The sequence below is a fragment of the Salmo salar genome, chromosome ssa19, assembly GCF_905237065.1.
Source record: "Salmo salar chromosome ssa19, Ssal_v3.1, whole genome shotgun sequence".
In the NCBI taxonomy this organism is placed as follows: Eukaryota; Metazoa; Chordata; class Actinopteri; order Salmoniformes; family Salmonidae; genus Salmo; species Salmo salar.
Window position 1 is genome coordinate 76156737 of NC_059460.1, and position 288358 is coordinate 76445094.

At 43.5% G+C, this 288358-nt stretch overlaps 10 protein-coding genes and 1 long non-coding RNA gene across 27 annotated transcripts in view; 8 read left to right on the forward strand and 3 right to left on the reverse strand.

The window, feature by feature from the left end:
* Positions 1–9757: 9757 nt before the first annotated feature.
* On the forward strand, positions 9758–23670 carry LOC106579652 (transmembrane protein 200C). The gene is made up of 2 exons (XM_014159769.2): positions 9758–10546; positions 20971–23670. Exon 2 carries the CDS (start codon positions 21013–21015, stop codon positions 22639–22641), a length of 1629 nt encoding a protein of 542 aa, XP_014015244.2. The 5' UTR covers positions 9758–10546; positions 20971–21012; the 3' UTR covers positions 22642–23670.
* A 12606-nt stretch (positions 23671–36276) lies between these two features.
* LOC106579649 (protein 4.1) lies at positions 36277–151267 on the forward strand. 8 transcript variants are annotated; one of them, XM_045702744.1, is made up of 26 exons: positions 36277–36460; positions 89947–90059; positions 90377–90580; positions 99277–99381; positions 99477–99519; positions 99671–99746; positions 100934–101152; positions 101721–101808; positions 104667–104711; positions 107178–107330; positions 107519–107616; positions 107868–108043; positions 112975–113214; positions 115084–115328; positions 116318–116365; positions 116556–116591; positions 125021–125215; positions 130421–130525; positions 133641–134555; positions 136789–136908; positions 138988–139146; positions 141559–141678; positions 141934–142026; positions 145549–145629; positions 147850–147966; positions 149532–151267. In XM_045702744.1, exons 3-25 carry the CDS (start codon positions 90527–90529, stop codon positions 147958–147960), a joined length of 3525 nt encoding a protein of 1174 aa, XP_045558700.1. In that variant the 5' UTR covers positions 36277–36460; positions 89947–90059; positions 90377–90526; the 3' UTR covers positions 147961–147966; positions 149532–151267. The 8 variants fall into 8 exon arrangements, with proteins under 8 accessions (XP_045558700.1, XP_045558695.1, XP_045558694.1 ...); XM_045702739.1 differs by lacking the exon at positions 36277–36460 and adding an exon at positions 38726–39289 and having other exon boundaries at positions 89926–90059; XM_045702738.1 differs by lacking the exon at positions 36277–36460 and adding an exon at positions 66321–66542 and having other exon boundaries at positions 89926–90059.
* Positions 116601–119300, forward strand: LOC123729032 (uncharacterized). Of its 2 annotated transcripts, none has more exons than XR_006760796.1 (3): positions 116601–117682; positions 117745–117962; positions 118022–119300. It is a non-coding gene; the product is annotated as an uncharacterized lncRNA (long non-coding RNA). The 2 variants fall into 2 exon arrangements; XR_006760797.1 differs by having other exon boundaries at positions 116601–117285; positions 117348–117962.
* A 1882-nt stretch (positions 151268–153149) lies between the features above and the next one.
* LOC106579648 (zinc finger and BTB domain-containing protein 14) lies at positions 153150–156423 on the forward strand. Its single transcript, XM_014159759.2, has 2 exons — positions 153150–153305; positions 154520–156423. Exon 2 carries the CDS (start codon positions 154534–154536, stop codon positions 155869–155871), a length of 1338 nt encoding a protein of 445 aa, XP_014015234.1. The 5' UTR covers positions 153150–153305; positions 154520–154533; the 3' UTR covers positions 155872–156423.
* Positions 156424–159160: 2737 nt separating this feature from the next.
* LOC106579647 (DNA topoisomerase I, mitochondrial-like) lies at positions 159161–176051 on the forward strand. 2 transcript variants are annotated; one of them, XM_014159756.2, is made up of 23 exons: positions 159161–159271; positions 159591–159690; positions 159913–159970; positions 160209–160267; positions 160490–160556; positions 160857–160882; positions 160995–161117; positions 161214–161265; positions 161358–161446; positions 161698–161985; positions 162681–162796; positions 162910–163031; positions 163168–163290; positions 163492–163679; positions 163815–163959; positions 164132–164275; positions 172208–172393; positions 172506–172574; positions 172721–172835; positions 173145–173272; positions 173474–173568; positions 175413–175562; positions 175699–176051. In XM_014159756.2, exons 2-23 carry the CDS (start codon positions 159593–159595, stop codon positions 175799–175801), a joined length of 2544 nt encoding a protein of 847 aa, XP_014015231.1. In that variant the 5' UTR covers positions 159161–159271; positions 159591–159592; the 3' UTR covers positions 175802–176051. The 2 variants fall into 2 exon arrangements, with proteins under 2 accessions (XP_014015231.1, XP_014015232.1); XM_014159757.2 differs by lacking the exons at positions 159161–159271; positions 159591–159690; positions 159913–159970; ... (5 more) ...; positions 161358–161446; positions 161698–161985 and adding an exon at positions 162158–162376.
* A 9980-nt stretch (positions 176052–186031) lies between these two features.
* On the forward strand, positions 186032–197914 carry LOC106579646 (protein APCDD1-like). The gene is made up of 5 exons (XM_014159755.2): positions 186032–186448; positions 186775–186970; positions 188582–189134; positions 194860–195181; positions 196242–197914. The coding sequence occupies exons 1-5, from the start codon at positions 186403–186405 to the stop codon at positions 196691–196693; spliced, it is 1569 nt and encodes a 522-aa protein (XP_014015230.1). The 5' UTR covers positions 186032–186402; the 3' UTR covers positions 196694–197914.
* Positions 197730–203182, reverse strand: LOC100196469 (VAMP (vesicle-associated membrane protein)-associated protein A). Of its 2 annotated transcripts, NM_001141498.2 has the most exon segments (7): positions 198325–198634; positions 198825–198845; positions 198915–199001; positions 200607–200687; positions 201291–201394; positions 201808–201960; positions 202912–203016. In NM_001141498.2, coding segments are annotated over 7 exon segments (666 nt in total). In that variant the 5' UTR covers positions 202970–203016; the 3' UTR covers positions 198325–198472.
* A 1359-nt stretch (positions 203183–204541) lies between these two features.
* On the forward strand, positions 204542–222533 carry LOC106579644 (serine/threonine-protein phosphatase 4 regulatory subunit 1). 4 transcript variants are annotated; one of them, XM_014159753.2, is made up of 20 exons: positions 204604–204669; positions 204809–204853; positions 205886–205957; positions 206061–206145; positions 206241–206347; positions 207824–207966; positions 208182–208328; positions 208785–208892; positions 209181–209246; positions 209603–209761; positions 210294–210418; positions 210545–211326; positions 213552–213712; positions 213803–214084; positions 214929–215090; positions 215346–215446; positions 215640–215760; positions 217920–218048; positions 219562–219703; positions 221444–222533. In XM_014159753.2, the coding sequence occupies exons 4-20, from the start codon at positions 206087–206089 to the stop codon at positions 221605–221607; spliced, it is 2958 nt and encodes a 985-aa protein (XP_014015228.2). In that variant the 5' UTR covers positions 204604–204669; positions 204809–204853; positions 205886–205957; positions 206061–206086; the 3' UTR covers positions 221608–222533. The 4 variants fall into 4 exon arrangements, with proteins under 4 accessions (XP_014015226.2, XP_014015227.2, XP_014015228.2 ...); XM_014159751.2 differs by lacking the exon at positions 205886–205957 and having other exon boundaries at positions 204542–204669; positions 206010–206145; XM_014159752.2 differs by lacking the exon at positions 205886–205957 and having other exon boundaries at positions 204547–204669.
* Positions 222534–225586: 3053 nt separating this feature from the next.
* On the reverse strand, positions 225587–238253 carry LOC106579643 (twisted gastrulation protein homolog 1-A). Of its 2 annotated transcripts, XM_014159750.2 has the most exons (6): positions 238102–238253; positions 237306–237451; positions 233171–233234; positions 232716–232815; positions 231717–231989; positions 225587–228291 (listed from the first exon to the last, which is right to left on the reverse strand). In XM_014159750.2, the coding sequence occupies exons 2-6, from the start codon at positions 237326–237328 to the stop codon at positions 228110–228112; spliced, it is 642 nt and encodes a 213-aa protein (XP_014015225.1). In that variant the 5' UTR covers positions 237329–237451; positions 238102–238253; the 3' UTR covers positions 225587–228109. The 2 variants fall into 2 exon arrangements, with proteins under 2 accessions (XP_014015225.1, XP_014015224.1); XM_014159749.2 differs by lacking the exon at positions 233171–233234.
* A 643-nt stretch (positions 238254–238896) lies between these two features.
* On the forward strand, positions 238897–244525 carry LOC106579642 (gamma-soluble NSF attachment protein). 2 transcript variants are annotated; one of them, XM_014159747.2, is made up of 12 exons: positions 238897–239137; positions 239528–239595; positions 240410–240494; positions 240756–240773; positions 240893–240923; positions 241142–241251; positions 241375–241441; positions 241682–241752; positions 241832–241910; positions 241995–242074; positions 242637–242766; positions 243527–244525. In XM_014159747.2, exons 1-12 carry the CDS (start codon positions 239085–239087, stop codon positions 243659–243661), a joined length of 927 nt encoding a protein of 308 aa, XP_014015222.1. In that variant the 5' UTR covers positions 238897–239084; the 3' UTR covers positions 243662–244525. The 2 variants fall into 2 exon arrangements, with proteins under 2 accessions (XP_014015222.1, XP_014015223.1); XM_014159748.2 differs by lacking the exon at positions 239528–239595 and having other exon boundaries at positions 238930–239137.
* The window catches only part of LOC106579641 (piezo-type mechanosensitive ion channel component 2), a 258629-nt gene continuing 214793 nt past the window's right edge, over positions 244523–288358 (reverse strand). Inside the window, exons 25-52 of one of the 2 annotated variants that reach the window (XM_045702749.1) lie at positions 286827–287070; positions 286031–286127; positions 285605–285770; positions 285370–285459; positions 284038–284162; positions 283762–283827; positions 279401–279504; positions 277785–277914; positions 275637–275684; positions 275224–275390; positions 274662–274855; positions 267965–268144; positions 257960–258517; positions 257149–257407; positions 253033–253215; positions 252548–252815; positions 252234–252402; positions 251848–251995; positions 251437–251651; positions 251094–251252; positions 249768–249915; positions 249309–249497; positions 248989–249081; positions 248539–248708; positions 247833–247949; positions 246722–246801; positions 246115–246325; positions 244523–245829 (exon numbers count right to left, since the gene is read on the reverse strand). In XM_045702749.1, the coding sequence (XP_045558705.1) occupies positions 245574–245829; positions 246115–246325; positions 246722–246801; positions 247833–247949; positions 248539–248708; positions 248989–249081; positions 249309–249497; positions 249768–249915; positions 251094–251252; positions 251437–251651; positions 251848–251995; positions 252234–252402; positions 252548–252815; positions 253033–253215; positions 257149–257407; positions 257960–258517; positions 267965–268144; positions 274662–274855; positions 275224–275390; positions 275637–275684; positions 277785–277914; positions 279401–279504; positions 283762–283827; positions 284038–284162; positions 285370–285459; positions 285605–285770; positions 286031–286127; positions 286827–287070 (4834 nt within the window). In that variant the 3' untranslated portion in view covers positions 244523–245573. Of the gene's footprint in view, positions 245830–246114; positions 246326–246721; positions 246802–247832; positions 247950–248538; positions 248709–248988; positions 249082–249308; positions 249498–249767; positions 249916–251093; positions 251253–251436; positions 251652–251847; positions 251996–252233; positions 252403–252547; positions 252816–253032; positions 253216–257148; positions 257408–257959; positions 258518–267964; positions 268145–274661; positions 274856–275223; positions 275391–275636; positions 275688–277784; positions 277915–279400; positions 279505–283761; positions 283828–284037; positions 284163–285369; positions 285460–285604; positions 285771–286030; positions 286128–286826; positions 287071–288358 lie in introns of both variants that reach the window. The other variant, XM_045702748.1, reaches the window with a different exon arrangement.

Sequence of the window (288358 nt, forward strand, 5' to 3'; positions counted from 1 at the left end):
AAGTTGACTGTGTCTTTAAACAGCTTGGAAAATTCCAGAAAATGATGTCATGGCTTTAGAAGCTTCTGATAGGATAATTGACATCATTTGAGTCAATTGGAGGTGTACCTGTGGATGTATTTCAAGGCCTACCTTCAAACTCAGTGCCTCTTTGCTTGACATCATGGGAAAATCTAAAGAAATCAGCCAAGACCTCAGAAAAAAAATTGTAGACCTCCACAAATCTGGTTCATCCTTGGAAGCAATTTCCAAACGCCTGAAGGTACCACGTTCATCTGTACAAATAATAGTTTGCAAGTATAAACACCATGGGACCACGCAGCCATCATACCGCTCAAGAACGAGACGCGTTCTGTCTCCTAGAGATGAACGTACTTTGGTGCGAAAAGTGCAAATCAATCCCAGGACAACAGAAAAGGACCTTGTGAAGATGGAGGAAACGAGGAAACGGAGGAAGATGGAGGAAACGGGTACAAAAGTATCTATATCCATAGTAAAACGAGTCCTATATCGACATAACCTGAAAGGCCGCTCGGCAAGGAAGAAGCCACTGCTCTAAAACCGCCATAAAAAAGCCAGACTACAGTTTGCAACTGCACATGGGGACAAAGATTGTACTTTTTGGAGAAATGTCTGATGAAACAAAAATATAACTGTTTGGCCATAATGACCATCGTTATGTTTGGAGGAAAAAGGGGGGAGGCTTGCAAGCCGAAGAACACCATCCAAACCGTGAAGCACTGGGGTGGCAGCATCATGTTGTGGGGGTTCTTTGCTGCAGGAGGGACTGGTGCACTTCACAAAATAGATGGCATCATGAGGAAGTAAAATTTTGTGGATATATTGAAGCAACATCTCAAGACATCAGTCAGGAAGTTGGTCGCAAATGGGTCTTCCAAATGGACAACGACCCCAAGCATACTTCTAAAGTTCTGGCAAAATGGCTTAAGGACAACAAAGTCAAGGTATTGGAGTGTCCATCACAAAGCCCTGACCTTAATCCTATAGATTTGTGGGCAGAACTGAAAAAGCGTTTGCGAGCAAGGAGGCCTACAAACCTGACTCAGTTACACCAGCTCTGTCAGGAGGAATGGGACAAAATTCACCCAACCTATTGTGGGAAACTTGTGGAAGGCTACCCGAAACGTTTAACCCAAGTTACACAATTTAATGGCAATGTTACCAAATACTAATTGAGTGAACGTAAACTTCTGACCCACTGGGAATGTGATTAAATAAATAAAAGCTGAAATAAATCATTCAATCTACTATTATTCTGTCATTTCACATTCTTAAAATAAAGTGGTGATCCTAACACAATACCTTCTGTAGCGCCTTGCGGTCGGTTGCCGAGCAGTTGACATACAGAGCGGTGATGCAGCCAGTCAAGATTCTCTCAATGGCGCAGCTGTAGAACTTTTTGAGTCTTTGAGGGCCCATGTCAATTCTTTTCAGGCATTGTCGTGCCCTCTTCACAACTGAGTTTGCGTGCTTGGACCATGAATAGGTCCTTAGTGATGTGGACACAGAGGAACTTGAAGCTTGACCCGCTCCACTACCGCCGCATTGATGTGAATGGTGGCGTGTTCGGCCCTTTGTTTCCTGTAGTCCACGATCAGCTCTTTTTTCTTGCTGACGTTGAGGGAGAGGTTGTTGTCCTGGCACTACACTGCCAGGTCTCTGACCTCCCTATAAGCTGTCTCGTCGTCGGTGATCAGGCCAACCACCGTTGTGTCGTCAGCTAACTTAATGATGGTGTTGGAGTCATGTGGCCATGCAGTCGTGGGTGAACAGAGAGTACAGGAGGGGATTAACAATGCACCCCAGAGGGTCAGTGTAGCGAATGTGTTGCTTCCTACCCTCACCACCTGGGTCCCATCAGGAGGTCCAGGATCCAGTTGCAGAGGGAGGTGTTCAGTCCCAGGGTCCTTAGCTTAGTGATGCGCTTTGTGGACACTATGGTGTTGAACACTGAGCTGTAGTCAATGAACAGCATTCTCACATAGGTGTTCCTTTTGTCCATGTGGAAAAGGGCAGTGTGGAGTGTGATTGAGATTGTGTCATCTGTGGATCTGTTGGGGCTGTATGCGAATTGGAGTGGGTCTAGAGTTTCCGGCATGATGGTATTGATGTGAGCCATGACCAGCCTTTCAAAGCACTTCATTGCTACCGACGTAAGTGCTACGGGGCGGTAATCATTTAGGCAGGTTACCTTCGCTTTCTTGGGCACAGGGACTATGGTGGTCTGCTTGAAACATGTAGGTATTACAGACTCGGTCAGAGGGAGGTTGAAAATGTCAGTGAAGACTTGCCAGTTGGTCCACGCATGCTTTGAGTACACATCCTGGTAATCTGTCTGGCCCCGTGGCTTTGTGAATGTTGACCTGTTTAAAGGTCTTGCTCACATCGGCTACGGAGAGCGTGATCACACAGTCGTCCGGAACAGCTGGTGCTCTCATTCATTCTTCAATGTTGCTTGCCTTGAAGTGAGCATAAAAGGCATTTAGCTCATCTGGTAGGCTTGCGTCACTGGGAAGCTCACGGCTGGGTTTCCCTTTGTAGTCCTCAATATTTTTCAAGCCCTGCCACATCCGACGAGCATCAGAGCTGGTGTAGTAGGATTCAGTCTTAGTCCTGTATAGATGCTTCGACTGTTTGATGGTTCGTCTGAGGTTATAGCGGGATTTCTTATAAGTGTCCAGATTAGTGTCCCACTCCTTCAAAGTGGCAGCTCTAGCCTTTAGCTCGGTGCAGATGTTGCCTGTAATTCATGGCTTCTGGTTGGGAAATGTACATACGGTCACTGTGGGGACAAAGTCATTGATGCACTTATTGATGAAGCCGGTGACTGAGGTGGTATACTCCTCAATGCCATTGGATGAATCCCGGAACATATTCCCGTCGGTGCTCGCAAAACAGTACGGTAGCGTATCATCCGTGTCATCTAACCACTTATGTATTGAGCGAGTCACTGGTACTTCCTGCTTTAGTTTTTGCTTGTAAGCAGGAATCAGGAGGATAGAATTATGGTCAGATTTGCCAAATGGAGGGTGGGGGAGAGCTTTGTATGCATTTCTGTGTGTGGAGTAAAGGTGGAGTAAAGGTGGTCTAGAGTTTTTTTTTTCCTCTGGTTGCGCATGTGACATGCTGGTTGAAGTTAGGTAAAATAGATTTAATTTTGACTGCATTAAAGTCCCCTGCCACTAGGAGCTCCGCTTGTTTGCTTATGGCCTTATACAGCTTGTTGAGTGCGGTCTTAGTGCCAGCATCGGTTTGTGGCGGTAAATACGGCTACAGATAATATAGATGAGAACTCTCTTGGTAGATAGTGTGGTCTACAGCTTATCATGAGGTATTTTACCTCTGGCGAGCAATACCTCGAGACTTCTTTAATATTAGACATTGCGCACCAGCAGTTATTGACAAATAGACACACACCCCTGCCCCTCATCTTACCAGACGTAGCTGCTCTGTCCTGCCGATGCATGGAGAAGCCAGCCAGCTCTATATTATCTGTGTCGTCGTTCAGCCACGTCTCAATGAAACATAAGATATTGCAGTTTTAAATGTCCCGTTGGTAGGAAAGTCTTAATCGTAGAAAGTCCAGTTTGTTTTCCAGTGATTGCACGTTGGCCAATAATACGGAGGGTAGTGGTGGTTTACCTACTCGATGGCAAATTCTTACAAGACACCCCGTCCTCCTCCCCTTTTCCTCTGGCTTTTCTTCACGCTGATGACGGTGATTTGGGCCTTGTCTTGACAAAGCAGCATATCCTTCGCGTCGGACTCATCTTTGTCCAGTTCGAGGTGAGTAATCACTGTTCTGATGTCCAGAAGTTATTTTCGGTTATAAGAGACGGTAGCAGCAACATTATGTACAAAATGAGTTACAAACAATGCGAAATAACAAACAAAATAGCACAGTTGGTTAGGAGACAGTAAAACGTCAGCCATCCCCTCCGGCGCCATTATAATTTAATATGTAAATACTTACACGCAAACACACTGACTGAACAAAATAGATGCACGTGATCATGGCTGGTATGGAGTGTTTTGATGTAACCCCAATGGCATTTGACCCCAGCAGAGTATATGTAGTCACATCCCACATCATGTGCAGGCTTCATCCTCTAAAAGGCAGCAGGGTGGCCTAGTGGTTAAAGCGTTGGACTAGTAACCTGAAGGTTGCAAGTTCAAATCCCCGAGCTGACAAGGTACAAATCTGTCGTTCTGCCTCGTTCTGCCTCTGTTCCTAGGCCGTCATTGAAAATAAGAATTAGTTCTTAACTGACTTGCCTAGTTAAATAAAGGTAAAATACATTTTTTTAAATTATCCGTATTTTATGTTCTGTCTCTTGATGTAGTGTGCACAGTAAGCCTATGTATCAAATCTATATTGATGTGATCACTGTAACGAACCCTTATAGACATTGTGGATGGGTGTCTCTTAAAGTGTGTTTGGATGCAGTTATGTTCTGCACAGTACAGGAAATGGTGGCTTGAGAAACAAAGTCTATGATGTATTACCATCTCCCTACTGACTTAAACTGTCATTAGAAGGTTCCCTTTAACTCTGCACTACAGGTACTGATCTAGTTACTGCAGTGTTCCTTTAATTAATGCACGACTGAGAATGCAGATCCAGTATATATTCTTACCACTGGTAGAAAAGGTTTTATAGTGACCATAAATGTTATCACTTTTTTTTTTCATCTGTGGGTTAAAGGTCAGAGTTATAATAACAGTGGAAATAAATGACTCTGGGCGTAAAGTAGGGAAATTGTTGGTGCAATTTCGCTCAGTGCAATATTCCCTGTTGTTGCCTCTGGGAACAGTCTCTCTCTCTCTCTCTCTCCCACTCACTTTCTCTCTCTCCCCCTCACTTTCCTCTCTCTCTCTCCCCCTCACTTTCTCTTACTCTCTCTCTCCCTCTCATTCTCTTATACACACACACACACACACACACACACACACACACACACACACACATACATTAATAACCCATTAATGGCATTCCGAATATGACAAGCGCCCTGCCAAAAGTCCCTTGGTTTGTAAAGCATGAACAACAGCAGCAGCCTCCCTATGGGCAAGCAAACCCCTCTAATGCTCCAGCCCTGGTCATCAGCAGATGGTCTGCTGCTTTAGGTCTTTCTAGGAGTGTTATGGGGATACTCTGGTCGCAGAGCATTTTAATTCTCTCTTCTCTCCCATGGTTGTGTGGAAGTGGAGGAAAGAGCCAGGGATTTGAGTACAGCAGTCAAACAGTACTACAAGGCATCAGACCAAGCACATTTTAGCTTGGACCGGATGGACCCAGGTGCTTTAGTGGAAAGAAAGGCAAGGCAGACATCACTCCTCAGGGAGAGAAACCCAGTGTGTGTGTGTGTGTGTGTACACGCACATGCCTCTCCGTAGAAGAGCTCCCCAAACAAATCATTGTATGTCTTATGTGACACTAACGGATGACGAGAGGGTTTTCTCTTTGCCTCGAACAGCGTACCTCCCATGGTAAATAATAGTGTGTGGTGACATGTCTGTGCATGCTCTTTGAGTGTGTGTGCAATGCTGTGTGTGTGTGTGCGTGCGTACACATGCATGTTCTTGGAGGTATTGAGGGCAGCTGGGAGCAGGAGAATGAATGGGATTAATGGTACTGTATGTTCCAACAGACAGAGGATATACACAGTGGACAAAACATTAACAATGCCTTCCTAATATCAAGTTGCACCCCCTTTTGCTGGCCCATGTTGACTCCAATGCTTCCCACAGTTGTGTCAAGTTGGCTAGATGTCCTTTGGGTGGTGAACCATTTTATTTTATTTAAGAACAAATTCTTATTTATAATGACGACCTACCATTCTTGATACACACGGGAAACGTTTGAGCATGAAAAACCCAGCAGCATTGCAGTTCTTGACACAAACTGGTGTGCCTGGCACCTACTACCATACCCCATTCAAAGACACTTAAATATTGTGTCTTTCCCATTCACCCTCTGAGTGGCACACATAGACAATCCATGTCTCTATTGTCTCGAGGCTTAAAAATACTTCTTTAACCTGTCTCCTCCCCTTCATCTACACTGATTGAAGTGGATTTAACAAGTGACATCAATAAGGGATCATAGCTTTCACCTAGATTCACCTGGTCAGTCTATGTCATGGAAAGAGCAGGTGTTCATAATGTTTTGTACACTCATGGTATAAGCTGCAGCAGAAGCTGCTCACATCAAAGGCAGAGGAGGTTCCCCCTTATTAAAGATCTTTCTAGGCACACATGGGGCTTTCTCAGCACTACTGGCTGGTTCAACAAGATGGACCTTGTTAGCAGCAAGCTGCTTTATCTTTGAATCCAAGCGTAGCTGGGAAATTTGCTGGCTTGCCGCTATGCGGAGTTGAATTTAAAAGGATTTCGCTGTATGTTTTATCACACAGTGGATGAAATGTTAAGTGTAGTAGTATAGGCTACAAGTATCAATATGGATTTTTTTTATGTATAGTTCATATATTGAAAGACCCCACTTCAAATGTGTTAATATGATGTCGATATGGGAGACAAATTTCCATCCTACCCCATTAGGTCTTAATTAACTATGGATATTGTAATGCATCTCCAATAGTCAATCATATATGTGTAGTAGAAATCAGCTGCCCCATTTGACCATAGACTGTTATGGATTTTACCTGATCAATTGCTTTGAAGTTAGCTGCACTCATTGCAATTTACATAGATATGTTGCCTATACGTTGCTCTGATGGAGTGCTTTTACATCGAATGGTCCTTGGAGAACAACTGGGTTCCCAACATTAACAAACGAATGAATGATTCAACTAATTAGTGATCACATGTTTAGCTGATTCATTGGGTCAGTACTGGGCTGGATCAAAAGCCTCTATACTCTGTGGCTTGGACCAGGGCTGCAGAACACCAATGTATTACAATGGCTATATACAGCAATACCAATAGGCGGGTATGTTGTCGAGCAACAAAAACCTACACGTGCGTAACTATGGAGCAAAACAGACGGGGTTGGCTTAGACTGTTGACAACATCTAAACTATATTTAGTCTCGATAAGTATTGAAAACATAAATACATTTGCACAATGAGCACTTGTTGTGTCTGAAATGTATCGTTACAGTTGTTGGTCAACTAGCTAGCGAATTTTAGCCATATTAGCATAGACATGACATCAGTCAAAACACGTCAAAACAAGACATGGTATTAATAACAAGATATACTGAGCTGAAACGAGCCACCTACGATTCCCCACAAGGCAGCTTCTTGTCATTGTTGCTAGCTACAGTGCCTTCAGGAATTATTGTTACTCCTTGACTTATTCCACATTTGGTTGCGTTATAGCCTAAATTAAAAATTGATTAAATTGATAATTTTTCTCACCAGTCTACACACACGTAAAATAAATGCATGCTCTTCAACCAATCGCTGCCCGCACCCGTCCGCCCAACTAGCATCACTACTCTGGATGGTTCTGACTTAGAATATGTGCATAACTATAAATACCTCGATGTCTGGCTAGACTGTAAACTCTCCTTCCAGATACATATTAAGCATCTCCATCCAAAATGAAATCTAGAATCGGCTTCCTATTTCCCAACAAAGCCTCCTTCACTCATGCTGCCAAACATACCCTCGTAAAACTGACTATCCTACTGATCCTTGACTTCGGCGATGTCATTTACAAAATAGCCTCCAACACTCCACTCAGCAAATTGGATGCAGTCTATCACAGTGCCATCCGTTTTGTCACTAAAGCCCCATATACTACCCACCACTGCGACCTGTATGCTCTCGCTGGTTGCACACCAGTATTTCTACTTGCACATCCTCATCTGCACATCTATCATTCCAGTGTTAATTGCTAAATTGTAATTCTTTTGCCACTATGTCCTATTTATTGCTTTACCACCTTACTTCCTTTGCACACACTGCATGCAGATTTTTCTATTGTGTTATTGACTGTACATTTGTTTCTCCCATGTGTAACTCTGTGTTGTTGTTTTTGTCGCACTGCTTTGCTTTATCTTGGCCAGTTCACAGTTGTAAATGAGAACTTGTTCTAAACTGGCCTACCGGGTTAAATAAAGGTGAAATAAAAAATAAAATAAAAAAACAACACGACATAATGACAAAGTGAAAACAGGTGTTTTTACATTTTTGCGAAATTATTGAAAATGAAATACAGAAATATCTCATTTACATAACTATTCACACCCCTGAGTGAATACTTTGTAGAAGCACTTTTGAAGCTGTTACAGCTATAAGTCTTTCTGGGTAAGTCTCCAAGGGCTTTCCACACTTAGATTGTGCATCATTTGACCATTATTCTTTTCAAAATTCTTCAAGCTCTGTCAAATTGGATGTTAATCATTGCTAAACAACAATTTTCAGGTATTTTCAGGTCTTTCAAGTAGATTTAAAAAACTGTAACTTGGCTAACATTCAATGTCTTATTGGTAAGCAACTTCAATGTAGATTTGGCCTTGTATTTTATGTTATTGTCCTGCTGAAAGGTGAATTCATCTCGCAGTGTCTGGTGGAAAGCAGACTGAACCAGGTTTTCCTCTAGGATTTTGCCTGTGCTTAGCTCTACTCTTTTTATTATCCTGAAAACTCCCCAGTCCTTAACGATTACAAGCATAACCATAACATGATGCAGCCATCACTATGCTTGAAAATATGGAGAGTGGTACTCAGTAATGTGTTGTATTGGATTTGCCCCAAACCTAACACTTTGTATTCAGGACAAAAAGTGAATTGCTTTGCAACAAGTTTTGTGTGTAATGAATAACTTCACCATGCTAAAGGGATATTTAATGTCAGCTTTTTTTTTTACCCATCTACCAATAGGTGCCCTTCTTTGCAAGGCATTGGAAAACCTCCCTGGTCTTTGTGGTTGAATATGTGTTTGAAATTCCCTGCCAAACTTAGGGATCTTACAGATAATGATATGTGTGGGGTATAGAGCTGAGGTAGTCATTCAGAAATCATGTTCAACACTTGTTCAACACATTTTTACTCATGAATTTATTTAGGCTTACCATAACAAAGGGGTTGAATACGTACTGACTGAAGGCACAATGCACACATTCCGGCCACGTTGATGCGTGTGCATTATTTTCCTGACGTTGTCAGCAAACCCGTTTATAGAAGGCAACATATGAAGTTAATTTTCCCGTAAAATAAATATATATATATATCATATGCATTTGACGGATGCATTTCTTTAAGATATATGCTACTAAATAATCTACATCACATAATTACAGAATGAATCCATCAAAATCATAGTGCATGTTGTAGGTAGGCAAAGCATGGTGCTGGGAAATACTCATTACTGATACATGGCCTAACACCTCAGGTGCAATAGTTCATTCAGTAAGATACTTTCTCCACCTGCAGAGAAAATATACACAAAAACGCATGAAATCTGCTGAAATACTTTTTGTACATATTTGCACGAATTGAGTGTGAGATTGTGTTGGATCAAAATGTGTACTCTTCATCCCCTGAACCTGTTTGGGAATGAGAAGAGATACTATACTGTATGTGCAATGCACATTTCTGTTTGGTCTCTGTTATTGGTAAGCCACCAGCCTAGCCATTCTTCCCATATAAACATAATTTTTCATTTAACATTTTGATGGACAGTTAGACCTACCCCACTGGGCACAGACGTCAATTCAACGTCTATTCCACGTTGGTTCAACGTCATTTCATTGATTGAACCAGTGTGTGACCAGTGGGATCAGATTCAATGGCAGAAAATAATTACCGTTGTGTATCTCTGGCAAAAATAAGGTGCGCAATTTACAGATATGTTTTTTTGCAGGAATTTTGGAAGCATGGGTGATGCGGCAGATAGAAGGCTCTCTGGATAGATTATGTTTCTAAGTGCGCCAGGTGCCTTGCGCATCTTAGTTGGCGTCACTAACAATAGTCCACTGGTCCTACTTCTAGCCGAAAACGTTGGAAAGGTCTCACCATACGCGCTCTGACCGCAGCACAGCGCCGCTGGTCTTCGCTTTCAGCGCACCTGCACATCCAACCATGGATGGGGACTTTATGTTAACGAGAGGATAGTTAAGAACGCAATTATTAAAATCCTGCAGAAATTTCAGTCGTTGACTGCTGTGGTGGTAGCATAGCAACAACACGCAAGAATCAGAGAAACATCAGCAATCTCACGCTGCCTTGCAAGCTCAAAACTCTCCGTTAGAAACTCGGCGCGCTGCTCGCTGAAAAGACACTCCCTGGAGAGGAGCGCGAGTACGCCGAATAAAAGGGATACGCTATTCTCCCAGATGCAGGTTGACTTGGAAAAGCTTGGGCCTCGATGAAAACTACAGCGCCTAGTGACTGTGACTGGTTGTCCTTGCTGAAGAAGATCGCTAAACCTTTGCCAAAATGGAATTACATGGAATTAACAGAGTTTCCTTTTACGACATGAGATATCCGGGCCCAGGAATCGAAACTTTATTTGAGTGTTTTTAAGATGTGGTTGTTTTTGCCTGTCTTCTATGGTAAGCGTTTCGTTATAGGTGTTTGGATATGATATTGAAGAACTCGTACTAGAATAAGCGGCTCATCTAAATGTCATGCATCTTCACTGTGCTTGTTTATGCGTTATACTGTAGATGGCTCCTGTCACGACCGCATATATTGAACATTATTTCATTGCTCCTGTTCTGGGGGGGGGGCTGTATTTTCATTTGAAGACATTCAATCTGTTTATGTTTATCTATGTATTGGACCTAATGCACCATATCAATATCTGACGATTCATTCATGTCTATCTGTAATGTTATCATATCCTTGAATAGCCTACTAAACATTAATCAACTGCACTTATGAATACTCAGTTGCCTGTCCAAGGACTGGATGAATGAATAATTGACACACGTCATGCGGTTAGATGTGGAGACAGTAAAAACACTAGCCATTGCGCATCTGTTATTATTGCATAGCCTACTCAGAAATCGACGAGCCTAAATAACTGTCCTCGTCATTTTTTACGTAGGCTACTGAATAGTTTTTAATCTTAATTCTGCTACAGTAGACATATGTCTGTTCTGTGTTTAGTTTTACATTTAAATTCCTATTCAGCATCAAGTGAACATTGTTTATGGCACAATAGGTGCATTTCTCATCAGTGTTTTTCTGTGACATGGTCATAGATATGCCTTGCCATGAGCACCCGAGTGTTCCTCTTAACTCAAACTGTTATTATCATCATCTGTGTGTGTGTGTGTGTGTGTGTGTGTGTGTGTGTGTGTGTGTGTGTGTGTGCCTGCCTCTGTGTGTGCGTGCGTGCGTGCGGGGGGCTGTGAAGGTTTAGCAGGGTTCAATGGTTCACTATACATTGTGACTGAAGGCAGTTGAAAGGTAAGAGGGGCATTCACATAATCAGAAACCCCACTTTTGTTAACAGCAATTTGGAGATCAGTTACCAACTGAGTGCACTAAACCAGGGGTTCTCCTCAAAAAATTGTTCTGGGAACCCTTTTGTGATAGCAAATTCATAAAGGACCCCTCATAATTACAACACAACTCGAGTGCAATAAAAATAATAAGTTTTACTTTGATGTCTGCAGTGGTTGGACGAACCAAGTCTCAGACCCGGGGAAAGAATATTTAAAAAGCACCTTTTGGCATTGGAGAGAACATTTAGCAGTTTTCAAGCTAATTTCCTGCAATTCTACACATTTTGTCATGGGGCAGAGATTGTTGTTGCAGCTTTAAAGCTAATATCCTTAAATTCTACACATTTTGCAATGAGGCAGAGAGAAAACTTTGCCGTTTTAAAGCTTAAATTACAGTGCATTTTAAAAAACATTTTTGGGGGATAGCTTTGAACTACGGAAATGTATAATTGCTGGATTACAGTGGATAGCCTACCAATATCCCTGTGAACCTCCCAGGCCCATGTTGCCCAGGGTTAACAACATAATAGTACATTGTATTCCACACTTTAAACTTATTAAACAATCGCTTTGTCAATAGTTGTTTGATCTGTTAGTAATATTCGTGTAAATTATCATTTTTTATCTGACCACGGAGCCCCTGCAGTACCTCCCCTGCACTAAACTCCTCATTATAATGCTGATTATGTAATCAATTATTAAAATGTGCTTCAGTTGCCTCTTGAAATTGTCTTTTGAACATAAACAAGAATATTAGGATTGTGTTTGAAAACAGCTGACATTGAAATCTTATGATTCTATAACCTGCTAAAGAATTATAAATTGGTGCAATGTCAATGCATGGTTATCAAATATTCTCCTAATCGTATGGTAAAATAAATTCATTGCCTTAGGGAACATAAGTAAACGCATGTTGAACATCCCTCAGATAAACAGAAAGCACATACACACAGATAAAGAATTCTGAGAAACAGGTTTCTTCCTATTCACCTCCCCAACACAAAGACTCCTGTAGAACCCCAAGTCATGTTTCAGCATGCTCCTGTAACAGAGCTGGTTTGGTGACCTTAGTTTTCCTTAGATCTGAAGAGTTGCTCTGGGTCAGACATTAGCTGGCAGAGTCCAGTAACTCAAATGTGGAGTGTTGAGAGGTTTCTAATCTGATAGAGCTTGATACTTCACCACTATGAAGATGGACAGAGCTGTGGACCTATAGTGACCTTGACGCACGCCATCAAATGGTGAAGGATGTTCATAGAATTAGTTTGAGGGAACAGTACAGTCGTCTCTGTGTTTGTCAGAGGGGATGAGAGTTAGTTTGAGGGAACAGTACAGTCGTCTCTGTGTTTGTCAGAGGGGTGAGAATTAGTTTGAGGGAACAGTACAGTCGTCTCTGTGTTTGTCAGAGGGGGGTGAGAGTTAGTTTGAGGGAAGAGTACAGTCGTCTCTGTGTTTGTCAGAGGGGGGTGAGAGTTAGTTTGAGGGAACAGTACAGTCATCTCTGTGTTTGTCAGAGGGGGGTGAGAGTTAGTTTGAGGGAACAGTACAGTCGTCTCTGTGTTTGTCAGAGGGGGGTGAGAGTTAGTTTGAGGGAACAGTACAGTCGTCTCTGTGTTTGTCAGAGGGGATGAGAATTAGTTTGAGGGAACAGTACAGTCGTCTCTGTGTTTGTCAGAGGGGATGAGAGTTAGTTTGAGGGAACAGTACAGTCGTCTCTGTGTTTGTCAGAGGGGATGAGAGTTAGTTTGTGGGAACAGTACAGTCGTCTCTGTGTTTGTCAGAGGGGATGAGAGTTAGTTTGAGGGAACAGTACAGTCGTCTCTGTGTTTGTCAGAGGGGATGAGAGTTAGTTTGAGGGAACAGTACAGTCGTCTCTGTGTTTGTCAGAGGGGGGTGAGAGTTAGTTTGAGGGAACAGTACAGTCGTCTCTGTGTTTGTCAGAGGGGGGTGAGAGTTAGTTTGAGGGAACAGTACAGTCGTCTCTGTGTTTGTCAGAGGGGGATGAGAGTTAGTTTGTGGGAACAGTACAGTCGTCTCTGTGTTTGTCAGAGGGGATGAGAATAAGTTTGTGGGAACAGTACAGTCGTCTCTGTGTTTGTCAGAGGGGGGTGAGAGTTAGTTTGAGGGAACAGTACAGTCGTCTCTGTGTTTGTCAGAGGGGGGTGAGAATTAGTTTGAGGGAACAGTACAGTCGTCTCTGTGTTTGTCAGAGGGGATGAGAGTTAGTTTGAGGGAACAGTACAGTCATCTCTGTGTTTGTCAGAGGGGATGAGAGTTAGTTTGAGGGAACAGTACAGTCATCTCTGTGTTTGTCAGAGGGGGGTGAGACCATAGTGATACATTTCCCATATCCAAGTCTATTGATGAGACATGGTAGAAAGACCAATATACTGCAGTAGAAAAGCTGAGGGCTGTCGAGGTATGTTGCTATTTATGAAGAGATGGAGGAAAAGAGGTGTGTTGGTGGTTATGTCTATCTATGAAGAGGAGTTTAGAGGTGGTTATGTCTATCTATGAAGAGGAGTTTAGAGGTGGTTATGTCTGTCTGTGAAGAGGAGTTTAGAGGTGGTTATGTCTATCTATGAAGAGGAGTTTAGAGGTGGGTATAAATAGCAGACCTTATATAAACTGTACATACTGTATATACACACAACTGTTCAAAAGTTTGGGGTCACTTAGAAATGTCCTTCTTTTTTTTTATAGAAAAGCAATTTTTTGGTCCATTAAAATAACATCAAATTGATCAGAAATACAGTGTAGACATTGTTAATGTTGTAAATTACTATTGTAGCTGGAAATGGCAACATTTTTATGGAATATCTACATAGGCGTACAGAGACCCATTATCAGCAACCATCACTCCTGTGTTCCAATGGCACGTTGTGTTAGCTAATCCAAGTTTATCATTAAAAAAAAGGCTAATTGATCATTAGAAAACCCTTTTTCAATTATGTTAGCACAGCTGAAAACTGTCGTTCTGATTAAAGAAGCAATAAAACTGTCCTTCTTTAGACTAGTTGAGTATCTGGAGCATCAGCATTTGGGTGTTCGATTACAGGCTCAAAATGGCCAGAAACAAATAACTTTATTCTGAAACTCATTAGTCTATTCTTTTTTCTGAGAAATGATGGCTATTCCAGTGCAAGAAATTGCCAAGAAACTGAAGATCTGGTACACCGCTGTGTATTACTCCCTTCACAGAATAGCGCAAACTGTCTCTAACCAGAATAGAAAGAGGAGTGGGAGGCCTCGGTGCACAAAGAGGACAAGTACATTGGAGTGTCTAGTTTGAGAAACAGACGCCTCACATGTCCTCAACTGGCAGCTTCATTAAATTGTACCCGCAAAACACCAGTCTCAACTTCAACAGTGAAGAGGCGACTCCGGGATGCTGGCCTTCTAGGCAGAGTTGCAAAGAAAAAGCCATATCTCAGACTGGCCAATAAAAAGAAAATATTAAGATTGGCAAAATAACAGACACCGGACAGAGGAAGATTGGAAAAAAGTGTTATGGACAGACAAATCTAAGTTTGAGGTGTTCGGAACACAAATAAGAACTTTCGTGAGACGCATAAAAAATAAAAAGATGCTGGAAGAGTGCTTGACGCCATCTGTCAAGCATGGTGGAGGCAATGTGATGGTCTGGGGGTGCTTTGGTGGTGATACAGTGATAGATTTGTACAGGGTAAAAGGGTTCTTGAAGAAGGAAGACTATCACTCCTTTTTGCAACGCCATGACACCCCTTGGACGGCGCTTAAATGGAGCCAGTTTCCTCCCACAACAGGATAATGACCCAAAGCACAGCTCCAAACTATGCAATAACTATTTAGGGAAGAAGCAGTCAGCTGGTATTCTGTCTATAATGGAGTGGCCAGCACATTCACTGGATCTCAACCCTATTGAACTGTTGTGGGAGCAGCTTGACCGTATGGTACGTAAGAAGTGCCCATCAAGCCAGTCCAACATGTGGGAGGTGCTTCAGGAAGCAAGGGGTGAAATCTCTTCAGATTACCTCAACAAATTGACAACTAGAATGCCAAAGGTCTGCAAGGCTGTAATTGCTGCAAATGGAGGATTCTTTGACGAAAGCAAAGTTTGAAGGACACGATTATTATTTAAATTAAAAATCATTATTTATAACCTTGTCAACGTCTTGACTATATTTCCTATTCATTTAGAAACTCATTTCATGTATGTTTTCATGGAAAACAAGGACATTTCTAAGTGACCCCAAACTTTTGAACGGTAGCATAAATATATATATATATGTATATAACCAATTATGAAGGCTCCTAAGGTGTGCTGGAGAGACAGGTAGAGAATAGTGCTGCCCAGGAGGTCGGCAGAATCAAAGGAGCAACTCAATTGCACCTCGTTGCTATTGTCACATCACCAAAATGTCATTTTTACTTTTAGCCTTTTAACTTTCCCTGAGTCATTGAAATTTACCACAGCCTAAGTGAGTCCATGCCGGCACTGATCATTCATTTCAACACTTCACTGGTCATTTCTGAGATCATCATGTTTATGTACTATTTCACCTTGTTTATGTACCAGCCCTGAGAGAACGGAGGAGAGATCAAGTTATGATGCTGTTGTTATAGAGTCATTCAAGGTTTATGATGGAGAGATGTATCCAATGGTTACTACTGCCTCAGTGTGCCTCTACAGCACTGAGAATGTGTGTGAAGCCAAGCCGCCGTACGGCAGGAATCAATGGTTATCTACTCTCTTATTTTACATTAAGCACAGAATAGGTGTGTGTGTGTGTGTGCGCGTGTGCGTGCGCACACGTCCGTGTGTGCGTGCGACACTGAGGTTACAGGTCAGCTTGCAGTTCAAAGGTTAATTCATCGATCCATAAACTATCCATAAATGCCTTATCAACTTCACAGGAGGATGACAATACAACCCTGTTATGCTTCGGTTCCTCAATACATTTTACTGTTCACAGTGCATGTCCAATTATCTCTTTGGTAAACGTACAATTTATTTAATCAGGAGTCAGGGGTTGCGTTGATATTTTCTTGCATGGTTGTTAATTTAACTGACATGATGTATCTTTTTAGTCACACCAGTTTTACTTTGAAATTCAATCAAACCCCCGCTGCAGAAAGCACACTCCATGAAAAATGACCATGCCTGTAATGTCTTATTTGAAATAGGGGGTTTCAACTTAAAATAAAACAGTGTTATTTTCCACAATGCAGGTTTAATTAAATCCCAGAAAAATTGGTTGACTTGTATTTGGCAACTATAACTGCGTTAACAAGTATATCATTGATTGCTACTTCATGCTATCTCTAATGATTGGCCGCTGCCAGTGATAATTAAAAATGGCCACTGTGGCCTGTAAAAAAGCTAATCGCTACTGGTGCAGGTTTCAGGGCATTCTTCTTCTTCCTGACAGAGAACCCATGTTCTTTACACCATCTAGCATCCTTCAACAAAAGAGGAGAAATACTTGTCATTTTTCTTTGAAGTAGACAGCAATTCAGTTGGATACCAGAAAATAAATATATTGCCAGGAATAAAACTGTACTATAATTCATATAGCACGGTGATCCATCAATAGCCAATGATTCTGGCCGAGACAAATCAATTTCAGCTAGCTGTGGGCGTTCATCTGGGGTTGCCTTGGATTCCACTTGGCATTTTGCAGAGGCTGCAATCCACACCCGCCCTCAATAATGCGCTTGACATTATGGTCAAGACTGAATTATCCTGTGGTATGAAATAGGATTTACTGAGGGTTATTGTGAAGTGAAAGAGCAAGAACAGAAAATAACTGGTGATGTGAATGTGGTGAAGGGTTACAGTACATTAGTTAATGGATTGACACAATACCCAGCTTGATCACAGTGCTTTAGCTACACCACTAGGCACCAGGCAATAGTGGCTTACACACATACCCCCCTACAATTAACAAAGCATGCCTTCAAGCTTACTGTATATTTTCCCTAGGGAAAGATGTAGGTCTATGCCTTTATGCAGTCCATTCATTAGTCTAAGTGAGAGAAATGCTCAGGCAACAACGGTTTAATTAGACCTGCAACTGGACAGTACATTTGTCATCACAAATGAAGAATTATAGCTGCAATATATAACTAGGAGGCTATTCCTGGCCAAATGTCACCGGCCAAATGTCAGCACTGTCTGTTCTCTCTCTCCCTGCTGATTTAGGATTGATGGATATTTACATTTTATGGCATACCCCCTGTGTGCTCTACACTGGCAAGCTACGCATAAAACAAAATGGATTTAAATATTATTGCCATTCACCGGTAATAGCGCCAATCTGATCAAACTCACTGGACTCACTCCTTGTCCTCATCATTTGTGAGCTGTCAACAAACGGCTGGCAGTGAGTTGCGAGAAAAAAGCAATTTTTACCCCCCAATTCTAACATTGAAGCGATCATATGAAGCTAAATGAGCTAGCCTACACACAGCTAGCCATTTTTAATTGGACTGACCTTCTGTGGGTTAATGGGTTAATGCAAAAAGGCCAACACAAACACTTGTGCCTGCCTGAAATTGTTAGCTACCAGCTAGCTTCTTCTCTCCTCCCTCCACTAGTCGCTATGCTAGCTGTGTGTAGAAGTCTCAGCTGGGTGGATGCCGCGTGCAGGGGTACAGCCCTTAAAGTGCTCCTGTGGGCCCAGCAGCCATTTGGCTTGTCTCTTTGAATTATCTCCGACACCAGGTGCTTCTTTCTGCTCCGTCTGTTTGCCAGCGAGGGGAGTATTAAAAGAGGCTTATTTTTCACCCAGGAGCTTGTTTTTATTAGCGCTCTAAAGAGCTGTTTCCTCTTAAGTCTTTATTATTAAGGTACACTTTCCAAATGACCATATGTCAGGGTGTGTTTTTATTTCTCTCACTATTTTTTGTAAGATAATACATTTATGATAGAGGATGAACAATCAACATCTTTTGTGTTGCACATGCAGGGTGTATTGCACAATTGAATTATTTATTTGTGATTGATTTATTGAACCCTTACATCTTGGTTTGTTTTACGTGGACTATTGATCATGTTATGTCCGTTTATGGAAGGATCGGACCAAGGTGGTAGGCATACATCATACTTTATTAGATGAACACCGAAAACAAAACAAATACAAATGAAACGTAACGTTCAGTAGGGCTACACAGCACAGTACCAAAAACAAGATCCCACAAACATAAGGTGGGAAAAAGGCTGCCTAAGTATGATCCCCAATCAGAGACAACGATAGACAGCTGCCTCTGATTGGGAACCATACCCGGCAAACAAAGAAATAGAAAAACTAGAATGCCCACCCAAATCACACCCTGACCTAACCAAATAGAGAAATAAAAAGGCTCTCTAAGGTCAGGGCGTGACAGATCATTAGTTACACTGAAGCCATTGTTCCAATGTCTTAATTGGTAGCCATTAATAATCAGCTGTGTTTGTGAGCTCACAAATCACCTGGGAGCAGAGCGAAGTGTGTATATTGCACATTGGGGATGTGTGGAACTTACTCCTCAGCCGGAAGTGTCCCCACTTGCGCCAGCGTATAGCAAATTTTTTCGCATGGTGCCGACTGGTAAGATGCTTCAGAAGGGCGGTCACCTGTGCTAGCAAGGCAGAGGTCCTGGGCTTGAGCCTCGTGTGAGCCGAATCAGAAGGAAGCGGTACTCACTAAGCAAGCAGCATAACCTCCTTGAGAGTGGTGCCGTGGTCCGGATCTACAGTTGCACTCAGCTCAACGCTGGGGGTCACTGTTGAGTAAATTTGAGGCTACTGGTTGTTTCACGCCATGAGAGAGTCACTCGCTCCAGCTGGTAACTGCACTGCACACCAATCTCCATGCATCTCAATGAACAATTGTGGACAAGATATAGGTCTTGGATTATGTATTTGAATATGCCCTCCTGGGGTCGTAGATGTGCCAGTGTTATGGAGAATCATGCTTCGACTGGCTCTTCCGAGTAGTCAGCAGAGTAGTCAGAGAGCGGAGAGAATCTTTTTGACGACTCCCACAGATGGTGAAGCTCTTTGTATCAAAGTGTATCAGACTCACATCCAGGACAGGTGGGGCTAGGTCTGCCGAGACAGCAGCAGCCATGTCTGAATGTCCTCTCCTCTCTCACTCCTCTCTGGTTTAGGCGAGCAGATCTGTAGTCACCTTCTTCAATGGAGAACTTCAATTTCTGCTCTGCTTGGCTGCTTCAAGGTGGTGCATTAGCTCGCCGTATGTGTACCATCACTAGTTGCACAATAACATCAAAATAATCTCAATCTTGTAACACAACAACACACTCTTTAGACCACCTTTTCAGGCACATTGCTTGTCCCTGGATGCTTTTACTTATCTCCTTATCTGCCTTTATCTCAAGGGGATTTTCCTCCTATCATTGTATAGGTATTGGCATTGCTTTTGGTGTCGCTATTGATAGTGATGGTGTACCTAGTTCAGAGTTTTAAAACTTGTCCGGCCCAATGGGGCGGCAGGTAGCCTAGTGGTTAGAGTGTTGGACCAGTAACCGAAAGCTTGCTGGTTGAATCCCTGAGCTGACAAGGTACAATTCTGTCGTTCTGCCCCTGAACAAGGCAGTTAATCCACTGTTCCCCCGGTAGGCCATCATTGTAAATAAGAATTTGTTCTGACTAGTTAAATAAAGTTTAAATAAAACATTTATAAAAAATAATAATTCAACTGCAGGGGTCCCCCAAGGTTTAGTCTCAAATCCGTTCCTGATGTGCTGAGCATAGCAAGAGCCAGCAAGTACACTACACACACTGTGAAGACTTTTAAGGGACAGTCTTCTTCCTGTATTCAGTGTTTTCTATAGGGTGATCATGATTCTCTATGCAGCTTAGTAACGGCGCTGCCTGGCGTTTCTGCTCTCTTGCCCCTTACTTTAGAAAGAGGAGTGGTGTGGCAGTGTTGGATGGCCAGATGTTTTCATTCTTCACAGTCCACTAGGCTTTAGACGGAGTAAGCAGTCTGTAAGATGTGTGTATTTATATCCCCTGTTGATCTTAGAACAGTATATTGTGAAGCCACAGAATGTCTACCTCGCCCGCTCTGCCATGCCGCCTTGTCATTTTGGTGCATTCACCCCAGAGCATGTGTGTGTGTGTGTCCAGACTTGTGTGTGCACATGAATTTCTGTTACTCCGCTCCCTGTGCTGTGGCAGAAATCTCATCACTCCCACACATCTCGAGCTGTCACCCAGTGAGCAAGTGCCTCTGGAAAACAGCCTTCACTTTGCATTGATTCTTATTGTTTCCCTCCTCCTTCATCCTGAAAGAGCAGAACTTTGCATATTTCACTGGGATGATCTAAATTAGTCTGAGCACAGCAGAGGTGTAGCTCTATTCAACTGAATAGGACTGGCAAATTCAGCAGTGCATTAACTATTATGGACTGCTTGAGTATCATCATCGATATTGTTAATCTAGAGCTATTATCAAACCTTTCCTCTTTCTCTCCCTGCCTATCTCTAACTCTCTTCCCCTCCTCTCTTTCCCCCTCTCTCTCTCTGGCCTCAGGATGAGTGAGTGAGCCGTCCGTCCATCCGTTGCGTCCCAACCATGATCGCCACCGGAGGCCTGCTGCGGATCAACAGGAGGCAGGACTCACTGCGCTCCAAGAGCCGTGCCGAGAACAAGCGCAAGAGGAAAGCCAAGAAGAAGCAGAAGAACGAGGTGGTGGTGGTCAAGGGCAAGCTGAATCTCTGCTCCGTCTCGGGTGTGGTAGCGGCCATTGGGATTCTGATCCTACTGGTGGGCATTTCCATGGCCATACTGGGCTACTGGCCTAGGGAGAGCCCACCATACCCTGCGCCGCGCCATACCCAAAGGATTTACGACAAGAAGGAAGAGTCAGGGCTGACAGGCAACTGGACGGACAACGCAAAGGTCGGATTTCACATGGATAGGGATTTGGACAGTAACAATCGTTCCAACGGCACAGGTTTAGAGCAGCCTCCTATGGGCTTCCTGGCCGAGTTCTTGGATAAGTACCTGTACTCAGACAAGCTGAAGGTGTTCGGGCCCCTCATCATGGGCATTGGCATCTTTCTGTTCATCTGCGCCAACGCGGTGCTGCACGAGAACCGCGACAAGAAGACCAAAGTCATCAACCTGAGGGACATCTACTCCACAGTCATCGACATCCACAGCTTGCGGACTAAGGAGAACATGCCGCTCAATGGCTTTGTGAACTATGTGCAGTCCAAAGGGGTGGAAGGGAACCCTAGTGCTGTGTATACCGCCGCCCTGCTGGCCAAAGGAACATGGCCCTCAGGGGGCTCGCCGGATGAGGGCAGTCGGGGCCCCTCCAGATGCCACTCCCTGACCAGGTCAAGGGTCTTGTCACTCGAGAGGCAGACGTTCACCGACACAGTCTACACTATCTCCAGACACAGCGGGACTGGCCAGCAGAGCAGCCCTATTCCCATCCCCAAACAGTGGGAGACCAAGACAATAGTGGCCTCCTCGGTCAACGCCTTCACTCTCCCCATGACCAAACCCAACCACCGGGCCAACCAGCACCAGCGCAGGCCCTCGGCCAAAGCAGAGGCGGGGAGGAGCAGGGCTGCACTGTGCGACTCTGGGGAGGAAGACGACGAGGATCGGGTGGGGTACGTAGTTCCAGAAACCACCACTCAGGCCAAGGTAGAGACTTTGCGGATGGCCATGTTCTTGCCTCAAGACTCGGTAGAAGTATACAAGAGCAGTGGTAGCCTCCAGGGGGCGCCGCAGGGCTCCCAGGTGCAGCTACTCCCCTCTTCCCCCACCGGACACAGAGTGACAGGCTCCCACCTGTCCCTCAGTGCACTGACGGAATACTCCAGGTCCATCGACCTGGGCATCACTCCATCCACCTCCACCGATTGGAAGGTGGAACGGTCTCGGCGACTCAGCTGCCCTCGTCTAGAGGCACTGGGAGGCGGTGGGTACATCAAACTGGGCAACCTAGGGGGGGAGTCCTTTGAGTCAAGGGAGTCATGTGAGATGACTGCCTTCAGCCAAGTGACCTCAGAGGAGGCTCTGGCTAAGTGTCAGAGGGAAGGAGGAGGAGCCAATGAACAGGAGATCAGTTCCGGGGAACCACATGACAGGGGCTCAAGGCGATACTCCAACAAAGATAAACTTTTTATGATCTCTCAGTCAGACTCCGTTTTGGATGATGAGGAGGTGGAGAGCACAGACATATGATTGGACGATTGCTGATTAGATAATTGCTGATTGGCGGATTACTGATTGGCGTAATGAGTTTACTTGAACAAAATGAACACGGGATAACTGGCAGGGTGTTGGTCAAAGACACCTGACAACAGACTCAAGCAATTATGACTATTACAACAAACTGTATAGGATGTGAAATCTAGAGTATCTTGCTGTTCGCTGCAAATGCAATTATCGATATGTGACCAAAAAACCGAACATGGTCTTTGGTGGGCTATGAAAAGTGAAGACTGTGTGTGTGAGTAGTATTTTGTCAAGCGTGTGTTTGTGTAGGTTGGAAGCATCGCATCCAACAGAAAGAGTTTCACAGCAAAAAGATAACATTAACCAAAAAGGGCCCGTTTTTAAATGGTGACTGTACAGATACTGTACCATCCACTTGATGTAATAGTTTATATAATGTGTAGAAATATAATTGTGGCTGTTCCACCCACTGTCTCTACTGATGCTGTAGTAGTATATTGATTGAGAGTTGCTTTCTCAACAGCATGTATTTTATACTGCAATGTCCTTACACAGTTTTTGTCAGTTGCCAGAGGAAGGTTTGAATTCAAACTTTAATAGCAATACATAATTGACCATCTCTGTTTGCTTGTGGGTAATCACAGTGTTGGCATATTTGCCTGTCTCTTAAATTCTCTGAACAAGACATATGTTATTGTTTAGTTTTTTAGAACTGTTTTGACTTGCTTGTTAAGGAATCTATATCTTTGCCATCTCTATTGCCTGAGGGAAACTGAAAACCACACACTGACTAGCACAATTCACAGCAGAGCACTTGTATCTCGGTACAAGTAGCCTAACTACCTTACCACAAGTAACCATCCGTGTAGAAAACAAATATCAAATCAATGTTATCCTGTGCAAAAGCAGCTGGGTTGTTTTTGTAGTTGGTTGTTGTTCAATGACAAACCTGCAGTATGTATTGTATTCCAATTGTTGCTGGTAACCATGGTCATCCTATGGGCCAATCAGTCTTCAAATAAACATACAAAGCTGTCTCATTATCTGTTCCATCTGTAATCGCTGACCTTCTGTCAATCACGTTATCAACCCAAAGGTGAGAGAGAGAGAGAGAGAGAGAGAGAGAGAGAGAGAGAGAGAGAGAGAGAGAGAGAGAGAGAGAGAGAGAGAGAGAGAGAGAGAGAGAGAGAGAGAGAGAGAGAGAGAGAGAGAGAGAGAGAGAGAGAGAGAGAGAGAGAGAGAGAGAGAGAGAGAGAGAGGTAAGTGAAACCCATTTGGTATAGAATTCTGGTTCTTGGGAGTCGGGAGAGCGAGGTTTCCATCTGTTTATGGGGAGAAGGAGCTTAATATAGACACACAAAAAACAACAGCAGCGCGTATTCCATTACAAGTAAACTAATTCCCTGCGTTTTAGTGCCAATCGTCAAGCTGTTGGCGTCTTATGTAAACGTGGCCACTCAGTTTTATGAATGATCCTTATGGATTGAATGTAACCTTCCTGTGGATAGGACACCTAATGTTTCTTCACTGCAGTTTTTCCAGGGTCTTTGAAGTGTGTGTGCTCTTTGAACATGTATTAATTTACTATAGTTCACGGGAATCCTAGAGCAACATAAATTCAACCCTGAAACGGATTATACACACTGAACCCATTTAAGCTGCTGAATTCTGACTTGACTTCTCTCCATTTTTTACCATTTTTTTTAACCTGTCTGACCTTTCTCTCAGCCAGCCAAGGCAGACGTGTGAAGGCTTGAAGGTTTTTTTCTCTCTCTCTCCCTCTCTCTCCCGCTCTCCCTCTCTCTCTCGCTCTCTCTCTCTCTCTCTCTGGCCTGCAGTGAGCTCTGAATCTTTCAACATCTCTCTCAAACCCTCCGCCTCTAACTCACATATCACAGAACGTCTAACTCTTCCTTATTCTCAATGTCATAGCATCGCCTATTCCCTTATGTTTCAGTTTAAACTGGGTTTCTCATCAATGTTTAATTACTACTTCTAATTAACAGTGGAAATGCTCAGTTATCTTCCAACGGCAGGTGATATGTACTTGGTATAGTCAGTCTCCTGTTCCTCGCTTCAGGTGACGGCTTTCCTCTATTCTTCCCTTGAAGAGTTTTTCAGCTGACTTGGCGATTCTTTGCTCATTAAGATAATGAGCTGTAAGTCCTCTTGACGATTGTTTTTAAAGTGAGCTTGATCTCAACAACTGGAATGAAACACAACTTCTCAGTGATGTCTAGGATTAATACCAATTTGAAGACCAAATCCAATGCCATAGAGTGTAGACTGATGGCTATATAGGCTACTTCACATGGAAGAGAAATACATTCCTCATGTTACATTTTATCTCAACCCTAGGCTTATTGCCACCCCTTTTCAACATCCTTTCCCTTGCCCCGTCTATGTTCAGATAAGATTTACAAACAAAAGTACTTCATCTTAATGTTCCCCAAGGTATACAGGGACAGCACACAAGTAATCCTTACTTTATTGTATTCATTAAACCTACTATTCCGGATTTGTAATACATTTCCTTCAATCTCTACATCTGAATTTATTTGACACTGATAAAAGCGGACACATCTATCCCACGTTCAGCTCGTCTCAGTAAATTTGACGTGACGCAATGAGAGTATCGACAGTCACATTGTTTTACATCCCCTCTGTCAGGAACATTTGATCTAAATGACAGAACTTCTGACATGCCAAATCAAGTTTACTGCACTTGTTGTAAATGACATCGAGGATCTGCTTGGACCATCAAAATGTTATAGACGTTTATCATCATAGCAGCCACATTGAGCTGAAAAATAAAATAAGTCTGGATGCCTAATGTTGACAGTATTAGGAAAGCCTGGTAAACATTTGCATTCAACTATTTAGTGTCAGTGACTCACAGAGGAAATCAAGTCTGAATAAATTAGGAAGCATGAATATATTACAGTAGGATCAAATGACTTTCTATAAGGTAGGCTCTGAGCCACAGATATGGGTCTGATTAGGCATATAGCCCTGTTTTCCAGTGGTAGGCCCGCCTGTCAGATATTTTTGTAAGCCTAGACAACGAATTTAATAACAGCAGAACGGTTCAGTAAGTGGGCATTTCCACCTGAGATTTCCACCCACACCAGTGTGTTGTTAGTGTTTCTGTTAATAGAATATTTTTCGGGAACTGTGTTACCATCAGGAATGTGACACTTAAGACTTCGGGTGAGTAAAATCAACAACCTATGCATCATCAAAGTAGTTGCTTAGTGAGAACGTGTTAACTCATGTTCACCTTTAAAAGGAAAAGGGGGGGAAAGATGCACAGTGAGGTTTCTGCTAAGACCTGAGTTGGATTATGTAACGACAGATGCCGTTTATATAACACGCCCAAACATCTAGCAGCATCTCTGTGTACCTCTCTCTCTCAGTCACCATCACTTGCGCATCAGTGCAGCGCAACAGCTCGTAGGCCTGTCCAAGCACAGCTTCCAGCTTCCATTATCCGTGGGGAAAAAGCAGTTCAGCATCCCACACATTAACTTGAATAACAATCAGTTAGCCGGGCAAATAAGATGTATGACTCCTCGTCTTAGTCATACCCAGCTCCATTACTATATACAGCATATCAATGTGACAAGGTGTGCGCACAGAATGACATGTGGGCATCTAATGATGTGAGTCACATGTGGCCTAGTAATTGGGAGGTAAAGCATGATATTTTGAGATCTCATGACCATGCATTGGCTGCTGTATCAAACGGCTGCGTAGGCTCCGATAAATACCCACTGCCGTCTTTTTGCACCATCTAGTGGTATGTTTAAAGAATATATATATTTTTTTTTTCATGCAGCCCTTCAAATGGGCCTACTATATATTCCAAAGCTGCTGTCATGTTTTCATCTTTATCTTTACAGCGCTCATGGATAATAGTATTTGTGTGTGTGTGTGTGTTTGTGTGCGTGTGTGCGTGCACAATGATAATTTTACTTTCATTTGCATGTGTTTGATGCATTCATACTTTTCCAGCCATTAAAGTGAGCCCATCCTCCCCAGTCAAAGACAAGACAGTAAATTCTATGAAAATAATTAATGTGAACTACACCAAATAAAAAACAAAAAATAAGTTGAGACTAGTAATAGTTGCCCTAATGGCCAGTTGTGACGTAAGCACGCCATGTTACTTTTGAAAAGAAAAGTGTTTCTTAGTTTTTTCATTTCATGGCCAACTAGCAACACTCTGTCCTAACACATAAAATACTAGCAACATACTGTCCTAACATAAAACACTAGCAACACTCTGTCCAAACACATAAAATACTACCAACACTATGTCCTAACACATAAAATACTACCAAGATTCTGTCCTAACACAAAATACTAGCAACACACATTCTGTCCTAACACAAAATACTAGCAACACTCTGTCCTAACACTTAAAATACTAGCAACACTCTGTCCTGACACATAAAACAATAGCAACACTCTGTCCTGACACATAAAATACTAGCAACACTGTCCTAACACATAAATTACTAGCAACACTCTGTCCTAACACATAAAATACTAGTCGAACCCTGTCCTAACACATAAAATACTAACAACACTGTCCTAACACATAAAATACAAGCAACACTCTGTCCTAACACATAAAATTCTAGCTCAACCCTGTCCTAACGCATAAAATACTAGCCGTACCCTGTCCTAACACATAAATATACAAGCAACACTCTGCCCTAACACATAAAATACTAACTGCACCCTTTCCTAACGCATAAAACACTAGCAACACTCTACCCTAACACATAAAATACTAGCAACACTCTGTCCTAACACATACAATACTAGCTTCACCCTGTCCTAACGCATACAATTCTAGCCGCAACCTGTCCTAACGCATTAAACACTAGCAACACTCTACCCTAACACATAAAATACTAGCAACACTCTGTCCTAACACATAAAATACTAGCTTCACCCTGTCCTAACGCATAAAGTACTAGCCGCAACCTGTCCTAACGCATTAAATACTAGCCAAACCCTGTCCTTACGCATAAAATACTAACTGCACCCTTTCCTAACGCATAAAATACTAGTCGAACCCTGTCCTAACGCATAAAATACTAGTCGAACCCTGTCCTAACGCATAAAATACTAGCCACACCCTGTCCTAACACATAAAATACAAGCAGGACTCTGTCCTAACACATAATATGCGAGCAAAACTCTGTCCTAACGCATAAAATATTAGCAACACTCTGTCCTAACACATAAAATACGAGCCGCACCCTGTCCTAACGCATAAAATACTAGCCAAACACTGTCCTAACACATAAAACACTACCTTTACCCTGTCCTAACGCATAAAATTCTAGCTCGACCCTGTCCTAACGCATAAAATCCTAACCACACACTGTCCTAACTCATTAAATACTAGCCAAACCCTGTCCTAACACATAATCTACTAACTGCACTCTTTCCTAACGCTTAAAATATTAGCCGCACCCTGTCCTAACGCATAAAATACTGGTACCAAGTCTGTCCTAACACATAAAATACAAGCAACAATCTGTCCTAATGCATAAAATACTAGCAACACTCTGTCCTAACACATAAAATACGAGCCTCACCCTGTCCTAACGCATAAAATACTAGCAACACTCTGTCCTAACACATAAAATACGAGCCCCACCCTGTCCTAACGCATAAAATACTAGCTTCACCCTGTCCTAATGCATAAAATACTAGCCAAACCCTGTCCTAACACATAAAATACTAGCTTCACCCTGTCCTAACGCATAAAATACTTGCTTCACCCTGTCCTAACGCATAAAATACTAGCTTCACTCTGTCCTAACGCATAAAATACTAGCTTCACACTGTCCTAACGCATAAAATACTTTCTTCACCCTGTCCTAACGCATAAAATACTAGCCCGACCCTGTCCTAATGCATAAAATACACTATGGCCAAAAGTATGTGGACATACTTTTGCTCGTTGAACATCTCATTCCAAAGTAATGGGGAATAACATGGAGTTGGTCCCCCCTCCCCTTTGCTGCTATAACAGCCTCCATTCCTCTGGGAAGGCTTTCCAGTAGATGTTGGAACATTGCTGCAGCGACTTGCTTCCATTCAGCAACAAGAGCATTAGTGAGGTCGGCCACTGATGTTGGGAGATTATGCCTGGCTCACAGTCGGCGTTCCAATTCATCCCAAAGGTGTTTTATGGGGTTGAGGTCAGGGCTCTGTGCAGGCCAGTCATGTTCTTCCACACAATTCTTGACAAACTATTTCTGTTTGGACCTCACTTTGTGCACGGGGGCATTGTCATGCTGAAACAGGAAAGGGCCTTCCCCAAACTGTTGCCACAAAGTTGGAAGCACAGAATTGTCTAGAATGTCATTGTCTGCTGAAGTATTAAGATTTCCCTTCACTGGAACTAAGAAGCCTAGCCCGAACCATGAAAAACAGCCACAGACCATTATTCCTCCTCCACCACAGTTGGCACTGTGCATTCAGGCAAGTAGCGTTATACTGGCATCCGCCAAACACAGATTTGTCCTTCGGACTGCCAGATGATGAAGCGTGATTTATCACTCCAGAGAACGCGTGTCCACTGCTCCAGAGTCCAATGGCGACGAATTTTACACCACTCCAACCGACACTTGACATTGCGTATGGTGATCTTAGGCTTGGGTGCGGCTGCTAGGCCATGGAAACCCATTTCATGAAGCTCTGTACGAACAGTTATTGTGCTGACGTTGCTTCCAGAGACCGTTTGGAACTCGGTAGTGAGTGTTGTAACCAAGGACAGAGACAATTTTTATGCGCTACATGCTTCAGCACTGGGCGGTCCTGTTCTGTGAGCTTGTGTGGCCTACCACTTCGCGGTTGAGCCGTTGTTGCTCCTAGATGTTTCCACTTAACAATAAAAGCACTTACGGTTGACCGGGGCAGCTCTAGCAGGGCAGAAATTTTATTAACTGACTTTTTGGAAAGGTGGCATCCTATGACGGTGCCATTTTGAAAGTCACTGAGCTCTTCAGTAAGGCCATTCTCTGACAATGTTTGTCTATGGAGATTACATGGCTGTGTGCTCAAGTTAATACGCCTGTCAGCAACGGGTGTGCTTGAAATATACAAATCCACTAATTTGAAGGGGTGTCCACATATTTTTGTAGTGTTCTAGCAACACTCTGTTCTAACGTATAAAATACTAGCCGCACCCTATACTAACCCATAAAATACTAGCAACACTCTGTCCTAAAGCATAAAATACTAACAAGACTGTCTTAACGCACCCTGTCCTAAACCATAAAATACTAGCAGAACCCTGTTGTAACGCATAAAATACAAGCAGCACCCTGTCCTAAACCATAAAATACTAGCAGAACCCTGTCCTAAACCATAAAATACTAGCAGAACCCTGTCCTAAACCATAAAATACAACACTCTGTCCTAACACACTCTGTCCTAAACCATAAAATACAACACACTCTGTCCTAACACACTCTGTCCTAAACCATAAAATACAACACTCTGTCCTAACACACTCTGTCCTAAACCATAAAATACAACACTCTGTCCTAAGACACTCTGTCCTAAACCATAAAATACAAGCAGCACCCTGTCCTAACGAACCCTGTTCTAAACCATAAAATACAACACTCTGTCCTAACACACCCTGTCCTAAACCATAAAATACAAGCAGCACCCTGTCCTAACGAACCCTGTTCTAAACCATAAAATACAAGCAGCACTCTGTCCTAACGCACCCTGTCCTAATGCACCCTGTCCTAAACCCTAAAATACAAGACTCTGTCCTAACACACCCTGTCCTAAACACTAAAATACAACACTCTGTCCTAACGAACCCTGTTCTAAACCATAAAATACAAGCAGCACCCTGTCCTAATGCACCCTGTCCTAAACCATAAAATACAACACTCTGTCCTAACGAACCCTGTCCTAAACCATAAAATACAACACTCTGTCCTAACGAACCCTGTCCTAAACCATAAAATACAAGCAGCACCCTGTCCTAACGAACCCTGTTCTAAACCCTAAAATACAACACTCTGTCCTAACGAACCCTGTCCTAAACCATAAAATACAACACTCTGTCCTAACGAACCCTGTTCTAAACCCTAAAATACAACACTCTGTCCTAACGCACCCTGTCCTAAACCCTAAAATACAATCAGCACCCTGTCCTAACGAACCCTGTCCAAAACCCTAAAAAACAAGCAGCACCCTGTCCTAACGCACCCTGTCCTAAACAATAAAATACAACACTCTGTCCTAACACACTCTGTCCTAAACCATAAAATACAACACTCGGTCCTAACACACTCTGTCCTAAACCCTAAAATACAACACTCTGTCCTAACACACTCTGTCCTAAACCATAAAATACAAGCAGCACCCTGTTCTAAACCATAAAATACAAGCAGCACCCTGTACTAAACCATAAAATACAAGCAGCACCCTGTTCTAAACCATAAAATACAAGCAGGACCTTGTCCTAAACCATAAAATACAACACTCTGTCCTAACGAACCCTGTCCTAAACCATAAAATACAACACTCTGTCCTAACACACTCTGTCCTAAACCATAAAATACAACACTCTGTCCTAACACACTCTGTCCTAAACCATAAAATACAAGCAGCACCCTGTTCTAAACCATAAAATACAAGCAGCACCCTGTCCTAAACCATAAAATACAAGCAGGACCCTGTTCTAAACCATAAAATACAAGCAGCACCCTGTTCTAAACCATAAAATACAAGCAGGACCCTGTTCTAAACCATAAAATACAAGCAGCACCCTGTCCTAACTCCCCCTGTCCTAAACCATAAAATACAACACTCTGTCCTAACGCACCTTGTCCTAAACAATAAAATACTAGCAGCACCCTGTTCTAAACCATAAAATACAACACTCTGTCCTAACACACTCTGTCCTAAACCATAAAATACAACACTCTGTCCTAACACACTCTGTCCTAAACAATAAAATACAACACTCTGTCCTAACACACTCTGTCCTAAACCATAAAATATAACACTCTGTCCTAACACACTCTGTCCTAAACCATAAAATACCCACCCTGTCCTAAACCATAAAATACAACACTCTGTCCTAAACCATAAAATACAACACTCTGTCCTAACACACTCTGTCCTAAACCATAAAATATAACACTCTGTCCTAACACACTCTGTCCTAAACCATAAAATACAACACTCTGTCCTAACACACTCTGTCCTAAACCATAAAATACAACACTCTGTCCTAACACACTCTGTCCTAAACCATAAAATACAACACTCTGTCCTAACACACTCTGTCCTAAACCATAAAATACAACACTCTGTCCTAACACACTCTGTCCTAAACCATAAAATACAACACTCTGTCCTAACACACTCTGTCCTAAACCATAAAATACAACACTCTGTCCTAACACACTCTGTCCTAAACCATAAAATACAACACTCTGTCCTAACACACTCTGTCCTAAACCATAAAATACAAGCAGCACCCTGTCCTAACACACTCTGTCGTAAACCATAAAATACAACACTCTGTCCTAACACCTCTGTCCTAACACACTCTGTCCTAATGCACAAAATACTAGCAGCAGTTACAGATGAACTACATTTGGATAGCATTTTTTTTTTTCAAGCACATTGTTGTAAAATAGCCTACTGCAAGGTAAGCGCCATAAACCTTGATTAAAAGGCAAACGTTACATACCTAACATTGCCTTTCGGCACATCATTAATTTCTGTTAAATTAAATGCTTGCATAATTTCTCTAACAACTCCAATCAACTGCACCATTGAAGACATCATGACACATAAAGAGCCTGTTCTAGAGACCTCACCTGTTTCAGCTGTTGTGATCATGTCACAAATGTGCACTGCAGCCATGCTCTCCTGGGGGAAGTTTCAGCTTCTCCTCACCCAATCCTAACCTTAATCATTAGTGGGGGAAATGCTAAACTGACCCTAGATCAGCGTCTAGGGGAAACGTCAAACCACAGTCAGCACAGACGGGACCGTATTTGTGTGTGTGTTGACCACAGGGGGGCAGGATCACCACATTTTCTTCCATACTGAGTTATTTTACCAGCCACCATGTCCATGTACCATTTTCTGTATATCTGATGTCTGAAGCTCTGTAACGTTAACCAGCTAACCCTAGCTTCTTTTATAATGAGTCAGTCTGAATGAGTCCCGAACGGGAATGTAGCACAAGGGATTAGATTTTCCCCTTTCGATACAAATTGGCTGAACAATCAGATGCTCAGTGGATACTAGTATCTAGCCCTTACAAAGCGCTCTGATATTTCACGTGGCTGTGACATTGTTTTTAAAGTAGCCCAATTTTGCGGGAAATCCGCGGACATGGCAAACCTGTCTGTAATAAGTAATGTCCTGTCTGTAAGGAGTCTCTCTGTGGCTGGGTCCTCTCTAAGGTTAATATACATGATTGTGTCATGAGTCTGGGCTACTCATAGTGGGACTTTTATTGTTGTTCAATGACATTTGGGTGAAATGTCAGCGGCCACAATCTGCCCTTCTTGAACCTGGGTTCTGTTGGGGCTCTGGTCCGGAAAAATGGCAGTCATGAAAGAAGTGTAAACGTTTTCTCCCTGTTGCCTGTCAATGTCTGTTCCACTAACAAACCCAACCAGAGTCAGTATTCAGAAAACGTTTCAGAGTAGGATTGCTGATCTAGGATCAGTGTTCTGTTTTAGATCATAATGAATTATATTAAAATGAACAGTGTGTACCTGATCCTAGATCAGCGACACTACTCTTAGATACTTTGTGAATACGGACCAGCAGAGAAAGACCTCCCAGAAATACTTAGCTCAATTCCTCTTATTTTGACAGAATAGCCACAGTTTCATTTTAAACTTGAACCTTGATACTACCTAACACTTTCAGCCATACCTGTGTTTGGATTTTCTCCTAGTTTCACAAAAGAGCTATAGCTTTGTCTGACTCACTTTTACAAAAATACTAAGAGAAGCCACACTAATAACAAAGAATGTATTATTCATGGTGATTTTCCCCCATGCACGATGCTATCACTATCCACTAAGCAGCAGGTCTCCTCCACCAGTGCACCATGTTGGCTGTTTCTCAGAGAATAGCTTTGCATTGTAATGGGTATAACACCACACTTAGACCAGGACAAAGAATCTAGCAGCGCTGCGTACGTGCTGCCTCACCCTCTGTGCGACCTGATTGGAGAAACTGAACTGGGAATAAAAGCCAGTGATGAGACATAAAGGGGTTTATATTTGAATGGAAAATGCAGGGAGACGGGGAAGATTATTGAAGCTATACTTTGCTTAAGCAATAAGACCTGAAGGAGGTGTGGTATATTGGTCATATACCACAAGCCCCCGAGGTGCCTTACTGCTATTATAAACTGGTTACCAATGTAATTAGAGCAGTAACAAAATGTTTTGTCATACCCATGGTATATGGTCTGATATACCACGGCTGTCAGCCAATCAGCATTCAGGGCTCGAACCACACAGTTTATAATGCTAAATATAGCACTTGTAAGACATCTTTATTTTTCCTTTACTTTCTTTCCTCAGCTTGACTGGTATTATCTTGTAATATGCTTTCATTGTGAAAGACTTCCCACCACAGGCCTTTAATGTCTCTTTATATCCCTTATTTTACCAGGTAAGTTGACAAATAACGCTTTCTCATTTACAGCAACAACCTGGGGAATAGTTACAGGGGAGAGGAATGAACCAATTGGAAGCTGGGGACGATTAGGTGGCCATGATGGTATGAGGGCCAGACTGGGAATTTAGTGAGGAAACCAGGGTTAACATCACTACTCTTACAATAAGTGCCATGGGATCTTTAGTGACCACAGAGAGTCAGGACACCTGTTTAAAGTCCCATCCGAAAGATAGCAACTTACACAGGGCAATGTCCCCAATCACTGCCTTTGGGCATTGGGATAAAAAAAATATTTTTTGAGGAAATAGTGCCTCCTACTGGCCTTCCAAAACCACTTTCAGCAGCATCTGGTCTCCCATCCAGGACCAACCCTGCTTAGCTTCAGAGGCAAGCCAGCAGTGGGATGCAGGGTGGTATGCTGCTTAATGATCTGTTAAAGTGTTGTCAATGATATTAAAGAGCTGTCATTTGTTCTATAGGAGGCCACATGTCTATAACTCATAAATATAAATCAGAATTGTCTGTGTGAAAAGCTGTTTGCAGTTGCACTTCCAATCGTAGCCACATGAAGCCAGTATTCCACTTCACACCATAGTGCGAGTCTGTAAGAAGCAATGGCAGTGAAGCACAATGTGCTCCAATGAGTATGTGACTGCAAAATGACCACACATGATTTATACCGGCTGAATCTACCTTCTGTTACAACACTGATTTAATTTGTCACACTACAACCATTTATATACCAGAACTCCCTATGGCCCGTCTAATAAAATAGTATACTGGACTGACATTTCAGGTCAGGCTATATGGCTACTGTAGTGATCCGTCATATAAATAATTACTTTCCAGAGATCACATCACTGTTTCATTGGATTAATAAAGTTGCATCTCATTGTATCTAGGCCCCACATGACGGGAGAAGTTTTGTACTTCGACAGATTAAATCTCTCTCTTATATCTGTCTTTTATCTTTTGCTGTGGGAGCGGGCCGAGAGGCATCAGTTTATTCCAGGTGACAGATTTACTTTCAATAATTCATAAGAAAGTTGGAACACACCCTTCAAAGGGATGCGGGTAAAGATGAGTGTGGTCTGAGGTGTCCTAAGAAGATGTAGCCTACTGACAGTATGTGTCGTTGTGACAGCCTTTGTAATTCTCATCCCATTCTAATAGTCTAAAGGGAATTATTAACTGGGTGGTTCGAGCCCTGAATGCTGATTGGCTGACAGCCGTGGTAACGTTGGTAACCAGTTTATAATAGCAATAAAGCACCTCGGGAGTTTGTGGTATATGGCCAATATATTATCCTACCCAGAGCAAGTTGGTCTGTTCTTAGCCTAAACATATTTGTATCAACTCCCAGCATGCCTCTGAATTTCCCTCTAAATCAGTGGCTGAAAATCATGGCGTAAACTCATCAGAAATCAGTACTTCCGTGTGCCTTCTCCAATGATGATTGACATTCAGAGATAGGGTCTAATCTGATTATGTCCCACTGAAAACTATACAATCAGAGATAGAGACTGAAATAAACATTTGCCATGCAATAATCAGTTGCTATCTTGGGTTAGTTATTCATGGGTGCTTGCACCTCCATTATAATAGCTATTACAGAGACTATCCTTCCAGCCATTGCATTAGGCAGAAAGAAGCAGCAGTGACATTTTTCTGACTACAGTAGGCTAGCTCAGAGGGACAGTAGCAGCATTTATCTCACTCAATAAAAGCCACTGGATTGGAGCTCCAACAGCCAGCCCACATATGTGATTAATATTTGAACTGACAGTAACATTGACCTATGAGGATTGACCTATCCCGTTATAGAAAGAGGCTTTGCCCAGAATGGGTGTGACTTCTCTTGCTGGGAACGGCTTGTGTGGAAGATGACCAATTGCGCAATAGAGGGGCGCGTCTGTGAGGAGCGACGTGTTTGGTTGTAGCGTCGACTGTTAGTGGACAGCGAGAGGACTGCTGTGCAGGTGTGAGAGGCGCTCTACGCTGTCCTGAACTGGATTTACGTCGTCCCGCCAACCAGACATTTCAGAAATAACGGTATTTATCTGAGAGGATCGTATCACAGGGCTGGAAAGGACAAAACGTCTATAGGAATCAGGTAAACATATCTTTACAAATGAAGTGTCCTATACTTGTTTTATTCGGGACGGACTTAAGCGCATGAATGAGAGTAACATCTGTTCGGTTTTGTTTTGGTTACTGCACAGTAGTGTTTTTACTGTGAAGATCGACGGTTGTTTTCAAAGTTTACTTTGTTGCAGTTTTATTTTAGAAGTAGTCAAATTATTTTCGAGGTAACTGTATTGCCTATTGCGGATTTCGTTATTTGATTAAATGACTTGTTGATAAAACAATATCCCACATCCGTACGTATTTATAGGCTACTGTATTTTACCGTATCATGTCTCCATGACGTCAACAGCTGTTTATACAAAGTATTCTGTGCTTAACGTCGCCGATAATTTGCTTTAATACCTTGAGAATAGACAGGCTACTGGGTGGTTCCACTTCAAAAAGAACAAGAGGCTTTCGACATCCACCATCTCAGATTGTTCTGAAATCGTTTCTGTTGTTAGAAAAAGATACGATACCTTTCCTGTAACATTATTTTGCTGAGAAATTATGCTAATTGTTTGCACCCAAATTGGCCATTTTAATGTATAGGATTCATATAATACTCAATAAATATAGTGCCTAACATCCGATTTGGACTAAACTTTTTTCTAACAATGAGTTAAACATGAGGAATCCAAAGGTATTGTAAAAAGCCATAAGCGGACCGATATAGCCCTCTGCAGCGCAGCTAAACTGACCAAGACACCTCCAACAACACATAAAACCTCCACATAATTCTGCCCAAAAACAATGACAATGTCTTTCAACCAGTGGCATATGGGCTTTTTTTTTATTTGAGCGCTGATGCCTCCCTGTGATAAGCAGTGCTCACTTTGTCAAAATATTTAGTCCATTCCCAGCGCGCCTCTCCAGGGTGCTGTTGGAGAGACGCATCGCTGCAGCGCTCCACCAACGTTCCATCAGAAAACGAATCTAACATCAATCATGTAGCAGAGAGTATATGGTAGAAAGAGTATGTGGCCTTTTCTGTAGCCTACAGGCTAGAGATAACATGTATGACAATGTAATGAGACAGAGCCTTTTTTATATCATGCAAGTTTCTACGATCAATTAGCCTAACCTACATGGCTCCCAATCAAATAAAAATGTGCTGACATGTTAACAAACAACATATCCTATAAACAGGACCGGTCAAACTAAATGTGAAAATATGGAATGGATAATCAGGCTACTCATAACTGGGGTCCAGGAGTTTCACCCCATCGGCTAAATTGTCATGATCAGTGGTTTCAATTTTGTATCAGTCAAAATGAGCTGATCATAGCGAAGAAGAAAAAACTGCATTTCCCGTTGCAAACAGGCTCAGGATAACTCCTGATAAAGTTGGGTAGCTGATATTCAGGGCTTAAAGAGCCACATGAATTAGTCACAGGAATTAGGACTAATTAAGCCAATGCAACAGCCTGTTTTACAAACGGTGGTCCTACCACATGGATGGGCATTCATAACATCCCATTGCAGGCCGACGTGTTAGGCTACACTCCAGTAAGAATGGTCTTTTGGAAGTCTTTTTTGGTCCAGTCCAGACTAGCAGTCTTTTTTGGTCCAGTCCAGACTAGCAGTCTTTTTTTTGATCCAGTCCAGACTAGCAGTCTTTTTTTGGTCCAGTCCAGACTAGCAGTCTTTTTTTGGTCCAGTCCAGACTAGCAGTCTTTTTTTTGGTCCAGTCCAGACTAGCAGTCTTTGTTTGGTCCAGTCCAGACTAGCAGTCTTTTTTGGTCCAGTCCAGACTAGCAGTCTTTTTTGGTCCAGTCCAGACTAGCAGTCTTTTTTGGTCCTGTCCAGACTAGCAGTCTTTTTTGGTCCAGTCCAGACTAGCAGTCTTTTTTGGTCCAGTCCAGACTAGCAGTCTTTTTTGGTCCAGTCCAGACTAGCAGTCTTTTTTGGTCCAGTCCAGACTAGCAGTCTTTTTTGGTCCTGTCCAGACTGGCTTTGATTTCCACTTCCACAGACATTGGTTTTTGGTCTGGACCAGCCTTGATTTGGCCCAAACATAGACATCTATGTTTAGAAAGGGAAAGGGGGATACCTAGTCAGTTGTACAACTGAAATGTGTCTGCCGCGTTTAACCCTACCCCTCTGAAACATAGAGGAGCGGAGGGCTGCCTTAATCAACATCCACGTCTTTGGTGCCCGTAGAACAGTGGGTTAACTGCCTTGCTCAGGGGCAGAATGACAGATTTTTACCTTGTCAGCTCGGGGATTCAATCCAGGGCGTTTCTGGTCCAATGCTCTAACCACTAGGCTACCCATCCAGTCATTGTGCTAATGCTAGTTAGCGTTGGCTTACGAAACTACCTCTAACTTCCTTCGTAATGGGCACAGAGACATAAAACGTGTATCCACAAGTTCCTCTGACTCTGGGGAAGAAGATAAAGGGCCTCATTGCTAAAATCCTGAAGTCTCCCTTTAATATCAGCCACAGCACAGTGGTCTTTGGCAGTAGGATGTAGAGAAAATATTAGATTTCAGTCGCTGCGCAGGCAAGAATGTTGATATGCCGTGATTGTTGTGTACACATTAAAAAAATTGGTGTTCTGGTCGCAGCTTGGAATAAGCACTGCTGTACAAATATTGACGTAGACTAAATTATAACTGTTTGACAAAAATGTCTACTAGTATATTTGATCTCTGGGTTATGTGGTTGGCATGTTATGACATGTTGCACTTTGAGTGTTGGACTACTGAGCTGTTATTTCCATTTTCTCCCCCACATCACTCCGGATCAACCTGGATGGTATCTGGATGGTATCTGGATGGAATCTGGATGTGCTGTATATGACCTGTCACGGTGAGTACAAATACATACTTCAAACATTTACTCACAAAATGGAAACTACCTGGTTGAGGAGTCTGCCCTTGTCACCTGTCAACAAATTGTGGGATATACTGTATAGGTCTACAGTAGGCTACAACTGTTAGGCACAGTTGGCAAATGCCTTGGAGGCTATTACATGCATAGCCTACCTCACCACATATGTCAGTGCATGTATGACCATAGAGAGTTGAATTGGTGGAATTTGACTACAGCCAGGATGCTTGAGGGCATCCTTTCTTTAGCGGAGGAAGTGAATAAACTCAAGAAACACAGCTGAGTTCAACAAGGATCTCTTCAGAACAGACAGTTCTGTTTGGGTTTTAACCTATTTGCCTTGTATTTAATCTTCAGAACCCACCACAGATGCAGATTAAACACAGCAAATGTCAGTTAGCACAGCATTACAAACACTAAGCTATTAAAATGCTGCAGAAATGTCAGTATGTCGTCGGTCTGGCATGCTGTTATTGCTGTTTATAACGGCTGATACTTGCTATTTATATCATTGGGTTTTCTCTGTAGCTATATTCCCTAGAGGAAAAGTTCAGCTAATGTTAGGTAGACATGCCTCTGGTTCTCTCTCTGTCTCGCTCTCTCTGTCTCTCTCTCGCTCTCTCTGTCTCTCTCTCGCTCTCTCTGTCTCGCTCTCTGTGTCTCGCTCTCGCTCTCTCTGTCTCTCTCTCTCTGTCTCTCTCTCGCTCTCTGTCTCTCTCTGTCTCGCTCTCTCTGTCTCTCTCGCTCTCTCTGTCTCTCTCTCGCTCTCTCTGTCTCTCTCTCGCTCTCTCTGTCTCTCTCTCTCTCTCTGTCTCTCTCTCACTCTCTCTGTCTCTCTTGCTCTCTCTGTCTCGCTCTCTCTCGCTCTCTCTGTCTCGCTTTCTCTGGCTCTCTCTCGCTCTCTCTGTCTCACTCTCTCTGGCTCTCTCTCGCTCTCTCTGTCTCTCTCTGTCTCTCTCTGCCTCGCTCTTTCTGTCTCGCTCTCTCTGGCTCGCTCTCTCTCTCTCTCTCTCTCTCTCTCTCTCTCTCTCTCTCTCTCTCTCTCTCTCTCTCGGCAGGCTCTCTCTCTCTCTCTCTCTCTCTCTCTCTCTCTCTCTCTCGGCAGGCTCTCTCTCTCTCTCTCTCTCTGATCTGCAGGTATAAATCAGACTTAGTCTTCTTTCCCAGCAGTAAGTCATAAAGTGCTCCATTACCTGAGTGACTGAACAGACATTTTTAATGTAACAAAACCTATGGGATGATTATGAATGCTCAAGTGCTGTGAAAGTCAAAGTGCCGGTTCAGCATGATGTAAATATTACACTGGTATACCCTGGCTAGGCCTGCTCCAGTGTTCCTGCTCCCTGCCTTGTAGATTGGGAGAAAACATCCGCTGTTAAGGTTGTCAGGGCTTTTGTGCCTGTATTCTTTGTAATTCAACTCTGGTGCAAGGACTTCTGTACTCAAATGATTACTTTTGGTAAAGCAATATACTGTATGGTAACCTGAGCTTCTGAGTGCAAGATCGTTATACACTGATGAAATAGTTATATTTCCTTTTTAAGATTTTAACATAAAATCTCAGATTGCACTGCACTCTCCCTCTAAACAATAAACTCATTAAAGAAAGTTAGAAGAACCAGCAAGGCTATGCACAAAGCATTCCCAAACCAACTCCCTCATCTCTCCTGTCATCATAGCTTTCAAACACACGCGATCACGGACTCTCTCACACACACACACACACACACACACACACACACACACACTAACGCTCAAAAATGATGACAGTTGACACCAGCAGCACCCAGAGAAGCAGGCCTCCACATCTTGCTTGATATTGCAATATCAAATCTGCCACATCTCACACTAGACAAGATCAGAAGTGGATTCCATTCACAATACACTGGTCTACTCAACGAATCATACATCTACTAGTGTCTATTGTACACTGAAAGTCGACTTCACTCACTCTGGACTCAGGGCTATATGCATGTTGCATTGATGAGTCCATTTAAAAAGGTGAACGAAACTGCAATGAATAGAGGCAAGGGCCATATTCACAAAGGGTCTCAGAGTAAGAGTGCTGATATAGAATCAGTTTAGCCTTTGTGATCATATTGGATAAAATGACATGTTTAGGGGGACCTGGTCACATGCGACGTAAACAACAGGTGTAGACTAACAGTGAAATGCTTACTGATGGGTCCTTCCCAACAACGCAGAGAGACAAATAGGAAAATAATAACAAGGAACAAATACACAATGAGTAACAATAACTTGGTTATATACACAGGGTATCAGTACTGAGTCGATGTGCAGGGGTACGAGGTCATTGAGGTAGATATGTACATATAGGTAGGTGTAAAGTTACTAGGCAACAGGATAGATAATAAACAGTAACAGCAGCTTATGTGATGAGTCAAAATAATGAGTGCAAAAAGGGTCAATGCAGATAGTCCTGGTGGCTATTTGGTTAACTATTTAACTAACTATTTAGTTGGTTCCAGACTTGGTGCATCGGTGCCACTTGCTGTGCAGTAGCAGAGAGAACAGTCTATGACTTGGTTGGCTGGAGTCTTTGACAATTTTAAGGGGCTTTCCTCTAACAATGGCTGTTATAGAGATCCTGGATGGCAGGGACCTCTATATTATCATGGTCCATGTGGTGGACCATGATAACGCCTTACTGGACACAGAGGAACTTCAAGTTCTCGACCCGTTCCACTACAGCCTAGTCGATGTAGAAGGGGTGTGCTCGGCCCTCCTTTTCCTGTAGTCCACGATCAGCTCCTTTGTCTTGCTAACATCGTGGGAGAGGTTGTTGTCCTGGCACCACACTGCCAGGTCTCTGACCTCCTCCCTATAGGCTGTCTCATCGTTGTCGGTGATCAGGCCAACCACCTTTGTGTAGTCAGCAAACGTAATGATGGTGTTGGAGTCGTGTGCACCATGCAGTCGTGAGTGAACAGGGAGTACAGGAGGGGACTAAGCACACACCCCTGAGGGGCCCCCGTGTTCAGGGTCAGCATGGCGGATGTGTTGTTGCCTACCCTCACCTGGGGGCAACCCGTCAGGAAGTCCAGGATCCAGTTGCAGAGGGAGGGGTTCATGTTTTACACACATCGGCTACTAACATGGAAAACGAAATGCTCATCAACAGACCTTTTTTTCCCAGCATTAAACCAAAGAGCAACAATAATTTGACTCGTCCAGTTTTAAGTCTTATCAAATCTTTATCAAAAGTGAACATTGAACTGACATATGTGCCCAGTGGGTGGGTGCTCTCAGCTGACTCAGTGGTGGTCCTTATCATACACTGTGTGATGAGTGTTGCACATTGACTGTAACAGTAATAATGATTTGTTTGTTCATTGACCGTGTCTGCCGTCTTTGACCTCAAAAGCTCTTCTCTTCTATTGATGTACTTGGCCATGATGAAAAGCTCATCTCCTGAGTCGATATTGTTTCTTCTGCTGTCTCTGGGCTTTTATATCAGTGACTGAAAGAATATTGTTCCAAGTCAAGCGAACAATTGGTGTCAGCGGTTTCAATGATGATGCATAACAGGGTAAGATTAAGTAGCCTGTTTTGCTCATTTATTTTGGGTCCGTTGATTTGTCATTCACACTGGAGGTCTGACCATGGCCGTTGCTTCATATGAGGACACCAAGGTCCGGACCTCTGTACTTTTTATCTAATTTGAAAAAATATATAACATTAAAAAGATATATTTTGTACACAATAAAGAAAATAAATGACGGGTCAACATGTACATATTGCTCCAAGCATTGATCAATGCTCAGAACACTTCTGTTATTGATCTGACTGAGTTCTAATAGCTCCTGCCTCTTTACAAACGAGTGCAATCATGAATAGGGGTTTGTTCATTATGTTTGCCTGCGTCCCCCAGATTTGCTTTTTTAGCAGCACATTCACCACCCTCTCAACTGGCTAGCTCCGCCCTCTCGCCGTACAGGTCGAGAGTCTGAGATGTGAAACAAACTACCCCAGCTTGCAGTAAGCAACTTGAGATGGTGCTGACAGTGTGTTTGCGAGATGGTGGACAAAAGGCCATTTAAAAACTGTCCTGTGATTCCTGCCGTGTCTACAGACATCCCCCAAACAAACAAAAACCGACTCTTGGAGAATGAGTGCACAGCTGGTAAATAGTTGCTTCTAGATATGTCAGTCAGTCAGGTGGCTAGCTGCTGGCAGAGACTTCTGTTGCAGTAATGTTGATGGGCTCTGGCTAGTATTACAGTGCCTTCAGAAAGTATTCATACCCCTTGGTTTATTCCACTTTTTGTTGTGTTACAGCCTGAATTCTAAATGGATTAAATATTAATTTTATTCTTACCCATCTACACTGTTTTTATAAATGTTTGTACATTTATTGAAAATGAAATACAGAAATATCTCATTTACATCGGTATTCACACCCCTGAGTCAATATTTTGTAGAAGCACCTTTGGTGGTGACTACAGCTGTGAGTTGTCTTGGGTATGTCTTTATCAGCTATGCACATCTGGATTTGGGGATTTTCTTCCTTGCAGATTTTCTCAAGCTTAAGTTAGATGGGGAGCGGTGGGGAATAGCAATCTTCAACTCTTTCCACAGATTTTCAATGGGATTCAGGTCTGGCCTTTGGCTGGGCCACTCAAGGACTTTCATATTCTTGTTTTGTAGCCATTCCAGCGTTGCTTTGGCTGTATGTTTGGGGTCATTGTCCTGCAGGAACGTAAATGTTCTCCCCCAGTCTGAGGTCGTTTGCACTCTGAAGCAGGTTCTCATCAAGGATTTGCCTGTATTTGGCTCCATTTGTTGTTCCCTCTATTGTTACCAGTCTCCAAGTCCCTGCCGCTGAAAAGCGTCCTCATAGTATGATGCTGCCACCACCATGGTGTTAGACGGGTGATGAGCTGTGCCTGGTTTTCTCCAGACATAGCGCTTTGCATTCAGACCACAGAGTCTTTCACATGCCTTTTTGCAAACTCCAGGTGTGCTGTCATGTGCCTTTTTCTCAGGAGTGCTTTCCGTCTGGCCACACTCCCGTAAAGCCCAGATTGGTGAATTGCTATAGAAACTGTTGTCTTTCTGGCAGGTTCTCCCATTTTAGCCAAAGAACTCTGTTCTGTCAGAGTGGTCATTGGGTTATTGGTCAACTCCCTGACCAAGGTCATTCATGCCCACGTGCTCAGTTAGTCGGACGGCCAGCTCTAGGCAGTCTGGGTAGTTCCAGATTTTCCATTTCCTAATGATGAAGACCACTGTGCTCTTAGAAACTTTAAACACTCTAGAAATGGATTTATACTCTTCCCAAGATATATGCCTCATCACATGTCTATCTTGGAGGTGTACGGACAGTTCCATGGACTTCATGGTATAGTTTCTGCTCTGACGTGCACTGTCAACGGTGGGACCTTATATAGACAGGTGTGTTTAAAAAAAAAATAATGTCCAAACAATGGAATTGGCCACAGGTGGACTCCAATCAAGTTGCAGTGACATCTCAAGGATGATCTAAGGAAATTGGATGCACCTGAGCTAAATTTGGAGTGTCATAGCAAAAGGGTGTGAATACTTAAGTAAATGAGATATTTCTGTATTTCATTTTCAATAAATGTACTAAAATGTCTAAAAGCATGTTTTCACTTTGTAATTATGGAGTATTGTGTGTAGATGGGTTAGAGATGATTATACATTTGTTTTATCCATTTTGAATTCAGGCTGTAACACAACAAAATGTGGAATAAATCAAGGGGTATGAATACTTTCTGAAGGCACTGTAGCCAGCTAGAAGGATGAGGTAAGAAGCTAAAGCTAATGTTAAACGAAGCCTACCTCAGCGGAAGCAAGCAATACGCTACTGATATCTCATAATACTACTGAGGCTACTGAGACAGACAGTGATGTGGCGCTCAGTGGTGAAGCTGAGGCAGGCTGCGATGCGTGTAGGAGGAAGCAGAGGAGACACAGAGAGAGAGGTTAGTACAGTGGTTCTCAAACTTAATAAACATGTCAGGACCTGAAGAAAATAAGCTACTGTATGTTTCAATATGAACATCTCCAGCCTATCTTCCCTATAGGTCGACATTACAATCCAATCAACACGCAAACAACACAGTCGTAAAAATGTCAGATGTTTTCGTTTCGTCGCTGATGCTACGTGTCCGTGTGAATCGTTTCTCCTATTTCCCCCTCCTTTTCAGGGGTACAACATTACAATTGTATAGCTAATAGGCTATGTGTTTGTAGATGGACTGAGGTGAAGGAATCTACGTCAGCCAAGGTGATAATGGCTGGGGTCATTTTTGCTTGTTTTTTTGCCGTTCTCCAAATAGCATGTGAAAGTTCTTGAACTGTTTAGGCATTTTGTAAATGAGCTCTTGACCTCACTAAAACTCAAGCCCCTGGGTCTGACTTCAGGGCTGAAGGTTTCACCAATAGCTGGGATTGCTGTGTTAAAACAGAAATCGAGCGTGAGAAACAGAAAAGTACTGGGAAGCACTAATGACATAACCTCAATGTGCCCCTGTCTGTAGAATGATGCTTGTTGGGTAGCCTGTTGTGTATTTAGTGGTGAATGGGTAAACATTGGTATCCTTAGCTGTGGACTTTTAAATTACTAGATAAACTCAAAAAGCTTTTCAGCGTCAGTACAGCTGCTTCGAGAGCTTACATAATGAATGCAAATAGGTACTTTTCTTTTAGGAGTGCCAGTCCTCGTGGATTTAAAGTATAGAGTTGTTTCATTTTCTTTTGAATAGATATTTTCTTAATATAGAAAGAGGATGGGGTAGCCTACTTTGTTGAGACACGCGTCGTGGCGTTTGACTATCCTCTGTAGGTTCCACTTCTCATTTGGCTGGCTGTGCTGTGATTGGCTTTCTCTCCAACAAATTGTGCCCAATCTTCACAGTGAGTCCACTGTAAAAGTCTGATGGAGGTTTCAGACATCATTAAAGGTGGTCTGTGTTGAGGGGCTGCCAGAGCTAGAGCCCATTCGCTCAGCAAAGCAATTATAGTCTCTGTCTTATTAGATAGAGTGCTGGGAGAAATAAAAGGAAGTCTGGAGCATGGAAGAGGAGTGTTCCATCACCTCAGTCAGTGTGTGTGGGACTAAGCTTGTGTGTGTACCCGTCCCTAGAACGTGACACTGAGCTACTCCACTCCTCCTCACCATGGGCCATGTCTGACTGACTCAACAGCAGTATCTACATGGGGGGACTCCACACACACACACACACACACACACACACACACACACACACACACACACACACACACACACACACACACACACACACACACACACACACACACACACACACACACACACACACACACACACACACACACACACGTACACACAACCACCCCCCATATCCCACTTAGATTACCGATTACATCACTATCAGCCAGAAGCTATCATCTCTCTCTCTCTGTTGAATGAGGACACGTGTCTGCTTTGTGCTGGACTCTCCCCACGCTGTGAATAATTCAGGATCTATTTAACCAGTCCTTTCCTCTGCACTGACATTCAAGCACAAGACAGGTGAAAGTAAATTGCTGATCATCCTCCATATTCCTTTGACTTAGTCTGTGTTTTTCAGTCAAGAAGAAGGAGAGGAGACAAGGAGAGGAGACAAGGAGTGATGCTTTATCAGCCTAACAGTGTGTAAATAGCCATGTACAGTCAGTGTAATTACAGTGTAGATATCTGTGAGCTTTGCATTTCTAATGATAGGTTAAACCCTATAGGCTTCAGGGTCTGCAGTATAGCCGAACATGCATGTTACTTAATGGGACATTGAACTCATGAATTAAGCATGGTGGTGGTGGTGGTGTGTTTGTTGAATGGAGTCCAGTCTTGTGAAGACAGGAAGAGAATTCTAACACACCAGTTCAGCTGCTGGGTCCATCCAGAGGATGGATGGGAGAAGCAGACCAGTCTGTAATGGTGTTTTATGGCCCTGTGGCTTTCCCTTCCCTTCATCTAGCGAATCTATCTGTCGCTCCTGATATTACACTTTCTTCCCTATTCTTCAATTTTTTTGTATTAGTTGTGGTTTAAATGACTGTGGGTTAGATCATGGTGCTGGTAACCAGGCCTGTGGGTTAGATCATGGTGCTGGTAACCAGGCCTGTGGGTTAGATCATGGTGTTGTTAACCAGGCCTGTGGGTTAGATCATGGTGTTGTTAACCAGGCCTGTGGGTTAGATCATGGTGTTGTTAACCAGGCCTGTGGGTTAGATCATGGTGTTGTTAACCAGGCCTGTGGGTTAGATCATGGTGTTGTTAACCAGGCCTGTGGGTTAGATCATGGTGCTGGTAACCAGGCCTGTGGGTTAGATCATGGTGCTGGTAACCAGGCCTGTGGGTTAGATCATGGTGTTGTTAACCAGGCCTGTGGGTTAGATCATGGTGTTGTTAACCAGGCCTGTGGGTTAGATCATGGTGTTGTTAACCAGGCCTGTGGGTTAGATCATGGTGTTGTTAACCAGGCCTGTGGGTTAGATCATGGTGTTGTTAACCAGGCCTGTGGGTTAGATCATGGTGCTGGTAACCATGCCTGTGGGTTAGATCATGGTGCTGGTAACCAGGCCTGTGGGTTAGATCATGGTGTTGGTAACCAGGCCTGTGGGTTAGCTCATGGTGTTGTTAACCAGGCCTGTGGGTTAGATCATGGTGTTGTTAACCAGGCCTGTGGGTTAGATCATGGTGTTGTTAACCAGGCCTGTGGGTTAGATCATGGTGTTGTTAACCAGGCCTGTGGGTTAGATCATGGTGCTGGTAACCAGGCCTGTGGGTTAGATCATGGTGCTGGTAACCAGGCCTGTGGGTTAGATCATGGTGCTGGTAACCAGGCCTGTGGGTTAGATCATGGTGCTGGTAACCAGGCATATGGGTTAGATCATGGTGCTGGTAACCAGGCCTGTGGGTTAGATCATGGTGCTGTTAACCAGGCCTGTGGGTTAGATCATGGTGTTGGTAACCAGGCCTGTGGGTTAGATCATGGTGCTGGTAACCAGGCCTGTGGGTTAGATCATGGTGTTGGTAACCAGGCCTGTGGGTTAGCTCATGGTGTTGTTAACCAGGCCTGTGGGTTAGATCATGGTGTTGGTAACCAGGCCTGTGGGTTAGATCATGGTGTTGTTAACCAGGCCTGTGGGTTAGATCATGGTGCTGGTAACCAGGCCTGTGGGTTAGATCATGGTGCTGGTAACCATGCCTGTGGGTTAGATCATGGTGTTGGTAACCAGGCCTGTGGGTTAGCTCATGGTGCTGGTAACCAGGCCTGTGGGTTAGATCATGGTGCTGGTAACCATGCCTGTGGGTTAGATCATGGTGTTGGTAACCAGGCCTGTGGGTTAGCTCATGGTGCTGGTAACCAGGCCTGTGGGTTAGATCATGGTGTTGGTAACCAGGCCTGTGGGTTAGATTAGGGTGCTGGTAACCAGGCCTGTGACTTAAAGCATGGTGCTGGTAACCAGGCATATGGGTTAGATCATGGTGCTGGTAACCAGGCCTGTGGGTTAGATCATGGTGTTGGTAACCAGGCCTGTGGGTTAGATCATGGTGCTGGTAACCAGGCATATGGGTTAGCTCATGGTGCTGGTAACCAGGCATATGGGTTAGCTCATGGTGCTGGTAACCAGGCATATGGGTTAGCTCATGGTGTTGTTAACCAGGCCTGTGGGTTAGATCATGGTGCTGGTAACCAGGCCTGTGGGTTAGATCATGGTGTTGGTAACCAGGCCTGTGGGTTAGATCATGGTGCTGGTAACCAGGCCTGTGGGTTAGATCATGGTGTTGGTAACCAGGCCTGTGGGTTAGATCATGGTGCTGGTAACCAGGCATATGGGTTAGCTCATGGTGCTGGTAACCAGGCATATGGGTTAGATCATGGTGCTGGTAACCAGGCATATGGGTTAGCTCATGGTGCTGGTAACCAGGCATATGGGTTAGATCATGGTGCTGGTAACCAGGCATATGGGTTAGCTCATGGTGCTGGTAACCAGGCATATGGGTTAGCTCATGGTGCTGGTAACCAGGCCTGTGACTTAAAGCATGGTGCTGGTAACCAGGCATATGGGTTAGATCATGGTGCTGGTAATACCAGGCCTGTGGGTTAGATCATGGTGCTGTTAACCATGCCTGTGGGTTAGATCATGGTGCTGGTAACCAGGCCTGTGGGTTAGATCATGGTGTTGGTAACCAGGTCTGTGGGTTAGATCATGGTGCTGGTAACCAGGCCTGTGGGTTAGATCATGGTGCTGGTAACCAGGCCTGTGGGTTAGATCATGGTGCTGGTAACCAGGCCTGTGGGTTAGATCATGGTGCTGGTAACCAGGCATGTGGGTTAGATTAGGGTGCTGGTAACCAGGCCTGTGGGTTAGATTAGGGTGCTGGTAACCAGGCCTGTGACTTAAAGCATGGTGCTGGTAACCAGGCATATGGGTTAGATCATGGTGCTGGTAACCAGGCCTGTGGGTTAGATCATGGTGCTGGTAACCAGGCCTGTGGGTTAGATTAGGGTGCTGGTAACCAGGCCTGTGGGTTAGATCATGGTGCTGGTAACCAGGCCTGTGGGTTAGATCATGGTGCTGGTAACCAGCCCTGTGGGTTAGATTAGGGTGCTGGTAACCAAGCCTGTGGATTAAAGCATTGTGCTGGTAATGCCAGGCCTGTGGGTTTGATTCCCGCATGGGCCACAAATAGTTTTTGTCACTGTTCGTGTCAAAAGGTTTTAGTCTAACAAAATGGATCCTAGTCCTCCTGGTTTATCAGACAAATCTTGGTATTACTGACACACTGATGTGTTTTTCATTTCATTCTTGCTTCCATCCTTGACATGGGGGCACAGTAATGTGCAACAGTAATGCAGGTGACTGTGTTCATTTGAAATGGAACACTAATCTGTTGGTGGCGAGGGATTGGGGGTTTACCACAGTCATCCAGATTAGCTGTAATCCAATGGCTAAATCACCGTTTTGGACAATGTGTGTCTGGATTGGTCATAGGCTGGACAGATTCTGCAGGGTGTGAAGAGACAGTATAATCATCAAGGAAAAGGGCAGCTTCTAGGGCAGTTGGGAGGTGTTGAATGTTGATTGAATGTTGGTTGAATGTTGATAGAATGTTGTTGACAGCTGGATACTGTATCTGTGCTTGGACCACACGAACACGTTGAGGAATTTGAGCCATAACTGATGTATTTCGTTGATAACAGATGATTTGTGTATAGGGCTTATTTTTGTAGAGGCTAAGTGACGATTACCCGGCCTATACTCTCAGGTAAGAGAAAGTGATGGTGTTTTAGCCCTGTAATAGATTGACCCTGGAGAGTGGCTCTCTAAGCCTTGGGCACCACTTCAGAACAATCTGATTTAGCCTCTCTCCCACAGCCTCTTCACACTAACACATGGCAGTATTCTGCTGGCAGCAGATGGACACGACCCCATCAGCAATACATCAATAGCACGACATGGAATGCTTACGATATGAAATTCATCAAGTGTTTTCTAAACGGGCATAGTGCCATGCTGACTTGCTCTCAGGAAACAGTCTTACAATTTGTCCGTAAGTCATTATCACGTCTGGTTATACTGCCTGCCAGAACAGCCAGTAATAACAGGATTCAGGTCTCCCTTCATCTTCTCTCTTACGTTATTTCGCTCACACACACACACACACACACACGCACACACACACACACACACACACACACACACACACACACACACACACACACACACACACACACACACACACATCTAAAGTGTGATTGGCGATGTGATGGGTTTCTATTCGACTGGTGGGATACTGACACTGGAATACTGGGCTACTGACATTGCCAGGCTAAAAGTATTATGATCGTCAGTGAACAAACATTTAAATGTACACTTACACTTGAGTACACTCTGTAAGAATTCACTGAGTTTCAAAATGTGGTTGTGCATCATCAGTTTTCCCCTTGTCAGACACTGATAGTCAGTCAATTAGCCCATGTCAGCTAACATTTTATAGATTGCTAAATGAGTTTATTGGCCAGCTATCTAAACTTGTTATCGTGGTTGAAGTACTGGCTGGGGTGGCACCCACTGATTTTGTTAGTCAGTCTCACTCAGATATCATATTAAAACTGCAAACATTTCTTTCCACCCTATTTCAAAATGTGTAGAATTGCATGAATTTAGTTATAAAATTGTAAACCTTCTCTCTGCCCCATGGCAAAATGTGTTGAATTGTAGAAAACTTGCTTTAAAACTGCAACATTTTCTCTACACTCCAAGACAAAGTGAGTAGAATTACACCAAATTAAGTCTAAAATGTTTTTCAAAATTTTGCGCTGGCAAGAAGGGTCCACTAAAATGTTTTGCTCGCAATGTGAGGATAGATGTGGGTACACAGACCCGCGAGCAACAGCAGCCCCTCATGATTAATGAAAAATGTTGTGGCCCCCACTCCTATCAAAATTTAGCATCCCTGGTCTATGTGCATAGGGTAGACCTGGGTTGGTTGTCTCACAGTGCTAATTACTTCCAATCTAAATGGAGCTGTGTAATATTTTTAAGGTTCAAATGTGTGAATTCTTTGAAAGAACTCAATTCATGTGAGCATGACAAAATATTGTAGTGAGGGGAATTTGTGTTTTTCAAAGGTAAAAGAAAAAAATATATATATATATATATATATTGGTATTTTCTTTGTATATGTTTACATTATGGGAGTCTCTATGAAGAATTATGTTTGTTGAAAATAGGAAAGGGAGTGCTGTATTTCAAACCTATTTCTGAGTTCCTAGGTCAAGCCATGTGGTTACTAGCATCTTCATTAGCATTGGGGGGTGGTTGGGGATGGATGTCACATGGAATGTCAGGTTGGTTGTCACAATCCGACCCATTATAGCCATATTGTTCAGGGATATTACCACTGCCAGTATAATAAAAATATATGCTCTTTAGCAGACACTTTTATCCAAAACTTAGTCATGCTTGTGTGCATTTTACATACGGGTAGCACCGGGAGTCGTATAAACGATGTAGAACTGTAGAATTTAGAATGTAGGTATTCTACACACATCTGTGAGACATCTTGCCAATTAGCAAACAGTGTCTAAATTGCATCTTCCCAATGCATCATGTGTACATCCGTTGGCCAGAGGTATCTGTGCTATCTGAGTTTGTTGTCTCTCTCGCACATACATATTTTCTGTCAAACACCCACACATGCTCACACAAATTTCCTTCAGTCACATCACAGTTTAGCCTAATTTAACCATTTTCTACTTTTGTCAACACTGATAGGAGAGTTTCACAAAGAGCTCGCCATTGTTCAAATATGAATGTATTATCAGCCTCTACAATAACTTTGATTGCATTGTTATATTGTCTTTGATTACAAGATAATTAGGTCTTTGTGGAGTTCTCAGTCATTCAGTGTATATTTTTCTGGCTGTTGTGGGCTGAGCATCGTTTCCATTTTGGAGTCTTGTGAAGACTTACTGTGGATTTGAAACAGAATTCTTGATTAGATGTTATTAGTTTAGAATGTGGAGCAGATCTCTGTTTTTACTGAAGATTGCCTCATACAGTATGTTTGGTATATTGCTGCATGTACCCATGTTACAAAGCAACAGTACCATACCCGTGTTACAAAGCAACAGTACCATACCCATGTTACATAGCAACAGTGCCATACCCATGTTACATAGCAACAGTACCATACCCATGTTACATAGCAACAGTACCATACCCATGTTACATAGCAACAGTACCATACCCATGTTACATAGCAACAGTGCCATACCCATGTTACATAGCAACATGACCATACCCATGTTACATAGCAACAGTACCATACCCATGTTACATAGCAACAGTACCATACCCATGTTACATAGCAACAGTACCATACCCATGTTACATAGCAATAAGGGAAGGGAGATGGCGTAATAGTTGCTCTCTGAAAATGAGGGAAAATTGTACAGCATCACCCTCATTCATTACAACCCTGCTACAGTATCTTTGTGCTTTCCTGAAAGACTTGCAGTTGAAACATGGTAAATGCTGTCCCTTGACTATAGCACCATATAAAAACACTTTTTAATGACAAACACGTAATACGTTTTTTGTTTTATTTAACAAGAAAACATACAGTACCAGTCAAAAGTTTGGACACACCTACTGTACTCATTCAATGATTTTTACTGTTTCTATATTGTAGAATAATAGTGAAGACATCAAAACTATGAAATAACACATGCAGTAACCAAAAACGTGTTAAACAAATCTATATTTGAGATTCTTCAAAGTAGCCACCTTTGCCTTGATGACAGCTTTGCACTCTCTTGGCATTCTCTCAACCAGCTTCACCTGGAATGCTTTTCCAACAGTCTTGAAGGAGTTCCCACATATGCTGAGCACTTGTTGGCTGCGGTCCAATTCATTCCAAACCATCTCAATTGGGTTGAGGTCAGGTGATTGTGGAGGCCAGGTCATCTGATGCAGGACTCCATCACTCTCGTTGGTCTAATAGCCCTTGCACAGCCTGGAGGTCTGTTGGGTCATTGTCCTGTTGAAAAACAAATGATAGTCCCACTAAGCGCAAACCAGATGGGATGGTGTATCGGATGGTGTATCGCTGCAGAATGCTGTGGTAGCCATACTAGTTAAGTGTGCCTTAAATCACTGACAGTGTCACCAGCAAAGCACCCCCACACCATCACACCTCCTCCTCCATGCTTCACGGTGGGAACAACACATGCAGAGATCATCCGTTCAGCTACTCTGCGTCTCACAAAGACACGGCGGTTGGAACCAAAAATCACAAATTTGGACTCTTCAGACCAAAGGACAGATTTCCATCGGTCTAATGTCCATTGCTCGTGTTTCTTGGCCCAAACAAGTATCTTCTTATTATTGGTGTGCTTTAGTTGTGGTTTCTTTGCAGCAATTCAACCATGAAGGCCTGATTCACACAGTCTCCTCTGAACAGTTGATGTTGAGATGTGTTTATTACTTAAACTCTGTGAAGCATTTATTTGGGCTGCAATTTCTGAGGCTGGTAACTCTAATGAACTTATCTTCTGCAGCAGAGGTAACTCTGGGTCTTCCTTTCCTGTGGCAGTTCTCATGAGAGCCAGTTTCATAGCGCTTGATGGTTTTTGCGACTGCACTTGAAGAAACTTTCAAAGTTCTTGACGTTTTCCGGATTGACTAACCTTCATGTCTTAAAGTGATGATGGACTGTCATTTCTCTTTGCTTATTTGAGCTGTTGTTGCCATAATATGGACTTGGTCTTTTACCAAATAGGGCTATCTTCTGTATACCACCTAGGGGTGGTCGATATGAAAAAAAAATCCTATCACAATATTTTCCACTGTCCGGACGATAACGATATAATATCACGATATACTGTAAAAAAAATATTTCCAAAAATGATGAGCCCTTCAAAGTTAATAAATGACAAAATATTGCTTTAACCTTGTAGAAACAGAAAGGGGGCATTGCACATTTCTTTATATATTTTTTTACTTCTGTGGAAAACCTGTGCAAACTTGAAACATAAACAAAGGTGTATGAGTTAAATAAATATGCAGTAAAATTTAATACAAAAATATTTAAAGTACACATTGCCCTTAGTGCTAAATGCTCTCTCAGAGGGCCAACTTGTGGCAAGGATGCATAAGTATTTATTTGTCAGACAACTCACTTGTAGGAAGTTGAAGGCATGAACTCTCCACCACTCCAAAGGATCAGCCTCGCTGTCTGCTGCCATCAGAGTGTAGCTGTCCAGCCCTTACTCCTGACCTGTCTCTGGGTTCTTCAGGCAGATGCACTACTGGCTTTCTTAAAGAAGCGCCCAAGGCTCTTCTTGGACGTCTTTGCTGATTGTGGAGCAGTGGCAGCTTCTTTCTCTCTCTCGCTCTGATCCTCTTCAAGAGAGAAGTCTCCCACGGCTGTGTTCCCTACCAGGAGGGCTTCTATATTGGAGGCTGCTCTCACCTTCACCTCCACCAGCTTCTCAGTGGTCATGTAGGTGGTCGTGAACCTTGGGTGCAGGAAGGTAGCCATGGTGAGCAGCTCCTCTGTTTCAGGGTCGGTGTATTTGTCATTCAGGTAATTGAGGACCCTCCTCTTATTATCTCAGGTCAGTTTGGCTTCGTCCTCATTTGATTTCAGAACCTCCGTCTTGAACAAATGGAGGCCCGGCTTCAGATAGGCCACACCCACGTATGTCTCTCCTGACAGGGAATCTGAAATCCTGGAGGGGCTTAAGTGCTGCCATGATAGATTCTAAGACCTCAATGTCTTGCCAGGAGGGTGCAAGTTGCTATATTTTTTTGTTTGTTGCCATGACTTGTGTGCTGGCCTTTTCATGCTCCAGGACTCTTTCCATCATCTGCAGTCGAGATCCCCACCTTGTCAGGAATTCCTTGATGAGCTTGTGGAGGGGCAGGCTCTGTTTATTCTGTGCACTTGTCAAGGCCTTCTGCTTCTTCTCCGACTATAGGAAAATGTGATGACCACTTTCTTGAACACTCCTGTGGTCCGGGAAACCCGAGGTTTGTTTTGGACACTCTGAAAAATAAAAAAGTGGGAAAAAATTACATATAAAACAAAATGATTCAATAGAAATAACATTGCATCTGCTGTAATTACAACAATTTACAGCATGGACACTGGACACGATTACCAATTTAATCCATTTATAGATTTACATACAGCTGTTGTGATTAAGAGAGCTATGTTGCTTTAGAAAACGGGATCATTTATTGAGTAGGATATTTATTACTGAAAGAGAGAGGATAGATTCATATATTGAAACCATAGGCTAATGTACCAATTATAAATAAAAGCTATGTAATCCATGTAATGTTTGGATATTGCACACATTTACAAATGACAAATATAATAGATTTGCATAGCTGTATATATTCATCTTAACGTATAAGAAGGATCAGGCAGTGTAGTCAGCTTTAAACAGAGGAGATAAGGAATACAATAGTTATTCTGCATTTTAAGTTACCGTAATTTCCGGACTATTAAGCGCACCTGAATATAAGCCGCACCCACTGAATTTAAAAATAGATATTATTTTGAACATAAATAAGCCGCACATGTCTATAAGCCGCAGGTGCCTACCGGTACATTGAAACAAATGAACTTTACACAGGCTTTAACGAAACACGGCTTGTATCAAAAATAAATAGGCTTTAACGAAACACGGCTTGTAACAAAAATAAATAGGCTTTAACGAAACACGGCTTGTAATAAAACATTTGCAGTAAGCTTTAGTTGTCTTTTTGAACTGAGTCAATTCCTCACGCTGCTGTTTCCAATGTCTTATCATCGACTCATTAAGACCAAGCTCCCGTACAGCAGCTCTATTTCCTTTTCCAACAGCCAGATCAATCGCCTTCAACTTGAAAGCTGCATCATATGCATTTCTCCATGTCTTTGCCATGATGAGGGTGACAAAATGACTACCGTAATCAGAATGATGGGAAGTTTGAGAGCGCTCGATTTAATCTAAACAGTAAACAAAAAAGTTGTTTGACCTTAACCTGTTCGGCAATTTCATTGGTCTAATGAAAGCTTCATGTCGCCAAAAAACTGAGCACGTCACAGAATGTGTTTTTTTGGAGAAAAAAAAATGTGAAAGCGGGAAAAATCCATATATTAGCCGCGTCATTGTTTAAGCCGCGAAGTTCAAAGCTGGGAAAAAAGTTGCGGCTTATAGTCCGGAATTTACGGTATGTTGTTTTTAAGTTACATTATTTTTCTACCTAGCTCTATGTGTTTTGTACGTTGAAACTTACCAATCGCAATGTGTAGTCTGTGTCCGAAACACCGTAGTCTTGTCCATTTGTTCAGCTCCAATTCTTTGACTATGTTCGATCCGCTGTCGGTAGTCGTACATACTTAACGCACCTCTTTCAACCCCCAGGATGAAAGTGCCTCCCTCATCCTAGCTGCAATTATTTCTCCGGTGTGGTCGTCTGGGAAATAAGAGGTCTGAAGGCATTTCCTTTGCAGCTTCCAGTTGTCGTCAATGTAATGAATCGTGAGGCTAATGTATGTCTCTGTTGTCTTGCTTGACCAAAAGTCGGCAGTGGGAGAGAAGAATTCAGCGTTACGGATTTCGTTGGCAACTCTGTCCCGACATTCTGTGTAGAGTTCTGGCAGACATATTTTGCTGAAGTATTTACAGCTCGGGATCTCGTATCTTGGGTCTAGAGTTCGAATCAACTTTCTGAAACCGTCTTTCTCCACAGTTTCACTATGTGATACGTAACTGTACTCATTACCTAATTCCACTTGTTGCTCTTCTTGTCATAGGGAGTACCACTAACGAATGATGCCTTGAGTGATAGCTGAGTGCGGGTGTGTCGAAGATGTCTTGGGACTTGCTCCGCTGCTCCGGGGGTTTGTTGCACGCATTCTGGTAGATTCTTCATATTCGCGCACATCCAAAGTTTTCAGGTGGTGAAAAAGATTGTTGGTGTTTCCACCTTTGGCTAGCACAATGCATCTACACGACTTACACAGTACTGTTTGTTGGTCGAGATTGAATATCATAAAGCCAAACCAGTTCCGAACGACAGAGGTTACTACATGATTCCAAAAGGTTCTACAGCTGCAACATCGAGAGCATCTTGACTGGTTGCATCACTGCCTGGTACGGCAACTGCTCAGCCTGCGACCGCAAGGCACTACAGAGGGTAGTGCGTACGGCCCAGTACATCACTAGGGCTAAGCTGCCTGCCATCCAGGACCTCTATACCAGGCGGTGTCAGAGGAAGGCCCTAGAAATTGTCAAAGACTCCAGCCTCCCCAGTCATAGACTGTTCTCTCTGCTACCGCATGGCAAGCGGTATCGGAGCGCTAAGTCTAGGACCAAAAGGCTTCTCAACAGCTTTTACCCCAAAGCATAAGACTCCTGAACAGCTAATCAAATGGCTACCCGGACTATGCATTGTGCTCCCCCCCCCCTTTTACATTGCTGCTACTCTCTGTTTATCATCTATGCATAGTCACTTTAACTAATCCTACATGTACATATTTGTCACGTCCTGGCCAGTATATAAGGTTAATTGTTTTGTAGTTTGGTCAGCGCGTGGCAGGGGGTATTTGTTTTATGTGGTTCGGGGTGGTGTGTTTGTGTAAAGGGTGTTTGATTTAGTATTTCCGGGTTTTGGTTTATGTTTAGTTAATTCTATGGTTAGTCTAGGTTGTGTGTTTCTATGTTTGGTTGATTGGGGTTGGGACTCTCAGTTGAAGGCAGGTGTTGTCTATCTGCCTTTGATTGAGAGTCCCATATATTAGGGTGTGTTTGTATGTGTGATTGGTGGGTGATTATTCTGTGTATAGCCTTGTGCCTTACCAGACTGTTTATTTGTCGAGTGTTCGTTTTTTGTGTTTTGTTATTTTGTAAGTTCATTTTTGAGATGAATTAAAAATCAAGATGAGCATTCACGTACCTGCTGCGTATTGGTCCTCCATTTCTACCGACAACAATCGTGACAATATTACCACAAATAGCCCGACTAACCAGTGCTCCCGCACGTTGACTCTGTACCGGTACCACCTGTTTATAGCGACTGTTTTTTAAAATATTTTTGTACATTTTTACATTACATTTTAGTAATTTAGCAGACGCTCTTATCCAGGGCGACTTACAGTAGTGAATGCATACATTTCATAATTGTTTTTCTCCATACTTTTTACATTTCTTTACTTATCTATTGTTTACCTAATACCTATTTTTTTACTTAAAAACTGCACTGTTTGTTAAGGGCTTGTAAGTAAGCATTTCACAGTAAGGTCTACACCTGTTGTATTCGGCGCACGTGACAAATAAACTTTGATTTGATTTTATTTACTGTTACTTAGGGTTGCACTATCAGTAGCCGGATAGCTTGCTTTGGCTAACGTTAGCTAGTTAGCTATTGGCTGTGTACAAGGGGATTCTTTGAAAGAGAAACTCACATCGACTACAACAAGAGATGGTACTCCCTTATTTCTGCTTATCGTCACCAACTAGTTAACTAGCTAACGAACTAACCACTATCTGTTAACTAATGTTTTCCCTCTACAGTATGTGGTTAATTTTCAGAATGAGAGAATTAGGTGAAAATGAGGTGTTGCTTGTTAAACAAGTGGATTCAGGGATCAAGTGTAGCTGGAGCTGGGCCTGGCTTTAGCTGGATGCCACCATAGAGGTGAAAGGAACAACACACACTTTCCCTCTTTCTCACTTTTGCTGGCACATTGTAGAACAGATGTCCACAGGCAGAACGTGTACAATGTAATAACGTGCAGTGTAGCCCAAAGATATTGCTTTTGTTGTGTTGAACTTGACAGTAACACGTGTGTGTGTGAGTGAGGGGGGAATTATAATTTGTTTTACTCGGTGAACGTTATTCTTTTACACATGTAGCCTTGTGCACTTGATCGATGTCTACTATAGTGGCCATTATAATAGAGCAAAAATAGAATGCCTGTTTGTTTCATTCTATTTCTACTTTAAGATGTTTATTTCACAAGTGCAATATTTATGTATGTGGTCACAAGCGTTCTATTATAAAGGCTGTCATGGCTAACTGCAATATCAGTGTATTGTTTTTTCTCAAGACTTGAGTGTCATTTGCAGTAAAGTCTAGGCAACAAATAACATTGGAGTGCTTTCTATACATTTTTTAGCTGTGAGTTAGGTTCACATTAACCACTTGTTATTTTACACACAGAGACTGATCATGTAGATCATATTCTTTGTTGTTTAATTAGTTAAAACCTGCATTTCACCCTAGCAGGGATTGTTTGCATGTTTCAGTGCCAAAAATAAAAAAGTGTCACCTTTTTGGGCCCTCATCAGTTTGCATCCCTGCATCATACTGTGGGGATATCTTTCAGCGCCATGGACTGGGAGACTAGTCAGGATCGAGGAAAAGATGAACGGAGCAAAGTACACAGAGATCCTTGATGAAAACCTGCTCCAGAGCGCTCAGGACCTCAGACTGGGTCGAAGGTTCACCTTCCAACAGGACAACAACCCTAAGCACACAGCCAAGACAACACAGGAGTGGCTTCGGGACAAGTCGATGAATATCCTTGAGTGGCCCAGCCAGAGCCCGGACTTGAACCCGATCGAACATCTATGGAGAGACCTGAAAATAGCTGTGCAGTGACGCTCCGCATCCAACCTGACAGAGCTTGAGAGGATCTGCAGAGAAGAATGGGAGAAACTCCCCAAATAGAGGTGGGCCAAGTTTGTAGCGTCATACCCAAGAAGACTCGAGGCTGTGATCACTGCCAAAGGTGCTCCAACAAAGTACTGAGTAATTTGTCTGAATATTTATGTAAATGTGACATTTCAGTTTTTATTTTAATACATTTGCAAAAACAAATAAAAACTGTTTTTACTTTGTCATTATGGTGTATTGTGTGTAGATTGATGAGGGAAAAAAACAATTTAATACATTTTAGAATAAGGCTGTAACGTAACAAAATGTGGAAAAGTCAAGGGGTCTGAGTACTTTCTGAATGCACTGTACATTTTAAATAAATACAAATGATAGATTTGTATTAATTTTTTCCAAAATGCCACTGTAATTCAAGAACAGCCTTAACACAATAAAGGGCTTTGCATGGTCGGCTTCAGCTCAGACTAGACACGTTTTAGAAGACAGTTTGTTGTCTGTCTTTGAAAACGATTAAAAAGCAAATTCAATGTTCTTATCTCTGCCACTGCTGCTCCTCCACCTTCTCCCTCTCCACCTTCTCACTTACCTTGTGTTTTGACAGGTATTTCTTGAAGCATACTTAGTCATTAAGTTCCTGATTAAACCGTGATTGACTTGCCCCGCATGACAGATGCAGTCAAGTGTTTAATGAATCCCCCTCGGCTTGCCTATTTTTCACCCGATAATTAGGTGTCTATTGTAATGAGTCGTACCGTTGTGACGAAGAGCGACAGGAGCCCATCAAAATGACACCTGAAACCCTGGAGTTGACTGGTGTTTCCTTGGTGGCCCAGGTCGTGTTCATTTGGCACCAAATGTAGAGAAAAAAATGACTGAAACAGGTAGGGACTACCTGGACTTGCCCAATAAGGAATATGCATATTTGTTTTCCGTAGCTAAATGTTTTAACACCACAGGGTGTTACAGGGTATTGCAAGGTTTTAGAGGGTGTTGCAGGGTATTGCAAGGTTTTAGAGGGTGTTGCAGGGTATTGCAGTGTGTTGCAGTGTGTTACAGGGTGTTGCAGGGTATTGCAGTGTGTTACAGGGTGTTGCAGTGTGTTACAGGGTGTTGCAGTGTGTTACAGGGTGTTGCAGTGTGTTACAGGGTATTGCAGTGTGTTACAGGGTGTTGCAGGGTATTGCAGGGTTTTACAGGGTGTTACAGGGTATTGCATGGTGTTGCAGGGTGTTACAGGGTGTTCCAGTACAGCAACAGGGTATTACAGGGTGTTGCAGGGTGTTACAGGGTGTTGCAGTACAGCAACAGGGTATTACAGGGTGTTGCAGGGTGTTACAGGGTGTTACAGGGTGTTGCAGTACAGCAACAGGGTATTATAGGGTCCTACAGGGTGTTACAGGGTGTTGTAGGGTGTTACATGGCATTTCAGGGTGTTACAGGATGTTACAGTACAGCAACAGGGTATTACAGGGTGTTGCAGGGTGTTACAGGGTGTTGGAGGGTGTTGCAGGGTGTTGCAGGGTGTTACAGGGTGTTGCAGTACAGCAACAGGGTATTACAGGGTGTTACAGGGTGTTGCAGGGTGTTACAGGGTGTTGTAGGGTGTTACAGGGTAGTGCAGGGTTTTACAGGGTATTGCAGGGTGCTGCAATGTGTAACAGGGTGTTGCAGTACAGCAACAGGGTATTACAGGGTGTTACAGGGTGTTGCAGTACAGCAACAGGGTATTACAGGGTGTTACAGGGTGTTGCAGTACAGCAACAGGGTATTACAGGGTGTTGCGGGGTGTTACAGGGTGTTACAGTACAGCAACAGGGTATTGCATGGTGTTGCAGGGTGTTACAGGGTGTTGCAGGGTGTTACAGGGTGTTGTAGGGTGTTACATGGCATTTCAGGGTGTTACAGGATGTTACAGTGTATTAGAAGGTGTTGCAGTACAGCAACAGGGTATTGCAGAGTGTTGCAGAGTATTAGTGAGGTCGGGCACTGATGTTGGCTGAGTAGGCCTGGCTCGCAGTCACCGTTCCAATTCATCCCAAAGGTGTTCGATGGGGTTGAGGTCAGGGCTCTATGCAAGTCAGTGAAGTTCTTCTACATCGATCTCAACAAACCATTTCTGTATGGACCTCGCTTTGTTCATGGGGGCATTGTCATGCTGAAACAGGAAAGGGCCTTCCCCAAACTGTTGCCACAAAGTTGGAAGCAAAGAATCGTCTACAATGTCATTGAATGGTGTAGCGTTAAGATTTCCCTTCACTGGAACTAAGGGGCCTGAACCATGAAAAACAGCCCCAGATCATTATTCCTCCTCCACCAAACTTTACAGTTGGCACGATGCATTCGAGTAGATAGCGTTCTCCTGGCATCCGCCAAACCCAGATTTGTCCGTTATTCATCACTCCAGAGAATGCCTTTCCACTGCTCCAATGATGGCGAGCTTTGCACCACTCCAGCCGACGCTTGGCATTGAGCATGGTATTCTTAGGCTTGTGTATGGCTGCTCTGCAATGGAAACCATTTCATAAAGCTGCCGAAGAACAGTTCTTGTACTGACGTTGCTTCCAGAGGCAGTTTGGAACTCGGTAGTGAGTGTTGCAACCGAGGACAGACGATTTTTACGCGCTACGCGATTCAGCACTCTGCGGTCCTGTTCTGTGAGGTTGTGTCGCCTATCACTTCGTGGCTGAACCGTTGTTGCTCCTAGACGTTTCCACTTCACAATAACAGCACTTACAGTTGACCGGGGCAACTCTAGCAGGGCAGACATTTGACGAATTGACTTGTTGGAAAGGTGGCATCCTATGACGGTGCCAATGTTGAAAGTCACTGAGCTCTTCAGTAAGGCCATTCTACTGCCCATGTTTGTCTATGGAGATTGCATGGCTGTGTGCTTGATTTTATACCCCTGTCAGCGACGGGCGTAGCTTAAATAGACGAATCCACTGATTTGAAGGGGTGTTCACATACTTTTGTATATATAGTGTAGCTAGTGCTACTTTATGGCATCATTCTCACTTGCAGGAACCTGGCTCATCGTTCAGAACTCGGCTGCCAGCTGGAGGAGTTAGGTTGGCCTTCACAGAAATGCATCAACCACTAAATGAGGCTTGGAGTCGGCACCGCTCAGACAACCCTTCAAATGTTCTGAAGGCTCTGAGTCAGAGTGCTCAGTGTCTGGGAACCTTCCAACCCATTTCCTTCTCATCCCACCAATCTGAAATGTGCGTTTTTTTACGTCCCCCCAGGGGGTTGGGGGGGGTGTATGAGGACAGTCAACACTCAGCCCACTCTCTCGTCTTTGAGCTGATGGAACTTGTGGAGGTGAGATGACAGTCAGAAGTCAGACCCTGGCAAAGCTACTAATTCAATTTCAGATAAATCGTACTGGATCAGCAGGCCGTTAATAGGTGTTCATTTATCAATATATGCCTTGTACTTTTGGGACAGTGTCCTGGGTGGTCAATGATATAATTATATAACATTTTCACTTGGAAATCAGCAAGTCAGATATTTCTAAGGGAATGCAGTTTTAGGATGTTTGTGTACCATTATTCATATTTTAATTCAGGGTTAGCTTTTCAGCTATCTGATACAGATGTAGGATCTTAATTTGAGCCAGTTTGCTACAGCAGGAAAGTAATCCTGCAGCAACAGAAAATGTGACTTATGTGGATTATAATGAATGGACATTTTTGTAGGGGTTGATACACACCACTGGAGGCTAGTGAGGGGAGGACGGCTCATAATAACGGCCGGAATGGAGCAAATGTAATGGCTCATTACCACGAGCCTGTCCTCCCCAATTAAGGGTGCCAACAACCTCCTGTGATATACACTATATATATATATATAAAAGTACACTACATGACACAAAGTATGTGGACACCTGCGCGTCGAACATCTCATTCCAAAATCATGGGCATTAATATGGAGTTGGACCCCCCCTTTGCTGCTATAACAGCCTCCACTCTCCTGGGAAGGCTTTGATGTTGGGCGATGAGGCCTGGCACTCGGCGGTGTGGACGTTTAGCAACGGGTGTGGCTGAAATAGCCGAATCCACTCATTTGAAGGGGTGTCCACATACTTTTGTATATATAATGCATGCGGACATTTCTTCAAATTTGTGTATTCGGCTATTTCAGCCACACCTGTTGCTGACAGGTGTATAAAATCGAGCACACAGCCATGCAATTTTTCTATACTTTTGGTCATCTAGTGTATTTTTCTAAAGGGAAAATCAAGTCTGAAATTTCAAAGTGGAAAAGACTTTTTAAACCTCAAATACACTTCAAGTTTTTAATTTCCTGCATTTCAGGAAAGTTCTGCAACAGGGTGATCAAATTAAGATTTTACACCTGTAATCAGCCTGTCATACAAATTATTTTATAAAATTATAACTTTTTAGCATATTTTAGCATAAAATGGGACGTTCATAGTCGTTTGATCTGGTAATATGACCTGAAATGTTTCTAAGTTTAATAATGTTTGCTGGCTTCATAATTCAACTTCTAATCTAAGCAATCTGCACCCACAATATTGTTATGAATCTTAATTTTGAGGAGTCTAAACTGATTTATAATTTGATAGTTTAGTGGTCATTAATAGCATCAGACCATATCAGCTAATGCACTCAGGTCTGCAGAGCATTATAATTGTATTTTCAGGGGCATTTTCATATAAATGAGTATCACAAATAGAATCAAGCCAATCTGTCTGAATAGAAATGTCCCCAGATGGCCCCCTCAAGGTCATTATCAGACTGAACTGAAGGTCAGGATTCAGGGTCTTTTTTCACCATGACAGTAGACAGACATTATGTTATGTATTTGGTGTGCTGTGTATGGTTTCAGGTAGTAGTTATGAGTTGTGTTGTTGTAGACTATTTAAACTGTGATGTCGTTCTATGCATCTTAGATAGACAGTAGCCCAGACCTTAAAAGATTGTCATCCCATTAGCTTGTTTTTTTTTTGTTAGCTAAATTTTGTTCCTCAACTTTTTATGTCAACAGCCGCCACTTTACCAAGTGCTTCCTGAGAGCCAGATAGAAGTGCTTTACAGCTATAGCAAGTAGTTTACCAAAGCTTCAAGGATGCATATGTTGTACAGAAAAGCTCGAACTTGGGAGCACCCATGGCATAACCCGATGCCCAGCTGTGATTTGAGGTGTGGCACTATGCAACATATAGGACCACCTGACCAAATAGCTCATAACCATGTTATGATCCCAAACTCTGATGTAGTGGAATATCAATGTTGTAACTCAACCTTAACTCAACACCTAGCAACCTCGTCAAGAAGGTTGGACCTCTTGGCGTAACCGTTAAGGTGTTGGCTTGACAGTCGCTCGAGCTGGGTTTGAGTCCTGGTCAGGGCTAACTTCTGAATTGGCTACAATGGCGTTAGAAGCGGGATGGCGCACGTGAGGCCATCGGGGGGTGTGTATGCATGAGGGAAGTGTGGGGAAACGCTCTCCTGAGGGAAAGGGTTAATGTAGCGACCTTAATCCAACAACTAGCAACTTTGTTAAGACATTTGGACCTCTTAGTATAATGGTTAAGGTGTTGGTTTGACAGGTTTTGGACCTGGGTTCGAGTCCTGGTATTCACAACAATATGTAAATAAGTTGAAGCAAATTATTTTGTCGATTTTTAGATTTATATAATAGATAATAGTAATCTAAAAAGTATTACAGAAGTTTGAATAAGTTGGCTATGTGTTCCCCAAGGTCAGTTTCCAATGTGTGATAGCTCCTATTTCTTTTATTAGGACCTCTCCATTGCAGGAGGGGGATTTTGCGCACATATAATAGTATAATTCACCCGGTATTATCCATCTGTGGGTGGGTCGTGTTTTGTCATAAGGTGGGCATCCTTGGCTATCCCAGAATTCCGTTTTTCCCGGTGTAGAGTGTAGCAAGCTATTTTGGCTACTGCAGGCAGTGGCAGGATGACATAGGGGAGACTTTACCGGTCTGCAGCTAAAGCTTGGAGGAACTGCACCTCAGACCAGAGATTTTGGAGGACACAGGATACCCGGTAAAACGCTGCTAACGCCATCTTTCAGAAAGGAGGGTCATGTGTTGAATTCAATAGTCGCACAATAATTGTGGAAAGAGAGAAAATAGTTTCGTTATCGAGGTTTTCATCTGAAAATGTGACGTGCCGGCGTCGCATCATTTACAGTAGGTGACGAGGCGGATTCCTTGCACCAACAAATACTGCTCAGGTGTAGAGCAACATTAACCTTTAAGACGAATAGAAATGTGCATCTTTATTTAGTCTTTGTATCCAGTATCCCACATTGTAATTTGAGAAACTATGCATAGGCTGCTGTGTAGCCTAGTGTATGTGTTTAATTTGACTCAGGATACTGTATATTGTCCATGTGATCAAAACGCCCGATGCCTACTGCCTAGTAGCGACTGGTTCAAAAGTGTCTAGGCCTAATAATACCATTACGCACGGATTCTTGCGCATCAGACAAAAAGTTGTCAGTTTTATTCTGTTTGGAGAGCTGTGCGCTTTTGTGTGCTCTTTACTATTGCGTAATGCGTAGCGTCTAGCGGTTTTGTTACTGGTAGACTAGACTATATCACTGGCGTATAACAGTTATGACTTGCAATCGTGAAGTTCCGGTCTCGGTTTTCGGGATGTGCTTCTGCAATGCGGTGGGTGTGGCCTGGCTCTTCGTAGATGGAGAAAGGACATGAGAGGAGAGAGGAGAGCGCCTCTGTGGTCGCTTTGTCCTGGTTTACCCGTCTGATGGGGCGTTTTTCAGCCCACGTCATGGTTAGACAGTGAGAGCAGATGCTACAGTCACAGGTGATGGTGCATTGTGCAAAATGAGTCAGAAAATCTAAGTGTAGTTGTCCATTGTTTACTATTTTTGGATGTGTTTTGTTTTGGTCTCATCTTTCGTTATGGTGCACCACAAAGGGGTTAAAAATAGGCATGTGTTTGTGTGTGTAAATGTATAATAAACCATTGGTCAGATTTTTTTTTAAATCATCAGTTGATTTATGATGTATAAAATACTAAAACTGTACCACAAGAAAATGCCATGACTGACATGAAATGAACTGGATGTTATGATACTGCCTGCACCACTCTGCTTGAAATGAGATGGGCGTTATGATACTGCCTGCACCACTCTGCTTGAAATGAGATGGACGTTATGATACTGCCTGCACCACTCTGCTTGAAATGAGATGGATGTTATGATACTGCCTGCACCACTCTGCTTGAAATGAGATGGACGTTATGATACTGCCTGCACCACTCTGCTTGAAATGAGATGGATGTTATGATACTGCCTCCACCACTCTGCTTGAAATGAGATGGATGTTATGATACTGCCTGCACCACTCTGCTTGAAATGAGATGGATGTTATGATACTGCCTGCACCACTCTGCTTGAAATGAGATGGACGTTATGATACTGCCTGCACCACTCTGCTTGAAATGAGATGGACGTTATGATACTGCCTGCACCACTCTGCTTGAAATGAGATGGATGTTATGATACTGCCTGCACCACTCTGCTTGAAATGAGATGGGCGTTATGATACTGCCTGCACCACTCTGCTTGAAATGAACTGGATGTTATTATACTGCCTGCACCACTCTGCTTGAAATGAGATGGGCGTTATGATACTGCCTGCACCACTCTGCTTGAAATGAACTGGATGTTATTATACTGCCTGCACCACTCTGCTTGAAATGAGATGGATGTTATGATACTGCCTGCACCACTCTGCTTGAAATGAGATGGGCGTTATGATACTGCCTGCACCACTCTGCTTGAAATGAACTGGATGTTATTATACTGCCTGCACCACTCTGCTTGAAATGAGATGGATGTTATGATACTGCCTGCACCACTCTGCTTGAAATGAACTGGATGTTATGATACTGCCTGCACCACTCTGCTTGAAATGAGATGGATGTTATGATACTGCCTGCACCACTCTGCTTGAAATGAGATGGACGTTATGATACTGCCTGCACCACTCTGCTTGAAATGAGATGGATGTTATGATACTGCCTGCACCACTCTGCTTGAAATGAGATGGACGTTATGATACTGCCTGCACCACTCTGCTTGAAATGAGATGGATGTTATGATACTGCCTGCACCACTCTGCTTGAAATGAGATGGACGTTATGATACTGCCTGCACCACTCTGCTTGAAATGAGATGTGCGTTATGATACTGCCTGCACCACTCTGCTTGAAATGAGATGGATGTTATGATACTGCCTGCACCACTCTGCTTGAAATGAGATGGATGTTATGATACTGCCTGCACCACTCTGCTTGAAATGAGATGGATGTTATGATACTGCCTGCACCACTCTGCTTGAAATGAGATGGACGTTATGATACTGCCTGCACCACTCTGCTTGAAATGAGATGGATGTTATGATACTGCCTGCACCACTCTGCTTGAAATGAGATGGACGTTATGATACTGCCTGCACCACTCTGCTTGAAATGTTTAAAGTCACAGGGCAACTGGAACCTTCTTTATTTTCATAGCATATTTGAAGAGGTAGGCCATTCAACGTGTGCCCATACCAATACTTATTCTTTCCAATTAGCGGACATGGACGTGAGGTCCACAGAATAGTGATTGTCATGGCTTCTTTTACATTAGCTGCATGGTAGGGTTGTGTTGTTGACCAGTGGCACCTCTTCAGAAGGTGACTCACTCAAAACCTGTTGATGTCAAACAGAGAGAAAATAAACAAACTGGCACAGATTTCTGTTGTGCTTTTCACTAATACCTGCCCAATATCCTTTATCTTGGCCAGAGCTCAGCCGACCATTGGTCAATATTAGCGAAATAGCTTTCATTTTAACATAGCAAAATGTTTAATGGTTGTAAGGTTTTGGATAGTAGAAAGTGGCATGGCCGTGCAGTGCAGTTTTAAACCTTGTAGAGATCTCTTCAGTCCAGGAGCAGTGGATCGGTACCATTTTCCTTGTGGACGTGTCGCATCCCCGTGTCCTATGACTTTGATGGATGACTTAAAGTGCTTTTATGCTGACTACGGACTACTGCAACAATACTGCTACAGTGCTGAGGTGTAAGGTTACATGGGAGAATGTCACATACAGAATCTCCTACCATAACCAAAAGGTTTATAGTGTATATTATTGTAGTGGACCAGTGGACCTGGCATCCAAATGATAATGCTTGACTTGTCTCGATTTCTCAGTCTGTGGACCCTTGTATACATCTCGTACGTGTTCCCATCCTGGATGTTTCCCTGTGTGTACTCTTGGAAAGCCTTGTGTGATTGGGAACAGTTGGTAATCAACCATGTGTCCTTGCTGAGAATAGTTAATTGGCTTCGGTCTCCTGTGTCTAGTGTTTCAATCACTGGATGTAGGCTACAGTGGAACAAGTCACAGAGCAGCAGCCTTCTTTTAGGCTACAGTGGAACAAGTCACAGAGCAGCAGCCTTCTTTTAGGCTACAGTGGAACAAGTCACAGAGCAGCAGCCTTCTTTTAGGCTACAGTGGAACAAGTCACAGAGCAGCAGCCTTCTTTTAGGCTACAGTGGAACAAGTCACAGAGCAGCAGCCTTCTTTTAGGCTACAGTGGAACAAGTCACAGAGCAGCAGCCTTCTTTTAGGCTACAGTGGAACAAGTCACAGAGCAGCAGCCTTCTTTTAGGCTACAGTGGAACAAGTCACAGAGCAGCAGCCTTCTTTTAGGCTACAGTGGAACAAGTCACAGAGCAGCAGCCTTCTTTTAGGCTTCAGTGGAACAAGTCACAGAGCAGCAGCCTTCTTTTAGGCTACAGTGGAACAAGTCACAGAGCAGCAGCCTTCTTTTAGGCTACAGTGGAACAAGTCACAGAGCAGCAGCCTTCTTTTAGGCTACAGTGGAACAAGTCACAGAGCAGCAGCCTTCTTTTAGGCTTCAGTGGAACAAGTCACAGAGCAGCAGCCTTCTTTTAGGCTACAGTGGAACAAGTCACAGAGCAGCAGCCTTCTTTTAGGCTACAGTGGAACAAGTCACAGAGCAGCAGCCTTCTTTTAGGCTACAGTGGAACAAGTCACAGAGCAGCAGCCTTCTTTTAGGCTACAGTGGAACAAGTCACAGAGCAGCAGCCTTCTTTTAGGCTACAGTGGAACAAGTCACAGAGCAGCAGCCTTCTTTTAGGCTACAGTGGAACAAGTCACAGAGCAGCAGCCTTCTTTTAGGCTACAGTGGAACAAGTCACAGAGCAGCAGCCTTCTCAGAGCAAAGCAGGAAGAAAGTGAAGCTACTGGGGCATTTCTGTCAATGGCAGGATAAAGGCGTTCGGTTGTGCACCCTTATCTCATTCAAGATAGTTCACAGTACTGTTAGGCTGCCGCTATGCAGTGTGAGTACACAATCACTCCGATTACTGCATGGAGACTAATTTATACCATCAGATATGCTTTATGTAAATGATGCTTAGCAGAGCTTGCTGCATCCACTTGTTTGTGACTCAAGGAAGTGTGCCTTAGCACAAGGGCACCATGGACAGCGCCACAGGCTTTGACTAGACAATCAGACCCAGTTCAAGTCCTGTAACACTGTTGTAGGCCCGATTGACCTTCACTGGAAGGGCCAGTGAAGGTCAATCAGGAAGCCTTGTAGGTGCGCTGCTGCTTTGTCATCAGGATAATTCAATGTCATTGAAACAGATATATGCAGTTTCTCCCCAGAGGTTTTCACAAAACACTGCTGTTCCTTTCCCTGGTGCAGCCTATGCGTTGAACCAAAAGCAGTTTAGAGGAATTATTAACACTGGTTATGTAAGGCTTTGGTGGTAACCTTTACGTTGTTTATTTATTCTTTTGTTATACCTTTATTTCAACAAGGAACACAGACTGAGACCAAGGGCTCTTTTACAGCTGGGCCCTGCGTATACATGTTTACACAGTTTAGGTACAATGATTAAGAAACTACACAAGACAAACAAAACCATCACAGATAACACAAATAAAATGCAGCAACAGATTACATTTACACATAGGTTATTCCCCTAAGCACAAGAACTTGCATTACCCGAAACAGTTACAAGCAATACAAAAATAAAAATCCTCCAATAAATATTTAAAATGGGCAAGGGGGACAAGAGTCTGAAGTTTAAGTTTAGTCTGCAGGCTATTCCATAGGCAAGGAGCGTAACAGGAAAAGGCAGCCATACCCAACTCTGTGGAAATCGCATGGGCCTCAAGTGTAATCGTTACAGCAACAACTAAGAATATAACTTGTTATTGTTCTTATACCATGCTATGACCACTTTATCCTGTGCTTAATGTGAAGCGCTATCCAAGGTTTTATAGAGGTTGTATCTAGGTTTTTATAGAGGTTGTATCTAGGTTTTTGGAGGTTGAATCTAGGTTTTTATAGAGGTTGTATCTAGGTTTTTGGAGGTTGAATCTAGGTTTTTGGAGGTTGAATCTAGGTTTTTGGAGGTTGAATCTAGGTTTTTGGAGGTTGTATCTAGGTTTTTGGAGGTTGTATCTAGGTTTTTATAGAGGTTGTATCTAGGTTTTTAATAGAGGTTGAATCTAGGTTTTTGGAGGTTGAATCTAGGTTTTTGGAGGTTGAATCTAGGTTTTTGGAGGTTGAATCTAGGTTTTTGAAGGTTGACGCTAGGTTTTTGAAGGTTTTATCTAGGTTTTTTGAAGGTTGTATCTAAGTTTTTTGAGGTTGTATTCTCTATTTCTAATAGTAATACTCTGGCCGTGTATAGGCCTATAGACAGTATATAGGCCTATAGACAGTATATAGGCTTATAGACAGTATATAGGCCTATAGACAGTATATAGGCCTATAGACAGTATATAGGCCTATAAGCAGTATATAGGCTTATAGACAGTATATAGGCCTATAGACAGTATATAGGCCTATAGACAGTATATAGGCTTATAGACAGTATATAGGCCTATAGACAGTATATAGGCCTATAGACAGTATATAGGCCTATAGACAGTATATAGGCCTATAGACAGTATATAGGCTTATAGACAGTATATAGGCCTATAGACAGTATATAGGCTTATAGACAGTATATAGGCCTATAGACAGTATATAGGCCTATAGACAGTATATAGGCCTATAAGCAGTATATAGGCTTATAGACAGTATATAGGCCTATAGACAGTATATAGGCCTATAGACAGTATATAGGCCTATAGACAGTATATAGGCCTATAAGCAGTATATAGGCTTATAGACAGTATATAGGCTTATAGACAGTATATAGGCCTATAGACAGTATATAGGCTTATAGACAGTATATAGGCCTATAGACAGTATATAGGCCTATAGACAGTATATAGGCCTATAGACAGTATATAGGCCTATAGACAGTATATAGGCTTATAGACAGTATATAGGCCTATAGACAGTATATAGGCCTATAGACAGTATATAGGCCTATAGACAGTATATAGGCTTATAGACAGTATATAGGCCTATAGACAGTATATAGGCCTATAGACAGTATATAGGCTTATAGACAGTATATAGGCCTATAGACAGTATATAGGCCTATAGACAGTATATAGGCCTATAGACAGTATATAGGCCTATAGACAGTATATAGGCCTATAGCTCTATATGGATTATAATCTTCACAGTATGCAGAGCGGCTGTCCTACATTTTTTGAATGACAGCCTTTAAGCACCCTCTGTAATTGTCTGGATCTGTGGATATTACTGTAACATCTAACTCCATGTGGTGCTTTAGATTCCATGGGATATATTCTTTAAGATGAGAACAAACAGAAAAACTGTTGGAGCTTAATATGCAGATCTGATCAGTACATGCATTTTAAAAAATTAGGATCTGAAATCCAATCCTTCTATTCTTTTCTATCTTATAATTATTCTATTTTTGCCATCTTAACCAGATTCTGTTTGCAGTTAGATGGACCTGATTGAATAATTCATATTTCTCATTAGTGAAATGCTATTGGGTTTATTTTGAAGGGGTCATTTGGTAGTGTGGTGAGCATGCATGCCTGGTCAATAATGTTCACAGCATCAGTATTAGGCTATATGAAATGCTCTGCTATTACAATGCCTGCTTTCTTTGCTTTGCCTTCAGTGGGGTAGGGTTGCTAGGTTACAGTAGCTTACTCTTTTAATGATACCTAATATTTAAATTGAAGGGAAAAAAACGTTGTTTTTGTAATTGCAGTTCTATTCTCTTAATTTCAGGAAAGAAGTGATTCATGTTTGTGTGGATACCAAGTATTGGACTAATTCCTTATTCATGAGCAGTGTGGTTTTGGGCCATGAATGTAAAATGTGTAAACCCATATAATAATTGGGCTCATCTAAACCATGTCAACTGGTTGAACCTCTCTCCCATCCAGATCAATGTTGCCCTCAAGACTCTTTTTCATCTGTCCTTGTCTTATTTAGCTTACGTGCACAAAACAGGTTTCTTCTGTGATAGGCCTTGATTACGGAAGTCCAGAGAGGACATATTAACAAAAATATATAAATCCCTCGTTATGTTGAGATCACAACTTATTTATCTCATGATCTCTACATAATGAAAGTTGTTTTGCTGAGATCACAAGATAATCAAAAGTACCACGCATCATCCATTTATTTGTTCAGATGCACGACAACCCCCTCATCAAGGAGCCCTGTGGCTGCATTGATCGCAATGCGCTTGTGGGACATTTAAGCCCTGAACGATGCCTAACAGGCATACTGTCTCTCAGGCTGCATGCCGCCCCCCCAAAACCACAGCCAATCGCATGCAAGGAACAATGTTGCTAACTTGGCTAGTATTGTGAGCTAGCTAACAATCTAGCTTGCTATCTATGCTGGTTGTTAGCTTGCATAACTGATATGTGCATAATTATAAGGGACACTTCATGTTTTGTGGATAATATTAACATTTACACTGGGTGAGCTCCATTCCTGACAGGCTGATCAGATTAAACTTCAGTCTCAAAGGCGGATAAGTCAGGATGCTGCCTTTTAGGCTGTTTTATAGGTAAGGCTCCTTGCAGGCAGATTAGCTGTCAAAGTGCTTTATAGGCAGATACATATCTGGTCCAGGAGGTGAGTTCTATTCCTGGCAGGCTGATCAGACTCAATACCATCCTCAGAGGCTGATGTCAGGATGCTGCCTTGTATGCTTCCATATGTAAGGCTCCTTGCAGAATGCCTACAAGGCAGCATCCTGATGTATCAGCCTCTGAGGCTGCTATTGAATCTGATCAAGCTCTGAGGCGGAAATTGAATTTGATCAGCCTGTCAGGAATGAAGCTCACCCACTGTAAATGTAAATATTATCGATAAAACATGAAGTTTCCCTTACAATTATACACATATCAGTTATGCAAGGCAACAAACAGCATAGATAACATGCTAGCTAGCTAGCTAGCTAGGTATCTAGCTAACAAGACTATCGAGCTAACTAGCTAGCTCACTCGCTCGTTTGTTCACAAGACTAGCCAAGTTAGCTGTGTTGTTGCTTTCATGTGATTGGCTGTGGTCTCGGGGGTGGCACACTGCCTGAGAGACAGGGCTGCTTGTCAGGCATCGTTCAAGGGCATAGCTCCCCCACGAGCTCTTAGCCCAAGGTAAGGGACATTTACCTTGCTAACTTTCTCATTTATAAACTGATAATGAGCTCCAAAAACAAATGAAAGCATGATGTTAGCATGAAATGTAGCCAAACATCTCTTAGTGTAGCAATCAGTAGAAACGTATGTGCTGGTCCACCGAGGGCTCTGCCGTCTCAGCCATACTGTCAATCAATACGTCACTCCTATTTATACAGTTTCTCTTGTGATCTCCACAAAACAACCTTTGTTATGTAGTGATCGTGAGATAAATACGTTGTGATCTCGACATAACGAAAAGGAATATTTTTCTTTATACATATGTCCTCTCTGGACTTCCGTACTTGATACAGCGCGTTGTGACAGACAGAATCCATGACGTACATCAACTCCCCCCAGTGCGTCTATTCAACTGTATACTTCCCCCCCTTCCCCCCCTTCTCTCCCTGTGCGGTCTGGGGGAGAATCCTGCCTCTGTGTGGGCTGCTGGCTGGTTAAATTGAAGGGCTCTTTGGTAAAGAGGACCAGCTGCTGCGGTGAACTGGGTAATTGTCTGGAGCGGCTCTCTGAACTCTGCCGGCACACTGCCGGCCCACTGGTACCATTAGTAGAACAGTAAGATTAAGGGAGATGCCATGCGGGGAAGAAAGCAATCAAATTGAAGGAGACAATCTGGGCCTTTGGGAGTAATTCAAGAGAGAACAGCAAGGTGGAGGAAGCAAGTGTAAGATAAAATTCTATTTGAAGAGGGGACATAGGCTGTTGGTAGTCTCTGTGCTGTAAATAGAGATAGGAGAAGAAGGGTTCAGATGCTATCTAGTCAGAGGAGTTTGTTTTCTTTTAGATACTTTGAGCATTTGATTGAGACTGCCCGGAGTGTTGAATGGGCGAGGTTTACACTTCTGTGGCTATTCCAATTTCACCAGAATAACTCAATCAAACGCAGCTTGAGTATTTGAATGAAAACGAACACCATTTGAACCCAGCTGTGTCTGACTAGAAGACAGCCCATAGTTTGATGCTATACGTTCTCTAGAAGAGTCACACAGTAGTACCTCAGGCAGAGAGACAGACTTTTGATAAGTACACTCCGGATACAGTAAGCCAGGAAATGTCAGAGCGGTCATCTCTTTCAAACAGCTGTCTGCATTCCAGCTGTGAGTGGAGAGAAGGCCGCAGATAGTTTCGCTGGGCTGAGTCACAGACTATAGATTGTAGTGTAACAGATCCCAGTACACACAGGGATTCTCTGCACAGCTATGCTCAACCCAGTCTGTATTGACAGCCTTGCTAATTTTAGGCCCCAATGGTTGAGAAAGAGAGATATGGGGAGAGTAGTATGGATGTAAAGAGACAGAGAGCGCGAGAGAGAGAGAGAGAGAGAGAGAGAGAGAATCATTCATGACACAATGGTAGCCCAGAGAGACACTTTCCCCTGGGGCTTTAGCAAGGGGCATGTGTGCAAAATACCATACATCAGTTTCCACCAGAGGTTGAGAAGCTACCCATTTGTTTTAGATAACATGTTATTTTTCCTGGAACTACTGGGTTTTGTCTCTGTGGTGAAATTCTCTTGACTTTCCACCTCTGATCATTGTTGGTTTTCACCTTGCTTCATTGGCCATGAAAGTTGACTAATTCTGGTTGAAACATTTTTACTCCTCTGAGAAATAAATTACCTTGAAATGATGGCTTGAATAATTCATATTTCTTCTTACTACAAACATAGAGAAATGTAAAATGTTCATGATATTTCAAGCAAAAATACACTAGGGCTACATTTACAACATTTTATGATTACAATTTCCTTGTATCAGAAAGGATTTCCTGACCTTCATGGGTGATACGATCTTTCTTGTTTGTTCTAATTTCTTGTCCGGCAGTAATGTCTGACTCTGCTGTTGCAATATTAATCCAACAGAAGACTGCTGTGCTGGTCCAAATTGGGCTGCAACTCCCTCTGTTCAGCCTGGACTATCTGTAACCCTGCCATAGTAACTGCCACAGCAATGGACACCTTTGTCTTTTTTTCCCCAGGCTAATTTTATCACGGTGTAACAATAGTGATTCTGTTTTATGGAAATGTGGTGCACAGTAGCCTACATGTTGTATGACATCTCTTCAGTGCTGTACCTTACGTATGTTGTACTTAGAGCGTATCATTTGGACTGAAGTAATGTCAGCCCATCTTGTATAACGAAGTAGTACTAATAACACAAGTGTAATGAACACAAAAAAACCTGCTTTTCTCAAGAGTGGAATTGACTTGCTATGGATGGAGTCCATCCTTTTAAGATTAGCCTATAACTCAGGGTCGTATTCCATTTGTCACATTGGCATAAATGATTCGGGAGACAGGCGCAGGAATGCGTAATAGTTTTTTTTATTAGGCCCAAATTATGGCGTGCCGTGTAAAGGCACGGGGACGAAGACCAAACAAACATGTACACAAAACACGGGGTTGAAACCCAAACAAAAAAGCGAGGAGTACCTCGAAAAAATAACACTAGCACAATGATTACCACACGGGATGAAACCCATAATCATCTGCACAATCTACAAGGACACGAAAGTCCAAAACATACAGCACAGGTACTCACACGCACCAACGGACATTGGAACAATAATCGACAAGACCATGGAAACCAAAGGGCACATATATACAAATACTAATCAGTGGGAATAGTGTGCGTGATGAATGTTCCGGAGGGATCCGTGACACCATTAAAGCTACAGTAGTAATACGGTGAAGAGAAGAATGTCCTTGCACAGCGAGAAAGCATTTAAAGGGGAATTACACACCAAAACAAAAAATGGTATTCTGGAGTGATTTAAGCATTGACATGGACTCAGAACATCCATTTTCGTTGTTTCTTTATGAATAATTGTAATATTGAGAGTAAAAAAAAGACAGAAATCCCAAACCAGGAAAAGTAAAATAGAGAAAACAGAATTTGAAAAAACACAAAATATCATTTTATGGTGCCTGTCATACCAAATACTGTTTATGAGCCATTATCTTATCAGGTATATTGACAGAAACAAATCTCTTGGAGCCGGGGAAGACATGCTTGCGACATGTTTCATTTTTTAAAAGTAGCTCTCATGCTAGAAAAGGTTGGAGTCCCCTGACTTACACTGTAAATTAAACATTCTTGACTTAGTAGTATTTTTTTGTGCATTACACTGTTCAGTCAGAAACAAGGAAGACATACCTGGGTTTGATTGAATAGGGCTCCTAGAAACGAAGCCCTTTTTCTACTTACCCAGAGTCAGATGAAGTCCTTGGATACCATGTTTGTCTCTGCTAGCTGTACCAGTAGACTCCCAGTCATTGCTTTAAATGCTAGTTAGCAATGGCTCACGGAACTACCTTCAAACACAGAGAAATGTTTATTCATATTCATCTGACTCTGGTTAGTAGAAAAATTGTTTAATTGCCCAAAAATACAAATAAAGGACTTCATTTAGGGATGGGTGGTATACCGTATTTTATGATATACCGGTATTGATGCACGGACCGGTTTGGGTTTTTACTTTACCTTCTATAACGGTATTTGAATGTTTGGTTTGTTAGATGTGATATGCCATGTGTAAACGTCCATTTTTATATTTTACTCCGCCACTTGAGTCATCTCTCTGCTCTCGCTCTCTCCATGCCGCTTTCCACACAGACCTAGCCTCGCCCCCTGTCACTCAAGGAGCGCATTTGTTGTTCCTCGACCACGAGACACTTCCGTTCAGTCTACATGGTCAATACAGCACATGCAACAATGATGACAACAACGATGCTGTTTTCACTTTGCTAATTTTAAATCCTCTAGCGTTCTATAATTACACTATTCATTTGTGTTTCTTACATCTTTTCTTAGCAAGTTGGGTCTAAATCTTGTTAGCCACTAATGCTATTTGCTAGTGGGCTGGCTAGATAGCTAGCTAATACATTTACTGAGTCAGAGCAAACCAAATAGCTATACATCCTGATAATACCAGTGATGGTGTAGACCTAAATCAGCATATTGTTTGTGCAACAGTATCTTCTAAATCAAAGAGGAATAATTGAGGCATGACTATGTTAGCTACTTGAAGTAGCTAAGAGAAAACAATCAATGTAGCCAAAGATTATAGGGTCTCCTAGGAAACGCTTACCAACACTTTGGTCCTAACCTGTCACAATAACTCCTCCCTGGCAATTTCATTGTCATGTCAAACAACACTGTATGCAAAGTGACCACTATCATATTCTTACTAAAATTACAATAGTCATTCTATTTCCATGATTCCAACAGTTCACCCAAGTATTTTGCTCTAAATCACAAGACAAATCGCCATTGCAACATTTGTTTAAAAAAAGGCCTAGATTTTTTGCCCATATCGTGCAGCACTCTGTGGCAGTGTGAAAATGATCTCAAATGAGTGCAGGAAATACAGAAAATGATTTTGGGTTGAAGTTGAATTGAACAGTATAAACCAATTATAATGGAGAAAGACTCATTGAAATCACTTAGAATGGATGTGTTGCCATCCTAGGATCACTCACTACTCATAAAGCACATTTAGAACTTATATTATTAAAAAACAAAATACCGTCAAATAATGTCATACCATCCATTTTTTTTAATACTGTGATATGATATTTGGGCCATATAGCCCAGCCCTAACTTAACTGCCTAAATCTCTTTAACTCTTAGTGCCTGATTTCATCCCTGACCCTCCATGGAAGAAAGGTGACATGGGGAAAGACAATCCTATGCTTCTTTCAGAGATCTGAAAATATCCCCCAGCACGTCACAGCTATGTTAGAGGATTTTATCGCTCCCTAGGTGTCAGTGGGGCTGTCTCAGAACATTTCCCAACATCTCCTCTGGCAGATTGTTCGGAGCGACTCCCGTCATTACCCATCAGCCTCTGAGAAGCGGAGCATGCTGGGGGATATTTTTAGATCTTTGAAAGAAACGATAGGGGGAGGGAAAAGAAAGGAAACCAAGCTGTTGCCTTCTTGCTGTTTACCCATTTGTTTGAATTGGTGTAAAAATGCGATTGAGATGAGATTGTCCTCAGCTTTTGTCAGCTTTTTTCTTCTCTATCTCAAATGTTTTCCCAAACTCTAGCAGTGAGGTAAAAGCCTACCCATTGGTTAAAAACAAGAATAAAACGATGGGCTACAACAAAACTGTCCGGTTAAAAGTGAGAGATTGAGCTGGCTAGGTCCAATTTTTAGTATGGCGATATACACTATATATACAAAAGTATGTGGACACCCCTTCAAATTAGTGTATTCGGCTATTTCAGCCACACCCTTTGCTGACAGGTGTATAAAATCAAGCACACAGCCATGCAATCTCCATAGACAAACATTAGCAGTAGAAAGAGCTCAGTGACTTTCAACATGGTACCGTCATAAGATGCCACCTTTCCAACAAGTCAGTTCGTCACATTTCTGCCCTGCTAGAGCTGCCCCGGTCAACTGTAAGTGCTGTTATTGTGAAGTGGAAACGTCTAGGAGCAACAATGGCTCGCCAAGCTCACAGAACGGGACCGCAGAGTGCTGAAGCGCGTAGCACGTAAAAATCATCTGTCCTCTGTTGCAACACTCACTACCGAGTTCCAAACTGCCTCTGGAAGTAACGTCAGCACAAGAACTGTTCGTCGGGAGCTTTATGAAATGGGTTTTCATGGCCGAGCAGCTGCACACAAGCCTAAGAAAACCATGCTCAATGCCAAGCGTCGGCTGGAGTGGTGCAAAGCTCGCCATCATTGGACTCTGGAGCAGTGGAAACGCGTTCTCTGGAGTGATGAATCACGCTTCACCATCTGGCAGTCCGACGGACTAATCTAGGTTTGGCGGATGCCAGGAGAACGCTACCTGCCACAATGCACAGTGCCAACTGTAAAGTTTGGTTGAGGAGGAATAATGGTCTGGGGCTGTTTTTCATGGTTCGGGCCAGGCCGCTTAGTTCCAGTGAAGGGAAATCTTAACGCTACATCATACAATGACATTCTAGACGATTCTGTTCTTCCAACTTTGTGGCAACCGTTTGGGGAAGGTCCTTTCCTGTTTCAGCATGACAATGCCCCCGTGCACAAAGCGATGGCCATACAGAAATGGTTTCTCGAGATCTGTGTGGAAGTACTTGACTGGCCTGCACAGAGCTCTGACCTCAACCCCATCGAAAACCTTTGAGATGAATTGGAACGCCGGCTGCAAGCCAGGCTTAATCGCCCAACATCAGCGTACGACCTCACTAATGCTCTTGTGGGAGTCCCCGCAGCAATGTTCCAACATCTAGTGGAAAGCCTTCCCAGAGGAGTGGAGGCTGTTATAACAGCAAAGGGGGGTACAAACTCCATATTAATGCCCATGATTTTGGAATGAGATGTTTGACGAGCAGGTACTTTTGGCTAGGTAGAGTAGCATTTCTATGATCCACAAATCCCCGATTTACATTAGAGAAGGTCTGTAGAGCAACACACACACACACACACACACACACACACGCAAACACACTAATATAGGTAATTTCAGCCTGGAATGTAGCATTTATTGAGCTCATTCCCTTCACTACTCCTACAGCAGACTCATCACTACTCCTCCAGCAGACTCATCACTACTCCTACAGCAGATTCATCACTACTCCTCCAGCAGACTCATCACTACTCCTCCAGCAGACTCATCACTACTCCTCCAGCAGACCCATCACTACTCCTACAGCAGACTCATCACTACTCCGCCAGCAGACTCATCACTACTCCTACAGCAGACTCTTCACTACCCCTACAGCAGATTCATCACTACTCCTCCAGCAGACTCATCACTACTCCTCCAGCAGAGCATCACTACTCCTACAGCAGACTCATCACTACTCCTCCAGCAGACACATCACTACTCCTACAGCAGACTCATCACTATTCCTACAGCAGACTCATCACTACTCCTACAGAAGATTCATCACTACTCCTCCAGCAGACTCATCACTACTCCTCCAGCAGACTCATCACTACTCCTACAGCAGACTCATCACTACTCCTACAGCAGATTCATCACTACTCCTCCAGCAGATTCATCACTACTCCTACAGCAGACTCATCACTACTCCTACAGCAGACTCATCACTACTCCTCCAGCAGACTCTTCACTACTCCTACAGCAGACTGTAGGAGTAGTTAAAAAGGATGTTCTACTCCTCACTTTTACCCTTCCGACTTTACCTTTGGAGAGAGAACCATTTCCCCGTCAGCACAAATCAACAGGCCACATTTGGGAGCGGTTCATTTCAAAGTCTAATGCCCTGGTTTTATTTGGCCGTAAATTCTATTAGCTTCTATCCGCTCAAGGACACTTTTTACCTCTTTGAATTATCCCCTTACATTTAGTTCTTTGCCTTGTCAATGGACTATTTTCTGTAATGTTTAGAGAAATATGTCTATTGTTTTTAAGAAAAACACATTCTTTCTCTATATGTTAATTGTAATGGATTATACAATATTTGCAGTCACTGTTAGACTAATGAAGCTAAGGTTATGCAAGTGAGGGAAACGTTGTCTAGTAAAAAAAAAAATTATGAGAAGTTTTAGCATTAGGCTATAATTCAGTGTGATTTGTATGCTAACATCTGATTACATCCACACTGGCAGGTGGAGCGTCTTTACAAATCAATGCTAATGTCTGATTACATCCACACTGGCAGGTGGAGCGTCTTTACAAATCAATGCTAATGTCTGATTACATCCACACTGGCAGGTGGAGCGTCTTTACAAATCAATGCTAATGTCTGATTACATCTACACTGGCAGGTGGAGCGTCTTTACAAATCAATGCTAATGTCTGATTACATCCACACTGGCAGGTGGAGCGTCTTTACAAATCAATGCTAATGTCTGATTACATCTACACTGGCAGGTGTTGCGTCTTTACAAATCAATGCTAATGTCTGATTACATCCACACTGGCAGGTGTTGCGTCTTTACAAATCAATGCTAATGTCTGATTACATCTACACTGGCAGGTGTTGCGTCTTTACAAATCAATGCTAATGTCTGATTACATCTACACTGGCAGGTGTTGCGTCTTTACAAATCAATGCTAATGTCTGATTACATCTACACTGGCAGGTGTTGCGTCTTTACAAATCAATGCTAATGTCTGATTACATCTACACTGGCAGGTGTTGCGTCTTTACAAATCAATGCTAATGTCTGATTACATCTACACTGGCAGGTGGAGAGTCTTTACAAATCAATGCTAATGTCTGATTACATCCACACTGGCAGGTGGAGAGTCTTTACAAATCAATGCTAATGTCTGATTACATCCACACTGGCAGGTGGAGAGTCTTTACAAATCAATGCTAATGTCTGATTACATCCACACTGGCAGGTGTTGCGTCTTTACAAATCAATGCTAATGTCTGATTACATCTACACTGGCAGGTGTTGCGTCTTTACAAATCAATGCTAATGTCTGATTACATCTACACTGGCAGGTGTTGCGTCTTTACAAATCAATGCTAATGTCTGATTACATCTACACTGGCAGGTGTTGCGTCTTTACAAATCAATGCTAAGGTCTGATTACATCTACACTGGCAGGTGTTGCGTCTTTACAAATCAATGCTAATGTCTGATTACATCTACACTGGCAGGTGTTGCGTCTTTACAAATCAATGCTAATGTCTGATTACATCTACACTGGCAGGTGTTGCGTCTTTACAAATCAATGCTAATGTCTGATTACATCTACACTGGCAGGTGTTGCGTCTTTACAAATCAATGCTAATGTCTGATTACATCTACACTGGCAGGTGTTGCGTCTTTACAAATCAATGCTAATGTCTGATTACATATACACTGGCAGGTGTTGAGTCTTTACAAATCAATGCTAATGTCTGATTACATCCACACTGGCAGGTGTTGCGTCTTTACAAATCAATGCTAATGTCTGATTACATCCACACTGGCAGGTGTTGCGTCTTTACAAATCAATGCTAATGTCTGATTACATCCACACTGGCAGGTGTTGAGTCTTTACAAATCAATGCTAATGTCTGATTACATCCACACTGGCAGGTGTTGCGTCTTTACAAATCAATGCTAATGTCTGATTACATCTACACTGGCAGGTGTTGCGTCTTTACAAATCAATGCTAATGTCTGATTACATCCACACTGGCAGGTGTTGCGTCTTTACAAATCAATGCTAATGTCTGATTACATCCACACTGGCAGGTGTTGCATCTTTACAAATCAATGCTAATGTCTGATTACATCTACACTGGCAGGTGTTGCGTCTTTACAAATCAATGCTAATGTCTGATTACATCTACACTGGCAGGTGTTGCGTCTTTACAAATCAATGCTAATGTCTGATTACATCCACACTGGCAGGTGTTGCGTCTTTACAAATCAATGCTAATGTCTGATTACATCTACACTGGCAGGTGTTGCGTCTTTACAAATCAATGCTAATGTCTGATTACATCCACACTGGCAGGTGTTGAGTCTTTACAAATCAATGCTAATGTCTGATTACGTCTACACTGGCAGGTGTTGCGTCTTTACAAATCAATGCTAATGTCTGATTACATCCACACTGGCAGGTGTTGAGTCTTTACAAATCAATGCTAATGTATTCTGACCAGAATCTCACCGCAATGTTACGTTGTTCTCATTTCTATCCAGGCGTTGTTGATTATAATTTACATTATTAGGATAATTTGCATCAGACATATGTTCTAATCTAGATCAGAAATTAGCAATCTTTCTCTAGCATTTTGTTTAATTTGCACAGGCATGCTCATGTCGCCTCTTGTCATAGCTAGTCTACATCCCTTCCAGTTTTTACATCCGCGTTGCCCTGAAGCTCGGATATGAAAAAAATCACTAAAAGTCATTTTGGAGATTGGGCTTTGGTATTGGCATTTTTATTGCCTACCAATGGTTTCCATGCCAACGGGGTTCTTCTAGCTGGCCTACTCTAATCTGTCACCTGTTTGGTTGGAATAAACAGAGGGAGAGCTTATGGTGTGACATCATGCTGCCTGGCCAACAGTGCACACTGACCTATATTACAGATAGTCGATTAAACCAAGGGAAGGTTCCACAGGCTTACACCCCACAGAGTCCATTTACAACCCTGCAAGGATAAGCCTTCTGTTGAATGAAGAGGAATAAAATGCTCTGGAAAGACTGACTAGGGGATGTGTAGCTGGGTGGACCTCGCGATCTTTGTAGTGGCTATTGTTTTGTAATGGTGAGCATTAATTGAATAAATGCATTATGAAATGAATGCAGTGAGTTCAACACCAGTTCATGACGTGTTGCTGAGAGTTTGTTTTTGTAAAATGTTGAAACAACTTGAGTGCAACATTGAGTTGGTTTCTCAGTAAAGCACACAGTCTTTCAGTAGTAGCTGATGAACCCTGTATGCTCTGATTGCCACGGGCCGTAGTGGCCAAGGTTGGGTAGGTTAAATGTAATCCGTTACAGTTACTAGTTACCTGTCCAAAATTTTAATCAGTAACTTTTGGATTACCCAAACTCAGTAACGTAATCTGATTACATTCAGTTACTTTTAGATTACTTTCCCCTAAAGAGGCATTAGAAGAAGACACAAATGTATGTTACCAATTGAATGACATCTATTGCAGGATAAATCCATGTTAAAGTTTACATAGCTGGCCATATATGGATGTTACATTTTACTTTATGGGTTGGTTATGTAGGCTTCTTCTAACCCATCACTTTCTACTACATATAATAATGCGATTACATTATATCTTTACATTAAAAACCAATGTCTATCAGAATTACAATAAATGTTATACCCCTTGATCTTCAAGAATAGGACTTGGAAATATGGAAGTAAAGATTAGCCTAATTGTTTTACCTAAACATAATCCCAAAACGAAGGATTTATTAGCCAGCCCTACTCTGTTGTTTATGATTTGGTTGTAACCAGTCTCAGATTAATAGACAGCTGTGGATGCAAGGACTGACCATCCATGATATCAAAATGATTGTTATAACCATGTTATGAGGCTATACAGTGTTTGTTAACATTTACAAAGTTTACAAACATTGGAGAAAAACAAGTTTATATTTTGGGTTCTGATTAGGTATGACAGTTGAACTAAACTCATGAGGCATTTATAAATTAAGAATCATTGGATATATTTAAATATAATTTATAAGTCCAGAATCGGACATAGCAACTACAGATTGCCCCTTTAAGTGTATCAGAAGCGTGCAAGTTTGAGCGTGCGTCCATGGAGTTATATTTTTATCAGCATGAATTAGATTGAGAAATAAAAGCCCCACTTTTATTCCATAGGCTGGGATCTGCACTGTGTATCTGTTACAAGAGTGCATTTTTCACTGGCTGTCCACTGGTTTCAAAAACAATGATTGATATGCAGTTTAAACTTCTTGAATTCAACCATTATTGGGTTTAAATACACATTTAGTGAACAGTTTAAATACACATTTAGTGAACAGTTTAAATACACATTTGTGAACAGCCATCCACAACAACCACAATCCGTAAGGCGCAAATAGCTAAATGAGAGAGCAGCAGTGAGATTGACATCAATGCGCCATGTAGATATCGATAATAAGTGATATCCATATCGCCGTAGACTACACCACTGCTCTCATCCTTACCTCCAAGCCTTTATTCAAATTGGATAATGTTTGGATGCCGACAGCAGTCACACCATTACATGTAATCTGTTACTCCCCAGGGGCCCTTTGTTGGTGTGTGTGTGTGTGTGTGTGTGTGTGTGTGTGTGTGTGTGTGTGTGTGTGTGTGTGTGTGTGTGTGTGTGTGTGTGTGTGTGTGTGTGTGCATCATCATTTTTACATGTAATGTTTCTGTGTGTGTGCATGTTTATGTGCGTGTGTGTGTGTGTGTGTGTGTGTGTGTGTGTGTGTGTGTGTGTGTGTGTGTGTGTGTGCATCATCATTTTTACATGTGCATGTTTATGTGTGTGTGCATGTTTATGTGTGTGTGTGTCTTCACCTCAGTTTTGACAAAACAGTATGTACCTGGGCTTGTATGATATTTCACACTGTGAATCAAATATTTTTGAAACTGAGTAAAAAAACTAAAATATTTGGTTCATCGTGGGGTCATTTGTAAAACATCCATGAGTTAAGAGAAGTGGTTTGAATTGTATATTTTTGTTCCATGTTGTGGTTTGAATTGTATATTTATGTTCCATGTTGTGGTTTGAATTGTATATTTTTGTTCCATGTTGTGGTTTGAATTGTATATTTTTGTTCCATGTTGTGGTTTGAATTGTATATTTTTGTTCCATGTTGTGGTTTGAATTGTATAATTTTGTTCCATGTTGTGGTTTGAATTGTATAATTTTGTTCCATGTTGTGGTTTGAATTGTATAATTTTGTCCCATGTTGTGGTTTGAATTGTATATTTTTGTCCCATGTTGTGGTTTGAATTGTATATTCTATATTTTGTGTGTGTGTGTGTGTGTGTGTGTGTGTGTGTGTGTGTGTGTGTGTGTGTGTGTGTGTGTGTGTGTGTGTGTGTGTGTGTGTGTGTGTGTGTGTTTGTGCGTGTGTGAATGCCGCACTACCCCAGCCAAACACCTCCAGCCATGCAGGCCAAAGATCACATACTAACGTTTCCCTCGCAGATTCATTACAGCATGGATACGTCATTAATGACACTAATACATATTTACAGTGATTCATGTGGAGTTAGCACATAGGAATCATAAAATGGTAATAGGTTGTTGATATGGTGTCAAATGATGAGCAAATGGACTGAAGTGGTTTTTATTTGTTTGTTTTTGTAAAAAAGCATTTAATATTTTTACCTTACTTTGTCCTTTAAGACAGCTGAATATATTTGACAAGCAGTTATCTGACCAGTAGTTATCTGACCAGTAGTTATTTGACCAGTAGTTATCTGACCAGTAGTTATCTGACCAGTAGTTATTTGACCAGTAGTTATTTGACCAGTAGTTATCTGACCAGTAGTTATCTGACCAGTATTTGACCAGTAGTTATCTGACTAGTATTTGACCAGTAGTTATTTGACCAGTAGTTATCTGACCAGTAGTTATCTGACCAGTAGTTATTTGACCAGTAGCTATCTGACCAGTAGTTATCTGACCAGTAGTTATCTGACCAGTAGTTATTTGACCAGTAGTTACCTGACCAGTAGTTATCTGACCAGTAGTTATCTGACCAGTAGTTATTTGACCAGTAGCTATCTGACCAGTAGTTATCTGACCAGTAGTTATCTGACCAGTAGTTATCTGACCAGTAGTTATTTGACCAGTAGTTATTTGACCAGTAGTTACCTGACCAGTAGTTATCTGACCAGTAGTTATCTGACCAGTAGTTATTTGACCAGTAGTTATCTGACCAGTAGTTATTTGACCAGTAGTTACCTGACCAGTAGTTATCTGACCAGTAGTTATTTGACCAGTAGTTATTTGACCAGTAGTTATCTGACCAGTAGTTATTTGACCAGTAGTTATTTGACCAGTAGCTATCTGACCAGTAGTTATCTGACCAGTAGTTATCTGACCAGTAGTTATTTGACCAGTAGTTATTTGACCAGTAGCTATCTGACCAGTAGTTATCTGACCAGTAGTTATCTGACCAGTAGTTATTTGACCAGTAGATATTTGACCAGTAGTTATCTGACCAGTAGTTATTTGACCAGTAGTTATCTGACCAGTAGTTATCTGACCAGTAGTTATTTGACCAGTAGATATTTGACCAGTAGTTATCTGACCAGTAGTTATCTGACCAGTAGTTATTTGACCAGTAGTTATTTGACCAGTAGTTATTTGACCAGTAGTGTGTACTCAGTGGAACCCGTATGCACAAAATCTAAGTCCTTTTATGATTTGCCGACGTATAATGGGAGCCATCATTTTGCCTATCAAAAATATAGTACAGTAAATTGTACTGGACTGCTATAGTTGCCAGTTACACCTTACTTTATTTAAATTTGAAAGACACTTGGGAAAACTGATGGACTGTCACAATGACACATTGAGAGATATTAGTGCTGGGGTGAGTGTGAGTTTCTCACAACTCTTCAATCATTTTAATCACAGTTTAATCACTGCTGTCTCAAATAAGCTTATTACGGGGGGAGGAATACTGTATTGGCACCTCTGTTTCAACCTTGGAGCTATGTCAAATACATCAGTAGTCAAATCAATGCTGACTTTCACATCAAGTGTTTCTTATCATGGCAGTTGCCCTAGAGATGTTTGGCATTGGCAGGGAGGAATTGTTCTTCATTGCTATGCAGGTTGTTCTTGATTTATCCCATATTCATCTTTTGACACATATAAGGAAGTGCTCCTCAGATGGACGATGTGGTGGTTGCCAATATGATGATATCCCTGCATTGCTGTACACTCTTAGAAAAAAGGCTTCCAAAAGGGTTCTTCGCTGTCCCCATAGGATAACCCTTTGAAGAACCCTTTTTGGTTCCAGGTAGAAACTATTTTGGGTTCCATGTTGAACCCTATGTGGAAAGGGTTCTACATGTGACCCAAAAGGGTTCTACTTGGAACCAAAAGGGTTCTACCTGGAACCAAAAAGGGTTCTTCAAAGGATTATCCTATGGGGACAGCGAAGAACCCTTTCCGTTCTAGATAACACTTTATTTCTAAGAGTGTAAGCTGTCATTTTGAAGTATTCAGTTTATTATTATAGCGTATTCTTATAAATGAGTTGGGTCTGAGTTGTAGCTAGACATGTGGACATGTATAAGGGCATGTGTTGTACCTGTTTTCACCGTCCAAATTCTCCCGTCTCATGTTGTGTGTATTTATTTCCTGTGTTGTAGGGTGAATCACCATGACGACAGAACCAAATTCAGAGTCTAGCGCGGACCAGCAGGAGGCCAGTGCGGCTCCACAACTGGAGGCGGACTCTTTTCCCCCGGCTGCCGCCCACAGCACGCCTGTCAGGAAAGAGCAGGTTAGCCACACCCACAAAATACGCACCGTCATCGTCATACAGGAAGCGAATTAGGAAACGGCTTTATATTCGATTTAAATGGCTGAATTTGAATGGAAGTCACAGAAACATTTGATAACATATCAAACACCCACATGATAATAAACAAGTATAAATATTTTCTCTGAACTTTCCTGTCAGATTCATCCGGCAAACAAACTATTTATTCCACTTGACCATTCATGTCACAAGCTGTTTGGTCCAAAACAACACATTATCATAATCATACCTCTTCAACATGCCCACGGTGCTGTCTTAAAATGTGTCCCCCTGTCCAGAACGGCGAGAGAGCGGAGGCAGGTGTGGTCCCACAGGGGAATCAGCTGGAGCCATCGCAGGCGGAGGAGGACAGGACCTCGTACAGGTCGTCCACCAGTAAGCTGTCCAGGTCTCCCGGTGGAGGACGGAGTGTCCGTAGCTCCAGGAACATGCAGTGCAAGGTCACCCTGCTCGATGGCTCCTTCTACACCTGCATGGTGGAGGTGGGTTTGTTTCGCTGTTTGTGGAGAGGAGTTTAGGAGGTAGGTTTTTATTTATTTAACTAGGCAAGTCAGTTAAGAACAAATTCTTATTTACAATGACGGCCTACCCTGGCCAAACCCTAACGACGCTGGGCCTATTGTGCACCGCCCTATGGGACTCCCAATCATGGCTGGTTGTGATACAGTAAGTGGGTTGGTGTGTGTGTGTGTGTGTGTGTGTGTGTGTGTGTGTGTGTGTGTGTGTGTGTGTGTGTGTGTGTGTGTGTGTGTGTGTGTGTGTGTGTGTGTGTGTGTGTGTGTGTGTGTAGAAGAGTTCACCAGGGATAGAGATGGGGTGGTCAAAGACGGTATCAAAGTTAGTCTAAGTGACATTTCTTTGTTTTCTTAATTTAACCTTTATTTCATCAGGGAGTCATACTGAGACTGAGGTCTATTTATTTCATCAGGGAGTCATACTGAGACTGAGGTCTATTTATTTCATCAGGGAGTCATACTGAGACTGAGGTCTATTTATTTCATCAGGGAGTCATACTGAGACTGAGGTCTATTTATTTCATCAGGGAGTCATACTGAGACTGAGGTCTATTTATTTCATCAGGGAGTCATACTGAGACTGAGGTCTATTTATTTCATCAGGGGAGTCATACTGAGACTGAGGTCTATTTATTTCATCAGGGGAGTCATACTGAGACTGAGGTCTATTTATTTCATCAGGGAGTCATACTGAGACTGAGGTCTATTTATTTCATCAGGGAGTCATACTGAGACTGAGGTCTATTTATTTCATCAGGGAGTCATACTGAGACTGAGGTCTATTTATTTCATCAGGGGAGTCATACTGAGACTGAGGTCTATTTATTTCATCAGGGAGTCATACTGAGACTGAGGTCTATTTATTTCATCAGGGAGTCATACTGAGACTGAGGTCTATTTATTTCATCAGGGAGTCATACTGAGACTGAGGTCTATTTATTTCATCAGGGAGTCATACTGAGACTGAGGTCTATTTATTTCATCAGGGAGTCATACTGAGACTGAGGTCTATTTATTTCATCAGGGAGTCATACTGAGACTGAGGTCTATTTATTTCATCAGGGAGTCATACTGAGACTGAGGTCTATTTATTTCATCAGGGAGTCATACTGAGACTGAGGTCTATTTATTTCATCAGGGAGTCATACTGAGACTGAGGTCTATTTATTTCATCAGGGAGTCATACTGAGACTGAGGTCTATTTATTTCATCAGGGAGTCATACTGAGACTGAGGTCTATTTATTTCATCAGGGAGTCATACTGAGACTGAGGTCTCTTTGACAGATGAACCCTGAAAAATTCAAGTTGGCTTGAGATTGTTTTTATCACGCTGACTCAATGACCTCTCCTTCTACAAATTCACCAGTTTACAGGATGGGTGGACATTCATGGTATTGTTCCATTAGAAGCTCATCTATATGCATGGCTCTTCCTTTTATTTCCTGTATTCTCTGATCTTAACAGAATTAAAGACTATGGAATTGACTCTGCTTTTAACAGTATTGTAATAAACTCCCCTTAGACCTAATACTGTCTGTTTACATTGATCAACACCCCCTCCCCCACCACGTCTAGAGACAAAGCTCTTGGGGCTAATTTGACGTTTTGCTTCTAAGCAGACGTCATCCATCGCTCTGTATAAATCTGTCCTGTCCTATATATTTAATGTTTTGTCTCCAGAGACTCTGTTCTGTAGCTTCCAGCAAACTCTGTCAGACAAAAACTGGAGAGAAACCAATCTACTTAGTGCAGTTTGAGCCCTAGGCTGGATTTAGACAGATTAGTCAGAACGTCCAATGGAAAAAGATGATAGAGCATTGTGGCCGGTTGGCCCAGTCGTTCGGTTGGTCGCTTGGTGTTGGTGGCCATGGGAATGTGACACGTCGGAGAGAGGGGTGTGGCCCCGGGCTTAATGTGCTGCAGTGATAATTGACTGGCTCTGTTCCCAGCAGAGAGGACAGAGGAGAGATGTGGGGAGGGGGGAGGGGGGAAGAGTGAGGGGGGGCAAGGGGAAAGAGAGGGGGCAGGTGGAAGAGAGGGGAGGGGGAAGAGTGAGGGGGGGCAAGGGGAAAGAGAGGGGGCAGGTGGAAGAGAGGGGAGGGGGGAAGCGTGAGGGGGCAGGGGGAAGAGAGTGGGAGGCAGGGGGAAGAGTGTGGGGCAGGGGAAGAGAGAGGGGGCAGGGGAAGAGTGAGGGGGCAGGGGAAGAGAGAGGGGGGCAGGGGGGAAGAGTGAGGGGGGCAGGGGGAAGAGAGAGGGGGCATGGGGAAGAGAGAGGGGGGCATGGGGAAGAGAGAGGGGGGCAGGGGGAAGAGAGAGTGGGGCAGGGGGAAGAGAGAGGGGGGCATGGGGAAGAGAGAGGGGGGGCAGGGGGAAGAGTGAGGGGGCATGGGGAAGAGAGAGGGGGCAGGGGAAGAGAGAGGGGGGCAGGGGGAAGAGAGAGGGGGCAGGGGAAGAGAGAGGGGGGGCAGGGGGAAGAGAGAGGGGGGCATGGGGAAGAGAGAGGGGGCAGGAGGAATAGAGAGGGGGGCAGGGGAAGAGAGAGGGGGGGCAGGGGGAAGAGTGAGGGGGACAGGGCCAGGGGGGGCAGGGGGAAGAGAGGGGGGAGGAGGGGGATAGAGGTCAGGATAGAGGTCAGGATAGAGGAGGGGGTTAGAGGTCAGGATAGAGGAGGGGGATAGAGGTCAGGATAGAGGAGGGGGATAGAGGTCAGGATAGAGGAGGGGGATAGAGGTCAGGATAGAGGGGAAAGGAGAGTAAAAAGGGAAGTGTGATAAGAAGAGAGAGGGTAAGGAGAGAGAGGGAAAGAGAGAGGAGAGTGGAAAGACTTGAGGCGAGAGAGGAAAGTGGAGAAGGATCTCGAGGGGGCGAAAAAGGGACAGAGAGTTCACTGAGGGGGATAAAAAGAGAGGGGGATGATGGCATGATGTCCCCTCCTCTCTCGCAGTGACATGCCACTCTTCTTCTGGTCCAAATGGTGTGAATCATCAATGTGCTCTGACCTACCACACAAACAGCATTCCAATTAACTATCCATCAGCCCCCATCAATGCCACAATAACCCTCCTAGTAATGGATGTAGTGACGTGACGGCTAGGGAAGTGAAAACATGTTTTTCTCTCCATCTATCTTTGTCCTTGTGGTTCAGGAGATACATTTTTTGTAGCTTTGGGGATGTTGTTTGGATCACTCAGACAGTGAGGGAGATCGTTGAAGTGCTCCTTCTGGAGGGGAAAATGAGGCTGCAAAGCGGATGTTCTTTAGCGTTAGCCGCTGGCTACCCAAGGCTAATTCACATACAGGTAACTGCCAAAATAAAGGAAACACTAGCATAAAGCGTCTTAATGGCATTGGGCCACCACCAGCCGCAAGAACAGCTTCAATCTGCTTTGGCATAGATTCTTCAATTGTCTGGAAGTAGGATTCTTCAATGTGCCTTGGCATAGACTCTTCAATTGTCTGGAAGTATATTGAAGGGATGCGTCACCATTCACAAGAAATTCCATCATTTGGTGTTTTGTTAATGGTGGTGTAAAATGCTGTCTCAGGCGCCGCTCCAGAATCTCCCGTAAGTGTTCAATTGGGTTGAGGAATGGTGACTGACACACACACACACACACACACACACACACACACACACACACACACACACACACACACACACATACACACACACATACACACACACCCTTTAACCCCCTTCCAAAGTCCCTGAGACTGAATACTTGAGACGGGCTATACAGAAGTTATGCCATTCAAGCCCACAATAAAGTACAAAACAACTGTGTGTGTGTGTGTGTGTGTGTGTGTGTGTGTGTGTGTGTGTGTGTGTGTGTGTGTGTGTGTGTGTGTGTGTGTGTGTGTGGAGTGTGTGCAGCAAGAAAGATATAGGAGGCAAGAAAATCCCATATTTTTGTAAATGAGGAACATGCTTATGATAGGTCTCAGTGATTTACTGTGAAACACAGTCAAGCCATGGTAGCCAAAATAATGGGTAACTGGGCGTTTTATACATGACTCTAAGCATGATGGGATGTTAATTGCTTAATTTAACTCCAAAAACCACACCTGTGTGGAAGCGCCTGCTTTCAATATTCTTTGTATCCCCAAGTGTTTCCTTTATTTTGGCAGTTACCTGAAGCTTAGATTGTTCCTGTATTACTGGTCATCGTTTAATGAGGATACAGTGGTTAAGAGGTTCCCCAAGAGGCCGTACGACCTGGGAAATGGCTTGACTGTGTTTCACAGTAAATCACTGAGACCTACCATAAGCATGTTCCTCATTTACAAAAATATGGGATTTTCTTGCCTCCTATATCTTTCTTGCTGCACACACTCACACACACACACACACACACACACACACACACACACACACACACACACACAGTTGTTTTGTACTTTATTGTGGGCTTGAATGGCATAACTTCTGTATAGCCCGTCTCAAGTATTCATTTTGATCGCACGCTTTCAGAGGAAGTGACAACAGAAGGAGCAGATTTGTTTTTCTTGGAGGAGTTTTGTCTCTCTGATCGTGATGAGAGAGATAGTTATCGGAGTATTAGCGGATTCTGTGGACAGATGTAACAACAGTCTCAGTATACGTCAAGACACACTTTAACTGAGCCCAATGGGGGGTGGCGGTACGCTGTAGAGACTTGGTTTGTCTCTGTTTTAATAAACCTAGCAACACTCTTAGAAAAAAAGGTGCTATCTAGAACCGAAAAGGGTTCTTCGGCTGCCCCCATAGGAGAGCCCTTTGAAGAACCCTTTTTGGTTCCATGTAGAACCCTTTCCACAGAAGGTTCTACGTGGAAAACAAAAGAGTTCTACGTAGAACCGAAAAAGGTTTCTACCTGGAACCAAAATGTGTTCCCCTATGGGGACAGCCAAAGACCCCTTTTGGAACTCCTGTTTTCTTTTCACTCCAGAAACACTCTACAAAATAACCCTCATAATCTTTCTCCGTTTTAAGTTGACATATTTGGACATACCAGTTTCGTCGCAGGTGTAAAATAATCCTGCAGCAGGAGCATTTGATTATATATACAATTTTTTTTGATAATTTCTAACGGGAAATACATTTTGATAGGCTGCGGTGGGCTATAGTTTAGGTCTGCATTTCGAATACACTTGTATGTCGTAATGGAGACCAATATACACTGCTCAAAAAAATAAAGGGAACACTAAAATAACACATCCTAGATCTGAATGAATTAAATAATCTTATTAAATACTTTTTTCTTTACATAGTTGAATGTGCTGACAATGAAATCACACAAAAATAATCAATGGAAATCCAATTTATCAACCCATGGAGGCCTGGATTTGGAGTCACACTCAAAATGAAAGTGGAAAACCACACTACAGGCTGATCCAACTTTGATGTAATGTCCTTAAAACAAGTCAAAATGAGGCTCAGTAGTGTGTGTGGCCTCCACGTGCCTGTATGACCTCCCTACAACGCCTGTGCGTGCTCCTGACGAGGTGGCAGATGGTCTCCTGAGGGATCTCCTCCCAGACCTGGACTAAAGCATCCGCCAACTCCTGGACAGTCTGTGGTGCAACGTGGTGTTGGTGGATGGAGCGAGACATGATGTCCCAGATGTGCTCAATTGGATTCAGGTCTGGGGAACGGGCGGGCCAGTCCATAGCATCAATGCCTTTCTCTTGCAGGAACTGCTGACACACTCCAGCCACATGAGGTCTAGCATTGTCTTGCATTAGGAGGAACCCAGGGCCAACTGCACCAGCATATGGTCTCACAAGGGGTCTGAGGATCTCATCTCGGTACCTAATGGCAGTCAGGCTACCTCTGGCGAGCACATGGAGGGCTGTGCGGCCCCCCAAAGAAATGCCACCCCACACCATGACTGACCCACCGCCAAACCGGTCATTCTGGAGGATGTTGCAGGCAGCAGAACGTTCTCCACGGCATCTCCAGACTCTGTCACGTCTGTCACATGCTCAGTGTGAACCTGCTTTCATCTGTGAAGAGCACAGTGCGCCAGTGGCGAATTTGCCAATCTTGGTGTTCTCTGGCAAATGCCAAACGTCCTGCACGGTGTTGGGCTGTAAGCACAACCCCCACCTGTGGACGTCGGGCCCTCATACCACCCTCATGGAGTCTGTTTCTGACCGTTTGAGCAGACACATGCACATTTGTGGCCTGCTGGAGGTCATTTTGCAGGGCTCTGGCAGTGCTCCTCCTGCTCCTCCTTGCACAAAGGCGGAGGTAGCGGTCCTGCTGCTGGGTTGTTGCCCTCCTACGGCCTCCTCCATGTCTCCTGATGTACTGGCCTGTCTCCTGGTAGCGCCTCCATGCTCTGGACACTACGCTGACATACACAGCAAACCTTTCTGCCACAGCTCGCATTGATGTGCCATCCTGGATGAGCTGCACTACCTGAGCCACTTGTGTGGGTTGTAGACTCCGTCTCATGCTACCACAAGAGTGAGAGCACCGCCAGCATTCAGAAGTGACCAAAACATCAGCCAGGAAGCATAGGAACTGAGAAGTGGTCTGTGGTCACCACCTGCAGAACCACTCCTTTATTGGGGGTGTCTTGCTAATTGCCTATAATTTCCACATGTTGTCTATTCCATTTGCACAACAGCATGTGAAATTTATTGTCAATCAGTGTTGCTTCCTAAGTGGACAGTTTGATTTCACAGAAGTGTGATTGACTTGGAGTTACATTGTGTTGTTTAAGTGTTCCCTTTATTTTTTTGAGCAGTATAGCTTGTGTTATTAAGCTATATAAAACAACAGTTGTTGATGTGTATGGCTGCATTGCAGGCACATTTTTGTACATTTGAATGTCGCAGTAGTAGGAAATGTATTCTGTCTGGTGCTTTAGTGCTTGAGCGAGCAAGAGATTGTGAATTTTTGTGTGAATTTATGTAAATCACAAAGCTCATTTCAATTTCCTGCGGCGCAGGAAAATTATCTTCGACAACAGAGTGTTTGGTTTTCGACAGACATAATGGGACCCATGTCGTCCGAGAGTCTTGATGATCATCCAGGTGCTTCCAGGTGCTTTTTGTCAACTTTTTGGATGAGATGGGTCCCCTTATGTCTTGTGAAAACCAAACACTGCATTCCACAGTAAGAACCTCATACCGAAGGTCAAGTGTGGTGGTGGTAGTGTGATGGTTTTGGGATGCTTTGCTGGCTCAGGAACAGGACGACTTGACTTAATAGAAGGTACCATGAATTCTGCTCTGTATCAGATAATTCTACAAAAGAATGTCAGGTCATCCATCTGTGAGCTGAAGCTGAAGCACACCTGGGTCATGCAGCAAGACAATGATCCAAAACACACAATCAAGTCTACATGAAAATTGTTAAAAAGCAACAAATTAGAAGTTTTGGAATGGCCTAGTCAAAGTCCAGACCTAATCCCAATTGAGATGTTGTGGCAGGCTTTGTAATGAGCAGGTCAGGCTTAAAAAAACACAAATGAAGGCCTCCCAAGTGGCGTAGAGCTCTAAGACACTGCATCGCAGTGCTAGCTGTGCCACTAGAGATCCTGGTTCCAGTCCAGACGGCCGCGACCGGGAGATCCATGGGGCGTCGTCTGGGTTAGGGGAGGGTTTGGCCGGCAGGGATGTTCTTGTCCCAACTCGCACTAGCGACTCCTGTGGTGGGCCCGGGTGCAATGCATGCTGACACAGTCGCCAGGTGTACAGTGTTTCCTCCGACATATTGGTGTGGCTAGCTTCTGGGTTAAGCGGGCATGTGTCAAGAAGCAGTGCGGCTTGGCTGGGTTGTGTTTCGGAGGACGCACAGCTCTCGACCTTCGCCGCTCCTGAGCGATTGGACAAGGCTTTTACTACCAATTGGATACCATGAAATTGGGGTGTAAAAGTACACAAATGTTGCAGAGTTAAAGCAGTTCTGCATGAGAGAGTGGGCCAAAATTCCTCCACAGTGATGTGAGAGACTGATCAACAACTACAGGAAGCATTTGGTTGCAGTCATTGCAGCTAAAGGTTTTAAGGGGGCAATTACTTTCTCACACAGGGGAATTGGGTCTTGCATAACTTAGTCAATTAAATAACTAAAATAAGTATCATTTTTTTTGGTTATTTGTAAACTCAGGTTCCTTTATCTAATAGTAGGTTTTGGTTGAAGATCTGATAACATTCAGTTTCAAAAATATGCAACAACAGAGAAAATCAGAAAGGAGGCAATACTTTTTCACGGCTCTGTAAAAGCACCTCATTGTGCTATTTTTACGTAGCATTAAGGCATGTTGCTTCTTTAGAGGTAGCAATAGGAGCCTCACAGGTTGACGTATCGTGGCAGCAGGGAGCCTTGGATCTCACCCTGCGAGGGCCAGGCAGGGTAGCAGACATTAGGACACTCATCATGATGTGACACAAAATGGTGTGATGATGGGAGTGGAGCCCTTTTAACAGGCTGTAGAGAGTTGAGTCATGGTTGAGTTGTGTGGATTCTCTTCTTTAGTGCTATCCATCATTAAACAGCTCCCGAACCGGTGGGAGGAATATATCACAATTTAGTGCGATGGGATGTTGATGTCATTTAGGAGGGGTTTGAGATCCGAAAAATGGTATGCCGCACTATACATCTGTCCAATGTATAATTTCAGGAATAGTAGAATGTAGGTTCATCTAAGTGTTTCGTCTCCATCTGCAGAAACGGGAGAGAGGCCATGTGTTATTTGACAAAGTGTGTGAGCAGCTCAACCTCCTGGAAAAGGACTACTTTGGCATCACATTCCGGGACATCGAAAACCAAAAGGTAGAATTTGTCTTGTTGATTTTGCTCTGTAATTAGGGGTGTTTTGAACATGTTTTGACGTGAATTAACACTGTCCTCTTGAACTCTTGAACCAGAACTGGTTAGACCAATCCAAGGAGATGAAGAAACAGATCAGAGGTGTGTAAGATATGGGTTTTTGAAAGTTATTTCTGTGCGTGGTTTGAAAGTTAGCCAGCATGCTAGTTACTCAGGCTTAAAGGCACAATCTGGGATCTTTCCTGCTGTTTAATGGTCATTTCAATGAAATGTTTGTTTTTGTACGCTGCAGGAGCCGCCTGGAATTTTTCATTCAATGTGAAGTTCTACCCTCCAGATCCTGCCCAGCTGTCTGAGGATATTACAAGGTTACACTTTCTATAGTTCCACTTTCGGGATATACACTGGGTATACAAAACATTAAGGACACTTGCTCTTTCCATGACATAGACTGACCAGGTGAATCCAGGTGAACTTCAGTCAGTGTAGATGAAGGGGAGGAAACAGGTTAAAGAAGGATTTTTAAGCCTTGAGTGAATGGGCAAGACAAAGTGCCTTTGAACGGGGTATGGTAGTAGGTGCCAGTCACACCGGTTTGTGTCAACAACTGCAACGTTGCTGGGTTTTTCACACTCAACAGTTTTCCCTGTGTAACAAGAATGATCCAGCACCCAAATGACATCCAGCCAACTTGTTTCAACTGTGGGAAGCATTGGAGTCAACATGGGCCAGCATCCCTATCGAACGCTTTCGACACCTTGTAGAATCGACGAATTGAGGCTGTTCTGAGGGGAAAAGGAGGGATGAAACGTTTATTTATTTATTTTGACCCCTTTTTCTCCCCAATTTCATGGTATCCAATTGGGAGTTACTGTCTTGTCTTATCGCTGCAACTCCCGTACGGACTCTGAAGAGGCAAAGGTCGAGAGCCGTGCATTCTCCTAAACACAATCCAATCAAGCTGCACTGCTTCTTGACACAATGCACATCCAACCCAGAAGCCAGCCACACCAATGTGTCGGGGGAAACACAGTGCACCTGGCAACTGTGTCAGCGTGCACTACGCCCGGCCCGCCACAGGAGTCGCTAGTGCGCGATGGGACAAGGACATCCCCGCCGGCCAAACCCTCCCTTAACCCAGACGACGCTGGGCCAATTGTGTGCCGCCACATGGGTCTCCCGGTTGCGGCCGGTTGCGAGAGAGCCTGGACTCGAACACAGAATCTCTAGTGGCACAGCTAGCCTTAGACCGCTGCACCACTCAGGAGGCCGGGGGAAGAACCTTAATATTAGGAAGGTGTTTGTAATGTTTGGTATACTCAGTGTATATAAGCATAATAACAAATGAACTTTTTTTATCAATGAAATACTGTGCTGTGTGCATTTTATTTCCAATTACCTCTTTCTCTTTCTTTCTCTCTCTCTCTTTTTTCTCCCTTCCTCTCACACTTTTTTCTCTCCTCATGACACAAACTCCATCCCTCACTCTCCTTTCTGTTTCCCCACCCCTCTCTATCTGTCCCTCACCCTCTCATCCCTTTCTCTCCCCTTCCAGATATTACCTGTGCCTCCAGTTGAGGGATGACGTGGTGTCAGGGCGTCTGCCATGCTCTTTCGCCACCCACACGGTGCTGGGATCCTACACGGTTCAATCAGAGTTGGGGGACTACGATCTCGAGGAGTCTGGGACGGACTACGTCAGCGAGTTCCGCTTCGCCCCCAACCAGACCAAGGATCTGGAGGAGAAGGTCATGGACCTGCACAAGAACTACAAGTTAGTCTGTCTGTTGAGAACTACACTTAGAAGAAAGGGTTTTTCATCAGTTCCCATACGAGAACCCTTTTTGGTTCCAGGTGGAACCCTTTTTGGTTCCAGGTAAAACTATTTTGGGCTCCACGTAGATCCTTCTATGGAAAGGTTTCTACTGGAACTCAAAAGGGTTCTAGCTGGAACCAAAAGGGTCCTACCTGATACCAAAAAGGTTCTTCAAAGGGTTCTCCTATGGGGACAGCCCTTTTCGGTTCTAGATAACACCTTTTTTTCTAAGAGTGTAGAAGTCAGTCTGGTTGTCTGTCCATCTGTCTGTCTAGAACTACAAGTCAGTCTGGTTGTCTGTTCGTCTGTCTCTCTAGAACTACAAGTCAGTCTGGTTGTCTGTTCGTCTGTCTCTCTAGAACTACAAGTCAGTCTGGTTGTCTGTTCGTCGGTCTCTCTAGAACTACAAGTCAGTCTGGTGGTCTGTACATGTGTCTGTCCGTCTGTCTGACCTAATGGAAGAGAAGGTCATGGTCTCAAAAGTAGCTGTCAAAAACTCATACAAAATGTATCTTTATCTCTCCAGAGGAATGACGCCAGCTGACGCTGAGATGCACTTCCTGGAAAACGTGAAGAAGCTGTCCATGTACGGAGTTGACCTGCACCATGCCAAGGTAAAGTGGCCTAATTCAACTTTTACAAAACAGGCTACCTGTTATTGACCCCAACCCTGTTGTTTCTTTTCAAAATGCCTGACTTGTCATGAATTGAAAAAGCCCTATTGTTATGACCTGCATGATGCTGCCTGGTTCCCTGTCCTTTGACCCCCAGCAGCTGCATGATGCTGCCTGGTTCCCTGTCCTTTGACCCCCAGCAGCTGCATGATGCTGCCTGGTTCCCTGTCCTTTGACCCCCAGCAGCTTCAATAGCCATTTGGATCATTTTTGTTTGAACCCTCAGATCCAATCCATGGTGTTGTGTACTGCCTCAGTGACACCTCAAAACCCACTTCAGGTCCAATCCATGGTGTTGTGTACTGCCTCAGTGACACCTCAAAACCCACTTCAGATCCAATCCATGGTGTTGTGTACTGCCTCAGTGACACCTCAAAACCCACTTCAGGTCCAATCCATGGTGTTGTGTACTGCTCTCAGTGACACCTCAAAAACCCACTTCAGGTCCAATCCATGGTGTTGTGTACTGCCTCAGTGACACCTCAAAACCCACTTCAGGTCCAATCCATGGTGTTGTGTACTGCCTCAGTGACACCTCAAAAACCCAGGTCTAGGAGAAATAAGTTTAGTTTAGTTTAACCTTGCTACCAAATTAATGAATTTAGCCTATCAGAGGTGTGTTCGCTAGACATGGTCTGAATTTAGCCTATCAGAGGTGTGTACGCTAGACATGGTCTACCTATTACTTACTAATGTCTGTTTTGTGTTGAATATTGTTCCGTTGTAACTATGTTGGTTGTTTCTGTTGTTTGCAATGTCAGCTGGAGATCACATTTTAGGACTAACTACCCAAATCTAAGTAACCAAGTAAATCAAAAACTGGCCCAATTCACTGACATAGATTTGAATGCATATGGCACAGTCAGATAAAATAATATAGATTTGAATGGAAATGGCACAGTCAGATAAAATAATATAGATTTGAATGGAAATGGCACAGTCAGATAAAATAAAATAGATTTGAATGGAAATGACACAGTCAGATAAAATAACATAGATTTGAATGATAATGGCACAGTCAGATAAAATAAGATAGATTTGAATGGAAATGACAGTAAGATAAAATATCATAGATTTGAATGGAAATGACAGTAAGATAAAATATCATAGATTTGAATGGAAATGACAGTAAGATAAAATATCATAGATTTGAATGGAAATGACACAGTCAGATAAAATAACATAGATTTGAATGGAAATGGCACAGTCAGATAAAATATCATAGATTTGAATGGAAATGACACAGTCAGATAAAATAACATAGATTTGAATGGAAATGACACAGTCAGATAAAATAACATAGATTTGAATGGAAATGGCACAGTCAGATAAAATATCATAGATTTGAATGGAAATGGCACCGTCATATAAAATAACATAGATTTGAATGGAAATGCCACCGTCAGATAAAATATCATAGATTTGAATGGAAATGACACAGTCATATAAAATAACATAGATTTGAATGGAAATGGCACAGTCATATAAAATAACATAGATTTGAATGGAAATGACACAGTCAGATAAAATATCATAGATTTGAATGGAAATGGCACAGTCATATAAAATAACATAGATTTGAATGGAAATGGCACAGTGAGATAAAATACCATAGATTTGAATGGAAATGGCACCGTCAGATAAAATACCAGTATCAGGTAGAATATACTCAAGGAAAGATAGGAGAGGAGAAACTTTTTTTTTTTAGACAAATATGGCACATTTTTATCTTCATCAAAGAAACATTGTTTGGATATTTGTGTTTCTGTTCCCGGGGTCTCCTGCGTGGCGCAGTGGTCTAAGTCACTGCATTGCAGTGCTAGCTGTGCCACTAGAGATTCTGGGTTCGAGTCCAGACTCTTGTCGCAGCCGGCCATGACCGTGAGACCCATGGGGTGGCGCACAATTGGCCCAGCGTCGTCTGGGTTAGGGGAGGGTTTGGCCGGCAGGGATGTCCTTTCCCATAATGCACTAGCAACTCCTGTGGCGGGCTGGGCGCAATGCTCGCTGACACGGTTGCCAGGTGCACGGTGTTTCCTCTGACACATTGGTGCGGCTGGCTTCCGGGTTAAGTGTGTCAAGAAGCAGTACGGCTTGGCTTGGTTGGGTCAGAGGAGGAGCTCTTTGGTCTTGGCCATGGTGGAGAGTTTGGAATCTGATTGATTGATTGCTTCTGTGGACAGGTGTCTTTTATACAGGTAACAAACTGAGATTAGGAGCACTCCCTTTAAGAGTGTGCTCCTAATCTCAGCTTGTTACCCGTATAAAAGACACCTGGGAGCCAGAAATCTTTCTGATTGAGAGGGGGTCAAATACTTATTTCCCTCATTAAAATGCAAATCCATTTATAACATTTTTGACATGCGTTTTTCTTGATTTTTTTGTTGTTATTCTGTCTCTCACTGTTCAAGTAAACCTACCATTATAGACTGATCCTTTCTTTGTCAGTGGGCAAACGTACAAAATCAGCAGGGGATCAAATTATTTATTCCCTCACTGTATAGCCTGACCCAGCTATTGATTGGGTTATATCATCTGACCTCATGTGAACCAACGCAATGATGGAAAAACCATTCAAACCCAAAATGTTTCAGAACACCTCCTCACACCAAATGTGTAAGAGAGTAAGCATATTATTTTGTCTTGAAAAATAATAATAATGAAATAATGACATGTCGCTAATGCACTTAAGATTTTCATTAATAACCAAATAAGGGATGACACTGATAGCATGGAAACTCTCCCTCTGGTCAGAACAGCCTATGATTGTGTTTTCTTATTCTTACTGAATGGCCTAGTTGGTAGGAAGCCTGTTTGAGTGCTTGTCTCCAGCTAAGGGCGAGGTAAGGCTTGCATTTTGTTTGTGTGTATGTAGAGTTACATGTATGTTACATGTGTCCCTGTCTGAAAACCCCTGTCTTTGTGCATGACCATGGACTGTTAGAGTCCATCGTTTGGAGCTGTGGGTTGGATCACCACAGTTTCGAGTTGACATTGTGGATGCCTGTAGTTGTAGTCTCTTAGGTGACTGTTGTGAGGTTTAGGACACCCCCCCCCCCCACCCTTCATAGCCCCAGTGCTCATATCCACTCACAGGAGGTTGTGGACCCCCTCTGTGCCCCCATCTGCTCTGTGACACCCCGACTGTGTTGATCTGCAGACTTCAAGACCTTTTGGGGAAGGCCTCATCATCGTGATGTCATGTGACTAGTATCTGCCATCTTAGCCCCACATAGGCTACGTTCCAATATCCACACTAACATGCCACTTGAATGAAGCAATCAGGAATGCATTTCAGGTGGTATGCTAGTGTGAAAATTATTGGTACATGGCATTAGATTTTAGACAAGAGTAGATGTCACTGCAGTCATAGGCTTTGCCTCATGAGTGATAGACTCCTCCATCACCATTACATTCACTGGCCTTGCAATGCCATCATATTGCAGTGTACTTAGGTGTGCGAATGAAAGTTTAGTCAAAATGCCCCCTGCTGCATTGTAGACCTTCAGCATCTATGAAACTGGAACACAGTTCATAGTACAGCACAGCTGAACATACCTGAGTGTTGCTCGTTACTACCCTAAACTACACTGAACAAAAATATAAACGCTACGCTATGTTGTGCACAAATATGTTTACATCCCTGTTAGTCAGCAGTTCTCCTTTGCCAAGATATTCCATCCACCTGACAGGTGTGGCATATCACAAAGCAAATTAAACAGCATGATTATTACACAGGTTCACCTTGTGCTGGGGACAAATCAAGGCCTCTCTAAAATGTGCACACAACACAATGCCACAGATGTCTCACGTTTTGAGGGAGCGTGCAATTGGCATGCTGACTGCAGCAATGTCCAACAGAGCTGTTGCCAGATATTTTAATGTTCATTAAAATATCTGTGTGTGTGGGGGGTGGGGGGGTCATTCTGAATGGCTGGGCCTGGCTCCCATGGCTGCATCCCTGCCCAGTCATGTGAAATGTATAGATTAGGGCCTAATGAATTTCAGTTGACTGATTTCCTTCTATGAACTGTAACTCATTAAAATCTTTGAAAATTGTTGCATGTTGCATTTATATTTTTGTTCAGTACACATTTACATAGCTAAGACAAGTGCATCAGTGTGCTCTGTAAATTGGCTTCAAAATCTGTGCTCCCCTCGTCTCCTTAACTTCATCTGCACTGATTGGAATGTGACAGGTAAAAACAATATGGTGGAAGATCATCATTAGACTGGCTTTCACCTGGTCACTTCTTTCAGATCAGTGCAATGAAGGAGAAGAGGCGAGGAGAGGACAGAATTTTTAGGCAATTGAGAAAGAGCCCAAGACCTGCTCCTGGCTACAAAGCCAGACATATCACTAGTGAAAGTGGGAGCTGTGAAAATAGATAGTTTTAGGATAAATAATTGGTTTCTGTTAATCTAAGGCCATTTATTTTCTCTTGAGTTCTTGGTTTCGGTGAAATATGTCCGTCGACATTACAACAGCTCTCATGATGTTTTCATTTCATAAAAAAAAAAGACAAAGCTAATTTGAATCGGTCATTGAGAAATGCTTTGTAATTGGCTTGCTGTATTGCCAGTTGTCTTAGGCCGTCTGTCTTCTTTGTAGGAGAAAGTGGTGGTGTCTGGATATTGTGAACCATTTTATTTTTTTTACAATCAAGAAACCTTTTTTAGCCTGGTTTTCAGTCTGTTTTGGCATTAGTCAACTACTTTCCTGTTATCATGTTCACATTTTATTTGTTACATGCACAAGTACAGTTAAATGCTGAACTTGCAAGCCCTACCCAACAGTGCATTATTCAATATTTTAAAAAGTATATAAAAAAAAACACGAGAAATAAGAAATAAAAGAGGAAGCTCTCTTATTTCTGCTTGGTATAGGAGTCTAGTAAAAAGTGGGAATTCTGTAGAACAGGACCGGTTAACGCCAGGCCTGGAGGGCCGAAACCCCTCTGGACTCTCTGGGTCAATTAGTAACATTCATCATTCAGTCAATTAACTACTAGGAAAAACAGGAGCACTTTGGCCCTTTAGGCATGGAGTTGACTAGCCCTGCAGACAGTAAACCGAGGACAACATCCAGTGGGTTGAGTCAAGCCCAAACTGACTGACACCCAGGCTACCTCAATGTGAAACTAGTTAGAGTACCAACATTCCCAAAACTTTCCCAAAGTTCCCAGTTTTTTTTTTATACCAGTTTGCAGAGGTTTCAGGAATTTTGCAATAAAGAATAAAATAAAAAGTATAGTTTGAGTAGTGTCAAGTTGTTGACCACGGTGTGTGTTCCTGCCGGTCCTTCCCAGGATTCCGAGGGTGTTGAGATCATGTTGGGCGTGTGCTCTAGCGGTCTTCTGATCTACCGTGACCGCCTGCGCATCAACAGGTTCGCCTGGCCCAAGGTCCTCAAGATCTCCTATAAAAGGAATAATTTCTACATCAAAATACGCCCCGGAGAGGTAAGCATGTCAGTATGGCCCTCCTGACATGAAAGAAGTGTCCATATCCTGTTTCATGTACGTAGAATGGCATCACATAGAATGACATCACATAGAATGACATTACATAGAATGGCATCACATAGAATGACATCACATAGAATGACGTGTGTGTGTTTTCTTTTTTTTTGTCTTTTTTTTTTTGTCAGTTTGAGCAGTTTGAAAGCACCATCGGGTTCAAGCTCCCCAACCATAGGGCGGCCAAGAGACTATGGAAGGTCTGCGTGGAGCACCACACCTTTTTCAGGTGAGACCTGGGCCACCACCTCAACGTGTAGACATCTGCCGTTTCAGTGGAGGGTTTTGAAAGTAAATTTATAGTTATTGTATATTGTCTTGGTTATCTTCACGCTGGGCTGGAGCAAAAGCCTGCATGCCTTGCTTCCCTCCAGGATCATTTGCCCATCCCTGCTGTAATAGTGTGGCTTTCTTGACCTCTAGGTAGATTCATGTCTCCTCCTTGTTCTCCTGAAATCACCATTCCTCTCTGTCCTCTAGGTTGGTGTCTCCAGAAACTCCCCCCAAGAAGTTCCTAAACCTGGGCTCTAAGTTCCGATACAGCGGGAGAACCCAGGCCCAGACGCGACGAGCCAGCTCCCAGATCGTCCGTCCGGCGCCCCGCTTCGAGCGCTCCACCAGCAAGCGCTACATTATGTCGCGCAGCCTGGACGGAGGTTCGTAGTTCCATCAACATTTCTCTTAGGAATGAAAGAGGATTGTGTCACATTTCTTCCCATAGAGTTTGTGTTGGGAAAGTTAGCCTGAAAGCATTGAGTGTGCCACCATAAAGCTAGCTACAGGACATCAACCAAAAACGACTCAACCTAAATGAACAAGAAAATCATGTTATCCTTGTCCCCCTCTGTCTCTATGTCCAGCCTATTTTGAAGTCACTATCTCTAAGCTGTTGAATTCAGCTGATAGGGTGTCAAGAGGGCAGTACATTTGAACATACATCTCAGGCACCAATCAATCAATGAACCCATCTGTCATAATGGCCATACCACTGCACGTCTGTCAGTGACGTCTGTCAGTCAATCACACTTGATTTGGTCTTCACAACCATTGACATTTACTCAGGTCCTCCCAGACCTGTCATTGGCTTACAAGTGCCACTGGCGTGAATAGGGAATTGGTATTTGGTATACTTTCCCTTGAAATTCCCTGGAACGATGCGACAATGCAACTTTATATTCTCCACAGAGCCATTTTGTTCACCATTTGTCTTGAATGTGGCCATTTGCTTGATAGCTTCACCATTTCCCAGTCTACATGAAAGCTTAAGAGAACCTCCCTAAGCAGCCATGCTGTGAAGTCGCTAAAGCCTCAGTATGCCGCTCAGACTCATTACAGCTTGTAGCCATTGTTTTATCCTCGCTGCTCTGCACTCACATCGCCTTTTCATCCCCTCAAAGTAGCCAGGGCTGTCCCCCTCTCCCCCGTCTTTATCAACCAGTCCCAGACCACGGGTAATGTCCTTTATTTTTCAGGCCAGCTCACAGAGGTAGCCGCAGTTAGATGGCTCATAGAGGCTGTGTATGAAGAGGGAATTGATACTCGCCACAGGAATTTATCAGACGCCCCATTGTGTTGTTTTGACATCTTCGCTCGGCAACGCAACCTCTGCTTTTGTTCCCACCCGTTCTCCCCTGTTCTCACCCGTTCTCCCCTGTTCTCACCCGTTCTCCCCTGTTCTCACCCGTTCTCCACTGTTCCCACCCGTTCTCCCCTGTTCCCACCCGTTCTCCCCTGGTCCCACCCGTTCTCCCCTGTTCTCACCCGTTCTCCCCTGTTCCCACCCGTTCTCCCCTGGTCCCACGCGTTCTCCCCTGTTCTCACCCGTTCTCCCCTGTTCCCACCCGTTCTCCCCTGTTCTCACCCGTTCTCCCCTGTTCCCACCCGTTCTCCCCTGGTCCCACCCGTTCTCCCCTGTTCTCACCCGTTCTCCCCTGTTCCCACGCGTTCTCCCCTGGTCCCACCCGTTCTCCCCTGTTCTCACCCGTTCTCCCCTGTTCCCACCCGTCCTCCCCTGGTCCCACCCGTTCTCCCCTGGTCCCACCCGTTCTCCCCTGTTCTCACCCGTTCTCCCCTGTTCCCACCCGTTCTCCCCTGGTCCCACCCGTTCTCCCCTGTTCTCACCCGTTCTCCCCTGTTCCCACCCGTTCTCCCCTGTTCCCACCCGTTCTCCCCTGTTCCCACCCGTTCTCCCCTGGTCCCACCCGTTCTCCCCTGTTCCCACCCGTTTTCCCCTGTTCTCACCCGTTCTCCCCTGTTCCCACCCGTTCTCCCCTGTTCCCACCCGTTTCTCCCCCGTTCTCCCCTGGTCCCACCCGTTCTCCCCTGGTCCCACCCGTTCTCCCCTGTTCCCACCCGTTCTCCCCTGGTCCCACCCGTTCTCCCCTGGTCCCACCCGTTCTCCCCTGTTCCCACCCGTTCTCCCCTGTTCCCACCCGTTCTCCCCTGTTCTCACCCGTTCTCCCCTGGTCCCACCCGTTCTCCCCTGTTCCCACCCGTTCTCCCCTGTTCCCACCCGTTCTCCCCCGTTCTCCCCTGTTCCAACCCGTTCTCCCACGTTCTCCCCTGTAACCCCCTGTCCCACCCGTTCTCCCCCGTTCTCCCCTGTAACCCCCTGTGTTCCCCCGTTCTCGCCCGTTCTCCCCTGTAATCCCCTGTCCCACCCGTTTCTCCCCCGTTCTCCCCTGTAACCCCCTGTTCCCACCCGTTTTCCCCCGTTCTCCTCTGTAACCCCCTGTTCCCACCCGTTCTCCCCCGTTCTCCCCTGTAACCCCCTGTTCCCACCCGTTCTCCCCCGTTCTCCCCTGTAACCCCCTGTTCCCACCCGTTCTCCCCCGTTCTCCCCTGTAACCCCCTCCCACCCGTTCTCCCCTGTAACCCCCTGTTCTCCCCCGTTCTCCCCTGTAACCCCCTGTTCTCCCCCGTTCTCCCCTGTAACCCCCTGTTCTCCCCTGTTCTCCCCTGTAATCCCCTGTTCCCACCCGTTCTCCCCCGTTCTCCCCTGTAACCCCCTGTTCTCCCCCGTTCTCCCCTGTAACCCCCTGTTCTCCCCCGTTCTCCCCTGTAATCCCCTGTTCCCACCCGTTCTCCCCCGTTCTCCCCTGTTCCCACCCGTTCTCCCCCGTTCTCCCCTGTAACCCCCTGTTCTCCCCCGTTCTCCCCTGTAACCCCCTGTTCCCACCCGTTCTCCCCCGTTCACCCCTGTAACCCCCTGTTCCCACCCGTTCTCCCCCGTTCTCCCCTGTAACCCCCTGTCCCACCCGTTCTCCCCCGTTCTCCCCTGTAACCCCCTGTTCGGCCCCGTTCTCCCCCGTTCTCCCCTGTAACCCCCTCCCACCCGTTCTCCCCGTTCTCCCCTGTAACCCCCTGTTCTCCCCCGTTCTCCCCTGTAACCCCCTGTCTTCCCCCGTTCTCCCCTGTAACCCGCTGTTCTCCCCCGTTCTCCCCTGTAACCCCCAGTTCTCCCCCGTTCTCCCCCGTTCTCCCCTGTAATCCCCTGTTCCCACCTGTTCCCCCCGTTATCCCCTGTAACCCGCTGTTCTCCCCCGTTCTCCCCTGTAATCCCCTGTTCCCACCCGTTCTCCCCCGTTCTCCCCTGTTCCCACCCGTTCTCACCCATTCTCCCCTGTTCCCACCCGTTCTCCCCTGGTCCAACCCGTTCTCCCCTGTTCTCACCCGTTCTCCCCTGTTCCCACCCGTTCTCCACTGGTCCCACCTGTCTCCCCTGTTCTCACCCGTTCTCCCCTGTTCCCACCCGTTCTCCCCCGTTCCCACCCGTTCTCCCCCGTTCTCCCCTGCTCCCACCCGTTCTCCCCTGGTCCCACCCGTTCTCCCCTGGTCCCACCCGTTCTCCCCTGTTCTCACCCGTTCTCCCCTGGTCCCACCCGTTCTCCCCTGTTCCCACCCGTTCTCCCCTGGTCCCACCCGTTCTCCCCTGGTCCCACCCGTTCTCCCCTGTTCCCACCCGTTCTCCCCTGTTCTCACCCGTTATCCCCTGTTCCCACCCGTTCTCCCCTGTTCTCACCCGTTCTCCCCTGTTCCCACCCGTTCTCCCCTGTTCCCACCCGTTCTCCCCTGGTCCCACCCGTTCTCCCCTGGTCCCACCCGTTCTCCCCTGTTCTCACCCGTTCTCCCCTGGTCCCACCCGTTCTCCCCTGTTCTCACCCTTTCTCCCCTGTTCTCACCCTTTCTCCCCTGTTCTCACCCGTTCTCCCCTGTTCTCACCCGTTCTCCCCTGTTCTCACCCGTTCTCCCCTGTTCTCACCCGTTCTCCCCTGGTCCCACCCGTTCTCCCCTGTTCTCACCCGTTCTCCCCTGTTCTCACCCGTTCTCCCCTGTTCCCACCCGTTCTCCCCTGTTCCCACCCGTTCTCCCCTGGTCCCACCCGTTCTCCCCTGGTCCCACCCGTTCTCCCCTGTTCCCACCCGTTCTCCCCTGTTCCCACCCGTTCTCCCCTGTTCTCACCCGTTCTCCCCTGGTCCACCCGTTCTCCCCTGTTCCCACCCGTTCTCCCCTGTTCCCAACTGTTCCCACCCGTTCTCCCCTGTAACCCCCTGTTCTCCCCCGTTCTCCCCTGTAACCCCCTGTCCCACCCGTTCTCCCCGTTCTCCCCTGTAACCCCCTCCTCCCGTTTCCCTGTAACCCCCTGTTCTCCCCCATTCTCCCCTGTAACCCCCTGTCTTCCCCCGTTCTCCCCTGTAACCCCCTGTTCCCACCCGTTCCCCCACGTTCTCCCCTGTTCCCACCCGTTCTCCCCCGTTCTCTCCTGTAACCCCCTGTTCTCCCCCGTTCTCCCCTGTAACCCCCTGTTCCCACCCGTTCTCCCCCGTTCTCCCCTGTAACCCCCTGTTCCCACCCGTTCTCCCCTGTTCCAACCTGTTCTCCACATCCTCCCCTGTAACCCCCGGTTCTCCCCTGTTCGGCCCCGTTCACTGATTAATTGGAGAATAGTTTTTTTCTTTTTATTTATGCCCCCTCCAGAGCTCTGTGAGCCAGCTGTCTTTGTCTTGATTGCCGGCGTGGGCCGTCACTATCATATCAGAACTGTGGATGAAAACCGGTCCATTTGAATGTAAATGTTGTTGTAGCTGGCATCCCCAGCTGATGTCTCATCTCGGGGTGACGAGCTCTTTTGGCGGAATTTCACTAGCTAACTGATGTGGAAGAGAGACTGCCAGTTGGGTGTGGTGCCAAATGAATATGAGCCTCCTCGGGGCCGTATTAGATTCAGACTCGTCATTATGATTGGACCGAAAAGGCAACATTGATATTTATGTCTCAACTACTCATTGATGGGAGCCAGTTCAGTGTCTGACAGTTGGTTCTCCTCCCATCCGAAAGTGTATCTATCCTCTAGCACTGTAAGACTTAACTCCATCTCTTAGTCTGAGGCTTTCCATAACACTGTGAACCAGACACAAACTACACATCCTTTAACATTCATGTATTCAAATCTATAGTCAATATCTCTACACAATTATAATATAAACCAACAATATTCTCTCAAGTGCTCAGCTGACTCCCTAATGCTCAGATTTGAATAATAGTATGTCATCATGTTAATATTGAATTTCTATGCAATCCTCCTCAGCTCCGCAGAGTACACCCAAAAGGATTTCACCCAAAAGGAGTTCACCCAAAAGGAGTTCACCCAATAGGAGTACACCCAAAAGGAGTACACCCAGTAGGAGTACACCCAGTAGGAGTTCACCCAATAGGAGTTCACCCAATAGGAGTTCACCCAATAGGAGTTCACCCAAAAGGAATACCCCCCAGTCTGTATCCCCGAGAATTGAACCACCTGCTAGTTTTAACGGCGCTAAACCAACAGGTAGATATCATGCACTGTGTGTCTGTGTACGTGCTAACAGTAAATGTAGCCCCTGCTAGCTATGCCTGCTAGCTAATTATCACATTTCTGCTTCTTTCCTTTTCCTATTTTCGACGGGGGCCATTTTGTTTTGTATTTTGTTAGAGACTCCCCCCTCAGTGCTGACCAGGCTTGCATGCTCCCGTGCTGATTGGGGGGCTCCCCGCCTAGCATGTGAATGCACCATGGCCTTCGCTTCACAGCTGTTCACTGTTCACTTGCAGAAACAAAAAACGCCTTGTGGTGTTAGCTTGGCCGCTATTGGCTAATGTGGCCCGTATCTATAAGGAGACTTGACAATTACTCACTTTTTCTCCCAGCTCGTAACATGGAGTCAGAGTGCTTTCTGTGTCGTCACAGATGTAGGGAGATGGTACAAGTTAACCTAGATACAGTTCAAATTGGTTAGGATATGTGTTTTTCTTGGCTGAATGATAGAATACAGCTTCTTAGCTGTGTTTGGGTCCACAACAGGGATGCAGTCCATTCTCTTATCTGTAACTGAGTCATAGCAACGTTGGAGCAGCCTTTTATTTGTCATTTAACAGCACATCCAAGACCTTTGAATTTCCTTTCTCGTTTAGACCCTGATGCAGTAGTTTTTGGATTGATATTTCAGTGTGTGAAAGGAGCCTTTAACAAGTAGTTTGAGCCTTTGATTTCCAGTCAACGGGGAGAATTCCAAAGCTGCGGTAAGTTAAAGAATGTTTGTAAGGCCTGCGTATAGAGGAGCTTAAACATGACATGTTATCAGGGATTTAGCATTTCAGTCTAAGAAGATGTAAATAGAGAGCATTTATGATGAGAGTAGTCAACCAATCAGAAAAACCTCTGCATGGAAACTGATAGCAAATCAGAAAAAGCCTTTTCTCCTCATAAATGTGCACCCTGGTATTTCAGTAGTTGCTTACTGTTTTACCTGAAACTCTTGATGATATTGTTGTATAATATCATACTGCTGATAAGATTCGATGAGCAGCTACACTACATGATCTATATAAGACTAAAGTATGTGGACACCTGCTCGTCAAACATCTCATTCCAAAATCATGGGCATTAATATGGAGTTGTTCCACCCTTTGCTGTTATAACAGCCGCCACTATTCTGGGAAGGCTTTCCACTAGATGTTGGAACATTGCTGCAGGGACTTGCTTCCATTCAGCCACGAGCATTAGTGAGGTCGGCAACTGATGTTGGGCGATTAGGCCTGGCTAGCAGTTGGCGTTCCAATTTATCTCAAAGGTGTTTGATGAGGTTGAGGTCAGGGCTCTGTGCAGGCCAGTCAAATTCTTCCACACCGATGTTGACAAACCATTTCTGTATGGACCTCGCTTGGTGCGCGGGGAATTGTCATGCTGAAACAGGACAGGGCCTTCCCCAGACTGTTGCCACAAAGTTGGAAGCACAGAATTGTCTAGAATATCATTGTATGCTGTGGTGGTGTCCACATACTTTTGTATATGAAATGCTCTGGGCTAGCGCTGTCATTTCAAACCACACAATGATTTCAGAATATTGCTTTAATTACAGATCATATCTGATAGAAAAGCTCTGATGTTGATAATATGTTATTATTTGTTATTATCAACAAGAATGGGATTTAATATCTCCTGTATCTCTTGAGTCAATGGCTGTGATGACTATGCTGATACAGACTGTAGCTCATTAGCATTACCTCTCCAACCCGCTGACCTGCAATATTGCGTCAGTTAAAGGAAAATGACAATTCCCTAAATGGAAAATGATCTGTGTGTGTGTATGTGTGTGTGGGTATGTGCGTGCTTGTGTCCGTGCGTGTGCGTGCATGTGCGTCTATGTGCATGCTTCAGAGATGGGCTCGGACCTATACGGAAGGGCGAAGGGCATCGCCATGAGCGACCTCATCACCACCGTGACACCGGAGAAAAAGGTGGAGGAGAGGAAGGCGGAGGAAGAGGTGGAAGTAGAGGTGGAAGTAGAGGTGGAAGTAGAGGTGGAAGTAGAGGTGAAGGTGGAGGTGGAGGAGGATGAGACCACGAAAGCCACTGAGATCTCTCTGCCAAGTCCAACCTCTCCCATTCGACACGACACCAAGGTATAGTTCTCCACACCCAATCAAATATCTCTCTGTCCTTTGCCCACCCCTGAGAGCATTCTATAATAAATTCCTCTGAGTACCCAGATTCCACTCTGAAAATGACAGCTGTTTATTGCCCGAGCCAAGAGTAGAAAGTAGCTAGCGCCAGCCAAAGCTTTTCTGTCAGACAGACTAGAGCCAGATGGCCTTTCTCCTTCTAGGGTAGCGAAGTAGCACAAATCTCATTGTCTGGGGATGACGCCCTGTGCTTTCACGCTCTGCCACTCTCTCTATCAGGTAGGCAGGTCCCTGATAAGTCACTAATGGAGAACTGACCTGAACCTTCAGTACTCTGGCAGAGGGGCAACTTCAGATCAGTGCCAGAACACTCAGCGAAAGGCAGGGCCAGACTATTTGAAATGTAGAAATAAAAATGGCTTTTTTCTAGTGAACAAATTGATGACAAGGAGCTTAACCTGAATGAACTTTGACAGATGTAATGTCTGTACTTACTAGTTACCTAGGATAAGGGTTCTTAGTAGAATCCAAAGGTCAAACTACTAACGTTAATTGCAATCGTGATGAACATTCATAAGGCGGGAGAGTGACCTCAAGCTGGTGGAGTCATCTGTAATGTAGTTTAATGATATTATGTTGACATAGGTCATCTGAATATGTTTTAATGCATTTCCTGTTGTTTTTTTTTTACCCCGAAAACAGTTTACTGTCACATCCACTTTTGCTAATAGCTAATTTTACGTTTACGTCATTTAGCAGACGCTCTTATCCAGAGCGACTTACAAACTGGTGCATTCACCTTATGATATCCAGTGGATCAACCACTTTACAATAGTACATCTATATATATTTTTTTTGGGGGGGGTTAGAAGGATTACTTTTTAGGATTACCTAATGTTTAGGTAAATATGAGTTCTGGGAAATGCTATACTCAAACCTAACAGCCACGGTTCTCTTTCTCCTCATGCTGTTGTGTTACTACTAAACAGACTGAACTGACTGACACTGGTGTTGATGGTGAACTGACAGCCACGGAGGTTTGTAACATGGGTAGTCACTAGTCACCTCAACTATCATCTCCTCTTGTAGAAATCATACGTTCTTTGGTTTCACATTTCTATTTCAACAATATCTGATGTTATTTGATAGTTCCTCTCGTAAGCTATAACGTGTGTTGTATTCCGGTTTTGATATCAAATTTCCTCTCTGTACTTCCCATGCTGCCAGTCGGACCAGGAGGATGAGTCCGAGTTAAAGACACAGGTATACTAACTAAAGTATGGCACCTTAACACACATTACCACTCATTTCAGCCATAGCTGGTCAAACGACCATTTCACCCACAACCTGTGAACCTGGGATTCAAAATCACTGAAGGCTGCACAATCAACAGCCGCAATCTACGAGGAGATATAGATTTGACATGTAATAAAATCTAACGGACTGTCATTTTCTTTCCAGAACAGTCTCATAAGATGAATAAAGCGGGAGAATGTGTTTGTCAGACATAGTGTGCTGATGTTAGAAGTTGGTATTGTATGGAGCAGCAGGCTAGTGCATGATGGGGACTTTTGCTCAAGGACTTGGTTTGGACAGTAACAGTGGATTTACCATTTTTTAGGTCATCAACATGAGGGGTTTGTAACAGGTAGTTATAACAGACAACACGAGGGGTTTGTAACAGGTAGTTGTTATAACAGACAACATGAGGGGTTTGTAACAGGTAGTTGTTATAACAGACAACATGAGGGGTTTGTAACAGGTAGTTGTTATAACAGACAACATGAGGGGTTTGTAACAGGTAGTTGTTATAACAGACAACATGAGGGGTTTGTAACAGGTAGTTGTTATAACAGACAACATGAGGGGTTTGTAACAGGTAGTTGTTATAACAGACAACATGAGGGGTTTGTAACAGGTAGTTGTTATAACAGACAACATGAGGGGTTTGTAACAGGTAGTTGTTATAACAGACAACAGGTAGTTGTTATAACAGACAACATGAGGGGTTTGTAACAGGTAGTTGTTATAACAGACAACATGAGGGGTTTGTAACAGGTAGTTGTTATAACAGACAACACGAGGGGTTTGTAACAGGTAGTTGTTATAACAGACAACATGAGGGGTTTGTAACAGGTAGTTGTTATAACAGACAACATGAGGGGTTTGTAACAGGTAGTTGTTATAACAGACAACATGAGGGGTTTGTAACAGGTAGTTGTTATAACAGACAACAGGTAGTTGTTATAACAGACAACATGAGGGGTTTGTAACAGGTAGTTGTTATAACAGACAACATGAGGGGTTTGTAACAGGTAGTTGTTATAACAGACAACATGAGGGGTTTGTAACAGGTAGTTGTTATAACAGACAACAGGTAGTTGTTATAACAGACAACACGAGGGGTTTGTAACAGGTAGTTGTTATAACAGACAACATGAGGGGTTTGTAACAGGTAGTTGTTATAACAGACAACATGAGGGGTTTGTAACAGGTAGTTGTTATAACAGACAACATGAGGGGTTTGTAACAGGTAGTTGTTATAACAGACAACATGAGGGGTTTGTAACAGGTAGTTGTTATAACAGACAACAGGTAGTTGTTATAACAGACAACATGAGGGGTTTGTAACAGGTAGTTGTTATAACAGACAACATGAGGGGTTTGTAACAGGTAGTTATAACAGACAACAGGTAGTTGTTATAACAGACAACATGAGGGGTTTGTAACAGGTAGTTGTTATAACAGACAACATGAGGGGTTTGTAACAGGTAGTTGTTATAACAGACAACATGAGGGGTTTGTAACAGGTAGTTGTTATAACAGACAACATGAGGGGTTTGTAACAGGTAGTTGTTATAACAGACAACATGAGGGGTTTGTAACAGGTAGTTGTTATAACAGACAACATGAGGGGTTTGTAACAGGTAGTTGTTATAACAGACAACATGAGGGGTTTGTAACAGGTAGTTGTTATAACAGACAACATGAGGGGTTTGTAACAGGTAGTTGTTATAACAGACAACAGGTAGTTGTTATAACAGACAACATGAGGGGTTTGTAACAGGTAGTTGTTATAACAGACAACATGAGGGGTTTGTAACAGGTAGTTGTTATAACAGACAACATGAGGCGTTTGTAACAGGCAGTTTTTACTAATGATGATAACATATTGTTTTGAACTAATGTTGTCTGATGTTTATTCACTAACATGCTTACTTTTATTTGGGGATTTTGTTTTATTGATGTAATACATACTGTATTAACTGCATACACCAGGTGGAAGTTATTGCTAGATAGCCAGTAAGAGGATGTTGAGTTCTATTGATGTCTATGAATGCTTTCTTAAAAAGGGGCAAATCCTAACTTCCATTTAGTCATGCATTGATGTCAATGGAGACTAAGTGAAAACGTTACTTAAGTGAAAGTTAGGATTCGCCCGCAAAATGCAGATAAATCATTAGAGAAGAGAGGCCTGTTTCGGATAGATTATGACATTATATATTCAGCTCATTATACTGCAGCTGTGAACATAATACAAACATGCATCAAAGTAAAGGACATTACATTCGTCAGTCTGTCACCACGCAGATACTTAGCCATGCTACTTGAATAGCAGCACACAAGCTGCGCTCCCAAAGATTCAGATGTGTAATTTGTCTCACAAAACACAGTTGATTTTCTATTGCATTCACTATCGCATTCATTTGTTGGTTTTTAGCTTGCGTTTTAGCGTCCAGTGGCATTCTTGTTTTCCATGGAATTTTATTTTCAGTATTTTTTTTATTCACGGACGTAAAACATATTGCACAATCTTAAACAACATAACACAACACTGCTATATTGACTTGACATCCATACACATGTAACATTTAAAACCTAACGGTTACTAACCCTAACAGTAACTAACCCTAACAGTAACTAACCCTAACAGTAACTAACCCTAACGGTAACTAACCCTAACGGTAACTAACCCTAACAGTAACTAACCCTAACAGTAACTAACCCTAACAGTAACTAACCCTAATGGTTACTAACCCTAACAGTAACTAACCCTAACAGTAACTAACCCTAACAGTAACTAACCCTAACATTAACTAACCCTAACAGTAACTAACCCTAACGGTTACTAACCCTAACAGTAACTAACCCTAACAGTAACTAACCCTAACGGTAACTAACCCTAACAATAACTAACCCTAACGGTAACTAACCCTAACAGTAACTAACCCTAACGGTAACTAACCCTAATGGTTACTAACCCTAACAGTAACTAACCCTAACAGTAACTAACCCTAACGGTAACTAACCCTAACGGTAACTAACCCTAACGGTAACTAACCCTAACAGTAACTAACCCTAACAGTAACTAACCCTAATGGTTACTAACCCTAACAGTAACTAACCCTAACAGTAACTAACCCTAACAGTAACTAACCCTAACGGTAACTAACCCTAACAGTAACTAACCCTAACATTAACTAACCCTAACGGTAACTAACCCTAACGGTTACTAACCCTAACAGTAACTAACCCTAACAGTAACTAACCCTAACGGTTACTAACCCTAACAGTAACTAACCCTAACAGTAACTAACCCTAACGGTTACTAACCCTAACCGTAACTAACCCCAACAGTAACTAACCCTAACCCTAACCTAACAGTAACTAACCCTAACAGTAACTAACCCTAACAGTAACTAACCCTAATGGTTACTAACCCTAACAGTAACTAACCCTAACAGTAACTAACCCTAACAGTAACTAACCCTAACGGTTACTAACCCTAACAGTAACTAACCCTAACAGTAACTGACCCTAATGGTAACTAACCCTAACAGTAACTAACCCTAACGGTTACTAACCCTAACCGTAACTAACCCCAACAGTAACAAACCCTAACAGTAACTAACCTTAACGGTAATTAACCCTAATGGAAACTAACCCTAACAGTAACTAACCCTAACAGTAACTAACCCTAATGGTTACTAACCCTAACAGTAACTAACCCTAACAGTAACTGACCCTAACGGTAACTAACCCTAACAGTAACTAACCCTAATGGTTACTAACCCTAACAGTAACTAACCCTAACGGTAACTAACCCTAATGGAAATTAACCCTAACAGTAACTAACCCTAACAGTAACTAACCCTAATGGTTACTAACCCTAACAGTAACTAACCCTAACAGTAACTAACCCTAATGGTTACTAACCCTAACAGTAACTAACCCAAACAGTAACTAACCCTAACAGTAACTAACCCTAACAGTAACTAACCCTAACGGTAACTAACCCTAACAGTAACTAACCCTAACAGTAACTAACCCTAACAGCTACTAACCCTAACGGTAACTAACCCTAACGGTAACTAACCCTAACAGTAACTAACCCTAACAGTAACTAACCCTAACAGTAACTGACCCTAACAGTAACTAACCCTAACAGTAACTAACCCTAACAGTAACTAACCCTAACAGTTACTAACCCTAACAGTAACTAACCCTAATGGTTACTAACTCTAAAAATAACTAACCCTAACAATAACTAACCCTAACAGTAACGAATCCTAACGGTTACTAACCCTAACAGTAACTAACCCTAACAGTAATTAACCATAACAGTAATTAACCCTAACAGTAACTAACCCTAACAGTAACTAACCCTAATGGTTACTAACCCTGACAGTAACTAACCCTAACAGTAACTCACCCTAATGGTTACTAATCCTGACAGTAACTAACCCTAACAGTTACTAACCCTAACAGTAACTAACCCTAATGGAAACTAACCCTAACGGTAACTAACCCTAATGGTTACTAACCCTAACAGTAACTAACCCTAATGGTTACTAACCCTAACAGTAACTAACCCTAATGGTTACTAACAGTAACTAACCCTAACAGTAACTAACCCTATCATTAACTAACCCTAACAGTAACTAACCCTAACGGTAACTAACCCTAACAGTAACTAACCCTAATGGCAACTAACCCTAATGGTTACTAACCCTAACAGTAACGAACCCTAACAGTAACTGACCCTAACAGTAACTAACCCTAACAGTAACTAACCCTAATGGCAACTAACCCTAACAGTAACTAACCCTAACAGTAACTAACCCTAACAGTAACTAACCCTAATGGTTACTAATCCTAACAGTAACTAACCCTAATGGCAACTAACCCTAACAGTAACTAACCCTAATGGTTACTAACCCTAACAGTTACTAACCCTAACAGTAACTAACCCTAACAGTAACTAACCCTAACGGTAACTAACCCTAACAGTAACTAACCCTAAACGTAACTAACCCTAATGGTTACTAACCCTAACAGTAACTAACCCTAACAGTTACTAACCCTAACAGTAACTAACCCTAACGGTAACTAACCCTAACAGTAACTAATCCTAATGGTTACTAACCCTAACAGTAACTAACCCTAACAGTTACTAACCCTAACAGTAACTAACCCTAATGGTTACTAACTCTAACAATAACTAACCCTAACAATAACTAACCCTAACAGTAACGAATCCTAACGGTTACTAACCCTAACAGTAACTAACCCTAACAGTAATTAACCCTAACAGTAACTAACCCTAACAGTAACTAACCCTAACGGTTTACTAACCCTGACAGTAACTAACCCTAACAGTAACTCACCCTAACGGTTACTAACCCTGACAGTAACTAACCCTAACAGTTACTAACCCTAACAGTAACTAACCCTAATGGAAAATAACCTAACAGTAACTAACCCTAATGGTTACTAACCCTAACAGTAACTAACCCTAATGGTTACTAACCGTAACAGTAACTAACCCTAATGGTTACTAACAGTAACTAACCCTGACAGTAACTAACCCTAACAGTAACTCACCCTAACGGTTACTAACCCTGACAGTAACTAACCCTAACAGTTACTAACCCTAACGGTAACTAACCCTAACAGTAACTAATCCTAATGGTTACTAACCCTAACAGTAACTAACCCTAACAGTTACTAACCCTAACAGTAACTAACCCTAATGGTTACTAACTCTAACAATAACTAACCCTAACAATAACTAACCCTAACAGTAACGAATCCTAACGGTTACTAACCCTAACAGTAACTAACCCTAACAGTAATTAACCCTAACAGTAACTAACCCTAACAGTAACTAACCCTAACGGTTACTAACCCTGACAGTAACTAACCCTAACAGTAACTCACCCTAACGGTTACTAACCCTGACAGTAACTAACCCTAACAGTAACTAACCCTAATGGAAAATAACCCTAACAGTAACTAACCCTAATGGTTACTAACCCTAACAGTAACTAACCCTAATGGTTACTAACCGTAACAGTAACTAACCCTAATGGTTACTAACAGTAACTAACCCTGACAGTAACTAACCCTAACAGTAACTCACCCTAACGGTTACTAACCCTGACAGTAACTAACCCTAACAGTTACTAACCCTAACAGTAACTAACCCTAATGGAAAATAACCGTAACAGTAACTAACCCTAATGGTTACTAACCCTAACAGTAACTAACCCTAATGGTTACTAACCGTAACAGTAACTAACCCTAATGGTTACTAACAGTAACTAACCCTAACAGTAACTAACCCTAACAGTAACTAACCCTAACGGTAACTAACCCTAACGGTAACTAACCCTAACAGTAACTAACCTTAATGGTTACTAACCCTAACAGTAACTAACCCTAATGGTTACTAACCCTAACAGTTACTAACCCTAACAGTAACTAACCCTAACAGTAACTAACCCTAACGGTAACTAACCCTAACAGTAACTAACCCTAAACGTAACTAACCCTAATGGTTACTAACCCTAACAGTAACTAACCCTAACAGTTACTAACCCTAACAGTAACTAACCCTAACGGTAACTAACCCTAACAGTAACTAATCCTAATGGTTACTAACCCTAACAGTAACTAACCCTAACAGTTACTAACCCTAACAGTAACTAACCCTAATGGTTACTAACTCTAACAATAACTAACCCTAACAATAACTAACCCTAACAGTAACGAATCCTAACGGTTACTAACCCTAACAGTAACTAACCCTAACAGTAATTAACCCTAACAGTAACTAACCCTAACAGTAACTAACCCTAACGGTTACTAACCCTGACAGTAACTAACCCTAACAGTAACTCACCCTAACGGTTACTAACCCTGACAGTAACTAACCCTAACAGTTACTAACCCTAACAGTAACTAACCCTAATGGAAAATAACCCTAACAGTAACTAACCCTAATGGTTACTAACCCTAACAGTAACTAACCCTAATGGTTACTAACCGTAACAGTAACTAACCCTAATGGTTACTAACAGTAACTAACCCTGACAGTAACTAACCCTAACAGTAACTCACCCTAACGGTTACTAACCCTGACAGTAACTAACCCTAACAGTTACTAACCCTAACGGTAACTAACCCTAACAGTAACTAATCCTAATGGTTACTAACCCTAACAGTAACTAACCCTAACAGTTACTAACCCTAACAGTAACTAACCCTAATGGTTACTAACTCTAACAATAACTAACCCTAACAATAACTAACCCTAACAGTAACGAATCCTAACGGTTACTAACCCTAACAGTAACTAACCCTAACAGTAATTAACCCTAACAGTAACTAACCCTAACAGTAACTAACCCTAACGGTTACTAACCCTGACAGTAACTAACCCTAACAGTAACTCACCCTAACGGTTACTAACCCTGACAGTAACTAACCCTAACAGTAACTAACCCTAATGGAAAATAACCCTAACAGTAACTAACCCTAATGGTTACTAACCCTAACAGTAACTAACCCTAATGGTTACTAACCGTAACAGTAACTAACCCTAATGGTTACTAACAGTAACTAACCCTGACAGTAACTAACCCTAACAGTAACTCACCCTAACGGTTACTAACCCTGACAGTAACTAACCCTAACAGTTACTAACCCTAACAGTAACTAACCCTAATGGAAAATAACCGTAACAGTAACTAACCCTAATGGTTACTAACCCTAACAGTAACTAACCCTAATGGTTACTAACCGTAACAGTAACTAACCCTAATGGTTACTAACAGTAACTAACCCTAACAGTAACTAACCCTAACAGTAACTAACCCTAACGGTTACTAACCCTAACGGTAACTAACCCTAACAGTAACTAACCTTAATGGTTACTAACCCTAACAGTAACTAACCCTAATGGTTACTAACCCTAACAGTAACTAACCCTAACAGTAACTAACCCTAACAGTAACTAACCCTAACGGTTACTAACCCTAACGGTAACTAACCCTAACAGTAACTAACCTTAATGGTTACTAACCCTAACAGTAACTAACCCTAACGGTTACTAACCCTAACGGTAACTAACCCTAACAGTAACTAACCTTAATGGTTACTAACCCTAACAGTAACTAACCCTAATGGCAACTAACCCTAACAGTAACTAACCCTAATGGCAACTAACCCTAACGGTAACTAACCCTAACAGTAACTAACCCTAATGGCAACTAACCCTAACGGTAACTAACCCTAACAGTAACTAACCCTAACGGTAACTAACCCTAACAATAACTAACCCTAACAGTAACTAACCCTAACAGTAGTGTATCATTATCAGTAAGATTACTTCTCTTCCTGCTCCCCAGGACACAGTGGGCACGCCGGAGGAGCTGTTGAAACACACGACCAACATCAGTGAGCTCAAGAGGTCGTTCCTGGAGACGGGCGCCGACTCGGCTGGCCTTACCGAATGGGAGAAGAGGCTGTCCTCGTCCCCCCTGCGCTCGCCGCGTCTCGACGAGGCCCCCATGATCGAACCCCTGGAACTCGACGAGGTACCGGTAAGTTCACTGTTAAATCAGAGAGGGACTGAATGGAGAGAGAGAGAGACAGGGGGACATCCACGTACCTTTTAGAGACCCCTCCATTTTTTATAAAATATTTAGTAGAACCTCACTGGGTGGAAACATCAACATTAGAAATCTAGTGGCATCTAATCCAGTGATGGCCAGTGTGCAGGTTTTTGTTCCATTCCTGCTCTAACACCTGATTCTACTAATCAGCTGCTCATTATCTCCTTGATAAGCTGAATCAGGGGGTGTACATACACAACCCTGATCTAAAGAGAAATAACATATTCACTTTTGATAGGCCATGATTTGAAAGTTGAGATGTGTCTGCTACAGTGTGAGTAGATGGAGATGTGTCTGCTACAGTGTGAGTAGATGGAGATGTGTCTGCTACAGTGTGAGTAGATGGAGATGTGTCTGCTACAGTGTGAGGAGATGGAGATGTGTCTGCTACAGTGTGAGAAGATGGAGATGTGTCTGCTACAGTGTGAGGAGATTGAGATGTGTCTGCTACAGTGTGAGGAGATGGAGATGTGTCTGCTACAGTGTGAGAAGATTGAGATGTGTCTGCTACAGTGTGAGGAGATGGAGATGTGTCTGCTACAGTGTGAGAAGATGGAGATGTGTCTGCTACAGTGTGAGGAGATTGAGATGTGTCTGCTACAGTGTGAGGAGATGGAGATGTGTCTGCTACAGTGTGAGAAGATGGAGATGTGTCTGCTACAGTGTGAGGAGATTGAGATGTGTCTGCTACAATGTGAGAAGATGGAGATGTGTCTGCTACAGTGTGAGAAGATGGAGATGTGTCTGCTACAGTGCGAGAAGATGGAGATGTGTCTGCTACAGTATGAGGAGATTGAGATGTGTCTGCTACAATGTGAGAAGATGGAGATGTGTCTGCTACAGTGTGAGAAGATGGAGATGTGTCTGCTACAGTGCGAGAAGATGGAGATGTGTCTGCTACAATGTGAGAAGATGGAGATGTGTCTGCTACAGTGTGAGAAGATGGAGATGTGTCTGCTACAGTGCGAGAAGATGGATATGTGTCTGCTACAGTGCGAGAAGATGGAGATGTGTCTGCTACAGTGTGAGAAGATGGAGATGTGTCTGCTACAGTGCGAGAAGATGGAGATGTGTCTGCTACAGTGCGAGAAGATGGAGATGTGTCTGCTACAGTGCGAGAAGATGGAGATGTGTCTGCTACAGTGTGAGAAGATGGAGATGTGTCTGCTACAGTGCGAGAAGATGGAGATGTGTCTGCTACAGTGTGAGAAGATGGAGATGTGTCTGCTACAGTGCGAGAAGATGGAGATGTGTCTGCTACAGTGTGAGAAGATGGAGATGTGTCTGCTACAGTGTGAGAAGATGGAGATGTGTCTGCTACAGTGTGAGAAGATGGGGATGTGTCTGCTACAGTGTGAGAAGATGGAGATGTGTCTGCTACAGTGTGAGGAGATGGAGATGTGTCTGCTACAGTGTGAGAAGATGGAGATGTGTCTGCTACAGTGTGAGGAGATGGAGATGTGTCTGCTACAGTGTGAGAAGATGGAGATGTGTCTGCTACAGTGTGAGAAGATGGAGATGTGTCTGCTACAGTGCGAGAAGATGGAGATGTGTCTGCTACAGTGTGAGAAGATGGAGATGTGTCTGCTACAGTGCGAGGAGATTGAGATGTGTCTGCTACAGTGTGAGAAGATGGAGATGTGTCTGCTACAGTGTGAGAAGATGGAGATGTGTCTGCTACAGTGTGAGAAGATGGAGATGTGTCTGCTACAGTGTGAGAAGATGGAGATGTGTCTGCTACAGTGCGAGAAGATGGAAATGTGTCTGCTACAGTGTGAGAAGATGGAGATGTGTCTGCTACAGTGTGAGGAGATGGAGATGTGTCTGCTACAGTGTGAGGAGATTGAGATGTGTCTGCTACAGTGTGAGAAGATGGAGATGTGTCTGCTACAGTGTGAGAAGATGGAGATGTGTCTGCTACAGTGTGAGGAGATTGAGATGTGTCTGCTACAATGTGAGAAGATGGAGATGTGTCTGCTACAGTGTGAGGAGATTGAGATGTGTCTGCTACAGTGCGAGAAGATGGAGATGTGTCTGCTACAGTGTGAGGAGATTGAGATGTGTCTGCTACAGTGCGAGAAGATGGAGATGTGTCTGCTACAGTGTGAGGAGATTGAGATGTGTCTGCTACAGTGTGAGAAGATGGAGATGTGTCTGCTACAGTGTGAGGAGATGGAGATGTGTCTGCTACAGTGTGAGGAGATTGAGATGTGTCTGCTACAGTGTGAGAAGATGGAGATGTGTCTGCTACAGTGTGAGAAGATGGAGATGTGTCTGCTACAGTGTGAGGAGATTGAGATGTGTCTGCTACAATGTGAGAAGATGGAGATGTGTCTGCTACAGTGTGAGGAGATTGAGATGTGTCTGCTACAGTGCGAGAAGATGGAGATGTGTCTGCTACAGTGTGAGGAGATTGAGATGTGTCTGCTACAGTGCGAGAAGATGGAGATGTGTCTGCTACAGTGTGAGCTCAGGTTGTTTAGGGGGAAAGAGATGAATGAGATCCTTCCTCTCCATGTCAAGTCTCTGGAGACTGGGGCCTCTAACGCCTCCCTTTGAAAATTGCTCAGGTGGAGGACGGTGCTTAACACCCAGCTACAGGAGATAGAAGAACAGCTGTTATGAAAGAATCGCTGCCTCATTATAACATTTGACACCTACCTTTCTTCTCCAGTGCTGTTTTCAAATAGTTACCAAGCATCAACCTGTTTTTCAATGGAAGTTAAGCCACGGTAAAAGGAAGTGATTCCGATGCGGCTCCTTGACTAAGCCAAGACGTGTAAGCTACAGTATCCAACCATTGAAAAGTAGATAAAAGAAGCAAGCGTTGAAAGGAGAAGGGACAATTAACAGTGGGACATCAGAATAGGGCTTGATTGATTTGTAGCAGCCTGGCCAGTGAACGAGTAATACATCCTTGTGCTGTAACCTTGCCAAACGGAGGTGGGAGGGAGAGACAGAAGGAAGCCATTGGAAACATCCTTCTCGGCTAAGCATTTTAGTGCACTAAGATATATATATATATATATATATATATATATTATATATATATGGAGAGGCATGCAGGGACTTCAAAAGAGAGAGGGGATTAGGGAGAAGAAACCCTGCTCCCCTTTGCATAGAGTGTGTGTGTGTGTGTGTGTGTGTGTGTGTGTGTGTGTGTGTGTGTGTGTGTGTGTGTGTGTGTGTGTGTGTGTGTGTGTGTGTGTGTGTGTGTGTGTGTGTGTGTGTGTGTGTGTGTGGGAACATCAAGCAGTCGGGAGAATGGCAATGATGACGTCACCAGGGAAAGGAGATATTTTATTCATTAATGTATCAGCGACGACGGCATATTTCGGCCAGTATATATTTTTATGACTGTTGGGATGTGGTTAAATTAAGTGTGAAAAGGAGACAGTTTACCACTCAGCCAAGTCTTGCTACCTTGTTTCATTCTTTATTTGTGAGCTACTGGAAGAAGAGGGACTGTGTCTGCACTCTGTAGAGAATGTCTCATAAATTCAGACCCATATGTCCGATATCAACCACACAGTGTGACTACGTTTGGAGAGATACTATAGTCCTGTAGTCACACGCTGGTGAAATCTCAGATCACACACTCTTATCAAACACAATGAGTAAATATCACACACTCTGATCAAACACAATGAGTAAATATCACACACACTCTGATCAAACACAATGAGTAAATATCACACACTCTGATCAAACACAATGAGTAAATATCACACACTCTGATCAAACACAATGAGTAAATATCACACACTCTGATCAAACACAATGAGTAAATATCACACACTCTGATCAGACACAATGAGTAAATATCACACACTCTGATCAAACACAATGAGTAAATATCACACACTCTGATCAAACACAATGAGTAAATATCACACACTCTGATCAAACACAATGAGTAAATATCACACACTCTGATCAAACACAATGAGTAAATATCCCACACTCTGATCAAACACAACGAGTAAATATCACACACTCTGATCAAACACAATGAGTAAATATCACACACACTCTGATCAAACACAATGAGTAAATATCACACACACTCTGATCAAACACAATGAGTAAATATCACACACTCTGATCAAACACAATGAGTAAATATCACACACTCTGATCAAACACAATGAGTAAATATCACACACTCTGATCAGACACAATGAGTAAATATCACACACTCTGATCAAACACAATGAGTAAATATCACACACTCTGATCAAACACAATGAGTAAATATCACACACTCTGATCAAACACAATGAGTAAATATCACACACTCTGATCAAACACAATGAGTAAATATCCCACACTCTGATCAAACACAACGAGTAAATATCACACACTCTGATCAAACACAATGAGTAAATATCACACACACTCTGATCAAACACAATGAGTAAATATCACACACACTCTGATCAAACACAATGAGTAAATATCACACACTCTGATCAAACACAATGAGTAAATATCACACACTCTGATCAAACACAATGAGTAAATATCCCACACTCTGATCAAACACAATGAGTAAATATCACACACTCTGATCAAACACAATGAGTAAATATCACACACTCTGATCAAACACAATGAGTAAATATCACACACACTCTGATCAAACACAATGAGTAAATATCACACACTCTGATCAGACACAATGAGTAAATATCACACACTCTGATCAAACACAATGAGTAAATATCACACACTCTGATCAAACACAATGAGTAAATATCCCACACTCTGATCAAACACAATGAGTAAATATCACACACTCTGATCAAACACAATGAGTAAATATCACACACTCTGATCAAACACAATGAGTAAATATCACACACACTCTGATCAAACACAATGAGTAAATATCACACACTCTGATCAAACACAATGAGTAAATATCACACACTCTGATCAAACACAATGAGTAAATATCACACACTCTGATCAAACACAATGAGTAAATATCACACACTCTGTAATGAGTAATGGAGCCAGCAATAGGATGCAGACCACACACGCACGCACACCTCAAAACTACTTTCAATTCTAGTTCATTCATGCTGTTCGTTTGTTTCCCTTTTGTCTTTTTCTTTTCCATTCATGTAGAGCCAACAGGATGAGGGAGAGGGTGAGAGGGAGAGAGCCATGGCTGCAGGCGGTAGCGTTGAGGAGGACATCAAGCACAGCCCTGTGGATACTAAGACTACTGTGGTAGGTAGCCAAGCTGTCACTACATACAAGTATCTGCTGGTGCAGGTATCTCTGTGTGATTAGAAAACCTTCATGTCTGCTGCTTGGCTAGATTAGAGCCAGCTACGCCAATTAATTATTGACGAGTCTTACACATTTAACCTGTGATCCATTTGAGTGTGTAGGACTAGGTTCCTATCCAGCAAACCAACATTTAATTAGTTATGTGACAGTTCCCAGAACATTCATTAGGCCACGGCAAATGTCTCTTAACCGAAAAACTGTCCAGTCGTGCTGATGATTATAGAATGTTTGTAGAAAACGTTCGCCTGACTTTCCAAGAACGTTCCTAGAAAACGTTTTGTTTGTTCTTTAAAGGTTCCTAGAATGTTTCTGGGAACCGTCTGGTGGGAACATTGTGGGGACATTTACTGGAAACATTACTGATTTATCGTGTTATTACATTACCTGGAAACCTAATGAGAACGTTTGGGGAATGTTCTGTGATGGTTGTTACAGATGTTGTGCACAACATTTTTGTGAATTTTAGGAGAACATTCCAAGAATATTTCATAAAAAAATTTAAAATAAGAAAATAAATTGATTTTGTTTTAAAAAATGTTAATGTTTTTGGGGTGTTATCATCCTAATGTTGGATAAAACCCTAACTATAAGTTAATGGGAATCTTAGCTAATATTTTGGGAATGTTCCCGGTTTGCTGGGTATACTATTCATTGTCAGCAGTGGATGACAATGTGACTCATTTGACCCTGTACAGTACCAGTCAACCTTTGCACACTCTTGGCATTCTCTCAACCAGCTTCATGAGGTAGTCACCTGGAATGCATTTTCAATTAACATGTGTGTCTTGTTAAAAGTTAATTTGTGGAATTTCTTTCCTTAATGCGTTTGGGCCAATCAGTTGTGTTGTGACAAGGTAGGGGTGGTGTACAGAAGATATAGCCCTATTTGGTAAAAGACCAAGTCCATATTATGGCAAGAACTGCTCAAATAAGCAAAGAGAAACGTCAATCCATCATTACTTTAAGACATGGCAAGATCTTTGACAGTTTCTTCAAGTGCAGTCGCAAAAAAACGTCAAACGCTATGATGAAACTGGCTCTTATGAGGACTGCCACAGGAAAGGAAGACCCAGAGTTAACTCTGCTGCAGAGGATATGTTCATTGGAGTTACCAGCCTCAGAAATTGCATTCCAAATAAATGCTTCACAGATGCTTCGCAGAGTTCAAGTAACAGACACATTGCAACATCAGTTGTTCAGAGGAGTGAATCAGGCCTTCATGGTTCAAATTGCTGCAAAGAAACCACAACTAAAGGACACCAATAAGAAGAAGAGACTTGTTTGGGCCAAGAAACACAAACAATGGACACTAGACCAGTGGAAATCTGTCTTTTGGTCTAATGAGTCTAAATTTTAGATTTTTGGTTCCAACCGCTGTGTCTTTGTGAGACACAGAGTAGGTGAACAGATGATCTCCTCATGAGTAGTTCCCACTGTGAAGCATGGAGGAGGAGGTGTGATGGTGTGGGGCTGCTTTGCTGGTGACACTGTCAGTGATTTATTTAGAATTCAAGGCACACTTAACCAGCATGGCTGCCACAGCATTTTGCAGCGATACACCATCCCATCTGGTTTGCGCTTAGTGGGACTATCATTTGTTTTTCAACAGGACAATGACCCAACAAACCTCCAGGCTGTGTAAGGGCTATTTGACCAAGAAGGAGAGTGATAGGGTGCTGTATCAGATTACCTGGCCTCCAGAATCACCTGACCTCAACCCAATTGAGATGGTTTGGGATGAGTTGGACCGCAGAGTAAAGAAAAAGCAGCCAACATGTGCTCAGCATATGTGGAAACTCCTTCAAGACTGTTGTAAAAGCATTCCAGGTGACTACCTCATGAAGCTGGTTGAGAGAATGGTTGAGAGAATGGTTGAGAGGATGCCAAGAGTGTGTAAAGCTGTCATCAAGGCAAAGGGTGGCTATTTTGAAGAATCTTTTTGTTTAACACTTTTTTGGCTACTACATGATTCCATATGTGTTATATCATAGTTTGGATGTCTTCATTATTATTCTACAATGTAGAAAATAGTAAAAATAAAGAAAAACCCTTCAATGAGCTATACGGAGAGATTGCTTTTAACAATACACTATTAACTAAGAACAGTGATACAATACATGACCAAAAGTATGTGGACACCTGCTCGTCGAACATCTCATTCCCAAATCATGGGCATTAATATGGAGTTTGTCCCCCCTTTGCTGCTATAACAGCCTCCATTCCTCTGGGAAAGCTTTCCACTAGATGTTGCAACATTGCTGCGGGGACTTGCTTCCATTCAGCCACAAGAGCATTAATGAGGTCGGGCACTGATGTTGGGCGATTAGGCCTGGCTCACAGTTGGCGTTCCAATTCATCCCAAAGGTGTTCGATGGGGTTGTGGTCAGGGCTCTGTGTAGGACAGTCAAGTGCTTCCAAACCATTTCTGTATGGCCATCGCTTTGTGCATGGGGGCATTGTCATGCTGAAACAGGAAAGGGCCTTCCCCAAACTGTTGCCACAGGTTTGGAAGCACAGAATCGTCTAAAATGTCATCCGCCAAACCCAGATTCGTCCGTTGGACTGCCAGATGGTGAAGCGTGATTCATCACCACTTCGTGGCTGAGCCGTTGTTGCTCCTAGACGTTTCCACTTCACAATAACAGCACTTACAGTTGACTGGGGCAGTTGTAGCAGTGCAAAGATTTGACAAACTGACTTGTTGGAAAGGTGGCATCCTATGACGGTGCCACTTTGAAAGTCACTGAGCTCTTCATTAAGGCCATTCTACTGCCAATGTTTGTCTATGTAGATTGCATGGCTGTGTGCTCAATTGTATACACCTGTCAGCAACGGGTGTGGCTGAAATAGTCGAATCCACTCATTTGAAAGGGTGTCCACATACTTTTGCATATATATTGTATATGTTGCTGTCTATGTTCATGCTGTCTATGATCTATGTTCCTTCAAGTCTAAAGTTGCTTCCTTATTGCTCTTCTTGGGACTGCCATTGGAAGTCCTACTCCCCCATTGAACTGGCTAACCCCAGTCTTTGTATGTATCTTGTATGTAGGACTCTGACGGGTGGGTAATAGTAAGCAAAGTCCCTCCTAAGGTAGCCGAAAAGAGAAACATTGTCAACTATAAAGTTATGGCCGTCGATAACACTGTGGCTGAAGGAGCGCTCGGCGGCGCCAGTGGTGTCGTTGTCATCAAGGAGTTTGGCAAACGATACGAGAGCTTCAGCAGTGAACTAGCATCCAAGACCGAGGAGATGGAGGAGAAGACCTACACCCTGGGCAAGTCCTACGACACCATGTCAGGCAAGATCGTCACCATGACGACGCATGCCAAAGATGGTGGGGAAGCGGCCATAGCCGCTCCGGCGGTGTTCGCCAGGGAGCTGAAGAGGGCGGCGGACCAATCCACCACCACTGTGAAGATCATCCCGGTGTCGACTGAGTACGAGATGCCAGTGTCGGTCCACTTGAGTCTCCCGCCCATAGAGGGAATCGGACCCCCAATGATCACCATCCAGGAGGCCAGGACCCCCTCTCCATCTGAGGGAATGGGACCCTCCATGATCACCATCCAGGAGGCCAGGACCCCCTCTCCATCTGAGGGAATGGGACCCTCCCTGATCACCATCCAGGAGGCCAGGACCCCCTCTCCATCTGAGCCCAGCGACGGTGGCCTGGGCGCCATGCGGACCGTAGTGTCCATCCGCTCCAGCCAGGACATCAGTGATGCTGCGAGAGCAGACAGCAGGAAGCAGCTAAGGGAGACTTTTCTCCTGGGAGACAGGAGCACCACCCCTGTTGCGCCTCACACACCCCTCTCGCCACGGTCCCCAATGGCCAAGTCCCCAATGGCCAAGTCCCCAATGGCCAAGTCCCCCATGAAGATGCCCAAGCCTCAAATGGTCGATCTGCGTCTGAGCCCCAGCCCTGTGTCCTATCTATCCAGAACCCCATCGCCCTCCAAAGTGGTAGGATGATATGAAACCCCCCCAAATACCTGAAACCCCTTCTCCCTAACCCCCACTTTATCCTCAAGCTACTTCCCCTTCCCCCCTCTCCCTAACCCCCCACTTTATCCTCAAGCTACCGTAAATTCCGGACTATTAAGCGCACCTAAATATAAGCCACACCCACTGAATTTTTAAAAAAGTATTATTTTGAACATAAATAAGCCGCACATGTCTATAAGCCGCAGGTGCCTACCGGTACATTGAAACAACTGAACTTTACACAGGCTTTAACGAAACACGGCTTGTAACAAAAATAAATAGGCTTTAACGAAACACGACTTGTAACAAAAATAAATAGGCTTTAACAAAACACGGCTTGTAACAAAAATAAATAGGCTTTAACGAAACAAGGCTTGTAACAAAAAATCCATATATTAGCCACGTCATTGTTTAAGCCGCGAGGTTCAAAGCATGGGAAAAAAGTAGCGGCTTAAAGTCCGGAAATTACGGTACTTCCCCTTCCCCCCTCTCCCTAACCCCCCACTTTATCCTCAAGCTACTTCCCCTTCCCCCCTCTCCCTAACCCCCCACTTTATCCTCAAGGTATTTCCTCTCCCCCCCTCTCCCTAACCCCCCACTTTATCCTCAAGCTACTTCCCCTTCCCCCTCTCCCTAACCCCCCACTTTATCCTCAAGCTACTTCCCCTTCCCCCCTCTCCCTAACCCCCCACTTTATCCTCAAGGTATTTCCTCTCCCCCCCTCTCCCTAACCCCCCACTTTATCCTCAAGCTACTTCCCCTTCCCCCTCTCCCTAACCCCCCACTTTATCCTCAAGCTATTTCCTCTCCCCCCTCTCCCTAACCCCCCACTTTATCCTCAAGATACTTCCCCTTCCCCCATCTCCCTAACCCCCCACTTTTTCCTCAAGCTACTCCCCCCCCAACCCCCCACTTTATCCTCAAGATACTTCCCCTTCCCCCATCTCCCTAACCCCCACTTTATCCTCAAGCTACTCCCCCCCAACCCCCACTTTATCCTCAAGATACTTCCCCTTCCCCCATCTCCCTAACCCCCCACTTTATCCTCAAGCTACTCCCCCCTAACCCCCCACTTTATCCTCAAACTACTTCCTCTCCCCCCTCTCCCTAACCCCCCACTTTATCCTCAAGCTACTTCCGCCCCAGCCTGTTTGGTCGTCTTATCCACTGCAACAAGGCTGGACCCTGCGCTGTTTTGCACTCGACTGAATGTTCATGGGAATTGCATGGGAGTCTGTTTTTTGTTTTTATAGTTTGCTCTGTTTAGTTGATCCCTTTGCCAATGTATTTGGTGTCATTTGTTCACTGCTTGCCTTAGCCAAACTTGCTGCTCCATGGGTACTGGCATTTGTTTACCTCTTTCATTTCGATTTGTAAATGAAAATCGTGTTTTGGTTTAAACTGGTCCCCATGCTGCTAGCCACACCAAATGAATGCTTTCCACTTTGGCTTATGGTACGGTATACTATGGTTGGTATGCCACTGATTGCTTCAGCCCTGCCTCTTTTACTTTGACTTCCCTGGGTTTGCGCTCTCTGACCTCTCTGCAGTTTGATCTGACATGATGATATTGGCCCTATTCATAAGAGGAGTCCCTCCGACACACAAGACACAAGACACTCTTGTCTGTCTCACCTATTGCCTTTGTGACTGACATTCCCAAGAGAAAAACAACTCGAGTTCAGTGATTGACATGTCACAGGAAGGTGTTTCTACCCATGTGCTCTGTAAAAGAAATGCATTGCTCCGAGTTGCATATTATAGCATAAAAACTGGATTAAAATAGTTGGAAACCAATTTGATAAAACCTTTGTAATTCTTGCATTGTCTTATAGAAGGAAATCAATCTAGGTTGTGATTGACATAATTATTTTTGAATACTTTAGAATAAAATTTGACAAACCCAATTTTCTCAAACCCAATCTTCTAAGTTTACCTTTCTTAGCGATCAATCATCACCTCAATGCTCTTATGAATAATCCCGATCCCCTGAGCTTGTGTCTGGGCAATCTTCTAAGTTTACCTTTCTTAGCGATCAATCATCACCTCAATGCTCTTATGAATAATCCCGATCCCCTGAGCTTGTGTCTGGGCATTGTGTGAAAGACCTGTCTCTTTGTCTCTCCTCCTCTGTACGTACACTATCTAACTGTGTGTGTGTCTCTCTCTTCTACTCCTGTTGTGTTGACTCTCCCCATCTCTGTCTGCTCAGCCAAAGCCGACCTTTGAGGAGATGTCCCCGGAGCTCACCGCTCTCTTACAGTCGGCCAGAGATCAGACCAGCACGCGGGTCTGGACTGCTTCGCCTGCCTTTAGTCAGACCGTGTTTAAGGTGGCCTCTTATACCATATAGATAATATACAACTCAACAAACGTGACGACAGCAGTTGTAGTGCATGCATATCTGAGTTTTTTTACATTATTTTTTAACCTTTTATACAGGTTATTCTCATTGAGATAACATTTCTTTTGCAAAAGACCTGTTCAGTATCTTTACTGTTTGTCACTGATGTGTTTGTTCTTGTTGTTGAGGAAATGTTGTCACTGTAGCCACTGTGTTGTCTGTCAGGCTTTTCTGTCTCCTGTCCATCCGTCCTTCCTGCCGGCCATTGAAACAGTGGACAGGTTTATGAGGAGGAATGGTTTGTCTTGACAGAGGCACCACATGGTCCTGGGGCCTTATTGAGTAGGAATGTGAGAGCGTTATATTTGCGTTATACCCGGCATATTTGATTTTGCAACTCTACTCCACCTTTAGGTCATTTTGATACCTGAAAGTATCAAAGCAATCAACCAATGCACAGCATGTTAAATGATTTAAACATGCATTCAGAAAGATCAGTACTAACATATGAAGTAACCCTTCCCTACTGTATGGAAGCAGATTCTAGGTTATCCACCCACTCTGCCCAGAGTGGCTGAAAACTTGCTTTGGTGATGAAATTTCACTTCCTTATGATCTAAAATACATTTTTACCAAAAGACAAATATAATTATTCACGTTCTAAATCGTTCAGTGTGGGCTTTTCCTCTAACATCCAATAATAAGCACCAAGATCTGTTGACATAGAGGTGCAGGTTTCTTATAACAACTGTTGACATAGAGGTGCAGGTTTCTTATAACAACTGTTGACATAGAGGTGCAGGTTTTTTATAACAACTGTTGACATAGAGGTGCAGGTTTCTTATAACAACTGTTGACATAGAGGTGCAGGTTTCTTATAACAACTGTTGACATAGCGGTGCAGGTTTCTTATAACAACTGTTGACATAGAGGTGCAGGTTTCTTATAACAACTGTTGACATAGAGGTGCAGGTTTCTTATAATAACTGTTGACATAGAGGTGCAGGTTTCTTATAACAACTGTTGACATAGAGGTGCAGGTTTCTTATAACAACTGTTGACATAGAGGTGCAGGTTTCTTATAACAACTGTTGACATAGAGGTGCAGGTTTCGTATAACAACTGTTGACATTGAGGTGCAGGTTTCTTATAACAACTGTTGACATAGAGGTGCAGGTTTCTTATAACAACTGTTGACATAGAGGTGCAGGTTTCGTATAACAACTGTTGACATTGAGGTGCAGGTTTCTTATAACAACTGTTGACATAGAGGTGCAGGTTTCTTATAACAACTGTTGACATGGAGGTGCAGGTTTCTTATAACAACTGTTGACATAGAGGTGCAGGTTTCTTATAACAACTGTTGCGGATTTTATATCTTGTGGTCGTCTTCAAAGTTGTTTCCGAGGGTCGCAAAAAAAGATAAATTAGCATGACACGAGCTGAATTAAATGTAAAAGGATTTGAAAACGAAAAGCTTGGTATACACTCAGTGCTCCATTGAAATTTATAGAGATATGCTTGTTTTTGTGAGAAATCTTCTAATAATAACAGGAATTTCGAATTAAAATAAAGTGTATACTAAAATATGAAAATACTACATGTGATGTCTCAAAATCAATATCTCTATCTTACCTCTATATTGTTTTATGTCCTGCGGATTTGAGAAGAAAGATGACCAGTTCAAAGGGAAAGTGAGCCTGTCAGGTAGCCAATAGCCTTCATTCTTGCACGGCATCCAGCCTAGCTGACACAATGCCGTTTTCCTGATTTCTGACCACTTTTTTTCCTCTGGCCTCCCTAATCTTAGCCATCTAACAACGGTAAAAACTCCAATAACTTTTGTATGGATTATGATAGAGACATGAGGTTTGGGCCATTGGTTTTTCTTAGAGGACTATCTACACAATTAACATGAGTTTACTCATTGGTCAAAAGATGTGTTTTTGATTGGACAGCCTACAGATCCATGGTATTGTTTCACCTGCTTCCATACTACTGTAGATTCAATCCATATTGAAGGTTCAAGAAGACTGTTGGTGATGTCTTGTTTGTTTCCTTTGCTAGACAACAGAGAAGGGGGAGCGGATCGTGCTGCAGACAGAGGTGGTATCATCCCAACAAGAAAAAGACCAGGATCAGCCTGAGCTGAAGTCGGCACAGCCAGAACAGCCTGACAACCAGCCTGACAACATGGAGAACCAGGCAGAGCATCAGACTGAGCAGGTAGAGACAGACTCACTGGAAGGGATAGAGGACGATAGGCCTCAGTCCGTGCTGGGGTTTACAGGGCTGAGCATGCATGATGACCACTCTGACGACTCAGACACGCCAAGCGAGGCAAGTGTCACTAGTGACGCCGCTAGCGTATTCTCAGCGGGGCCGGCCCTGACTGCTGCAGCCAAGGCCGCTGTGGACAAGGCTATAGGGGCGGCGGTGAAGCAGGCGGAGGCCGAGGAGAAAACTCCAGCCCCAGGCTCGGGTGGAAGCCTAGGCCTTGGGCTGGACAGTCAGTCAGAGGGAGAGGAGTCAGCAGGGTCAGTCTCAGAGGAGGAAGCGGAGAAGGAAAACAGCCAAGTCTGGAGAGGGTGCTTCGTGCCCCCCTCCCCCGTGCACCCCTCTCCTATTGGAGCGTCCTGGCAGAGTCTCAGTGGGGAGGTAGCTGCTGCAAGGGCTCACTCGGAGGTAACACCCCAAAGAGCCCCAAAATGTTCCCTAGTTGCCCCATTGACCTGTAGTACCTCTCCATAAGTGCCCCCCTAAACTATCCTTAACTGTCCTTCCCACTTGCCTACAATAGCACTGGAAAAGCTACCCCGTCTCATATTCCTTTTTGCCCATGCTATTTAGAAAGTGCTCAATCTATTACAGTCATGCCTTCCCATTTCCCTGTAATATCACTGGAAAGATTCTCCCAAAATTCTCCCAATCTTAGCCTCCCATTAGCTAGTAGTGCCAATAAGCAGGAAGCATGCAATTTATCCCAATCTTAGCCGTATTACCACAGAATCAGCTACCCAACTCCACCAGTCCTGACCCTCCTCTTTGCCAATAGTAGCAGTCAGCCAGCCTGTGCTGCTGTGTGTGCAGTGATGTGTAGGTGGGAGACTGTCCTGTTCCTGGTTCCCTGTCCCTGTTTCTTTCCACTGGGTTTTCTATTGGAAAGCATTACCAAGGCCAGGCAGGCTGTACATACTGTAAGCTACTGTATCTATCAGCCAGGGAGGTATTGAAAACTGTTGAAAATTGCATAGAGGGACTTCTTGCGTGTGTGATTGTGTAATTGTGTGTATGCAGCCCTGTGTTTGTTCTTACAGCACCACAATAAACGCTATAATATTTTCGAGCTGCCCATATACACACAGTATCATAGTGGAAACGGTTTATTTCTTCCTGACTTGTTGCTTTATTTCCCTAATGTTCAGATACACTGAGTATCTTAAAACATTAAGAACACCTTCCTAATATTCAGTGGTCTGAAGGCTTGAAGATCCTTATTTTACCTGTCTCCTCCATCTACACTGACTCAAGTGGATTTAACAAGTGACATCAATAAGGGATCATAACTTTCACCTGGATTCACCTGGTCTGTCTATGTCATGGACAGAGCTGGTGTTCATAATGTTATACTCAGTGTAGATTACCTTTGTGGCAATCATGAGCAGCAATGAATTAGAATGTTTTCTGGACACACGTCTATGAGAAGCACAGATTGAATAGATAGCGGTCTGTTGCAGGGTTATTGTTTATCGGTCACCCAAATGTTTTCAATTATGTGGACCGTTTCAGTTTATAAATACAATCCTGCCAGGTAGACCCATTTGGCTTTCTCCTAAATGAATTAATATGCTTCCACAATCCCACATAAGACTTACTCTGTGGTGAACTGTGATGAATTCTTAGTGAATGGTCCAGGATGGTGCACTAAGTGTCGTAACCCCTTTCATCATAAATAAAAAAACAACAATTTATTTTATAACAACACCTCTGCTATTTGCTTTTGGGATTTTATGTTATCATTTTGATTTGATTCATTTTGATAATTTTATAGATCTTCTATCAGAGAGTGGATGGTCCTCATGAACAGCCAGTCCTTCAGTACTTTCCCTTTCCTTTCCTTTTTCTATGACCTTTCAATTCACTCATTAACTGCTTGTGTGTCCTGTAGACAGAAGGTGACAATGTAATTGTGTGTGAGCATGCAAACGTGATTGTCTGTGTGTGTGCATAAATAAATATAAGGGTGAAATCTTATTTTCTGCACCCTTTTCATTTCTCTCTATCCCTCTCTCTATCAATCTCTCTCGATCCCTCTCTCTCTCTATCCCTCTCTCTCTCTATCCCTTTCTCCATCCCTCTCTTTATTTCTCTCTCCATCCCTCTCTATCTCTCTTTATTTCTCTGTCTCTATCTCCCTCTCTCTCTCCCTCTCTTTCCATCCCTTTCTTTATTTCTCCCTCTCTTTATTTCTCTCTCTATCCCTATCTCGTTCTCTCTCTCTCCCTCTATCCCTCCCTCTCTTGCTGTCTCTATCCCTCTCTCTCTATCCCTCTCCCTCTATTTCTCTCACTCTATCCCTCTCTATCTCTCTCTCTCTCTCTATCCCTCTCTATTTCTCTCTCTCTCTCTCTCTCTCAGTTGTCTGTGCTCGAGGCTCCAGAGGTCCTGACCTTCAACAGGGCAGACATGGTGTATGTGACCCAGGAGGTCCCTGTAATACACACGGAAATGAAAACTGTCACATACCAGTCACTAGAGGTAAAGGGCCTCTCGTCAGACTTATGTCTCATGCTCTATTCTGGATATTCTCATATACTCCAATGTGTATATTTTTTACCTGGGTAGTGTTCATTAGGGCACACAATGGAAAATGTTGTAAAACTCTAATTGCAACAAAAAACGTCCAAGTGGTTCCTCCTTGTTTCAGTCCATTTTACAACGTTTGGTGCCTAAGGAATACGACCCTGTTCTTCCATCCAGTTGAGAGGATGAATTGTGTCTGTGTTGTTCCAGGCTGACGCTGATCCCGAGGCAGGGGTGTTGATGAGCGCCCAGACCATCACCTCAGACACCACCAGCACCACCACAACCACACATATCACCAAGGTAGATACTACCTGACCTACACTACATTCACCTCAGCTTTATCCATGAGTCCCTTTTGTGTCCCTTTGATATTTTAAGTTTAAATTGTGCACCAATTGTAACGAGTTCGCTGAGAGTCGGGAAGCAAGTTCAGGGTGTGAGTGTTTTAATAAATAAATGAAACATGTAACACAAACAACGCACAGACATGAAAACAGAGTCAATAACACCTGAGGAAAGAACCGAGGGGAGGGACAGATATAGGGAAGATAATAAAGGAGGTTATGGAGTCCAGGTGAGTGTCATGAGGCGCTGGTGCGCGAGACGATGGTGACAGGTGTACAGGGTAATCAGCAGCCTGATGACCTAGAGGAAGGAGAGGGAGTATACGTGACTCCCAGACACTAGACTCTAGCCGCACGACGCCGTCAAAGGGGACGAACCCGGGGATCAGGAGCAGACTGGTCACCCCTGCTGATGCGCAAGAACCTGTCGAGTCAGCTGGGGCGCGGGAACCTGACAGATCGGTTGAGGCAGGGGAGCCTGGCGATCCGGCTAAGGTATGAAAGGTATGAAAGCCTGATCCGGCTGAGGTATGAAAGCCTGACGGCTGAGGCAGGGGAACCTGTTGAGTCAGCTGGGGCGCGGGAACCTGACAGATCGGTTGAGGCAGGGGAGCCTGGCGATCCGGCTGAGGCAGGGGAGCCTGGCGATCTGGTTGAGGCATGAGAGCCTGGCGATCTGGTTGAGGCATGAGAGCCTGGCGATCTGGTTGAGGCATGAGAGCCTGGCGATCTGGTTGAGGCATGAGAGCCTGGCGATCTGGTTGAGGCATGAGAGCCTGGCGATCTGGTTGAGGCATGAGAGCCTGGCGATCTGGTTGAGGCATGAGAGCCTGGCGATCTGGTTGAGGCATGAGAGCCTGGCGATCTGGTTGAGGCATGAGAGCCTGGCGATCTGGTTGAGGCAGGGGAGCCTGTAGCAGTTCCCGGACCCAACATCATTACTTTGACACAAAAATAACATAAAAAACACTCCCTGATGCTTCCCTTAGGTGAGGTGTTATTCTGTAACGAGTTCGCTGAGAGTCGGGAAGCAAGTTCAGGGTGTGAGTGTTTTAATAAATAAATGAAACACGTAACACAAACAACGCACCGACATGAAAACAGAGTCAATAACACCTGAGGAAAGAACCGAGGGGAGGGACAGATATAGGGAAGACAATCAAGGAGGTTATGGAGTCCAGGTGAGTGTCATGAGGCGCTGGTGCGCGAGACGATGGTGACAGGTGTACAGGGTAATCAGCAGCCTGATGACCTAGAGGAAGGAGAGGGAGGATAATCAGCAGCCTGATGACCTAGAGGTCAGAGAGGGAGGATAATCAGCAGCCTGATGACCTAGAGGTCAGAGAGGGAGGATAATCAGCAGCCTGATGACCTAGAGGTCAGAGAGGGAGGATAATCAGCAGCCTGATGACCTAGAGGTCAGAGAGGGAGGATAATCAGCAGCCTGATGACCTAGAGGTCAGAGAGGGAGGATAATCAGCAGCCTGATGACCTAGAGGTCAGAGAGGGAGGATAATCAGCAGCCTGATGACCTAGAGGTCAGAGAGGGAGGATAATCAGCAGTCTGATGACCTAGAGGTCAGAGAGGGAGGATAATCAGCAGCCTGATGACCTAGAGGTCAGAGAGGGAGGATAATCAGCAGCCTGATGACCTAGAGGTCAGAGAGGGAGTATAATCAGCAGCCTGATGACCTAGAGGTCAGAGAGGGAGGATAATCAGCAGCCTGATGACCTAGAGGGAGGAGAGGGAGGATAATCAGCAGCCTGATGACCTAGAGGTCAGAGAGGGAGGATAATCAGCAGCCTGATGACCTAGAGGTCAGAGAGGGAGGATAATCAGCAGCCTGATGACCTAGAGGTCGGAGAGGGAGGATAATCAGCAGCCTGATGACCTAGAGGTCAGAGAGGGAGGATAATCAGCAGCCTGATGACCTAGAGGTCAGAGAGGGAGGATAATCAGCAGCCTGATGACCTAGAGGTCAGAGAGGGAGGATAATCAGCAGCCTGATGACCTAGAGGTCAGAGAGGGAGGATAATCAGCAGCCTGATGACCTAGAGGTCAGAGAGGGAGGATAATCAGCAGCCTGATGACCTAGAGGGAGGAGAGGGAGTATAATCAGCAGCCTGATGACCTAGAGGTCAGAGAGGGAGGATAATCAGCAGCCTGATGACCTAGAGGTCAGAGAGGGAGGATAATCAGCAGCCTGATGACCTAGAGGTCAGAGAGGGAGGATAATCAGCAGCCTGATGACCTAGAGGTCAGAGAGGGAGGATAATCAGCAGTCTGATGACCTAGAGGTCAGAGAGGGAGGATAATCAGCAGCCTGATGACCTAGAGGTCAGAGAGGGAGGATAATCAGCAGTCTGATGACCTAGAGGTCAGAGAGGGAGGATAATCAGCAGCCTGATGACCTAGAGGTCAGAGAGGGAGTATAATCAGCAGCCTGATGACCTAGAGGTCAGAGAGGGAGGATAATCAGCAGTCTGATGACCTAGAGGTCAGAGAGGGAGGATAATCAGCAGCCTGATGACCTAGAGGTCAGAGAGGGAGGATAATCAGCAGCCTGATGACCTAGAGGTCAGAGAGGGAGGATAATCAGCAGCCTGATGACCTAGAGGTCAGAGAGGGAGTATACATGACACCAATATTGCATTTTAAAAGCCTGATATATTAAATGAAGTGTCCTTTAACATAGACCGCATGGACAAATAAATAAATCAGATTTGTTTATATTAATGAAGACTTGCTATAGTGCCAAAATCCAGCATTTTGACATGTCCCTCCGTGCACTCTCTGTGACTTTTAGGAAGATTTTATCCCACTTAAACTCCAAAACTTCTCCAAGTTTTCACCATCATTGTAAAGCCCAAGTTATTATTTATTTCATGTGATTATTGATTCATTTACGTCTGTCCCTCATTTTAAGGTCAACCCTGTTACATGAACTTAACTCTTGTTTTAATAAGATGAAACTATTCCTTTAAAAAAAGTATTTAAAAAATTCTAAAGAAACCTTGAACATCTAATAGTCAAACCATAGTGTAAAAGCAGGTAAGCTGGTTCTACTCCTTTTGGCCATTTTCTGGTGTTTTGTGTTGGAAGACAAAGCAGTTTGAGCATTACTCTTCAACCCTGTTACCAATACTGCAGTCCGTTTGTTTTTTAATGATTAAATTGAACATGTTATCTTTATGACAGATTGTTAAAATTAAAATTCACCAAGTTCCACTACCCAAAGGGGACTAGTTTCGTGGAACGACCCAGTGTCATGGGTAGCTTACTGTATGAGTGAATAGGGCGGGGTTATGGATTCCACTGGTTTGTTAGTGGTGCATATAATTTCACTATTAATTAGGTGGTTCCATTGGCTCAGTTGGTTTCAAGCTTGGTGCTTCCAATATTACAGCTGTGGGTTCCTTTAGGCTTAGTTGTTCCATGTCTGAAATATACCTCAAATTCAATTACATTTTTTTCCAGACTGTGAAAGGAGGCATCTCGGAAACCAGGATCGAGAAGAGAATCGTAATCTCGGGTGATGCAGACATTGACCATGACGAGGTAATAAGATATACTGTTCCTTCACTCTTACACTGTGTGTCCTCTAGCATGCATCCTAAGTATCCTTACAGCTACGAAATAGGTTTAGCTATTTTAACAAGACGATTGGTAAGTGGAGACATTGCTGATGTGACGATATTCGGTCCCCTACCCAACGAACCATCTGGTGGCAAAGGCATCATTATGCCGTCTTTTATGATGTCATGGAACAGCTGTATACTAGTTGTAACATGTTTTGTTATCGTCTTTTTAGTAACCAGAAAAAGACGTCTTTATCTGGTTGTAATCTGACCAGATAACAATATAAAGTATTTTCATGACGTTTTAAAGTCGTTGTTCACACACACACACATTGATGGAGGTGTTCACAACCACACAGTGACGGAGGTGTTCACAACCACACAGTGACGGAGGTGTTCACAACCACACAGTGACTGAGGTGTTCACAACCACACAGTGACGGAGGTGTTCACAACCACACAGTGACGGAGGTGTTCACAACCACACAGTGACGGAGGTGTCCACAACCACACAGTGACGGAGGTGTTCACAACCACACAGTGACGGAGGTGTTCACAACCACACAGTGACGGAGGTGTTCACACACACAGTGACGGAGGTGTTCACACACACACACACACAGTGACGGAGGTGTTCACAACCACACAGTGACGGAGGTGTTCACACACACACAGTGACGGAGGTGTTCACAACCACACAGTGACGGAGGTGTTCACAACCACACAGTGACGGAGGTGTTCACAACCACACAGTGACGGAGGTGTTCACAACCACACAGTGACGGAGGTGTTCACACACACAGTGACGGAGGTGTTCACAACCACACAGTGACGGAGGTGTTCACAACCACACAGTGACGGAGGTGTTCACAACCACACAGTGACGGAGGTGTTCACACACACAGTGACGGAGGTGTTCACACACACACACACAGTGACGGAGGTGTTCACAACCACACAGTGACGGAGGTGTTCACACACACACAGTGACGGAGGTGTTCACAACCACACAGTGACGGAGGTGTTCACAACCACACAGTGACGGAGGTGTTCACAACCACACAGTGACGGAGGTGTTCACAACCACACAGTGACGGAGGTGTTCACAACCACACAGTGACGGAGGTGTTCACACACACAGTGACGGAGGTGTTCACAACCACACAGTGACGGAGGTGTTCACCACCACACAGTGACGGAGGTGTTCACACACACACAGTGACGGAGGTGTTCACAACCACACAGTGACTGAGGTGTTCACAACCACACAGTGACGGAGGTGTTCACAACCACACAGTGACGGAGGTGTTCACAACCACACAGTGACGGAGGTGTTCACACACACAGTGACGGAGGTGTTCACACACACAGTGACGGAGGTGTTCACACACACAGTGACGGAGGTGTTCACAACCACACAGTGACGGAGGTGTTCACAACCACACAGTGACGGAGGTGTTCACAACCACACAGTGACGGAGGTGTTCACCACCACACAGTGACGGAGGTGTTCACAACCACACAGTGACGGAGGTGTTCACAACCACACAGTGATGGAGGTGTTCACAACCACACAGTGACGGAGGTGTTCACACACACACACAGTGACGGAGGTGTTCACAACCACACAGTGACGGAGGTGTTCACAACCACACAGTGACGGAGGTGTTCACAACCACACAGTGACGGAGGTGTCCACACACACACAGTGACGGAGGTGTTCACACACATTGTGAAGGAGGTGTTCACAACCACATTGTGAAGGAGGTATACCCAACCACACTGTGAAGGAGGTATACCCAACCACACTGTGAAGGAGGTATACCCAACCACATTGTGAAGGAGGTATACCCAACCACATTGTGAAGGAGGTATACCCAACCACATTGTGAAGGAGGTATAACCAACCACATTGTGAAGGAGGTATACCCAACCACACTGTGAAGAAGGTATACCCAACCACATTGTGAAGGAGGTATACCCAACCACATTGTGAAGGAGGTATATCCAACCACATTGTGAAGGAGAAATACCCAACCACATTGTGAAGGAGGTATACCCAACCACACTGTGAAGGAGGTATACCCAACCACACTGTGACTAGTCCAACCCTTGCCCTTGTGACTCTGATCATGCCCATTCCACCTTCCTCTCTGTTTCCCTCCATGGGGTGTTTGGCATATTGTCTGTCTGTCTGTAGGCCTTGGCTCAGGCCATAAAGGAGGCCAAAAAGCAGCACCCTGACATGTCAGTGACCAAAGTAGTGGTCCACAAAGAGACTGAAATCACGCCCGAGGAGGGCGAAGAGTGACCGCAGGTAAGGGGACCACGTCGGTCGGTCTGTGACGGCTGGGTCTGGCTGGCAGGACACTGACAAGTAACCCCCTCCATTTCCTCCACATCCATCTCCTGCTTCTTGTGCTGTCTACAGTCACCGGCTTCCTCATAGGGCTGCTCAATGCTCAGCTTGCTGTACTAACCTGGGCTGCTTTCAGCTTTCCACAGTCCTCTCCCTCTCCACAGTCAGCTCTAGTATCATGATTCCTTCTGTGTGGATGGAGTCTCTCTGTCATATATATATATACATACTGTATGGAGTCTCTCTCTCTCTCTCTCTCTCTCTCTCTATATATATATATATATATATATACATACTGTATGGCGTCCCTATATATACTGTATGGAGTCTCTATATATTTACTGTATGGAGTCTATATTTACTGTATGGAGTCTGTCTATATACTGTATGGAGTCTCTCTATATATACTGTATGGAGTCTCTATATATATACTGTATGGAGTCTCTCTATATATACTGTATGGAGTCTCTCTATAGCCTTCCATGACTGGCTTCTGTGCCTGTGATGGCTGCTCTGGAAATGTGATTGGTGCTAATGTTTGCATTTTCTTTCAGCGTCTCATACCATTATTGACAATAAGCAATTCAAACGTTGTGTGTTTGCAATTTATTTTTTACTGTTTTGTCTAAATTTCAAGTTGGGTTTTGATTGTTGTCTATACAATTCTCTCTGTTATCTCTGGTTGTGTTCAGAGGGTACTGGTTTTCATACTGCCAGTTTGTCTCATTCCTATCAAATGAGGGGTTACTTGATGAGTGTGTTGAACTACATTCTATCATTATTCACCCTCTTTCTGGTTATTATGGCAAAATGCTCAAGAGAGACACCAGTTTACATTTCTTATTGTCAAAGTTTCCGTATGCTGTAGTAGAGACATATTGCTTGGCAGGGGCTGTCTAGTCTATTAACCCTTTAAAATAAATGGTCATGTCTTAGCATGCAGCTTGTATGAATCTGTGTCAGATAAGTGTTGGTTTAGATGGAAAAGGTTTCTTCTGCTGATAACAAACAAACCATTGACTGCCATTCACACGACCTCTGGCATTCACACGACCTCTGGCATTCACACGACCTCTGGCATTCACACGACCTCTGGCATTCACACGACCTCTGCCATTCACACGACCTCTGCCATTCACACGACCTCTGCCATTCACACGACCTCTGCCATTCACACGACCTCTGCCATTCACACGACCTCTGATATTCACACGACCTCTGCCATTCACATGACCTCTGGCATTCACACGACCTCTGGCATTCACACGACCTCTGGCATTCACACGACCTCTGGCATTCACACGACCTCTGATATTCACACGACCTCTGATATTCACATGACCTCTGATATTCACACGACCTCTCTCATGCTATTCTTCTTATCTTCAATCATAACAGCTGCATTAACAGAAAACATTTCCTTTTTTCCATCCTTCTGAAAAAGATGTACCTTGAACAAGAATGGGAGTGTTCATCTGTTTCATCTAAGCACGTGCTCTATAACGATACTCTCTCTATTTCAGGAGTGACGGGTCACCGGGTTCACCAACGTTTCGGGAGCATTCTGTTAATGTTACTTCACGCTGTTCAGAGTACGGGACGCAAGCAGGATAGTGGCGTTGCCAACAGACAGAACCACTGTAGCAGACACTAATACTGCATCCGAACACTACTGAATTAACCTCATCCACTCAAACTCCCTCACTCACTCACCATCACTACTGGCAAACACAGACCTCCAAAGCTACCTTCATAGGAACATGTATATTGCATGAAAAGGGAACAATTCTGCATTTTTGTAAAAGAAAAAAAAAAACGATATATCAAAAGTTCTACATGTTTTACTTGACCTGTAAACTCAGACTCAAAGGTTTAAGAATGTATGTGATGAGAGTTAAGATAGTATAGATCATTATGTTGTATTTATTATCAACCTGCTCACTTGGAAACATGGTATAATAGTAGGCTAGGATGGCACAATATTTATCCACGCAATAGATGTGGCATTCATCTTGTCATAAGTCCCCTTATTTATCCCAAATGCTGATTTTATCCAATTTTACATAGAGTATTCCCTTTAAAAAGACAACAATAATATGTATGGTACTGGTACATGCATTTGCTTAGTAGGTCATTCATCCTCAAAGATCATTTTGTTGTTTTTACTTTCATTGTAAATATGCTTATTTGGTTTTCCTTTAATTACAAGGTGAGGATGAGGATGATGAGGCAAAATACTGTATAAGTGTTAGTTAGCAGGAAAAGTTAAACAGACTCCATTACTGTGACCTCTGAGGTGATTAAGAAACCCCTTATAATACAGTATGTGTCTTCACACTGTGGATTGAACTTTCTTGTTGGCTTGTATCTGATATTATACCCTATTCCATATGGGCTCTGGTCAAAAGTAGGGTACTATATAGCGTATAGGATGCAATTTTAGATACATAATTGTTTAGACACATTCTTAAAGGAAAATTCCACCCAAAAACAATATTTTGGTATTTGTTTCGTTAGTCCATTGTTGACACAGTCCCAACATGTTTTGCTTGTCAGCAATCAAGTTTTCAAGATATGTAACTTTCAAAATACTGAAATCATCCCTGTATGATACATTTTGCATCCTATGATGCTGCGTTTTGCGTCATATGATGCAAAATGCATCATACAGGGATGATTTCTGTATTTTGAAAGTTACATATCTTGAAAACCTGATTACTGACAAGCAAAACATTTTGGGACTATGGAAATAAAATAATAATATTTTAAAATAATAATATTTTAATAATGGACTAATAAATAAAATTTCTAAAATAAAATACTAAAATATATATATGTATATATATTTTTTTGGGGGGGTGCAATTTTCCTTTAAGTCCTACCCAGAATCCTCCTCATCCCTGTGTGTCACATCCAAGCCTTAAAACTGTGCAGAATGGACAGACAACAACCTCAAGTACAAGCCTGCAGTGTGTGTTTGTGTGCTTGGTTTCTCCCACACAGAGGCATCATGCCCATCGAACCTGAGCTGGCACCATCGGGTGGCACATGCCCCCCTCAATATCATCCACTGGGATGAGAATACATAATTAGCAGTGTCTTACAGAATGAATATTAAGACATTATATATTCGGTCATCAGTGACCCCTCAGAGATATTGGGATCATGATGCCTCTGATCCCAGCCCTTCAAATCATCAGCTGTAAAAACCATCCTTGTTGAATGTGTTTCCCACAAGATAAATAAATGGATAAATACATTTTGTTGGATCTCATTTTTTTTGGTCAATCGCTGAAAATGTATTGGTGGTTGTGCTCTCATAAACTCATGGCCGTAACTCTACAGTGAAGCCATTTACAGTATCCCAACCCATTCAGAGTGACACGAGCCCGCTACTCTTTTCTTCTTCTAACAAGCTACTAGTTATTTCATGAAAGGATCACCATTAGAAGGAAAGGCATGACAAAATGGCTGATTGTACTTTCACTGAACACAAGTGCAGAGTCCGGTTACAGTCATGTGTTGCAAGATAAGGTGTAAATCACTTTGGTTGTGTGTGACAGACTAGTAATGTTCCTAACCAAGCCAAATGTCCATCAACAAGACAGTTTGAATGACTCATTTGAGAAGCAGTGTTTGGTAGGAAACTGAAATGTAATATGATAATTCTGTTCCACAACAGCATTGTCTAGAGGGACCTAACCAGTCAGAAACTAGGGTGTCTACTCAAGAAGCATCTCGGAGTAGGACTGCTACCTATCCAGGATCAGCCAGACTGCTTCGTGATCACCCTGCTCAAAGGATGCTGGATGATATATACAATAGCTGTTTGTCTTGAAATTAGCCTTTTGAACCATAGATGTGTTGGAGTGTACAGTGTATATCTACTGTATATTTCTCTCAGCCCAGTAAATTAAGTGTTATATATTATAGAAATGTTTCAAATGTGTCTTCAGCTTTGCAAAATTGTTTTTAGTATTTTAAACGGATCATTAGGCAAAGGCAAAGTTGTTGACTACCCAGTAGCCACAATATATTTTCAATTACAGATTTGACCTTTCAGAGCATATTGAATCTGGCTTTCCTCTAATTCAGAGTGCAACTACACCAATGGAACATGAAGTCAACTGTAAAGGCACAGCTGCTCTGGCATGAAGCAGATGGGGCCATAGTGCCCACTGCCAATGGCTGTATAAGCATCATGTTCATTATTCTAACTCTGAACACAAACCATGACAAATATATATTGATGGTGCAATCCAAACCTTCAAGAGATGTGCAGCACATTGTTAAATAACCAAATTACATTTACAGAAATATTACATTAAAATCTCTGGGATATAAAACAGAGAATCATTATGCAAGGTGGCATCTCCAATTAGCATGAATTATTGCATTGTAGTAGAGACTGAAAGAAAATTGCTTTAATGTAATTTGGGCATATACATTTAGAATATCAATAGAATACCGCAAAAAGGGAACCATGACGTCATTAACAGCCGATATCCATCATCCCATTACAATTGAGGACCATAAACAAATGGAAATGAGCCTAATTTAATCCATTTAGGGTTACATTCCTTGTAAAAAAAATTAAAAAAAGTTTATCGAAATGGATTATTAAAACTGTGTTGTAAAATCAATATTTGATGGGGTATTTCATCAAATTATTATCGGTGGGCCATGTCAAAGGCTCCAGTTTGACACTCCGTGCCGAACGTGCACACCTGTAGGCTCTGTGGGTGAAACACTGGCTAAAATGATTGAGGGTCAGTGCTATCAGAGATCCTTGGGACGTCCCTACCCTAAACCCTAACCATAATCCTTATCTAACCCTAACCTTGAACCTTACCTTAACCATTTTAAATGTGAACTTCAATGGGGGTAGGGACGTACCAAGGACTCTGGATTGCACGGACTAATTATTGAATCTCTCTGTATAATCTCGATAAAAAAGCGCACTCGCTTCCCGCTCGTGACAGTAGCTTTCGCGCCCCAAATCTACTCCCGTTTTCATTCTAGGTTCGCGCTCCAGAGACTTCTTATCAGTAATTTGCGTAAGCACAGTGTGGTTTCTGCTTTTTGTATTGTATTTACGCTTTGAGCGTAGGCGGAAACATTTACAATTGACGTACGTACGCGCATAGTCACTTGCCTGCTGCAGTTCCGTGCTGGCGCAGCGCGTCCTTCCGTTAATGCTCGTCCTCAGGCCAACAACACACAAAGTGTATTATTCCCTTTTGACTGCTTGACATATATCGGAGACTTTCTCAAGGGGACGACATATTGTACTACAGGTAAGAGACGTATTTTTTTAGCGAATCAGATCGATTTCCGAAATATTGCATAATGTTTAACCAAGATGACTGCGCGCTCACGGTTTCAGCAAAAGCTCGAGTTCGTCATTTCAGGAGAGTTCATGGCTGCTCGGGCATTTTCCATGTCGGTGTTACGGGCGCTTCCTCGCGTGCTTGTGGCTAGTCGGATACACAACCCTTCTCTCCCCACCGTTCAGAATGACGCAGATTGATGTGTTGTCATCGACATAAATTACTATTTTACAACCAAAAGCAACATCGTATTCATGTTCTGTTGAAAACAATACGTATATAAGCATAGGTGGGTGCAAACTATAGCTAGCTAACGTTAGCCAGTTAACGGGCATACACTCCCCCAAATCTGAAGCTATATTGCTAGCTTTTCCAATCGGTTACCTGTATGCATGCAAATTACCTTGCCAATGAATTGGCTATACGACATTGAGATGTATTGCTATTCAAGCATGCATTCATAATGTGGCCAATTTAACATGTGCAACGTTATATAATGTATGATTTTCTGGGTTGAAAATGATCAAAGTCTAAGACATTCAATTGATGGGCGATTGTACCTGCCTAGATTGAATGTACTAAAATCATTTGGCCACCACAAAACCTTGATTTATTGATTATATTTCGTTAAAATAAACATGAAATGATTCAACAATGTGCCTATTTCCCTCTGGTCATGTAATCCACCTCGGGAGGGGATGGTAAACTAGTTATCTAAATAATCAAACGTTATTGGTCACGTACACATGTTTTGCAGGTGCAGCGAAATGTTTCTATTTCTAGCTCCAACAGTGTAGTAATACCGAACAATACAAAACAATACATACCAATTCTAAAAACAAATACATATCATTGCAAGTGATTGCATATAGGCTACTCTCATAGTAACGCTTTCCTATCCACATAGATTGCTACATGTATTAGGTTGATATGATAATAAATGATAAAACAAAACAGCTTTTTAAATCAGCCTATTATTCTCCCCCACAACAGCCATTATGGTGTCATCCAGAGAAACATCATATATATAGGGCCATGACAGACACAGTGCCGCTGCTAATCATTCGCAATGTGGTTAACGTTTTAGGATATTATGATCAGATTGTTTTAGGCTTATTTCCCAATGGTTCAGAGTGAAATGTATCCACAGACATCTAACAACGTTCTTTCTATTGTTCCAGAATATCAATCCAAGATGTCAGAGACCGTGAAGTACATGGATGATGAACACAAGACCATCTTCCTGAAGATACTGAATGAGCAACGGTTGGAGGGTGAACACTGTGACATTGCGGTGGTGGTTGAAGATGTGAAGTTCAGGGCGCACCGCTGTGTGCTGGCAGCGTGTAGCAACTACTTCAAAAAGCTGTTCAAGAAGCATGAAGTCGACAACTCCTCAGTCATAGAAATCGACTTCATCCGCTCAGACATCTTCGAGGAGGTATTGAACTACATGTACACAGCCAAGATTTCTGTGAAGATAAAGGACGTCAATTTGATGATTTCTTCAGGTCAGATACTCGGAATCCGTTTTCTGGACAAACTCTGTTCACAGAAGCGTGACATGTCCACTGAAGAAAGGAACGGCCAAAATGACAAACCCTTTCCCTGTGATATTCTCAAAATGTCTCTCCCTACTGATGACCCTACATTGGGCCAGGAAAACGACCTGCAGGTGCTAGGTGACCATGACGACACTCCTACTGACGACCTTGTGGAAGAGCCAATGACCAATCACGACTTGGACAAATCGCCTAACACGGCGTTGAGAGTGACGGAGGCCATTCTCAAAGAATGGCCTCCTGCCAATGAGGACGTGCACAAGGTGAGCTGTTACGACCAGGACGTGGAACCCATGGATACGGAGCAAAAAGACCTGGCGAGTCACACCACAACAACCTTAGCGTTTGCTGACAGCATCGGCGAGGTGAAGGACGAGCAGCCCCCCGGTTGGACCACAGCCACGACGGACATGAAGTTCGAGTACCTCCTCTACGGCCAACGGGAACAGCTCGCATGCCAGATCTGTGGGAAGACCTTCATCGATGAGAACCGTTTGAGGAAACACGAAAAGCTGCACTCGGCCGAACGTCCGTTCATCTGTGAAATCTGCAGCAAAGCCTTCACTACCCAGGCTCACCTGAAGGAGCATCTGAAGATCCACACAGGCTTCAAGCCCTACCGCTGCGACGTGTGTGGCAAGTCCTTCATCCGAGCGCCTGACCTCAAGAAGCACGAGCGGGTCCACAGCAACGAGCGTCCCTTCGGCTGCCAGATGTGTGACAAGGCCTTCAAGCACAAGTCCCACCTGAAGGACCACGAGAGGCGCCACAGGGGCGAGAAGCCCTTCGTCTGCGGCTCGTGCACCAAGGCCTTTGCTAAAGCCTCAGACCTAAAGAGACATGAAAACAACATGCACAGCGAGAGGAAGCAGATGCCGCCAAGCACCCTGCAGACCGAAACTGAACAGCTGCAGGCAGCAGCCATGGCCGCCGAGGCCGAGCAACAACTGGAGTCCATAGCATGCTCATAGCACACAAAGTTTTGTTACATTACCTTACTTGTCATGGACATCTTGAGAACAATATGAGTTTTTTGATGTTTCATTTTGTATTTTATTTTTGGGAGGCCGAAAAACTCCAATAATCAGATAGATTTGATGTTGATAATTTTTCTCAAGATAGGATTTCACTACATTCATTTATTTTTGGATTTATTTCACGTGATTTAGGCTTTCTCGCACTTGGTTATATTGTAATGGTTAAATAATTTTGGGGGGTATTAATTCAAATATGTTTGTGTAAATGTTATGGCAGCGTTATGGATATAAATGCTATGACTACTGCCTCTACTCGGTTTTGGTTGTCAATATATTACTGCTGTTATACAGTACTGGTTTTATCAAGAAAAACTGGAAATTAAATGTTTGATTTGTAAAAATTTATGGAAAAAATTGTTATAAACCACAACGTTTTTGATGGTTAACTATTCCACAGCATCACATACACAAGTCTTACTGTAATTGACGTCAAAATATGTGTTGCTTTAATAAACATGGTAGCCTCAACTGCCAACAAATCATTAATCTATTGTCTTTTTCATTATTTTTGGAAATACATTATAGCTTTAATTTGTGTAGAAACACGTTTACATGGATTGACATGTAAAAAAAAATATATAGTGTTGGGAAGTAGTGTTGTTCAACTAGTCATTTAACTACATTTTGCTGTAGCTTTTTGGTAGTTGAACTAGATAAAAATCTAGGTTGGGTTTTCAGTTGTTAATTTCTTTTTTGCCATGTAGCGGTGTAGCTAACTACTGGAACTATACACTACTGTTTTACCATGTAGCGGTGTAGCTAACTACTGGAACTACACACTACTGGTTTACCATGTAGCGGTGTAGCTAACTACTGGAACTACACACTACTGGTTTGCCTTGTAGCGGTGTAGCTAACTACAGGAACTATACACTACTGTTTTACCATATAGTGGTGTAGCTAACTACAGGAACTATACACTACTGTTTTACCATATAGTGGTGTAGCTAACTACAGGAACTATACACTACTGTTTTACCATGTAGCGGTGTAGCTAACTACTGGAACTACACACTACTGTTTTACCATGTAGCGGTGTAGCTAACTACTGGAACTATACACTACTGTTTTACCATATAGTGGTGTAGCTAACTACAGGAACTATACACTACTGTTTTACCATATAGTGGTGTAGCTAACTACAGGAACTATACACTACTGTTTTACCATGTAGCGGTGTAGCTAACTACTGGAACTACACACTACTGTTTTACCATGTAGCGGTGTAGCTAACTACTGGAACTACACACTACTGGTTTACCTTGTAGCGGTGTAGCTAACTACAGGAACTATACACTACTGTTTTACAATAAAGTGGTGTAGCGAACTACAGGAACTATACACTACTGTTTTACCATATAGTGGTGTAGCTAACTACTGGAACTATACACTACTGTTTTACCATATAGTGGTGTAGCTAACTACTGGAACTATACACTACTGTTTTACCATGTAGCGGTGTAGCTAACTACAGGAACTACACACTACTTTTTTTGCTAAAATAAAATATGGGGAAGTAGGCAAGAATTTCCTTTATTTTTCAGCATCAGACCTGCCTAATAGGCTAAATGACACATTCTGTTAATAACATCTGAATCCAGAGTGATCTTTTCTTGCAATTTGTAGTCTATGACTTGAGATTTAGATATGCTAATTCATCACTTAGTAGTTTGGACTTTAGTAACTTTAGTTAACTATATTTTATTTATTTTCAGAGTAGCTTCCCCAACACCACTATTAAAGCACTGGTGTAAAGTACTTAAGTAAAAATACTTTAAAGTACTACTTAAGTAGTTTTTGGGGGAATCTGTACTTTACTATTTATATTTATGACAACTTTTACTTTTACTTCACTACATTCCTAAAGAAAATAATGTACTTTTTCTCCATACATTTTACCTGATACCCAAAAGTACTTGTTATATTTTGAATGCTTAGCAGGACAGGAAAATGGTCTAATACACAGACTTATCAACATGTGGTCATCCCTGCTGCCTCTGATCTGCATCTTTTGTAAATGATGTCGGAGTGTTGGAGTGTGCCCCTGGTTATCAATACGTTTTTAAAACAAGAAAATGGTGCCGTCTGCGTTGCTTAATATAAGGAATTTGAAATGATTTATACTTTTTCTTTTGATACTTAAGTATATATATATATATATATATATATATTATTTTTTTCACCTTTATTTAACCAGGTAGGCTAGTTGAGAACAAGTTCTCATTTGCAACTGCGACCTGGCCAAGATAAAGCATAGCAATTCGACACATACAACAACACAGAGTTACACATGGAATAAACAAAACATACAGTCAATAATACAGTAGAACAAAAGAAAACAAAAAGTCTATATACAGTGAGTGCAAATGAGGTAAAATAAGGCAATAAATAGGCCATGGTGGCGAAGTAATTACAATATAGCAATTAAACACTGGAATGGTAGATGTGCAGAAGATGAATGTGCAAGTAGAGATACTGGGGTGCAAAGGAGCAAGATAAATAAATAAATGCAGTATGGGGATGAGGTAGGTAGATAGATGGGCTGTTTACAGATGGGCTATGTACAGGTGCAGTGATCTGTGAGCTGCTCTGACAGCTGGTGCTTAAAGCTAGTGAGGGAGATATGAGTCTCCAGCTTCAGAGAATTTTGCAGTTCGTTCCAGTCATTGGCAGCAGAGAACTGGAAGGAAAGATGACCAAAGGAGGAATTGGCTTTGGGGGTGACCACTGAGATATACCTGCTGGAGCGTGTGCTACGGGTGGGTGCTGCTATGGTGACCAGTGAGCTGAGATAAGGCGGGGCTTTACCTAGCAGAGACTTGTAGATAACCTGTAGCCAGTGGGTTTGGCGACAAGTATGAAGCGAGATGTTTTGATACTTAAGTATATTTACAACCGAATACTTTTAGACTTTTACTCAAGTATTATTTTACTGGGTGACGTTCACTTTTACTTGAGTAACTTTCTATTAAGGTATCTATACTTTTACTCAAGTATGACAATTGGGTACTTTTTTCCACCACTGTATTAAAGTGTGTTCATCAAGGCTAGGCTATGTTAGATCTATTCAGTCATTGTGTCACATTTTTTAATGATCTATTTGCTGACCTTGCTAATAACTTTATATTTGAGCAAGTTTTAAACATACACTATTCGTTGTAAATGTATGTCAATATGTTATTTGGCTGGATTTATGGTTGACCCTGGGCGTTCAAGCATGCGCAGTAGGTCGCTTTTGGTACTTGAAAACTTTCAGGTGTCGTGAGTTCTCAATCTCATCGAGAGTGTAATGGACACGATTGTGAATTGAGAACACGGACAACTCTGTTTACAGGTAAAGAATGCAAATACTTTCAGATATGTTAGCATTTTTCAACTGAAATAAAATAATTTGACAATTTTATGAACGTGTTTGTTTACAAACTTCAAGTAATATTGCCAGATTATCGACCCTCCAAGCAGTAAAATCGTGACATGGCAAATTGATCTACAAATAACCATCCGTAATTCGACCTCGTGTGTCTAAAATGGTGTGGAATTGAAACTTTACAATATGATAACTATACACAGGTACAATTCAACTTGATAAAACATTGTCTACTTTAAAGACTTAATTGTTAACGCTACCTACATTTTCTACGGTCAAATTTGAGTGATGAAACTGGAAGACAATGAAGGGCATGGAGGAGCCAAAACATCCAGCAGGAAAAGAACAGCATCAGAATCTAAGAGGGATGAGAGCCCAACAGACAGGTGAGTTTCCTGAAGATACCTCATACCACTGGTCCTTGGTCAGGTTGTCGTCATGATAGAATTGGGTTTGGGGTGGAAGTGTGTATAGTTGAGGTTACTTATCTCAGTGACAAGGTAGTAGAATAGAGCCTATTCATTACAAAGAGGTCATTGTTTTTATCTGAATATAAATCAGGATTATTATGAAAAGCTAAATTCACACTTCCCTATGGTCCAACACAGGAAGAGGAGTAAGGATGGGGAAAGGGACAAAAAAGAGGGAACCGAGCTGAAGCACAAGGTAATGTAATGCACCATTTGGAGTGTTTGGAGAGTGGAACGTCAACTATATGAAAGTTAAGACCAGACAGAGGCAGCATGCATGAGATCCAGACCCCATCTCAATTATATCGCGTGATAAACACCAGGAATTCCTAATCAATTACTAACATCCAAATCTTAGCCTTACAGGAAAATAGACCATTCATCCATACTAATGCACATGCATGCGCATGTCTGATGATAATTTTATTTCATAGGCGAAGCACTCCAGTTCTAAGCATCCTCGTAAACCTCTGCAGGAGCCGAAGATCACAAGGTGAGTATGGATAGATCTATCTATTAGGATTCATTTACATACAGGGGATATGTGAAAGCGCCCTTAATTACAATCTCCCACTTACATGTCTTCATTCACAATGAAGGGTGTAGTATTGTCCGATGTGTTCTGTTTTATTTAAATCAGTGGTCAACTTGTTTAGCGATTATCTCATTTCATCTTGTTTTAACAATGCATTTGTTTCTGTCTTTCCTTCATCAGTTCTGGGGTTTTAAAAGCTGTCTCGGAGAACGACCATGCAGATGTGAAGACCAAAGGTGTAGCCATGGTAAGAACCACAGACTATCACCAGAGATCTGTACATAATGACAAGATGCTCATGTCTCCGCCCTAACAATGGGAGTCATCCCAAAAGCGGGAAGGCAGACGACAAGTTTAGGTCCTAAATAAGCCCATAGAAACGCATTGGTCTTATTTTGGACAGATTTTGGTGTGACAGAAACCTCTCGCTTCACCTCTTCCTCTCTGCTATAACATGATATACACAGGCCTAGTTACTGCATATCCCTGTATTAGCAAAACATTTTAGATCATGTTTATTCATGGGGTTTCTGTCTTTCTCTCACAGGATGCATCACTACCTTCTGGAAAGAAGTACGTTTTTCTCTGATGTTCAAATTATTCACCCCAAAAGTGAAAATATATTCTTGAATGTAAACGGTGGGAAAGCAAAGTTGGTGATTTTTTTATTTATTTTTATTTTCAGCACCATTGACTTAAACAACAATATCTCTGCCAAGCACACGGAATCAGATGAGAGGAAAGTGACCAAGACAGAGATACAGGAAGTTGACTTGTTCGCACCAATTGAGCATTCAGATATGGAGAGGTAGGCTACAATTGACCCTTCCTTGCATGATGAGTTTATTTATTGACAAAAACGGTCACTTGGTTTGGGGTAAATTGCATTTCTCTCTTTAACTAGGTCTGACAAAAAATCCAAGAAAACTGGGGATTCACAAAAAGATAAACACAAGGTACCTGACTAGGCTTTTTTATTATTATTTTCAATTATCAATGTGATTGGTGATGTTGCTTGTCTTGTTTCTCACCTATTATGTCAATGTAGCACAAATCTAAAAGTAGCAAAAAGGGACACCACGGGACAGACGAGAGAAATCCTGAGCATCGAAAAGTCGGTGAAATATCAGTTAACAGGTGAACAGCATTAAGTTCCACAGTAAAAATGCTTCATACAAGGAATATGCTATGCTCTGAGTGAACAGACTTGTTTTGCGTTGTTCATTTTAATGACAATATCAAATATGTGCCAAATGGCTATGTTTTGTGTTATGGTGGATTTTATAGTACATTTCCACAAAGCTTTATTTACAAGCATTTTCTCTTACCATTTTAAATAGTTTGCATTTGAAAGTCATGCTAAAAGTTTTATTTTATTTTCTCTGTAGTTCCGATGGCAACTCTAAAAAGAGGAAGAGCAAAGATTCACTTGAAACTGATGTTCTACTGACAGGTGACGGTAAAAAAGAAACTGCCGTAAAAAAGGAGAATGCCAAGAAAGAAAGGGAGAAAAAAGATAGAAGTGGTAAAGACACAAAGACAACCGATGAAAAGAAACGTAAAAAGAAGCCAGAAGGAAAAGAGGAATCTAAGAAGAAAAGAAAAGATGGAGATGATGGGAAGTCCAAGAAGGAGAAGGGTGGTAAAAAAGAAGGGGAGGACAGTACATGGAAATGGTAATTGCGCAATTATTTACTCTGTATTGCATGTAATGGGCAAGTATCATATTTGACTGAATTTATATTTGTTTTTATAACATTTTTCCCCCTGTTATAGTGGTTGACATTAATATTACGCTCATTTGTAGCCGGAACCGATAACAATCGTTTGTTTCTAGGGGGACACTATTAATAGTTCAACACACGTGTACATTGTTTTGACAGAGCTATGAAAGTTCTTGTCGCCTGTGAATCTCATTCATTCTTGCTAATCTGGAATGAACAAATACAGCATTTTTTTTGCAAACTTGATATATCAGTCGGTGAAATTTAATAGAAGTTGGTCTGCGGTTTACTCATTACGATTTTACCGAACTTCTGTAAAGATTAAGCATGAGCCCAAAGCCAGGTGAGTAAACGCTGGCTAAAGCTGGTAAATAGCTAATCTTACAGTAGCTTACTCCAAACCACGCATGAACAGTATAGCTAAGTAACGTTATATTTGTCAAAACAGTGCAGACAGTGACGACCAGGGTAATTCTAGCTAGCCACACATTAATGTAAACGGGTACGTTAGCAAACCTTACTGTAGCTTGATCTGGTATGGAGATGTATTTTATATATTGTATTGTCTCCCTTGTATTAGATTTTAAACCTTCAAACCTTTTATGTCTTTCTGTACTGTAATTAAATTGCGATACGCTTGTTGTCAGGTGGGAGGAAGGTAATTCCAACAACGGGAACAAATGGACCACGTTGGAACATAAAGGTCCACTTTTCCCACCAGAATACGAGCCATTACCAAATAACGTGACTTTCTTTTACAATGGTGAGTTACTTACCACCCTATATTAAACCATCTTACTCATCCTCATAGTTTCCCTGTCTCGTTTTAGCTTTACAGCAAAGCAGACCTAACATTCAGCGTTCTGTGATTCATAGGGAACCCTGTAAAACTGAGTTTGGCTGCTGAGGAAGTAGCCACGTTTTACGCCAAGATGCTGGACCACGAGTACACAACCAAGAGTTCCTTCCAGGAGAACTTCTTCACCGACTGGAGAGAGGTTAGTCTCTGGTTGAGTCGAGACTTGCATTTTGCAATGAACAACCACAGTTGTTAAGCAGCATTTTGTTTGTGTGTGTGAGAATGAAGGTCAATGTAGTGGTTGATATTGAGCTCATCAGGATTTTACATAACAGGAAATGACAGTAGAGGAGAGGGAACAGATCAAGAAGTTGTCGAAGTGTGATTTCACACATATCAACAAGTACTTCCTGGAGAAGTCTGAGGAGAAGAAGGCTATGACTAAAGAACAGAAACAGGTAACTTAGCCAAGTATCAACAGCTTAGAGCTGCGTTTATAACGTTATGTAAGTATTGAAGTATATTGTTCCACTTGCTTTGAATTTAATTGATGGTACGTCATTCTGCATATCCAAGTGAATCCCCCAAAATATATATACATTTTTTGAGGTCACACTATCATTGCAAATCTGGAAGTCTTTGGATTGTGCTTCTGTTAGGTCCTGAAAGAGGAGAACAACAAGCTGACGGAGGAGTATGGCTTCTGTGAGCTGGACGGTCACCGGGAGAAGATCGGGAACTTCCGTGTGGAACCTCCGGGGCTGTTCCGTGGCCGGGGAGAACACCCCAAGATGGGCAAGCTGAAGAAGAGGATCCAGCCAGAGGAAATCACCATCAACTGCAGCAAGTGAGGGGCCCCGGGAGAGCACTAAGAACAAACAACCTCACTATAACTTTATGGAACTCCCAATCGGGAATTAAACAGCAAATATGTGCCGAAAGGCAATAAGCTATAGAAATAGTGTTTTGGTTGTTTTTCCAGAGGCTCCAATATTCCGGTGGCCCCTAAGGGCCACAAGTGGAGGAAGGTGCAGCATGACAACACAGTGACCTGGCTAGCCTCCTGGGTGGAGAACGTCCAGGGCAACTTCAAGTACGTCATGCTCAACCCCAGCTCCAAACTCAAGGTACGGAGCCTTTCCCTTCACCTTTGTTTACCTCAGTGGGTTTGTTTTAGTGGAAAAACAAACCCAAACTTTTGAGAAGAGTCTGAAGACTGAACTCAGTAAAAAGATTGCATACATATCAAGCCAGTAGTTCAGAGTTTGCCTTAGACAATGTTTTTCTCTCTGTGCTCAGGGGGAGAAGGACTGGCAGAAGTACGAGGTGGCTCGTAAACTCAAGCTTAAGGTGGAGACCATCAGGAGGCTGTACCGTGATGACTGGAAGAACCGAGAGATGAAGACCAGACAGAGAGGAGTGGCTCTCTACTTCATCGACAAGGTACAGACCTCACAACTATCTTACCGCAGTGTGGTTAACAAAATGCAAACCCTTTTATATCACCTCAAACACATATTGCAGAACACTCGTGTGCGTACTAGGGTTGGGTGAAGTCTATCTTTGTTCCATCATGATTATGTACTCATAGAATATTGTGATGTACTATGGTACACCCCTGTAGACTCCGTTCATTCTTGTTCTTTTTGAAAGCGGCAACTTTAGGACAGAACTTTTTTAGGTTATTAGAATATTTGGGAAATAGCCTACTGTTCATTATTGTTACTTGTCTTAAAGCTTTAATGATGGGCCTAGTAGGAGGATAGGTTATTGGCCATTTTGGTTTTCAACCTCGTATGGAGGGTCAGGATTTTTTCCACCCCACACAGATAAGCTCATTTAGAAATAAATTAAACTTGATTTAAACTTGTCGTTCGGTTTTTCTATAGGCTGTTGATGTTTGTTCACTCTTATTAGTCCCCTTGCTACCTTACGTTTTTAGACTATTCATTATCTGTCCCCTTGCTAATAGTTTTTAGGCTATTCAAACAACTTTTTGAGATGGAACTCCAGATTCATTCATTGTTTGATGAGAAAGCCATGCATGCATACAATGATGCAAGCATATAGCCCAAAGTCATATACAAAACCTATTGAAGGGAATATAGCCTACCTTTTTTTTAAACGGCTAGATGCAAGATAGTTAGGAGATGTCTGTTTATAAAAGCAATTAATAGGTTTAGGCCCATGCATCTGAGGGAGAGCATATTGTCTGAATGGATATTTTGCGCTGCTTTGGTGGAATTCTCAGTTTTGTCTAGACTACGTTCCTCTCTTGCGTTCTGTATAACATTCAGTGCATTTGGAAAGTATTCAGACTCCTGTATTTTTTTCCCACATTTTGTTACATTACAGCCTTACTCTAAAATGTTTTTTTTTATTTATCCCTCATCAATGTACGCACTACCCCATAATCACAGTAGAAACAGTTATAAATAAAAATAAAAAATAAACTTTACATAGGTATTTAGACCCTTTGCTATGAGTCTCGAAATTGCGCTCTGTTGCATCCTGTTTCCATTGATCGTCCCTGATGTTTCTTGATTGGAGTCCACCTGTGGTAAATTTAAATTGTTTGGACATGATTTGAAAAGGCACACACCTGTCTATGTAAGGTCCCACAGTTGACAGTGCATGTCAGAGCAAAAACCAAGCCATGAGGTCGACGGAATTGTCCATAGAGTGTCGAGGCACAGATCTGGGGAAGGGTGCAAAAATGTCTGCATCATTGAAGGTCCTCAAGAACACAGTGGCCTCCATCATTCTTAAATGGAAGAAGTTTGGAACCACCGAGACTCATCCTAGATGAGGCCGCCCGGCCAAACTGAACAATCGGGGAAGAATGCCCTTGGTCAGGGAGGTGACTAAGAACCTGATGATCACTCTGACAGAGCTCCAGAGTTCCTCTGTGGAGATCGGAGAACCTTCCAGAAGAACAACCATATCTGCAGCACTCCACCAATCAGGCCTTTATGGTTGAGTGGCCAGATGGAAGCCACTCCTCAGTAAAAGGCGCATGACAGCCTACTTGAAGTTTGCCAAAAGGCACCTAAAGTACTCTCACACCATGAGAAACAATATTCCCTGGTCTTATGAAACCAAGATTGAACTCTTTAGCCTGGATGACAGGCGTCACATCTGGAGGAAACCTGGCACCATCCCTACGGTGAAGCATGGTGGTGGTGGCAGCATCATGCTGTGGGGATGTTTTTCAGGGACTGGGAGACTAGTCAGGATCGAGGGAAAGATGAACGGAGCAAAGTACACAGAGATCCTCGATGAAAACCTGCACCAGAGCGCTCAGGACCTCTGACTGGGGTGGAGGTCAGGACAACGACCCTAAGCACACAGCCAAGACAACACAGGGGTGTCTTTGGGACAAGTCTCAATGTCCTTGAGTGGCCCAGCCAGAGCCCGGACTTGAACCCGATCGAACATCTCTGGAGAGGCCTGAAAATAGCTGTGCAGCCATGCTTTCCATCCAACCTGACAGAGCTTGAAAATCTGTGGAGAAGAATGGGAGAAACTCCCCAAATACATGTGTGCCAAGCTTGTAGCGTCATACCCAAGAAGACTCGAGGCTGTAATCGCTGCCAAAGGTGCTTCAACAAAGTACTGAGTTATTGGTCTGAAGACTTATGTAAATGTGATATTTCAGGTGATATGGTGACCAGTCCCATATTGTTTAGCTCTGCTACAAATTTGAAATAAATCCTGAAATAAGTTCATCCTTAAGCTTAATGTACCAGGAAAGGCAGTAATAGTTTATTAGCTTCTGAAACCCACAATGCCGACAAAGAAAAGTCACACCAAAAAGCCAGACTTAACGAGTGGAAGTTTAGTCTGAGGACGAAGGCGCCGTGCTAGCTTCATGTGCTAGTGGTGGAAGTAGGACTGAGGCGACAAACACGTGCAGTGCTGTTAGCTCCAAAGATATCCTCAAGGCCATCAAAGAAATGAATGCAGAATTCTCTATCAAATTTGTAAAATGTACTGTCAGCAGTGGACAAAGTTAAAAAGGAAGTCAAATAATGTGCTGGGCAAATCTCTCAGGCTGAGGTACGCATCTCTGGAACCAAAGACATTATAGCCCTGCAGGCAACGACCACCGCTCTTGAGGAAAAGGTTGAATCGCTTACCTCAACTAGTTGATTTGGAGGGCCCCAGCAGGAGATCGAACTTGAGACTGGTACATCTCCCCGAAGGCGCCGAGGGGAGCGATGCTTGCTCATTCCTAGAGCGGTGGCTTCCCAAGGCTCTGAAGATGGAGCCACTCTGCTCTCCTTGATCATTGCGAGAGCTCATCGGATTTCTGGCCCACTATCTGCCCCCAACGCACCCCCGAGGGCTCTGGTAATGAAGTTGTTAAACTATAAAGATAAGATGCGCGTGGTGAATGCAGCCAGGACGAAAGGGAGAGAACTTGCCGATTCTTGTAATGTTTTTCCCAGATCTCTCCATGGAAATCCACAAGCAGTAGAAACACTTCGACAGTGTCAAGCAACAGCGGCTAAGGCTATCCGGTATGGAATCATCTTTCCAGCGCGCCTGAGGGTCTCCCACGGCGATCGTTCCTACATTTTTGAAACACCAGCCGAGGCAGAGCAGTTTCTTGAGAAGCTAGGCAAGACGTGTGGAAGCGGAGCAACACTGAAGAAGAGGCAATAGCAACGTAAAGTTAAACTTTGATCTATTTTTGGGACATTTTCGTACTGTTGCTTTGGGTTTTGTCTAAACGGGTATTTACAGTTTGAGCCAGTTCACCGTGTTAGTTATCTAGTAACATGGTAGCACTGTCTATTAAACTATAATAACATAGCCAGTTTACAAGTAAGTCTTATTATAATTTGATGTACCATGAAACTTTTCTTTTTATGCATTGGAACATCCTGGTGCGGGTTTGTTTTCTTTAGGCCTATAGGAGGCTAGATCACGGAGGCCTTATTTTCTGGCTCACTCCTGGTCAGCACAATATGGTGCAATGACAAGTGGCGGGGCAGAAGGTGTACAAAGGGGGAAAAAACTGCAGAGGCGGCTCCTCGTGTGTGTGTGTGTGGTGTGTGTGTGTGTGTGTATGGATCTGAGCACCTTATACGGAGTGTCACTGGGAGGGGGAGGTCTGTTAGACTTTGGGGTGAGAGGGTTCATCACACATTCCTGGTTGATTGTTAGGCATGTGTTTTTGTACATTGACGTGCTTTAAAGCGTCCTTTGTGTTTTTGTTTATGGTGGTAACAGAGGTCTATTGGTATATTATTGCTGATCTAATGTGCTCTTGTGGGGCAATGTTTTAGTTCGTGTCCCTGGTAAATTCGATGACTCGTAGTGTTAAGGTTAAATTTACATCCTGGAACTGTAGGGGATTAAATAAAACGGGTAATAAGTAGATTAAAACAACTTCAGGCGAAGATCATATTTTTGCAAGAATCACATCTTTTATCTGGTGACATTCCTAAGATACGCGAGAGGTGGCCTGGGCAGGTCATTGCAGCCTCATTTAGTTACCATGCAAGGGGAGTTATTATTCTTATCCATAAGTCCATTGCATATCAGATATTGCGAACAATTTGTGATCCCACCGGCAGATATATTATTATACGGGGTACCTTGCTGTCCGAGCAGTTTTAATTTAATGCATATGGTCCCAACGACGATGACTCTAAAGTCTTTAATGATTTGTTTTTAAACCTTTCCACACTTCCTTGTAATTATATTGTTGCAGGAGACTTTAATTGCACTTTAGATCCTGTTAAAGATGGCACCTCGGGTTCAAACTACTCCCACACCTAATCTAGGAAAACCATACAGCATTTTATGAAGGATTTAAACTTAATATAGATTTGGAGAGAAATTAACCAGATGATGTGGAATACTCCTGTTACTCAAGCACTCACCAGACTATTTTATGTTCTCAGCAGCATTACGCTCTAAAATTTGAAGATTGTTTTTATGATAGCATTGTCATCTCTTATATATTCCGATTCTAATTTAGTAGGTTACCCACCTAAATGGCGCTTCCAACCTAAATGGCTGCAAGATACAAGTTTTACAGAATACATTGGACAGCAGTTTGACCTATACTTGTCAATTAATACAACAGACTTCAGCTTGTACTAGATGGGAAGCCTTTGTTGTGAGCGCTGAGGGAACTTTATGCACTTGGCCAGATGATTCTGCATCTTTGTTGCATTCTTCATATGATTTGGCACAGTATTTACAAATGTACACAGCTTTTCCTTCTACATTAGCTGCAGTGAAATGTCTCCACACATCAGATAGTGCCTGGCATTTTCCTGTAAAGATTAGAAAAAAATTAGCAAAAGAAAAACAGAACTAGTTAAGCGTTTAGATTAAACAACTCCTTTATAAGATAAATGTTTTAAAATGAAACATGTATGGAAACAGGTGAATTACAACTCCTCAGTTAGCAGGCTCAAGCAAGCTAAAACCCACAGGGTAGCAAAAACTATCAGAAATTGTTAACCTGTTAGGGCTAGGGGGCAGTATTGACACGGCTGGATAAAAAAACGTACCCGATTTAATCTGGTTACTACTCCTGCCCAGTAACTAGAATATGCATATAATTATTGGCTTTGGATAGAAAACACCCTAAAGTTTCTAAAACTGTTTGAATGGTGTCTGTGAGTATAACAGAACTCAAATGGCAGGTCAAACCTGAGAAGATTCTGTACAGGAAGTACCCTGTCTGACCATTTCTTGAACTTCTTTGCCATCTCTATTCATTACAAATGATCTCTGCTATAACGTGACACTTCCCACGGCTCACATGGACTCTCAGAAGGCGGCAAAAAGCTGAATCGTGGCTTTGCAGGCTCTGGCTGAAAAAAAAGTCGCGCGTTTGGGTAGTGGCTGGTTACAGTACTGTGAGACTCAGGCTCGTGCCCGCGTCGACCGAAAGCTTTGTTTTCTTTCCTCTGTTTAGCTAAATGGAGATTCCCGGTCGGAATATTATCGCTTTTTTACGAGAAAAATGGCATAAAAATGGATTTTAAACAGCGATTGACATGCTTCGAAGTACGGTAATGGAATATTTAGATTTTTTTTGTCACGAATTGCGCCATGCGCACGACCCTGATTTACCATTTCGGATAGTTTCTGGAACACACGAACAAAACGCCGCTATTTGGATATAACGATGGATTATTTTGGACCAAACCAACATTTGTTATTGAAGTAGCAGTCCTGGGAGTGCATTCTGACGAAGACAACAAAAGGTAATCAAACTTTTGTAATAGTAAATCTGATTTTTTTTTTCTGATTTAAAATCGGACATATCGAGTGCATAGAGGAGTTCTGTATCTATAATTCTTAAAATAATTGTTATGCTTTTTGTGAACGTTTATCGTGAGTAATTTAGTAAATTGTTAGTAAATTCCCCGGAAGTTTGCTAGTTCTGAACGTCACATGCCAATGTAAAAAGCTGGTTTTTGATAAATATGAACTTGATTGAACAAAACATGCATGTATTGTATAACATAATGTCCTAGGGTTGTCATCTGATGAAGATCATCAAAGGTTAGTGCTGCATTTAGCTGTGGTTTGGGTTTTTGTGACATTATATGCTAGCTTGAAAAATGGGTGTCTGATTATTTCTGGCTGGGTACTCTGCTGACATAATCTAATGTTTTGCTTTCGTTGTAAAGCCTTTTTGAAATCGGACAGTGTGGTTAGATTAACGAGAGTCTTGTCTTTAAATAGCTGTAAAATAGTCATATGTTTGAGAAATTGAAGTAATAGCATTTCTAAGGTATTTGAAAATCGCACCACTGGATTAGACTGGCTGTTGCGTAGGTGGGACGAATTCGTCCCGCCTGCCCTAGAGAGGTTAAGTTACAAATTATTTAAACACACTTTGCTGTAGGCTACTATTTACCAGTCATTAAAAAATCATGTATGTCATATAAAATATATTCACCCCACCCAGTATTGTAATCAATACTTACCAGAAAGCATGTAGTCCTTGGCTCAGACAGTGTAGTAGTGTGGGATCAATAGCATCTCATTAGTGTGCAAGATCTTGAGAATCAGCTGCACATGTGATGGAAGAATGCACTGTGCATGCAGAGGGTTGCAATCCCATTGAATTGGGGATAGTTTAACCAAAATATGCCACAAGACCTAGAATTTCCTTGTGTGTTCCTTACTTTTTTAATGAATTTAAGCAAAATTCCAGGCCTTAATTTCCCATGGAAAATGTCTGGAAATTTACCAGAAGGTTTCCGACCCTTTGCAACCCTAGAGGTATCACATATGATAACCCAAATAGTATCAGTAAAATTGCCTCTCCATCCCATAGTGTTTATCCTTGGGTTATACCCAATCAATCCTCATCTAAAGAACCAAGTACAAACACTTAGATATGTGCTTGTTGCAAGAAAAATGCTTGATAGCTCTTGCCTGGGAAAGTGTGAACAGGCCTAGTATTGCCCAATGGCTTAGGGAAATGTCATCTTGCCTAACCATGGAAAAGATAACATATACGGTTAAGGGTAAACGACATGTTTGGGGACCATTTGGGGATTTTGTGGAGCAGAGTGATGTGGGTGAAATATTGGCTAATGAAGGGAACTCTGGGTAGTGTACTATGCTTTGTGTGCATGTGGGGTGATGGTGAGAGATATCCGATTGGCTTGTGGCGCTGTGTTTCATCTGAAATTTGTCCCAAATGTTCTATCCTATTGCATCAGACCACTGTAAAATTTAATTTGGGTGGTTTTACGCTTCTGTAACACTTTTGTTTCGTCTTAGATGTTACTTTTTTTTTTGCTTTTAACTTTTGATGTGGTTTTTGATCCCCAAAAAAAACATTCATGTAATATATCTGCTTATGTCTTGTTAAAGAAGAAAAATCTAACATTGTTTTTTTTAAAAGTGATTTCAGTTTTAGATTTTTTTTATAATTTCTTAACCTGTTTTTGCTTTGTCATTATTGGGTAATGTGTGTGTATATTGGGGGGGAACTATTTCATACATTTTCGAATAAGGCTGTAACGTAACTGTAGAAAAAGTTGAGGGGTCTGAATACTTTCTGAATGCATTGAAATAGGCGATAGCAAATAGAAATATAATAATTACTTGGAATGTGCCTTGTGTGCTGCCCGACTCCGTGCTTACGCACCGCCAGCACCGCCAGTCATGTTCAAATTGGCTAAACCGTCGTCTGCCACATGACGATGTCGCCGCCATCGATGGCTGTCAAGACAATAATATGCTAATATTACCCAACCCTACCTAGTACCCACATGTACAGTATACATCTCCCTCACTAACGTGTGTGTGTGTGTGTGTGTGTGTGTGTGTGTGTGTGTGTGTGTGTGTGTGTGTGTGTGTGTGTGTGTGTGTGTGTAAATGTAGCTGGCCCTGCGAGCGGGGAATGAGAAGGAGGAGAGTGAGACAGCGGACACGGTGGGCTGCTGCTCTCTGAGAGTGGAACACATCACCCTGCACCAGGAGAAGGGGGGCCAGGAGTTCATGGTGGAGTTTGACTTCCTGGGCAAAGACTCTATTCGCTATTATAACGAGGTGCCTGTGGAAGGCAGGGTGAGCAGCACTGTCTAGCACCTGTTACATCTCCACTCCTCCATTATTATAATGGGGTGGCAAGCAAGGGTTAAACATCTGTCTAATATGCAAAGACATTATTTGTACACAGGTTTTCAAGAACCTGAAGCTGTTCATGGAAAACAAGGAGCCTGAGGATGACCTGTTTGATAGAATAAACGTAAGTTGAAGACCTGCACCTGGTTATTTCATGTTTGCTCTAAAATGAGTGTCACCCAAATAATGACTAGCTAGCTATGTGATTCACACAGTAGGCTTATCTAGCTGTGCAGATACAGTTACACTTGGTTGTTGTTTGTTTGGTAGACTACCTACTTGAACAAGCATTTGAACCAGTCCATGCCGGGGCTGACAGCAAAAGTGTTCAGAACCTTCAACGCCTCCACCACTCTGCAAGAACAGCTCAACAAGCTCACCACTGGTTAGCCCACTTCCTTTTACACCATCAATACACTCAGTGCAGGTTTTTTTCTAGATCTAGTTTAGAATAGCTGACAAGATTTCTCCGCTCTGCTCTGGCTACCCTCTGTGACATACGTAGCCCTAGTTGTTTTTCTGGAGTTGGTCTCGGGCCTAACACCACCCATGCCAATATATCCTCCAAACAACACTGGCTTCTCTGGCATTATCACTTGTGTTCTCGGTGTTATAACTATATGAAGCTGTGAAACAAGCAGATGTATAGTGAAGACAGTACAATATTGAAAGACATGCCTGTTTTCCTCCTCAGCTGACATGAGTCTGGAGGAGAAACTGCTTTCCTATAACCGAGCCAACAGAGCTGTGGCCATTCTCTGTAACCACCAGAGGGCAGCACCCAAGACCTTTGAGAAATCCATGCAAAACTTGCAGGACAAGGTAACTGGAAAATGTATGAATGGTGTATGTTTTTTGTGCTTCATATAGTGCCATTTTAAAACCATCTATGCTCCTTTGCAATATTGTCTAATGTTCAGATCCATTATCTTGATTATTTTTGTTTTATTACCATATAAGCATGTACAGAAATTCCCTTTAACAGTGAATCATTGTCTAACATACTCCATTTTATTGTTCCAGGTTGCGCAGAAGCAGCAACAGTTAGATGTAGCGAAGAAGGAGCTGAAAGAAGCCAAAAAAGAGCACAAGAAGGGCGGAACTGAGAAGACCAGGAAGTGAGTACTTTTTGATAGGGTGAAATTGACCAGTGAAATGAGTGAATCTTGCAGTTGGTCATTTGACTCTACTGTTACTGACATTGTAGGATAACAACCAGTGGATTTGACCTTTCATAACCTATAAACTACTTCTACAATTTCAGCTGGAAGGGCTATTTCAAATTGCTACTGCGGTGCTTGTTAGGCTACTGAGCCTCTATTGCTTTAACATCAGATCATTCTGTTGATCAAATTTAAGCCAGGCAAGCTCAATCAAGCACAGATAAATAATTATACTTTTTATTTACATACATACATACATACATACATACATACATACACTGCTCCAAAACATTAAGGGAACACTTAAACAACACAATGTAACTCCAAGTCAATCACACTTCAGAGAAATCAAACTGTCCACTTAGGAAGCAACACTGATTGACAATACATTTCACATGCTGTTGTGCAAATGGAATAGACAACAGGTGGAAATTATAGGCAATTAGCAAGACACCCCCAATAAAGGAGTGGTTCTGCAGGTGGTGACCACAGACCGCTTCCTGGCTGATGTTTTGGTCACTTTTGAATGCTGGCGGTGCTTTCACTCTAGTGGTAGCATGAGACGGAGTCTACAACCCACACAAGTGGCTCAGGTAGTGCAGCTCATTCAGGATGGCACATCAATGCGAGCTGTGGCAAGAAGGTTTGCTGTGTCTGTCAGCGTAGTGTCCAGAGCATGGAGGCGCTACCAAGAGACAGGCCAGTACATCAGGAGACGTGGAGGAGGCCGTAGGAGGGCAACAACCCAGCAGCAGGACCGCTACCTCCGCCTTTGTGCATGGAGGAGCAGGAGGAGCACTGCCAGAGCCCTGCAAAATGACCTCCAGCAGGCCACAAATGTGCATGTGTCTTCTCAAACGGTCAGAAACAGACTCCATGAGGGTGGTATGAGGGCCCGACGTCCACAGGTGGGGGTTGTGCTTACAGCCCAACAACGTGCAGGACGTTTGGCATTTGCCAGAGAACACCAAGATTGGCAAATTCGCCACTGGCGCCCTGTGCTCTTCACAGATGAAAGCAGGTTCACACTGAGCACGTGACAGACATGACAGAGTCTGGAGACGCCGTGGAGAACGTTCTGCTGCCTGCAACATCCTCCAGCATGACCGGTTTGGCGGTGGGTCAGTCATGGTGTGGGGTGGCATTTCTTTGGTGGGCCGCACAGCCCTCCATGTGCTCGCCAGAGGTAGCCTGACTGCCATTAGGTACCGAGATGAGATCCTCAGACCCCTTGCGAGACCATATGCTGGTGCGGTTGGCCCTGGGTTCTTCCTAATGCAAGACAATGCTAGACCTCATGTGGCTGGAGTGTGTCAGCAGTTCCTGCAAGAGGAAGGAATTGATGCTATGGACTGGCCCGCACGTTCCCCAGACCTGAATCCAATTGAGCACATCTGGGACATCATGTCTCGCTCCATCCACCAACGCCACGTTGCACCACAGACTGTCCAGCAGTTGGCGGATGCTTTAGTCCAGGTCTGGGAGGAGATCCCTCAGGAGACCATCCGCCACCTCATCAGGAGCATGCCCAGGCGTTGTAGGGAGGTCATACAGGCACGTGGAGGCCACACACACTACTGAGCCTCCTTTTGACTTGTTTTAAGGACATTACATCAAAGTTGGATCAGCCTGTAGTGTGGTTTTCCACTTTAATTTTGAGTGTGACTACAAATCCAGACCTCCATGGGTTGATAAATTGGATTTCCATTGATTATTTTTGTGTGATTTTGTTGTCATATATATATATATATATATATATAAAAAATTTGACCCAATGTCTGGTCTCCTGCTCTCCCCAGGCTTGTTGAGAAGACGGAGTCTGTGGTGAAGAGGCTGGAGGAACAGCTGAAGAAACTCCAGCTGCAGATGACTGACAGGGAGGAGAACAAGGTCATCGCTCTGGGCACGTCCAAACTCAACTACCTGGACCCCAGGATATCAGTGGCCTGGTAACCACCATTTTAGCCTAACATTTATCCTTGACCTCTGTCAGTTCCACAACACTTGTTGCCCTCTAAAAATATACTTTTTTTCACTTTGTATTTTTGTAGCATGTGATTGACTTTAACATTTTTTTCATGGCAGGTGTAGGAAATTCAATGTGCCAATCGAGAAGATTTACAACAAAACCCAAAGAGACAAGTTTGCTTGGGCCATTGATATGACTGAAGAAGATTTTCAGTTTTGAACTGTTGCCTTGTCAGCTAGACAGATTTTGCATTGTTTAATTTCCTCTGTTACTTTTTTTGTTCCCTTTTTTAATTTCAACTACTTAGGTCTTTGTTGTTGGTTACTAGCAGTGTTTGTTTTCTGACTTGACAATGTGCACATCTGTGAGAATTAATCAGTTATAATAGACAAGAGGAACATTTTGTGTTTAAGATTTGTTTCCTTTGTTAACAATAGTAAATGTGTGAAATAAAATACCTTTTCATTGATATGTTAAGTGTTTGACGCCTTACTAATGAGTGAATTTCTACGGCTCTTCAAACATTTTAAATGTAACATGCAACAATTTCAATGATTTTACTGAGTTAGTTCATAGAAGGAAATCAGTCAATTGAAATACATTTATTAGGCCCTTATCTATGGATTTCACATGACTGGGCAGGAGAGCAGCCATGGGTGGGCCTGGGAGGACCACCTACTGGGGAGCCAGGTCCAGCCAATGAGTTTTCCCCCACAAAAGGACTTTTATTACAGACAGAAATACCCCTCAGCAGCCTCCACTGGCTTCTTGATATGCCACACCTGTCAGGTGGCTGGATTATCTTGGCGAAGGAGAAATGCTCACTAACAGGGATGTTAACAAATTTGGACACATGGAACATTTCTGGGAATTTATTTCACCTCATGAAACATGGGACAAGCACTTTACATGTTTCATTCATATTTTTGTTCAATGTAAATACACTAATTTCCCATTACAGAAGCAGAGGTACATCCCAAAACATGACTTATGATTCATATCTATATATAATAGGCCCTTTTAAAATTGAGGGTTAAGATGAATAGAACTTGGGGTTTAAGGCTGGGTTTCTGTATAGCACTTCGTTACATCTGTAACAAGGGCTTTATAAATACATTTGATGAGAAATGTTATGAAGTGAGGTTTGTTATGAATACATTAGTGTCATATATCAAGAAAGATGCCTATATCCAGCTGTGACTTAACATCTTGCGTTTATTTTAAATCAGTATATAAAGAGAACTAAATAAAATCATATCAATATACCAACAAGTTAAAGATGCGAGAATGTACTCAAATGGATATTGTCTTATGCAGTTTGACGCTCCGATGGGTTGGGCTGTATTAACATGGCAAGTTCAATTCTCCTATCATCTCGGAATGCAATCCTCACAACCTGCCTCTAGTCATACCGACTGGATTGGAGGCATGTGTTTTACCAGCCTTGTTAGCGTAGGTTAAATCTCACCAGGCGAAAGAACGTGCATGAATTTAAAAGGTTCATCTCTGTGGTGTATGAAAACATTGTCCTGTTAAGTGTGCGACTAGCATGAAGTAGTACACTGTAATGGGAGATTTTTGGAGCTACAAGACAATGTGATACAACAGTTGTTTTGTATTCATCGTCAGGTCTTTTTACACACACATCCTTTTTTTATGTGTTGTCTGTGAAGAAGACACCATAGTTTGACAGCTTTTTACATTTGTCAGTAGTGCTGATGTGAATGTTATTTTCCTCTTCATATGCATGAGTACTGCTGCGATAACCCCAAGTGACGCCAGACTCATGTGGTTCCCCACAGGACTGGTCAGTAGACTGCAACTCACCACATCAAAACGCTGTGTGCAGCTCCTCAAAAAGACAGGAAATGTGGGACAAATTCCTCCAGACCGCATTCCGTTTGCTGCCTGACTGCCTGTAACCCTGTACGCCTGGAAAGTGGCCCTTTTGTTTGACCCTTTTTGCAACTTCTGTCTAGCTTGTCTGAACAGAATATCCTCACGCCTCCTAACTCAAACTCTGTTGCAGCTAAACCTAGTTCTTAAATGTATTTAACCACGATACCAGACAGTTAAATTATTCAGCCTTTTGGGACCCTAAGGAAGATTTGTTTGGGGAGCCACCCCCTCCTGATGGCGGAGAGAAAAATGTACTTTTTAAAGTACTGATGTTATACACATTTTGTTATACACATGTTATACACATTTTGCCATGTGGCTGAGAGAATATTTAGCAATTAAAATTTTTTTAATGCAAGTCTACTCATTTTTCCCTGAGGGAGAGAGTAATTCTTGCAATTTTAAAACTAATTTCTGGCAATTCTACACATTTTGCCATGATTTATGCCATGTTAATGAAATCTGAGTGAGAGTGACTAACAAAATCAATGAGGTCCCCCTGGAGGTCAGGGCCCCTGGGCAAGTGCCGTGCCTGGTCGGTATTCGGCCATGATTACTGTAAGTTTAGCTAATCTAAAAATTGATAGCTGACAAGTCTAATTTAGTGACTGTCAGTGACTGACAAAACTAGAGAAAAACTGCTGATGCACAACGAAATTGTATACTTGCATCTTGTGTATTCTACTATTCTAACTGTCAACAGTAAATTCCTATTATTTATATTTCTTTGGGGGGGGCTTAGGCCTGGAGCCGGGCATGAGTACACATGCTCTAGGCCACCAATGAATCATGCAACAGTCTATTTAACATTGCAACAGTGTATTGTGTAGACATTCTAATACGCTGAAAATTAGAAAAATAACACTTCTTTGCTCCTCTCAAGAGGCCCTTGCAGTCTACAAATGTCCTCTGCCTTTCAATAGCAGTTTGAGATCTGACCTACTGGGCTCTGTCTCAGTAGTAAACCCCTTAATCTGACCAAATTCACATAGAAATAGTTATTAGATCTATCATTCTAATTGAAAGCATGTCTGAGAAGCAGTAGATATTTTCTATGTGTGCTATTTCTATGCTTCTGTGTTCTTAAATTTCAATTTTGCGTCTTTTACTTTCGGTTTTGTACACCAGCTTTAAACAACTGAAAATACAATATATTTGGGTACGCCCTTCTCTCCCGATTGCTCAGTTTGGCCGGGTGGCCAGCTCTAGGAAGAGTCTTGGTGATTCCAAACTTCTTCCATTTAAGAATGATGGAGGCCACTGTGTTCTTGGGGACCTTCAATGCTGCAGCCATTTTTTGGTACCCTTCCCCAGTTCTGTGCCTCGATACAATCCTGTCTCGGAGCTCTACGGACAATTCCTTCGACTTCATGGTTTGGTTTTTGCTCTGTCATGCACTGTCAACTGTGGGACACTATATAGACAGGTGTGTGCCTTTCCAAATCATGTCCAATCAATTGAATTTACCACAGGTGGACTCCAATAAAGTTGTAGAAACATCTTAAGGATGATCAATGGAAACAGGATGCACCTGACCTTAATTTCGAGCCTCATAGCAAATTGTCTGAATACTTATGTAAATAAGGTATTTCTGTTAGTCATTTTTAATAAATTAGAAAGAAAAAAAAAACTTTCGCTTTGTCATCATGGGGTATTGTGTGTAGATTGATGAGGACAATAAAAAAAAAAATCTATTTTAGAATAAGGCTGTAATGTAACAAAATGTGGAAAAAGTGAATGGGTCATATCATACTAAAGGGAGTATCTCCGATTTACGTACAGAATAATACGAAATGCTCTGAGATCACATTGATCACTCTCTCTCTCATAACTTTGTTGGTCATTGTTTGGACAGTTTTTATCTGCAAGGGAGCAATACAAAAATAATACACTGAACCTGATTGGTGCATCCATTCGCTGTTGGTGTTGTGAGCTTGGCATGCCCCGGAGGAAACAGAAAGCCTAGTCAGAATGCTCATTGTTCTAGGTCCTCATTTGAAGTTTGGGCTTGCGAGAAGACTTTGTAGAACAACAGCCAGTGCTCTTGATCTTCCATAGCCTTGTTATTAATGGCAGTTAGCCATTTATGGATGTGGAAGGTTCAGTTCAAACTGCTACTGAGATGCTTGTTACTGATCCTCCAATGGTTGGACTCCTTTTTTCAAATGTTCAAATGTTCTGGGCTACATTTTTAAATGAGGGTTATTATTAATGACTGAATCAGTCTACTTTATGGCAGTTCACTATCTATGGATGTGGAAGGATTGGTTCCTTCAAACTAATCCTCCAATGATCATCAGTTCAGGTTTCTCTTCTTTTTTTCTCTTAAATTAGGGTTATTATTAATGACTGATTATAATTGCTTATTTTTGAAACAGCAGGGGGAGACAACCCAATGGGACTCGACTCGTTTTCAGAACCCCAGAGCCAGAACGACATTCCTTCTTTCCCAGATCTGGCTGTGTTAGTGTCTTCTTGTGTTGGTCGTCAAAGCACCATATGACCACCACATTGAGATGTTCAAGCAACAACACTCACTGCGTAATGTTTCTCCTTCAATTATTTTACAGACAGTTGGCTTGTCAAGCAGTTTGCCTGAGGATGAAACTTTTGTCTGGTTTGTCTGATCAGACACAGAGATGACCTGTCTGAAGAAGAACGCTTGATTTTCCCTGTTCTCACATAAGTTATTCTGTTATTAGTTAAGAATAAGAATAAATACTGTGTTGTCCATTTACTGGTTACTCACTGGGCAAAAATATATGTGACAATGTTGGAACAATTTGGAAAACTGATTGGATTTGAAAAAAGTCATCAACTTCAGAGAATTTCGTCTTTTTGTTTCACACCACTTTTAACCTAAATCCAATGACATGGTGACATTTTTGATTGATATCAAATCAAATCAAATCAAATGTTATTTGTCACATGCGGAGAATACAACAAGTGTAGACTTTACCGTGAAATGCTTACTTACAAACCCTTAACCAGCAATGCTGTTTTAAGAAAAATAAGAGTTAAGACAAATATTTACTAAATAAACTGAAGTAAAAAGTAACAATAAAATAACAATAATGAGGCTATACACAGGTGTACCGGTACACAGTCAATGTGCGGGGGTACAGGTAGGGGTAAAGTGACTATGCATAGATAATAAACAGTGAGTAGCAGCAGCGTAATTTCCAAAAAATATATTATAATAATAAATAACTAAAAAGTAAACCATTTTACTTTTTTTTTTTAAATGAATAAATTGGGGGGGCAATGCAAATAGTCTGGGTTGTCATTTGATTAGCTGTTGAGCAGTCTTATGGCTTGGGGGTAGAAGCTGTTAAGAAGCCTTTTGGACCTAGACTTGGCACTCCGGTGCCGCTTGCCGTGCGGTAGCAGAGAGAACAGTCTATGACTTGGGTGGCTGGAGTCTGGCAATTTTCAAATCAAATTTTATTGGTCACATACACATGGTTAGCAGATGTTAATGCGAGTGTAGCGAAAATGCTTGTGCTTCTAGTTCCAACCGTGCAGTAATATCTAACAAGTAATCTAACAATTTCACAACAACTACCTTATACACACAAGTGTAAAGGAATGAATAAGAATATGTACATATAAATATATGGATGAGCGATGGCCGAACAGCATAGGCAAGATGCAGTAGATGGTATAGAGTACAGTATATACATATGAGATGAGTAATGTAGGGTATGGAAACATTATATAAAGTGGCATTGTTTAAAGTGACCAGTGATACATTTATTACATCCAATTTTTAATTATTAAAGTGGCTAGAGATTTGAGTCAGTATGTTGGCAGCAGCCACTCAATGTTAGTGATGGCCGTTTAACAGTCTGATGGCCTTGAGATTGAAGCTGTTTTTCAGTCTCTCGGTCCCAGCGTTGATGCACCTGTACTGACCTCGCCTTCTGGATGATAGCGGGGTGAACAGGCCGTGGCTCGGGTGGTTGTTGTCCTTGATGATCTTTTTGGCCTTCCTGTGACATCGGGTGTTGTACGTGTCCTGGAAGGCAGGTAGTTTGCCCCCGGTGATGCGTTGTGCAGACCTCACTACCCTCTGGAGAGCCTTACGGTTGTGGGCGGAGCGGTTGCCGTACCAGGCAGTGATACAGCCCAACAGGATGCTCTCGATTGTGCATCTGTAAAAGTTTGTGAGTGTTTTTGGTGACAAGCCAAATTTCTTCAGCCTCCTGAGGTTGAAGAGGCGCTGTTGCGCCTTCTTAAACACGCTTTCTGTGTGGGTGGACCATTTCAGTTTGTCCGTGATGTGTATGCCGAGGAACTTAAAACTTTCCACCTTCTCCACTACTGTCCCGTCGATGTGGATAGGGGGGTGCTCCCTCTGCTGTTTCCTGAAGTCCACGATCATCTCCTTTGTTTTGTTGACATTGAGTGTGAGGTGATCTTCCTGACACCACACTCTGAGGGCCCTCACCTCCTCCCTGTAGGCTGTCTTGTCCTTGTTGGTAATCAAGCCTACCACTGTAGTGTCATCTGCAAACTTGATGATTAAGTTGGAGGCGTGCATGGCCACGCAGTCATGGGTGGACAGGGAGGACAGGAGAGGGCTGAGAACGCACCCTTGTGGGGCCCCAGTGTTGAGGATCAGCGGGGTGCAGATGTTGTTTCCTACCCTCACCACCTTGGGGCGGCCCGTCAGAAAGTCCAGGACCCAGTTGCACAGGGCGGGGTCGAGACCCAGGGTCTCAAGCTTAATGACGAGTTTGGAGGGAACTATGGTGTTAAATGCTGAGCTGTAATCGATGAACAGCTTTCTTACATAGGTATTCCTCTTGTCCAGATCGGTTAGGGCAGTGTGATTGCGTCGTGTGTGGACCTATTGGGGCGGTAAGCAAATTGGAGTGGGTCTAGGGTGTCAGGTAGGGGGGAGGTGATATGGTCCTTGACTAGTCTCTCAAAGCACTTCATGATGACGGAAGTGAGTGCTACGGGGCGATAGTCGTTTAGCTCAGTTACCTTAGCTTTCTTGGGAACAGGAACAATGGTGGCCCTCTTTGAAGCATGTGGGAACAGCAGACTGGGATAGGGATTGATTGAATATGTCCATAAACACACCATCCAGCTGGTCTGCGGATGCTCTGAGGACGCGGCCGGGGATGCCGTCTGGGCCGGCAGCCTTGCGAGGGTTAACATGTTTGAATGTTTTACTCACGTTGGCTGCGGTGAAGGAAAGTCTGCAGGTTTTGGAAGCGGGCACTGTCAGTGGCACTGTATTGTCCTCAAAGCAAGCAAAGAAGTTGTTTAATTGGTCTGGGAGCAAGATGTCGGTGTCTGCAACGGAGCTGGTTTTCGTTTTGTAATCCGGGATTGACTGAAGACCCTGCCACATATGTCTCGTGTCTGAGCCGGTGAATTGCGACTCTGTCTCTATACTGACACTTAGCTTGTTTGATTGCCTTGCGGAGGGAAAAGCTACACTGTTTGTATTCGGTCATGTTTCCGGTCGCCTTGCCATGATTAAAAGCAGTGGTTCGCACTTTCAGTTTTGCGTGAGTGCTGTCATCAATCCAAGGTTTCTGGTTGGGGAAGGTTTTAATAGTCACCGTGGGTACAACATCACCGATGCAGTTGCTAATAAACTCGCTCACCAAATCAGCGTATACATCAATGTTGTTGTCTGAGGCTATCCGGAACATATCCCAGTTCACGTGATCGAAGCAATCTTGAAGCGTGGAATCAGATTGGTTGGACCAGCGTTGAACAGACCTGAGCACGGGCGTTTCCTGTTTAAGTTTCTGTCTATAGGCTGGGAGCAACAAAATGGAGTTGTGGTCAGATTTGCCGAAAGGAGGGCTTTATATGCGTCGCGGAAGTTAGAGTAGCAACGATCAAGAATTTTGCCAGCCCGGGTCGCGCATTCAATATGCTGATCAAATTTAGGGAGCCTTGTTTTCAGATTAGCCTTGTTAAAATCCCCAGCTACAATAAATGCAGCCTCAGGATATTTTAAGCTCTTCCTCTGACACCGCCTGGTATAGAGGTCCTGGATGGCAGGAAGCTTGGCCCCAATGATGTACTGGGCTATGCGCACTACCCTCTGTAGCGCCTTATGGTCAGATACCAAGCAGTTGCCATAGCAGGCGGTGATGCAACCAGTCAAGATGCTCTCGATGCTGCCAGCTGTAGACATTTTTGAGAATCTGAGGACACATGACAAATCTTTTCAGCCTCCTGAAGAGGAATAGGCGTTGTCGTGCCCTGTTCACGACTTTCTTGGTGTGTTTGGACCGTGATCGTTTGTTGGTGATGTGGACACCAAGGAACTTGAAGTTCTCAACCTACTTCACTACAGCCCTGTTGATGAAAATGGGGGCGTGCTAAATGATTTCACATTGAATTCCCATTTATTGACAGCTCAACCAAATGTAAATCAAAACTAAACATTTAACTAATGTCTGTGCCCAGTGGGTATCTACTCTAGGTCATATAATCAGGATTTTAGTTATAGTTTCTAGTGCCTAATACACCTCAAATCACTTCAGTCTGGATGTTAATGTTAAAGCCCAGCGTGGGATTCCTATCCATCTATCTGTATCTGCCATCCCTCCACAATTCTTGCCATTCCCGTCTTCCAGAAAGTGATCTGTCCTCTCAAAGGGCCTGAGTGAAGATGAGGTCAGCTGATTCCTTTCTGTAAGGGGCCGCTAACCCTTGACTTCTGGGTCCTGTCACCCCCGGCAACAAAGGCCAGAAGGATTCCCTCCCTAATCGGCCTCCAGACCTCCCTGAGCAGGAGAGGAGCCCTGTAGAGGACCACAGACACAGCTAAGACCACAGACACAGCTGCTCTTTTCATCTCCTCACAGACACTCCCTCATTCATTCTCTGGTCCTTCAATGGAGGATCTCCATTAAACATGTCTTTTAGTCCAAGATTATTCTGTGTCCAGTGTCCGGGAAACTGTCCCAAAGTGCATGTAGGAGTGCTTTTATGTTATAGTTCTAAAGCACAGCTTAGCACCTGACAGTCAACATTGGGAAACATGTAGTGGTATTTCACAAGTCCTTGTTTCACTGAAACAAGTTCAAACATCGGTGGAAATGTATCAGCATGTATGGAGGGAAGGGATAGGGGGATGGAGAAGGTGTGACAGGATGTCAGTCAGTGATTGGTGTCAAGTTTAAATACTTGTACTTTATAGCATGTTGACTATCTTCAATAGCTCTTTGTCCAGACATTGACATTGAGGAAACATTTATATCTCCTTGATTAAACCACAAACTGAGATTTGATACCAGAACCGTTCAATGCCTTCATCAATTGCAATACTAAGTACTTATTCAAGACATACCCATTCATGGACATGACATATAATTTTTGTTACTTTCTCGGGTTGCATTTTCACCCCTCTGAGCATCAAAAGGGCATCCAACACAAGCATGTTTCATTAAGCAACACAAATGCCCTTAGTAAGTATATTTTGGTCTTGTTAAATACACTTAGGTTCCCTGGAGGGTTTGGGTGAGCCAGTGCTAGGCGTAGAGGAGTAGACTTTCACTTCTGCACACACACACACACACACACACACACACACACACACACACACACACACACACACACACACACACACACACACAGAGCGCAGAACACACACCAACGTGAGACCTTCAACGACTTAGTAGATGAATATCAAAATATAAGGACGCTGAAGTTGGCCATAATGATGGTAGCGATATTGTAAATATATATTGTTTACATTGATAAATAGATTATGGATTTTTATAGATGTGTCTGGATACAATGTATCAAATAATATATTCTCTCAGTGCATGAATTGGTTATCTTACTGCAATACAAGACATACTGTACAGTAACTAAGAAAGAGTAGTCCATTTGCAGAATCTTGCTATTGGACTTCACAACGTTAGAATACAACGCTTGGGTGTCTCATTCGACTTTGCTATTGACTTCAGGAGCGGGATTTCATACTGCAGGCTTCTTGTATGTTTAGATTCAACCAAGCAGATACATAATTCATGTAGCTGTCACTGAGGAAATGCAGTTAGATTGGAGTGAGAGGGAATTTTTGACCAAGCGCTGACAGATATCTGTCTCACTACTCAACTGCAAGGCATATTTATATTCCACCAAATTATTCATAACCCATGAGATTTGAATGTAAATAGTGAATGCATTTATGTTGCATTTATATTGCTATAGCCTGATGTAACGTTTAGATATTGTGTGATGTGTGTGTTGTATCACTGTACAGTGGATTCATGTATGGTAATACCCTGAACATGTATTTCTTTGAATGTGTAATATTTTACATTAATAATCATTTATAACAGTGGTCTGAAATTTGAGAAATTGAAAATCGCCTTATGGTACCGCAGGTCGTCAGTGGCACACTGTTGTGTGCAGACCTAGCTGTCCTTATACTATGGTTGGTTATTTTGTCTCGTTCGGGAGTTGACTTTGATCATGTTCAGAATAGGGTTTGACTCATCGGGTTGTTTGGGGGGGGGCTGAGTCACAGCACGAGTGCCCTCCTACGAAAGAAAACAGGACTTGTTGTGTGCTGTCAACTATGACACAGACAGACGACAGAGCGAGATGTTCGTCCAATTTAAAATCATTTAAAAAGTCGGATAGAGGAAACCTATAACAAAATAAATTACAAAGTTGCTCTATGAGTCACATCGAACAACGACTTTATTAGTATATTATGAAATGAACTCGTATCAGAGCATCAAGCCACGTTTCTGAGAATGATTGACATCGGAATGTTCTGCGAGGTATTTTATTATTCTGCAATGAACGGTTGGTGATGAAAGGAACAAATGAGAAGAAAGGCAACTGATAATGAATAATACTTGTTAATGGACATAGGAGTGGTTCTTAGCTAATAAATAAAAAAGGTGTCGTCTCAGTCAAGACTAACAATGTTACTGATGAAATGGATTGTCTCTACTGCTGTTCTTTTCAATGGTGAGTTTGGAACATTCAGGTGTAAGTATTTACTAGTGATGTAGCCTAAATATGTTTTATTCCGTATCTATATTGGGCGATATCCTATAATGTTCATTTATATGTAGCCTACCAATTATGTGAAAATGTAATTATGAACAACACCTAGTGGATGATTGTGATATTTCAGTATTAAGTAATAGATCTTTAGCAACGCATGCACTATATTTCCATGTTTGTATAGTAAACTTTTCATAAATGTATAGTATGCTACTAAAGCATATATAATAAAAAAATTACTAACTCATGGAAAAGTTTCCAATGACATCACTCTTTCTCCGCTCCAGGTATTTGTCATGGCTCTCTGCTTCACTCAGACATAAGAGCCAGTGTCGGGACCCTGGGGAGGAAACATGGGCAGCGGCATCAGCACGCTGCTATTGTGGGATTTCAGTGTCAGTACATGCTCCAGCATCTCCAAGCTGGAGACCAGATCTCAGTGCATATGCCCCCCAACATCGCAGGCCACTGGGTATCCACCAGGTAATATCATGTGTAACATGCGCAATTAAACTGTTTGCTATGAACCCTTATTTAGTACAGAATTGTAAGAATGTATAGTCAATATATTGTAGCGATGTCAAAGGGTAGTCCTGACTGGAGCTTTAACACAGGACCTTGCAGCTGTAGACACTTCAGCTGGTATTCGAATATATATTTTTTAAACATTTTTAACCTTTATTTGACTTATTCTAAGATATCTGAACTTCTTGCGGAGGTTGCTAGGCGTTGGGTTTTGTATTTATTAATGATCCCCATTAGTTCCTGCGAAGGAAACAGCTACTCTTCCTGGTGGTCTAGCAACATTAAAGCAGTTATATGCAATTACAAATATTACATGACAAAAAAAAATGTACAATGTATAAACATAATGTATAAAATTAGGGCCTGTAGGACCTTCCTTGTTAATAGTGTTGTTAAGAAGGCAGAGTAGTGCTTTATTATGGCCAGACCTCTCCCCATCTTAGCTACTGTTGCGTCAATGTGTTTTGAACATGACAGTTTACAATCCAGGGTTACTCCAAGCAGTTTAGTCACCTCAATTTGCTCAATTTCAAGATTTAGTCGAGGTTTTGGGTTTAGTGAATGATTTGTCCCAAATACAATGTTTTTATTTTTGAAATATTTAGGACAAAATTATTTCTTTCCACCCATTCTGAAAGTGACTCCAGCTCTTTGTTAAGCAGTGATTTCCTTCGCTGTAGTAGCTGACGTGTATAGTGTTGAGTCACCCATCCGCGCAGTGGTGGTTCTAGACCATTTCAACTGGGGGGGGGGCAAGCTGGGGCCAGTTGTACTGTTAGAGGGGCCAGTTACATTAGACGTTATTGTTGTCATATCGTTTTCTTCACTTTCTTCACATTAGTTATGTAAAAAATATGTCATACTCCACATTTAGGGGGGCCACAAGGGGATCCAAAATTGTTGTCACAGGGGCACTGGACCCCCCCCCAGAACCGCTAGTGCATCCGCGTAAATATACACACTGGCTTTACTCATGCCACTTTAAGCCAGTGACATGTCATTTATTTATTGCCTTACCTCCCTAATCTTACCTCATTTGCACACACTGTATATAGATTTTTTCTATTGAGTTATTGACTGTACGTTTGTTTATTCCATGTGTAACTCTGTGCTGTTGTTTGTGTCGCACTGCTTTGCTTTATCTTGGCCAGGTCGCAGTTGTAAATGAGAACTTGTTCTCGACTGGCCTACCTGGTTAAATAAAGGCGAAATTTAAAAAAATTATAATAAATTAGTAAAGATTTAAAAAAGTAAGTGGTCTAGACAGCTGCCCAGGGAAATGCCTGATTCTACCTGGATTATGTTGGAGAGGCTTCCATTAAAGAACACCCTCTGGGTTAAGGTCACTCACTACAAGATACAGTACAATAGTACTGTTCTGTATGAAAGCCTACTTGGCACAACAACAGGTTCAGCTTCAGACTTCTTAGTGTAAAGTCTTAGGTGTTGAATCGACTGGTGAAATTAAAGGTGGGGGGGTCGACTCTAGTTACCCACCAGACTCACTGCATAATACCGAAATAACAAATCATTTGACTAAGCCAATTTCATTAATGTTTTCCCCATCAGCTGTGAGGTTAGGCCTGGGTCAGAGTTCATCACCAGGTCCTATCTCTTCCACCACAACCACACCTTCCAGGTCCTCCAGTTCCACTACCGGGACAACCGCTGCTCCTCCCCCACATACACCCTCCTCGCCCGGGGCAAGCTGTACCTGCGCCAGGCCTCCTGGGTGGTTCGCGGAGGCACCGAGGCCGACTATCAGCTTCACAGCGTCCAGGTTGTGTTCCACAGCCCCGAGGCAGCCATGGACCTCAGCCAGTGGCTCAAGCCCAGCTGTGGACCTCCGTCCCTAGGTGGAGGGGGAAAGTGGGAGCCCTGGGAGCCCCACGTCAGCTATGACCTGTGGAGTGAGGAGGAGCAGGGGAGGGACTGTGCCCATAGGCTGGGTTTCACTATGAATGAGCTGCAGCTGGTGCGTGTGGAGCGGCGCCGCCGTCATGGTGTCTGGCTCCCTGATGACCACAACGAGGAGCTCTTCCTGGGGGACGTCCACACTGAGCACACCCAGAGGACCCACCACACACCCACCAGCTACCAGCCGCCACTGCAGAACACCAAGGTCAGTCATAGAGATATATATTATGCTCTAATCTAGTCTACTATATTTCTATGGTCAGGGTCTCTTTGTTATCACATCCATACTGAGACCCCATGACAGAGAATCCTTTTCGATTTTTGGGCAGATAGTATCATTTTCAAGCATCTGTGAATTGTGAATCTGTTTGTCAAATCCCTACCAACTGAAAGTATTGTGGGTATTAAAGATGACAAACTGTTGCAGCAATGAAACTACACATGTACAGTAATTGATACGTGATATTCCAGGGCTGTGTATTCCTATTTTCTTTGAACAATCACAGTATTGTCTGTATGTTTTTGTACACAACGACAGACACGTTATGTGAAATGGGAGATAATATGAATTGTGCAAACTGCAAACCCAGCAGCAGAGAAGATCCATGGATTGCAGTGATCATCCGTTGGTTGGTTTTCCACGGGCGCTCTTCAAAGAGAATAGCAAAGAGTGGCGCAGTATGCTCTGCTCTGAATTTCTGAATTCCTGCCCTTACTCTGTGGTAGTGTTGGTGCCTGAGGCTGTACCAAGGACAGAGGGATAAAACTAGAGCCGGACCAGAGAGATGGAACCAGGCCTTCAGTTCAGAAGCTCCCTCCTTTCTTCCCACTCACAAAAGGATTCGTCCCTTTCATGTCGTCGTCCCCCCCCCAGCATTTACCCATATATCTACCAGCATGTATTTTTTTGAACTAATACAAACAACTCCCTGCCTATAAAGTGTCAGGTCAATGTAAATGAGCTGTGGTTAAAAGCTGAGGCGATTGATGTTGAAAGTGACTCATGCATGCAATGGTGGTGGAGTTACAGTCAGCCTTGAATGAATAGAGTTAGTCACGTTCAGCTAAAACATTAATCTGATGCTCAACCACCGAGTGCAATCTATAAAGGGCTCCACACATAACAGGGGCTTGATGAGCTAATTTACGATATTGTACTCACAACCCAATGACAAGAATCCAAAGCCATAAAGGCAGTCATAGCGTATGATGACATTTTTTATGTTCTGGATGTGAAAATAGCTTATTTTATTTTATTTGTCTATTAAACTGTGTCTCCGTATTCGCCGCTAATGTCATTTTGAAACACGTACCTGTGGCTGATACTGTTTAATGAAGGACTTGAGACCAAGGCACAGACGGCACCTACTGCTTTTCAATGAGCCCCATCCAGAGAAGAGAGAGAGGAGAAGTAGCCCCATCACCGAGTGCATTTTCCAGGCCAGAGAGAAGCTTTTGATTCTTTGCCTTTGGTGGTTGTTTTCATCCCTGCCATCAATCTAGGATGGCAGACCCATGTTAAATGATCTGTTTATTATCTATGCATAGTTACTTTACCCCTACCTACATGTCAGTGGAGGCTCCTCAGAGGAGGAAGGGGAGGACCATCCTCCTAAGTGAATTTCATTTTAAAAAATGTTTAAAAACATTTTTAAAAGTTCTCCTTTTTAGTTAAAATTATACAAAATATATTACCGTCACCAAATAATTGATTGAAACACACTGTTTTGCAATGAAGGTCTATAGTAGCCTCAACAGCACTCTGTAGGGTAGCACCATGGTGTAGCCGGAGGACAGCTAGCTTCCATCCTCCTCTTGGTACATTGATCAATACAAAACCTAGGAGGCTCATGGTTCTCACCCCCTTCCATAGACTTACACAGTAATTATGACAACTTCCGGAGGACGTCCTCCAACCTATCAGAGCTCTTGCAGCATGAACTGACATGTTGTCCACCCAATCAAAGAATCAGAGAATTAATCTAGTACTGAAAGCATAAGCTACAGCTAACTAGCACTGCAGTGCATAAAATGTGGTGAGTAGTTGACTCAAAGAGAGAGAAAGACAATAGTTGAACTGTTTTCAAGAAATTAATTTCTTCAAAAATGAAGGAGAGGAGAGAGATTTCATCATTTCTTTTCACTTTTAGTTTCACTTACTTAGCTAGCAAGTTCAGCTGGCTAGTCGAGCCTACTCAAACACCTGCTATGTTAGCTAGCTGGCTATGACTATCCAACATAACACTGGAACTCTTCCAAGTCAAGGTAAGCTTTTGGTTTTATACATTTATTGCCACCGGGGCCCCCCGGTGTAACTGCTAAACTGCTTACCGACTATACACTGTAATGTTACTGCATGATTGTAGCGGGTTTACTAACAGATTAGTTATATTAGCTATTTTGACTAGGACGTTACTTTAGCTAATATGGGGACAACGATGTATGCTGTGTGTAGCGGTTATGACATGGTTTGAAAGGTTTTTTCGTCTGGTCACATACAGCTTATGTGTTGTGCATTGAAGTCCACAAATGAAGGGAAAAGGTGAAAGGAGGAGAGGGCATAGAGGTGAGAAGGAATAAAAAGTGGCTGCTATGAAAGTGAACTGTGTTTGCGGGTGATCAGGGGTGTATTCATTCCGCCAATTCTGTTGAAAAACGTTTCTTAAACGGAAGCAAACGAAACGGGGATAAATACCTGAATTTGTCCAATAGAAACTATCATTTGCAACTGTTGGAAAAGATAAGCTAGATGCAGGCAAGAGTGTGCAAGGCGGTATTGAATGTGTCACTGTGTGTCACCTCAAAATGTTGTCTCTAATGTTTCATTCATAGGCTAGGTTGTAGCAACCGCATGATGGGTATAGGGAAAATTTGAGGATCATGTAGTAGCCTAAACCTATCGATGTTACATTGAACTGGGTGAATGGGAATATGAATGACAATCATCCAATAAGGCTGTAATAGAAATAAGGCCATGCTCTTGAAAGAAATGAATTGTCCTCCCTCATCATAAATGGCACTGACCGCCACTGCTACATGTACAAATGACCTCGACTAACCTGTACCTCCGCACATTGACTCGGTACTATTGTTTTTTTATTGTGTTACTTTTTTAGTAAATCTTTTCTTAACTCTATTTTCTCAAAACTGGTTAAGGGCTTGTAAGTAAGCATTTCACTGTAAGGTGAATACCTGTTGTATTCGGCGCATATGACAAATAAAATTGTATCTGATTTGCAGTGGTGCCAGGAACACTCCCAAGTAGCATATGAGAAGACAGTCTGCCAAGCTTCTCCTTTATTAGCTGGGTGGGTCAGAGTCAAACAACAGTTTGAATGGCCTCGTTTGTGTTTTTCATCATCATGATTGATTGTCTGTTGACATTTCAGTGTTACCATCAGTGATGCTATTTATCACCATGCTGTGACTCATTAAACCGCTTAGAAATCTGAAATATAGTTCAGACTTGTAATGCTTGGGCGTAGTGGAGGACGAATCAGACGCAGGAAGCATACGGGTGATGGCTTTTTAATGAGCGACACAGCAAAACACCTGCCACCCCAAATAGCGAACTGAGCGCACACAAAAATCAAAGTGCCCCAAACACAGGGGACAAAACACAATGAGCGCAAAACCACGCACTAGCGCTAAATACATACAGCGCGTCACAAAGAAACCAACAGAGAAACAATCCCGCACAAAGAGCAGGCGGGCCAACTAGCTAATATAGCCCCGCTAATCAACCCAACTAAGGACAGGTGCAAACAATAACAGAAAGGGGAAAACAAAAAGGAATCAGTGGCAGCTAGTAGGCCGGTGACGACAACCGCCGAGCGCCACCCGAGCAGGAGGGGGCGCCACCTTCGGTGGGAGTTGTGACAGTACCCCCCCCCCCCCCCCCCCGACGCACTGCTCCTGCAGCGCGCCGACACCGGCCTCGAGGGCGACCCGGAGGGCGAGGCGCAGGGCGATCCGGGCGGAGGCGATGGAAATCCTTCAACATGGATGGGTCCAAGACGTCCTCCGCCGGTACCCAGCACCTCTCCTCCGGGCCGTACCCCTCCCAGTCCACCAGGAACTGCAGGCCCCTCACCCGGCGTCTCGAGTCCAGAATGGCCCATATGCTGTACGCCGGGGACCCCCCGATGTCCAGAGGGGCGGAGGGACCTCCGGAACCTCACCTTCCTGTAGGGGACCAGCTACCACTGGCCTGAGGAGAGACACATGAAACGAGGGGTTAATACGGTAATAGGAAGGGAGTTGTAACCGATAACACACCTCGTTTATCCTCCTCAGGACTTTGAAGGGCCCCACACACTGCGGCCCCAGCTTCCGGCAGGGCAAGCGGAGGGGCAGGTTCCGGGTCGAGAGCCAGACCCTGTCCCCCAGTACGAACACGGGGGCCTCACTGCGGTGGCGGTCAGCGCTCCTCTTCTGCCGTCCACTTGCTTGCTTCAGGGATTCCTGGACGGCTCTCCAGGTCTCCTTGGAGCGCTGTACCCATTCCTCCACCGCAGGAGCCTCGGTCTGGCTCTGGTGCCATGGTGCCAGGACCGGCTGGTAACCCAACACACACTGAAAGGGTGACAGGTTAGTGGAGGAGTGACGAAGTGAGTTCTGGGCTAACTCCGCCCACTCCCGTACCTCACCCACTCCCCTGGCCGGTCCTGGCAATATGACCGCAAAAACCTGCCCACCTTCTGGTTCACCCTCTCCGCCTGCCCATTGCTCTCGGGGTGATAACCGGAGGTCAAACTGACTGAGACCCCCAGACGCTCCATAAACCCCTTCCAGACCCTGGATGTGAACTGGGAACCTCGATCAGAGACAATGTCCTCCGGCACCCCGTAGTGCCTGAAGACGTGGGTAAATAGGGCCTCCGCAGTCTGCAGGGCCGTAGGGAGACCGGGCAACGGGAGGAGACGGCAGGACTGAAAACTGATCTACAACCACCAGGATCGTAGTGCTCCCCTGAGACGGGGGGAGATCTGTCAGGAAGTTTACAGATAGGTGCGACCATGGCCGTTGTGGAACGGGGAGGGGCTGTAACTTCCCTCTCGGGAGATGCCTAGGAGCCTTACTCTGGGCGCACACCGAACAGGAAGAGACATAGAACCTCACGTCCTTAGCCAAGGTGGGCCACCAGTACTTCCCCCTGAGACTCCGCACTGTCCTCGCCACACCAGGATGACCCGAAGAGGGTAGAGTGTGAGCCCACTGAATCAATTGATCACGGACACCGAGCGGCATGTACATGCGACCCACGGGACACTGCGAAGGCGCAGGTTCCAATACTAACGCCCGCTCGATGTCCGAGTCCACCTCCCATACCACCGGTGCCACCAGCATAGACGCTGGAATGATGGGAGTCGGATCGATGGGCCGGTCCTCAGTGTCATAGAGACGGGACAGCGCGTCGGCCCTCGTGTTCAGGGAGCCTGGTCTATAGGAAATCGTGAACCTAAACCGGGTGAAGAACATGGCCCACCTTGCCTGACGCGGACTGAGCGCACACAAAAATCTAAGTGCCCCAAACACAGGGGATAAAACACAATGAGCGCAAAACCACACACTAGCGCTAAATACATACAGCGCGTCACAAAGAAACCAACAGAGAAACAATCCCGCACAAAGAGCAGGCGGGCCAACTAGCTAATATAGCCCCGCTAATCAACCAAACTAAGGACAGGTGCAAACAATAACAGAAAGGGGGAAAACAAAAATAATCAGTGGCAGCTAGTAGGCCGGTGACGCCGACCGCTGAGCGCCACCCGAGCAGGAGGGGGCGCCACCTTTGGTGGGAGTCGTGACAAGACTTTTGTGTTAAACATCAAAATGGGATGCATTCCAACATCTACAGTCTCTTGCTGGTGTGTGAATTTCTTTTGAATCACAATATGAAAACGTAACATTCTGAAACATTATTGCAGAACCATGAGCGTACCTGCAGTGTCTGCCGAGTCATTGCCGGGGCGGACGAGCACCATCCTCCCATCCTGCCCTGCGAAGACAACCTGCCCGTCAAACTAGAGGGCCAATGGGTGAGCCAGCGCTGCGAGGTACGCCCTGGGGTCCTCTTCCTGACCCGCCATTTTGTTTTCCACGACCACAACTGCACTTGGGAGGGTCACTACTGGCATTACGCCGACCCAGTGTGCAGACAGCCAACGTTCAGCCTGTACGCCCGGGGTCACTACAGCCACGCGGTCCTATCCACCAGGGTAATGGGAGGGACAGAGTTTGTCTTCACAGGTAGGTGTTACTGTCACAATAAATCTAAATATACTGAACAAAAATATAAAACAAAACATTCCACAATTTCTAAGATTTTACTGACTTAGAGTTAAAAACTCAGTCTATTTAAATAAATTCATCAGGTCCTAATCTATGGATTTCACATGACTGGGAATACAAATGTGCATCTGTTGATCACAGGATCAGAAAACCAGTCAGTATCTGGTCAGTACCAGTCAGTATCCACCATTTGCCTCATGCAGCGTGATACATCTCCTTCGCTTAGCGTTGATCAGGCTGTTGATAGTGGCCTATGGTATGTTGTCCCACTCCTCTTCAATGGCTGTGTGAAGTTGCTGGATATTGGTGGGAACTGGAACACGTTGTCGTACACGTCGATCCAGAGCATCCCAAACATGCTCAATGGGTGACATGTCTGGTGAGTATGCAGGCCGTGGAAAAACGGGGGCATTTTCAGCTTCCAGGAATTGTGTACACATCCTTGCTACATGGGGCTGTGCATTAGCATGCTGAAATGTGAGGTGATGGCGGCGGATGAATGGCACGACAATGGGCCTCAGGATCTCGTCATGCTATCTTTGTGCATTTCAATTTCCATCAATAAAATGCATTTATGTTTGTTGTCTGTAGCTTATGCCTGCCTGTACCATAACCCCACCGCCGACCTTGGGGCACTCTGTTCACAACGTTGACATCAGCAAACTGTTTGCCCACACGACGCCATACACCTGGTCTGCGGTTGTGAGGCCAGTTTGACGTACTGCAAAATTCTTTAAAACAACATTGGAGGTGGCTTATGGTAGTCAGCATGCCAATTGCACGCCCCTTAAAAACTTGAGGCATCTGTGGCATTGTGTTGTGTGACAAAACTGCACATTTTAGAGTGGCATTTTATTGTCCCCAGCACAAGGTGCACCTGTGTAATGAAACATGGGACCAACACTTTACATGTTGCATTTATATTTTTGTTCAGTGTATATAAATGATCACAGCTAATGATCATGCCATTATTAGTGTGCATAACAACCAACCTGACTAATCCCCTCTTGGTCTTCAGTGGACCACATGAGGGTGACCCCAATGGACCGGGCCACCACCTCCCTGCTCAACGTCTTCCAGGGCAAGGAGTGCGGGGCGGAGGGCTCATGGCGCCAGGGTCTGGAGCAGGATGTCACCCCCACCCATGGCTGTGCTGCCCTGGGCATCCGGCTGCCCCACACTGAGTACGAACTCTTCCGCATGGAGCGAGACTATGCGAACCGCCTCCTTCTCTTCAACGGCCAGAGGCCCACGGATGGCTCCAGCCCTAACCAGCCCCACAAGACAGCCACCTCCTACCAGGCTCCCCTAGTGCAGTGTGCAGGGGCTGGCCACGGGCCAGCAGAGTGGAGGGAAACTGACGAGCTCCAAAGACTGTGGAGTAGCTGCTGCAGACACAGAGGTAGTGGCATGGTGGATATGGTTAGACTGCTGCTTATTACTGCTATCTCCATTCTGCATCTCAGGTAGGAGTAGCTGAATGTTACTGTTGTTGTGGAGCAGCACTTCATTGACTGTGTATTGGACTTTCAGACTCTTTGAATACAGCATATGTGATGGCAATGTTGAATTGTTACATTCTATTATTCAGAGTCGTGTTCAGTAGACATCAAATGAAGAAAACGCTTTGACAGGAAGTGAAACTGGGAAGTACTGTACTCGTCCAATAAGAAATGCTTTTTTCCTATGGTGTGCCCAACACAACACAAGTTGTCTATGGCCGTGATTCAATCTGATTGTGATTTGTCGACAATGTGCCATCAGCGATCGACAGTTTATACATACATTTTTAGACTTATACATTTTTTTTATTTAACTACGCAAGTCAGTTAAGAACAAATTCTTATTTACAATGACGGCCTACCCCGGCCAAACCCTAATGACGCTGGGCTAATTGTGCACCGCCCTATGGGACTCCCAATTACGGCCAGTTGTGATACAGCCTGGATTCAAACCAGGGTCTGTAGTGACGCCTCTAGCACTGAGATGCAGTGCCTTAGACCACTGCGCCCCTCAATACATTTTAGTCATACATATTGATTCTTGAAGACTATAACTTATGCCTCATGAGCTTAGTTCAACTGTTATACCCAATCAAACTTCTTTTAACTCCAATATTTGTAAACATTGTAAATGTAAACTCTGTATAGCCTCAACACATGGTCAAACTATACATTTGATGTAACGGATGGGCGACGGCTTTGTTGTTTTAACTGCTGATTGGCCCTAAAGACCTATTTGGTCATTTCCAAATGAGCTGACATATGCAGCGTTTACCGTGAATGCAGTCTCCGCAAATATTGCCTTTAAAAGCTGCATTGTCGACAAAGCGCAATCGGATTGAATCCTGGCCTGTGGTATCATGCTTCATGCAGCTCACTCCAATGACATTTGCATGTTCATCACAGAGTTCGGGATTTTGGAGTTAACAAAATGGAAGATACCGTATACAAATTAAGCCTTGCTCTTCCTCAAAGACAAATGATTAACAAAGATGACAAGCCACTAGAATGTTAAAGATTTTATTTCTTTTTCATCAATGTTAAATACCATGGGACAGGACTGCAAGAACGTAGATCTTTTTGCCTCACAAGGGATATAGAATTTGTGTAAAGAAAAAAAATAATCTAGAAAGAATTGTAATAATAAAATTCATTTTTTATAATTATGTGTTTATGTCAGTAGGGAAAAGGAAAAATAAATGTCTGTAGGAGACACCTATATTCCCAGCATACTGTATCATTTCACATACCTCAAGAAAAACCAAGATTTGAAGAATTCAGTGAAAATGAGAATGTTTCAGCAACATGTAGCAGTCTTTTGTTTGGAAGGTTTTTTCTTAAAATGATTAAAATAACAGACAAGACACTGAACATTCCAACTCTTATTAAAACCACAGAGAGAGAGAGCTCATTTTTATTTATTTTTTTGCTTCCAAGGTCACAAACCCAGTGCCCCGACTCACCTGTTATCAATGCTCTGATAAATGTACAATTTACATTTTCCCCCAAACATCCCTCCCCTGATTCCTCACCCCCAAAAAAGATCAGGAAAAACTCCCAAAAAAGGAGAAAGCTCATTCCTCTGTTTTTCCACGTGTACTAACCATGTGAGATTGTAAAAGGCGAGGCCTGCTTATGATTGGGTACACAGAACATATGTACGTACGCCGTGAGCTGGCGCTACGGCCAGGCCCTTGGAGACAAAGGAGCCCATGCCGGCTCACTTTCCTTTTCTCTCGCTCCACCCCTACAAGACAAACTTCCCTAGGAAGAATCCAATGAAGATGGCTGCTATGACGACCAGTAGCGAGGGGAGGTAACTGGAAGAATGCTGTTTGTTCATCGTGGCGCCCGAGCTGGAGACTATGTTGTCTGACCGGTGGGCCTTCCTCATCCTCAGGCCCTCGTCCTGAGAGGACAAACACAGTAGGTTAAAACCAAGGCTTTCACACATGCTTCTCTACCACAGACATAGGCCGAAGCCAATATCATCTTAACAAGAACATTGTCTTCACAATATATTACCGTATATATTACCAATATATAATACTATCCTAATACCGCCTCAATCTTAGACATCACACAACCTATGACCATACCTTGAGTTGTCTGTTCTCGTCTGAGAGTTTGCCCACATCATACTGCAGCCTCTTGCACTCGTCCATCAGTTTCTTCATCTCAGAGTCGTCCATGGACGCGCTGATTGGCTTGGGCGCCGACGTGCCATCAGCGTTGGAGTTGAGGACGGGGGCAGCTTTGGTTGCATCAACATCATCCTGGAAGCAATGAAAGTGGAAAAAGGTGGCAAAAAGACAAACGTGAACAAGAGGCTAGCTTCCCTCCTGACATTGCTGTACATGCCAACCACACAAACTCAACACGCTTTAGAGTAGACCAAACTTCATGAAACTGTTCAGCCGATGGATTTTTTAACTTTTTTTTAATAAAATGGTGTTAATTAGTTTGAAATTAGTATGAAGCGTTAATACGTTTTCATTCAGACTACTATTCTAATTACAACCAGCTACGGCAGGGGAATAATTATTTTGGGTAGATGAGAAATTATTTCTAAATTATATATATATATTTTTTTTTTTAACAGACCTTTCTCTAATCCACAAATCGATTTTGACGAGAGGAGAAGGAAAAAAAAGGATAAAAAAAAAAAAAAGTTAAAATCGGTGCGGCCCTCCATTGAATTTTGAAAGCCCAGTGTGACCCTTCAGCCAAAAAGTTTGCCCACCCCTGGCCTACAGTGAGTAAACGACACCTGAACTTCAACTTCCTGTCCTGCCACAAACCTGCCACTCCCTGCCTCGCACTGAGCTGGGTGCTGACATGAACTCTGGGAGGTCGCTGGCGTCGTTGGCTGCGGTACTCTCCGGGGGTGAAGGCTGCTCTGTCGCCCAGGTGCCTGGTGCTGAGCTTGGGGGTCTGCTCTGGCCCTGGGGTGATGAGGGGTCTGCCCATGGCCCTACCACTGGTCTCCCTGGCACTACCGCTAGGCTATCGCACGAGGGGGAGGCACAAGCAACATGCATGCCAATAGATAATGTATATAGCTTTGTGTTGTTTAGTGGTTGCTTGGATTGTAAGGTAGAACATTCGACACTCAATGTATTATAAACGGTTATACACTCTTACTGCGTTGAATAAACAAAACGGACCTATCACATACTAGGAACAAGCTTCCATTCAAATCTCAATTGTTACAAGCGGTGAGTATTTCAGATATGACTTTGGGGAAGTTTGAGGTAGAAATGCTGGTTAGTACAGCAGCTATTTACTTCAAATCATCAAAAATCCATGATATCATTAGCACCCATCAAATGACAGTACCTAGGCAAAGGCAGAGAAAGGAACAATCAACAGTAACAGGGCAAGGAGAGGGAGAGAAATCCAAGTAGAATCTAGGAGAAAATGTGAAAAAGATGCATTGACAGACAACATTGACTTGTGGCCGTGACAACAGTACAACATTGGAGGTATAATATCAAACAATTATAACCTGGGTGGTTTGAGCCCTGAATGCTGATTGGCTGAAAGCTGTGGTATATCAGACCGTATACCAGGGGTATGACAAAACATGTATTTTTAGTGGTCTAATTACGTTGGTAACAAGTTTATAATAGCAATAACGCCCCTCGGGAGTTTGTGATATATGGCCAATACACCACGGCTAAGGGCTGTGTCCAGGCACTCCACGTTGCATCGTGCTTAGGAACAGCCCTTAGCCGTGGTATATTGGCCATATATCACAAACTATATATCACACCCCCTCGTGCCTTATTGCTTAAATATAACACCAGAACCCCTGATGGCAGCTGACAGAATTTCCACTCCTTTGGAAAGTCTAGCCTTTACTACTCTACACTACTTACCATTTTATTGTTGTCAGTGGGCAGTTCGAACACACATCTCAGCTTGGAGTCCATGAAATCATCTGGCGTTGCATCTTTCCACTGTGGAGATTCAACAAGTAGAAGTTGAGATTGACAAGTAAATGATAAGGTGAACAACACAGATTGATCAGTTGATCACAGGGACCGCTGATGGAATAACAATGAACATGCAATATTGTCAGTTACAAGTCTATAGACATTAGGATGTGGAAATGCTGATACATCTGTGTAATATGCCATTTGCTGCCCTCCGCTGGAGCAATCATAAAAAGCATTTTGCATACAGTACTGCAGGATTCTCCAACTGGCAGACCAGATAATTTTATTTGGCCCACTAAATTCTGAGCTCAAACAAAAAACAAAACAAGACTAAAAACACCAGCAAATCAGCTCCAAGTGATTTTAATTCTGGAAATCTGTACTGAAACCTGGAAATCTGTACTGAAACCTGGAAATCTGTACTGAAACCTGGAAATCTGTACTGAAACCTGGAAATCTGTACTGAAACCTGGAAATCTGTACTGAAACCTGGAAATCTGTACTGAAACCTGGAAATCTGTACTGAAACCTGGAAATCATCAAAAGCAGGTTTTCCTTTGATGACATAGCTACTAACATAAAGCACAATATGTATTTGGTAGTAATATGGACAGGAAAACTTACCACTGCATCCATGTCTGTAGCAGTGGATGGTGCAAAGATTGTCTGTACCATGAATTTGTGTTTACTTTTTTCATTGGGGTCATAGTCAAAGGGCTGCAGCATTACTGTTGAGACAGAAGATATGGGGTCAAAACTGGGGTCATGACTATGCATACATATAGGCCTACTGATACATGCATTTGACATTTACATGCCTGATTCATCTATACTTGGGGCGGCAGGTAGCCTAGTGGTTAAGCGCGTTGGCCCAGTAACCGAAAGGTTGCTAGATCAAATCCCTGAGCTGACAAGGTAAAAATCTGTCGTTCTGCCCCTGAACAAGGCAATTAACCCACTGTTCCTAGGCCGTCATTGTAAATAAGAATTTGTTCTTAACTGACTTGCCTTGTTAAATAAAGGTAAAATAAAAAAACGTACAAAGTCATACAATTAATTCAAGTGGAAAGGGATATAATTTGTTGTTGTTTGATGTTGTTGGCAGCACAGTGAAAAAGGTCTGCAAATACAAAATCCTTACCAGAGACAGTGACAGTGGCTCCTGACTCAATCATGCCGCTGTTGGGCCTTACACAGTACCGGCGAGGTGCCGTAGTCTTCACTTTGAAGCATACTTTTCGGTCAGAGGGATTTTTTAGCTTGAGGTTTGTGGTCACTACATCTGTGAAGGGACCTGTATTGGAGAGAAAGGAGATGGTGTTGAGGGTCAATGGAGTCACCTGTACAATGCACACAACAGACGCAAATGACAACCAACTAGTTACACGTTATGGCAAATGATTTTCTATATAGTAAAATGACCCATTAAAAACAATAGTGTTAACTGTTGGCTGGGCTCAGATAAACATGTAGCTTAAGGCATAAAAACATAGCCAACTATAATGTGAAAATAGCCTACGGTTACACATAGTTAACTACACATCGTTCTCAACGTGATGAGCACTAAGGATGCGGTCAACAAAATACCATAACAATGCATTAACTATCTGGACACAGTGCAAAGTGTTAATGAGTAGCTAGCTAGCATATGAGCGGTCAGCTTCCTTTACCTAGCTACTATTTCCATTCAACAACTGCAATTTCAGCCGTGTCACCCTAGCTAGCTAGTTAAATAAATCCGGGAAAATATAGTATATGCAATGACTGGTCTAGTCAAATCAGAATGTGTTGCTTGTTAGTTTACCTATCTATCTAACTAGTTAATGTTATAGTAATTACTTGGCCAAAATAACATGTCAGTGAATATTATTTCAGGCTAACGTTAGCTAGCTATCAATGATCCCTGAGTGGCTGACAGCAAACTAACGTTACAGTAGTTAGCTGTGTCAATGCCACAGTAAGAAGTCAGCTAGTTAGGGTAACTAGAGACCATACGCCCTCCGCGGCTGACGATAAATGTTGTACAGTGATAGCTAGCTAGCTCTATGGGTAGCTAACTGGGTACAGGCCCGTAAATCCTCGCTGCCATCTCAAAATGGCGGCGGTATGCGAGAGGTTTCAGTAGGGTTGTTGAAGGTAACACATCCCCGGTCCACGGAGCTGGTAACGTTCGCTAGCTTGCTGGCTAATCCACTGCCGAAAGCGTCTACAAGTGGTAGCTAGCCACCGAAAGTATTCATCTTACCTTTAAATTTGAGATCATACGGCGGTTCAATAACAATGATCTGCTCCAATTTAGACATTGTGTTGTTGAAAGCTGTTCCAAGGAGCCGGTGTTCAGTGAAAAATCAGTCAGAGCCAAAAGACGTGCACACGAGTTACAGTTGTTACGGAAGCGCGCAAAGTACACATCAGCGCGAAACCCGTGCTCTTCACCTGAAGTACAGAGCAGATAACTGTATGGGCAACATAAACATTATCAAATACATTTGGCCCAATAGAACCGTGTTCCTTTTCAGAGGGTCCCTACAGAGCCAAAATATACAGTTTTCCCAGTTTTATTTAACTTTTTAACCCTAAGCAAATAAATTAACAGCACTGACTAAACTCAAATGCATGAATGGCACTGTATATTATTTTTTACATGTGTAGGAAAAACATTATATTGTTTTTTAGGTACGCTTAACCACGACTATAACCATATAATTACATATAGTGACTAAGACATCATTATATTTGACCCTCATCCGTGAAGGGGTGGGTATAATTTGTGGAACATTCCAACAGGAATCTGTTCCAAAAACTTCGTAAATACCAAGGTTGCCAACAAACAACGCATACAAAATTGTAACGCGGCAGATTAAGATACTGGGTAGGGAGTGGGCAATTTAATTACGTTTTTCAGTTACCACGTTTATTCTGAAAAATGTCTGTCCTCACTCTGGTAGCCTAAGGACAAGCTTTAAGAATAAACTACGTGGTGAGTTGATGCCTACTCGGCATCTAGTTAACTAGGTGAATTGATCATGCTACTTTTGTATGCTTTGTCTGTTGGCATCCTTGTACTTTACGAAGTTTTTGGAACAGATTCCTGTTTGAACGTTCCACAAATTATGCCCACCCTCCGTGAAGAGCAAACTTCTCCAGCATGCCAGTAGCCATCCAAGGTGAGCATTTGCCCACTGAAGTCGGTTACGTCGAATTGCAGCCAGGTCAAGACCTTGGCGAGGACAACAGGCATGCAGACTAGCTTCCCTGACACGGGTTCTGACAGTTTGTGCAGAAATTCTTCCGTCGTGCAAACCCAAAGTTTCATCAGCTGTCAGGGTGGCTGGTCTCAGATGATCCCTCAGGTCAAGAAGCCTGATGTGGAGGTCCTGGGCTGGCGTGGTTACACGTGGTCTGCGGTTGTGAGGCCAGTTGGAAGTACTGCCAAATTCTCTAAAACAACGTAATCAAATGTAATGCAGTGAATCGAATCGCTGGTTACTCTGTAGAGAAATTGACATTATATTATTTGGAAACAACTCTGGTAGACATTCCTGCAGTCAGCATGCCAATTGGGTGCTCCAGCAAAACTTTAGGCATCCGTGGCAATGTGTTGTGTGACAAAACTGCACATTTTAGAGTGGCCTTTAACTGTCCCCAGCACAAGGTGCACCTGTGTAAATATTATACTGTTTAATCAGCTTCTTGATATGCCACACCAGTCAGGTGGATGGATTATCTTGGCAAAGGAGAAATTCTCACAGAGATGTAAACGAATTTGTGCACATAATTTGAGAGAAATACGCTTTTTGTGCTTATGGAAAATGGAAAATCTTTGGGCGTTGTACTTTACTTTCAACCGTAACGCCTCTAGGTGGGGTGGTGATTTCTTCACCGATTTGATACTATCCGGACCGCTCGATCAGTTCTAACGGCAGTTCCTGTATTCTCCCTCTCCAGTTGTTACCGCATCTGCACAGACCACTTTAAATGTAGGACCAGGACAAGATGGCGGGTACGTAGTCTATTTACACTAGCTTCGGGAAAATACACAATTCCGTCCCAAATTTTAACAGTTTCGAGTGAAAGTCGATACAGCAGAACAATTTAGTTATCGATTATCTTTTGATTCCGTTTTTGGTTGTTTTTAACAGATATATCTTTACTCCAAGAGGATTCCCAGGAGGAGTTGGACGGATGTAAGTTTGTCCCTGTGTTTTCAGTGTTGGAAATTGCTAGCTAGCGGTGCAATGCATGCGATAATTGCCTTGTCGGCTGTCTGGAGTTCACGGGTCTGTGTGGGCCTTGGGTAGACGAGTTGGACTGTCCCCTTTCTTTGCAACTTACTTAACTTCTTCGATGTGTAGTGAGTTATATTCACATCCTACATTTTAAATGCTCTCAAAAATAGTTTCGTAAAAGCTAACACTCACGCGCTTGCTGAAATTTGGCGATAAACTAGCCAGCTAGCTAGCAAGCGAATTGGCGAGCTAGCCTGTCAGATAGCCAAGCAGCTAGCTAGCTAAGCAGAGTAACCAGCGATTCGATTCACTGCATTACATTTGATTATGATCGTCTCGCTTCCTTCGCTAGCTAGATTCTCAACCTAATACATCAAGCTTGCATGCAGGATTGTTAACCTAGCTAGGTCAGCTAGTTAGCTACCACCCATAGTGGAGGGAGGTTACTGGTTTCTGTTACATCAGATATGGAACCCAGTCAGGGCCCTACGACTATAGCCTCAAACTTCCTGAAGTGGACTATTTGGCTTGCTAGTCTTTGCAGCCAAACTAAATTAGTATGATATAACAACCTGCCAGCTATCTATTTTCTATTACTATCCAGTATGCATATTAGACAATTTGGTGACTGATAAATTGTAGCAAAAGTGGGAAGTTAATGCACCTAGTCTGGCTATTGTGCAATAACTGGGATGTGCAGTTACCATACACTGTACAAGCTAGGTATTTATGTTGCAATATGATAGATTGCTTTGTTTCAGTCGTGCATTTCGCAACATACCCATACCATTGCGAGAACAGTCATGCAACAAGTTCACCTACAGATCACTACCATCATCCTATAGATCCCCACCTGCTTGTATGCTCTGTGTATTCACTGTATTTCAAGGACTTCTTGATATGTTTCTTTCACCAAATCTGTCATTTTCACTTTTGCACTTTTCCCCCCCTTGGACTGCATTCTCCTAACCACTGTTGATATGCTAATAGATTTAGCATTGGTGCCAAGCTTCTGCCACTACTGCATGTCACCTCATCACTGTCCCTCACCGGCCTGACTGGGTACGTGGTGGTGGGTGCCTCTCATGCACAATATTCCCAATGTCTCTAATAGTTGGTGTGGATGACTACAGCTCAGAGTCTGACGTCATTATTATACCTTCAGCCTTGGATTTTGTATCGCAAGATGAGATGCTGACTCCTCTTGGAAGATTGGATAAATACGTCGCTAGTGAAAATATTTTTAACAGGTAAATGTCCAATGGAATGTTATTAAAACTCACACTCAGACCTTTTTTTTATTATGGAGAATATTTAAAATATCAAATTTTGTTATGACTTCCAGACAAATGGTGGCACGAAGTTTGTTGGACACACTAAAAGCAGTGAGTGAGGATGAGAGGGACTGTATCGGCGTCTTGGAGAGAGTGGGTCGACTTGCTGATGACTCGGGTAAGACCCCATCGGTGAATAAGAGACGTTTGTATTATATTTAACGACTGACCGTAGTGAACTGTCTGTCGTGTGTATGAACTGGCTGTGTGTCTGCATGCTCTGGACATGCCCTTATTTCTGTGTCATGAAGTAGTCGGTCTGTTCTCTTGGCTGGCCACTAGTGCAGAGGAGAGAGACCCATGAGTGTTTGATGGAGCGGTGTAGTTATCTGCACCTAGATGCCATTTCACACAGGTGAAATGCTGTCTGAGTATTACAGCTGGTCCCAGTCTGCTCCCTTGGCTCTGTAAGGTGTAGGTAGGCTAAAGGTGTCAGCAGGCTTCAGTTCAGCTGGCACCGAACAAGTGTGCTCGCATACGCCCATAAAATACCTTCACTTGAAAAACGAGAAAATCGGCAATAGTGATATTTGTCCATTTTGAGACGCCGTAGCCCGTATACACTTCCTCAAAATAGTCTGAATTAATCTAAGACGACTCAAGAAATCTGTAATTCATTTAGAAGTTCTTGCTGAAGAGCTCTTAGTCACACAATTTTACATCTAAGATGTTTGGTGCATATTTTTCAATTAAAAAAATGGCATAAAAGTGTCCCCCTCGTTGAATGACAGCCTTTATTGAATAATCTCTACTTTTGACCATTCACCTACGAAGGGGTGTAGACTTCGGCTCTGAACTTTTACTTGAATTGATGTCCAAAACGAACAAAAACTTCACAAAATCTCATAATATACACAAACTCTACTGAACTGTTTCGGCCGGGAAGCGTGCGGATGCCTTAAGCAATATGGAGGAAGGTGCACCACTGCTTATACATATCCAGTAGGGATTAGAAAATAGATTGGGATTTGGGCATTTATTAGTTGGGATAACTAATAATGAGTTATCCCAACTACATTTTTTTTTTTGTGCAATGGTCAGGTCTCTGAATGTAGTGGCCTAGCAGTGTCCTTGTAAGTGCAGGGCATGTCTTTCAGCGTAATGCAGTAGCCCTGCATAATGGTCCAGGCATACATTAGAGCAGAAACCACTTCCCTTAACCCTGGAGTGAACTGACCAGAGAGGATCTTAGTCAGTCAGTGGGCATGTATTTTTAAACAACTACATCAAAATAAAAAAAAGTGTTTTCCCTTAGCATTACATAGGCTGGGTGTGCTTCAGGGACATTCTGGCCCCGCCTGGTAAAATGGAGAGTCCATCAGCATCCTTCTCACAGCTATTTATTAGTGCGTCTTTAAAATATAGGCTTAACTAAATTCACACCTGAAGTTAAGACAATCTAACTGTGTTTCTGCAGACAATATCTCTGGACAAATGATATCCTTCTCTGGTCCCAGGGCTGCTGTCGATGATGTAACCAGACCCCTTTTGTCATTGAAGACATTTGATCTTCAGGCTTTATTGATCCCCCTTTTCTACTGTCCTTAAAATACCTCTTAAGTGTTTTTAAAATGTCTGACCTTTCTCTTTTCAGAGCCCTCTGTAAGAGCAGAATTAATGGAGCAAGTTCCTCACATTGCCATTTTCTGTCAGGAGAACAGACCTTCCATTCCATTTGCCTTCTCTAAGTACTTGCTACCAATCGTGGTGAGATACCTGGCTGACCAGAACAACCAGGTAAGGGAGGCGTGTGATAAGAATACATTACATTCTCCTGTTTTTGTATTGTTCAACATACTTTGTTCTGTTTTTTGAATTGCCTCTCACTCGCTCTCTCTAGCCATTAGCACATGTTAAAAAAAACATCTATTCAGCGACAATGAATTAAGCTCATAGATGTTATTCTAACTGTTATTAATAGCTTCTGTATAATGATTGTGATATCTCGCCAGGTCAGAAAGACCAGCCAGGCGGCCCTACTGGTGCTGCTGGAGCAGGAGCTGGTTGAGAGGGGGGACATTGAGACCCTGGTGTGCCCCGTTTTGGTGGACCTGACTGCCCCCGACAGCAACGACGACGTCAAGACGGAAGCCATGGCCGTGAGTCACGTGACCAAGGAGATGCCTATAATGGCACCCTATTCCCTATATAGTGCACTACTAAAGTAGCTTTGCTGGTCAAAAGTGGTGTAATACATATGGGAATAGAAGGTGCAGTAGTGTGGAGACGGTGGTCGGGGAACATGACCCACACAACATTATGACATTACCAGGCAGTTACTGGGCCACGTTTTAGATATGATCATATCAAATGCAAAAAGTAGAATGAGGTTGACCCTTTGTTTTATTTACCATAGCTGTGATTTCCAGAAGCAGGCTGCAGCCAGCATTCAAATGAATGTTTGCACTTCTGCGGATAGTGCAAGCCAAGGGTATTTCAAAGTTGTCTGTAGAACGCAGGTAGTGTTGTTGTGACATTTTAGTTCAAACCACCATACTGTGTGAGAAGGATCCTGACGGACGGTGTATTTTGACGCTATGTTTTTGTGGCTGTAGATCATCTGTAAGATGGCCCCCATGGTGGGCAAGGACATCACCGAGCGCCTCTTCCTGCCCCGCTTCTGTGAGATGTGCTGCGACTGCAGGATGTTCCACGTGCGCAAGGTCAGTAGGGACTAAACTAGGGTTGTGTTCATAAGGCACCAAACAAACAGACTGAAATAGGAGAGACTAGCTGGACTTGGCACATATGTTTTGTTTTTGTTAACGTCTTCTGTTGTGCCTTAATGAACACGACCCTGGATTAGATCACCCACAGGCAGTGGCTATACACTCAAGCAGACTTTCTCACATGTATTGGCCTTTTCAGCTTTTTTGTTTAACATATTGTTAAATATGCTTGGGGTTGGAGTCATTGTTTTAGATGAGGTCATTTTTGTGTGTTTGTGGCAGGTTTGCGCCGCAAACTTTGGCGACATTTGCAGTGTTGTTGGAGGAGAGGCAACAGAGGAACTCCTGGTACGTGTTGACTTATTTTGGTTTCATTCTTTCTCAGCCAACTGACTTGGTAACTTTGTTTGCTTCCAGCGACACACCAGGGTTTACTTAAATGAGTCATCTTAAAGCCAGAAGTTTCTGTTGCACATGCTGTTCCCAACTGCCACTTTTCCACCTCTTTCTCTGAATTCTCAGTATATTGTTCTCTGTGTTGTGACATTGAGATTGTAACGGGTGAAACATTGATTTTCTTTCTTTCTTCCCCCCCCACTCAGTAGCTCGGCCTTGTGTGGCGATGAAAGGGCATTTTCTAAGCTCTGACTAACTGAAACACTGTTTTACTTTTCATCTCGCGCTCTCTCTCCTTTCCTGCCCAGCTGCCCCGCTTTTTCCAGCTCTGCTCGGACAACGTGTGGGGGGTGAGGAAGGCCTGCGCTGAGTGCTTCATGACCGTTTCCTCGTCCACCTCGCAGGAAGTGCGCAGGACCAAGCTATCGTCGCTCTTCATCAACCTCATCAGCGACCCCTCCCGATGGGTGAGCACCAAGCAGAAATTTTGGTCAACCCACATCCTAAATGGAAACTAAATACTTTAGCATAGGCATTAAACATTGACCTGCTCGGGCCAGAGTTCTACTCTTAATCGTCTAGGTATTTTTCTGTTTAGGGAACTAACTTGTCCACTGTATCTCAGTTGGTAGAGTATGGCACTTGCAATGCCAGGGTTGTGGGTTCGATTCCCATGGGGGACCAGTAAGAACAAATATGAAATGACAATGTATGCACTCCAGTAAGTCGCTCTGGATAAGAGTGTCTGTAAAATGAAACTAACTTTTTGGAGTGTATACATATTTTATTTTTACTGCAGGGCCTGTGGGTAGTCGTTAGCCCACTTCGGGGAACATTTACATGACATATTTTACAAGGATGTCTGATAGGCCAACTTCCTTATTTGAATGCACAACTTGGCTACTTCTCTTTACAAGAGTGTCTGCTAAATGACTGTAGAGTAATTGACACGTCATACTTGTTTGTTCCTTGACCTCTGTCTCTTACTGCGTGTGTCAGGTGCGTCAGGCTGCCTTCCAGTCGCTGGGCCAGTTCATCTCCACGTTCGCCAGCCCCAACAGTGTGGGCCAGTACTTCAGAGAGGGGGAGGAGGGCGAGTGCAACTGTGTCCACTCACAGAACAGGTGCAGCCATTTTGGGCATCTAAAAGGGAATTTAGATTTGAATGGTTTTCTCTCAGTGAAGGAAATCCACCAAGCTTGTATTGTACTGCTTGTTTGTAACACGCTTCCTCTCTCTCTCTCCCCCAGTATTGAAGAGAAACCACTGAACCTGGACACTACAGACCCTTCCGTCAGCGCTAACACAGATGACTCTCAGAGGCGGGGGGATGACTCTCCTGTATGCACAAATGGCAACAACGTAGAGGGTTGTCTACAACAGGACTGCATTTCCAACAATGCCCAGGGGGACCACAGCGAGGGGGAGGATGGGGGGTTTTGCCGGACAGAGGAGGAGATAGGCGGAATGGACGTGGCAGAGCAGGGGGGTGGGGAGAAGGCGGCGGAGGCTTTGGCGGATGCTCTGGACGGTCCCGAGTGCCTCTGTAGGAAGGCGGCTTCCTCGCTCGCCTCCAACCCGGACCCCTCGGAGGAGGGAGACTCTTCCAGCACAGCAGGGGCTCAGGAAGAGGAGGAAGCCCCTTCAGTGGCTACTGAGAGCACTAAGAACGAGCCACAGCCACATGAGAAATGCACATCCTCCAACGAGAAGGACGACTCACCAGCAGACATATTGGCGCCCTCGTCCTTCTCCCTCCCTGAGCCAGCAGAGGAGGAGTCCCCCTTTGTCAGTCCACTGGACAATATCCCAGAGCAGGAGCTCTACAACTCCTTCCACTTCTGGAGGTTGCCCATCGCTGAGATGGACCTGGAGCTGCTCCAGCAGGGGGAGAGTGTCCAGGAGGAGCCCCCCAGCTGCGTCTCCTCCAGTCAGGGCAAGACTAAAGCCTCGGCCCCAGTCCTGGATAGGAAACAGCTGGAAGAGCTGATCGAAAACCTGGAGCCTCATATTGATGACCCCGACGTGAAAGGTGAGCTGTGCTCTGTGTGTAAAGCTGTAGCTTGACCTCACCGTGAGGTCTACACTCTACTGCTGAGATCACGAGAAGCTGCTTACTTCAATACCATACGTAGAAATGTTACTCCATAAGAGGTGGTTATTTTGGTAACTGTTGCAATTCATGGTTGTGCATCCATTCATATAGGGACAATATCTCAGTGTGTAGGCAATTATATTGTAAGAAGTTGTCATGGAGGGTGAATTCCCTTGGGTTATAAATAGACTAATCCTTAACCAGAGCAAGCAGTGAAATTCAATACATTGTTGACAATGAACATTCCTCTGCTGTGATTGGACAGAAGAAGCTCTTTCTCAGGTAGTGTAGGATAGAGCTCAGAGGCTAACCCTATAGGCCAATGGTGTGAGAGGCTAGCCGTTGAGCCCAGTCCACTGTGTTTTTGGTGGAATGAAACCCTTAATGTTGTGTGTGAGGCTAGCAGCCTGCTGGCACCTGGCCATTTCACACAATAGAAACCAAGTCATTTTTGGGTCGGCTTGAAAGGGAGGGAGAAAATAGAAAACCGGGAGAGGTATGTGTGGCCTATAATGTTACAAATCGCACAACGAAGAGGCGTTGTCAGAGGATACCAGAAAGCAACTTCAAACTAAAGCAGTTTTTGTCACTTAACAGTTTTTCCTTCGTTTTATGTGCGAGCCTCCTCGTCGGCCTATAGATGCAATCCCATCATGCTGAATGTAATAAACTCAGGTAGTCTAGGCCAGTCCTCAGGGGCCAGAGTGCTGTAACACTGCCCTGCCATCCCTAGCAAACACAGCTGATTTAAACTAATTGCATTCCAAATTGAGTAGTTGATTATTGGAGTCAGGTGTGTTGGCTGGGGTAAAAGTGTGACACTAATCAGACCCCTGAGGACTGGCGTTACCCTGGGTTAGACCTATACTACAGAACACTGCTGTGTTCCAGTACTGTTTGTTTCTAAGATGGGTCACATGAATCTAATGATCTGTCACTGAGTACGGTTACATGCACATAATAATGCGATTTATTGTAGGTAGTCAGATTAATATAATAATTAGATTTAAAATGTTTACAGGCTTTGCAAGAACAATCTGAAATCAGGCTACCTGATGTCACTCTGATAAATGCAGAAAATCACCACTCTAAATAAACGTTCCACCACAGCGACCATGTTATTTTTGGGTTGGGACATATAAAGATTGAATGTGAACTACTTCTATGACGTGTACGTTCCGTAGTTCTGAACTCACTTCACTGGCGTCGAAGAGGAAGGCTCTTGGCTGGCGTCGAAGAGGAAGGCTCTTGGCTGGCGTCGGCACAGCTAAAATGCACAGCTGGAACGGCAATTCTATTTAGTTTGATATTTTTTGTATTTGTTTTTATAAAAAAAAAAATATATATATATATATATATATATATATATATATATATGAATAATTAAGGTCCTAATAATTAGACCTTACGCTGATTTTTAAAATGAGCAGAGTAAGGTGTTTACATGACTACTGCCATAGTCAGTTTAGTATGGAATTATTACTGTGCACGTAAACGTTATCACCGGTGTCGTCATGCCAGACGTGCGTTGGTTTGACGAACCGCTCATTGTTGCAGATGGAAATGGAATCCATAGAGCTGACGGACAATCATCAGTTCTACATGATGGACCATGATTTCTGTCAGAATGTTCCGTAACGCTAGGCTGCATCCTCCTGAACAGGCCCCAGCTGCACTGAAGCACAATGACTCACTCTGCTTAGCCTTGACAGATTTCCAATCTGCTCTTCCTCGTCTGTTAAGATGAGCCCCGTGTCGGTGCTTCGGGCCAGTGCAGTGGCTCCTCCATGGTTTTGAGTGTGATCTGTTCTTGTGAAGACGGGCCGGCTGTAAGCCCAGACAAGGGCTCCCTGTTGGGTATATGGCACGAAGAACGCTTGTTTGACAATGACGCGCGTACACACAGGCCTCGATGGGCTGTTTTATACACTCAAGGTAATGCTGTCACAACAAGGAGGAAATAGGTCTCCTAGACACTTCATGTATATGATAGAATGAGCACAGGCTAGGTATTAGCAATATGGTAGTTGCTCAAGTTGTATTGTTTGGCAATAATACAGCTTACCCCTTGGGCATTGTTTCTGAACAAGTGAACATGGTGATGGAGCAATGTGGAACTCGCCTGCTCAACCATGTCGTCACCCCCCCCCCCCTTCCTGCAGCACAAGTGGATGTCCTGACAGCTGCTCTGAGAGCCACAACCATGGACTCTCACCTAGAGGATGCCTTCCTGGAGCCCCGGGACAGCCAGGGGGGTCACCACTACGACAACCCCTTTGGAGTGCACCAGATGCCCCTTATAGGGCACCATTCAGACATGGAGGTGAGGGGGTGGAATGGCGTCACGCCTATAGAGAAATTATCTGTAGGGTTGTCATGTTTGATTTGTGATTTAATCCTGGTGTCTGTGTAGAGGCGAAACTCCACCCTGCAGATGAACCATGGCGACGACTCTGAGCTGAGCGATAGCAGCTTCAGTCCAGAGGACGAGAAGAAATCCAAGCTTCAGGACGTGATCCCTCAGGCCCTGCTGGACCAGTACCTGTCCATGACGGACCCGTCCAGAGCCCAGACGGTGGACATGGAGATCGCCAAGCACTGTGCCTACAGCCTCCCTGGTGTGGCCATGACCCTGGGCAGACAGAACTGGCACTGCCTCCGGGACACCTATGAGACCCTGGCCTCGGACATGCAGGTGTGTCTATGCTCCAGTTCTGTCTAGGCTACATCTGACTTACACCTTCTGTCAATTTTACTGTAAATGTTTTTGAGGAAAAATACGGGTTTTCTCTTCAGAAGTTGTTTTTGACCCTCCCCTCCCCCCATTCCATTTCAACCTCTAAACACTCCCCACCATGGAACACATTCACTAGAACACAACTTTGTGGAACGTTTAGGTAGATCTAGATTGTGTATAACTGGCATGCTTCGCTCACTTGTAGCGTAAGCTCTAATCGTTCCACAACGTCGCGACCTCCTGAATGTGCCCCCATGGTTAGTATGTAGCCTAGCAGTGTGGCTCTCTCACTGTGGTCTATTTCCTCCTCCCCTGCCAGCTGGTTGTTGTCAGGGAGGGTGCTTTGACAGACTGGACCTAGACTGGAGCATGGAGCAGGTTTGCTTTTCTTTCTGGTCCTCCTCAAGCACCTTTTTTATTAATTTTGTGATTCTCCAAAGCCCAATGTGTGGTTCCTTGGCTTTCCAAATGCAGTCCTCCAAAAAAACAAACTTGTGTCCTCTCACCATTCAGTTGTCTACCCCAAAGTTTGCCTGCCTGCCTGCAAGGAATGACATTTTGCCCCAGGCACGACAGCTGAAGGGCTTGACACTATTGGCTCTGGTCACTCTCAACCCCCCCCAAAAAAAAAATCAGTGAGCTGGAAGCCTGAGGACTGGATTTTGGGCCCCCCCCCCCATGTGATTCCTTTATGTCTCCGGTGCTGTCTCCCCCTGGCAGCTCCCTTTGTCCCACTTTTATACACGCCCTCTAACGTCACTGGGTCTCCCTGGGCTCTAATGTCTCTCTCTCCCTTCTCCAGTGGAAGGTGCGTCGGACGTTGGCCTTCTCCATCCACGAGCTGGCCCTGATCCTGGGGGACCAGCTGACGGCAGCGGACCTGGTGCCCATCTTCAACGGCTTCCTCAAGGACCTGGATGAGGTACGGGTAGGGGTCCTCAAACACCTCTACCACTTCCTTAAGGTCAGTCGGCACCTCTTTCTTTACCACTCACATCAATATAAGAAAAGACTTTATCAATATTAAAGAAAATACTAATAGAACCGATCATTAGAATGTCACAATGAGTTGACTGCAGCTCATAATGATTCATATTTCCCATAGTGATGATAGGATCCAGGCACCCTGCTGTTTCTCTGTGCCGCGGTGGAGTTTCTCTGTGCCCGCAGGGGATCAACCTCTTTCTTTCTTTCTGTTCCATGCTCACCCTCCCTCTAGCTGCTGCACCAGGACACCCGGCGTAAATACCTGTACCAGCTCCAGGAGTTCCTGGTCACAGACAACAGCCGCAACTGGCGCTTCCGATCAGAGCTGGCTGAGTAGGTTCTACACTGTTACCACACTTCATGTAATCCATTTATTTCCCCTGTGACCTTAGTTGTCCCAAACACCATTAGTAGCTAGACAAGTAGCCAGACGTTGTGACATTCCTGTACTGTGTGTGGGTGATGGCTGTTTTGGTGACATTAGGTTCTATGGGTCAGGGTAATCTGTATCCCTCTGTGTTCTCAGACAGCTGGTGTTGTTACTGGAGCTGTACAGTGGTCAGGATGTTTATGACTACCTTCGACCCCTGGCCTTCAGCCTGTGTCTGGACAGAGTGTCGTCTGTACGCTGGACCTCCTACAAACTGGTACGACACACCCCCGACACGGTCACAGCCAGCGACACGGTCACTTGTTTCTTATACTAGTAGAACTGTGTAGATACAGTACCAGTCACACCACCTATGCATTCGAGGGTTGTTTTTTTATTTTGACTATTTTCTACATTGTAGAATAATAGTGAAGACAAACTAACCAAGAAAGTGTTAATCAAAATATATTTGAGATTCTTCAAAGTAGCCACCCTTTGCTTTGATGACAGCTTTCTCTCAACCAGCTTCACCTGGAATGCTTTTCCAACAGTCCTGAAGGAGTTCCCACATATGCTGAGCACTTGTTGGCTGCTTTTCCTTGTTGGCTGCTTTTCCTTCACTCTGCGGTCAAACTCATCCCAAACCATCTCAATTGGGATGAGGTCAGGTGATTGTGGAGGTCAGGTCATCTGACGCAGCACTCAATCACTCTCCTTCTTGGTCAAATAGCCCTTACACAGTCTGGAGGTGTGTTGGGTCATTTGTCTTGTTGAAAAACAAATGATAGACCCACTAAGCGCAAACCAGATGGGATGGCGTATCGCTGCAGAATGCTGCGGTTTCCTTGAATTCTAATTAAATCACTGACAGAATCACCAGCAAGCACCATCACACCTCCATGCTTCATGGTGGGAACCACACATGCGGAGATCATCTGTTCATTTACTCTGCGTCTCACAAAGACATGGCGGTTGGAACCAAAAATCTGAAATTTGTACTCATCAGACCAAAAGACAGATCTCTACCACTGTAATATGCATTGCTCATGTTTTTTGGCCCAGCAAGTCTCTTCTTATTATTGGTGTCCTTTAGTAGTGGTTTTTTTGCAGCAATTCTACCATGAAGGCCTGACTCACAGTCTCCTGAGCAGTTGATGTTGAGATGTCTGTTACTTGAACTCTGAAGCATTTATTTGGGCTTCAATTGCTGAGGCTGGTAACTCTAATGAACTTATCCTCTGCAGCAGAGGTAACTCTGGGTCTTCCATTCCTGTGGCGGTCCTCATGAGAACCAGTTTCATCATAGCGCTTAATGGTTTTTGCGACTGCACTTGAAGAAACGTTCAAAGTTCTTGAAATTTTCCAGATTGACTGACCGTCATGTCTTCAAGTAATGGACTGTTGTTTCTCTTTGCTTATTTGAGATGTTCTTGCCATAATATGGACTTGGTCTTTTATCAAATAGGGCTGTCTTCTGTATACCACCCCTATCTTGTCACAACACAGCTGATTGGCTCAAATAAAGAAAAAGCCTTCAATCAGTAGGTGTGTCCAAACTTTTGACTGGTACTGTGTATGTGTACGTACACTACCGTTCAAAGGTTTGGGTTCACTTAGATATGTCCTTGTTTTTGAAAGAAAAGCAACCAAAAAATTGTCCATTAAAATAACATCAAATTGATCAGAAATACAGTGTAGACATTGTTAATGTTGTAAATGATTATCGTAGCTGGAAACGGCAGATTTTTAATGGAATATCTACATAGGCGTACAGAGGCCCATTATCAGCAACCATCACTCCTGTGTTCCAATGGCATGTTGTGTTAGCTAATCCAAGTTTATCATTTAAAAAAAAGGCTAATTGAGCATTAGAAAACCCTTTTGCAATTATGTTAGCACAGCTGAAAACTGTTGTCCTGATTAAAGAAGCAATAAAACTGGCCTTCTTTAGAATAGTTGAGTATCTGGAGCATCAGCATTTGTGGGTTCATTTAGGCTCAAAATGGCCAGAAACAAAGCACTTTCTTCTGAAACTGTAATGTTACACCACCATATCCTTGGTAAATATTTCTCCCTCCCTACCATTTCCACATATCTCAAACATTTCTCATGTTTTGCTCAACGTACACAGCAGGGCGACGTCCTGCTTACAGACATCAGCAACAACACCGTTCAAGTCTGCTAAAGATGGCCGTTATTGTCTCTTCCCAATAATAGCCTTTCACTGAGGCATGCCCTGATTGGGAAGAGATCGTAGTAGTTTAGCGATCACTCAGCAATTTCTTTTAATAAAACTACTAATCCGTTCAAGACGTCACCCCTCTGTATGATGTCATATTACTGAGCCCGTCTTTTAAGTTCTCTGGGCTTCATTTACTCAGAATTTGAGAATTTTGATACAATAAATATTGTATTCCTTTTTGTGTATATTGTTAGGTGAGTGAGATCATCAGGAAGGTGGCGTCGTGCCAGGCGCTGCTGGCAGACTTCCTGAGTGAGCTGGTAGAGAAGTTCTGCCACTCCCCCAAGTGGTCGGGACGACAGGCATTCACTTTCATCTGTCAGGTGAGGACATCTTTGTCATGTTCATCGTTAGGCTTTGGCAGTATACTGTATATACCGGGGTGTTTAGAACTAGCCACACACACCCCCATAGCCAATACTTCAACCATTTATTTTTAAGTTATTTGTAGCTACTTTTAAGTAAATACCTGCAGTCAACTTGTGCAATACGTTAGGAAATAAAGCACATCGCGCTGTTCATTTCACCCGTCACATTATTTTTCATTATGAAGCTTACCAGTCACATGGTGTTAGTTTACAAGCACACAAGGATGAGTCTGCCAGCAGAGCATGAGTCACTCACTGTTGTGCAGCATGCACCTGGTGATCTAGTTACAGTATGGAATTCATAACTAAATGTTTGCCAGCTAGATATCTTACAACTATTCAGTGAACTGTCTAAAATGTGCTAAATGCTCTGCCGTTGTGAAATCAAGCTTCTCTTGGTAACAGCAGAGTCCACTCCTGGATCAATAGCCTTGCGGTCTAATATTTGTTTTGTTTTTGCAGCAATGTGTGAGTAGCATTTTTGTGTTACTTGTATAACTTTGCACTGGGATGTCTGTCCTGCAAATAGTTTGTCAGACTTTATAAAATGTTCCCAATTTGCTCGTTAGCATTTGCTATGGGATTTGACATGTATTCTTTATTTAACCAGGGTAAAAGCCATGAGACTATTTATTTTTCTCTTTTTACTTGTTAGCATTACTATTACTAACATTTGGATTAAAGGGGTTTGACAATAGGGCCCCTTGTGTTCAGTGCCAGTATTACCAAATATCCCGGAATGGCACAAGGTCGGTATGACAACCGCCCAAGCCTATTCATTATTATTCTTCTCGTCATCTCCTGGCCTGTCAAACACACAAATAATCATCCAAATAAACAAGGTAAATACTGTCATACATAAAACCTGATGGAAACTATTTTTTGGGGGGGAGGGGTAAAGAGGTAAGACTACCAAGCGGCATAGTCTCTGATCTAGTTAAGTTAATCTTGTAGCCTGAGAATACACTGAATAATTGAAGAATATTAACAAGAGGTGTAATTTGAAGTCTCGGGGCTAAAGATGAATATCAAAACATTGTCAGCGCCAAGGATGTTTAATTACGTTTTTGAATTGAAGTGTTTTTATTTGAGCCGTTAGTTTCCCCACCCTGATATTACACAGTAGAGTAAGTGGCTATGGTAGCTATGAGGACACTGCTTTCAACGGGCCACTTGACATTGTCCCCACCATTTTATTTGATAACATAAGTGGCACCGTTCTCTGTCCCACAATGTCTATTGTGTTGGAGGACAATGAGATCATGATGACTGAGTGGTCAAGTGTGTTAACGCACAAACACAACAAAGTGCAAGTGTGTGTGTCTTGTGCATGCACACACAGAATCACACACTCCCCCAATCCATCTCTGACACACACACACACACACACCCTCTGACCATCCTCCCTCTTTCTGTCAGCATCTCTGAAACACACACCCTCTGACCATCCGCTCTCTCTTTCTGTCAGCTGGCGATTGAGGATGACTGTGTGTCGTTGGAGCAGTTCTCGGAGCACCTGCTGGCCCCTCTGTTACAGCTGGCCTCCGACCCCGTGGCCAACGTCAGGGTGCTGCTGGCCAAGACCATCCGTCAGAGCCTGCTGGAGAGAGGTACACACACACCTCCATGCTCCTCTGACCAATTCCATAGAGTTAGGCCTAGGAAACAAGCAATTATGGCTTAATTTATTTTATTATAAAAACAAATCGTATTTATAAATTAACTTAACCTCTATGGGCTAGGTGGGACGCTAGCGTGCCACCCGTGGTGCACTCCATCAACAGCAGGTGCATTTCAAGAGCGGCAAATTTGAATCCAAATAAATGTCAAAATTCAAATTTTTCAAACATACAACTATTTTACACCCTTTGAAAGATAAACATCTCCTTAATCTAACCACGTTTTACGATTTCAAAAAGGTTTTACGGCGAAAGCATAAATTTAGAGTATGTTAGGACAGTACATTTACAAGAGTTGTGTGTAATGTTTTGTCAATTCAAAGACAGGGTCACCAAAACCATAAAACCAGCTAAAATGATGCACTAACCTTTTACAATCTCCATCAGATGACACTCCTAGGACATTATGTTAGACAATGCATGCATTTTTAGTTCTATCAAGTTCATATTTATATCCAAAAACAGCGTTTTACTATGGCATTGATGTTGAGGAAATCGTTTCCCTCCAATAACCGGCAGTCAAGTCAGCGTCACAAATTAAATAATTACAATTAGAAAACATTGGTAAAATATTATATTGTCATTTAAAGAATTATAGATTTACATCTCTTGAACGCAATCAACTTGCCAGATTTAAAAATAACCTTACTGGGAAATCACACTTTGCAATAATCTGAGCACTGCGCCCAGAAAAATACGCGTTGCGATACAGACTAGACGTCATGTTGGGGAGATCTAAAATCGAAAATACTATGTAAATAATCCATTACCTTTGATTCTCTTCATCAGATGTCACTTCCAGGTATCACAGGTCCATAACGAATGTAGTTTTGTTCAAAAAAGCTAATCATTTATGTCCAAAAATCTCCGTCTTGTTAGCACATGATCTAAGCCAGCCGGACTTCCGTCATGAACGAGGGGAAAAAATATATTTACGTTCGTTCAAACATGTCAAACGTTGTATAGCATAAATCATTAGGGCCTTTTTTAACCAGAACATGAATAATATTCAAGGTGGACGAATGCATACTCTTTTATAACGTATTGGAACGAGGGTACCCAACATGAACTCGCGCGCCAGGTGTCTAATGGGCCATCATCGTTCCATGGCTCTTGTTCGGTCAGATCTCCCTCCAGAAGACTCAAAACACTTTGTAAAGGCTGGTGACATCTAGTGGAAGCAATAGGAAGTGCCAAAATATTCCTCAGCCCCTGTGTTTTTCAATGGGATAGGTTTAAAGGTAATACAACACATCAGGTATCCACTTCCTGTCAGAAAATGTCTCAGGGTTTTGCCTGCCAAATGAGTTCTGTTATACTCACAGACACCATTCAAACAGTTTTAGAAAATTTAGGGTGTTTTCTATCCATATGTAATAAGTATATGCATATTCTAGTTACTGGGTAGGAGTGGTAACCAGATTAAATCGGGTATGTTTTTTTATCCAGCCGTGTCAATACTGCCCCCTAGCCCTAACAGGTTAACTGCACTCACAAAATGCATAGTATTATGCATTGTGAAATAGTCTGGATTGTGTGTGTATAGCTATGTCATTACTAATCCCCAATAAGGAAACATGACAAAGTATGACTGTTCTCCATATATCGTCAGCTTAACTGCAGTTGAACACTCGTCACATCTGTCCTCTATTCTTCCTGTCGTCCCTGCAGAGTACTTCCTGCATTCTGCCAACTCCCACCAGGAGGCGCTAGAGCAGACACTGGTGGCCCTGCAGATGGACCTGGACAAGGACGTCAAATACTTTGCCAGCGTGCATCCTGGGAGCACTCGCCTCAGCGAGGATGCCATGAGCACCACCTCCTCCACCTACTGAGCCCAGAGCACCCCTCGCCCCTTTAAACACACACAGGTTAGGGTGCAGAGGGCTTGAGGTAGCTTCTTTTACTGGCACTTCTACTTCTAAACAGCCACAAGGGGAGGACCCATGAATCAATACAACTCCAATCAACACAACAGATTAATTTAGTGCTTTGATTTGTTAATATTTTTTTGCCACAGAAGCCTTAAGTGTCTTCCTTAAACTGGAAAATACTTGAATGTCCAGAGTGGATTCAGTGACTAACAAAACAAATGGGGGGGGGGGGGACGCATGGGGTACGGTGCTAATAGGGACCATTTTCCCACATCAGTTCCTCCCCTTCCTGCTCTCTTTCTATCGCTCTCATCTTCCCGAGACTTAGCGGAAAAGCCAGTATCTCACAAGCTTTATCGACCCACATGGCAGGACGACTGTCTCTAACTCAAAACGTTTAAATGTTTTTTTCTTATTGAAACTGTATAAATGACTCCTATGCTGCATATATTAAAAAAATGAAGAAAAAAAAGTACAACGTCTGTGGACGGTGGACGTAGCACGTCTCCTACTGGGCTCCTGCCTCCGTTGTTTTAACTCTCTAGTGCAGCACATTGTTGTACCCATAGACAGAGGGCCTCCCCCTGGCAGGCAGGGGTTCTGTTGTCAATGAGAAATAAATTTATTTTTATTAATATTATGGCTGTCCGTTTGCGGTGTTTTTTAAGTAAGCGGAGAGCTATCCGGTTGTAAAAGGTCAGCACACTTGAAACGTGGTATTTAACCTGAGAATAAAATACTGGGCCGCACCCCTGCCCTTATACCCTATCTGTACATATCTCTAGCAACTTTTCCATTTTGATCAACGATCATGTATAGTATTGTGATACCATTTTTTTCCCCCTTTGTTTTACCTGTCGCAGCATTAAATAAAAAGCAGGCACAAATTTGTAGGTGTATTTTGTTTGTGTAGGAGGGATGGAGGCTCTGGAACATGTTTCTCAGGATATTCTTAACACCAAAGAGGAGTTTTATATACAACTGGTGCCATGCCCTGGCTGGGATTGAATCGGATTGCGGATTACAGGCATTGTGGCTTTTAAAGGCAATTTACAGTAAATGTTGCATATGTTGGCTCAATCGGAAATTGCCTTAAACGCCTATAACCCACGGTCAGAATGTATCCTGGCCCTTGTCAGACTGTTTTAACAGAAGTCCATTTTTTATTTTTTTAAGCATCAAAATCATTGAGCCACTTACATAAAGACTTTCCTTTACCTTGCTGATTGGATTTACACTGAGGGCATAAACTGTAATGACACCGGGATTCAAACCTTGTTACGCTCTCCACCATGTTCCTTCTATTTGTGCTCACTGGTTGCGCTTTGCTCTCATTGGTCACTCTAAACTCCGCCCACTGGTCCTTGAGCTGGAAAATGATTAGAAGACATTGTGTTGAATCAAACCAGGGACCTGTTGCAGCACAACCCGCGTTCTTTACCCCTCCACAACCATCCAACCTCAATCTCTACATGACTGGAAAACCCCAGTCGCTAAAGTCCACCCATTGATCATTCTTCAAATAAATCAATCATTTATTCTGAAGCTGAGGTTTACTACAAAGCAGGATCAATTAGTTAGCCGGCTAACTTCAAATATTGTATTTGCAGCTGTTTTTGAAGCTAGTTTACAAACCAAATTGTGAAAGATGCAAAGACTAAATGAAAGCATAGAAATAGTGCATATAGAACAGTTCTACCGTATCTTATACTTGCTTTCAATGAGTGACAGCTCTATAACGCAAATGTGAATTTGGTTAGGTGGCCCAAAAAGTTACATATTGAAGCTATAAGTTTAATTTTTGTTTTTGGTTGGCTTATCTATAAAAAAAAAAATGATTTGGCAAGTTAGCTGGGTAACTTATTAATCCTGCTTTGTAGTATACCCCTCAGCCCCCAGGACCAGATCACGCAAGTTTGCATGTACAGTGAAACACAACTAACCCACTCATTTTCATTAACCAATTGAGCTCGCCCGCTTTTAGTCCAAAAAAACAGAAATTAGTTGCCTTTGGTTCAATCAGTCATTCCAATGGGGGAAACAATAGGGTTTTGGGAAAAAATGCTGAAACTAACACAGGCTTAGATCTTATACCTTTGTTCATGTAGTGTATGTGGACATCTGCTCGTCGAACATCTCATTCCAAAATCATAGGCATTTAATATTGAGTCGCCTCACCCCCCTTTGCTGCTGTAACAGCATCCACTCTTCTGGGAAGGCTTTCCGCTAGATGTTGGAACATGCTACAAGAGCGTTAGTGAGGTTGGGCACTGATGTAGGGAGATTAGGGCTGGCTCACAGTCGGTGTTCCAATTCATCCCAAAGGTGTTTGATGCGGTTGAGGTCAGGGCTCTGTGCAGGCCAGTCAAGTTCTTCCACACTGATCTCAATAAACCATTTCTTTATGGACCTCTCTCTGCACGGGGGCATTGTCATGCTGAAACAGGAAAGGGCCTTCCCCAGACTGTTGCCACAAAGTTGGAAGCACAGAATCGTCTAGGATGTCATTGTATGCTGTAGCGTTATGATTTCTCTTCACTGGAACCAAGGGGCATAGCCTGAACCATGAAAAACAGCCCCAGACAATTATTCCACCTCCACAGTTTGCATTGGGGCAGGTAGAGTTCTCCTGGCATCTGCCAACCCCAGATTAGTCTGTCAGACTGCCAGATGGTGAAGCATGATTCATCACTCCAGAGTCCAATGGCTGCAAGCTTTATACCACTCCAGCTGATGCTTAGGCTTGTGCGCACGGCTGCCATGGAAACCCATTTCATGAAGCTCCAGACGAACAGTTCTTGTGCTGACGTTGCTTCCAGAGGCAGTTTGGAACTCGGTATTGAGTGTTGCAACCGAGGACGGACTATTTTTACGTGCTAAGCGCTTCAGCATTTGGCGGTCCCTTTCTGTGAGCTTGTGTGGCCTACCACTTCGCGGTTGAGCCACTGTTGCTTCTAGACTTTTCCACTTCACAATAACGGCACTTACAGTTGACCTGGGCAGCTCTAGCAGGGCAGGAACTTGACGACGAACTGATTTGTTGGAAAGGTGGCATCCTCTGACTGTGCTACGTTGAAAGGCCATTCTACTGCCAGTGTTTGTCTATGGAGATTGCTCGGCTGTGTGTTTGACTATACACCTGTCAGCAATGGGTGTGGCTGAAATGGCCGAATCCACAGGGGTGTCTACATATATATTATATTATATTATATATATATATATATATATGTGTGTATGTTTTGTTCTGAGATATTATTCAGTTAACATGACCTTTTGATTTTTATTAAATAAATGTTTCAAAATTAACTACGTTAAGCAATGAAGATGACTTACAGCAAATCATATAAGATTTCCTAAGCCTGTGTTTACCACAGACCTTATTTTCAGCGTTTTATCCAAAAACGCCATTCATTTCCCCATAGGCTTTGTCCCAAAAAGCCCATTACTATTACTCTCTCTTCCCTTTATCAAAGACCATTTGCCTAAACCGAACCCGAAATTCACCACCTTCATAAGATCCACTCCTCCATGCTTTTACAGCCAAACACAATAGCATCATTGTCCAACGCTGCAACAAGGATGTCTGCCTGCACGCAACCCCAATCGACTGCATTGCAGCAGGTTTGCCTGGCTCGCCATGTCAGGAGGACAGACTGGTCACGTGACCAGAGCCATCCTCCTGAGACAAAGGCTTCTTTGTGAGGCCTTGGATGTACCCGACAAGACCAGACACACAACACTTTTGTTGCCTGTCAGCTGGGCAAAGCCCACTGGCTATGTGACCCAACATGCTCCTCACTTCTCCATGCCTCCCCTTCCTCTTCTGGCTACAGGAAAGTGGGCAAACTGATTGGGACACCTGGGTTGTGTGGCAAACCGGTTCAGAATGCCCAGGATGAAAAGGAACTGTTAGGAATCAAATTCTCCTGTGGGGAAACTGTTTAGTGTAAAAATGAGAAATGTTTAATTTATTACATTTTACACTTATTTTACTGTTTGCAGTTTGGAATGAAGTGTTTTACACATGTTCCTGTCACAATTCAAATGATATTATTGCTTTTGCATGAACAATGTATCTACTTTACTTTTCCCACCTCATTTTCATAAGCGGTTATTTGTGAATAGTTAACAGCTGCATTGGCTTAGAAATTAAAGCGTTTGTCTTTAGTACCTTACTGCTTCCATAAACCACATTGCTCCATTTCTGTGCCAAATAACCAACATTTTCTGTTTTACGAGACCCACTGGCTACACGACAACCCTATAAATACTTGACAGATCAAGGAGATAAGCAATGCACGACAGTGAACCAGCACAAGAAAGCAAGGACACAAACAGATTGAATGAAGCACATACAACCTCTACCAGACCAATAAAGATGCGGAAAGACGTTGCAGTAACGTTTTTGCTGCTCTCTGCCAGCCTCTGTGGCCCTAAATGAAACCAAATGTTGCAGACCTTTAATAAGCATAGCTAAAGATGTGAAGAACGGGGAATAAACACAGAGGGCTCGTGCAATAACAACTGGATTCCTCTGTGACACGACTTACAGTACACACCTCAGAGTGGAACACACTCCTGGTCTGAAACAGATCTCACCAGACTACCTTTAGACCAATCAACTGTTCCGTTCCGGAGTGTGTATAGTAACAGTGTGGTATACAGTCGCACAACATACTTGTTCTAGAATGATAGAATGAAACATGTTTACAGTATGAAACAAATCATCTTAACTGTGCCTATAAAATCAAACCTGTTGTCTGTGAAAGGCTAGCCATCAGTTTTGATTGAATATGGCCGTCGTTTAAAATTACATACACTAAATGGCCAGAAGTATGTGGACAACCCTTGAAATTAGTGGATTCAACTATTTCAGCCACACCCGTTGCTGACAGGTGTATAAAATCGAGCACACAGCCATGTAATCTCCATAGACAAATGTTGGCAGTAGAATGGCCTTACTGAAGTGCTCAGTGACTCAACGTGGCACCGTCATAGGATGCTACCTTTCCAACAAGTCAGTTCGTCAAATTTCTGCCCTGCTAAAGCTGCCCCAGTCAACTGTAAGTGCTGTTATTATGAAGTGGAAATGTATAGGAGCAACAACGGCTCAGCTGTGAAGTGGTAGGCCACACAAGCTCACAGAACGGGACCGCTGAGTGCTGAAGTGAGTAAAAATCGTCTGTCCTCGGTTGCAACACCCACTACTGAATTCTACTGCCTCTGGAAGCAACGCCAGCACAATAACTGTTCGTCGGGAGCTTCATGAAATGGGTTTCCATGGCCGAGCAGCCGCACACAAGCCTAAGATCACCATGCACAATTACAAGCGTCGGCTGGAGTGGTGTAAAGCTCGCAGCCATTGGACTCTGGAGCAATGGAAACATGTTCTCTGGAGTGATGAATCACACTTCACCATCTGTCAGTCTGACGGACTAATCTGGGTTTGACGGATGCCATAAGAACACTACCTGCATCGTGCCAACTGTAAAGTTTGGTGGAGGAGGAATAATGGTCTGGGGCTGTTTATCATGGTTCAGGCCCCTTAGTTCCAGTGAAGGATAATCTTAACGCTACACCATTCAATGAAATTGGAGACGATTCTTTGCTTCCAACTTTGTGGCAACAGTTTGGGGAAGGCCCTTTCCTGTTTCAGCACGACAATGCCCCCATGCACAAAGAAAGGTCCATACAGAAATAGTTTGTCAAGATCGTTGTGGAAGAACTTTACTGGCCTGCACAGAGCCCTGACCTCAACCCCATCGAACACCTTTGGGATGAATTGGAACGCCGACTGCGAGCCAGGCCTAATCGCCCAACATCAGTGCCAACCTCACTAATGTTCTTGTGGCTGAATGGAAACAAGTCCCCGCAGCAATGTTCCAACATCTAGTGGAAACCTTTCCCAGGAGAGTGGAGGCTGTTATAGCAGCAAAGGGGGGGACCATCTCCATATTAATGCCCATGATTTTGGAATGAGATGTTTGACGAGCAGGTGTCCATACTTTTGGCCATGTAGTGTATGTTATATAGCTAACAATGATAACAATTATACAAACAGTATTTACTATGATTGTCCATTACAACAAAAATAAAATGCCATTTCACTACAGATTTGATAACATTGATTGCTTGTCTTTACGCGGCTATATATATATATATATATATAAAAAAAACTTGTCATAGTGACTTTCAGCATTAACTATATGAGAATATAAAACAATCAATATATATTTATTCTCTGCTAGAGAACCTATATAAGATATAAAAACAAATTCAAGAGTGAAAAATAATTTGTAAGGGCTAATATTTTACATCACAATATGGAAACATTTTACAAAAGGCTGAGGCACAAGTCATCTTCCTCAGTCAACCTCATCAGCTAATCTGCATATTGCAGACAGTGCCCCCTTGTGGCATTTTGAGCACAGTATCCTAACATGGCTAGTCCCATTGGCTTTCATTAGAACAGGCAGTTCATGCACTTGACGGTTTTGCTGCCGTAGTCGAGGCACTCTGGGCCGATGCATTCACAGCAGGCGTTGTGGAACCAGCGGTACTTGGAGCCGCCCATGGACTCGCAGTACTGCTTGCACTGGCGGATGGACACGCAGTCATCAAAGTACACCACAGTGCACATGTTATCTGTGGAGGGGAGGGGGAAAAAAACGTGGAGAAATAAGCCTTTGAATACAACAGCCAAAAATTAGCAATAACATGCTTAAGCGATATATTGTAGTCTTCACTTTACCTTTATGAAGGTACTCTAAAGCACAAAGAAGCAAAGTCCTGTTAGTCCACCTCTACATATATCAATCCCAGTGTTTATTTAAATGTTTAAAAAAAAAATCACAATATAAAAGTCCACCTCCACCATGTGACCTTCCATAGTTTGAACTATTGTGCCACAAGTATGTGTTAGCCAGCTGAGCTAAAGCCTAGTAGAGCATAACCTCTTGATAGACATGCATCATCCATCCTAAAGGGCTGCATGTGTACGGCTTGATTTAAGCCCATGTGTTCATCTCTGCCGCCCCACACCCATCCTACCTCATAAGGCGAGGGCATCCCCCACCGCTGGAAGCCTGATTAATGAGTGTGTTTTCCCAAAGGGAAAACAGATCTGGGTCACGGGTTCAGAGAGCGGATACGTAAGGAGCTCGCTCACTCTCTCACCCCCCCCAGATTCCTAGTCAATTAGAATCACTAGGACCAGAGGCTAAGGAGAGGACAACTGGAGCGGATGCACATGAAAGTTCACTAGGCCAGCAGCAATCTACTCAATAATTTACAGGGCTGCTTGATTTTCAAATAGCGGCCTGCTAAAACCATCAAACGAAAGCCAAGGCCCTGAGATCTCATAAGCTTTTATGGAGGGGTCGAGCCACAGAGCTCAGTTCAAAGCAGCCTTAGCCATGAGTTCATTATAGCTTAGCCCTCCCCTCCTAAAACAATATGGTCCCTGCCAGGGGGATGAGTTAGGGAACTCCTGGGGGTTCCCTAAAATAGTGTGTTGGATCAAAGTCCATATATTTAGCACTTATGGGTTGCCCAATCTGCCCAGGTTTATACCCCTAAAGCCAATTGGGCTGTCCTGATTTGTTATGGGATTTACTATATATATATATATATATATATATATATATACACACACACACACACACAAACAGTACCAGTCAAAAGTTTGGACACACCTATTCAAGGGTTTTTATTTTTACTATTTTCTACATTGTAGAATAATATTGAAGACATCAAAACCAGGAAATAACACATATGGAATCATGTAGTAACCAAAAAAAGTGTTACATTTTTTTAAAATATATTTTGATTTGTTTAAAAGTAGCCACTCTTTGCCTTGACAGCTTTGCACACTCTTGGCATTCTCTCAACCAGCTCCATGAGGAATGCTTTTCCAACAGTCTTGAAGGAGTTCCCACATAGGCTTTTTCTTCACTCTGCGGTCCTATCTCAATTGGGTTGAGGTCGGGTGATTGTGGAGGCCAGTTCATTTAATGCAGCTCTCCACCACAGTCTCCTCTGAACAGTTGATGCTGAGATGTGTCTGTTACTTGAACTGTGTGAACCATGTATTTGGGCTGCAATTTCTGAGGCTGGTAACTCTAATGAACTTATCTTCTGCAGCAGAGGTAACTCTGCATCTTCCATTCCTGTGGCGGTCCTCATGAGAGCCAGTTTCATCATAGTGCTTGATGGTTTTTGCAACTGCACTTGAAGAAATGTTCAAAGTCCTTGAAATATTCCGCATTGACTGACCTTCATGTCTTAAAGTAATGATGGTCGTTTCTCTTTGCTTATTTGAGCTGTTCTTGCCATAATATGAACTTGGTCTTTTACCAAATAGGGCCATCTTCTGTATACCACCCTACCTTGTCACAGCACAACTGATTGGCTCAAATGCATTAAGAAGGAAAGAAATTCCACAAATTAACAAGGCACACCAGTTAATTGAAATGCATTCCAGGCGATTACCTCATGAAGCTGGTTGAGAGAATGCCAAGAGTGTGCAAAGCTGTCATCAAGGCAAAGGGTGGCTACTTTGATGAATCTAAAATATACTTTGATTTGTTAAACATTTTTTGGTTACTACATGATTCCATAGTTTTAGTCTTCACTATTATTCTACAATGTAGAAAATAGTCAAAATAAAGACAAACCCTGCAATGAGTAGGTGTATCCAAACGTTTGACTGCTACTGTGCCTGTCTGCATGCATGCATACATTACATAACCACCTCACAAGTCCTCAACTGGCAGCTTCATTAAATAGTACCCACAAAACACCAGTCTCAACGTCAACAGTGAAGAGGTGACTCCGGGATGCTGGCCTTCTAGGCAGAGTTCGTCTGTCCAGTGTCTTGTGTTATTTTGCCCATCTTAATCTTTTATTTTTATTGGCCAGTCTGAGATATGGCCTTTTCTTTGCAACTCTGCCTAGAAGGCCAGCATCCCGGAGTCGCCTCTTCACTGTTTATGTTGAGACTGGTGTTTTGCGGGTACTAAATCTTACATTTTAGTCATTTAGCAGACGCTCTTATCCAGAGCGACTTACAGTAGTGAATGCATACATTTCATCCATTTTTTTCCCTTTTTTCTTTTTCCGTACTGGTCCCACGTGGGAATCGAACCCACAACCCTGGCGTTGCAAACACCATGCTCTACCAACTGAGCCACACGGGACCTATTTAATGAAGCTGCCAGTTGAGGACTTGTGAGGCATCTGTTTCTCAAACTAGACACTAAATGTACTTGTCCTCTTGCTCAGTTGTGCAACGGGGCCTCCCACTCCTCTTTCTATTTTGGTTAGAGACAGTTTGTGCTGTTCTGTGAAGGGAGTAATACACAACTTTGTACAAGATCTTCAGTTTCTTGGCAATTTATCGCATGGAATAGCCTTTCTCAGAACAAGAATAGACTGACGAGTTTCAGAAGAAAGGTCTTTGTTTCTGGCCATTTTGAGCCTGTAATCGAACCCACAAATGCTGATGCTCCAGATACTCAACTAGTCTAAAGAAGGCCAGTTTAATTGCTTCATTAATCAGGACAACAGTTTTCAGCTGTGCTAACATAATTGAAAAAGGGTTTTCTAATGATCAATTAGCCTTTTAAAATTATAAACTTGGATTAGCTAACACAACGTGCCATTGGAACACAGTAGTGATGGTTGCTGATAATGGGCATCTGTACGCCTATGTAAATATTCCATTAAAAAGCAGCCGTTTCCAGCTACAATAATCATTTACAACATTAACAATGTCTACAGTGTATTTCTGATCAATTTGATGTTATTTTAAATGGACAAAAAAAACGTGCTTTTCTTTCAAAAACAAGGACATATCTAAGTGACCCCAAACTTTTGAACGGAAGTGTATAAATAAAATAGTATATTGCAATGTGGAATCTTCAGAGTCTGTTTTGCTGTTGAACTGAGTTTAATACTTTGATAACAGGCACAAGACTGTATGATGTGGCTATGTTTTATTCTCTTATTATGAAATAAGTACACAGCAGCTATTAACATCCCCATAATTCAACCCCCTCACCCCTCCCTACCTTCAGTACTTTGGGTGTTATCGTAGCTGGCATGGATACTGTTCCCAGGCAGGGAGACATTTTGGTGCTGGTCCTCCATGGTCTCCAGAAAAGACACCAGGTTCTCGTGGTAAGATAGTTCCTCGGCCACGGGGAAGGATACCACCATCATGTTGATGGGCGCTTCACCCTCGGTGAGGGCGCGGAACAGTGAGGGGATGGGTCGGTAGAGTTCCTCCACTGTGCTTTTGGAGGTAGCTGGAGTGTCACTGTAGTTCCTAGGGTTACACATCCCTGTGAGGGGAGACAGGAAGCAAGTTAGTAAATATTGATAAATAAATAAAATATTTTAATAAATTACTGATAATCAGTAAACCACTATTCTTCTCTTGTTCAAATGACCTTGACTAACCTGTACCCCCGCACACTGACTCGGTACCCCCTGTATATCCTCATTATTGTTATTTTATTGTGTTACTTTTTATATTTATTTATACTTTAGTTTATTTAGTCAATATTTTCTTAACTCTACTTTCTTAAAACTGCATTGTTGGTTAAGGGTTTGTAAGTAAGCATTTCACTGTAAGGTCTACACGTTGTATTCGGCGCATGTGACTAATAATATGTGATTTGATACTCAACATTCACTGTAAAATCTGATGGACGCAATATCTTCAACAATCACTGAATAAAGGACATAGACATGGTAAGGATTTGAAGGAGCTCAATATGATGCAGAAATCAAATACCCATCCTCATTAACCTCATCCATTCTGACACCTCATTAACCTCATCCATTCTGACACCTCATTAACCTCATCCATTCTGACACCTCATTAACCTCATCCATTCTGACACCTCATTAACCTCATCCATTCTGACACCTCATTAACCTCATCCATTCTGACACCTCATTAACCTCATCCATTCTGACACCTCATTAACCTCATCCATTCTGACACCGGTTCTTGTTTGTCCTTTCCAATATGCTCACAACTGCACCTAGTCCATGGCACCTACCCACACAGTCGCAGCACTCCTCCCACAGTGTGCCAAGACAGAGCATACACTCTTTACAGCAGGAGCAGTTCCCATCCGAGGGCCGGCACTGACACAGCTCCTGTACATCACGACACACACACACAAAATGGAAACCACTACATGGACACATTTTATGTACGTGTCAGGACTGATAGGAGAGAAATTCTGCAACAATCTGGTATAATCCTTCTATCATGTTGTGCACATGTGTGTTAACACTCAGACAATGCAGTAGCCTCAGTCAGGCTTCAGTCGTAACATGAGGAGAGCAAAAACAACATAAGAGGGTTTATTTATCTTGGTGTGTATCGAGCACGTCATAGTTGATACAACGCCAAGAAAATAAACCATATAATATCCTGTCCCTATTTAGAAATCACTAGGGAGATGATGTGTGTGTGTGCGAGCTGTGACTGTGTGTGTGTTTGTTTTACTGCGTATGCTTGAGGTTTCCACCGGAGTGAGTGGGCCGACCTCAAGTTGCCTGTTCTGCGACTCCTCCAGTGCATAGCGGTTGAAAGAGAGAACAGAGGTCAAATTCCAGATGTGCAAAGGGATGGCGCTAACTGAGCCCACAGTCAAGTGTGGTTGTGGCAGCACCTTGCCTGACGACTCAAACTGAATTCTTCCGCTGCTCTACGTTCATTACATACTTCAAACTGAGCAATGATGGCAATGTCAAAATGAGGGGTGTTGTACAAAACAAAGTCATCAGTAATTGGATCATTTCTAAATCAGAGTATCAAAGCCAATAAAAACGCTGCTTTACCCACGTGTGTTCTGGCTCAACCCATCGGTTTCTGGGACCAATTGGAATGGTTAGAATGTGTTTGCGTTCTAGAAATCGTCGGGGAGGTACACCAGACTCATTGTGGAGAAGAAACTAAAGTCTGTGGCGTAGCGTTCGGCTGGCGCAAGAAGTTTGGGTAGCCAGGCAAAGACCAATGCCCAGGGAAGGTACACATATATACAGTACCAGTCAAAAGTTTGGACACACCTACTCATTCAAGGCCTTTTCTTTATTTTTACTATTTTCTACATTGTAGAATAATAGTGAAGACAAAACTATGAAATAACACATATGGAATCATGTAGTAACCAAAACAGTGTTGAAGAATCTCAAATATATTTGAGATTCTTCAAAGTAGCCACCCTTTGCCTTGATGACAGATTTGCACACTCTTTGCACACTCTTGGCATTCTCTCAACCAGCTTCATGAGGTAATCACCTGGAATGCATTTCAATTAACAGGTGTGCCTTATTAATTTGTGGAATTTCATTCCTTCTTAATGCATTTGAGCCAATCAGTTGTGTTGTGACAAGGTAGGGGTGGTATACAGAAGACAGCCCTATTTGGTAAAAGACCAAGTCCATATTATGGCAGCTCAAATAAGCAAAGAAGGTCAGTTAATGCGGAACATTTCAAGAACTTTGAACATTTCTTCAAGTGCAGTCGCAAAAATCATCAAGCTCTATGATGAAATTGGCTCTCATGAGGACTGTCACAGGAAAGAAAGACCCAGAGTTACCTCTGCTGCAGAGGATACGTTCATTAGAGTTACCAGCCCTGGAAATCGGCAGTTAACTGCACCTCAGATTGCACCTCACAGAGTTCAAGTAACAGACACATCTCAACATTAACTGTTCAGAGGAGACTGCGTGAATCAGGCCTTCATGGTCGAATTGCTGCAAAGAAACCACTACTAAAGACACCAATAATAAGAAGAGACTTGCTTGGGCCAAGAAACACAAGCAATGGACATTAGACCGGTGGACATCTGTGCTTTGGTCTGATGAGTCCAAATTTGAGATTTTTGGTTCCGACCGCCGTGTCTTTGTGAGACGAAGAGTAAATGAACAGATGATCTCCGCATGTGAAGTTCCCACCATGAAGGTGTGATGGTGCTTGCTGGTGACACTGTCAGTGATTTATTTAGAATTCAAGGCACACTTAACCAACTTAACCATGGCAACCACAGCATTCTGCAGCGATACGCCATCCCATCTGGTTGCACTTAGTGGGACTTTCATTTGTTTTTCAACAGGACAATGACCCAAAACACCTCCAGACTGTGTAAGGGCTATTTGACTTAGAAGAAGAGTGATGGAGAGCTGCATCAGATGAACTGGCCTCCACAATTACCAGACCTCATCCCAATTGAGATGGTTTGGGATGAGTTGGACAGCAGAGTGAAGGAAAAGCAGCCAACAAGTACTCAGCATATGTGGGAACTCCTTCAAGACTGTTGGAAAAGCATTCCATGTGACTACCTCATGAAGCTGGTTGAGAGAAAGCAAAGCTATCATCAAGGCAAAGGGTGGCTACTTTGAAGAATCTCAAATATAACATATTTTGATTTGTTTAATGCTTTTTTGGTTACTACATGTGTTACAGTGAGGGAAAAAAGTATTTGATCCCCTGCTGATTTTGTACGTTTGCCCACTGACAAAGAAATGATCAGTCTATAATTTTAATGGTAGGTTTATTTGAACAGTGAGAGACAGAATAACAACAAAAAAATCCAGAAAAAAAACGCATGTCAAAAATGTTATAAAATGATTTGCATTTTAATGAGGGAAATAAGTATTTGACCCCTCTGAAAAACATGAATTAGTACTTGGTGGCAAAACCCTTGTTGGCAATCACAGAGGTCAGACGTTTCTTGTAGTTGGCCACCTGCTTTGCACACATCTCAGGAGGGATTTTGTCCCACTCCTCTTTGCAGATCTTCTTCAAGTCATTAAGGTTTCGGAGGCTGACGTTTGGCAACTCGAACCTTCAGCTCCCTCCACAGATTTTCTATGGGATTAAGGTCTGGAGACTGGCTAGGCCATTGTAGGACCTTAATGTGCTTCTTCTTGAGCCACTCCTTTGTTGCCTTGGCCGTGTGTTTTGGGTCATTGTCATGCTGGAATACCCATCCACGACCCATTTTCAATGCCCTGGCTGAGGGAAGGAGGTTCTCACCCAAGATTAGACGGTACATGGTCCCGTCCATCGTCCCTTTGTTGCGGTGAAGATGTCCTGTCCCCTTAGCAGAAAAACACGCCCAAAGCATAATGTTTCCACCTCCATGTTTGACGGTGGGGATGGTGTTCTTGGGGTCATTGGCAGCATTCCTCCTCCTCCAAACACGGCGAGTTGAGTTTATGCCAAAGAGCTCCATTTTGGTCTCATCTGACCACAACACTTTCACCTAGTTGTCCTCTGAATCATTCAGATGTTCATTGGCAAACTTCAGATGGGCATGTATATGTGCTTTCTTGAGCAGGGGGACCTTGCGGGCGCTGCAGGATTTCAGTCCTTCACGGCGTAGTGTGTTACCAATTGTTTTCTTGGTGATTATGGTCCCAGCTGCCTTGAGATCATTGACAAGATCCCCCCGTGTAGTTCTGGGCTGATTCCTCACCGTTCTCATGATCATTGCAACTCCATGAGGTGAGATCTTGCATGGAGCCCCAGGCCGAGGGAGATTGACAGTTCTTTTGTGTTTCTTCCATTTGCGAATAATCGCACCTTCTCACCAAGCTGCTTGGCGATGGTCTTGTAGCCCATTCCAGCCTTGTGTAGGTCTACAATCTTGTCCCTGACATCCTTGGAGAGCTCTTTGGTCTTGGCCATGGTGGAGAGTTTGGAATCTGATTGATTGATTGCTTCTGTGGACAGGTGTATTTTATACAGTTAACAAACAGATTAGGAGCACTCCCTTTAAGAGTGTGCTCCTAATCTCAGCTCGTTACCTGTGTTAAAGACACCTGGGAGCCAGAAATCTTTCTGATTGAGAGGGGGTCAAATACTTATTTCCCTCATTAAAATGCAAATCAATTTATAACATTTTTGACATGCGTTTTTCTGGATTTTTTTGGTTGTTATTCCGTCTCTCACTGTTCAAATAAACCTACCATTAAAATTATAGACTGATCATTTCTTTGTCAGTGGGCAAATGTACAAAATCAGCAGGGGATCAAATACTTTTTTCCCCTCACTGTATGTCATAGTTTTGATGTCTCCACTGTTATTCTACAATGTAGAAAATAGTCAAAATGAAAAACCCTTGAATGAGTAGGTGTGTTCAAACTTTTGACTGGTACTGTATCTCCATTGGCTATCTCATGTACAGCCAAGACAGACTAGGCTAAATCCTTTGAGGACACTGTGCAGCTGTAAATTGAAAACCTTCACTTCATTGTAGCCCTGCCAACTCGGCAAGTTTTCTTTTTTTTTTGTTAGTTGAGGGATAACAGCAACTGTCATGGTTTAATGCGCCTTTCCAGCACAAAGAGAATACTGTGATCACAGCAGAGAATTCAGGTTCATGTAAAATGACTTCAGACATACAGAGGAAATGCATAGTGGGAAGTTAATCAAATTTTAGATTAACACCAAGGAGTAAAATGTTGGCAAAATATTGTATGGCAGTCGAACTATACTATGAAAAGACAACGATCCCTTATAGAAATTCCATAGAGTTATCTCAACGTGACTTAGAAACATTTTATTAGTGAGAACAAAAAAGTGAACCTAATGCCTTTCCAAAAACGTTATGCTAAGAGTTTAGCCTTCTTACCTGAATGAGACATTTACTGACATCACTGGCACAGAGAGCCTTGTTGCAGGCTGTGGTCATGGAAAGTCCCGAGAGAAGGAAAATAAGTGCAGTGGATAGTAAGATTTGAGTAGACTTCATTCCGACACGCACGAAACAACGGTAACCTGAACCGACAAAACAGAGACAGACAATAACTTAGAATGTACCCCTTATTCAATAAGATAACACAAGACGTCATCCGGGCACAAACATACTAATAAAATACAGGGAAAGTCGTGTCAAGGAACCATCCCTTTGATTCAATTGTTATGGTAAATTGCCCGGTTGCTTCAAAGGAGCATCATTCCTTTTCTACACAAACCAAGTCATCAAACCCAGTGCAATGCAAAAATACATTGGTTTCCCACTTGCTGGCAACTCAATTCTAATAAAGTTTGCTGCGCACTTTCATTAAAACATCTGAATACGTTTCAAATCCATGTTCAAACGTTGTATACCTTTCACGGTAGTCTAATTCAATAATAGCATGTTTATCATTCCAGTAGTGCAACACTAAGACTTCAGGGTTACATAAGGAAGGAATGTTACATTTTATCCTAAAATCAAACACTTTGGATACATTGTATGAAAAGTCTGACACTTTTCAGGCTGCGTTTATGGACGAGCCTCGTGTTTTGGAGGGGCAAATACTCAACCCAAAACTATAAACACCTTTTCTCAACATGAACTAACTAGGAAGAAAGAAGGATGGACTTTTTTTTGTCTTGGTAAAGAACCCACACCAAGGAACCATAGAAGTAGTAAATAAACTTACCTTGCCCAAATAGTCGATTCTTGCTCCAGAGGATTCTTGCTCCTTTGTTTACCTATACTTTTCAGAATTAAAGCATGTTCTTCTGTTCTGATGGCGTGACTCTCCCCTCTGGCTAAACAAAGCAGACAGTGGTAGGCAAGCGCCTTAAAGATACAGTTACCATTTCAGGCTGCAGGCACAGCAGCCCCGCAGCTCAGGTGAACCCGAGCCAAGACAACTATGTCTGCTGGCATCATATAATATGCCATTTCTACTTGCTGTTGTTGTTGTGTGTTGATCTGATTTGTTTAGCTATATTCCACTGTACATATTTATTAGATTGTTACTTAGCAAATAGTAGCAACCATTTTGATAGATACTTTTGATCAATTCACTGATCACATTCACTGATAATAATAGCCAGAAGAGGACTGTGCATCACTCTGAGCCTTGTTCCTTTCTAGGTTTCTTTCTACCCGGCCAGTGTGTTTCTGCCTATGCATTGCTTGCTTTGAGCTTGGTATCTGTTAAGAACTTTGCAACTGCTGATGTTAAAAGGGCTTTATAAAATAAATGTAATGACCAATAACATTATTAATTATGTAGGCTATATAAAAGTCATCGTTTACAATATTGAGTAATTAAATTGCAAATTGTAGGCTAGACTATGAATGAATAACTGGATATTTCATAATGCATTGCGAATAGTGATGAACGAAGACTAGGTTACTTTGGTTTACTTTAGGGCATTCAATGAAAATAACCTACCAGTTACATTGTTGCCCCTTTTGTAAGCAGTAGCTGCAACACTTTATCGCAATGTATCATTAGATAGAGAAAATGAAACTCACGGGATTCCGTAGTCAAACCCCGATGACGAAAAAGTCTCCCGAAACCAGTAACGCTATCACCCAGAGCTAGCTACAGCAACATCTCACTATATTTTAGTCAGTAGTATGTTTAATACTCATCTTTGAATTACATTGTTAGCTAGTTCGGACCAGATGGCTGCGAAAATCAACGAGGCGCACGACCACATTGCCAAGGCTGAAAAATAGTAAGGAAATCTTGCTAGCTAGCTGACGTTAGCTAGCCAATTTAGCTGTATTGCTTTTGAGCATTTTATTTCAGTAGGTAACGTTAGCCAGCTCCACAGTATTAACTAGTCTATATTGTAAATATACCTATTTACAACACAAATAGGAATGACATTGTATTTCTAGTTAATTAAGCATATGATATTTAGCTAGCTAGCCACTATACAGGATTGGAAGCCAGTTGAGCTGGCTGGCTAACGTTAGCGTCTTCCTGCGCTGCAGTTATTCCTGACAGTATCACTGCATAAATAATAGGACGTCCATACCTGTATTAAACTCTATGGTAAATCCATATGAGACAACCCTGGTGTTATATTTTCACTGAATATAATGCATTTCCCCCCCCACAGTTTAAGGACTAGTTTCATGAAATGGAAGCCTGACTATGACAGTGCTGCATCAGAGTACTCAAAAGCAGGTATTGTATTATAGGCTATTTATTACATTATTCAATACACCTGAAAACATGTCCCCTACTACAACGACTGGTGAGCACTAGCCAAGTAAAACTAAACTCCACGATGTACTTCACATCAACAGAGTTGTGCGGTGACTAGTGTGTGCGGACTGGAGCTCCGACATCACATAAAATAAAGTTTGTATAAAAAAATATAAAAACTACAGAGTTGGGCAATAACACACTGTCAGTATTATGATGCTAGATTGCACTTAATGTTGCTCAGGTTGTCCAATGACATAGCTATTTATTATAAACTGGGTGGTTTGAGCACTGAATGCTGATTGGCTGACAGACATGGTATATCAGAGGTATACTACACGTATGACAAGACATTTATTTTTACAGCTCTAATTAAGTTGGCAACCAGTTTATAATAGCAATAAGGCACCTCAGGGGTTTGTGATACATGGCTAATATTAGGGGTGCAACTTTGATTTTAGATAAACACTCCAAATAGCCTACCTGACCACTCGGAGGTGTCCACATGGTCCTAAAGCACACCGTTGCCTTGTTTTGTATCACATTCCAATGTTAAACTGGGGGGGACAAAAATGCAATTTCAGAATGTGTGGGGGACATGTTCCCCTCGTCCCCAGAGAAAGTTGCGCCCCTGGCTAATATACCACGGCTAAGGGCTGTGTCTAGGCACTCTGCGTTGTGTCGAACTTAAGAACAGCCCTTAGCCGTGGTATATTGGCCATATACCACACCCCTCGGGCCTTATTTCTTAATTATTTATGCATAATGAAGCATTCCCTCCTCCATCTTCCAGCTGTTGCCTTTAAAAATGCCAAGATGCTTGAAGAAGCGAAGGAGGCATACCTGCAAGAGGCAGAAGCCCATACCAACAACAAAACGTATCCTTTCAATGCTCACTTCCTATAGTGGGCTAGGCTTATCACACAATATTAATGACCATGAATGCTTTCTACAGTAGTCTTGGAAATCGCAGACCTAGGGCATTGTTAATGTGGGTGGCAACCCGTCTGCCTAGGGAGACTACTTTCACAGGGTTGTTTGACAGTTAATGTAGGGATTTTATATGGTACATTTGAACAACATTGACTACAAATCTCATATAAACATCAATGTTTTCTTTAACTTAACTAAATGTTCAGACTATTCCATGCTGCCAAGTGAGTATGAAAGATCTCTCATGTAATGCTATTCATAGAATCCAGATGATGTACAATAGACACTGGTTGGTCTACTTTGGTCTGTATTGGATGTTGCTAAGGAGATATTTCTGTTGCAGAGCACTTGAAGCAGCTGGTATGATGCTTAAGGTTCGTGTTCATGTGATAAACAGTATCTACACTCGTACATTATCAGACGTCGGATCAAATTTGCTGTTCTTTTTATGCCATAGTTTTAACTCTTTGTTGCCCACTTCAGGATTAAAGCCATTGTTGTTAGTCAGACATTTGACACATGACTACTGTTTTAGTTTTACTATTAACTAGTTACTGAAGCTAATCATTGACAGACATGTGTTTCTCTCCAGGACATGCAGAGGATACCAGAGGCTATCCAGTACATTGAGAGAGCAAGCATGATGTATGTAGAGAACGGCACACCAGACACTGCAGCCTTGGCCCTCGACAGAGCTGGAAAGTATGTAGCCAATATTGATCATCATAGATGGGCTCTAGAAATTAATTCCCTGTCATAATTGGCATGTCACTAAATGTATTGATGATGCTGATGCATGTTTTGATGCTTTTCTTTTTTTTGTAGGCTAATCGAATCACAGGATCTAGCAAAAGCAGTGGATCTGTACCAGAAAGCTGCATCAGTGTTTGAGGTACAGCTATATGAGTTCAATATTTGATACTACGGAAGACCAGAAATCATTGTGTTGCTTCCATGCCACTACCTCGGTTCAGGGTCACATTTGTAGGGATCTCACTTATTGCATGGCACTTATTGCATGGCAATATTAACACAGTCCTATTTGATATTGAATACATAATGTTGTAACGGTAATGCAATGTGATCAAATCAATTGAAACAGTATTGATATGGTGAATGCATATTTCTGCAGAACGAGGACCGTCTACGTCAAGCTGTAGAGATGCTGGGGAAATCATCAAGACTGCTCGTCAGACAACACAAGTAAATTCTCACTTGCTTAACAGATTTTTCTACCTGTCCTACTCATTCCCTACCCGCTAACTGTGTTTTTGTCCGTCAGGCTTGATGAAGCAGCAGTGTCGATTCAGAAGGAGAAGAACATGTATAAAGAAATAGAGAATTACCCAACGTGTTTTAAGGTGCGTTTTACTTATTTAACCTGATAAAGAAAATTGACTGTGTGTTGAAACCAAATTGTTGCCTGTGTGTTTGTTTATCTCCAGAAAACCAGTGCCCAAGTGCTAGTCCACCTTCACAGAAATGACTTCGTAGCAGCAGATAAATGTGTTCGAGAGAGTTACAGGTACTGACTTCACATTTTTTTGTAATTTTTACATTTTATTTCTTTTAACCTTTTATTTATCTAGGCAAGTCAGTTAAGAACAAATTCTTATTTACAATGACGGCCTACCCCGGACAACGCTAGGCCAATTGTGCGCCGGATGTGATACAGCCTGGATTCGAACCAGGGACTGTAGTGACGCTTCTTGCACTGAGATGCAGTGCCTTAGGCCGCTGCGACACTCGGGAGCTATAATTTCTAATTAAGCAATAAGGCCAATATACCACAGCCAAGGGCTGTTCTTACGAATGACGAAAGGTGGAGTGCCAGGATACAGCTCTTAGCCGTGGTATATTGGTCATATACCACAAACCCCTGAGGTGTCTTATTGCTATTATAAACTGGTTACCAACGTAATTAGAGCAGTAAAAATACATGTTTTGTCATAGCCATGTTATACGGTCTGATATACCATGGCTGTCAGCCAATTAGCATTCAGGGCTCGAACCACCCAGTTTATAATTAAAGATAAATAGGAAAGTAATTGTTATGACTGTTATGTTTGACTAACCATTACTCCTAGTCTGCCAGGCTTCAGTGGGAGCGAGGACTGTATTGCCTTGGAGCAACTCTTGCAGGGCTACGACGAGCAGGATGAGGACCAAGTGCACCGTGTCTGTAACTCGCCCTTATTCAAGTATATGGACAATGATGTGAGTGTGTTGCCTACTATGTAACCAACGTTTCTTTCAAAGCATGTTTGAGTGTCTACTTTTAAAATTGGTGTTCAGGGGTGTATTTATTAGGTGGATTCCGTTGAAAAACATTGTCTGTTACAAAATGTTTTGCAACAAAAACCGTTTACTCTAGGACGAAAATGCAATGAAACAGGGAGGGAGTGGGACCTTCATGAATTTGTCAAATAGAAACACTTGTTTTTGTTGCAAAACATTTTCCTTTGGACTAAACGGTTTCCATTGCAAAACGTGTTGCAGCAGAATCCGATTAATGAATACACCCCTCTTTACTGTCTTCTTTGATCACGTCTAAGGACTTTAAAAGGTATGGGATCAGGAGCTGTCCTTTCCATATGAAACCTCTCTCCTAGCCACCCCATAGATGCATTTCCAGGCTAGGCTGAGTAATACAAAGTCAGAGAAGTAGTTTATTAATAGACACAATAGCAGTCCAACTGCTTTTTTACCTGCGTCACCCATCTAGACCCTTGTTGTTTTGTATGATTTATCTTTTCAATTATCGTAATACTCGAGAAATATGTTTCCCAAACCTCTCCTGATCTATTTCTGAAAGAGACACACACACTTGATTCGTTAGTTAGTTGAATCAGCAAAAACATGGAACTGGCTGAGGGGGGTACTCAAGGAGAGATTTGGAATACACTCTTCTGAGAAACATATACTGTAGAGACCACTAACTTGCCTTAACCTGAACAAAGTGCCAATGTTCTTGCAGTATGCCAAGTTGTCCGTCAGCCTGAGGGTTCCAGGGGGTGGTAAGAAGAAGAAGGCGCCAGCTGCCGATGCTGGGGAAGGAGGAGCAGGAGCCGGAGAGGCTGACGAGGATGAGTATGCCGGTGGGCTATGTTAGCCACAGAACCTGGACTTCCTGTCTGGACCAGAACACTTCCTGTTTCCTGTTAGGAGGAGAGTCTGAATCTTCCACAGCCTGTCCTCCCATTCTGAGCATGTCAGGGGGTTGTGAACTCTGCCTTACCCTCCCATCTCCAGAATCCAAACAACAACTGCAGGCACTCGGACCATCAAGCATAACGAGTTATGCTCAGAACAATAACATAAGCATGGTAACATCAGTGTGGAAAATAATCATATGCTACTCAATGATTTGAATATATATTATTTGTCCCTTTTTGGGTTTACTGTGATTGTAAAATATTGTTTATTTTGCTGCATTTAAAGTGATATAAAATATTAGATTGCTTTTGTTGTATTTGCCTCAGTGGATAGATCAGTGATGTTTTTTTATCTTTAAATCTACAACCGTATGCAACAAGATACGCAGTGTGAAAATATTGATTTGAACATTTAACTTACAATCTAAAAATGCTGTGCCTCAATGATTGATGTGTAAAGGGGTGGATGAATCCATTTCTGAATTTCTATAGTATAAAGTGTTAACAGCTATTTCAGTTGCTATTGTCTGTGTGAAGGCTACACTCATATATGGAATCAAATGAATGTTGAGAAAATAATAGTGGGTAATTTGGTATAAAGTGATTTATTTTTTTGTTTCGTCAGGATTTCAGAATGCCTTTCCAGTTTTCATATGGCTATGCTTTTTAACCAACTGAAAGATAGAAATGATGATTCCTGTTTACAACTCATCTTAAAATGTGTGTCAAGTATTGTGGAGCATGCAGGCTGGATGTTTGTGGCATGCCCTCTTGTGTTTTTACTGAATCAAGTCAGAATGGAATAAAATGGCAGCACGTCAGCTTTCAAACGTGCTTTATGTTCAGGTCGCTGAACCACAATAACACCACAAACTGGATTCCTCACACTATGGAGGTGCAGAGACATTATGTATCTTCTTTCTCATGACAAGAAAACAATCTATTCACTTACACCTTGTATTGCATGGATCTGATGGCCTTGATCGCATTTTGGTTGACCGTATGAACTTAACACTAACAATGTAAAAAAAAACAAGAAAGAGGGGTTTTCAAGCAATACAGGTTACAAGCTTAAAAAAGAATGGCTGTATTGACGCTCTCCTATTCTCAAATCACAGGTCTTCATAGGGGTTCCATGAACATGGACATACTCCATAATATGATAGAAATACTCAGTGTTCATCACATCACTGTTTTTCCCTTTATTGTTTCTCCTAGGTGTCCTACAGGTAAAAAAAACAAAACGTATTCCCGTTCTGGTGAGATGATATACATTTCCTGAGAACGACAGCTCCATTGATTACTCTGTAGAAACATCAACATAACAACAAAGTATCTTAACTTGTTTTCCATGTCACAACCTCTCGCTGTTTTCTTGCTGGAAAAGTCAAAGCGCTTCCAGTAGGCTACTGTAAGGGAAAATATCTTGGAGAATACAAGTGGCTAGTGTCTCTGTCGCTGCCCCCTGCTCTTCCGTGTAGCTCAAGATAACATGTCTGTTCAAGTTTACAGCCAGCTATCTGGACAGTATATTGCACAACCCATGGTTCATGTTTCCCAATAGGAAAAAGGCCAGACGTCTGTCTGTCTGTCTGTCTGTCTGTGTCATCTCTAACACACTGACTGATGGCTGCAAATCTTCAGAGATGCACTAAAAGAGTACAAACAAAAAACTGCTTCTGCAGTCACCTTTCATGTGTAGGTCACATTGTTTCACTGTAGGCTCGATAGGGAGATGGTTCTTATCACAGTCACACCAAAAGACAGGGAGCGCAACAAGCTAGCTTGGAACTTCTTGCGGGATTGTGCTTTTTAAAAAAATCTAGCATTCTGAGACTTCATGTCTCTGTCGCCTACTAGGTGGCTCTCTCACTTTGTTTTCTGGTCCCTGGTCCACTTGATCATAGTCTCTGGTGATCGGTACAGGAAGATGAGCTTGGCATACAGGTCTTCCTCCAGCTCCAGCTCGCCTGTCTCTCTGACCAGGAAGATGTCGGTACACAGCTTCAAGATGCGGTCCACGACGGGCAGCTCCTCGAACATGATGGAGTGCGAGATGCCGCTGAAGAACTCGCGCACAAACTTTCCTATGACGAGCACCACCGAGGCATAGAGACCCATGATCCTGTCGGTGAGCAACGTAACACATTATAAGCCTTGTAATTATACATTATAAAGGCTCATACATGCTTATAACAAGTAATAAAGCACTATAAATGCAGGATCCCTTTTAGAAATTAAGACCAAGATTGTGTCCAGTAGGCACAAAACAATATTTTGAAACGAGGTGGTACTGCCTGACCTTAAACAATAAGAAATGCTCATTTTCATGTTTAGCTGCTTAACGTTTTACTAAGGTGTGCCTGACTGAAAACAACCCAAGTCACACTGTCAGATATCCTCCACTCACCCATATCCTGCCAGGAAGCCCAGACTGGGCGGGCTGACTTTGTCACTGAACACGTACAGCTGGAGGCCCGCCTCTCTCTTCTTCCCAACTGCCGCACCCCTCATCTGGATCTGTCCTGCCGACGGCTGGTCCACAATCCACCACTCCTGGATCTGTCCACTGCTGTTGTGGGTTCTCTCCAGGGCTAGCAGGATGTTCTTGTAGCCATTGTCTGAAAGGGAGATAATATCATTAATGCTACATCAGCAGTCAGTAATAAGAGGGGGATGCTTCAGTTCAAAAACAGTGTCAAAATAACAAATGTAGAAGTGTTAATTTCACATACGATGTAAATCTATTCACTGTATATGAAGTCTATTCAAGGATTTATGCATTTTTGTTTTATTTAACTAGGCAAGTCAGTTAAGAACAAATTCTTATTTACAATGACAGCCTAGGAACAGTGGGTTAACTGCCTTGTTCAGGGGCAGAACGACAGATCTTTACCTTGTCAGCTCGGGGTTTTGATCTAGCAACCTTTCGGTTACTGGCCCAACGCTCTTAACCACTAGGCTACCTGCTGCTCCAAATTACCTTTCTAGAGGCATTACCTTTATAGAGGTATTACCTTTATAGAGTTGTTCTATAGGTTTGGCATTGGAGTCACTGGGAGCTCGGAGGAAGCATGGGAAGACTTGTTCTATCACCCTGGAGAAGAGAGGGGAGAAAGAGACCTAAAAAAACCGCCCATAGTCCATTGACATGGTTGGGGGGTAACTAATTACATTTCATCTGATTACAAAAAAAAACTGTACCTGTAATCAGTTATGTTACTAGCAAAAATATTGTAATCAGATTACAGATACTTTTGAATAACTACATGATTACATCTTGGATTACTTTTGAATTCAGAAAGGATGTTTGTGAAAAAACACATTATGACACCTTTTTATTTTCTCAATGACATTAAATTCAGCATTGAAAAAGGCGCAAGTTTCAATTTGTTCCACCTAAGTGAGTCTGAACACAAGTCAGAGACCACTATGATGACACACCAAATGATGACCACCAATCAGAGACCACTATAATGACACACCAAATGATGACCACCAATCAGAGACCACTATGATGACACACCAAATGATGACCACCAATCAGAGACCACTATGATGACACACCAAATGATGACCACCAATCAGAGACCACTATGATGATACACCAAATGATGACCACCAATCAGAGACCACTATGATGACACACCAAATGATGACCACCAATCAGAGACCACTATGATGACACACCAAATGATGACCACCAATCAGAGACCACTATGATGACACACCAAATGATGACCACCAATCAGAGACCACTATGATGACACACCAAATGATGACCACCAATCAGAGACCATTATGATGACACACCAAATGTGTTTGCTGGATCCATTTGTGTCTTCTTCTAATGCCTCTTAAGGGGAAAGTAATCCAGAAGTAACTGAAAGTAATCAGATTACGTTACTTAGTTTGGGTAATAAAAAAGTTACATTACCGACAACAAAAAAAGTGGTAACTGTAACGAATTATATTTATAAAGTAACCTACCTCACCCTGTCAAGTGGTTATATACATTATATAGCATGCCATTTAATAATGAATGATTTATGAAGCATTTATAAAGGCATAAAGGGTTTATGAAGGCTCAAAAGTTGTAGTCCGTTTTCCTTAGTGAAGTCTACTTACACAGCCTGGTTTCTGGTCCCATTCAGAAGATCTATTAACTCTTGTCGCGTTGTCATATCAAGGTATGTTATATGTTTATCTGTCGCAACTTCAGCTTTGGCTCCAAGACTGAGATTCCTGTTGAAGAGAGAAAAATCGCAATTGCACACAGTACATTGTGGTCACAAATGGTACACCACACATTCTTTCCCACACACATTACTTTGTGAACTCGTAAATGTGTTATTTTCCGGATCACAGACATTGCAAATGGACAGATATCTCAACAGATATTTTCCGGCTCTTAAAGTACTATGTAACCTATGTGTATCTACACAACTATGTCATTTTATCAAGTTCACACAAATCTCTAACGACACAGACACACTATAGAGCGGAACTAATTTATCCATTCAAAATGGAAACAAGAAACAAATATATTGACTCCCTCCATCCTTGTCTCCCACCCTCTCCGTACGAAATGTTGAATGTTGAGTTGTGCAAGACACTTTTGAGTTTGTAATAAGCGTGTGAGTTTAGGTTTGGTTCTCTATCAGATTGTGAGTGTGTTTCCATGTGTGCAGTTGAGTATTGGTTTGTTTCTCTGTGTCCTGGTTGAGTGCAGCGTGCAACGGAAAATGAAAATTAACGTATCTTATTGGGCAGTTCCAGGTTGTCCTTCCCTGTTTCACTCTGTTTTCTTCCCCTGGTGCCGTGTCACTCTTACCTCTGGATGGTCCAGGACATGGTGACAGGGAAGTATTCCTCCTTGCTGAGAACGTCCATCAGGTTCTTCCTGCTGGGGGGGCTTATGGTCCACAGGGAGTTGGAACTGCCCTCCAGCTCCGCCACAGCCACGTCCGCTGACGTGTAGGCCTCCAGGAACTGCATCGCTGACTGCATTGATAGAATTATTGAAATATTACACTACTCAAACATACTGTACAACACTTAGATGCACAAAGTCCCATGTGAGTGGGACAAGACAGGTCTTTGTTATAGTAATACACATTAATTCAATATACAGTAATATATTCAAAACAGAATGTAATAGTTTTCAAACCTATATCATCACAAGATATTTAGAAATCCTGAGAAATATCTGAAATATTTGTTGTATTGCATGGCCTAAAATTATGATTTAGAAAGCAAGCTGTAAAATGGATGGTCTTCTTACTGGAATGTAGTTGTATGAATTCATGAAGTCTGCAAAATCTGCTTTGCTAATGTCCTTCAGTTGATTTTGCTGGGCACTCATAGTGAAAATGGGCTGAAGGAAGAGATACCAACGTTATAATATTAAAATAGATATAAATGTGACATCTGACAAAAGTCAGTAAAAAAAAATTCAAACATCTACACACCTTCAATCCCAGAGCTATACATAGAGTTTGGACTGATGTTTCTACCAACATATGCTAACATTTCGCCCAGTGTGAAAAATGGCGGTCGAACTGTCTCTCTATATATGACTGTGGTCAACATGAGTGGCGCTACCTGAAAGCCTCCCAGGGTGATGGTGACCGACACGTCCAGAGGTTTGTTGACCACCCCGGCCACTGACTTGACCAGTGACATGAAAAGCAGCGGGAACCAAACAATGCAGATAAGAAGCATGACGATCAAACCTCCCATTCCATACTTCACCACCTTCTTCTTCTTCTGCCCGCGAGGCTGGGGGTACCTCTGGTAAACAACACACATAAAGGAATATAATTTTTTGGGGGGGAAATAAACAATTGACTTTCTTTACAGTTTCTATAAATGTTTTAAAACTTTTGGGCGAACCTACATAATTGGTGCCCCGTGTGAGGATTGTCCTGCATAAACCTGCTGTATCTCATTTCTACACAGCCTCTTTGACAACATACTATCTTCTTCCACTCTAAGCATCATTCAGATATGGATAGGGAAGTCCTAGAGGAGAACTAACACAGCAGGCCCATGGTCCCTCACCTTCTCTGACATCCTCCAGCACTTGAGGACAAAGATATGGGCATAGATGTCCTCTACACAGATCCAGCTGGACAGGCTGAGGGTGGTGTCCGTCCACACCCAGTCCATCACCGCTCGCAGCTCCGTCAGGAACGGGACCAGGCGGAACCTGGGAACCAGGACAACGTTAGAGCAACAATAGGGCAACGTTAGGACAACAATAGGCCAACGTTATGGCAATAGTAATGAACCAGGCAGCCAGGCAACCAGGCAGCCATTGGTTGCACGTGCCGTCACTGATGAGCAGTGTTGGGATTAGATACTTGGAAAAGTAAAACATTATATATTACTCGTTACATTTAAGAAAAAGTTACTTTAGAAATATTACTTTGCATAGAAAGTAACACGTTCAATCACTCGTTACATTACTTCGCATTATTTTCATGAAAAAAATCTCTAAATCTCACCGTTTGACTGTCAGAGGGAGCAAGGCAAGCTGCGCGGGCTCTACCCTAGACAGGCTACTTACTATCTCAGGTTTGATCACTAGTTCCTCCTTTCATCTGTGGCGATGCTTTCCTGGACTAGTCTACAAGTGCTGCACTATCATATGGGCTGCATAATTAGTCATATATACTGTGAGCCAAACATCTATACCTCTCGAGCTGCCAGTTCTGGTTAGACCGCACGTCGCAGAGCCATAGAGATGTATAGAGGGCACACTTGCCACTAGATGTTGAAGCCCTCTATGGACTTTGCTATTACAGAAGCGATCAATGGCAAAGATGTGGACCTTCTTTACATTTCTATGGACATTTCTATGGACAAACAGTGTTTCTCCGCTAACTCGAGAACTAAATGAGGAAACAAGTCGAGATCGGATCACGGAAACATACGCCCAGTAGAGATATGATTCGCAAGCGTTACTTGACAAAGTAATTATATTTATATTACCCAGTTTTTAAAAGTAACGCATTCCATTACTAATTAGTCAATCCGTTTACCTAACGCATTATTTGTGTAATGCATTACTCCCAACACTGCTGATGAGCCACAGTCTTCCCTGTGGCTCAGTTGGTAGAGCATGGTGTTTGCAACGCCAGCATGGTGTGTGCAACGCCAGGGTTGTGGGTTTGATTCCCACGGGGGGGCCAGTACAAAAAATAAATAATAATAATAATAAAAAAATTTATGAAATGAAATGTATGCACTCACTACTGTAAGTCGCTCTGGATAAGAGTGTCTGCTAAATGACTAAAATGTAAATGTCTTTCCTCAGAAATTCATTCTTCATTATTGTATTCTTAATTGGTGATTGTGGTCACAAGTGGCCTGAATAGCACTCACCCTTGGAAGAGGAAAAGATTGAGGTAGTTGTAACTCTTGGTGAGGAAGTTGCCCAGGACGCGGGTGGGGTAGCCACAGCGGATCTGATAGGCCGACAGGCCAAAGTAGATGCACTTGACGAAGTACCACAGCTGGGCCACTGTGTTCTGACTGAACCGTCTGGTGATTGATATGGAAATAATGTTAGCGTGTATTTTCAAAGTAAAACATTATGCGTTACTTACTAATGACGCAACTATTTAGTAAGTATTTAAAAATATGTATTTAAAAGAATGAAGGAGCTGGTTGTGACTAAATTATTAAAATGACTCAATAAATACATGTTATTTCTCCACATTCATACCTCTCTGTGACTCCAGGCAGGATGAAGAACATCCAGAAGTGGATGCCGAACACCAGGATGACCTGAAAGATGACTTTTCCCATGACAGTCTTGCGGAGGTAGAGGGCTCGGTCGATGATCATGGTGCCAAACTGGATCAGCACCATCACCAGGAAGGCTTCTGGAACCTGGTCCTCTGACAGGGAGGAAGTAATGTCAGCCGCTGCAGAGTGTTTCTGTTGGGGTACAGGAAGTACTGTTATATTATGACATGTTATGGAAATGTTATGGTATTAATTTGGAAGTTTCAAGTTCAAAAGTGTTCTTGTCCGTTTAGGGACAATTGAAATTCATTACACTGGGTTTGAATCACAAAGATAATGACAGTTTTTACCTGAATTTTAGCACTAACATATCATATATCAAACTTACCCCAAATGCCCAGAAGCCGAAGACGATGATGATAAAGTCCACTGTGTCGGCCAGGAACATGAGCACATAGACGTCTGTCACTGCACTGTACTCTGGGTGGATCAGGTTGTAGAAGAACTCACGGATGGGGATGTAGATGTCGAGAGTTCTACAGAGAGGCAAAGAAACAATCATCTGTTACAGTAAACTAGGTAAACAAGATCAACTAGATACCTTTATGAACGGTTAATGTCGTTTTTATGAACCTTGTAATGTGTATGCATCAAAATCAAATCAGGCTTAAAAATGTACAGTATAGCTACCATTTAACATATTTATTATCTTGGAAAGTGACTGAATAGTAACCTAATAACAGTAATAAGGCACCTTCAAGTCAGTACACCTACTTTTTGACAGTGAAGCTCTTGGCTTTGATGAGCTGCTCTCTGAGTTTCTCCAGGATCATCTCCTTCTTGCTCCTCTGCTGGACACTCAGCACACTGTCCCCTCTGCGCAAGCTGTCCCCTCTCCTCAGGCTGTGCCCTCTCCGCAGGCCGGGCCGTGAGCTCACACTGTCTGTGGAGTCACCAGGTTTGAGGAGGTTTGGAAGACATAGGGCTCACAGATAATATTGTGTTGGTTCATAATTAAAAGTCTAGATATTTCCCCCAAACATATCTAAGCCCAATAAGGGAGTTACTCTACAGACTTGTGACCTCACCTCCTTTGGAGTGGGCGAAGGGCACGGTGCGCTGGGAAAGGTGGGAGGCAGAGCTGGAGCTCTTGCGGCGCAGCGGGGTGGAGGTGGACATGGAGTGGAATTGTCGGGGGATGCGGGTGCGGACCGACTCCAGCAGGGAGCTGGTGCCCTCCGCAGCCTGCTTCTCCACTGGCCTGGAGCTGGTCCTCTTCTCCCTCTCATGGTGGTGCTGCTTGGGGGTTTCCCCCCCTCCTCCCCTGGGGTTGTCCTCATCCCACAGCCCGTAACACTGGAGGTCAAGACCAAGGAATAGGATGGTTAAGCCATTCAGTGTGCTAAATATAACTGTGTATCGATACAGGTAACAAGTCAGAATTAACAACATAGTTAAAGGTGTAGTCCACTTTTTTTAACCTTATTTAAAAAAAAAAGTTAACTATCCCTTTAAAGGAATAACCATGTACTGTAGCTAATAGGCATCACACCTAGTAAGACTTAGTGGGCACCTTGAGAATAGATCGGTGGAAGAACAGAGCTAGCAGCTGAACCAGGTCATAGTGCACGTATCCCTCCCTCTTCTCCACACCGATGATGTTGGGAGGATGGAAGGGTTTGGACTTGTCCAGCTCAATGTTCTGGTTGAAGGGGAAGAAACCAAACTGGAAGAAGTACTTGATCACAATGGTGACCTGGTGGTACAGAGAGAAGGGGAAAAACGTTAAAAAACATTTAGCAGCTGCCTGAGTGATAAAATCAAGAAATAGCAACATTGTCAATCAACACAATTAATTATTGAGTACAGTACGGTAACAGATTATTATTTCCACACTGAACATATTTAAACAACAACTTTATTTATCATAGCTGGATAAAGAAAAAAGGGCAAAGCGTCAATACAGGACTAAGATTGAATCCTACTACACCGGCTCTGATGCTCGTCGAATGTTGCAGGTCTTGCAAACTATTACGAAATACAAAAGGGCCAGATGGATTACCAGGATGTGTACTCAGCGCATGCGCGGACCAACTGGCAAGTGTCTTCACTGACATTTTCAACCTCTCCCTGACCGAGTCTGTAATACCTACATGTTTCAAGCAGACCACCATAGTCCCTGTGCCCAAGAAAGCGAAGGTAACCTGCCTAAATGACTTTCACCCCGTAGCACTCACGTCAGTAGCCATGAAGTGCTTTGAAAGGCTGGTCATGACTCACATCAACACCATCATCCCGGAAACCCTAGACTCACTCCAATTCACATACCGCCCCAACAGATCCACAGATGATGCAATCGCAATCCACACTGCCCTTTCCCACCTGGACAAAAGGAACACCTATATGAGAATGCTGTTCATTGACTACAGCCCAGTGTTCGACACCATAGTGCCCTCAAAGCTCATCACTAAGCTAAGGACCCTGGGACTAAACACCTCCCTCTGCAACTGGATCCTGGACTTCCTGACGGGTCACCCCCAGGTGGTAAGGGTAGACAACAACACATCTTCCACGCTGTTCCTCAACACTGGGGCCCCTCAGAGTTGCGTGCTTAGTCCCCTCCTGTACTCCCTGTTCACCAAACGACTGCGTGGCCAAGCACGACTCCAACACCATCATTAAGTTTGCTGACGACATAACAGTGGTAGGCCTGATCACCGACAACGATGAGACAGCTTATAGGGAGGAGGTCAGAGACTGCCAGGACAACAACCTCTCCCTCAACGTGAGCAAGACAAAAGAGATGACTGTGGACTACAGGAAAAGAAGGGTCGAACACGCCCCCATTCACATCGACGGGGCTGTAGTGGAGCGGGTCGAGAGTTTCAAGTTCCTTTTGTCCACATCACCAACAAACTATCATGGTCCAAACACATCAAGACAGTCGTAAAGAGGGCATGACAACACCTTTTCCCCCTCAGGAGACTGAAAAGATTTGGCATGGGTCCCCAGATCCATGCCAAATCTTCAAAAAGTTCTACAGCTGCACCATCAAGAGCATCCTGACCGGTTGCATCACCGCCTGGTATGGCAACTGCTCCGACCGTAAGGCGCTACTGAGGGTAGTACGTATGGCCCAGTACATCACTGGGCCAAGCTTCCTGCCATCCAGGACCTATTTAATAGGCTGTTTCAGAGGAAGGCCCAAAAAATTGTCAAAGACTCCAGTCATCCAAGTCATAGACTGTTTGTTCTCTCTGCTACCGCACGGCAAGCGGTACCGGAGCCCCAAGTCTAGGTCCAAAAGGCACCTTAACAGCTTCTACCCCAAGCCATAAGACTGCTGAACAATTAATCAAATGGCCACCTGGACTATTTACATTGACCCACCCCCCTCCCTCCTTTCTTTTGTACACAGCTGCTACTCGCTGTTTGTTATCTATGCATAGTCACTTTACGCCTACCTATATGTACAAATGACCTCGACTAACCTGTACACCCGCACATTGACTCTGTACCGGTACCCCTGTATATAGCCTTGTTATTGTTATTTTATTGTTACTTTTTAAATATTTTTTTTACTTTAGTTTATTTAGTAAATATTTTCTTAACTATTTCTTGAACTGCATTGTTGGTTAAGGGCTTGTAAGTAAGCACTTCATGGTCAGGTGTTTCGGTATTCGGCGCATGTGATGAATAAAATGTGATTTGATTTGATTTAAAATATATTCATGAAAACGATGAAATGGAAATCATAAAGTGATGGTTCACCTTAATAATTTGGGTGAACTCTCTTTTTAAAACTGCAAAGGACCAGGGTTAAAGGCAGATTTACATTGATAAGAGCCTGACTAATGTCTAACTTGGCTTGTTTGGTTCCAACTAGTTGGCTGGCTAATCTAATTTGAATGACGCATCAACACCTGATAAACACAGCACCGGCTTTGTATTCCACCTGTTTCTGGAAGGATGTGGACTGTGGTGTGAGAGGATGACAGAGGCTCGCCTCGTAGGACGATGTTACTGACTACTGCCGAGGACTGGTGATCTCTCAGGTGCTTATAGCACCTCGGTGGGTGCTACACTTTCGGTGGTGGAAGTTGTAGCCTACCTACAGAGGAGTAGCTGTGAACTGGTGTTGCCTGATGATGTCTGACGTATGTTTCTCCCTCCCTGGCTGCACCATCGCTGCCACCTCCTCTCAAGTTACTCCTGTACTGAACTGCATTATGGAAGACCATCTCCCATGAACTGCACGCTTCCTGAATGTATCTTTAGTTTTTTTTTAAAGCAACTGACATTCTGTATAAAAAAACACTTTATAAAATACAGTTGAGGTCGGAAGTTTACATACACCTTAGTCAAATACATTTAAAGTCAGTTTTTCACAATTACTGACATTTAATCATAGTAAAAATTCCCTGTTTTAGGTCAGTTAGGATCACCACTTTATTTTGAGAATGTGAAATGTCAGAATAATAGTAGAGAGAATGATTTATTTCAGCTTTTATTTCTTCCATGACATTCCCAGTGGGTCAGAAGTTTACATACACTCAATTAGTATTTGGTAGCATTGCCTTTAAATTGTTGAACTTGGGTCAAACGTTTCGGGTAGCCTTCCACAAGCTTCCCACAATAAGTTGGGTGAATTTTGGCCCATTCCTCCTGACAGAGCTGGTGTAACTGAGTCAGGATTGTAGGCCTCCTTGCTCGCACACGCTTTTTCAGTTCTGCCCACAAATCTTCTATAGGATTGAGGTCAGGGCTTTGTGATGGCCACTCCAATACCTTGACTTTGTTGTCCTTAAGCCATTTTGCCGCAAAGCACCCCCACAATATGATGCTGCCACCCCCGTGCTTCACGGTTGGGATGGTTTTCTTCGGCTTGCAAGCCTCTCCCTTTTTCCTCCAAACATAACGATAGTCATTATGGCCAAACAGTTCTATTTTTGTTTCATCAGACCAGAGAACATGTCTCCAAAAAGTATGATCTTTGTTCACATGTGCAGTTGCAAACCGTGGTCTGGCTTTTTTTAATGGCGGTTTTGGATCAGTGGCTTCTTCCTTGCTGAGCGGCCTTTCAGGTTATGTCGATATAGGACTCGTTTTAATGTGGATATAGAAACTTTTGTACCTGTTTCCTCCAGCACCTTCACAAGGGCCTTTGCTGTTGTTCTGAGATTGATTTGCACTTTTTGCACCAAAGTATGTTCATCTCTAGGAGACAAAACGCGTCTCCTTCCTTATACTTGCGTACTATTGTTTGTACAGATGAACGTGGTACCTTCAGGTGTTTGGAAATTGCTCCCAAGGATGAACCAGACTTGTGGAGGTCTAAAAATTTTTCTGTCTTGGCTGATTTCTTTTGATTTTCCCATGATGTCAAGCAAAGAGGCACTGAGTTTGAAGGTAGGCCTCGAAATACATCCACAGGTACACTTCCAATTGACTCAAATTGATACAGTGAATTATAAGTGAAATAATCTGTCTGTAAATAATTGTTGGAAAAATTACTTGTGTCATGCACAAAGTAGATGTCCTAACCGATGTGCCAGAACTATAGTTTGTTAACAATAAATGTGTGGAGTGGTTGAAAATGACTATTAATGACTCCAACCTAAGTGTATGTAAACTTCTGACTTCAACTGTAAATATATAGTATTATTAATGTACTTCTGTGTGTTAATACCTCTGTGTAGACGATAGCGGTCATCCAGAAACGTTTGCTGGGCCTGGGGACAGACAGCATGGCCCAGAGGAAGATGAAGATGGGAAGGACGAGTGTAGCCACAGACGCTGAGATCATGTGGTTGAGGATGATGACCAGGAAACACACCATCTCTGAGTGGGCCACCAGCATGTTGTACAGAGCATAGAGCAGCTGCAGCAGCGCCGGCTGGTCACCGTAGAAACGCTCTGAATCCTCCAACTCCTCGTCGTAGAACATCCTGATGGAGAGAGGGGAGAGAGAGAAAAAGGGGGGAGAGAGAAAGAGGGGGGAGAAGGGGCGAGAGAGAGAGAGGGGAGAGAGAGAGGGAGAGAAAGAGAGGGGGCGAGAGAGAGAGGGGAGAGAGTGATAGAGAGAGAGGGAGATGAGAGAGAGAAAGAGGGGGGGAGAAAGACAGAGAGAGAGGAAGAGAGAGAGAGGGAAAGAGAGAGGGAGACGTGGAGAGAGGGAGAGACCGGGAGAGAGAGAGGAAGAGAGAGAGAGAGGGAGACGTGGAGAGAGGGAGAGACCGGGAGGGAGAGAGAGAGGAAGAGAGAGAGGGAAAGAGAGAGAGAGGGAAAGAGAGAGAGAGGGAAAGAGAGAGGGAGAGAGAGAGGAAGAGAGATAGGGTCTAAAAATTCTAAATCCTTTATTGTCAAACAAACTAATCTTTAGCCTTGACTGGATCAAGGCTAAAGACTGGCAAGACTGGCTTTCTAATAGCTGAGAGATGATCGAGATTTGGAAGTATTTTAATTGGCAATGCAAGACAAGCTGCGATAAAATACAATACCTATTGCGTAGCAAATCGCTGGCTGTCAGCTCGTGGGTGAGCGAGGGAAACGTAGCACTCGTGACGCCCGACAGAAAATCAGACTTCTCGTCAGGCGTCACCACAACCAACCTCTTCTTATGATGGGCCCTAATGGATGAGGCCCGTTCAGCCTCCTCCCTGTCCAAGCCTTTAGCTCTGCTGTACGAGGCCCCCTCCCTGTCCAGGCCTGTAGCTCTGCTGTACGAGGGGGGGATGTCTGTGTCTGTGGGGGTGGTACTGGGGAGGTCTGCCTGGTAGAGCTGGAGCTCACTGTGGTGGACGTAGCATGGCCCTCTCTCCCACCCTGTCTGTTTGACTTCCAGGACGCTGTCCCTGCTGTCCCTGTCCATACCCCTGGACCTGGAGAGAAGAACCCCTTCATGTTCCATGTACAGCCCCATGGAGGTGGAGGTGGATGGGGTCTCAGTGTAGGAGGAGTGGGGGTCTTGGAGGTCCTGGTCTGGCTCCTCTCCTGTCTCCTCGATGGTGTCAGTGGTCCCCTGGCGGGAACAGAGAGCTGTACACTGGGTGTGCTCACTAGTGGGGAGAGAGAGGCAAGAGAAAGGAGTGTTCATCCATAACTCTTCATTTCAGTATTACTAGTCAAAAATACACATACTGTGTATCTACTGTATTTGGAAACTTTAGCCACATGGTAAATATATTCAACATGATTTCCATGAGGGACTTCATGGAGATATATGAATTGCCTGGCTGGCCATAGAAAGGATGTTTAGTGATCATTCAGATCGAACAGTAAACAGGTATTTTCCATGGTTTTAATGAAATAAATCTGGAACACGGTATCAGCCAATCAGCATCCAGGACAGGAACTATCTATTGTATTACCTAATTTAATCAAGATAATGAAATAATACAGAAGTATAGTTTGTTTACACACACGGCTGTTGGTGATGGAGACAGAATGGTGTTTAGTCTGTTTCATGCTCTACTGATTCGTGGTAGAGAGAGAGAGAGAGAGAGAGAGAGAGAGAGAGAGAGAGAGAGAGAGAGAGAGAGAGAGAGAGAGAGAGAGAGAGAGACAGACACAGACAGACAGACAGACAGACAGACAGACAGACAGACAGACAGACAGACAGACAGACAGACAGACAGACAGACAGACAGACAGACAGACAGACAGAGATTCCCAAACCTTCCATAACAAAGCCATCACCTACAGAGAGATGAACCTGGAGAAGAGTCCCCTAAGCAAGCTGGTCCTGGGGCTCTGTTCACAAACACACACCACAGAGCCCCAGGACAGCAACACAATTAACCAAATCATGAGAAAACAAAAAGATAATTACTTGACACATTGGAAATAATTAACAAAAAATCTGAGCAAACTAGAATGCTATTTGGCCCTAAACAAAGAGTACACAGTGGCAGAATACCTGACCACTGTGACTGACCCAAACTTAAGAAAATCTTTGACTATGTACACTCAGTGAGCATAGCCTTGCTATTGAGAAAGGCCACCGAAGGCAGACCTGGCTCTCAAGAGAAGACAGGCTATGTGCACACTGCCCACAAAATGAGGTGGAAACTGAGCTGCTCTTCCTAACCTCCTGCCAAATGTATGATCATATTAGAGACACATATTTCCCTCAGATTACACAGACCCACAAAGAATTAGAAAACAAACAATTTTGATAAATTCCCATATCTACTGGGTGAAATACCACAGTATGCAGTCACGGCAGCAATATTTGTGTCCTGTTGCCACAAGAAAAGGGCAACCAGTGAAGAACAAACACCATTGTAAATATTTATTTTCCCTTTTGTACATCGTTACAACACTGTATATAGATATATTATGACACTTGATATGTCTTTATTCTTTTGAAACTTCTGTGAGTGTAATATTTACTGTAACCTTTTATTGTTTACTTCACTTTTGTTTATTATCTACTTCACTTGCTTTGGCAATGTTAACATGTATTTTCCATGCCAATAAAGCCCTTAAATTGAATTAAATTAAATTAAATTGAGAGAGAGAGAGAGAGAGAGAGAGAGAGAGAGAGAGAGAGAGAGGGAGAGGGAGAGGGAGAGAGAGAGGGAGAGAGAGAGGGATAGGGAGAGGGAGAGAGAGAGAAGGAGAGGGAGAGAGAGAGAGAAAGAGGGAGAGGGAGAGAGAGGGGGAGAGAGAGAGAGAGGGAGAGGGAGAGAGAGAGAAAAAGAGAGAGAGGAGAGGGAGAGGGAGAGGGAGAGGGAGAGGGAGAGAAAAAGAGGGAGAGGGAGAGAGAGAGGGAGAGAGAGAGAAAAAGAGGGAGAGGGAGAGAGAGGGGGAGAGAGAGAGAGAGGGAGAGGGAGAGGGAGAGAAAAAGAGGGAGAGGGAGAGAGAGAGGGAGAGAGAGAGAAAAAGAGGGAGAGGGAGAGAGAGAGAAAAAGAGGGAGAGGGAGAGGGTGGTAACAGACTCATACACTGGATACAAAGGCCGTCCGTCAGCACCATATCAGGGTGTTGCCATTGTAACTGCCCACTGTATTACACACTCACCCCGCCCATGTCTACTCCTCTTTTACAGTCTCCTGATCCTCAATATAATCTTACACCCGCTCTGAAAGCAGACAATAACGCCCTTTACACTTTACAGTCGTGGCCAAAAGTTTTGAGAATGACACAAATATGAATTTCCACAAAGTTTGCTGCTTCAGTGTCTTTAGATATTTTGTCAGATGTTACTATGGAATACTGAAGTATAATTACAAGCATTTCATAAGTGTCAAAGGCTTTTATTGACAATTACATGAAGTTGATGCAAAGAGTCAATATTTGCAGTGTTGACGCTTCTTATTCAAGACCTCTGCAATCCGCCCTGGCATGCTGTCAATTAACTTCTGGGCCACATCCTGACTGATGGCTGCCCATTCTTGCATAATCAATGCTTGGAGTTTGTCAGAATTTGTGGGTTTTTGTTTGTCCACCAACCCCTTGAGGATTAACTACAAGTTCTCAATGGGATTAAGGTCTGGGGAGTTTCCTGGCCATGGACCCAAAATATCGATGTTTTGTTCCCCGAGCCACATAGTTTTGCCTTATGGCAAGGTGCTCCATCATGCTGGAAAAGGCATTGTTCATCACCAAACTGTTTCTGGATGGTTGGGAGAAGTTGCTCTCTGAGGATGTGTTGGTACCATTCTTTATTCATGGCTGTGTTCTTAGGCAAAATTGTGAGTGAGCCCACTCCCTTGGCTGAGAAGCAACCCCACACATGAATGGTCTCAGGATGCTTTACTGTTGGCATGACACAGGACTGATGGTAGCGCTCACCTTGTCTTCTCCGGACAAGCTTTTCTCTGGATGCCCCAAACAATCTGAAACGGGATTCATCAGAGAAAATGACTTTACCCCAGTCCTCAGCAGTCCAATCCCTGTACCTTTTTCAGAATATCAGTCTGTCCCTGATGTTTTTCCTGGAGAGAAGTGGCTTCTTTGCGCCCTTCTTGACACCAGGCCATCCTCCAAAAGTATTTGCCTCACTGTGCGTGCAGATGCACTCACACCTGCCTGCTGACATTCCTGAGCAAGCTCTGTACTGGTGGTGCCCCGATCCCGCAGCTGAATCAACTTTAGGAGACAGTCCCGGCGCTTGCTGGACTTTCATGGGCGCCCTGAAGCCTTTTTCACAACAATTGAACCGCTCTCCTTGAAGTTCTTGATGATCCGATAAATGGTTGATTTAGGTGCAATCTTACTGGCAGAAACATCCTTGCCTGTGAAACCCTTTTTGTGCAAAGCAATGATGACTGCACATGTTCCTTGCAGGTAACCATGATTGACAGAGGAAGAACAATGATTCCAAGCACCACCCTCCTTTTGAAGCTTCCAGTGTGTTATTCGAACTCAATCAGCATGACAGAGTGATCTCCAGCCTTGTCCTCGTCAACACTCACACCTGTGTTAACGAGAGAATCACTGACATGATATCAGCTGGTCCTTTTGTGGCAGGGCTGAAATGCAGTGGAAATGTTTTTTGGGGGGGATTCAGTTAATTTGCATGGCAAAGAGGGACTTTGCAATAAATTGCAATTCATCTGATCACTCTTCATAACATTCTGGAGTATATGCAAATTGCCATCATACAAACTGAGGCAGCAGACTTTGTGAAAATTAATATTTGTGTCATTCTCAAAACTTTTGGCCACGACTGTACATTACACTACAGTCGCAGGCAATATGTTTGAACAGCGCTAAGAGAAAAGGGCATTATAGTCCTGTAGCCTGGAAGTGATGACAAGAATATGACTTGAGAACCTAAGCCTTGGATTCAGAGGGAGGGAGAGAGTGGTCCTGGGAAACCCTCTTCAAAGATGCCAATAGTGGTTTACTAATAGAGGAGAGACCCTACTAATGCTGGGTTTGTGGATTAAGGTAATGCATTACGGTTAGTGGCACAAATGGTGAAGAACACAACAAAAGAGACAGTGACAATGATGCATAACTGTCTATGTACTGTAGGCCAGGGGTTAGAGGGAAGAAGTGGAGGGATCGAAGGATGAGAGAAGAAAATCCAAGAGAGTGAGGGGAAGAAGTTAAGAGAAGGGAAGAAGGGAGAGAAAAAAAGAGTGAGATGTGAGAAAAGAGAAGACAGTGAAGGATGATGGGAGAGAAGAGTAGAGAGTGAGGGTTGAAGGGAGGGAAGAGTAGAGAGTGAAGGATGAAGGGAGAGAAGAGAGTGAAGGATGAAGGGAGGGAAGAGAGTGAAGGATGAAGGGAGGGAAGAGAGTGAAGGATGAAGGGAGGGAAGAGAGTGAAGGATGAAGGGGGAGAAGAGAAAACAGTGAAGGATGAAGGGAGGGAAGAGTAGAGAGTAGAGAGTGAGGGTTGAAGGGAGAGAAGGGTACATAGTGAGGGTTGAAGGGAGAGAAGGGTACAGAGTGAGGGTTGAAGGAGGAGAAGGGTACATAGTGAGGGTTGAAGGGAGAGAAGGGTACATAGTGAGGGTTGAAGGGGGAGAAGGGTACAGAGTGAGGGTTGAAGGGGGAGAAGGGTACATAGTGAGGGTTGAAGGGAGAGAAGGGTACAGAGTGAGGGTTGAAGGGAGAGAAGGGTACATAGTGAGGGTTGAAGGGAGAGAAGGGTACATAGTGAGGGTTGAAGGGAGAGAAGGGTACATAGTGAGAGTTGAAAGGAGAGAAGGGTACAGAGTGAGGGTTGAAGGGAGAGAAGGGTACATAGTGAGGGTTGAAGGGAGAGAAGGGTACATAGTGAGGGTTGAAGGGAGAGAAGGGTACAGAGTGAGGGTTGAAGGGAGAGAAGGGTGCAGAGTGAGGGTTGAAGGGAGGGAAGAGTAGAGTGAGGGTTGAAGGGGGAGAAGGGTACAGAGTGAGGGTTGAAGGGAGGGAAGAGTAGAGTGAGAGTTGAAGGGAGAGAAAAGTAGAGAATGAGGGTTGAAGGGAGGGAAGAGTAGAGAGTGAGGGTTGAAGGGAGGGAAGAGTAGAGAGTGAGGGTTAAGGGGGAGAAGGGTACATAGTGAGAGTTGAAGGGAGAGAAGGGTACAGAGTGAGGGTTGAAGGGAGAGAAGGGTACATAGTGAGGGTTGAAGGGAGAGAAGGGTACATAGTGAGGGTTGAAGGGAGAGAAGGGTACAGAGTGAGGGTTGAAGGGAGAGAAGGGTACATAGTGAGGGTTGAAGGGAGAGAAGGGTACATAGTGAGGGTTGAAGGGAGAGAAGGGTACAGAGTGAGGGTTGAAGGGAGAGAAGGGTACATAGTGAGGGTTGAAGGGAGAGAAGGGTACATAGTGAGGGTTGAAGGGAGAGAAGGGTACATAGTGAGGGTTGAAGGGGAGGAGGGTACATAGTGAGGGTTGAAGGGGGAGAAGGGTACAGAGTGAGGGTTGAAGGGAGAGAAGGGTACAGAGTGAGGGTTGAAGGGAGAGAAGGGTACATAGTGAAGGTTGAAGGGGGAGAAGGGTACATAGTGAGGGTTGAAGGGAGAGAAGGGTACATAGTGAGGGTTGAAGGGAGAGAAGGGTACAGAGTGAGGGTTGAAGGGGGAGAAGGGTACATAGTGAGGGTTGAAGGGAGAGAAGGGTACATAGTGAGGGTTGAAGGGTGAGAAGGGTACATAGTGAGGGTTGAAGGGAGAGAAGGGTACATAGTGAGAGTTGAAAGGAGAGAAGGGTACATAGTGAGGGTTGAAGGGAGAGAAGGGTACATAGTGAGGGTTGAAGGGAGAGAAGGGTGCAGAGTGAGGGTTGAAGGGAGAGAAGGGTACAGAGTGAGGGTTGAAGGGAGAGAAGGGTACATAGTGAGGGTTGAAGGGAGAGAAGGGTACATAGTGAGGGTTGAAGGGAGGGAAGGGTACATAGTGAGGGTTGAAGGGAGAGAAGGGTACATAGTGAGGGTTGAAGGGAGAGAAGGGTACAGAGTGAGGGTTGAAGGGGAGAAGGGTACATAGTGAGGGTTGAAGGGAGAGAAGGGTACAGAGTGAGGGTTGAAGGGAGAGAAGGGTACATAGTGAGGGTTGAAGGAGAGAAGGGTACATAGTGAGGGTTGAAGGGAGAGAAGGGTACAGAGTGAGGGTTGAAGGGAGGGAAGGGTACATAGTGAGGGTTGAAGGGAGAGAAGGGTACAGAGTGAGGGTTGAAGGGGAGGAGGGTACATAGTGAGGGTTGAAGGGGGAGAAGGGTACATAGTGAGGGTTGAAGGGGGAGAAGGGTACATAGTGAGGGTTGAAGGGGAGGAGGGTACAGAGTGAGGGTTGAAGGGAGAGAAGGGTACATAGTGAGGGTTGAAGGGAGGGAAGGGTACAGAGTGAGGGTTGAAGGGAGAGAAGGGTGCAGAGTGAGGGTTGAAGGGAGGGAAGAGTAGAGTGAGGGTTGAAGGGGGAGAAGGGTACAGAGTGAGGGTTGAAGGGAGGGAAGAGTAGAGTGAGAGTTGAAGGGAGAGAAAAGTAGAGAATGAGGGTTGAAGGGAGGGAAGAGTAGAGAGTGAGGGTTGAAGGGAGGGAAGAGTAGAGAGTGAGGGTTAAGGGGGGAGAAGGGTACATAGTGAGAGTTGAAGGGAGAGAAGGGTACAGAGTGAGGGTTGAAGGGAGAGAAGGGTACATAGTGAGGGTTGAAGGGAGAGAAGGGTACATAGTGAGGGTTGAAGGGAGAGAAGGGTACAGAGTGAGGGTTGAAGGGAGAGAAGGGTACATAGTGAGGGTTGAAGGGAGAGAAGGGTACATAGTGAGGGTTGAAGGGAGAGAAGGGTACAGAGTGAGGGTTGAAGGGAGAGAAGGGTACATAGTGAGGGTTGAAGGGAGAGAAGGGTACATAGTGAGGGTTGAAGGGAGAGAAGGGTACATAGTGAGGGTTGAAGGGGAGGAGGGTACATAGTGAGGGTTGAAGGGGGAGAAGGGTACAGAGTGAGGGTTGAAGGGAGAGAAGGGTACAGAGTGAGGGTTGAAGGGAGAGAAGGGTACATAGTGAAGGTTGAAGGGGGAGAAGGGTACATAGTGAGGGTTGAAGGGAGAGAAGGGTACATAGTGAGGGTTGAAGGGAGAGAAGGGTACAGAGTGAGGGTTGAAGGGGAGAAGGGTACATAGTGAGGGTTGAAGGGAGAGAAGGGTACATAGTGAGGGTTGAAGGGTGAGAAGGGTACATAGTGAGGGTTGAAGGGAGAGAAGGGTACATAGTGAGAGTTGAAAGGAGAGAAGGGTACATAGTGAGGGTTGAAGGGAGAGAAGGGTACATAGTGAGGGTTGAAGGGAGAGAAGGGTGCAGAGTGAGGGTTGAAGGGAGAGAAGGGTACAGAGTGAGGGTTGAAGGGAGAGAAGGGTACATAGTGAGGGTTGAAGGGAGAGAAGGGTACATAGTGAGGGTTGAAGGGAGGGAAGGGTACATAGTGAGGGTTGAAGGGAGAGAAGGGTACATAGTGAGGGTTGAAGGGAGAGAAGGGTACAGAGTGAGGGTTGAAGGGGAGAAGGGTACATAGTGAGGGTTGAAGGGAGAGAAGGGTACAGAGTGAGGGTTGAAGGGAGAGAAGGGTACATAGTGAGGGTTGAAGGGAGAGAAGGGTACATAGTGAGGGTTGAAGGGAGAGAAGGGTACAGAGTGAGGGTTGAAGGGAGGGAAGGGTACATAGTGAGGGTTGAAGGGAGAGAAGGGTACAGAGTGAGGGTTGAAGGGAAAGAAGGGTACATAGTGAGGGTTGAAGGGAGAGAAGGGTACATAGTGAGGGTTGAAGGGGAGGAGGGTACATAGTGAGGGTTGAAGGGGGAGAAGGGTACATAGTGAGGGTTGAAGGGGGAGAAGGGTACATAGTGAGGGTTGAAGGGGAGGAGGGTACAGAGTGAGGGTTGAAGGGAGAGAAGGGTACATAGTGAGGGGTTGAAGGGAGGGAAGGGTACAGAGTGAGGGTTGAAGGGAGAGAAGGGTACAGAGTGAGGGTTGAAGGGGGAGGAGGGTACATAGTGAGGGTTGAAGGGGGAGAAGGGTACAGAGTGAGGGTTGAAGGGAGGGAAGGGTACAGAGTGAGGGTTGAAGGGAGAGAAGGGTACAGAGTGAGGGTTGAAGGGAGAGAAGGGTACATAGTGAGGGTTGAAGGGAGAGAAGGGTACAGAGTGAGGGTTGAAGGGAGGGAAGAGTACAGAGTGAGGGTTGAAGGGAGGGAGGGAAGAGTACATAGTGAGGGTTGAAGGGAGAGAAGGGTACAGAGTGAGGGTTGAAGGGAGAGAAGGGTACATAGTGAGGGTTGAAGGGAGAGAAGGGTACATAGTGAGGGTTGAAGGGAGAGAAGGGTACATAGTGAGGGTTGAAGGGGGAGAAGGGTACATAGTGAGGGTTGAAGGGAGAGAAGGGTACATAGTGAGGGTTGAAGGGAGAGAAGGGTACAGAGTGAGGGTTGAAGGGAGAGAAGGGTACAGAGTGAGGGTTGAAGGGGGAGAAGGGTACATAGTGAGGGTTGAGGGGAGAGAAGGGTACATAGTGAGGGTTGAAGGGAGAGAAGGGTACATAGTGAGGGTTGAAGGGAGAGAAGGGTACATAGTGAGGGTTGAAGGGGGAGAAGGGTACAGAGTGAGGGTTGAAGGGAGAGAAGGGTACATAGTGAGGGTTGAAGGGAGAGAAAGGTACAGAGTGAGGGTTGAAGGGAGACAAGGGTACATAGTGAGGGTTGAAGGGAGAGAAGGGTACATAGTGAGGGTTGAAGGGAGAGAAGGGTACATAGTGAGGGTTGAAGGGAGAGAAGGGTACAGAGTGAGGGTTGAAGGGAGAGAAGGGTACATAGTGAGGGTTGAAGGGAGAGAAGGGTACATAGTGAGGGTTGAAGGGAGAGAAGGGTACATAGTGAGGGTTGAAGGGAGAAAAGGGTACATAGTGAGGGTTGAAGGGAGAGAAGGGTACAGAGTGAGGGTTGAAGGGAGAGAAGGGTACATAGTGAGGGTTGAAGGGAGAGAAGGGTACATAGTGAGGGTTGAAGGGGGAGAAGGGTACATAGTGAGGGTTGAAGGGAGAGAAGGGTACATAGTGAGGGTTGAAGGGAGAGAAGGGTACAGAGTGAGGGTTGAAGGGAGAGAAGGGTACATAGTGAGGGTTGAAGGGAGAGAAGGGTACAGAGTGAGGGTTGAAGGGAGAGAAGGGTACAGAGTGAGGGTTGAAGGGAGAGAAGGGTACAGAGTGAGGGTTGAAGGGAGGGAAGAGTACATAGTGAGGGTTGAAGGGAGAGAAGGGTACAGAGTGAGGGTTGAAGGGAGAGAAGGGTACAGAGTGAGGGTTGAAGGGAGGGAAGAGTAGAGTGAGAGTTGAAGGGAGAGAAGGGTACATAGTGAGGGTTGAAGGGAGAGAAGGGTACATAGTGAGGGTTGAAGGGAGAGAAGGGTACAGAGTGAGGGTTGAAGGGAGGGAAGAGTAGAGTGAGAGTTGAAGGGAGAGAAAAGTAGAGAATGAGGGTTGAAGGGAGGGAAGAGTAGAGAGTGAGGGTTGAATGGAGGGAAGAGTAGAGAGTGAGGGTTGAGGGATGAGAGGAGAGAAGTCTGTTTGTCGTTGCCTACCTGGCCTGGCTGCCTCCGCTGTCAGCTGAAGAGGTGGACATTAGGTCCAGCCCCTCCATCTTGCAGAGTTTAGGACGGGCACGCTCGCTGGTTTTGGGCACCTGGACGTTGTCAGAACCCATGTCAGTATGGTCCAGAGTGGAGCGACAGGAGTAGAGCAGTGTGCTCTCTGTGTACGTACTGGAGAAATACACACAGACAGATGAAGTTTGATGCCGTGTTCTACACAGACTATGGACCTTGCATTACCTTCTGTTGTGTGTGTGTCTGCACACCTATGGATGTCTGCGTGCTTGTGAGTGTGGACGTGTTAAACTATTCTTGTGGGGACCAGAAGTAAACAAGTACACAATAGTAAACAAGCAAAAATTTGACCAACTGGGTACATTTTGTTAGTCCCCACGAGGTAAAATGTTATTTCTAGGGGGTTTAGGGTTAAGAATTAGAATTAGTTTTATGGTTAGAATTATGTTAAGGGTTAGGAGCTAGGGTTAGTTTTAGTGTTAGGGTTAGTAGCTAGGGTTAGGTTTAGGGTTAAGGTTAGGTTTTTGGGTTAAGGTTAGGGTAAGGGTAAGAGTACGGGTTAGGGTTAGGGTTAGCGGTTAGGGAAAATAGGATTTTGGGACTGAATTGTGTGAGCCCACAAGTTTAGCTGTACAAGAGTGTGTGTGTGTGTGTGTGTGTGTGTGTGTGTGTGTGTGTGTGTGTGTGTGTGTGTGTGTGTGTGTGTGTGTGTGTGTGTGTGTGTGTGTGTGTGTGTGTGTGTGTGCGCCAGGCCAGAGTCTAGGCAAAGAACAGAATGCCTGTGGGTAATGGTGCTCCCAGAACAGAGCAGAACAGAGCAGAGCAGAGCAGAGCAGAACAGAGCAGAGCAGAACAGGGCAGAACAGAGCAGGGCAGAACAGGGCAGAACAGAGCAGAGCAGAACAGAGCAGAACAGAACAAGGCAGAACAGGACAGAACAGGGCAGAGCAGAACAGGGCAGAACAGAGCAGAGCAGAACAGGGCAGAACAGAGCAGAGCAGAACAGGACAGAACAGGGCAGAGCAGAACAGAGCAGAACAGAACAGGGCAGAACAGAGCAGAACAGAACAGAGAAGAATAGAGCAGAACAGAACAGGGCAGAACAGAGCAGAGCAGAACAGAACAGAGCAGAACAGAGCAGAACAGAGCAGAACAGAACAGAGCAGAACAGAGCAGAGCAGAACAGGGCAGAACAGGGCAGAACAGAGCAGAGCAGAACAGGGCAGAACAGAACAGAGCAAAACAGGGCAGAACAGATCAGAGCAGAACAGAGAAGAACAGAACAGAATAGAATAGAACAGAGCAGAATAGAACAGAGCAGAACAGAGAAGAACAGAACAGAGAAGAACAGAACAGAATAGAATAGAACAGAGCAGAATAGAACAGAGCAGAACAGAGCAGAGCAGAACAGAGAAGAACAGAACAGAATAGAATAGAACAGAGCAGAATAGAACAGAGCATAACAGAGCAGAGCAGAACAGAGAAGAACAGAACAGAATAGAATAGAACAGAGCAGAATAGAACAGAGCAGAACAGAGCAGAGCAGAACAGAGAAGAACAGAACAGAATAGAATAGAACAGAGCAGAATAGAACAGAGCAGAACAGAGCAGAACAGATCAGAGCAGAATAGAACAGAGCAGAACAGAGCAGAGCAGAACAGAGGAGAACAGAACAGAATAGAATAGAACAGAGCAGAATAGAACAGAGCAGAACAGAGCAGAACAGAACAGAGAAGAACAGAACAGAATAGAACAGAGCAGAATAGAACAGAGCAGAACAGAGCAGAGCAGAACAGAGAAGAACAGAACAGAATAGAATAGAACAGAGCAGAATAGAACAGAGCAGAACAGAGCAGAACAGAACAGGGCAGAACAGAGCAGAACAGATCAGAGCAGAATAGAACAGAGCAGAACAGAGCAGAGCAGAACAGAGGAGAACAGAACAGAATAGAATAGAACAGAGCAGAATAGAACAGAGCAGAACAGAGCAGAACAGAACAGAGAAGAACAGAACAGAATAGAACAGAGCAGAATAGAACAGAGCAGAACAGAGCAGAGCAGAACAGAGAAGAACAGAACAGAATAGAATAGAACAGAGCAGAATAGAACAGAGCAGAACAGAGCAGAACAGAACAGAACAGAGCAGAACAGAGCAGAACAGAATAGAACAGAGCAGAATAGAACAGAGCAGAACAGAATAGAGCAGAGCAGAATAGAACAGAGCAGAACAGAATAGAACAGAGCAGAATAGAACAGAGCAGAACAGAGCAGAACAGAGAAGAACAGAACAGAACAGAACAGAATAGAACAGAGCAGAATAGAACAGAGCAGAGCAGGGCAGAACAGAGCAGAGCAGAACAGAGCAGGGCAGAACAGAATAGAGCAGAACAGAGCAGAACAGAGCAGAATAGAGCAGGACAGGGCAGAACAGAACAGAACAGAGCAGGGCAGAACAGAGCAGAACAGAACAGAGCAGAACAGGGCAGAACAGAATAGAGCAGAGCAGAACAGAGAAGAGCAGAACAGAACAGGGCAGAACAGGGCAAGACAGAACAGGGCAGAACATAGCATAACAGGGCAGAACAGAACAGAACAGAACAGGGCAGAACAGAATAGAGCAGAGCAGAACAGGGCAGAACATAGCATAACAGGGCAGAACAGAGCAGAACAGAGCAGAGCTGAACAGAGCAGAACAGAACAGGGCAGAACAGGGCAGAACAGAGCAGAACAGGGCAGAACAGAACAGAACAGAACAGGGCAGAACAGGGCAGAACAGAATAGAGCAGAGCAGAACAGGGCAGAACAGAGCAGAACAGAGCAGAGCTGAACAGATCAGAACAGAACAGGGCAGAACAGGGCAGAACAGAGCAGAACAGGGCAGAACAGAACAGAACAGAACAGAACAGGGCAGAACAGGGCAGAACAGAATGGAGCAGAGCAGAACAGGGCAGAACAGAGCAGAACAGAGCAGAGCTGAACAGAGCAGAACAGAACAGGGCAGAACAGGACAGAACAGAGCAGAACAGAACAGGGCAGAACAGGGCAGAACAGAATAGAGCAGAGCAGAACAGGGCAGAACAGAGAAGAACAGAGCAGAGACAGAGCAGAACAGAACAGGGCAGAACAGAGCAGAACAGAGCAGAACAGAACAGAGCAGAACATAGCAGAACAGGGCAGAACAGAGCAGCACAGGGCAGAACAGAACAGAGCAGAGCAGAACAGATCAGAACAGATCAGAAGAGAGCAGGGCAGAACATAGCAGAACAGGGCAGAACAGAGTAGAACAGAACAGGGCAGAACAGGGCAGAACAGAGAAGAACAGAGCAGAGACAGAGCAGAACAGCAACAGAGCAGAACAGAGCAGAGCTGTTTCATGCTGCCAGGCTGGTTTAAACCCTTCACAAACCCTCCATCACATACAGTACCAGGAGCCTGGCACTCCTCAGTCTCAAATAAAGAACAAAATAGCACTAAAACAGACAACCCGTGTGGAACAACAAGAAGCATAGAAATACAGAAAGCTAAGTCATGTCAAAACAACCCTAAAACATAACTGCTGAATATTGAGTAATTGTACTGTCAAATGGTTACGTAACGTAACTGTTTATCGTGTAAATGGTAGCCGTGCTGAGCAATACTTGGCTCGATTCACCAGGCTTGGGTTTTATTACACACAGATGGAACGCAAATAAATCATTCAATGACGTCTTCTCCACGCAACGTTCCAATCTGATCTCTGAAAGAATCTTACTGTCATCTGCACAGAATGACATCTTTCTAAAACAGCCAATATCTAGCACCTGATTCCAGTCATTTTGGATTCTTTTATTTAGTTTCCCTTGATGTTTTGAGTATTATAAATGCAAGGTACTACAGTAGCGTGTGTTTACTTGTCACGTCCTGACCATATACTTAGGTTTTTTTGTATTATATTTGGTCAGGACGTGGCAGTTATGTTTGGTTATGGTATAGTGGGGTTGTGAGTGTTGGGGTAGGTTCTAGGTTAGGTATTTCTATGTGGAGTTTAGTGAGTGTATGTTTGTTTGGTTAATTGGGGTTGGGACTCTCAGTTGAAGGCAGGTGTTGTCTATCTGCCTTTGATTGAGAGTCCCATATAGTGGGGTGTGTTTGTTTGATTTTTGTGGGTAATTGTAATTTTGCACTGTGTTTCGTTTCACCTGTGAAACTGTCACCTTTCTCCTCTGAGTGTTTATTTTGTTTTGTCGTTTCCATCTAAAATAAATATGATGTGGAACAGTCAACCTGCTGCGTATTGGTCATCGAGTGATTTCGACATATCTTCCGATGAGGGAGAATACGAGGAACGTGACAGAATTACCCACCGACAACGGACCAAGCAGCAGAGGAAGGAGCAGCACAAGGAGAGGCACCAGGAGAAAGGCTATCTGGAGTCATGGACTTGGGAGGAAATCCTGGACGGGAAAGGACCATGGACTCAAGCTGGGGATTATCGCCGCCCACAGTGGGAGATCGAGGCGGCGAGAGCTGAGAGGCGCTGGTATGAGGAGAGGGAGCGCAACGGACACGGGAGGCAGCCCCACAATTTTTTTTTGGGGGGCACACGGGGAGATTGGCGGAGTCAGGTGGTAGACCTAAGCCAACTCCCCGTGCTTACCGGAAGCAGCGTGGTACTGGTAAGACACCGTGTTATGCTGTGGAGCGCACGGTGTCCCCAGTGCACGTTCAAAGCCCGGTGCGCTACATACCAGCCCCCCGCAAGTGCCATGCGAGTGCAGGCATCGAGCCAGGGCGGATGGTGCCAGCTCAGCGCGTCTGGTCTCCAGTGCGCCTCCTCGGTCCAGGTTATCCTGCGCCGGCGTTGCGCACTGTGTCTCCAGAGCGCTGGGAGGGTCCAGTTCGCCCAATGCCTGCTCTCCGCCCGTGCCGGGCCAAAGTGGGCATTCAGCCTGGAGTGTGGGTAAAGAGTGTCCGTACCAGAACTCCAGTGCTCCCCCACAGCCCGGTTTATCCTGTGCCTCCTCCTCGGACCAGGCCTCCAGTGGGTCTCCCCATCCTGGTTCATCCTGTGCCACCTCCCAGGACCAGGCCTTCAGTGGGTCTCCCCATCCTGGTTCATCCTGTGCCACCTCCCAGGACCAGGCCTCCAGTGGGTCTCCCCATCCTGGTCCGTCCTGTGCCACCTCCCAGGACCAGGCCTTCAGTGGGTCTCCCCAGCCTGGTGAGTCCTGTGCCACCTCCCAGGACCAGGCCTTCAGTGGGTCTCCCCATCCTGGTCCGTCCTGTGCCACCTCCTCGGACCAGGCCTCCAGTGGGTCTCCCCATCCTGGTTCATCCTGTGCCACCTCCCAGGACCAGGCCTTCAGTGGGTCTCCCCAGCCTGGTGAGTCCTGTGCCTGTGCCCAGGGCCAGGCATCCATCATGTCTCCCCAGCCTGGTGAATCCTGGGTCAGGGCCGTCGGAGGATCCGACACCGGGTGCGGCCCAGAGGATCCGACACCGGGTGCGGACCAGAGTATCCGACAACCTCTTGCGACCCGGGACTGAGGGGAGCTGCCTGTGACCCAGAACCGGGTGAGTCTGGTCACAATTCTAAAATAAAGTTGATTAACTATGACTGTGATGATTCTGCCTACAACCCAGAACCGAAGGAGTCTGCTTACAGCCTGAGACCGACGGAGTCGGCCCACGAACCAGAACCAAAGAAGTCTGCCTACTGTCCTAAGCCCAACAGGTCTGTCTACGGTCTGTTGGACAGTAGGCCAGAACCGGAGCCACCTCCAATAGAGGTGGGTTGGGGAGGGGGGTGTAGCACTGTGCCGTCGTTGACGGCAGCCACCCTCCCTTCCCTCCCTTTAGTTAGGAGGTTAATTGTGTGTTGTTTTTTTTGTTTTTTTTTTTCTGTTGGTTTTGTGCATTCAGTGTATGCACCTTTAGGGGGGTAATGTCACGTCCTGACCATATACTTAGGTTTTTTTGTATTATATTTGGTCAGGACGTGGCAGTTATGTTTGGTTATGGTATAGTGGGGTTGTGAGTGTTGGGGTAGGTTCTAGGTTAGGTATTTCTATGTGGAGTTTAGTGAGTGTATGTTTGTTTGGTTAATTGGGGTTGGGACTCTCAGTTGAAGGCAGGTGTTGTCTATCTGCCTTTGATTGAGAGTCCCATATAGTGGGGTGTGTTTGTTTGATTTTTGTGGGTAATTGTAATTTTGCACTGTGTTTCGTTTCACCTGTGAAACTGTCACCTTTCTCCTCTGAGTGTTTATTTTGTTTTGTCGTTTCCATCTAAAATAAATATGATGTGGAACAGTCAACCTGCTGCGTATTGGTCATCGAGTGATTTCGACATATCTTCCGATGAGGGAGAATACGAGGAACGTGACATTACTACTATATCCTTGGAGTATCAAGAAGCAGCTAAACAGCCTTGCCTTCTATAATAATACTAATAATACTACTACTACTAATAATAATAATACTAAATTCCATTTAGCAGACGATTTTATCCAAAGCGACTTACAGTCATGCGTGACCCCCCTTAGCTATCACCAGGATATTATGAATGATCATTTTTAATATTAAACATGATTTCCTCTTTCCTCTTCAATCTCATCACTTCTTTTGAGTATGAATAATTGTATAAGAAAAAGTGATAACTGTAACAAAAAGTGGATTTTCTTCCATTCTCTTACCTGGACAGGCTATTATGAGACACCGTAGATTCTTGGCTCTCCAGACAGGCACAGCTCTGCCTCACAGCCTTGTGGGGGATGCAGTCCTGGCACATCTCCTCCTTGGTTCTCTCCAGGCCCGACTCAATGGATGCAGCCTTGCACATTTGCTTGCGGTAGTACACGTGGATGCTCTCCCGGGAAGGCTTGTTCCCCTGGAATGTTACAACCAAGAATGCCTGTCAGAATTGGTGGTCCTAGTCCCACTTCATATTATTAAATAGGCTGTAATAACATTTGGAATAGGTAATTCCAATGATATTACTATGATATTGCTAGAAATAGTTAATACCAATGCTATGGTTTTACTACAGTATGGCATGGTAAATAATTATGTAACTAAATGGTTTTGTTGCTAGGCAGATATACTTGTTCACTGGTAACTTTCACAAAGCTGGTTTCTCATCCGTCATTGGACGATTCACCTGGAGTATCAGGTAGTACACCTTGTAATACGATAAGCGTCACAAAATATATTTTTTAAAGACTCAAAATAGTCTAAATCCCCTGGCCGTGACGTTACCTTATTAACCTCGTGCGTGAGCATACAGCGCTCGATGCGCAGCACGGTGGAGATGTCGAGGTGTTCCTGACACATGGAGTTGATCCAGGCTGTGAGACTGTCCAACATTGCCAGGAACAATACCCAGGAGAACTTGACTATGTTGAAGACTCGCTTCAGGACGTTGTCTGGGAACAGGAAGGAAGACAACACACGTCTTTTAACAGCCAAGTCCACATCAGTCTTTATTCATTGAGACTTATAAGTGTAACTTCCTTGATGCAGAGGACATTGTGGGTTGGGTTGAGTTTTGAATCAGGGGTCGAGGCACCCAACCTAAGAAGTAAACAAAAATTACATTTCCAATTCCATGTCCTGAAATGGACATTACATTAAATAGAATTGACCCCAACCCTGGTTTGAACTGCACCTACCTGATCCATCTGTTTTCTCCTGATCCTCCTCTTCAATAGCAACATGAACTGCTGGATAGAAAAGATATTGAATATGGAATGAGTCAATGGAATCATACAAAATTATAAAAGGATATCCCTTGCTGTGAAGATATAAAACTGTAACGCAAAAGTACCCTTCCAAAGAATGACATCCCCAAATAAATGTACACACACGTGTTATTCAATCGTTGCACCCACACTGCTTGCGCATGTCAATGAGCGTCTGCAAAGCCAGACTCTAAAAAAATGTGTGACGTTTGACGTGCTGCAAGTCCCGCCTCTCCAATCTCCTTATTGGTTTTTAGGAGCATATACCCACATGGGTGATTGAAAGATGAACTGAGGTCCACACTCCAGTTGGTGGTGGTAATCCACCTTAAAGTTGGTTGCCAACCGCCATATAAAGTCCAAACAAGAAGAAGAAGCCTGAAGGAGGAGAGATGACTAGAAATGAACTCGGTTTACCCTTTAATCTGTGGATTAATTGTTGGAGTAGAGGACCTTGTGCATTTCAGGTAAAATAACAAGCCAATGTTTATATCCTAGGACAAATTTGCTAGCAACAGCAAGCTACCTAGCTAAATTGTCATAAATGTTTGCTTATCGACCTGTCCCCAAATTAATATAGTTGGTTAAGAGTTCATTTTGATATTCCAAACTTGTGGTGTCTTGATCACGTCTGGTGTGAGGGGACATAATCAACATGCTCACGATGGTGCACGCGGATGTATGCGCGCGAACGTTCTGGTCAGCATGTTAGACAGTGTGGTCTTTTCCCAGACCTCATGTAAAACTATTTGGCTGAACTGAGAGACCGTACTGTATTCCAGCCATGTCCACAGTCAGTCCAGCCTTCATATGGGATGAATTGACCATGTCTAATCAAACATGGCGTCCTATCTTTCAGACCCAGGAATGCCTTGGCCCTGCCTGGAGTTGGAGCTGGGCTGGGCTGTGGGGAGAAGGGAGGGAAGGAGGGAGAGGAGGGGGGACTTGGCGGGACTGTGGACCGGATACAGCATGGCTCCCATTAGGGATGCAGCAAATTGTTAAGTAGGTGCTCTTGAACAGAAAAAGGGCACAACGTACCCATTCATGGCTAGTCTAGGGCCTATAACGAGAAAACCTGAGACAGTGAAACATACTGTAACACAACAAGTGCCGCATGGACGAATGGCGGCGAGACGAGGGTAAACATTGGGAGGTGAGCGGACTCCCGAGTTGCGTAGAGGTCTAAGGCACTGCATCGCAGTGCTTGAGGCGTCACTACAGACCCGGCTTCGAACCCAGGCTGTGTCACAGCCAGCCACGACCAGGTGACCCATGAGGCGGCGCACAATTGGCCTAGCGTCGTCCGGGTTAGGGGCGGGTTTGGCCGGCCAGGATGTCCTTGTCCCATCGCGGAGGAGAGATTACTAGGCTTCCCTGTGGCTCAGTTGGTAGAGCATGGTGTTTGCAATGCCAGGGTTGTGGGTTCGATTCCCAAGGGGGGCCAGTACAACAAAAAAAAAATGTATGAAATGTATTCACTACTGTAAGTCGCTCTGGATAAGAGCGTCTGCTAAATGACTAATATGTAATATGTATTGCGCTCTAGCGACTCCTTGTGGCGGGTCGGGCGCATGCACACTGACTTCGGTCACCGGTTGTACAGTGTTTCCTCTGACACATTGGTGTAGCTGTCTTCCAGATTAAGTGAGCAGTGTGTTAAAGAAGCAGTACTGCTTGGCAGGGTTGTGTTTCGGAGGACGCATGGCTCTTGACCTCGCCTCTCCCAAGTCCGTACGGGAGTTGCAGTGATGGGACAAGACAACGGAATTGGGGAGGGAAAGGAGTAAAAAGTACAAAAATAATAATACATAAAAATACAACATTGGGAGGTGGGGGCAGGTTTCCCAGAGGAACTGCTATCATATTAAATCTCCTACAATGGGTGGGAATAGCCTGGTTTAGTCAAACTGAATGCTGCACTCACCATTGTTTCACATTTACACAGTGTTCAGTCTGGTTACACCAGGCTATTTACACAGTGTTCAGTCTGGTTACACCAAAAATGGAGGAGACTAAAAACCTATTATTTTCATCTGCTTTCAATGACAACTTGGGTCTTCCCTCTACGCTTCATACCTTCCTCCAGGTCCTCTTTCCTTGACTTGCTGCTGCTCCCTTCAGTGTATTTCTTCCAGAAGCGGCGTTTCTCCTTGCTGCGCTCCTTCATGGCCGTCTTGGAATTGGTCATCCAGGCGTGGTAAACAAACTGTGGGGAGTGGATGTTAACAACCACGCTGGTGGACTAGTGATCAATGTGCCTAGAGGGACTGTTTGAAAGCATGTTTGGCTGCTTAATTGGGACACTTACCCGTCCTTTAAGAGATTTTATTTTTAGCGAGTCTGCTTCATGTTGACGGACTTGATATTGGTGTGCTTTATCGTAGGTCAAGCAATGTGGCCCAAATTTTGCTCACACACTCAAAACCGAAGAGTTGAGTTGAAATGAGTGTAGGAAATGTGTCCGAATTAGGCAGCCAAAGTGAATATACCCTAGTCAACCAACCAATAAGTCACAGGAAAACGCAAAAACCATTGACAAAGTACACAATGCAGAGGAGACCAGTTTCAGGGGGTGTTTTGATCCAGTGAATTGGGATGTAAGGGAATGTGTTTATGGAGATGGGACAAAAAAGGGATTTACAATTGAATAAAGCACCCCTAAAGATTAACACAACCCACCATTCCTACTTTGAGAACAGGGTTTTACTTATTTTTTTATGTAACTTTTACTTAACTAGGCAAGTTAGTTAAGAACAAATTCTTATTTACAATGACGGCCTACAATGATGGGTTGGGGTTGATTCCATTTCAGTTCAGTACATTTCAATTTACTTCCTGAAATTGACCCAACTGAAATAGTATTGATCCCAACCCTGTTTAAGACACAGACCTAACTCCACAGAGAATTACCCTGGAAGAAAAGCCACCCACCACCACACGTGCACATCTCTCTCCCAAAGCACACACAGGGAGGAGATCTACGCCAGAAACAGAAGAGCAACACAGTTCACTGAATTTCAACTGCATGCATCATCAGCGGCCGCCATTTTGTCATGACTCGGCATCATCTTGTGAAATGGAGGCGCGGCCGTGGTATTTGAACAGAACTTTATTGACATCGTGGTCATGTATTGGAGTGAGAGGGGAAAATGCATTTAATGTCGTGAGAAAGTGGCTTGGACTGAAGTGGTCAAGGATACTCAGCATACAAAAAAGGGAAATACAAGATAGAGACCTAGTTGTGAGAGTACCTTGGCTGCCCTCATTATATACTGCAGACCAGCTTTGGGCAGCTTAATGATAGACCTTGTTACGGCCAGCAAGGCAGAGGAGGACAAAGCAGGGGTGAGATTTAGAAGACCATAATATTTGTCACAAATAAAGGCCAAAACAAACACGACTCACGACAAAAGGATGTTAGCAGTTGGTACTTGGTTAAAAGGAGTGAAAACTGTTTAGTGCGGAGAGAACAAACAACATTTGGGAATTAGACTTGTTACCTGTTTGTGATAAGAACAATCACACATTAGAAATCGGTTCGAACAGAAACAGAATCAGTCCCGTTTAAATAATCGATAAAGAAAGAAAAAATGCACATAAAAAGACTATTCAAATGTTGTTACTGGACAAAAATCAATATTCTCACAATGCAGGACAGTGGTAAAGGGATTATTTCCTACGTTCGAGCGAACCTGAAATGTAGACTTCTTGGGCTGCTCTTCCTCATTTTTATCCTCCTCTTCCTCCTCTTCTTCACTGTCCGTCTCAAACAGGTAATAGTTACCACTTCTCACCACTGAGAGGGGAGTGAAAGACAAGGTTAAAGGTTACCCACTTACACTAGTCCACTTGTGTATTACACTGTACCAGAGTATGTGAGTGGAGCGGAGCTGGAGCGGAGTGTACAGCGGAGCGGAGCTGGAGTGGAGTGGACAGCGGAGCGGAGCTGCAGCTGAGTGTACAGCGGAGCGGAGCTGGAGCGGAGTGGAGCTGGAGCGGAGTGGACAGCGGAGCGGAGCTGCAGCTGAGTGTACAGCGGAGCGGAGCTGCAGCTGAGTGTACAGCGGAGCGGAGCTGGAGCGGAGTGGAGCTGGAGCGGAGTGGACAGTCGTGACCAAAAGTTTTGAGAATGACACAAATATTAATTTCCACAAAGTTTGCTGCTTCAGTGTCTTTAGATATTTTTGCCAGATGTTACTATGGAATACTGAAGTAAAATTACAAGCATTTCACAAGTGTCAAAGGCTTTTATTGACAATTACATGAAGTTGATGCAAAGAGTCAATATTTGCAGTGTTGACCCTTCTTTTTCAAGACCTCTGCAATCCGCCCTGGCATGCTGTCAATTGACTTCTGGGCCACATTCTGACTGATGGCTGCCCATTCTTGCATAATCAATGCTTGGATTTTGTCAGAATTTGTGGGTTTTTGTTTGTCCATCCGCCTCTTGAGTATTGACCACAAGTTCTCAATGGGATTAAGGTCTAGGGAGTTTCCTGGCCATGGACCCAAAATATCTATGTTTTGTTCCCCGAGCCACATAGTTATCACTTTTGCCTTATGGCAAGGTGCTCCATCATGCTGGAAAAGGCATTGTTCGTCACCAAACTGTTCCTGGATGGTTGGGAGGATGTGTTGGTACCATTCTGGTACCATTCTTTATTCATGGGTGTGTTCTTAGGCAAATTTGTGAGTGAGCCCACTCCCTTGGCTGAGAAGCAACCCCACACATGAATGGTCTCCGGATGCTTTACTGTTGGCATGACACAGGACTGATGGTAGCGCTCTCCTTGTCTTCTCCTGTCACGTCCTGACCAGTGAAAGAGGTCATTTGCCATAGTAGATTGGTCAGGGCGTGGCAGGGGGGTTTGTTTTGTATGTATTTTGGGTTTTCTGTTTGGGGGTTTGTTCTAGTTATCTATTTCTATGTGTTGGTTTTCATGTTCGGCCGGGTATGGTTTCCAATCAGAGGCAGGTGTCTTTCGTTGTCTCTGATTGGAAGCCATACTTAGGCAGCCTGTTTTTCCTTTAGGGTTGTGGGTAGTTGTTTTCCGTTTTAGTCTTAGTACCTGACGGGACTGTTGTTGGTCGTTTTCTTGTTTTGCTGTTGTAGTGTTAAAGAATGAAGAATGAGCACTATCCACGCTGCGTCTTGGTCTCCATTCCAAGATCCCTGTGACATCTCCAGACAAGCTTTTTTCCGGATGCCCCAAACAATCGGAAAGGGGATTCATCGGAGACAATGACTTTACCCCAGTCCTCAGCAGTCCAATCCCTGTACCTTTTGCAGAAGATCAGTCTGTCTCTGATGTTTTTCCTGGAGAGAAGTGGCTTTCTTGCTGCCCTTCTTGACACCAGGCCATCCTCTAAAAGTCTTTGCCTCACTGTGCGTGCAGATGCACTCACACCTGCCTGCTGACATTCCTGAGCAAGCTCTGTACTGGTGGTGCCCCGATCCCGCAGCTGAATCAACTTTAGGAGACAGTCCTGGCGCTTGCTGGACCTTCATGGGCGCCCTGAAGCCTTTTTCACAACAATTGAACCGCTCTCCTTGAAGTTCTTGATGATCCGATAAATGGTTGATTTAGGTACAATCTTACTGGCAGCAACATCCTTGCCTGTGAAGCCCTTTTTGTGCAAAGCAATGATGACTGCACATGTTCCTTGCAGGTAACCATGATTGACAGAGGAAGAACAATGATTCCAAGCACCACCCTCCTTTTGAAGCTTCCAGTCTGTTATTCGAACTCAATCAGCATGACAGAGTGATCTCCAGCCTTGTCCTCGTCAACACTCACACCTGTGTTAACGAGAGAATCACTGACATGATGTCAGCTGGTCCTTTTGTGGCAGGGCTGAAAGGCAGTGGAAATGTTTTTTTTGGGTGGGATTCAGTTCATTTGCATGGCAAAGAGGGACTTTGCAATTAATTGCAATTCATCTGATCACTCTTCATAACATTCTGGAGTATATGCAAATTGCCATTATACAAACTGAGGCAGCAGACTTTGTGAAAATTAATATTTGTGTCATTCTCAAAGATTTTGGCCACGACTGTACATCGGAGCGTTCCCAATTTGACTAGAGGGCGGAGCGAGATTCCCAAAGGCTGGAGCGTTGGCCTTCTAGCCCGCTCCAATTTCACTCCAGTAGCGCTCCAGTAGTGCTCACTCGAGCTCAGGGCATGCCCACCCCAGCATGCATTTGTAGTCTATTTGTGTGCTGCTATAGCCCCTTGCTTTATCTACTGTCATGGAGTTCACTAAATATTTTCATAAAGAAACTGATAAAACACACAGGTGCAAAATCAAGGTGATTTACAAAGATGAGGACCAAGAGAAAGAGAGGGAGTGTGGTGATGTAGTGTCCACAACTAAAGAATCATTGTGGAATCTGAAAAGACACGTATCCCGAAAGCATGATGGTGTACTTACTACGTGCACATGCTAACAGAATGTAACGAGGTGGGTAGTTAGTGTGTCATTGTAGCAAAGTATTTATAAACAAAAAATCTAATCTCTTAAAAGTTTCCTTAATTTCTGTTCTATTATCTATACAACAGGCCATAATTGATTTCGGCTCAATAGGCCTGGCATATTCCCACTTTCATCGAACTTTCCCTTTTGATTGGGTTATTTTGCCTAAAAACGATCTATCTATCTATCTATCTATCTATCTATCTATCTATCTATCTATCTATCTATCTATCTATCTATCTATCTATCTATCTATCTATCTATCTATCTATCTATCTATCTATCTATCTATCTATCTATCTATCTATCTATCTATCTATCTATCTATCTATCTATCTATCTATCTATCTATCTATCTATCTATCTATCTATCTATCTATCTATCTATCTATCTATCTATCTATCTATCTATCTATCTATCTACGATATAAATATACGATATAAATGTATAAAACAATATAAATATATATAAATATGTATATATATATAAACAACTCAGCCTGATAAGAGTGGCCCAAAGGGTGTTTATCATCCCCAGTGGTTCTGCAAATGCTGAGAGAATATCCTCTGCTGCTGGCCTGCTCTCCAGGCACCATCGCATGAGCCTGAAGCCACAGACTCTGTTTCTAAAAACGAATTCAAAGGCACTGGAGACTGAGCATAATCATGCATTTTTCCTTTCATTTGTATTTAATTCTAAGTAAGTACATTTATAGACTATAATTACTTAATACAACTAAATGCTGTTTGAAAGCTAAATGCTCTATGTCCCTACAAGCCTAGTGTCACACTCCGAAATGCTTCACAATGTATTTCTTTGTAGGCTATAGCCTTGAAATAATTGAAATAATATAGCGTAAATAATTCATTTTCGTTCCTTCTTAGGCTCCCTGTCTGAATCCTGACCTATTTGGAGTGTTTATATGTTGTTTAATATGACCTGTAGCCTATTTGAAATGATGAGTGCTTCTTACAGCAACCTAATCATGTTTATTAAAATACTTTTAATTCAAAATCATATGGTTTGGTTTCAATACTTCAAACACAAATGGTAGGTCCAGGTAGTCATTAAAATAGATGGGTATTGTTTAAATTGGGATTTTAATGAATGGAGCGAATTTAGAACGGTAGTTCTTTTTTTTCTTTAGCGAAGCGGTTGGAAAGGATGTGGAGTGCTGGAACGTCCACCACTCCATGAGCGATGAACAGGAATGAACTCCGCTCACATACACACCACAGGCAGCTGGTGGAACCTTAATTGGGGAGAATGGGCTCGTAGTAATGGCTGAAATGGAATCATTGGAATGTTATTGATACCATTCCATTCACTTCATTCCAGTCATTATATGAGCCGTCCTCCCCTCACCAGCCTCCTATGGTACACACATATATTTATGTAATGACAAACTCAAATAAGATATGGTAATCATCTTGAGTGTCAATAAACAAATTCAAGCCTAACTTTGTTACATGTACAGTAACTACAGCCACATGAAATAGACGCTATCTTATTTAAGAGGAATATTAAAATCTGAATTGCTTCAAATATGAAATTAAAAAGGTAGAAGGTCACTAACTGGATGCATGGTCAACCCACGGCCTCCACCACCGCTGTATTCTCTTCTCCCTGCTCCTCTCTTTATCTGAAAAACAAAGATTTTTCACCTTGATGGTTTGAATGGACAGTGTATATTATGTAATCGTTGTGGGACTGTGATGTGTCTACAAACAGACGTATCGTTAAATCAATGCAAAACTTTATAGGCCGACATGGGTTGGCAGGACAAGATCATCCAATCATGGCGCACAGTGCACTAGTTCCTCAAGGCCCAGAAGGCCTCTAGCAGTCCCACCTTCATCCTCCTCCTCCTCGTCCTTGCTGTGTCCGTGGCCTGCGTCTCCGCTTTTCTGCACCAAGCTCAAAATCCTCTCCTTCCCCCTCTTGAACTTCTGCTGCCGACTCTTGATACGGTCCATTCTGATTGGACACAGAGATAGAAACAATGACTAATGACCAATAGGCTCTGACCACTGTGTATAATTGACAATTAATCTGTACTTTGGTTTTCTCTGTGTTCTTTGGGCTGGCTAGGAGTCGGGGCGTGTGTGGATGTGTTCAGACTGGTATCAGGTTGCGAGAGCGAGAGCAAAAGAGAGACCAATAGAGATGGAGAGAGACAGAGAGAGACATAGAGAGACAGAGAGACAGGGAGAGAGAGACAGACAGAGAGAGAGACAGAGAGAGAGAGACAGAGAGAGAGAGACACAGAGAGAGAGAGAGAGAGACAGACAGAGAGACAGAGAGAGACAGACAGAGAGAGAGCGAGAGAGACAGACAGAGAGAGACAGAGAGACAGACAGAGAGACAGACAGAGAGAGTGACTGAGAGAGTGACTGAGAGAGTGACTGAGAGAGTGACAGAGAAAGTGACTGAGAGAGTGACTGAGAGAGACAGATAGAGAGAGAGACAGATAGACAGCTAGACAGATAGAGAGAGAGACCGAGAGAGAGATGGAGAGAGAAAGAGACAGAGAGATAGAGAGCGAGAGAGAGAGACAGAGAGAGAAACACCATGACCGACAGAGAGAGAGAGAGAGATGGAGAGAGAGAGAGAGAGAGAGAGAGAGAGAGAGGTGCTGACTGATTCTCTTGTCCTCCGCATCAGTAGATGTATTCCACTAACACACTGCTGCCCTGCGGCTCCACATATACAAACTAAAGTACATCAACACAGTGTAGGAGGACATACATCGTAAATCACAGGGAAGGACCGTCCAAATCTAGTTCATCATGATGGATGGTGTCTTTACTCAGACCTGAATGTAGTAATGACTGGAATATCCTGGAATTAGGGTTCATTTGAGAGTACATACATGGTAACATCTGTGAGGCTTCTCTTTTCAGTGAGCGCTAATAAAATCACAACTGTTATGACAGAGTTTACGTCATATACTGTCTGTCTAATGAGTTGGGATATGAGTTGGGATATGCAAAACAAATGTGTATAATACACACTTGTACATGTGTGAAATAGGACATGTATAAGCATCCAGCTAATTATTATATTAAATCTCTGTGTGTACATCACACATGTGGAATGACTGTATATTATGTGTGTGTATACGGCACATATGTGTTATACTATATGTGTATATTTTCTGTCTGTAGAAAATACATGTTCTCACTGTCTCTTCAGCAGGTCCATCGACCTCTTCTCCACTTCGATCCTGGCTTTTACAGCTTTCACTATGGTCGCTTGGAACAGCTCAGCCCCTCTAACGAAACACACACACAATACAGCTAATATAAATCCACAAATAAATTGAATACACAGTAAAGTTGAATTTAATTTTGTTTTATTTTAATGGTCATTGGAAAAGTAAAGTAAACAAAACTAAACCAAACGACATTAAAGTTTACCTGGAGGCGAGGATCTGTGAGGAGCGAATGTCGGCAACCACGTGTAGGAAGTAGTAGCTCATGAATACGCGTCGCTGTAGCAACAGGAAGGCAAAACAGATGCTGTCCCAGATGATGCCTGCCTCGTCGCTAGGCAACTCACACTGCTTGTTGGCCTGTTGCTCAGCTGCAACGATTTCCAAAAACATAACCATCAAATATTTGTTCATTCTTTACATTTTGAACAAAGTCAAACTTTTCTCCTCAACCCCAAATATACTGTACAGCCCACTTCAGAAGGAGTTATCATCAAGCATTTCTGAAAATTCAACGGAATAATGCTTTGCAAATCCTTTTAAGTGGGTGTACATTTTCTGTCACATATCAAAACAGAGAAAGTGTGTTTCCAAAGGCATTCTGCTTTACAGTGGTGGTAGGGTCACTTACGTTTAGAATAGCCTTTTATAGTGCAGGCCAGGCTGAAGAGCTGTATGAGCCAACAGTGATTGGTGACCAGGGACTTTATGTATCCACAGGCCAGTATCTGAGGACCGCGAGGACAAACCACAGTCAGCTAAAACAGTCAGCTAAAACATATCCACAGGCCAGTATCTGAGGACCGCGAGGACAAACCACAGTCAGCTAAAACAGTCAGCTAAAACATATCCACAGGCCAGTATCTGAGGACCGCGAGGACAAACCACAGTCAGCTAAACAGTCAGCTAAAACATATCCACAGGCCAGTATCTGAGGACTGCGAGGACAAACCACAGTCAGCTAAAACATGACACAGCAGCAACCAATCACACCACTATATCTACTGTATACTGTTGTTGCAGAATTCAAAAGAACATATTACATTGTATCTCTATGGCTGCTGCAGACCGCTTGTTTCAGCACTATTGGTTCGCTTTTTTATTTTAAATAATGGACTGAATTTCTATTTATGTCTCCCACCTATAACTGAATCCAACATCTTACTATAACCTTTAGTGCTAAGATGTCCCCCCAACTAATCTCAAATTCAATGAATCCAACATCTTACTACAACCTTTGGTGCCAAGATGTCCCCCCAACTAATCTCAAATTCAGTTTGCCGAATTCTGACTGTAGCCAGTATTCAACAACACTGTAGCCAGTATTCAACAACACTGTAGCCAGTATTCAACAACACTGTAGCCAGTATTCAACAACACTGTAGCCAGTATTCAACAACACTGTAGCCAGTGTCATCGACACTTACCGAGAGGATGTTCTTCATGGTGATCACAAACACGTTGTAGGCGATCAGGAAGTCCCAATAGTGGAGGATGCTTTTGATTGGCTTGAGCAGCAGGTCACCCCCAAAGAGCAGGAAGTAAAAGCAGGCCACCAGGTAGCCCATACAGAAGATTGAGATGCGTGTGGTGCCCGTGATGAAGATGATGGTGAGCACGAACCAGAAGAGGTAGCTGAACATGATCACTTTCAGCATGTCCAGGTAGGATCTGGGGGAGAGAAATTCATTAGTACCCCTTTCCTGCAGTCAAATGACCTAGTACCCTCCTGGGTGGAATGTTATTATTTTTTTCTCATAATTTAATAATTAATAAACATTATTTTAAAAACCCGCCGAAAATCTGGAGTTTCTATGTCAAACAGTTTTGTTATATTGTAGTCTTCTGTGATGTATATAAAGTGCAATATTGGGATGCAAACTCAAAATGTAATACATTTCAACTCTATATCTGTCTTCTTTTTTTAAGCCCATAACCATGTGTGTGAGGTGTATACTTTTGTTTCAAAGTAGATTTGTACTTTGGATTCTGTTGTTTTAAACCTGAGTATGTTGAGAGCATACCGTTGCCGTATACAGTAGCAAAGCTAACATTCAACAACAAATGTATTCTGTAATAGTAAACGCTTTCTGATATCCACACAGAGATGAGCCCAAGTGATGAGCAGAGCTACGCTGTGTACTTTAGGATTCTACAACACAATATTCAACTTTTCATTCAATATACTTCACTGACACATCATCCTCACTACCACCTCACATTGTTTTTACTGGCAGATGTACATTTTTACATTTTAGTCATTTAGCAGATGCTCTTATCCAGAGCGACTTACAGTAGTGAATGCATACATTTCAATTAATTTCACGCCTTTTTTTTTTTTGTACTGGCCCCCCGTGGGAATCAAACCCACAACCCTGGCATTTCACACACCATGCTGGCATTGCAAACACCATGCTCTACCAACTGAGCCACAGGGAAGACTATGTACTATGTATGTGAACTGGAGGAGCAGTGGTGTCCTCGAGGCTTCGGAGCACATTGACAGATGGGTCTGGGGGGTCGTTTCAGATACAACTTTGTGCTGACAGGTTCAAAGAGCCGGCTGTCACGGGGTTAAAGGTCACTAGTGTCAGAACGGTTCCCCTTGTTTCAGGAAGACTATTGAGTTACAGGAACATGGAAAGCCATGTTTGAGTCACTCACAGGACACGGTTTTTAACATCGCTGAGTTATCTGATATCAGGAAAGTGTGCGGGAGAGAGCTGTGAGAGCGGTGGGAAAACACAGGTGTTTGACAATGTGTTATCTGTGCTCTACTTCGAGATGGGCTATCCGATCGCTCATTTAACTCACCTCACGTCAAAACAATTGGATAATCACAGGAGGAGTAACCCAAGGAATGTGTCTAAAGTGACTCTTTAATAAGTACTTTGGAGAGAGACACAGAGACAGAGAGAGAGAGAGACAGAGAGAGAGCGACAGAGAGACACAGAGAGAG

What these genes read in the sequence shown, in the direction of transcription:
- LOC106579643 (XM_014159749.2), bottom strand. Translation starts at nt 237,425, where the DNA reads ATGAAGTCTACTCAAATCTTACTATCCACTGCACTTATTTTCCTTCTC. An exon ending in GGAGTGCTGCGACTGTGTGG is followed by an intron (nt 231,990 to 232,715) that starts GTAGGTGCCATG and finishes CTCCCCTCACAG; the next exon opens with GGATGTGTAACCCTAGGAAC. An exon ending in TAACACCCAAAGTACTGAAG is followed by an intron (nt 228,292 to 231,716) that starts GTAGGGAGGGGT and finishes TCCCCTCCACAG; the next exon opens with ATAACATGTGCACTGTGGTG.
- LOC106579652 (XM_014159769.2), top strand. Translation starts at nt 21,013, where the DNA reads ATGATCGCCACCGGAGGCCTGCTGCGGATCAACAGGAGGCAGGACTCA.
- LOC106579642 (XM_014159747.2), top strand. Translation starts at nt 239,085, where the DNA reads ATGGCTGCGAAAATCAACGAGGCGCACGACCACATTGCCAAGGCTGAA. An exon ending in CAGCTGGTATGATGCTTAAG is followed by an intron (nt 240,924 to 241,141) that starts GTTCGTGTTCAT and finishes GTTTCTCTCCAG; the next exon opens with GACATGCAGAGGATACCAGA. An exon ending in ATTACCCAACGTGTTTTAAG is followed by an intron (nt 241,911 to 241,994) that starts GTGCGTTTTACT and finishes GTTTATCTCCAG; the next exon opens with AAAACCAGTGCCCAAGTGCT.
- LOC100196469 (XM_014159687.2), bottom strand. Translation starts at nt 202,969, where the DNA reads ATGTCTAAATTGGAGCAGATCATTGTTATTGAACCGCCGTATGATCTC. An exon ending in CTACAGACATGGATGCAGTG is followed by an intron (nt 200,688 to 201,290) that starts GTAAGTTTTCCT and finishes GAATCTCCACAG; the next exon opens with TGGAAAGATGCAACGCCAGA. An exon ending in ACGAGAACAGACAACTCAAG is followed by an intron (nt 198,635 to 198,824) that starts GTATGGTCATAG and finishes TTGTCCTCTCAG; the next exon opens with GACGAGGGCCTGAGGATGAG.
- LOC106579649 (XM_045702739.1), top strand. Translation starts at nt 89,937, where the DNA reads ATGACGACAGAACCAAATTCAGAGTCTAGCGCGGACCAGCAGGAGGCC. An exon ending in TTGACCTGCACCATGCCAAG is followed by an intron (nt 101,809 to 104,666) that starts GTAAAGTGGCCT and finishes TGAATGGCCTAG; the next exon opens with TTGGTAGGAAGCCTGTTTGA. An exon ending in TAACGGCGCTAAACCAACAG is followed by an intron (nt 113,215 to 115,083) that starts GTAGATATCATG and finishes TGCATGCTTCAG; the next exon opens with AGATGGGCTCGGACCTATAC.
- LOC106579648 (XM_014159759.2), top strand. Translation starts at nt 154,534, where the DNA reads ATGTCAGAGACCGTGAAGTACATGGATGATGAACACAAGACCATCTTC.
- LOC106579646 (XM_014159755.2), top strand. Translation starts at nt 186,403, where the DNA reads ATGTTACTGATGAAATGGATTGTCTCTACTGCTGTTCTTTTCAATG. An exon ending in GGCCACTGGGTATCCACCAG is followed by an intron (nt 186,971 to 188,581) that starts GTAATATCATGT and finishes TTTCCCCATCAG; the next exon opens with CTGTGAGGTTAGGCCTGGGT. An exon ending in GACAGAGTTTGTCTTCACAG is followed by an intron (nt 195,182 to 196,241) that starts GTAGGTGTTACT and finishes CTTGGTCTTCAG; the next exon opens with TGGACCACATGAGGGTGACC.
- LOC106579644 (XM_014159751.2), top strand. An exon ending in AGGCAACAGAGGAACTCCTG is followed by an intron (nt 209,247 to 209,602) that starts GTACGTGTTGAC and finishes TTTCCTGCCCAG; the next exon opens with CTGCCCCGCTTTTTCCAGCT. An exon ending in TGATGACCCCGACGTGAAAG is followed by an intron (nt 211,327 to 213,551) that starts GTGAGCTGTGCT and finishes CCCTTCCTGCAG; the next exon opens with CACAAGTGGATGTCCTGACA.
- LOC106579647 (XM_014159756.2), top strand. Translation starts at nt 159,593, where the DNA reads ATGAAACTGGAAGACAATGAAGGGCATGGAGGAGCCAAAACATCCAGC. An exon ending in AGACCAAAGGTGTAGCCATG is followed by an intron (nt 160,557 to 160,856) that starts GTAAGAACCACA and finishes TTTCTCTCACAG; the next exon opens with GATGCATCACTACCTTCTGG. An exon ending in GGAACTGAGAAGACCAGGAA is followed by an intron (nt 173,569 to 175,412) that starts GTGAGTACTTTT and finishes TGCTCTCCCCAG; the next exon opens with GCTTGTTGAGAAGACGGAGT.